Source organism: Synchiropus splendidus, chromosome 16 (genome assembly GCF_027744825.2).
Source record: "Synchiropus splendidus isolate RoL2022-P1 chromosome 16, RoL_Sspl_1.0, whole genome shotgun sequence".
Classification (NCBI taxonomy): Eukaryota; Metazoa; Chordata; class Actinopteri; order Syngnathiformes; family Callionymidae; genus Synchiropus; species Synchiropus splendidus.
Window position 1 is genome coordinate 17,966,288 of NC_071349.1, and position 280,906 is coordinate 18,247,193.

Genomic DNA, 280,906 nt, shown 5'->3' on the forward strand with positions numbered 1-280,906 from the left:
CTCTCTCTCCTCTGTACATGTCCAAACCATCTCCATCCAGCCTCTCTGACTTGGTCTCCTAAACACCTGAGCACATGTGCTGTCCCTCTGATCCTATCATCATCCTGCTCACTCCCAGAGAGAAGCTCAGCATCTTCATCTCTGCCACCTCCAGCTCTGCCTCCTGTCTTTTCCTCAGTGCCACTGTTTCCAAACCATACAACATTGCTGGCCTCACCACACTTTTTGACACTTTCCCTTTCATCCTTGCCGACACCCTTTTGTCACACATCACACCTTTCACACTTTTCTCCAATGATTCCATCCTGCCTGCACCCGCTTCTTCACCTTTTCGCAGATAGAAAGAACATTTAAAACGCTGAGAACCCGAGACCTAGTTACCACCAAGACCAGAGCATACCAAGATATGGACTGGACCAGGCCTGAGTCAAGACCAAGGTGGAAAAGCAAAGCTTAGTTTTAATCCTGCAGTACAGAACAAGTCAATTCCTAGGGTCCAACATGGCAGAAACAAGACCGAAAATAGATGCGGTTAATGCCAAGACGAGGCCAAATGACAATGTGGTGTTATATCTGAGACCAGTTGGGAGTACCGCACTATGCAAAACATGCATAAAGGTGTGGCAGGAGCCTTCATATGTGACAGTCTGAAGGTGTGAGAGGGAGTGCCGGCATGCATAGCTTCCACTGTTTAAAGAGCATGACGTACACTGGGAGTGGAAAACGGTGCTTTGCCCTCTTCGCTTCGGTGGAGGGTGTTTGCCTCAAGTGGAGGAGTTTAGGTATCTCGGGGTCTTGTCGCGGTGAGGAAGGAGCTGAGCTGAAAGGCTAAGCTCTCTATTTACCACTCAGTCTACCTTCCACCCTCATCTATAGTCGTCAACTGTTTGGTCATGACCGAAAAAAACCAAGGTCCCGGACACAAGCGGTGGAAATGAGAGCGGGTGAGGAGCTCAGTCATGTCTGAGGAGCTCGGAGCAGAGCAGGCTGAGGTGGCTCGGGCATGTGTTACATTAGGCAGAGGCCCCGGGGGGAGACCCAGGACACCTTGGAGGGACAAGGTCCTTCGGGTGGCTTGGGAACCCCTTAGGTCCCCCTAGATGAGGAGGAGCTGTGTGGGGTCAGGGGAGTCTGGGCAAAACAACTGGCCCCAGACTGCTGCCTCCACGACCCAGTCCCGGATCAAGTGATATCCTGGCACCTGGCATCCTTGAGGGCCCTTAAAAGGAGTGATTCCTAACTCCATCCAAAGGGGCCTCAATTCAGAGTGGCCTGTGCTCTTCATTGTTACAGGTCATATGTTTCTGTTGCTTATAAGGTCAGCAATCGGAGGCGAAAGCCAAACCTTGCTTATCAACCGCAAGTGAGGAGTCATTGAGTATGATCCTCTAAGCTGCTCAACACTGTCTGCGCTGGGCAATTACATCGAATCCTCACACGCTCCTTCCACTTAATCCGTCAGGTTTGGTGTAAAGTTCAACCAAGCGGGTCAGCACCTCTGACATCGGCAACCGAAGCCCAGGAGATTACATTAAATACATGTGCCCCGGTCGTGACCCGCCGTGGTGAAGAGAAGAGGGGGACCCTTGGGTCCCGTGTGATAAAGTGGCCCCTCTAATCTGCACCACTTAAGGGCCAATGGCTTCTTAAAGAGACATTATGCAGCAAGTGCAAATGGGTGTTTATCGCTTCGGGTTCAGCCACTTGTGTTGTTGACGTTCTGCTGATCTCAGGCTTAGGGAGGAGCTTAATCTGTTAGCTGTCAGATTTCGCCATTGTTGTCAGATTTGGCTCGAGACTGTTTTTTTTTTTTTTTAAGAAAACAAACTGGTCAGAAAGCGGTTTTACTCCTACTCTGTTACTATTTTTTGGACATTTAAATATGATCATAGCTGGGTCTGAAGTGTGGCCAACTCCAGAGCAACAGACAGGTTCTGTGACCTGGTAGAGCAGATTACGAAATTAAATGTATGTCATTTACATATCTCATGACTCGTCATGCAACGCGTCTCGTAGACATGCTGAGGCCAGACCGTGGGGGTATCCATGCAAAACATGTTTTCTGTAGTAGAAGTGAGTATAAACCTGGTCAGCAGCCACACGGTGGTAGACACAAAAACCTCAATGAAAATATATCGGCTGAATATATCGGCTCACAAACTGCCAGGTCATTGGGCCTATGCTTCCCTCTTCTCTGGTCACCAGAGAGGCGTAGTCTTTCCTGACTCGGGGGACGTCCCACCTGAGCCACCTCACTTGGGTCTTCCCGAGGCAGTGGTTCCACTCAGAACATGTTCCTCAAGACGTAGATTTTCACCTTGAGGAGAGAGTCCAGACGCCCTTGTAACCAGTTCTTTTGGCTCTGCTTTTTCTTCCCCACATCAGCCCCCCTGACTGAACATGATGCGCTACTGCAGCCCTGGCCAACCCGCGGCTCCTGAGCCTCATACGGCTCTTTCCTCAGGTTCATGCGGCTCTTCACCAAAGGAGCCGCTGAACTGGCTGCGGTTTTGGTCAAGTTGCTGTTGAGACGATGGTTTATACAGGGAATAAGACGAATAACTGAGAGCTATTCTGACGAAATGTCAAAATATTGTTCAAAGACTCGCGATCCTCAGACTTGGAGTGTCATCAGATCCACCATCAACACGACTGACATGACTCAGTTCCACGTTTGGCTTTGTCCTTCCCTAAACTGAAGGTGTGGCATGTGTTTCACCTATGATTCATTGTTGATGGTGGTGAAGTCCATTGAATTCAGTGGACCACACAGTTTGGTCTCTGACACATGACGTAAAGTGGCAGAAAATTATTGAAATTATTGAAGAAACTACTGCCCTGTGTTTGACTCCTACCTTGGTTTAAGGAAGGGGTGAGGCCCCGGAGCCACCCGGCAACATGACATGGTGGGACCAGATGTTGTCCCCTGCACCTTCCGGGGACTAAACTGGATCGCTCACACCACAGCTGGTGGAGGAGAAAGGGACCAAAGACGGAGGGAGGAACAACAGGATGCGGAAAGCCCAACACTCACGTCGCGTTTCCTGCAGTTGCAGATAGATAAGGAGCGAGACTTTTGTTCAGCAGAGTCTATTCTCGCGCCATGATTTCCAGCACTTCAGTCTTCAAGCTCTTTTTTTTTTTTTCACGGGAAGAAAATAAATGTGTTTCCAATTGTTGCTAAAAAGTCAGGCTGTTAAAGCTGTTATTGATGGAAGAACACAAAGGGCCTGAGGCGGAATCAGACACAGATGCAGGACGGGAGATGTTGCAGCAAGTCGTGTTTGACTCCAGTTGTTTTCTTTTCAGCTTCTCGGCCTGGCGTCCTGGTTTCGAACAAAGTTTACCTCTGCTGCTGGTCCAGCTGTCCCGCGAGCTCAGTGAGGACCTTTGAATGCCTCAGAATGGCCTCCAAGCATGCTGATCTGCAGAAAGTTTGGAGTCTTCATCTCATAATTTGATTATTTTTTCTTCCTTAGCTTGTGCAGTACTTTCTTATCCGGACAAGTTCGACACATTTCTACTGAATAATAAACAAGTTTTAGAGTCAAATGAAATAAAACAGGTAGAAGCCGTTCTGAAGTTGGAATTTCAGTCAACACTCCCCTCTAGTGGCCAGTAAAGGTTCTGCTCTTTTGACGGGAAAATCTCCTTGAATATGGCTTTACCTTTCTCAACATGTTTTAGCTAAAATACGTTTATTGAAATGACCCTAGCGATCACGGACAGTTAAACGCTGGGAGTGATCGCTGTGGGAGGAACGATTTCCACGTCCGGCACTGAAGTGGTCGGGAGACGATTGATCCGATTGGCAGTCATTGTTCCACTTTTCTGTTGACCTTCTCTGAGGAGGAGGAAGATCACTGTCGCACTTGTGGAGCTTCCTCACAGCTGAACGGAAACTGTAAAAGAAGAAAGGGTAACATGAGGTTGGACGGGAGGTCACCTTTAAAATTTTTAAATTCTATTTTCGTTGAAATTTGTTCGTCACAAAACAAAGGTCAATTTTGGATTTAAAAAAAATTTAAATTAAAATAAAATAAATATATGTTTGAAAGTAAAACTCTAAACTATATAAATAATTTGTCCGTCACAAAACAAAGATCAATTTTGGATTTAAAAAAAAGTAAATTAAAATAAAATAAATATATGTTTGAAAGTAAAACTATAAACTATATAAATAATTTGTCCGTCACAAAACAAAGATCAATTTTGGATTAAAAAAAAGTAAATTAAAATAAAATAAATATATGTTTGAAAGTAAAACTATAAACTATATAAATAATTTGTCCGTCACAAAACAAATATTTTATCCAAATTTTTTTGGATAAAAAAAAAAAAGGAAATTCAAATAAATATATGTTTGAAAATAAAACTGAAAACGGAAACTGTGAAAGAAGAAAGGAATACATGATATTGGACGGGAGGTCGCTACTACAGCTTTACAAAATTATTATTAATAATAGAATATTATATAGATATAGATTTTAAATTTATTTTAGTTGTAATTTGTCCGTCACAAAACAAAGGTCAATTTTGGATTTAAAAAAAAAAAAAGGAAAGTACATGAAAATAAAAGAAATATATGTTTGAAAATAAAACTTGAAACGGAAACTGTAATAGAAGAGACGGAGACATGAGCTTGGAGGGAAGGTCGCTACTACAGTTTGAAAATTTATCTTCGTTGTAATTCGTCCGTCACAAAACAAAGGTCAATTTTGGATTAAAAAAGTAAATTATAATTAAATAAATGGATTGAAAACAAAACTAAAAGAAATGCATGTTTGAAAAATAAAACTTTAAATCTGTTTTATTTCTTTTTTTTTTTTTTTTTAAGCGGGCGTGTAAGTCAGTATTCGGTGAAGTCGTATAAAAGTACTATTGAGTGATCGACTAACCTGCGTAACATATGCAACACTCCCCTCTATCGGCTAAGAGTAGTGTTGCACCAATTCAACCATCGTGGAATCGAATTGATAAATAATCCTGATGTGTTTCAGGAATAAACGCAAAAATGCCTTTAACACTTGCGACTGTCTCGGTCAGCATGTGACTGTAGGTCAGATCTGGAGGTCACGGATCTGACCCCACCGGTGGGAGTGGCCATGCAAATGCACATCACACATCCATGGACCAAAGTGTCGGGAGGTCATTGAGCTGATTGGCTGCCATTGTTCTTTCAAATTTCTGGCTCCTCTTCTGCATTGTCGCCCTCCCGTGAGTACAGTAGCCCTGCAACACGGCCAGGACTCTCGCGCTGCTGCTCCTGGAATGATGGGATATTGGTGATCGCCACTAAAATGGCTCAAGCGTGTCAGCGACTGGAGAAGGCCCACAGGTTGAAGGAAGAGCTGAGCTGCATGCTGGTGGGCGATGGAGCTGTGGGGAAGAGCAGCATGATCATCAGCTACATCTTCAACGGTTACAACAGCGACTACAGGCAGACGGCTTTTGACGTTTTCACCGGTAAGTTACTTGCAACTGTTTTTTTTTCCTGGAGCTACGAGTGACATGGTCTTTTCTCCAGGTTCGGTTCATGTCAATGGATTACAAACGCGCCTCAAGCTGATAGACACAGCAGGACAGGTCAGCATCACATGTTCCGAGTTGTGAGAGACCAAAGTTTGGTGTGTAATTCCGTGTAAACCCACAGGAGGAGTTTGGCCATCTTCGCTCCCTGTGCTATGCCCATGTGGACGTCTTCATGCTCTGCTTCAGCCTGGTCAACCCGGCCTCCTTCCACAACGTCACCTCCAAGTGGATCCCGCAGATCCGAGCGAGAAACCCGAGGTCTCCCATCATTCTGGTGGGAACCCAGTCGGACCTGCGGCAGAACGTCGAGGTGCTCATTCATCTGGACAGAGGGCGCAGCAGACCGGTGAGCTGTAAACAAGGCAGGAAGCTCGCTCGCAGGATCGGCGCTTGCGACTACGTGGAATGCTCCGCTCTCACCCAACACAACTTGAAGGATGTGTTTGACTGTGCAATATCTGCCGCCATCCGACTGAAGCGCTCTGGAGCTAAACAGCACAGGCTCGACCTCGTCAAGCGTTTCAAGACTTTTTGCGACGGCGGCTGGAGAAAACTGCTCAACATGCAATAACATCCACTCACATCATGTGTATATATTCCTCTGTCCTGCTCTTTCTGTGTGTCGTGAATTAAAGTATGAAGTATAGAGAAAACTGAGGTTTCTTTTTTGCTTTAATGGAACGCTGATCAGGAGGAAAAGAGGCTGTCAGTGTAAAAATGGAGGGAAACACCAAGTGGCTTTAAGAACAAATGGTCGCCTGCTGACACTTTGAAGTTGCTACTTTACAAGACAAAGGACATTGAAATCCTCGACTAAGAAGATGACACACAGCAAGTCGCGCTTAGGAATGAGTCTGTAGTCTGTACAATTAGTTTTATTTTACTGCCAGTTTATATAGTATATATATATATATATATTTAACAACTTATTTTGTGCTTTTTCTGAATCTTCCGTTATTGACAAAAATATGCAGCGAAATAAGAAGGTAAAATCACGATGAAATATCACGTTATTGTCGACTTGAAGCCCATTCAAAATGCAAAACAACTCTAGTTGCATTAAATTAACATCTTTAAACTTCAGTGTCTTGCTAATGTACTGAGTGAGTCTGTTTGTACTATGGAAGTAAGAGTTTGTTAATAAAAACATCCTTTTCAAATGCTGAAAGTAACAAATGGAAAACAGGAAAACAAACTACATGTCAAACTCAAGCCTCTATGGATTCAAACAGGGCTCCAAGCCATTTATCGATGCCATAGTTCAGACAAAAATGTGGGATTAATTCAGAAAGAATGCGCAATGTGGGAATAAATAATGAGCCACTGATTCACTTCAGTAGTTATGATGCTAATAAGCAAGTCATTATTTTATGGTCAGCATTATTTTTTATAAAGATTGTGTTTAATTCAAGGAATATATTGTTTTTAAACTGAGTTTTCTTGTGCAAAATGTCATATCTAGTTCCCAAAAAGGTGTGCAAAGTTATTCCAAATATGTCGCACGGTGTGTTTGCTGAATGTCACTCCAGGGCCTTTAAGGTCAGGGAAGTCAAAAAGGTTTGACCAACATTTAAGACACTTGAACCGGAAATTTAATACCTGCGCAGCTTGAGAAAAGACTTGATGTTTTTCTTTTTTTTCTGTTTGTGTTATTCTTGTGTCGCATTTATGTAACGGTAACACTAATTTATTCACCTTCACCTTCACCTTCTTCTGCTGCTTATCCGGGGTCGGGTCGCGGAGGCAGCATTCGGAGCAGGGAAGCCCAAACTTTCCGTTCCGCACAGACCTGTGGAGGAGCAGCGGCTCCACCCCGAGCTCCTCCCGGATGACCAAACTCCTCACCCTATCTCTAAGGGTGCGCCCAGCCACCCTGCGGAGGAAACTCATCTCAGCCGCTTGTATCCGCGATCTCATCCTTTGGGTCATGACCCAAAGCTCGTGACCATAGGTGAGGGTGGGAACGTAGATCGATCGGTAAATCTAGAGCTTCGTCTTGTGACTCCCTCTTCACCACGACGGTCCGCTACAGCGACCGCATCACTACTGCCGCTGCAGCAACCCGTCTATCAATCTCACGCTCCCCTCTTCCCTCACTCGAGAACAAGACCCCAAGATACTTAAACTCCACCACTTGGGGCAAGAACTCTCCACCGACCCGGAGAGAGCAAACCACCTTATTCCGGTCGAGAACCATGGCCTCAGACTCGAAGGTGCTGATCCTCATCCCGGCCGCTTTACACTCGGCTGCAAACCGCCCCAGTGCATAATTTACTTACTAATTCATTCATTTATGTGAATTATACTTTTTTAATATTCTTCTTTTTAAGAGTTGTAATTCTTAATTTCGCGATGTTTTTATGTTTTTCCATTTGTCAAAAGGTCTTTTATTATACGCTTCCTGGATTCGCGTGGGGACTACATTACCCATGATGCTCCAGCGAGCACCCTCCTCTGACCCTGTGACTGAAATAATCTGATCAGCTGATGTGACCTGGCAACAACACAGCGTAGCTACTAGTGGAGTCAGCCGCGGAACAAAAACAATGACACAGCTCGGGCGGCTTGGAAAACACCAACAAATGTAAAGACTTTCGAGGCGACTCCCGCAGCTTTTTCTGGCACATTTTCCAGCCGAACCTTTGGCGGATATTCGCGTGGTGGAAACCGACCGGGTATTGTTTTTTTTAGGACACTTGTCAGCCTGGAAGCTAGCTGCTGCCGTTTGGACGCCAATGAAAGGGCGCTGGTTCGCCAACTCCCCTGGCTTCTTCTTGACTGCTTTTCTTTGCTTCAGCCGCTCGGTGAGGTGCACAGAACATTTGTTTACGGATGAGCGATAACTCCTGGCGACGAAGCTAAAGCTAGCTGTCCTGTTGTTAGCACAACAATTGCACATTCATCATTTCAGGCTCATTGTCTCGCTCGGTGCTCGCTACGCTAAAAACACAGCGTTTTACATTGGAATGACTTTGTATTTCAACTGCTGCCGTCGGTGCAACGCGCGTAAACAAGCAGTGTCGATTATATAAGGCTGCCACTTCAGTCGACGTCATTTATGCTCAATTGCATCACGGATAGTGGCACTAGTTACGCGTCACGGCTCGTCCCGTTTGAAGCCTTTGAGGCTGTGAATGTGTTTCGACGTTATTTAAGAGCAGAGTGTTAGTTAAGCCGGCCACGATGCAGCGGCAGCAGCTGTGAGCTGGTTGTTTTCCGTCCCCTTGGTCGCACTTGATTGTTGTATGTGGTGCCGTCGCGTCCTCGCCATCGATCTGGAGTCGAAGTGATTCTCGAGAGCCCCCGGTTTACGTGGCAGGGAACGATGAGTGGCCATGGCTCGTCTTCTGAGAAAGGAGTCAACACGAGCCTGATCTGCCAGGAGAGTTACGCCTGCGGCGGCTCCGAGGAAGCAGCGTTCGAGTGCGACGAGTGCAGAAGCCTCCAGTGCGTCCGCTGCGACCTGGAGCTCCACAGCCAGGAGCGACTCCACCACCACGAGCGGGTCCAGATCAGCGCCGGCCATGTGCCCTACTGCGACCACTGCAAAGGAGCCAACGGTGACAAGCGTCATCGATCGGTGGTCCGCTGCCAGAACTGCAAACTGAACTTGTGCCAGGAGTGTCAGAAGCGCACCCACAGTGGGGGCAACAAGAAGAAACATCAGCTCACGTCATATCCTCCGTCCCCGAGAGCGTCCCAGGTCACAGCTGTCCAAACATCTATCCCCCCGCCTGCTGTTCAAGGGGAGGATGAGAGCAGATCGATTAGAGTCAAACTACTGGAGAACGTCTCCAGTTTCCTGCTGGTGGATGAGAACGAGGAGATGCAAGTGAGTCAGCCTGTTCCACACGGAACCAAATCCTCATACTGTACAACTGTCACTGTGAAATCAAACAAGTTTAAGACTCGACTTCAACCTCTCCCCAAACTGTTTCTGTCACTACTTCGACCTCTACAGCATCAACTGCTATGTACTGTGATTGCTAGTACTACTTCCTCTACATACCATTGTACTGATAGTGTCTCCGAAATAACTACTATTATTATTTCCTTATCATCTACTGTCCCTATTGCAAGAACTAGCAATACTACAGTCACTTTGTTTACTTTGATCACATCCACTAATACGGCTTCCTCCCAAATACTACGACTACTCCCACATTTGTGTAGCAAATTAGTACTATTGACACAATGTTAATACCTTTGCCATCCTCGGCATTATGCGAAGAATTATGTCACTATTACTATCACAATAAATACTAAACTAATGCTGTAACTAGCTAAATATGTGCTTTAAAATTTCAATCATTTTAAAACTCCGATCATTCACTCACCACCACTGATGTCTGCAAGTGAAAGCCAGGCTCAGTATTGTTCTTCACACAAGGACAATGGTAGTACTAGCACAACAGTTGGCTAGTAGTAGCCCAGCCATTGCACCTTTTATTATTATTATTATTAGTAGTAGTAGTACTGACACTTCCACAAGGACCTTAGAGATACATTTTAATTCTCATTGTTTACGATGAATACTACTTATATTTACTTCTATATACTTATATATTACATATACACTACTTATAATTATATAGTATTTATACACTATCAACATCACTACCACTACTACTACTGCTATTACTCCAGTAATATTGCTAGTATTGCCATTTGACAACGACTACTGTTAATACTACTACTTTGAAATGATAGTAAAAGTACTCTAGTACTGCTTCCAGGAGAACACTTCACAGATCAATTGTGTACATGAGCATGAAGGCTAATGGTGCTCTTGTTTCAGATTAAAGATGAGGCCACGTTCGTAAAGCGGCTGGGCTGCCCCTCTGACCAGCTGCTGAAGGTGGTCTCCATCTTTGGCAACACCGGCGAAGGCAAATCTCACACCCTCAACCACACGTTCTTCATGGGGCGAGAGGTCTTCAAGACCTCTCCAGCACAAGAGTCCTGCACGGTGGGCGTGTGGGCAGCGTTCGACCCCGTCCATAAAGTGGTGGTCATCGACACAGAGGGGCTGCTGGGGAACTGCGCCAATCAGGGCCAGAGGACCCGTCTCTTGCTTAAGGTGCTCGCCATCTCCGACCTCATCATTTACCGCACGCACGCGGACCGTCTCCACGATGACCTCTTCAAGTTCCTGGGCGACGCCTCGGAGGCCTACTTGAAGCATTTCACCAAGGAGCTGAAGGCCACGACTGCCAGATGTGGTCTGGATGTCCCGCTGTCCACCTTGGGCCCTGCTGTGGTCATCTTCCACGAAACGGTCCACACCAAGTTGCTGGGATCAGGTACATTCTACTGAACAATAACCAGCAAATCTGAGTGAGGAAGTCTCCTAAGAAAATTAAAACATCTACTGGCACAAAGTTACGTGGAGGTCTAAGCAGCAGCACGTCCACGAGTCAAGCACCAGTGTGTCAAATATTCGCCTCAAGAGTTTGCCGTTCAAGCTTGTAATTGACATTCCAGCTGTTTTTCACACCCCCCGCCCCATCCTGCTGTCACTCAGGGAATTATATACACTTACCCCACTCAGACCTGAACGACGAGCTCCTGGTCTACATTTCTCTGAAGCCTTCAGAGATCATAACATTAACATGTCTTTCTGCAGATAACTGCGTGTGTGTTGCTGCCTAATTTCATTCAAAGACCAATGTTTTGATCACACCTTACATTAGAGAACATAATACCATCAATACGCTACTTTTTAGGATGTGTAATAGCAGCTTATTAGCCTGTAATTATTCATTATAAAGTAGGGTAAACTAGGTGTTACCCAGGACTGGTCACCTACAGTTCTCTCTAAATAACATTATAATTACTCCTATTGATGTGTTACCAGGGTGTATATGTTTGCTCCTCCATTCAGTCTGTTGTGTTTTTGCCCTCAGGCAAGTCGTCGGAGGTGGTGGATCGCCACCTCCTGGAGCGCTTCAAGAAGCTTTCTCGTTACCCCGAAGCCTTCAGCTCGGTCCACTACTGGGGAACGCAGACTCTGACTCCGCCGACCGACTTCCGCGGCCTGCAGAACAAGCTGGAGCTGCTGTTGGACAACAACGCCACGCGGTCGCCTCGTAGCCCAGTGGTCATATTCAAAGCTCTGATGGTGAATATCAGCCCCCTATGAATCCAAGAAGATCTGAATCAGACGGTGTTGTTGCGCTTTGCCTCCTGCTGCAGGCCCTCAGTGAACGCTTCAACGGAGAGATTGGAGAAGAGCTGGTCTCTAACAACTCCTTCTTCCCTGACGAGTATTTCACCTGCTCTTGCTTGTGCCTCAGCTGCGGGTGAGTGTCTGTACTGATGGGCTTATGAGGCTTCATGAAACCGTGTCCCCATTTTCAGAGCCCACTCTATGCTCTAAAATCTTCGGACTCAATAAAACCTTGCATCATTTTAAAACCTGGAGCGTCTGCTCAGCTCTGAAAATGAGGACACTGTTTCATGAAGCCTCATTCGCCCATCACTGCCATGGACATTTGCCCAACGTTTGGCTCTTATACCATGATCATTTCCTCCCTCAGATCGGGCTGCAAAAACAGCATGAATCACCTGCTGGAAGGAGATTTCCATGAAGCAAAGCATCGCTGCCGCTACTCTGTACAGCATGATAATCGAGTTTTCACCTGTAAGGTAAGAAGGGGGCCCCACCCACTCATGCTTCATTCGCTCTAGCGTATAGTCACAAAGCTAAAATACTTGAGCACATTGCCATAGTAACCAAATATTTTCCTTTGCCTCAGGGCTGCTATGAAAAAGGTAAAGAAGTGATTGTTGTCCCGAAAACCTCCGCCTCTTCAGACTCCCCCTGGATGGGTCTTGCCAAATATGCCTGGTCTGGGTGAGTGTCGGCATGCAAGGTCAAGGGTCAGTGGGTTAACTGTCACGTGAGACCAGTCAGCCCAGTTCAACGTCTGCTTGTGTTTTACTGCCAGGTATGTCATTGAGTGTCCCCACTGCGGAGTGATCTACCGCAGCCGTCAGTACTGGTTCGGGAACCAGGATCCAGTGGACACAGTCGTTCGCACTGAGATCAAGCACGTGTGGCCCGGGGTGAGAGCACTGCCCTGTGAATGCGTCCGCCTTTGGCAAATATGCATCTCTAAATGATGATCTGGCTCGGTCAGGCGAGCGGCTTCCTGAAGGACAACAGCAATGCAGCGCAGCGGCTTCTGGACGGAGTCAACCTGGTGGCCCAGTCCGTGTCGGAGCTCAGCGTCAAGCCCACCAAGGCCGTCACCTCCTGGCTGACCGATCAGATCGCGCCGCCCTACTGGAAATCCAACTCCCTCATCTTGGTGAGCGACACGCGCTCCCCTCCCCCACCGTCAACACTTAAGTGTCCACAGGGATGTTTACGGCCTGCAGTCTTCAGGCCCTGTTACACACACACACAGCACACAGATCTAGCAAGTTACATCATCCAATATATGAAGTGTAACTCACTGCTCAAGGACAGTTACTGTGTCCACTTTCTTTGCTATGTTCTACATCACAACCAAGGCTCTTGACACACGTCTGCTAATCTGGATTCTAACGTGAGATATAAAGTACATTTTTAGGTTAAAGAGTCAAGTGAAAGGCTCACATGCGCCCACAGTCAAGATGGCAGCCTCTTGGTTGTTATTGTGTGGATGGATCAAGCTTATGTAGAAGAGTTTACTGCTTCCAGATATTAATATTGTTGTGGCTTTGACTGGGGACGTGGTCAACAGGGACACACCCTGGAATGGCACCTGTTTACAAACACCCATGCTCTTGTTCCCTCCCAGGTGTGCCATAAATGCAACTTAGTCTTCCAGGACAACGACACCAAGCATCACTGCCGTGCCTGCGGAGAAGGTTTCTGCGACGAATGCTCGTCCAAAGTGGCCCCGGTGCCTGAGCGAGGCTGGGGGCTGGGGCCTGTACGAGTGTGTGACGACTGCTATGAGCAGAGAGCTTCGTATGAAGGTAGGAGACGCCTGCTGGTTCGATTGTTCCGGGTCAGCATTAAAATCCGTGTGACATTTCAGAGAGCGTTGACCCTGAGATGGAGGAGGAGGAGGGCGGGACTCTTGCCAGGAAGGTTGGCGAGGCTGTGACCAATACGCTCGGCGTCGTGGTCACTGCGATTGACATCCCGCTTGGTGAGTGCTGCCTGGATAGTGATAGTAGGAGAGTTAGGCAACAGAAATAGCTTGCAATGTTGGGGGTCCACTGCCCTCTACTGGCAGAGGGTTTTCATCGCTCTTTTATTTTTATTTTTATTTTTATTTTTATTTTTATTTTTATTTTTATTTTTATTTTTATTTTTATTTTTATTTTTATTTTTATTTTGTATACAAAACACCCCTTTTAAGGTAAGGTGGATTTATTCATTTATTTATTTTCTAGGCCTGGTTAAAGACGCGGCCCGCCCTGCCTACTGGGTTCCCGACCAGGACATCCTCTCCTGCCACCACTGCCAGCGCGAGTTCACTGCCAAACTGTCCAAGCATCACTGCCGCGCCTGCGGTCAGGGAGTATGTGCCGACTGCTCCCCGGAGCGCCGGCCTGTTCCATCCAGGGGCTGGGACCACCCGGTGCGCGTGTGCACCGGCTGCAACCAGAAATCCGGAGATCTTTAACACCCGCAGCCGCTCACCGCTGCATCTCTCTAAAGGTTCTAGTCCAGTCACGTATATCCGGGCTGATTTTTTTTCTTTTTTTTTGTCGGGACGTTCCGTGTTCCAGTGGCCTTCATAGAACAGCCGGAGATATGTATGATACTTGACCCTGAGTGGGATGGAACTACATTTCCTCTCACTCAAAGAAACTATTTTAAAATCCATAAAAAGGTTGTTGTGCTATTTTTCTACTATCAGAAAATATTATAAAAAAAAAGTTGTATCATTTATTAAAGAGTTAGTCGCAAACCCCCGACGGGTTGTAGTTGATATTACCAAGCATTATTTCTGTGTCACGGCCAGGAGATATTGAACATGCGTGCTGGTTCGATTGCATGCTGCATTGCAACATTTTCAGGTTTTGCACTAAACCTTTTTCTTTCCAGCTGTTATAAGCTGTCGCTTACTATGGCCAAAATCCAGATATCCACCCGATCAAGCGGTCTGGATTTGGGATATCTGGGGTGCCAAAATCATTCAGGTCACTGTCTGTGTTTTTATTTGAACTTGTGGTTGTATGACGATGTAGCGCTAACTATAGAGGAGTGGATTTGTCGACTAAAGGTATTTATGTAGTGAAAGCAACACTATTAACACGTGAGCATGTGTGAGAGGTGAACGGTGGCCATTTTGACTCCCAGAACTTTCTTATTGTGTAGAGTTTCTTTATCTATAGCTGTTAAATATAGCTCCCCTTGTCACCTGCGACAAACAAGTCTTTATCCTGAATTCAAACTGGAAACTTTTAAATAAAGTTAAAAACAAAAAAGGTCTGGGTTTGGTGAGCAGTCACATGGTCTTTTGTTTGAAATCTAGGAGGTTCTCTCCGCTGTTTAAAGTGGCCAATGCCATGTTGGAGCTAAGCTACGAGACTAAAGAAAGCTGAGTGTGTGGAAGGGGCAATCACGTTTCAAACCAGTCAAAAATAGTATCGGTTGTGTCTCGAACACTGGAATAGAAGCACTCCGGATGTTCTGCTTGAGCTTTTATAACACCAATTGGCAACCAGCTGCAGGTTTTCGGTGCTGGAAACACTTGCAGGGTAGCATCATGTAACACTAGGATAGATTCACACCTATATATTCACCTTAAACCAGTGTGAGTCGACTATTTTGATCACTCCCTTTTCCGCTTTTTAAAATCAGTTTGGCATTATGTACTGTATTTATTTACTTTTGTTAGAACTGTATGTGTATCCATTAATGTTGTCAATCACTTCAAATCCAATACAGGACTGTATTAAAGCCAAGCACAAGGTCTGTGTTATATTTTTTAGAATGAGGGGTACATTTCCTTGTGACTTGTCTTTTTTTTTTTTTTTTGTTCTGATGTTTGGGATGTCCCGTCGAACAAACCATCCTCGGAGATCACAATATTTCATAGGCAGGAAGTATCATGGCGTCCGTTTCCTAGCAAGTGTGCGTGATCCGTCGTTCCTGCTCTGTTTTGCTGTTTGAGATGAAGACGTGGTGATGTCATAAACACTTCATGTGCAACACAAAAAAAAAGAAAAAAAAACCCACGCATGACTGAGACCTTTTAAACTTGAATCTCATGTGTGAGTACTTGTTGAAGTGGTGACGGATTTGCATACATTAAAGTTGTGTCAGCTCTTGTCACTCTAACACAGAACCTGAAATTGCCTCAGTATTTTTTGTGTGTGTATATCTTTCTGTGTGTGTGTTTCAATCTCCATGTCAAACCACGCACTGTGTGGGAGGAATAGATCATGTGCGTGCTTCAGTCGCTGAGCTGTTTCTCTCCAACGCTGCAGCTGCGCAGACAGGAAAGGAAACTTGCTGCTTATTGATGGTGATAATCCAGAATGTTATCCAAGGTTGAGTTGGAAACCTTTTGCAGCCCGAATGTTTTCCAGGTCTGAGCTACACTACACAGGCCTCTGATGCCTCAGATCTGCTGTGAGTCTCTCCCAGATGGCTGAGCTCCCCAAAGAGAGTCCAGACAAAAAAAAAAAAACCAAAATCACATTCACCAAATGATGTGACCACATGAAAGACTAGTTAAATAAGGTCTTTTTGCCTTTTGGTTCAGCTCTTTTCACACCAGCTCCTCATGACTGAAGACACTGCACCAATCCATCCTTCCCTTCTGAACATATGTAAGAATGTATGAACAACTCCTGCTCACGAGAATGATGATAAATGATTCATAACTATTTCAATAAATAATTAAACACATGCTTCTATGTCCTGGGCCTCTCGCGTGGTAACCCCCCGCTCTGCCACTTCACAATGTTCTTAACGCTCAGCAGGTCCGTGTGTCTTTAAGCGAAAGTTCCAGTCAAACAGCTGTAAATATGATAAATAGAAGGAAAACCCTTTAAGATTATTTTGACAGTTACCCCCCACAAGGCCACGCCTCGTCCTCGTATGCTCGCACCTGATTGGCCAGCGGGTCGAGCTGCTGCGCTGATTGGCTACCTCCCCTAGGTTTCCCTCAGAACTGCAAGACGCCGATATTGCGTTACATTCTACCAAAATGGCGGCTGTCATTCAGAATCCACTAAAAGCGTAAGTAATTCCAACCTTCTGGAAATTATCGCTGGTGAATTTGTCGTCGGTTGCCGTTACGAAACTGCCTGTGTGCGTGTGGGATTTCCGGCCGCGTGCACACGGCACACGAAGCTGTCTTGTGTTCATTCGGTTCCACTTCTTGCATGGCAAAGTAGCTCCGACTACTTGCTCCGGTATTCTAACACCTATCTCTGACATTTTTGGTGGCGGGCAAGCGGGCGGTGTAACACCTCCCCGGCACAACCGCCTCCCCCGAACGGTTTTGCATTCAACCCCACACACTGTCGTTTTTTCAGCTCTCGGTTTTACCTTTTTAAAACGGTCGTTGAGCGGCGTTTTCGCTAAACTGCGCCTAATCCCTACGCGGTTTGGCGCTGTGTGTCGGGTTAAGAGGGCGGCTGGAATCTTCGACATTCCCAAAGTGGTTTGTAGTTGTCGACATGTCAACTTTGGCTGCTGGAAGCGCAGACGTTGTCAGGACCCGGTGAAGCGAACGAGGGGGGCATTGTTGAGCCCCTCTGCCCTGACAGCCACTGAAAAGAAATGTTTGAAATATCCGGCGATAATAAATAAAATGGTTCATCCGGAGCGTGCACAAAATGCTCCACCTTTTTTTTGTATTCCCCCTTTGTTCTTTTGTGTTGTTTCCATTTCAACCCAAAGCCCCCTCCCCACCTTGTGTCACTCATGGCTGTAATTGCAACACCTTGATGGGTTGTTATTATGACCACCGATGCCATCCATGACTATGGAGGTGGATCCGCTGTGCCTTTAAGTGGAGGAGTGCTGGAGATTAGCCTGGTCCAGGATCCTGGGCCCATCTGTCAGAGAGAGATGCTCCAACTGAGAGGAAGTGTTGGGAGAACCATCTGCTCCTCCACAGAGGAGGAGAGGAGGAACCTTTGGACCTCCACGGAGCCTGGAACACGTCACCTTAAGTGATGACTAGTCATTTTAGAAGCAGGATTTTTACGTTTTCTACCTCTTCAATGGCCACAAAACACCCCTTTTAAATACCTATTTTCTATATCGTTCATGTTAAGTTATAATAGAAGAGCTTGTTGAGACAATTTATTAATTTGTTTTAACTTCACTGCACCCTAATCCCTCCTGTGTTCCTATGTATTTATTTGATTTTTTTAAAAATGTATTAGAAGCCTTAAAAAACCCTGCACTTCCTTCATAGTAAGCATCTGGTTCTTTTGGACACGACCCGTAGAAGGTCACGACAGTGCTTGAAACAAGTTCATTTTTAAGTGTACTTCATTTCTGTGTGGGACGTCATGATGCTTGCATTGTCAGTCATCATACAACAGCATCAAACATCACAGTGACTGTTTCCTCCACGTCCTTTCTCGTGCCCCCTATCCTCTTCATATGCTCCTTCATTCCACTTCTTCATCCAACATTGTCCCTGTCTCTCCTCTCCACATATCCAAACCACATGATTCCAGCTTCCCTAACTTTGACTCCATATTCTACATGAGCTGTCACTCTGTTATACTGTTTTTTAATCCTGTCCTTCCTAATCACTACCAATGACAACCTCAGTATCTGCGGCTCTGCCACTTCTGCTTCCTGTCTTACAGATAACCACATGATAAACAATGAAAACGCTGCAGTGTTGTTGTCTTGCAGCTTCGTGATTCATTGCTTGTGATTTAACTCAATTCAGCCCATATACTGGTTCCCACCATGATACATATGTAGGGACGTATTTTCACGTTGAAAATTTGAGGTCAAAGCTGAATAAAATTTTAAACCCTTGGGTGAATACCGAATAGCCAATTTTGACTTAAAAACAAAACAAAACATTGCATAAATAGCATATTTACATACGTGTTTGTCTATGAAAGTTTGTATTTAGGTTACTTTTCAAATACAAATTTAAAAAACACAATGTCACATTGTACAAGAGGCTGAGGCTGAGAAGGTTCTAGAAAGTTTGAATTCTATTCCCGCTCTTTCAACACTTTAGAAGAACTGAAAACTTCAACACTGTACACAGTGTTTGGATCATGTAGGAGAGTGGACTTATGTGTAACTTGATGTGATTCCATGAATAACTTACTTCTGAACCACTTGATTCACAGTTTGTCAGATATGTGTGAGTTTATGGTATAATCTTTGTCCTGTCCAGTTGGTTGTCCGAACCACCTCCTTTGGCAATATCTTACTCGGACCAGTCTACACAGTAGTAATACTCTACTCTATGGAGTTTGCTGTTTTCTTTACCCTGTAAATGTTGATTCCTAATCAGTGAATATGATACAGATTCGGTCCCACTTTTTAGTCACGTGACCTGGCGTGAAGGTGCTGCCATTGTAACTTTGCATTCACTATGGCTGTGGGGGTTATTGTGAAGGGCAGCAGGCTGTTATGGTGATGGCTGGCTGCGCCTCTCCGTTTTGGCCTTGGCCTCCCCCACAACTGCCCCTGGTAGAGGAAGTTGACCTTGGTAATTAAATACATTTTCAATTAAATCTGCGCTCAGGCTGAACACTGCTCCACCGAATGTGGAACACAGTGGGATGGTGAGTGATGGTTGGCCCTGTAGCATGGTGTTGTCTGCGATCATCCACCACGTGTAGTGTCCCCCTCGCTATAAAACGAATTAAGCGCTTCAATCTGCGAAAATAAGCCGCCGTCTGGAGTTTCTGCCTCCATTTCACACGTTGGTCCGATTATAATTAGTCACACTTGACATTAATTGGATGCTGCTCCCATGGACCACCTCGACCTTTTTTTGCCTTCCTATATTAGGGTGAGTCACTTGAGGGAAATGCAAGGCTGCTTTGACTTTGTGGCTGAGATCAAGTGTGTCCCCTGCCTCAGCACTGAGGAGGGCAAACACTTGCCCTGTCTGATTAAAATAGGGTCCAGATATTTAATTAATACCTCCATGAGCTCATTAAGGATTTCATTCCACCAGCTACAGCCGGGTTTTCAAAGCGGGTCACCAGGACTGTTGGGGTTCTTTGCATCAGTATAACAGTTTTACTGTTGAAGTATTGTCATGTGACCTTGGGTCCGTGTGTTGAAACCCAGATGCAGTGACAAACTAAACCTTCCAAAAAGGCTGAGTGTTGCTCAAATTCTCGGGTCACAAGGTCGTGAGAAGTCAGCTCTGCGGACTCACCCTACCGAGCTCACAAGAGTAGATGGAGCTCTTGGGGTTTTATTGGTGTCGTCCTGCCGAACTGCCCGCTACACTCGTGTTTGTGTGACTCCTGAGTGAGTCAGTGTGGGCTGGTTTCCATTTCGGCCCAACTGTATCATCTGATGGCTGTAATTAGAGGTTGTTGTCTGGAGCTCTGCAGACCCTCCTCCTCCTCCTCTTCTTCCTCCTCCTCGTCATCCTCCTCTGCGTGTGGGAGCTCTCTCAGAACATCACCTGCTTTTTCATCAAACCTATTTTACACCCATTTTATAACCCACTCTGTTCCGGCTCACGTAAAGCGAAACGTACAAAAGATAAGCGTTTGCACTCCTTACTGACAGTCATGTGACTGGGCCAACTATTGACAGGATCATGCTGATAGCAGAGGCCCTGCCGGACGCCGAGCTTTTCTCTTCCTCCCAAACTCAGAGCTCCGCCGCTGCTCAAAAACAAGGGATCGAGAAATGCTTTTGTTTCTTTTCAAGGTATTTTTGGAGCTTTGATGTGCGACGTCAAACATCGACTACAGAACAAGCCGCACTCCTATTTAATCATTGCTATTTAGTTTCGACATCAAAGCATTAACATGCTGGTGCAGTCTTCAACTTATCAGTATAATCATGTGGATCTTTAACAATGTTAACTGTCTGTTACATAAGAGCTCTGCTGTGTCAGCACTATTCCAGGCGATAAGCGTTAAAGCAAAATGTTAGTGCTCGACTGCTGATACTCTGTTTATTATGTTGCATTATTAGGTCACATCCACTGTATAGTCAGTAAACAAATCACTTCGTAATTCACCCGACGTCTACAGTGCTGAAATCATAGTTGCCCCAGTTCCGACACAGAGGCAGAGAATAAAACATGAAACAAGATCAGTGGGTCAAAGTTGACGCCGTATTCGATGTTTACGACTGTCATATGGTGTAAACATGCTGTTGCTCAGCTCAGCTGTAGCATGCAGCGCACATCTCATGAGATAGATGATGGTCATTGGACAAAGTGGGCCTGTCAAAAAGTGGACCTATGCGTGTGCCCCTGCTTTTTAGACTGGAAACGGAGGGTCTTGCTTCACCGGCTCCCCTCTCTCCCCGCACCTCAGACTGATTAGCATCCTCTTTTCAACTGGAGTAGTCTCAGGAGGGCTGGCTTTTTTGTGGTGGCACTCAAGGCGGGGACCACTTCAGGGGACCATTTTCAGCCGCTCGGCTTTTCGTAATCCGAGATGACGCGCCGCGTCCCGTGGTGGCTTCGAGGCATGACTGTGAAGACGAAAACGTGGCGCTTGTTGCTTATCAGTGAGGACCTGCAGCACGTTAATAGTTGTACACTTCATTTATTCATTTATTATATAGACACCTGGTCTGAATTGTAGAATGTTTCTGATGGTCACAAGTGACGGAGCGCTATACTGGCTTGAGTGCATAGACGACGTGGAACATTGTCATGAGTTTTTTTCTAGGATTATTTGTATTGTGTCATGTATCGTTTTGTGACCACTGTATCGTGATAGGTATCGTGAGGTTGTCGGAAATAATATATAAATGAGTAGTATAGTATGAATTTTGGCTCTGTGTAATTCAATATTATATTGTTAATGCTAGCTTTTGAATGACCATTACAATGGAATCGTAGTTTGCTATTCTTAATTATTCATTTGGAATTAGCTCGTGGGGGTTCCGTTGAAGTACTGAGTCACAAAATTTGCTTTGAAATACAAACATCAATAAATGATACTGATGACCCTTCAGGACACCACACGGGCACCTGAGGACGTGATGCTAAATAATGGCTGCCATGATTTGTGATTCAGAGTTTTAGCGATTGGAATTCCTCAGCCATACAATCTTGCCTACTCTTCACTTTCGACTGGCACCGTGTGGATGACTTGCCCAGTCCCTGAGGGGATTTGGACTGTCCCGTTGTCAAGTCTTCAAGTGGCGACTGCTCTTGCTGAGACATTTTTGCCCACGGTCTTTTAGGTCAGCATTATTGCGGACACCATGAGGGAGTCACGGAGGAACTCCCTAATTCTGTTTGAGTCGCGTGTGTTTGTCACTGGCCTGGGGGTTGCGTAACTTCTTTTCGCGGATGATGGCCTCCCGTTTACTTTATCGGCCCGCTACCTGCTGTGCTCACTGGATCACATCATATCAAATGTGAAGTGGCAGGGGTGAAACTCGGCTGCTGAGAGTCCGAGACCATTCTTCCCTGAAGGCAAATGAAGGAAATAGTTGGAGACAGGTCCCATACCTTGAGTGAATAGTTATGTATGATGGCCATCAAGGGAAAGGGGTAATAAAAAGAAAGATTGATTGGAGACTTGGAGCAGCAGGAGTAATAATGTGTTCTCTTTGCCTCACGCTCTAGAGAAATGGGACAAGTCAAGAAAGTACAGACTCATGATGCGGAGTTGGGCTGCAACTGAGTCATTTGATAGTCGACTTGTCACCGAGTATCTCAACGATTAGTCGACTAGTCGGTATGTGACAGGGTTGACAAACACCCAGCATGTCTGTCTACATGTCTGTACCTCAGTTACAACCAGGTTTCACCGATTGATGGCCAGCTGGGGAAGGCTGACTGACCGGTCGCGTCACTTGGCTGGACCATCTTTGCATAAATGGCTACCTGGAGCACACGCAAGTTAGCATGTTGATCGCAATTTGTTATTCATATTAACCCAAAATAGGTTCAAACCTTTGCCTCATTTGTCATTTAAGAATCCTCTTCATTGAGTTTGCCGCATTTTAAACTCGGCATCAAGTTAACGCTACTGCTAGCAGTGATCCGTAATGAGCTAGAAAATTGTTTACAGTCTTGATGCCTAGATCACGACTGGATATAGATAGTCATGGATGACACACCACGTGCGTTGAAGGTCGAGTTTGGAGAAACCAGTTCTAGTTTCTGATATGTTTAAAACTGAGGATTCTGTGGCATCTCTTTCTTGGTAACATCTCTGTGTTGCGGAAAGAAGAGTGGAATATGCGTAATCTAGAAGGCGTATTACGAATCAAAACAGAGGTAAAAATTAGATTATCAGACGTATTTAAATTCTAAAAGCTGCTTTAATACATGTTTAATATATACACGGTTAATAAATAGTTAAGGAAAAACAAGTCAAAGCAGCTATACAGTTTTGGGAAAAGGTACTCTATGTAGCATTTTCTTATCCATAATCCTGACTTCAAGATGGTGAACCAGCAGTGCAGAAGTGCTTAGACTGCATTGCCTTTAGGTTAGTTTTGTGCTACACGTCGTCCAGTAATCCTACTATTGTGAAAACACCCATAACATTGTGTGTTTTCGCAGAATGGTCTGATTAAAACAAGAATCTGATTCATCGCACTGTATGGTGCAGTTAGTAAAGTTTTGCTCATAGAAGCTGTTTGACTAGTTGGTCATTGGTTTTCTTGCGACGTCTTTTGTTGTCGCATTAACTTAAAGAATGGAAGGTTGAATGTCATAAGACAGGCATTTTAAGGTGCTGCCATCTGCCTGTTTGTGACTCCATGCATGTTGACTTGTTTTTTTTTTACTTGGTCTATTATTAAATATTCCATTTTTAATAAGTGACATTAATACTTCAACATAAATTTGGCTCATCCAGGCTAACTTTAAACACGCCTCTGACCGGAAAGAGATTCTCATTACAGAGAAATAGAAACGGTTCCCCTTTAGTTGTTTGCTGGAGACCTTTTTTGTGCTTCTACAAAATGAAGTTGTCAGAAGCTGTTTTCTTTCATGGTAGGAGTGTGACCTAGATGTTATAAAACTGAGACGTGTCTCACTTCTGATTTAACCAGTTTCAGTCATGTTGACCTTTGCTAACAGTTTCTAAACCTCTGATTGTTCCAAGTACAGCTTGAGGAACTTGACTCTTCTGTCAACAAAGCTACCTTCAATTTGGCCATAAAAATATTTGGTGGATTAAAAGCAAACACTTCTGTGGCGTAATAAGCGAGGCCTTTATATATCCGGCGGAAGGTAAAATCCGGCTCTCACTTCTGGCAGAAAAGTCTAAATCTTTGAACTTAGGGCTTCAGCCATGTGGCCAACCCGTTTTCAACTCTGTGTGATGCCTTACTCATAAAATGTGCTTCCTATAGACAGGGAACCACCAACACATGTGAGAGAACAGTCCTGCATACAGCTGAGAGCAACACGGCGGTCTCTATCTGTAGTGTCCCGTTCAGATGGTTGAATTTAGCCATCATGAAGGATCACGGAGCTGCTGTGGTTGTTTGGTTCGTTTGTTCCAGTTAATTCTACGTTTTATTTTACTCAATATTTACTCATGTGAGCAGCAGTACACTGCAACCTTCGTGGGAAGTGGGGCATAGAGATGGAGTCACAAAGAATCCAGTCCTGCATCCAGGCCTCACTAGAAGTGAATGAGTGAATGCAAGACATTACTCCATGAGTTCATCACCCAATGAGGTCAAACCATTTGGCCATGAAAGGACAGTCTTGTGTCTTAATGTCTCCAAACAGTACAGGTTTCTTAGTGTCATTTGGTGCAATGGAATATGTGTTGAATTAAGCTTCCAGCTCTTTATGCTGATGTTTATCTATGGAATCCGAACATAGAGTCCTGTATGCGCTTTACTTTTTGCTGAAGAAGATGTGAAGAAAGTGCCACAGTTGTCGTCCCTGTTTTGTACCCTTACTTTGTCTCGTTTACTCATCTCCATCACCCTGACATGCAGCTCCACACTCCCCCAGAAGCCTCAGACACTGTGGCTTTGTCCGAATCACAGAGCAGCGGGCTTTGTGCGCGGCGACATTCCTAACACGGCAAAGACGAGAGGGAGAAGGTTAGAGCAGGACAAGCTCAGCGCCCACCTCCCCAAGCTCTGCTTATGGATTCCAGGCTCAACTCACAGCCGCCGGCTCATTAGTTTCACTTTAAGATGGCCGTCCTGCTAATGCTCTAATTGGAAACACGTGGTGGGGGGCTCATTTGGGCGGATGTGGAGATGCCCAGTTTGAACCAGAAGAGCCCAAGTCAGCCCAGTGATCTAGCATGCGATCTGTTAAAAATCAGACGACGGCGCGTGCCTCCATCTTTCATCTTGTGGAATTAAACGCTGCCCTTGCGCTTGGCTCTCTGCTGAGATGAATTAAGTGGGCTAATTAACATACCGTCCGTGTGGCAGAGATTGAGGGGTCCCAATTCCATTCTGGATATTAACACTTGAACCCGGAGGGAATAGATGAGTCCCGGTGGTGCACAGGAAGCCAGTGTTCCAGTCGTAACGTCCTGGTCTGGAGAAGACGGAGACCATTGTGTGTGTTTGAAATAGCCGTCAGCGTACTGTTATACAACAATATTGTAGTATAAATAATCGATTTCCTGGTTAGGATGCAGTCACTGAGCCAGCTGGCAAATAAGATGCGTTTAGTAACTGTGCAGCCTTTGTGCAACAACAATTTTATTGTCCTGATTTTGGAGCTTGGTTTACAGGGAGCTGCAGGTGTGCTTGAAATATTGCACGAAAACGGACACAAAAAAAAGCAGCAAGGAGTCTTCAAGACTTTCATTCATGATCACAGCTTTCAAAGTGTTTTTAAAGTAGGAAATCCCAAATGTTATTAATAGCCAGTTACACTCTGAGTCACAGTTCGTTTTATTAGCTTGAGCAGTCTGAGAGCGGCTAGAAAAGTCATGTTGTTGTTGGTTCTTGAAACCAATCTAGCATGCTAGTATGCTAATATAAGCTTTGTTCCATGATAGAACTGTACGCAGCGTCATGTTGGTGCTGTTAAAAGTGACATGAAATCCTATGCCGGCTAATGTTACAGTCTTTCTAATCCCTCATGCGCCCCCTGCAGGTTGGGTGATCAGTTCTACAAGGATGCCATTGAGCAGTGCCGCAGCTATAATGCCCGCCTGTGTGCCGAGCGCAGCGTCCGCCTGCCGTTCCTGGACTCCCAAACCGGGGTGGCTCAAAACAACTGCTACATATGGATGGAGCGTCACCACCGCAATCCCGGTACGCACACACAGACACACTCACTCGCGGTGGGGGTACATGAGGCGCAGACCATCAGGTGATCACTCATCAGTTTAATTTTAATTAGCTGTGGAGTGTGTGATTCTGATTGACAGCCTCCGAAATAACTGTCACCATAGCAACCTCCGCAGACTTTGGTGTTGGGATTATTGTGGGGGATTTGTCTCACAAGTTTTTCATGTTCTGACTGAAAGGTAACTTCATTTCAGCCAAATAGGCTAGCTTTTACTTCAGATTATTCCAACGGTTTGTTCGACTGAACAGCACCCGCTCAACCAGCCGCTTTGATGTGGAGACTGTAAAATGAAGAGGCTTCTACCACTGTTTCTACCCATGATCCAGGGTGCGAACAGACACACATCATCTGCAAAACATTTGGTTGATTCCAAAATTGTGTTTGTGTCCAGGAATGACAGCGGGACAGATGTACACGTACCCCGCCCGCTGCTGGAGGAAGAAGAGGAGACTCCACACCTCCACAGACCCCCACTTGGGAATCTACGGTCTTCAACTAGGTGCGTTCCTGCACCCACCTCCCTCCGTCCCCGCTGCTGTGGCCATGTGATTTACTGCTGATGACCAGGAATCATCTGGCTAAAAGCGTGTCGCTGTGCTCAGAGTGCTGATCTGAACAAGCTGCCAGTCATTTTTGCCTCCCAGACGATGAAGTGTGGCGTTGTTCTCTCCGGCTGGTGCACTTGTTTTGCAAGATGTAGACGCCGTAATTGGATTTAGTGCTGCTGCAAGCGCCCAGTCAGTGTTTGGCTACGCCGACGGCATTTAATAACCGTGTTGAGGAGAGCAGTTTGGAGTTTCACAAGGTGTCTCAACACTTTCACACTTTTTCCTTGGTCACCTCATCCACAAATAACTTGTGGTGCATTTGCTCAAGATCATTGCTGCCTAAGACCCCGGGCTAATAAGTGTGGAACACGGCAAACCAGCCGCTTTCATGTAAAGACAGAACCTCACCTGCACAAGTTGGAACCCCCCTGTTGCCGCCTGGCAACAGATCAGCTCAAAGAAATGTTGCTGACTTCACGAACCTAAACTCAATCCAAAATATTAGAAACATATTCATTGTTCAGCCTCCAAGTTTTGGAGCGGTATCAAATGAACCAATCCTTTGTTTCCCCGACACTTCCCATTTTTCCCACTCTTCCCCGACAACAGCGGCGTGTGCATCGTGTCGTGGCAAACTGAGCCGAGCCGAAGCATGCCCTGATTTGACCCGGCCTCTCTTCGACGGGGCGTTATTCCACAGCTGGCCGGCGGCATGAAGCAGCAGGCAAAACTTCTGGATGTCTCGCAGACGCTGTGCTGGAGAGCGGGGCTGCATGCAGAGTGGGCTCCCTGCTGCAGGCTGCTGACGGCTCTATTTATAGCTCACCGGCTCCCAGGGGTGACGGGAGGAAGGGGAGGGGTTGAGGGGGTCTGTCTCGTCGCCGAGAGTTGAAAGTCAACGTGTGCAGACACAATGGTGAGGGGCTGCTGCTGCATGGTGATGATCTGCTCCGGAAAAAAAAAAAATCCCTAAAAAGACGGGAGAAGAAACAGTGTAAACAAGATGCGATCGACTGTCAGAGCTTCTGTTTGTTTTGCCGCGCCGGCTCAACCTGCTTGCCTCCTACACTGTTTGTTTAGAATCCAACTGTAGGAGGCGATATGTGTGCCACGTGGTCTGGTCCTCACCCAGAATGCACTTTTCTACATCAAATGTCCAGGTTCTTATTAAGATTATAACTGACTGGGAATTTCTCCTTATCCTTATAGCTCTTTCACAGCTCCACGCATACACACAATACACACACACACACGCGCACACACACACGCACACACACATTGTACTGTAATTCACTTCCACAATCTCCGGTGCTTGTCACTTCAAGATTTCCAGTTTTCGTCGTAGTTATTTATGTTTATTTCCGACGGCAGACAACGGGCTGATGTCCAGGGACGGGTTGCCCGCGCAGAGCACAACGCTGGAAGCTTTGCTCCGAGGAGAAGGTCTGGACAAGAGGAACAACTCCAAGAACGATGAGGACAGTCTCCTGGAGATCCAGGTGGGTCCCACCTCTCACATATATCACTGTCGACGGGCATCAATGACAAGTGTCATGTTTCAAACATAAAACCAGAAATCATTATCGTATCATTGTCTGGCGTTATGTCTCATGACGACACAAATACGTTTTCTTCCAGAGGGTCCTGGAGGCTGACGCAGCAGAAGATGCCTTTAACGACGACGACGACTTCGAAGTGGACACGCCCAGGAGGAGACATCGGGGCAAAGGAAGAGTAAGTTGGAATTGCTGTTGCCGTAGCAACCATTTGCAGCATCACAGACTCACACCGGTCCTGGTCTTCAGGGTCGAGGGTCCGGCCGCAGGAGGGCAGACCTGGACGACGACAAGCCGTACGTCTGTGACAGTAAGTGTGGTGGAGTTTCTATTGACAGGATGTCAAAATGTAAGACGCTTGAAGGTCACTTGGTCACACACATCACTAAGCCCAGCTAGGAACCAAGCCCGACAGTCTGTACGCCTGACCCCACCTCCAGACTAGAGCATCGAGGCGGTCCCTGACAGAGATAATGCAATGCCTCAAACTACCACAGTTCTAGTGTTATCATGCTGACGTCTCTGCTTCTCTGTTTTAGACAGATACAAACAGAAACACAACTCGAAAGCTTCACCATCAGGTACTGCCTCTCCTATTGAGATGGCTAAATATTTGCCTGGCTAATAATAAACTTGTGTGTGTGTGTGTGTGTGTGTCGCGCACAGTATACGCGAAACGCTACAGAAACCGTGCAGGTCTAAGTTACCACTACACAAATTCCCACATGGCAGAAGAGGAGCGAGCGGGGGAGAGAAGCACCGTCCCCCCGTCCAGATCTCCCTCCGTCCCACAGACTGACCGCCACAAACGTAAGTTCCGGAACTGTCTCTGGGATTCTAGATACAAACGTGTGTTCAATGATGTGTCTCTTCCAGGTCCAAAGGCTCTGGTTGGGACCAGCATTCCCAACAACTGCATCAAGAAATGCCAGTGTGTGAACAAGAAAGCTGTTAAACCAGGTTCCCCCTGCCCCACCTGCCAATGCACAAGTGAGTTTCTCCCTGTGTCCTTACCTGTGTCATTGGATCGATAGCAATTCAATGTTCTGTAATAGTTGTTCTTCATCAAGCTGCAAATGAAGTGATTGTCTTCTCGCTTGTGCTCTTCTCGGTCCTGCGGGTCAGCTGACCGCGGAGACGAGAAGGACGACGGGACGTTCACCGGAGCAGAGGAGCTTTTCGGAACCACCTCCGAGAGCGACACCTCCACCTTCCACGGCTTCGAGGACGACGACCTGGAGGAGCCTGCCACCAACGGCACCGCCTTCCCGGGCCGGCACAGATAGAGAGTCCGACCTGAGTCCCGGAGCTGATTTTCAGAACGAACCTACGCTGCTTCTTTCTGTTGCCGAAAGCACAACGTGATTTCAGGACCGAGTGAAGTTTTATCTACTGTTGAATAATTTATAAACTCTTTTTTTATATATATATATAAACATAAATATATATTAACTTTTAAGGACGCAAACTGACTTTTTAGATTTTGAAGTGTTTTTTTTTCTTTTCACTGGAGCAAAAGGAACTGAAATATTTTGAACAAAAACACTGGAGGAGTTGGAACATTTTTAAAGCGCGACTGATTTTTGTCTGGACGTTGATCGGATGTGAGAATCAAACTGCGACAGTGAGGCCTCTTCCTGTGTGAAGGTGGAGCCAAGAACAATATTTAATATTTTTATGAGATCTGAAGTGGAAAAATGATTGACAGGTAAGACGCCAAAGATTTTCTGTGTCCATGTGGACGACTGTATGGAATATCTGCTTTTCTTTTCTAAGGCTCTTTGTGTGAAATTCAGAGACACCTAGTGGTAAAGTTGATCGCAGTCAAATGAATTATGAGAGTTTTTTAAGCACCTACCTAAAACATGGGAATGTTAACTGGAACTTTCTGTTGCAGGAGCTAAAGCGGCAGATCAAACCGGGCAAATGAAGATACATTTCAACGGTCTCAACGAGCCACTGTTTTATATGCCTGTGTTATCAAGGCGATGGGAAGGATCTGCGGACCTGGAGCTGCTTTTATTTCCACCCTCTGGACCACAGGGAAGGCCGAGGACTCAACGGTCCCGTTCTTGTTTGGTGATCTGATGTGACAATTTAGACGTCATTACTCATCACTGTGCCAGCCTGCCGAGCTGACCCGGTTACCAGCTCTGATGACAGCCATAAACCCCGCCCCCCCTCATGAGGCCATGGAGACAGTCCCGGTCTCCCTCGCGACACACTGATCTCCTGGACCACTGGATTACTCTCCCACAGTGAGACTGTCTTTTCTCTCTTGTATAATATTATTTAATCATGGATCTTCAGAACCGACTGTACAGATACCTCGGGCCCGGTCGCCTCAGGCGGATTGTTCCAGACTCTGTGGCAGATCCATGCGATTGTAATCATCGAAGGACTCTAACGCTTGAATACACTTCGCAATAAGTGGCGGACTCTTCTGGAAACTTTGCTCCGATCCAAAACTTGGCAAAGACCTCGATCGCCTCATGACTAAATGAAGGTGCTCGAATCTACAAGCCACTGGTTGCGCTCACTGTCCTGAACGACCTGTTTGTTTTCCGATCCATTGATCCTGACCTTGAGCTTCTGTATCCCACCTCTCCTCCCTCAGGGACCCTCTGCACACCCCTCCGTGTCTCCCTACGGTATTACTCTTCCAAGTCTTTAATCACGAACCTGCTGTATCAGTAAGTCGGAAGTTACGGTTCTTTAACAAAGTCGCTTGATAGCCTGTTTTACCTCGACGACGGCTATGTCCAGATGACTACGTTTGGATATAGAGATGTCCATACTACCATTTGCTACTTTTACCATTTGCTTTCACCAGGCTTGTGGACCAACTAGACAAAGTTCCAGATTTAAAAAAAAAAACCTACCCGTGTGATAACCTTCTTGTTGGTGTTTTTCCGTCGGGCAAACAAGTGTGCATTTCTTCTCTAATGTGGTGTATCCGTTCTCTGCAAGTGAGCAACTGGTCTAGTTGCCCATGCAAATGTCAAACCCTGATTTACTAGTCATGTGGTAGTATGGACGGCTAGATTCTAAAATGAAGTGAAATTGTCTGTTCGAGAAATGTAGTTGTGTTGACATAGCCGACGACTCAGCAATAGGCCCTAATGCTCCCGGGCCAGCCCCGCTGGGGCAGCAGCGACGGGCCATCAGGGCAGGAATGGAGCCAAGAGGTGATGAAATGGAGAGCTTTTCACCCTCAACTGTACATACAAGTCCGAAATGGAGCAAATGAAGTCTTTTGTTTGTTAAACTATTTTTATTGTTCCAGGAAAAAAAATAAATGATTCATGGAAACCGCCCTGTCCTGACCCCTGGTGGTGGGGAGTGGCAGCCCATTTCAGGGGAAAAGATGGGCTGTGCTGAACTGCTGTTGCCTGTTTTGCGGATTCTCTTCTGCACTGTTGTCATTCATGCCTATGTTTGCTCTGTCTGCCTTGAAATTATACAGACATCTAGCAACAATTTACAGATGTGGTGTTAGGTAAGTATCTTTGGTGGTCTTCTAAGACACAGCTGAGATTGCCACCTGGTGGCGTGAAATTATTATTGCATGCATTCACAAGGTCAGGCTGTGGACCTCCTCAGGCTCTGGCTACCAATAAGATGTTTGGTAACTACATGACACTCAGCCACCTGTAGCTGTAATAGGATTGAACTCATAAGTTCAGATTCAGCGTGCACCCATTGGAATATACATGCCTTGCATCTGTTTTTGCTTGTCCTGAGAAAGAGTAAAATCAGCTATATATATATATATATATATATATATATATATATATATATATATAGCCTGGGTTGACATCACACCCAAGCGACCAGACCTGTTTTGCCTTACAGATCTCAATGCTTCCACAGGTTCCTCTGGTTGTGTGTCATGGCTGGGTCACCCAAGGCCGAACAGTCGAAATACGAAATAAGTCATAGCAGCCATCTCAGTAAAACTGCAACAATTTTAACTTTGGTAAGTCCACTCAAAAGTACTTACTTTGTAGGAGATTGAAGATGTTTTATTGCACTATGGAAACCATAGTCATGTTAATGCATCGGTGACAGTGTTTTCCTGGTACATTTGTTGAGGTGAAGATGGTGTTATGAAATGAGTCTCAAACACTGACTCAACATAGATTAATAAATTGTTTGACAACACGGTGCCACAGTTGGGAATATAGGTACAATGGTAACACCGTGTAACAATTTGTTGTCGGACTTGAGACCGGTCTCATATTCAAGACCATATAGTCAAGGTCTTGGTTTGGTCTCGGATTAACTCGATTTAGACTTGGTCGTGCTCAAATCTCAATTTTTTTGTCCTCGTGTTAAGTTGCAGACCAATGAAGTCTTTTGTTTATGAAAAACCCCGGGCTGAATGGCACCTTTGTGTCCATTAACAATCCTTGTTTATGTCACTGATGGGAGGGAATAAACAGCTCTGACTGTGAGTGTCAAGCTAGCGCATCAATAATTACTTCCACCAATCAATGTGCTTATGTTTTAGAGCTCTCCCTCTGGCCGTAAGTAAACAGAATACCACTGAAGCAGACCAGCATATTTCCAGGGTTTTCAGGGCAGGTGGGGAACTAGCCAACTTGGAAGAGCTTGGATGCTCTTCGGTGCTCTGTAGGTTCATGTGGTTTATGATGACTGATGGACTAATGTGTTATGTATTGGGTTCTGTCTCGCCACAAAAGTGACTCTCTCTCGGATTTGGTGGCTGATATTCAAGAACGTTCTAGACAAACAAACCAGAGAAACTTGACCCAAGAGAAGACGACACACACTGGTGCAGAGTTTTTTTTGTTTTGTTTTATTATTTGGTTCCCATGTTAATATAGCAGGTGCTGGAGTGTTGCTCTGTGCCAGTAGTCGCTGATCGAGAAACTAAAAGCTCAAAAAAATGCCCTGAACATGTTACATGCATAGTAATGTGCCGTTTCAGATTTGTGTGCTTTATTTTCATTATAACATTTCGCACTGTATCCGCCGAAACAGTAACATTTAGTCGTGTAACCCCAAGGTTGTCGAGACAATGTCTTATTGTCCGCTGAAACCTGGACTGTTGCAGAGCGACGGCTGGGAGATAGATGATCAGAGCTTTCAGTAGGCGTTGCAGTCGCTGGCCTCGCGGTGGAACTGTGTGGAGGAGAATCCTCCGAGGAGCACCAGTGTGTGCACCAACGTTTCAGTCCTGCCTCTTCACTGAGCCGGCCTCCATTCGTCTGCAGTCTTTGGGCGGAGGCTCCCGCACACATGCGCGCTGCTCTCCCTCGTGTGACTACAGACTAGTCCATGCACATAAACAATTACTAACCGTTTGGGCTGCAGGCAGGCAGCTCCTCAACAGGAGCAATGACATCATGATGTAGAAAACAAAAAGCACTCGACACAGTCTGGTTCTGGCCCTTGTGGTCCACCTGGTGGTGGCAACCGCAAAGGTGAGGACTTCTGTAGGGTTCTTGGTCACTGCACAGAGGTTAGAGGCCTGATTTGCTACCAAGTAGGTGGTGGCTTTTGAGGGGACATGAACTCGAGAGTCTCTACGGGATGGTGAGCCTCATCTCTAACAGCAGGCAGTTTTACCGCTCTCCAGGTTAGGTACCAAAATCTAATTCAACTAACAGGCGTTTCCTGTTAGACTTGTCCCAAAACCAACGGCAAGAAACGATAGAGTTTCGCCTTTGCCCTTCCGATCCTACGAACTGTCGCTAACACTGTTCATGCTAACCCTCATAGTGTGACCTTGGAGTGAAGCCTCCTCCGATAATGGCCTCCACAAAGTGCGAAATCTCCCATACTGACCTGGAAGTTAGCCAGAAGTTATTTCCCTTGTGGTAAATCAGGCCCTTTAGTGTAGAAACATGCAACACTCAAATGCTACATGAAGCCCTTATGCTAGAGTTTGGAATGTAATGAAGCATGAACAATTATTCCGCTAATCCTGTGTTGCATTCAAGAGAGAGAGAGTTTATTTTGGTGGACCAACCATCTGCCGGTGGCGGATGGCGAAGCTCAACTAACTTCTCTGTCACGAGAACGCAGCACTGGATGGGACTGGGACATTTTGGTTACCGTCAACACTAGCGTAGTTTCTGTTTCATGTGGTGCTGCTGCTGGATATAGATACAAACTCTCATGGCTATAAAAAAAGACTGAATATAGTTCCTGAAAAGCAATAAATGGTCTCGTGCTCTAGTTATTGCTGCTGCCACATAAATATCTTCTCTACATTGCTTATTAAACCATGTGCTTCTTCCAAAACAAACATGAAGGAAACAAAATCCCGTCAAAGAGCCAGAGTTTTGGATTTGGCAGCTCTGGAGTCGGTGCTTTCTTGCGTGAACTCCCGCAGCGGTATCAGACCGACCTGAATGGCGGCCATCCGACGTGTCCCATCTCGTGACGTCAGGACGACTGCATTAGTCCGGTCAGACGCTTTCCCGTCAACGACTTCCCCTGGAAGGTCAAAGAAATCCACATAACGTTCCCGCCGAGCCGCTTGCAGAAATGTGAGATTAATCGTGATCAAAAGACCGAATTAGAGTTCGACTACGGACAGTGAGGCAGCCAGTGTGGGTTTGAGCAGCCGCGGCTCCAGTGGACTTACCACGCTGCGGGTGAACTTCTCCAAAGATGTGCGGCGACCCTGCTCAGTGTCTGCTGGCTGCTGTTTGGGGAAGGGGGGGAAGCAGGGTTTGGGTCAGGTTCGGGTGTTGATGGGGTCGGGGGTGATGTCATTAGAGCGGGCCAAGCAGTGCAAAAACAAAAGGGGGGAGGGGGAGAAGAAAAGGAGGCCGGAGAGGAGGAATAAAGGAAGAATCCATTTTAGGGGAAGGTTGGGGTGACAGGCCAGCAGAGGGAGCAGTGGTGGAACCAGAGAGGGGGGAGGGGCTAGCATGAACAGAGGCAGCTGTCATTTGTTCAAAACTTGCACAAAAATGATAAAAAGAAAAGCTTCATGAGGACAGAGATCACATGACGTGTGATTTCAAGGCGCCGTGATAAAACACTCCTGAAGGGGCCGCGACTCTTGGCTGTGCTCAATACGGGATGGCAACTTTGCTATTGGGTGTCACTATAGGTTTCAGCTTGTTATGACAGGTCTTCCAGCCTCACCTCATGGGGTAGTCTTTAATCCCCACCGGCTAATTCGCAAGACTTTCCCATTTTGAATTGTTGTATTGAAGCTTGGAACACCTTACAAGTGTTATCGCTAAGTTACCGATAGCCCCAGACCTGGATCACAAACTCTTTGTGACGGTGGTCATAATAAATCCTGTTATCGTTATCGGCCTTAAAAACACCCGGCATCACGCGATCACACTGGTTAGAGAAATGGACAGCGAGAGAAATGAGCCGTCGGCAACGGGAGCCGAGCGCCGCCTCACCTTCTTCCGCGCCAGCAGCAAGTCCTGGTAGATGTTGGATCGCAGAAAGCGTGCATAGCTGTCGCTCTTCATCAGCTTGAAGATGTGCTCCTGCAACAGCCGCGTTGAGAGACTCAGCATTTCCTTAGCCCAACACGCCAGTTACCCTGGCTTGCTGCAACTTCTCTGCAACTCTGCAAGTGCCTCAGTGGCTTTGCCTCAGTGCCCCTTAATGTCATGACGCCATTCACCTGAGCGTCCTCAAAGCTGTAGCGCCCCGGGTCTTTGAGGTTCTGGCTGGTGCGCTCGTAGCTGTGAGAGTCCAGGTTAATGGAGCTCGGTGCTCCCTCCGCCAGGAACTCCTCCCAGATCTGCTCGGCCCGTGAGGAAACCTCCTGCAGCGGCCGTCGCTTCAGGTCCTGGACCGCTAACCAGAACCTTCGGAGGGGAAGACAAGGCGTTGGAAAAAGCAGTTGCTATCGACAAAAATATGTTTCAGTATCTCACCGGAGGTTTTCAGAGCTGAACTCTGATTCGAGGAACTTCAAGAACTGGTCTCGTCCCGCAGGGTCCTTCAGAGCCTCCTCCAGGCTGAAGCCCCACTTCTTGACGCGCTGTTGACTGGGGTCACGACTGTTCAGAGACAAGTATTTTTTTAACCACTCAACCACTTGTATGTTTCCTCTAGCCCTTCAAAGTTCAGGTGCTGTAGCGGTGGCGCTCCATGATGGTCCAGCTCACCTGGCCTCCACATCCCAAAATGAGGCGTCGTCGCTGACCCAAGGGTTGGAGGGTTCCGTCGGCGACACAAATGGGTCGTACTCCATGAATTGCTCAGTGTAGCCCATCAGACTGTCGGCCACTTTTGAGACCTTCATGCAGTGTCGGTCCAGCTGGATGTTCAGGAAGGTGATCTGTGGGGGGGAACTGCCTCAGCGTGCTGCCTCTGCGATTGATGACCCGCCGCCCTCACACCCGGCGACTCACCTCCTTCTGGACATCCTCTTTGGTGGGTTTCCTGCTCTGCTGAGAGCTGATGTGGACCGGACTGGGCTGACTCTGGCCGTCGTCTGGGACACCGTACACGGACTGCGGAGGAGAACAGACGAGCTGGACCATCAAGGTAAGACAGAACCGGGCCCCGCCGTTGCTGTATGATTAATGACACCGGTGCTGATGCCATCAATCTGTCTGGATGTCACTTTTCCATTAAAGTCTGAGTGGGTCTCATGAGGACGACGCTTCTCAAACATCCGTCCTTACCTTCTTCACTCTGTGTGGGTTCCTTTCTCGCCTGCACTTTCGGATGTCCATCTCTGTTGTATTGACGCAGCCGGGCTGCAGGGGGCGACAACGACATACAGACGTCAGGCTGAAATACGCTATGCTTCCTTGAAAAATGGAGTTTAGAAAACGATGCATGTAAAGCTGCAAAACAAAAATCTCATCTTGGAATACATGACACAATATAATGAAAAACGTATGTGTTTTATTTAGTATTTTCACATGATCTCAGTAATCGATTGGAATGGATTTAATCATTACTTTAACTTAAAATGTTTAAATGAATTTATACTCGGCAGAATTTGAAGCATGTGACGCACCACCGGTCGATGAACATCCCAGAACGCTCGCTCCTGGCTGTCCAAGATCTTCCTCTCTGCTTTGTCCTTCTTCCTGTCAATTCTGGGAATAAAACGGATATAAAACGCCAAAACAGACAGACAATTCCTTTGAGTGTCCAAAATCTGATAACAAATAGTTTGTTCCAAGTTCTAATGTTTAAAGTATATATGAGTGGGAATTGAGAAGTCACATCCAAACAATATTGAACTAAAAAGACACTGGGACAGTGCATACCTCCGTCAAGCCCCTTATTTCCTTCTCCACCATGATTTGTTTTACCCGATATTATTACCCTACACATGCATCCTATTTATTTAACTGGCGTTCAAAAATATTTAAAAAGCCAGCATCAGGATGAATGGCGAAACCTTGATTCTGTGATTCAGTCTTATGTTGTATTTACTGCTTTTTTGTTTTTTGTTGACAAACACATGACCTCTGTTCAGTAAAATATATATATATTTTTTAAAGATATGTGTTATGCTGAGTGACTATGTGTATTCACAACTTACGACCAATAGATGGAGCCATTACAGTAGAAGTAAAACTTGTAACCTGAGTGGTTCCTTGTCTTCCAGTCAAGACGTCACTTAAAAAAAGAGGAGCACCAGAGCGACCTAGTGAGAAAGGAGTCACCTGACTTGAGCTTCAGCCTGCATGAAGATGAACTCCCACTTCCGGGCGAAGGCACGCTGCAGCCGGGCGAGATTCTCCTGGAGGGACCGACCACAAGCATGGCAGGTCAGCTGATGATGTCATTGCCATGTTTCATATGGGTTAAAGTGCAAGTCAGCTGTAACATTCTGACCACCTGGTTACACCATGCATGTGTCGACCTGACAATTTTCCTTTGTAATAGTCAGTCTCCGCCCTAAAGACGTGCGCACACACAGAGGAAAAAAAACTCCCTTCAATTTCCCCTCAAATGCGCCAATTCATCCCCTTTGTCGTAGGCTCAGCTGCGCCGCACTTGACCAGGATCCGACCCCTGGACTGGGTCCACTCTGGGCGGCTGCATTGATTAAACTATTCACATGTTAATTCCTGACCTTTGCAGAAGCTGGTTTGAGGCTTGCTTCTTATCTTCACCACTCTCTAGCTCCTTCACTGCCTGTGTCAACTAAACAGGTATAAAATCTCCACGTGAGCCGAGACTCAGAAGAAACCATTGGGCTTTTGTACTCGGGAATTGATGAAGAAAAGCTGTAGGCCAGCGCCAACTTGATGCACAATCTATACACAATATTTGACTGGTGGTCATAATGTTACAGCTAACAAATGCACTCATGAGATAACAACAGGTAACAAGCATGTGGAAAATGTGTTGAACAAAAAGGCACTTCACTTAGCAAAGTACTCACAGCCTCATAGTCTGCCAGTTCCAGTCGCGCTTTATTCTGCATCGTCCTCTTGCACAAGTAGATGGCTGCAGGAGCAAGAAGAGAATTATCCATGAAGAAATATGGAGAAATGAAGCAAACGATTCTGTCGGTTCGATCATCTTATTTTTGAATCAGAATCGTGTAGTCAGGGACCAAAAAAACCACAACACAACTATACTTCCCTTTACGTTTGAAATGGAATCACATTTTCCTTCTATTTCACCATATTTCATTCAGAAATAACGTGACTTTACTTGGGGTGGTATCGCTCAGCTTACCTTTTTTTTTTTCCTAATGTCCAAAAATATAATATTAAAAATATATATATACATATATTGATATAAAATGAAAAATAATATGTAAAACTGTAGAAATATACACAGAATATGCGCTTGAAACACTCAACGACCATCACAAACTAAAGAGATTGTTGTTGTTGTTGTTTTCTTTTTTTTTTACTAGTTCTGCTAACGTCAGGCTTCAATGATAAAAACTCATTTGACTCACCATAATCGGTGTTCTCAGGCTCCCAACAGTTGGATGGCCAGAAATACGGAGACTGAAAAACCAGTAAGAAGTTACATAACAATATTCATTCTCATGAAACAAACCTTAAGAAACCTCTGCTCTGTTTTGGGCGGTGATGTCGCTGTGGCGTTCTCTCCATGAGGTGGTCGCTATCTTTGCCTCCATCCATATTTAATTGTCGTTGCAACTGATATTTCACATTCAAGAGTTTATTAATAATGGATCCCCGGCAACTACATGCTGCCTGAATAGCAGGGTGGAATAAGAACGTCCCTTGATCAATCCTTTAACTCAGTAATTGTAGGTAGCTTCAATAACTGCCTCTTCACTGGTGAGCAAATGTGGAGTGCACTGGGGGTGTATTTATAGAGCAGATTTTAGAGCTCTTTATTCCTTGCAACACAGCTATGGAGACTAGCCAGTGGATTGCAAATGCACCGTGGACTCTTTTTAGTGGTTTCCAATGACGTGGGGCCGTTGCATCACAGCAACATCAGAGGGAATATTTTTAGCCGCTGCTGAATGAGCATGTGTGACACATGCAGCCCCGGCGCATTAATGGCTTTTAATCTTGTGCAATACAATAAATGTATTGGAGCGGGGGGTTGGAAAGTGCCGAGGCAGCATGCCGGCAGCTTAGAACCAGACGTCTGTCTTTGGCCAAATGATGGGACGGTGGTGATCCGGAAAAGAGCCAAGCTCTTACGGACCTCGCTGTGAAAACCCAGTTCAAGCCCTCACCGAAGGTGTAACAACCCCCATTTCCCTTGCTGTGCCAGCCTGACTCTGAACCACTCATGGCCGTTGTTGTGCTGTACCTGGAAGCGATAAAGGGTTCCGTCATCTTTAAGCGTCAGGACGTGGTCCGAGATGGGAAAGATATAGCCGTGAGCAGCGATCAGGCTTCCAAGGTGGATGGCTTCAGCTGCAGGGAAAATGTTTTCTGAGTCCTCGGGAAGTCTTTGGACATGACATCATTCCCAGCCTGGGACATACCTACATCCTCAATAGAGAGGTTTTTCATCAGCCACTGGACGATGTCTGCGCCTGTGAAACAGAAAGACTTTTGAGTGCCATAACTTTTCAGGAATACAGGTAACATCCTACTGACATCCGGGATCATTCTGACCATTCGGTTATAAGTCGGACTGGATGTAAGTCGAATGCCATTCAAAATAGCCGACGCAAGGGTTATAGGTACAACTGTAGTGGTAGATGGCTGTGTGAGAGCCGTACGTGTTGCCGGGCTACTACGTGCTGCAGTGCCAGACATTGAATAAAAACAAAAAAAAAAGCATCTGCTGGGTGGACGTAAGTCGAGCGGGTCGCAAGTCGGATGTTACTTGTATTCAAGCTGCGGGTCAAGGCTGAGTAAGTGCCGGTATAAACTAAACTGGTGCAGCTTTGTAGCTTCCCTAATCTTGGACAGCGCATTATTTGGCCGTCGCTTGGGAGCTTGGCAGAGGCTGAAGAGAGAGAGAGAGATGTTGAGGCTGAGGGGCACCATGTGAAGGAGTGAGTCAGAGATGGCCGCTAGCAGAGCGGGAGCAACCCCAGTCAAACACCAATGAGTCATTCAAAATACATGCGCAGAGAAGGACGAAAGCGAGTGGCCTTTCCGCCGCGTGTCGGCGATCGCATGGCACTGCAGGCCATTTCCTTGGTGGCCAAGGTCTTATTGGGAAAGGCATCACTCGCCTTTAACTGTATCAGCAATTCAAATGAGCACTGAAAGGTCACATTATAGTTCTTGTTTGTCGTCGCCCAGTTGCCTCGCAGCAGTAAAGTGCGATCATAATATAATGCATAAGGCAAGTCCTGAGCTCACCTGAAACCACGCTGGGGATTTTGGAGAGGAAGCTTTTTACGGTCCGGATTGACACTCCACCAGCTTTCTCATCTTGTATCCGTGTGACAATGTCTTCGATCTGTGGAGAAGCAAAGAAGTCTTGGTGTTAATACATGGTTCTTTCTCACCAGAGCATTCAAGCTGCGGGCCATCTATCTACCTCTCTGTCATTGCTATTTTCTCAGAGTCGATCTGTCCGTTCAACACCCCCCTCTGGCCTTGAATACCAAAAACAGTCAGCTCATTCGCTGGTATTGTTGACTTTGTTTGTACGCCCGTAACCGCGTCAGAGTCGGGGAGAGAAGCTCGGCCACTAAAGAAACTCAAAGTCTAACAGCTGGTCCTCCATGATGAGAGAAGCCAGTCGAGGTGGCTGTTTGTCATGGTTCATCGCTATTAATTACCATCATTTCCAGACTATGAGCCGCTACTTTTTTTCTCGCGGTCTGAACCCTTACACGATAATGCGACTTACATATGGGTTTTTACAGGCTAAAGAGTGTCATGCTACCGATTAAATTAGACACATTTTATTGACCTTAAAGCTCCAAATATGCCGTTTTCGCTCCCGCGTGTCCACAGCTCCGCCCACAGAGCCGATCTCTTGAGCAGCAGCTGAGACCAGCTCTGGTGTCGGAACTTTGGACACACGGAAAAACAGCACATTTTGAGTGCTTTAATGTCAATAAGATGTGAGGAGTTGGCAACTGAGGTTCAGAACTTTGTCCAGTTTGTTTCATGAGTCAGTTTCCATGCTGCAGTCCGTTTTCCAAACCAGTTTAGAAGTGATCCTTGTGCATTTTTAAGCCTTTTTAAGGTGCAAACAGCACCACTGGCCCCGCAAACCTATAGATCGGGTTAGTTGGTGGTGCTCTATATTCCGGAATTTACGGTAATCGATTATCAAAGTGGCTGTTTGTGAGAGTCTTAAATTGATCTTTCCAATATCTGACGACTGACTTGGATGATCTACACCAAGGTCTGCCGTCAAAAAGGATTTATCTCATTGCAAAAATATTGTCACATCTCTTCCCACTGGCGCAGACCAACCTCACACCTCCGATGGATACGACACACATTACACATCCGACTCCTAAAATTAGGCTGCGCTCGACTCACATTCTGCAAACGCATGAAAACCCAGTCACTCAAGGACACTTCCGAGCCGGAATTGTTTTACAATAACTGTGTCAGGTCGGTGTTAACTGGAACTCGGGCTTGAATTGCCAAGAATCTCGTGACAGAGCCACAAATGAATCTCAATAACTGCCAGTGATTCCGCACATTCAGCTCTATTATCAACATCCTTCCTTTTAGAATACAGTCGCTGCTGAATTCTTCATGGCTCCCCAAGCATCCGTCTTGTAAGTAAGCACACTTGGGTGCCCCTCAACAGACACACACACACACACACTCGCACAGCTACAGTATGACAAAGCTGATTAGGTAAATTTCAAAGGGACGGCTTAAGGGCTCGTCATGCTCTGAATTTAAAGAACCCGTTTCCTTTTTCTCTCAGACTGTAGCATGTTCCCTTGTTACCCCGACCAAGTCACCATCACAGAGTTGCCACGTCACGCTGTGCTCCAGTTCCAGCGCACTTCTCTCTTTCTTTCCTTCCGCTGCTCATTCATCATTTAACGCAGCAGTTCTGTGAGCAACGCCAGCAGAGAGAGTCGGAAATACTGAATTAAGTTGCCAGCGAGCTCGCGAGATCATCCACTCGGGTTTACGGGTCATTACACTTGGTTGATGTTTGAATCCTCTTGCATATTGTATGTTCTGATGGAAACAACACGTTGTTGGAAGCTTCGTTATTGGAGACCTTTCCACGGGCAACAAAGTGTTCCACTCAACGGCAGCTCTCGGCAACAAATGACCGAACATAACAGTGGAAGACGGAAAGGCAAGAAAGAAAAACAGAAAGTCAAGGGAAGCGCCTAAAAGAAAGCCTGATGAAAAGACTTCAAGAGTAGAGAAAACTTGCGGAAGGTTGAGAGCACTTAACTGAAAAATCAGAGGAATCGTACGCCCTGTTTTTTCAGCAGGACGCGCTACATTTCTTATACTTTGTGCCTGAATAGTGCCCTAATCGTAGTGCCGTCATATTGGTTTACATAAAAAGGGTGTTCTGTCCTCGTAATGTCATTGAATTCAATTCGTAATTCTCATTTGTGGACACGTGACTTTGCCTTGAGGGGTGCCATATTTGTTTATAGGCAAAATCTCGTAGTTATCCACATTTCACGGTTGGCAACACTCGCATGTGATTGGTCGACGAGGGATTTGAGAGCGCTGTTATTGATAGACACTGGGGCACCCCGTCTCAGAACTCGGCTTAAGGCTAGCTGAAGCCCTAGCAACAGTAACCCTTAGAGCAACGAGTGATGGCGAGGACTGAGAGAAAACCGCCTGAGAGGTGAGGGACACCCTTAGAACGGTGACCTAAACCACTACCGTCCAAGAATGGAAAGCTTAATGATAACAACAGCAAGCACAACATGAAGTGGAATGTGACAAGTTAAGATCCGAAACGGGGAAACTTAAAAACTACGTTGATATTTGGAGGAAAAACTGGAAAATAATCTTGAACAACTTGAGCAAGGTATGATTGTATAGTGCAAAGTGTCCACTGGTTTCCTTGACGGTGACTAAGAAATAAAACTATCGACAAAGGAAGAAGCAGAACCTCTGTCAAGTCAGTGTGAGCCCTTTAGTTTGTGCCGAGCCCATCCCCTAACGCATCACGACAGAGATGTTGCTAGATGAGCAATACATGCGTGACGCCACACTCAGGAGTAGGTGGTAGGACAATTACCAGTCTCTGACAATAGGCGAGAGAGAATCTTGGAATGTATTATTGTGCCTCCACAGCCACGGCTCTGCCGGAAAGGATGCAGAGGACTTTGGAGGACGGAGCCAAACAATGAAACGTCTTTGATAGCGGTTAGATCGTCTGAAGGACGCCTCCACTCCCTTGAGTCACAACAACACACAAACAGATTAGGGCTTTTTTTGTTCTGCTACAACAATGGAGCCTGGACAGATCAGGGGAACTCATTATACCCATATAGGACGAGGAGCGTTTGGCCCGGCTTCAGAGGGGCCCCGCGTATCTCCTGCATGTATAAGCTAATGGTTCTGCGAGAGCTTTTTAAAGAAGGGAATATCTCTGCTGGCATGTGACGACGAGAGCACTTTGTCATCCAAATGATTACCAGGAGGGCGCTGGTGTGTCTGCCAACGTATGTTTGTATACGCAGCGTGTGTGTGTGCGTGTGCTTGTCACAGCTCAGTATGTGCTTGATGTGATCAGTTCATCTTATCTGCTTGAGCCTCCAGGAACAGCAGGCGTCCCCTATATGGGGCGTAGGATGGTGAAGGTTGAGAGAGAATGAGAGCGAGGATGGAGAGGATCACTTGTGGTAATATGTTGTCGTTGCACCATCGGATGCAAATGACTAGACACACAACGTATATCTGTCTATACAGCTCATCACATTACGACATGCTAAAGTAGAGCAGAGATGGTCTTGAGAATATTACTTTGCTTTCAAACATTTCTAACAGTTTCAGCTGGGGGGATTTACTTGGAAAGAGTCCAATTCTAATGAAAGTTAAAATTGTACTCTGTTGGCTGCGAGCGAATCCCCAAGAACAGAGAGTCAAACCTTTAGGGGGGCTTGCGAAAGCCCTACAGCACTGAGCGAACTCCCTAAAGCGGCAAGCCGAACTCCGAGAGCGGCAATTTAAACCCCTGACGGAGGCGAGCTAAACCACTCCAGTAACAAGCGAGCCCCCTAGAGGTACATTCACCCACAAAAAAAAAAAAAATGTATCCTTGAAGTCATGTAAAGAACTGGGTCACTCTGCTTGGGGTGGGTCTAAAGTTAGTGATCGGGAAGGCACAATTGATGCCCTTGATCTACGGAGGAAATAGTGTTGTCTCTGAGCCTGCAAGTCAGTGAATGCCATCCACTGTCAGGTTAGCTTCCATTTTGCTTCTTCTTGCTGAAATGTCAGCTTCTGGTAAATGTAAAAAAAAAAGAAAATTCACATTATTATCAGCTCTCAGGATGTCAGTGTTTCCTGTTTCAATCTGGCGTTAATACTCTGAAATGCAGCAGCGTTAATAAAATTGTCCCTATTTTTTACTAATCGAATCGCTGCGCTCATTTTTCCAAAAATGGCACAAAGCTATTTAAAACCGGCCCAATCTTCCTGGCTGCTGAAAGATGCATCAGGCAGTAATAGTGCCATCAATGATTCAGCTCACTTGTCAGCGGTATAACTCAGTCTGGAAGACGACGGCCGTCCAGATGACACAAATAAGATCAACGTCTGCAGATAATGATGCTGGCGAGAGAGACACCCGCGGAATTTAGTTTTGGACTCTGAGTCCACGGCAAATTTTCTGGTTTGCTGAGTCATATTAAAGGAACCAGACAAGATGGTCATGAATAGTCGACACTTCTGAATGAGACTCCTTTGTTGGATAGGACTGAAGACTTGAGTCAAACGTTTAAAACTATTAGAGACGGTCTGAAACGCAGAAGAAAAGAAATTGATCTGAGTAAAGTTACACCGAAAAGTCGCCAAAAAAGGGCAAAAATATCCATAGGTGTCCATCAGACCTGCTGGAAGAAACCATTGAGGATAACAAGGGCAAGTCGACGGAGACATGGAGATAGGGACGTTTAAGCCACACAATGGAGAGTTTGGAGAAACTGATTCTGTCAGAAATGAATGATGCAAAGGAAAAAGGGAAGATATGACAGATGAAAGAAAAGTGCTGCAATAAGGGAGGAAGTTCAAAGTCAACGAAAGGAAATGGCAAAATAAGAGTCAACAAAAAAATCTGTGTGGGGAGGAGGACAATGGATGACAACGTGACAGAGACGCTCTCATCACAGCTGATGGTGAAATTCCTGGTGGAGTCGATGATCTTCTAGGTTCTCATGGCGGCATGGCTGGCAAGGAACATCACTAGATGAGCAGACAAAGATCACTTTCAACAAGGATTGAAACTCTACAAAAGAGAGAAACAAGTGGCAGTGGGAAAGAAATTCCTGGGAAATGAAGGCAGACATGCATTTTCTTCCCAGTTTACCTCCAAGATGGTAAAGTGGAAACCAACCCATCCCCAGAAGAGGCACGCTATGCCCATTGGCAAGAGGATATGAACATGAATGAGGGCTAATGACCCAGCTGCCTGAGGCTCAAGTGTAAGAAAATGCTCCACATGGCTCAGAGAACAGTTTGGTGATTCTCCAACTCTGAGGGGAGCTGGTAGATTTTCCACTGTGTCCTGGGTTTGCCATGATCGTACACCCCGCAAAGGCCATGGCCAGGATGTAGCCAGACGGCTTTCAGTCCCAGTCAGTAAACGTATAGATCATCATTTATGAATTAGACATCTCTAAAGAAACACTGAGACAAGAACATGGCCACATAACAGGTAGTTCCCATAGTTGACCTCCAGTTTGCTCATCCAACCAAGAACGTGTTGCGGCCAACTGCTCCAACAGCCAAAGTAAAAGCTCACATTCCCCACCCTTGCATAACAAGACATAATCCTTGAAAGGAGTTTTGTCCAGGAACTGAAGGGTGCACCACCTGTCATGCCTTTTCGACATCCAGTTTGACCTCAGCGCCATACTGGTGCATAATTAAGTGAGTTCCATCTGGTGTGTGGCGCCCTGGGGCCTGAGGTGAGAAACAACCCTGCTGGAGAGAGAGAGAGAGAGAATCCCGCCTATCCTTCCGTCCCACCCCGCTCTCTTTGCATGCCAAGTCATGATGGCGAAGCTGTGTCGCTGCGCTGCCGGATCTGAAACCCCAGAAGAGAGACGCTGACAGGCTTGTGAGGAAACACGCAGCAGCAGCGTGGAAAAGCCCTGCCAAGCGAGCGTGATGGCTCTGGAAGTGTGAATGAATCGCATTAGCTCGATCGCATGCTGACACATGTGAGGCCTGAACGCTGAGGATGCTACCAAGCTCTCAGTGGCTCCCTCAATAAAATACCTGCCACGGATGCATCACCTCACAGCGCTGAAGGAAACACATTCACTGATGCGTCCACTCCAAGAAATTGCAATCTCCACAGGAGATACCTGGCAGGTTTTCCTGCTACAGACATCTGCCAGGACAGACTGCACCCCTTTCCCATCCCGCTGAAATCCGCTGCCAATACCTTTCTCGTGTAATCCCTCTGATCATTAGAGGCAATGGATTGCAAACGCACTAAAGTGAATTGTTTGATGGCGGAGAAAAGAAATCCCATTGAGTGAAAGCTGGTTGAATGACTGGGGGGAAAAAAGGTTGAACGTATACAAATGCATCTGACTGTTGTCGTCTTCTGTAGCGCCCTAATGTGGTTCAAGAATGCAGCGGCACAGGAGGAGGATTAGAAGCCAAGCTGCCGCTTCTCTCTCCGCTCCTGCGTGGTCATAAGAAACCGCTGGTTGGGTTACATAAACCGCATTCTTCTTCATGCTCCGTTGATGAATCTGTTTCATAAACCGGGGGAGTCCATCATTGCTCTGAAAAATAGTGAGGTTCTGTTTGCTTCATTGGTCTGAAACAGATCTTTGTGGTGTAGAGTGTGAGGCAGAGGAAGAGTAGAGGTGATGGAAACAGTATTTGGAGTCAATCCCTGACGGAGAGAGCTGAGGCAATGATGCGAGTGAAAATAAGCACCGGACATTTTCACGACACTGACAATGAGTGATGTAACACAACGCTTAATAGATGAAATGTAACGACCCATCAAGTGCACCCTGCGTACTGTTAAACGCCAGACGAGTCAGCAACATCCCTGGTGTGCAGCATATCCGCAAGTTAAAGAGTCGCTGCAACAATCGGCCTTTTGCAAACAACACAAACGGAGCGCTACAGGCGTTTGTGTTTGGATTCACTAGTGTGACGTCTTTCGGATTTTTGGGTGGGTGCTCCCCTTTCCACCTGCTTGTATGTTCTGACACCCAGTTGCACAAGATAGTTAGACACCAATAGTTACTCTGGTACTGCTAGTTCTGCATCTCCTGCCAACATGACATTGTTTTCATTGTGTGGATGCATGGCATCATGTCCTGGAGATTTATACAGGACAGTAGAGGTCACTGCCTTGATGTATGGTTTAGATGTGCTGAGTTAGAAGACTCAGAGATGAAGACTCTATGGTAGGTAGGACAAGACCAAAAGGAGGTTATGAGGTGGACAACTCATGTGGGGAAGTTTGGAGACAAAGTTTGGGAGGCTAGAGAGAAGATAGGATGTTGGAGATGGAAGAAGAGGAAGATGAGGATCATGGATCTGATGACAGGAAGTGGACAAAAGTGAGATTAAGGTGGAGGAGGCGAGAGGATGATGAAGAAGGTAGGAGACTAACCTCCTTCATTCTGAATCTGTGGTGATCCCCCCCTGGGTTACAGTGTCGCGCAAAACAAATGAACGACGGATATTTCAACTTTGGGACGGGTCGATACGTGTCTGTGTACGAGCTTCAGTCCTCCATCTCCCTGGTAACGCGGCGGCAGAAGGAGGAAAGTAATTAAAAGTTTCCCCAAGTTGTACTCCTGCTCCGGCAGCAGGCCACTATGAATAAATCACTATTGCAGATAAAACCTTGAGGGAGGAAAAAAAGGATGATCTTGTTGTCGAAGGAGAGATAGAGAGAGAGAAGAGGGGGGTAATGTAGCAGACTCTAAACACTTTTGCAGGCAGCCAGACGGACCACGCTGCAGATGATCCGGCTCATTGGTAGTCTGGGCACCATTTTGAGAGTCTTTCATTCATGAAGGACGCACCACCCCAGATACTACTTATTTCTGCAGGGGCGGGCTCACGCACAATAGGAAATCATTCGTCATCTGTGCCGGTACTGAGCACTCTGAATGTGAGGAGAGTGAAACCACCGAGCAGCGATCTTTTAAGTGTAAAGTAAACAGCTTTGTAGTTGCAGACGGCTTGTGGAACACAACTGTAGGCCAGGAGAAGTTTGTAGTCAAATCATGTCTTGTTCAAACCGTCCTCAGTCCCACGGCGTAATATACGGACGTTGGGATAGTGGACTTTTTCATCCTATACTGACGAAAAAGGCAAGGAGCAGCACACGCAGGGGTGCGAGAATGCGTGAGGGTGGGGTTCATGGGGAGACGTGCTGAAGCTTTCTTCACTCAACTGCGATGGATGTCATTTGCTGTTTATATAACCCCTTACGTGGCTCTCCTCCTTGGTGACGGAAGTGTAAGTCACCGTGTCTTAAACGCATGGCTGTTTGATGGGCATTAAATAGCAATTGGACACGGCTGCCTTTTCCGTCAGTATTGGACACAAAAGGCAACTTTCCAAAGGTCAATATATGACACCATTGGAGTGAGGATGTGTTGGGACTTCTGCGACCGAGTCGGCTGTTTGGTCATGGAGGAAAATGTGTGAAGGAAGTGTGAGGTTCTAAGGATGTGAAAAGGAGTAAAGCTTTGGTGATGCTTTTGAAATGATGGTTGTAAAGCTTGGCTATTGGAAAGAAAACATGCAGAGCTCCGACTGACCGAATACATGGAACTCAGTCTAGACACACCCGCACACACTCATGCACAGAGCGAGAGAGAGAGTGAGTCGCCAGGTCACCTTTCTGTTGATGAGTCTCAAGGAGGCCAAAAAAAGATCATCTGCCCTCTTGTAATGGTCTGTTGTTAGATACTCCACGGGTTGCCAAGCGCCGGAGAGTGGACCTGGAAACAGGGGTCCACTCCACTGGCTGAAGATTGTCCACTCAGTAACCAAAGTGCCCTGTGCCAGACACAGGAGCTACTTTTAACCGAGTCCCGCAGGAGCCACGTCGTGGTCTGTCTTTCTGTTTCAGACATTGGCTAACTGTCAGTTACACTGGTGCGGATGCAACTTAGGAAAGATCTTTGGGGATGAGTCATAGCATCGACTTGGCTGCACCAGACTAGACACTTGGCTCAGATTTACATTCTGGAAGGCTTCTACTAGCACAAACGCATCAGACACAGATTGGTTTTCAAGTATTCTGTAGAAGACTGATAAGTAAATTAAGTAAAGCTTCACATTTACAATTGAATAGTTACATTTACGGCTCTTAGTTCAGCAGTTTTGTAGCGTGTGCTCTCTTATGCAACAACCATGTAAGCAGGCGGAACACGAAGACGGCTCATCGACAGCTGTGTGACAGGAAGGCGGAGGATGCTCACTGTTACAGGCCTTCGCTCAGTCTGGGCGCAGGTTTCTTTGCTGCTGCCAGTTAGGGATCCGGCTGGATCATGTAAAGCTCCTGCTGCCACTCAGGACGTGGGAGGGCCCCTGCTGAAGTGATTGGATTATTAAGATGTGTTGTCGTTTCTCAGCGTCCTTGCAGAGAATTACCAACAATGACAGTCAATCTTCTCAGTAATAATGGAAAGACTATCAGGAGATCTGAAAGGAGTCTTATACCCCCAATACAGAGTTGCTGTTTTTGGCATGAGGAAAAAGTTGTGTCTATGATGGAGAGCTGAGGCTTCATGAAACAGTGCCTTCATTTTCAGAGCCCACTAGATGGCACCCTTTGCTATAAGAAAAAGTATTTGGTTTTGAACAAAGGTTCCAATGACACCACACATTTTTAAATGGAGAGCGCCACCTGCTGAGCTCTGAAAATAAGGCTACGGTTTCATGAAGCCTCATCAGCCCATCACTAGTTATTAATATCAGATCCAGGGTCAGATATTGGATTTTTTTTAATTCAAGTGCCTGTATGATCCGATCCACTATGTTTAATAACCTCAAATTCTCTCTGTCTTTTTGATTTTACTGTGGCGCGTCAAAGCTTGTTTGTTAGATTGTTTACATTTTTTCCCCTTCCACTTTTTTATGTCATGAAAAGCTTTAAGTTTTAAAAATGCTGAAGCAGTTGTGTGAAGCAGAGTGTTTAGGTGTCAGTATTTCACAGATTGACGTCTAGAAACATTGCTCTATTAACAATTTTCTGAGTGACAAGTAGAAGATGTCGGATCAGAATCGACCCTTCCGGAGGGATGTGGTATCAGATGTGGGGGGGGGGAGTGGTGTAGAGCCATCCCCAGTTTCAGGGGCCCTTTTTCTTCAGCAATCAAATCTGGCCTACTTATAGAGTAGCTCTGCATCAAAATCAAATGTTGCGTTTTCATATTTACCAAGTTGCCATCCCACTCCTGACAGAAGTGTCTGATCAGCAATAAAACTGGCATGAATTATTTAGATCTTTTGCTCAGGCAAGGAAGACGAGTTGTTGAGGGAACACTTTCTGAAGTGATGGGGAACATGTGAGGGACTCTACAGTCCACTCTGGTGCTTACTGATCTGTTCCATTAACACTGAAGTTGATTCCAACGGTGATGTGTGACCCCAGTTTCATTCCATGATTCCGCATTACTGCAGAAAGTCGACTTGTTAAAGCCATTAGATCAGTGAACAGCCTCTCCACGACTGGACCAGACTGAAAGTCAGACTGTCTGATTCCTCCACTCCTCCATTTGTCTTCATTTTTTTGGACCCAAATTTGCACCAACTGGCTGCTAATATCTTCCAGAGTCTGACTTTGCGGAAAAAAAAAAACAGCCTCAGACCCATCTGTCTCGCTTTGCTGTGAGCGGCGTCCCCCGACACGCCGCGGCTGCCCGTCCCGCTCCTGGAGGCCGGCTCGTAATTGGGTTAAAAGGGAGTGCAGATGAAGAATTGCCTAGTCTGCCTCTCTCATACAAGTCTGTTCATATCTGAGCTGCTGACTTGAATCATCCCCGGAGAGTAACAACCTCGGAGGAGAAGTTAAAAAGGAGATTTGAATGTCTTGTGGTTTTACTGGTGACAGTCGTCTATAGAATCGCTCCTATGATCGGTCACCATGTGGGGTGGAGTGGCGGGTGACGGCGGTCACAGATGCCTCATGTTCAGTGTGGCATTAAATGAGGCGTCACAACGTGACTGAACAATTTTTACCGTGCGGATTGCTTGGCCTGGGAAAGGAGCCCTTGACCTTTCAAGATGCATGGATTTCCTGTCAGCGTGACGTGTGTAAAGGGAGGATTTTTATAGCTCCGCTATTAGGCGGCACGCTCGCCCTCTTCGTTCTGTCAGCCCCACACACGGCACGGCACTGATGTCCTCATTACCTGTGCTGGTGAGAATGCTGGCAGGCTTTTATAACCACTGTGTCTTTCTGTGAAAAAGGAAGTGAAGTGAAAAGACCTGTTGAGCCAGAAATGTGGCACAGGAGGAAGAACGTCCCATGTGAAAGGCCACTGGGAAACATGACTGTACGCCATGTTTATTGACGTTAGCTATGAGACTGCCCTTATATTTTGACCTCAGCAACATGGTGTACCTTTTGTATTGCCGTGTATTAGAGATCTGCATGTCAAATGATCCAGTAGTGGCAACATTTAATGGTCAAACTGACCAGATCCAAGTCACGAGGACGTTCTTCTGACTTCAGCAGGGGCTTTGAGTCAAAACAACCTGCTCCAATGTCTGCAATAAAGCCTTGTTACTCTCAACACGCAGGTGCAGATAATGCGATTGCGGCGGATGGGTTGACGTGCGAGGAGCAAATCTCATCTCGCTGTGCCGCGGGGCAGCAGGCGGCGTCACGCCCCGGCGATGTGTTTAGATGCAGAGGTGTCGTTTACGATATTTGACCAGGGTGTTTGCGAAAACATCTTCCGGATGTATTATCAGAGTGTTGGCAGGTGCTCGTATTTCGTCAGGAAATCCAGTTTACTGCCGCTTCATGACTGACATCAATGGCAGCTGCCTTTGGAAAAATAGTTTATGATACAGCCAGACGGCGGAGTTCACTTGGTGGTATATGTTGAGGAAAAGATAGAAAAGATTTGTATGCAGATGTCATTGCAGATGAATGTCCATTGTCTTGGGTTGATCTTATACATACAGTACCTCATCAATATTACTCCAACATCTCACCCTGTCCTCTGCTTCCTCTTCTCTCAAACCTACAAACCTCATGTCCTCCTTCACCTCCTCCATCAATCTCCTCTTTGGCCTTCCTCTCCACCTTCTGCCTGGCAGTTCCAACATCTCAACATCTTCATCTACCAATGTACTGGCTCTCTCTCTCTCCTCTGTACATGTCCAAACCATCTCCATCCAGCCTCTCTGACTTGGTCTCCTACACCCTTTTGTCACACATCACACCTGACACTTTTCTCCAATGATTCCATCCTGCCTGCACCCGCTTCTTCACCTCTTCCTCACACTCTTTATGGCCCTGGACAGTTGAGCCTCAGTACTTCAAACCCTCCACCTTCTTTATCTCAGCAGCCTGACCCTCTCATTCACACACATGGATTCCGCTAATGGACTAAACAAACTTCAAATGAAGATGTTGAAATATCGAAATGCGAGCTAAGCTTTTCGTTTAACTGCGGCTCCGATGATGGACTGGCTGTCGCCGTAAAGAACCAGCGACAGTATTTCATTGACTCTTTACTTACTGCCGATCGATTATCGATGATGTCGACCGAACCACCTTCAAGTCGTTGCTAATGTGAGGTAGCGGCTGAATTCATCCATAAATCTTTCAGTGTCACCTCCCGGGAGAATCTGTCGTCTATTACGTGCTCGAAACCCGAATTTCTAACCATCATGTAAATTATTAATAAGACCCCTAAAAATGGACTGTCGCTGTCATTGAATATCCTCCTACTTCAAATCACGTACCCTTTTCTTTTATCCCTTCTGAAGGAACACTGAAGACTACAGATGTGTTTTGACATTTCCAGGCAGGATGGAGGATGGAGGAGGATCTTTCTGGAATATGCTTGACCAGCAGAAGATCTGAGGCAGGGAGGGGTGTGGAGGTCCGTGCTCGAGTCACCACATGTGGAGTCTGAGATCTGAGCAGCGGACAACGCTATGCAGCAGCGGTAAGTGGCAGAGCAGGAGGAGCTTCAACCTCCTCTTATCTTCACCCGACTCGATCCCTAGTGTTAGTGACCTATTTTCCCATTCTGTATAGTGCTCGCAATATTTTAAAAGTGCTTATGAGTCAAGTCGCACCCAAACAACCACCAGCTTTCTCTCCTCTTCACAAACATTTCCACTCTTCAATGTGAGCGTCAGCTGGACAAAGCCAAGTGAGAGGTTTATTCATGACCTGTGGCCCTGGCTGCCAGCTGTGCTCCCAGACTTGGGCATAACCATGTTAGCCACTTCTCCTGTTACAGTCCCCGCAGCTCGATTTGAACTGGGCTGAGATGAAAAGCTTCAGCAACCCTTTAGTCGCCTGTTATCGCTCAGAGAAAATATGCTGGTGTCAAGCTGTCACCTCACGTGAAGGAGGCCTGGGAAGTAGCGTATCTTCTGCGTCAGGTTGAGGTGGTCTTGAACTAACAGTAGGTCTGGGGTGAGGAAAGAAACGGCTGTTCTCAAGCCTTGGAAGAGAGTCAGGGTCTCGCATGGTTAGCTCTCGCCATCGCCCACTCCCGCTATTACAGCGGCCATAACGGCTTTGTTATGGATTCGGCCTCAGCCTGCCGAGTTATTGACGGAATCACTGAGGTGGAAACCAAAGTCAGCACTAAATGAGGACTTGGGGAAAGGTTTTAAGCTGAAGGGGGAGGAATGAAACCTGAAGGTCAATAATGGTCATCTGTGGGGAACCATGACCCTGAACCCCGGACCATGGGTTTGATCTGGATACTGCTGATGGTAATAATGTGAAAACCAGGCCTCCGTCTCATACAACATCTAATATTATTCATAAAGGCTGCTCTAACTTTTCCCACATCAGACACCATTTTTTATCTCAACAGAGAAGAGTAAGACGGTGTGAAAGAAAGCCAGTTGCCTAGTTCTGTAGATGATGTCACACTGGCTTTTGTCTGGTCTGGAACTGTGAACCAGTAGACCTGTGGAATGGACTCAGTTATATCGTTAGACATCTTTGACCGATGCCTCTGGGGTGTCAAGTCGTGGCTCGTCTCAGAGTGTCAAGTGGACTTCTGCGTCCAGCGTTGACTCGTAGTCATTCCAGTTATATCAGATGATTTTCCTCCCGTGGCAAAAAGAATAGTCGGAGAGAGGATGATTGACACGTGACCATGAGTTTGACTCACGGTGTTGGATAAGTTGGAAGCTTATGGCGTAATACACCATCTAAAGCAACAAACTGGGGCTTTATCCCGGGCACTTCTGCACTAGGACTCGACTGTTGAATGTCAGAAAATGAGTTGGAAAACGATTTGTAGTCAGAAGGCTAGTTTGGGAGAGTGGCTTCACATTGTTTCAGCGCCAGTCTCTCTTTGAACCATGGTCTTCCTACTGTCACTGATCATAGGAAGACCACCAGGCTGCTCAGTCCTACCCAGGTGAGCTAAAACACCTATTGGTTTTGATCAACTGGCAGAAAAACTGGGTGAAGTTTGTCACTTCATATATGTAGAATAGAACGTCCAAGGTTCTGAGGTATCCGCACAAGAGCGAACAAACTTTATGAAAGCTTTGCTGACAGCGATAACAACAGCGGAGTGGAGTTGGAACGAAGAGGCAAAGTCAGAGGAACTGTGAATTACACGTGAGTCACATTGTGTCCAAACTCACATTGACTACAGTATGAAAATGAGTATTTTTACAGTATTTATATCATAGTTATTTGTAAGGAGACGTTCGTATTGTTATTTGTTTTAGAGCTAGCAGAAGTCGCCCACAGAGACACCAGAGTGGTTGAATTGGGACGAACATATGGAAGGGTTCCAGCCTCAAAGTCAGTTTCATGTATCTGCATGAAGCTGCTGCTCCCATCTTCCTCTCCCCTGCAGCCACACGGCTTCTCCCCGACTGGGCTCTGGCCGTCAGGAACATGAATAAAACGTTGGTCAAATGAACCGGTCTCACCTGCTCCGTCACACCTTCAGGACCGATTTGACATTTGGGGCGCGGATGACTCATCTGTGACACTCCGGCAACCGTCATTGCCGAGTCTCCCATTTCTGAGTCCGAGATTCTATTTTCAGTGAAACTCATTTTTATCCATCAACCACGGTGACGGCTCTGTAAACAACAGGGATGAGAGACAGCTCAGCGACTCCACTACGTCAGAACCTTAGCTGGGACCCGATCTTCCTACTTCAACCAACTTCATATTGAAACCGAGGATGACAAACTACTGGTCTCTCCTTTGTTTGGTTTGACATCATAGATAATAACTAGAGGGCGCCGACCTCAGCTGTGCAAGGAGACAGCTGCTTTGTAGAGCATAAAAAAACCCCACACGAGTGCTCTCTCTAGTCACCTCGCAACGAGTCCTTCAATGGCGCCTGGATCCAGTACGCCACCAAAAGGAGGAGGTCATTCATGTGACAATGACACATGCTGACAGAGTACGTAGCTATCATGCTAGCTAGTTGCAACAGGCGTGAGACACCCCGAGTGGAGCTCAAGCGCCATGCAAGGGAAGTGCCCTTTTTCTGGAGCATTTTTTTCCTCCTTAAGTTCTTTCTTTCTCATCAGTTCCGCTCAAATACACTCCTGCCCCCCAAAATGCCTGTGCGCGTGGTTATATGAGTATTATTATCATCATGGATTTGTGCGAGTCAGTTTTACTACCAGTCCAGTATAGCAATATTTCTGCTGCTCTTATCAGCAATAACAACAATTATATTCATGTATCAGGAACTTCTGTCGCTCAAGCCACCTCAGTTGTTTTCTGCCAGTGAAACAGTGGTTCTACTCTGAGTCTCTCCTGGATGACTGACCTTTCATCGCCAAGCGAGAGTTCAGATTTCAAGGTTATTGTAGTTAACAGAAACGAAAGAAAAAAATTGGAATGCAAATAATTTTTGTTAACTGAAATAAAAATAAAAACTGAAGTTTTTCCCAAAATGTTATTTTTTTATTATTGTTGTTTATTTCGTAAAGACGCGTTTTGAGATAAAAATTAAAACAGAATTTTTTCCTAAAACGTTTACTAACTGAAACTGCATTGTCTATTTACAAAAATAATGAAATTGTCCTTTATTTTATTTATTTATTATTATTCATAAAGAAGCGTTTTGACATGATTTAAAAGCTATTGATTTTGGCTGGGCAGGTTTTACCTGAAGTCCGTGACGTCATTTTTAGTTGAGGTTTTTTTTTAATAATTTCAACCTTCAGTCTTGTTCCAACACCTCTTATTGAAGGAAAAAAAAATAACAAAGTGACAATGAAACTAAACATTTTTCAAAAATTTGCTTACCCACTTTGAATTAGGAAGTCAAAAATTCAAAGCTAAATAAAATTGAAAACTAATGTAAAATCCCAGACTAGTACAGTACATCCTTGCCAGAGTCCACTGGGCTCCTGTTCTTCCCAAACACCACAGGTCAGCACCCATCGGCCTGTCGAGCTTTGCCTTTCGGCTCAAGGCGGAGTCACCCGGGGGCCAGATATGCCAAGTCACAAGTCAAATCCCTCTGCATGTTGAGGCTCCTCATCGACTGGTCGGGATAAAAGCTGCAACCCAACATCAGCACTGACAAACTTTTCTTTGATTAGCACCAGTGAAAATGGGACGAGAGGAGCTTTTTCCATCCAGACAAGATCCCTGAAGGCTGCTGGAGCCTGAGTTGATGTGCGGAGAGGGAAGTTGTAAAAGAGGACGAGCATCAAACGGCAGATATATCGCTATTTTGGGCTGCGATTTGACATTAATCCGACAGCGCAGCATCTGCAGGCGAGGCAGATCGCTGATATTTCACTCTTTCAGTTTTGTAAAACAACAGCATTAAGGTCACAACCCGGCAGGAAGAGCTCAAGCTGCTTCTTTTGTTACATCAACGCTACCAGTTGTTGTTGAATGTATCCGCTTTGAAGCCAACACGCGCACCAAACTCTCATCGTCCGTTTGGATTCATTTCAGTGTCAAAGTAGACTCAAATGTTTATTCACAAAAATGGTTTTAGTTCTCCTACTTTTTTTTACAGTTAATCTTTTTATATTTATTCTTATTACAACATTATTACAATTAATTACAACAAATTATTTAATTTAATTGAACGGTTTGCTCTCCAGACAACAGGGAACCTTTGTCAGTGCAGGAGTTCCTGCTCCACTGATCCCACTGATGCACCAGACACGTGGCAGCAAGGATGAGAACAACAACAACAAACATGGAGGAATCCCTGAACAAAAGCAAACAAAAGCATCTGTTTGCTTTGGTTCAGGGAGGTTTTTCACTACACAATGGCCAGGGTTTCCACTGCTCTGAATGGACTTGGAATTCTTATACAAATATTTTCAAGACATTAAAAGAGCTTTAGTTCAAATAAGGTGATATAAAAACTGCCATTGTCAAACTGATGCAAAATAAAAAGTATTTTATTGTTTACATTTATGTATGGCTCCATCATTAGTTTCACTAATATACCAAATTCATTCCAATTCTTCTTCTTGGGGAAAATATTCTTATACGATTAAACTGTGATTAATTATTCACAAATTCTTGAATTAACTAGATTTTTTTTTCTTTATCGAATCCCACCATAATTTATTCATGTCACTATATTTAATGTCCAGTAATTTTGCAACAACTCGAGTTGTTTCCTTCTAAATTCCAACATTTCAAACTTCAGAGAGCAGTGCTGCTTTTTATTTTGGAAAAAAAAAACCGTGTTTCACTTTTCTCCTTTCATGGAATTAAACTGGGCAGATTTCAAACAAAAAGACCGTAATTGTTGAAGCGCTCTTCAATAATCTCTGCTTGGCAAACTTCTGCTTTCTCTCCCGGCGTCTTTTATCTTTAACTAATTCCAAGCAGCCGGTGGTAAGAAGAGGACTCCAGAGGGGTTTGGGTGGCATTTGGAAGTGGGACACATTGGAAGCAGATAACACCCCTCCCCCCCCGCTGAGCTCCCCGTGAACAACATCCCGTACATGCATATGGAGGCCCGCACTTCAGTCCCAATAAGAACAAACACTGGCTGCATTCTTAAATGCGCTTCCTTTAAGAGCAGCTCTCGGGGAACCCAGCGGAAGAGGCAGAGAAAGGGCTTCTGTAGAGGCCACTGTGCCTCTGTGGACAGGGTGAAAGGGCTGATCCTCTCCGCCGAGTGTGAATTATTATCCAATTATGAGTCGGACTTCCAGGACGTCGGTGTGTTGGTTACATAAGAGACAAAGCCTTGTTGTTTTTATCGTATTAGCCCGACGTGGCGAGCCGCCACAGCTGGTGCTTGCCACAGAAGATAGCTCGGTCCATTCCTCAGATAGAGGCTGGAGGAAATGGTGTGAAAACCCTCATGCGTGATGAAGTCCAGGGGGCTCACAGCTGCCGAGGTGGTATCTGTGCATGACCTGCACGTGAGGCTTCATGAAAGAGAGCCCGCTAGGTGGCGCTCTCTGCCATTAAATGAATGATGGTACCAATCTAGGAAAAGTTGGAGTGTTGTGGTTGCACAAGTATTTTTGGGTCTTGTTCACAAGTGAAGGAAGCATGGAGTGCTGTGCATAGTCTACATTCAGTATGGATCAGTCGGGGTGAAGACAGAGCTGAGCCAAAAGACACCATTGACTGGAGAAGAAAGTCAGGACCTCGTAACTTCAGCTGCTGCTCCCGTCCCACAACCTCAGATAAGTGAAGGAAAGTACATGGATGATGACCATAAATAATATTGCAGGCTCCTAGATTTTAGCAGGAAGAACAAGTGTAGCTACGTTTCTGAATTCTACAAAAGGAAATGTCCCTAACCATCCTTTTTTGATGATATTGTTTTCGAATGCCGCCGTCTTTGGTGGATGTAATCGACAGTAAATCTTCAGTTTGGATCTGTAGATGCTTTTGCCGAGTCATTTACGGACTGTAATCCAGTTCCACAGCAGTGTGTCGAAGCGCATTTTGTCCTTAAAATATCGTGTTTGCCGCCAAGGAAATGAAACCCGGTGATCAGCCTGAGCAACTCGCGTCGATTACGCTGACGAACTGCTGTCGTATTTGCATTAGCGCTACTTGCTAGCGCCAGCTGAAATAAAGACTCGCTACATTTCAATTTTCTGCTGCTCAGCGGATCATTATCACCCTGAACGCAGCTGCAGCAGTCGACCACATCTTCTAATTGGGATTTTTAAAAAAAACGGCAAAAGGCCACCGGCATCATGTGACGGCTTTGAACTTCCTGCCATGTTTGTGGCTGGTATTTACCCACTAATGGTTTATTGAAAAAGAAGCCCATCTGGATGAATGTGCGCCACACACTCTGCTTTCGAAGCTCCCAGCCTCCTGTGGCTACCGAGTCTTATCTCATCAGACCTTTTTATGACCTAAATAAAAAGACGGCATGTGGCACGAGTCTGTGTCTGTTTCACCAGCAATGAAGGGGAAACCGTCACGAGTCCCTCCAGTCAGGAGCAAACATGCGGGAGGAGTCTTATCTATTAATAGTTGTCAGTTTTACCGCCGTCAGGCCAGAGAGTGACCTCCTTCACTCCGTAATTGCGTTTCCCAGAAGTGACGTTTCGGTGGTTTGCTCACGAGTGCAGCAGGTAGAAGGCATTAAGATTGCATGAGGCCGACTTCCTGTACGATAAAAGCAACGTCTCGGGACGTGAGTTCTGCGGTGATTAAGTTGTTTCACTTCTTCCTGTTACTGTTACAGTCGAAGCACTTGTGCTTAAGATCCGTCGACAACCGTTTCAGTCTCACACGGGAAAGTGTGACTCTAATAGACGAGTTATGAAATTATTTATAAAAAAATGGCCAATCCTATTGAGGTTGCAAGAGACTATCTCATCAAAAGGCAAAGCTCCCTTTTTACCGATCAGTCTTCGTCCCGACTCTCACCTATGGTCATGACCAAAAGAACCAGATCTGAGATACAAGCGGCTGAGTTTTCTCCAGTGGGTGGTGAGCGCCACCAGGGAGAGACTCGGAGTAGAGCCGCTGCTTCTCCATGTTGAGAGGAGTCAGTTGAGGTGGCATCTCATGAGGACGCCCCCTGGACGCCTCCCTTTGGAGGTTTCAGGTCCAGCCAGCTGGGAGGAGACCAAGGGGTCGACCCAGGACCAGGTGTAGAGATGAGATCTCTTCACTGGCCTGGGAGCTGGTCGATGCTGCCTGGGAGAAGCGCTTGAAGCCGCTGAGCCGACCGATAACAGATGAGGATGGACGGACGCTTCATGAGGCCTCATCACTACCGTCCGTGCCTCTGATTCTGATTCCACCTGACAACAGGTATCGCCCAGCTAGATGCTCTTTACTCGGTGAGCGAGACGGCGTGCGTTCAGGACTCCTTGCGGAACAATCGCCTCCCGTAATAGTTGAAGAAGGGGCGCTTCATTTACGCCTTTGTAACGCACGGGACAACCAATACCCGCTGAGTTCGTCCTTCAACAACTTAGCTACTGACCAGTTATCTGACCAGTGGCCAAACAAAAAGCACTTGAGATCCAAGGAGCCACGCTCCCCTGGTTCTTGCAGCGCATGCAAATGATGCCTAGCTGAGTCTGACTCAGGCGTCGGAGCTCCCGCTGCCAGTGTATTCCCCGGCGCACCAGCATATTGTTGACCATCTGCCTCTCTGCAAACTGCCCTTCTCAGTGTGGCCCACCTACAGAGTCCGGAGGCCCTCAGCACTCACCAGCGTTTGGCCTCTCCTGACTCCTCCAGCCTCTGACTGGCACCGTGACTAATGTGGGAGTGCGGTACAGTGTGGGTCACACAACTGCGTGGCACTTTTAATAATCCAGCAGCAGCAGCGACAGAGGAAACGCTGCTGCTGTCAGAATCAGCTGTCTGTTGTCACCGCAGAGGCCTGGAACGCCGAGTGATGAATGCTCTCGCAGGCGGCGTCCTGACGCGCAGGAACGCGTCGCCTCCGGGCGCATGTGCCGTTACATAATGAAGCTTCGCCGTGTAATCCACAAAGATGTTGCGTGCAACTGCAGCATGTTCTGCTGCAGCTTCTTATAGACGGAGAACCAGCAGACTGAATCAGGAGCTCAGAGCTGGGGGTTGAAAAAGAGGATGTCGCTTTAGAACTTGTTCTCAGGTGGTTGTTGAAGACGTGATGCGCTGTTGGAGGGAGACAGCATTACCTCCATGTTAGCTGCCGTTAGCATGGTCGCTAAGCTAGTCTGGGCTCGCGTCACGTGATCAATAGCGCGACTCTGTTGTGTATCATTCTCGTGATGCGTGGACAACAATTTATTCAGAAACTTGTGAGTCTAATTCCTGTTGATTTAGTCTGGCTACTCTCAGCATGGAACCGTGAGTCAGTTGCACGACTTTCAGTTTAGGCTGGAGGAACCATTGCAAGCCACCGTGATGGTGTCATCATTCCTATATTTGAAATGCAAGTGTAACGGTCAACAAGTGTCCCATGCAGACAGCCTCAGCAACGCAGGGGACCAGTCCAAGCTTTAGCAAAACACAAAGGTGGCTCTTCCAACCCCATCAGTCTGGCCAGTCATTCGCCCTCTTCACTCTTACTGGGGCGACCGGGATCTTGTTAAAAGATCCGAACCTGACAGTCCAGCAGGGACCCGGAGAGCCAGAGCTAATCCTTGCTCTGAGCCGGTTGAAAGTGCAGCTTCCTGACAGGAGCTTGACAGTCAGACCAGTTTGAGGTAGATACACACTGATACGGCCCAGTGAGCTGTCAGCAGCCTGTCATCGGCTCATTGCCTCGCACCGGATGGTTCCCATCTCACACACACACACACACACACACACACACACAGAGTCAGCCTTGCCTTTCTGTAGACCATCATATTTGGGGAGTCCTCCTCTGGGTCGGCGACGCTCGCACCACCCTGGTCCTTGGCGCCTTCGGCCATCTTCACGTTCCCCTGCGTCGAGAACGAAACACACTAAAGTTAGAGCCAACTCTGGAAGGATCTGGTGTCGTGACCATGACATGACTCCATCCTCTATCGTCCCGGGTCGATACGTGTTGCTAACATTTAAAAGTCTTTGTTAGCGCCATGTTTGTTAGCATCGTCACCCCATTGACTCCAATCATTCGGAGCTTGCCTCCCCCCCACCCCTGACACACACAACTGCCCAGGTCCCCGTAAAGAGATTTATTTACAACCTCCATCACGTCCTACGGGCGTCTCTGTCCGGCTCAATTAATTCTGCTTAGCTCGGGATTTACACCGGGAGCGAGCGTCTCGCAGCCGTGATTGAATTAAGGTGGTGCTGGGGCTTTGGTGATGGGCTGCTGTCGACCGTTGTTCCGCTGAAGACTAGGATGGTGTGAAGGACAGATGAAGGTCATCGTTGTTGCTGATGGATTTGGAATGTTGCAGGACTGAAGTTGCCGTTTTAGCTCAACTACTGGGCTTACGTTACCTCCCGCGTGCAAGCGATGTCCTGAACAGATGCCCTCAACCTGCCTCTCTTTGAGGAGCGGAGGCTCTAGTCTGAGTCTCCACCAGATGACTGAGCGTTTGAGAGGTCTAATCCACTGTTAGACCCAGAGCTTTTTGTCTTTTGGCTCAGGTCTTCCTTCACTCCTAAAGTACTGTCATTTCCAGACTGTCTGAGCCGTAGAAAGGCTTAAAAATGCATGAGGATCACTTCTAAACTAGTTTTAAAAACAGGCTCCAGACTGGAGACTGACTCATGAAACAAACTGGGCAATGTTCTGAACTGGAATCACCAACCTCTCACATCTTTTATTGACATTAAAGTGCTCAAAATGCACTGTTTTCACCCAAGAATTTGAAGTTCCGACACCACAGCAGGTCTCAGCTGCTGCTTCTCGTCTCCGCTCCTCCATGAGATCTGCTCTGTGGGCGGAGCTTCAGACACAGAAGCAGTGCATTTTGAGCACTTGAAAGTCAATAAAACGCCTGTGATTTCAGCCTGTAAAAATCCATGTATTAGCCACGTGGTTGTATAAGCCGCAGGGTTCAGACCACGAGAAAAAAGTAGCTGTTTATAGTCTGGAAAATACGGTACCTATAAATACAAAGATATTAACTAGAAAGTAAACACACTTGTCGCCCAGCAAACCGCCTCTTAGTCTCCTCCTTTTTCTGTCGCCAACCAGGTGACTGTAGCCTTGGACCTTCCACTGGCTCAGAACTTCCCCTCAGCTCTGCCTGGAGTGTGAACTTCCACAGCCGCCTCACTCCCCGGGGCAGGAGAAGTCAGTCTCCAGGGGGCAGCACTTCTCCCTCACATCCAACTTTGACAACAAAAATCCCGAGTGGAGTTTGATCGTGAAGCTGCAGCAGCAACAGTTGCTCTCGCGCGCTCCTCACCTTCCGAACAAGACGCCTCCCCCTTAGCAACCAGCAGCAGGCAGGTTCATGGTGGCCGCGAGCACGAGGGGACGAAGCGCTGGCTCACTGCGGTCGAGTCCTCCGCTCCTCCGCCCCTGGTCCCGGCGGTTGGTCAGGTCCTCACACGTGTGCGCCACACTCATCCCTCCGCTCCCGCTCGTCTGCGTGCGCTCGCGTCCCACCGATGTGTGAGGGATGTGGAGGGAGGGAGGGGGGCGATGCAGAGAAGTGGGAGGGATGGAGGAATAGGAGACATGAAGAGAGGGAGAGAGACGTGGTGGGAAAAAGGAGGAGAGGGAGATGCTGCAGCGCCCTCTACAGTTCAGATGCAAGCAAGTCATGAGCTTCTACTCAAATTTGCTGTTTTTATTTCTTCATTCTTTATGTTAAGTTCCATTTTTTTTTTTTACATTAGGGATGAAAACACTTGGCGTCAAAAATGTGCTACTGTTTTAATGAAATATGTTTCCCTAATTCATTAAAAGAGAAATTAGAAATCTTCATTTACATTTCAAACATTTCACAGTGAAGTTGCAACTAACTTTATTGGTCAGTTCAACATCTTTTTGTTTTGTTATTTCAACTTCAGGATTATTATTTTTTTTTATTTTTTTATTTCATTTCTTTTATTGCTCTGTTTAATGCTGTGGTCATTTCTAGACTTTTTTTGTACTTTTACTTTCTAAGCTTGAGACCCTTTTTATTTGCCATTTTCTTTTCCTTTCTTTTTTTGAGGTGGTCTACTTTTCCCTTATCACTTTTATTCAATCCCTTCTTAATTTTTGGTGAATTGGTCCTTTTGTCCCTTTAAGATTGATCTTATCACAGTGGTCCCTCTTCAGTGTTTTAAGCCACAAACTATTATTTATTTATTTGTCGTGGATTTTTTTATTCATACTTTCCCACATTTATATACATTTTCTTTTTTCATTTTTAATACCATGATTTTTCTCTTCTTTCTAAACTTGAACTCATAATAGTGCTACATTTTTCCTCACAACTATTAATGCTTTTTTTTTATTATGTATTTTGTTTTTTTTTTACTGCTACCATACTATTTTCCATTTTTTTTATTTCTTTCAAGCTCTTTGTGGCTTATGATAATTGTATCATTTCTTTTTCTGATACGCTTCTCATCGTGTTCTCACTCCAGCAGGAAGAAGAGCGCGCCCCTTGCCTTTGCCTTGACACCTGAGAGCGCCGCCTTGTGGTCACCACATGAACTGCAGGTAACTCCAGACTCCATTACAGCCAGGTTGCTGACCTCTAACCTTTCATGTAAACCTCTGCGTGGCATCGCCCTCGATCTGTGTCAGAATAGGTCACATGACCTCCACAGCCGTCACTGTCAAGCCGACCGGGATCCGACATTTTAACTCCATAACGCTAAACTTGAAAATGTGGCTTTGCCAACGCTGTCACTAGCAGAAACTTCTTCGGGCTCCTCTGCGTCAGTTACAGAAGCTTCGTGACGCTACTGCCGCCTGGTGTCCAACAGAGCTACTGAACTCTGTTGGACCTGAACACGAATTCTTTCGTTAAAATTAGTTTCCAACAGTCCTGTAATGTTAGAACCAAATGTAGCGTGGGGGGTGGAATGTTTATGACAATATTAAAGGCAGTAATAGATCTACATTTATAATAAGAAAACAAGGTCGAGTGGCGACCACTAGAGGGAGACAGAACAAGATGAAGTAGAACAAGAGGCTAAACAGTTTCTTGTTGAGTTTGTGTGGCGTCAGTAAGTCGAGGAGCCGGTGTCGTACTCCAACAAAATATCTTTAATAGATATAAACTTTTTTGTACACGTCACAGCTGAATGGAAACAGAACCACACATCCAGTCTGACGGCGTCACGACCCCAAAAGCAGCCTGTTTCGCTCCGGTACAGCAGATTCACATCACAAAATGACGTTTAAAAAATAGGTATATACACAAGTGAAGGTGCAAAACAAAAGTCCCATGATGCACTGGCAGTACAAAAAGGAAAGGTGGGCGGCGGGTTCTTGCTCCGTGAAACTAGTACCGATTGGCTGATGGGGCGTTCGGGGGGTCATGCAGTGGAAGAGGGCGGGGTCAGTGGTACAGGATAGGTGGCGCTGTGACCTTCGACAGCAGCTCGTCCCAAATATATAGATATACATTTCTATATAGTATAAATTTGAATGTTGCTTTTCATATTCTTATCGACTCTGGTTCATAAATACACTTTAAATATGGAGGGCCAGGAAGTATATTTACACGCGAGTGTGTGTTTCTTTAGCGAGCCACTCAAACACACAACACACTCCTCTGTTCCAACTCCAGTTTGTAGCTGTGACATGCAGGATTACCCACAATCCCCCGGGAGAACGGAGCATGCTGATCAAAGTCGTAGCGGTGTCTAAGTCCACGTTGGTTTCGCAGCGGCAGCGTTGAAGGTCTGTGGTGATGCAGCACCGGTCTGTGGCCCCGAGCCTGGGCTCAGTTCATGTCGATGGTGTTGAAGACCCACTCGGTGAACTTCTTCAGCTTGGCCGAGGCGCTGTAGGACTCCTCCAGGAGGCGCTGGTTGTCCTCCCGCAGGCTCAGGACCTCAGCCTGCAGGGAGGCCTTGGCGTCCTTCTCCTGGAGGAGAGGAGCAGCAGAGGCTGAAGCAGGCGACTGGGGAGCTCCATGTTCATCAGGTGACGAACGCTCACCTTCTTGAGGTCTTCTTGCAGGGTCTTCACCATGGACTCCAGCTGACTCACCTTCCCCAGCAGATAGGCAGGCGTCTCTCTGGAGGCAGAACCAGGGTGAGAAACAAGTCACGGTCCATAACTAAAGCGACCTCCCGCGTCCTCACCCGGGGACCAGTGGTCTGAGGGGCGCGGCCTGGGGTTCGGCCTGCTGAGGACCGCTGCTGGACTGAGTCTCTGCCGGAGAGTTCTCCTCCTGCGCCGCCAGGAAAACCAGCCGCTGCTCTGAGGGGACGACACGCGCTGACGTTAGAGCCAAACAGCACCATCCAGTGGCGGTAAGGAGAACTGCAGCTGAATCATTTCATGCTTCTATGGAAACGGTGTTCTCTGACATGTATTTCTTCATTCGGCAACCATTTTTTACCCAATATTACAGCTCTATTCTTCCTACAGCTACTTTTATTCTGAAATATAGTATGTTGTAAAACTACTGAATTTGGGGAAAATACTGAAATGAGTCCTAACAGAACTAAATATTTTAATTGTTTTGATTTTTTAACATATATATAGATATATATATATAGATATATATATATATATATATAGATATATATAGATATATATATATAGATATATAGATATATAGATATATAGATATATATATCACAGAACCATGGACGACATGTCCAAGTTTCAAAAAAGTGCAAGAATATCATAAATTACTACTAAAGTTGTCGGTTCCATCTTGCAGAACTGGGTGGGAATGAAAACTAAATGCAAGTCAGAGCGTGGTCACAGAAGAACCTGAGCTTGTCCGTCTCCTCCCAGGGTCACGCGTGGCTCCCTGCCTGCCCAGATGACAGCTGGTATCTGGGGATCGAGCTCTTACCCTCGAAAGCCTTGGCAGCGTCCACCAGGTGAGCCCAGTCCAGCGGAGCGTCCACTCTGGAGTCAGGCAGCGGCATCAGAACCGGATCCTGCGGCTCCAGCGTAGACTCGGTGGCGGTCAGATCTCCTGGACAAAGGGACGAAAGGTTAACCTGAGTGTGGTGATCCAGGACCGCGGCGTCTTCGGAGAGTTACCGAGGGACTTGTGTGAGGTCCGTCTGCCGGCGGTCTGGCGTGCGGTGGGCGAGCGCGGCACGGTGGAGAAGCTGAAGAGGTCGGTGGGCGTGCTGCGCTGCTCGCCGCACGAAGGCTCCCGCTGACCGCTGTAGATGCTCTCGTCAGACAGCGTCCTCTGCAGGGAGCGCCGGGCAGGCGCGGCCCCCGGGAACAGAGGCTGGGGAGGAGCGTGCGGCGTCAGAGAAAACGCTCAGATCAGAACTCACCCTCACTGCCTCACCTTCTCCTCACTGCTGCTGGGTGGCGGGCTGTCCAGAGTGATGAGCTTCTTCAGGTCCTCCTCCAGACTGGACTTGGCCGTGTGGCGCTGAGGCGACTGGGAGCCCCGCAGGTGGGCGCGCAGCTGCGGCTGCCCACCCAGCAGCCCGTCGCTCTGGTGCCGCCTGCACACAAGCCGCGCCTCAGTCTGCTGCTGCGCCTCTCTCAGCTTAGTGAATTTTGTTTCACTGAATTTTTTTTTTTTTAAATGGAGGAAAATATGTACAGTATATTTTACAAAAAACTTTTTTTTTTGTCTAATACCTCAAACAACCATCGAGTCATTGTGTCCCCTGACGGTTGAGTCTTTTTTATGTTCTAAATGTGACTGACTAATACAATTGACCCCCTGAAAAATAAACATGACTTGAGAAAATACTGTAGCTTTCCCTCATGGAGCCTGTGGTGAGTCTGTAAACCTGCAGTTACTGAGCTCCACCATACGAGGTCACTGTTGCACTTACGGCTTCAGCCCTCGCAGTCACGACTTACTTGCGAGTGTTTCCGAAGTCCACTGGGTTGACGGTTCCTCCCGGCTTCCTCCAGCCGATCAGGAACTTGGACGTGGCGCCGTGTCGAGGGTAGAAGCTCTTTGCTCCCGGTGAGGTGGGCGAAGAGGGCGACTCCTCTTTAGGGGAGGAGGGGGCGCCTCCCGTCTGACTCTCAGCATGACTGGAAGTCAGCTCGCTGGATGAGAGGGGGGGGGGTCAAAGGTCAGACCCGCAGATGCTGATGTTTTCTCATGACTGTCAGTAACTCAAAAATAGTGCTATTTATCTGAGAGTGAAAACTTCAGCTGAGTTTGTAAACCACAACACAGTTTGCCTCCTGCAAAACTTGGGCTACACAAGCGGTCTATAAATAAGTCAACAGCATCCGCTTCAGAAGCACTTTGTGCTGCAGCGCTGCGTTAAGGTGCCAACACAAACTTGCAAACGCTTATTTTCACCGGTCGCCTGAATGGATTTCGAGGCGTCTGCTCAGCATCTCTTGATCTCAACTGTGAACACAACAGTTTGCCGTCTCACCTGCCGTCGCTTGTCTCAGCCGGCGAACTCTTCAGAGCGCCGTCTGCTCCCGCCGCAGCCTCGGCAGCGGGCGGCGACCTGCTGGCGGCCCTCGCGGCGCCCGGCGGCTCGTCCTGCCAGGGGATTTTGTCGGTGCCTCTGGAGGAGGCCGTGCTGCTCTGCGTGGCGGTGAAGGAGGCGGCGTCGATGCCGCTGTCGGTGGAGGCGGCCTGAAGGTAGCCGTTGAGCTCCAGGTCGCCCCCCCGCAGGCCCGAGCGAGAGCCCACCTCGTACCACTTCTCGTCGCTGTGGGCCGAGCTGGCGTTGCTGGACAGAGTGTTGCTGCTGGACTGGCTGGACGAGTACGGAGCTTCAGCCTGGAGGAGAAGACGGGGGCAGAGTTAGGATCAGTCTGAGGTGGAGTCGCCAGACGTCCTCACCTTGGTGCTCCGGTTGGGAGACACGCGAGTCGGCGCCTTTGACATCAGGGTTTCTGTCAGCAGAGGTCCAGAGTCAGTGTGACACAAACATACATGCCAGTTCCGATGGGTGAGGAACATCACGTCTCACCGGCACCACTCTTGTCCATCAGTCGGCTGGGCGTGTCGCTCTCACCCGTCCGGCACCAGACGGCACCAGAACTTGACACTTTGGGACCCGAGTCCGTCGGCTGTCGCATGGACGTGACGGGCGATTGACAGTTGTTGTTGTTGAACCTGTGGGAGAGAGTGGCTCCGTCAGAGGCACGTTCAGAGGTCAGAGGTCAGAGGCGCTGACCCATCCGGCATGGACTTCTGCCTCCAGTGGTTGGAGCCATGCGAGTCGGCGTAGGAGAAGCCGGGGTTGGCGCTGTGCAGCGTCCGGCCCATCATGATGGAGCAGGCCAGGGCGTAGTTCTCGTTTCCTGGGGAGTACCTGGAGGAAACACCACAGGTCACCAGTGCGCCCCCTACTGGCTGGGTTCCGGACTAGTGGGAACCTTTTGGGGTTGATGGGTCGACCGTCGCTGGACACGCTGCGTGGAAGGACGGCGGCGCTGCGCTCGGAAAAGTCTGGGGGCGGAGCCTTGATCAGAGTGCCACCGGACCCGCCCGCTCGAGTTTGAGGACTGGAGGACGTCCGCGGCCACTTGCTGTTGTTGTTGGCGCTGGCCGGCCGGAAGGGGAACTTGAGCTCGTACGGCGTGCCCTCCTTGTGGTTCTTGTAGTCCACCAGGGGCATGTGGTAGATTTCGGAGCAGCCTCTGTCACACGGCGGTGAGGCGTTCAGCGACACGGCAACATGAACATGGAGCGCTGACAGCTACCTGCGCGGCGTGGAGTCGTCGTGCGGCGGGATGATGACCACCTTGACCGTGACGGACGTCCGCAGCAGGTCGATCATCTGCTCGTGGGACAGAGACGCCACCGACACCTTGCAGATCTCCACCAGGCGGCTGCCCTGCCGCAGCCCGGCCTGCCAGGCGTAGCCGTAGGGCTCCACCTCGGCCACGATGCCCTCGAAGTTGACGTGGAAGCCCAGCTGGCCCAGAGAGTTGCGGCGCAGAGTCATCTCCGCCGTCTGGCTGCCCTTGGTCAGCAGCTGCGACACCAACCACACGTGCAGGTCTCTGAGCTGAGGCGGCGTGTTTGAAGTGACTCGCTGGTGCGCAACTCACCTCCAGTCTCTTGACCACCTCGCCGAAGTCCTCGGTGTTGTTGTTGATGGAGCGCAGCGACACGCTCTCCCCGCGCTCGTAGTAGAGCTTCATGGAGGCGGGGCTTCCTGTCGACCACCCGATCACGTCTCGCGTGGCGCAGTTGAACACCACGGCTTTGGCCTCCTGATCCAGCAGGATGATGAAGTCGTTGGAAATGGCCAGCAGACACTCGCGCTCGGCCCCTGCCACCTGGTCCTCGGCATGGACCTGCCAGGTCACGGCACCGAGACTGCGCAGCTCCGCCCCGCTGTACGGCCGCACTTTCTCTCGCCGCTTGGGCGCCAGAGAGATGAAGGGGAACTTGCCCACCGGCTCCACCGGGGTGTTGGTGACGTGGCGCTCCGCCAAGTCCCTCAGGTACTCCTGCCGCGTCCGTGTCGCCATGGCGCCGAACTTGTCCGACTTGTGAGCGGCGTTCTCGGCGTTGATGACTTTGGCCAAGAGGAAGTCCCTGAAGACCGTGGACTTGGGAAAGGTCACTCCTTTAGGGATCGGGGGCCCGAAAGATGGGACGTCCTGGGAACGGGTGACGGCGACGCTGAAAACAGAAGAAAAGAAACCAGTAAATTCAGGGAGAAAAAGACCCTCAGAGGCTGGACTTGGTGTGTGTGAAAACAGTGGCACAGAAACGGCCATGAAACTTGTCAATGAGTCAGAGATGTAGACGTCAGCCCTTCACCCTGCCGCGACAGTCAACTCCTCGCACAGTCGACTCCTAGCCAGAACCTGGGCTCTGAATCATCTGACGTGAGGGTTGTGACAAGTCCCTGTCCAGTCAACTGCACTGCTGACAAGAGCGTCGCATCCAACTCTGCCTGACTTCACACGATACATTAAAACTATACATTCGATGGAAGATGACTCGCCAACTCTCTTGAGCTGGCAGGCACGCGCAGCGCACGTCGCTGAAACAGCGTTACGTAACCCGCCGGTGCCGTGTGACTCGGAGGCAAGTGGACTCTCTCTGGTCACCATGGAGGTCACGTTTGGTGACCTGCTGAAGGTTGCTTGAAGGTTGGTGAAGGGTCAGTTTAAAGCCTGAGGAGTGAGAGCAGGTCCTTGCCTGCTCTCACTTGGTGGTGGTCTCAGTAGGGGAACCCCCTAATCTCGCAATCCATCAGAAGCACAGACTTGACTCCAAACAAGAACCACACACTTGGAGTAAAGTGGGAACAAACAGAGTGAGGATCTAAGAGGTGTATCACAAGAACACTGCCAAAATCAGTGTGATAAAAACAAGTTTTTTTAACCTAAAATGTCCTAAAGGAAGCAGGATAGTTCGCAGTTGTGCTACAAACTGATGGAGCATCCATGATTGTAAGCAGCTCCCCCTAAAGTTCAAGAGGTGCATTGCCACCTCCACGATAAGTCGAGACAAGCAGCCAAAACGTACCTTTCAGAGGGTCTTTCTGATGCTAGCTCCCCACCACAGACTCTTCAGCTGTCACACCACGAGCCAAGTGCTCCACAAAACAAGAGGAAGCGCGAGTGGTTCTGGGTGGAGAGTGTCCTCACAGATCCGGTGTCCTGCACGTCTCCATTTCACCCAGAACCAGGAGAACTAGATTTCTGCCCCCCCACCCACACACACACCTGTAGACGCCCCTCCTGAAGCGGGGTCACGATGGAGGTCCGCAGAAACTTTGCAGGAAAAGCAAAAAAAGAATCGAAGAAGCGCACGGCGATCCCGTCCGCTCGGCAGGACGACTGGCTGCGATGTGACGGACTCTGCTCCCCACCCACATGCATGTTGGTCTGAAGCAAGCACTTCATGTGCGCGCCGCTAACTGCTTCAGACCACTCGGGCTCATGATGCCCAAAGGCAAAGTGGCAGGCAGGGGGGGAGGAGAGGGACGCAGCGGAGAGGGGGTCATATTGTGTGAGTGTGTGAAGAGTGACTGAAATGGTGAGCGAGGGAAGTGAGCGCAAGAAAGAGGGGAAAGAAGGAGTAAAAGGTAGAAAGACTTGTGCGTGAGTGTGTGCCGGCCAGCGATGCGTGAACGCCAGTGCGACAGAGTTGCAGTCTGATCGTCATGAGACCCGAACTCAGTGGAGGAGAAGAGCAGCTTCAGATCGACCGCCGACCATAATCCAACAAATTCAACACTCTCATTCAACTGGCTGCACTGGAATTCAAAAGAGCCTGAGCAACATGATGTTGGCCAGAGAGCTAACAAAACACCATGGTGAATATTTCACAGGTCCAGCAGAGAAGACTCGCCAGGCGACGCACCTGTAGCAGGTGTTGTCGGAGCAGGGGTCGTGAACCCTGACGATGATGAAGACGTGCTGGAAATGCGAGCGGATGGTCTTGGGGGTGAAGGGGTGGGCGCCGGGCTCTTGGAACACGATGGTGACAATGTCGTTTCCGATGTGCCGCTTCCTCAGCAGCTGCTCGCAGGAAGAAGGGGCAGAGGTTTGACACGAGCCGCGACACGTGTTCACGCTTGATTCGTGACCTCTGGGTTGGCAGCGGCCGGGCTGTACCTGCTGCTTGTTGTTGGGCGTGTACGGCAGCAGCGTGGACACGTGGAACATCAGCTCGTAGTCCTTGTAGGTGGTGTACAGGGAGTGTGTGCCGGTGGAGTCGGCTGCAGGACGGAGAGACACTGTCACGCATTTGGACGTCGCCTCACAACAGTGTGTGTCAGGGAATAATGCGGAGGGAGGGGACACCACAGCAGCTTCAGAGAGGACGTTGGTTACAGGAGAAATATTTAAACAGTACATTTTTCAGATGGAGAAAGAAGAAATTAAAAAAGCATTTTTAACTCTAAAATCTATTTATATATATATATATATATATATATATATATAATTCAAGGATTTTTTGATCTGATACTTGAAGTACTGGTTCAGATATTTCACTTCAGCTATAAAAACATTCAACTCCATAGACATGGCAGCCATGGTCATGATCTGACGGAAGGCACCAGATTACAGGACACGATCACTGACCAATAAATATCTGGATTATGGGAGGAAAACAGAGTGGAGAAAAATAAGTCCAAGGTTGTGTCAGTTACTTTTGGTGTCCAGCTGGGCTCGGTACTTGGTGAAGCCCTTGAGTCGGACCTTCTCCCCCAGCAGCTGCAGGAACTCTTCCAGGGCCGGTCCAGCGTTCTCGTTGTTGTACATTTCCTCCTCGGTGCTCTGACCCGCGCGGCAGTACATCACCCCCACCTTCACCTGGAAGCTCAGCTGAGGAACATACAGACAATAGGTACGCAAACATAAAAAAGGTCTGATGACAGATGTTGTAGTCCAGCCAGAGTAGTTATGAGTCCCATTGAATCCAGTGATCTAGTCAGATATGAATTTGGTCCACAACTGGACGACGCCAAAGATCCTCTATCATCACAGAGGACTGAGGCTACGAGTGATTACCAGCTGTATACAAGCACCCTCAACGAACCCGGTGGACCGATGGCGATAGGGCTCTCATCTCCAAGAAGCCACCTATGTGTGGGCGATGCAACAGAACCACCAATCCAAAAGGCATAGACCAGTCAAACAGCCCACGTTTACCCCGGCCCTGACTTGATCTAGGGTCCACTTAGGTCCACCACAAACATCCATCTTATGAGTACACTCCCCGTGTAACTATGGACTTAACCCTGCCATGAATCCTTGGGTACTGACCCACACTCCACAGCCACATCGGACTAGGGCTCACATGGCATCGCTCAAATCCCATACTCCCCAAATTCTTACCCCTTGTTCGTCCAGCTTCATCAGCTGCTCCGTGACCTTGGGGGTGTTGAGGGCGAGTCTGAGACAGGACAGGTCCAGCTCGGGCAGGACGTACTCCAGCACCTCTTTGATAGGGAGCCCTCGGGATGTACCGTGCTTGGAGGTGGAAGGCACCGCGTCTTCCAGGATAGAACCTCGAAGTGTAATAAGCTGCAAAGATGAGGAGGAAGAGAAGATTAAGGGTGGGATTGTGGGAACAGTAGGAATGCTCCTCAGGAATCCTGGCGGAGGCTTTGAACTTTGGCTATGAGGTGGGATCGGCTTGGCATGCCGGCATAACTCCGGAATAAACAATCATACAAGAATGCAGTGATGACCTGATGTTGACCAAACAGAAAATGGGTTGTGGGAGTCAATAGCTCTCGATGAGCGGCCGGGTATCAGAGCAGCTGGACGGACTTTCTCTCCATGTTAACAATGCTCCAGTGTCTCGAACTGACGGGAGGGGGTGAAATCACATGCCCCTGTCCACATCCTATCCTCGGTGAACCTCCCCAGGCTTCACCCCTTCAGTCTGTCAGTTAGGAAAAAACCCACAATAGACAAAGAGAAAACATTGTATTGGATTCTAATATGTGTTTGACGATTGAATGAAACTTGAAAGTTTGAGTTTCTGAGACTGGAAGATGAGACGGCCTCCTGGTGTTACTGAGGTCGAGGGTGAGACAAGTGCTCGAAGGTGTTTACCGTCAGACAAAGATTTGTTTGACCTGAACATTGCTCTTGTTTGCGGCAGGAACAACAATAACACCACAAAACATCCTGGGGGTTTACAGAATTCTGTCAGTGCTAACTTGAAAACGATGGATTCTTGGCGTCCTTTTGATACGCCTGTGATCAAATCAACTTCACTGCGGTTAAGAATGCAGCCAGGGATGAGATTAAGCGACCTCTGACCTCGCTGGTTCGGAAGATAATGCGGTAGCTGTACTGCTGGCCGTGCTCTTTGTCCTCCTCCAGCTTCTCCCTGCGCAGGCTGACGGCGACTGGACCCAACACTTCGTCCATCCCAAAATAGTTCCAGTGTTCTGAGGAACCACAAAAGAAGTTAAAACACAACGACTTGCCAAGGTTCCATGAAGAAGAGTCGTACCTCTCAGATAGAAGAACTTCCTGTAATAGTAAGCGCCAAGGTCCACGTGTTCCACGATGTACTGCTTGCCTTTTTCGCTAAGCGGGTTTGGACCGTCTTTAGGTCCCTCTAGAACCGCCACTCCGGCATTGGTGCAGTGTGTGCTAACAGATGTGTCATAATAGTTTCCCTCGCTGTTCAGGTTCATGGAGCTTCCACTTCCACTCGGAACAAGAACATGACAGCTGACTCCGAGTCGACGTCTCCCGATGCCGTCAGCGCCGATCTCGTTACGAAAACACGGGCAGCTGAGAAGAATTTCGTTGCTTTGTTCGTCCCCGCCATCGGGGCCAGGGCTGTCCCTGGAATTGAGCTCCTCCTGGCTACCACTGGGGGAGCTGTAAGGCAGACTGTGTGTGGACGAGAGGGTTGAGGTAGCTGAGGCCACGGCGGCAGCGGACGCACCTGTGGTGGTGTTTTTCCTTTTCACCGCCGTCTGTCGCTGCTGAGTCACTTCGTTCAGGTCAAAGAGGATACTCTGGACATCATAGTGGGCGAAACCTTTCTGACAAACCCACGGTTTCACAACTGCCACCATGTCATCAGTCCGGGTATCCTCTACGTCGGATCCGGCTCTCGGGGAGTCGGACTCTCCCCGCACGTTCCGCAGTTTGCGAAAAATGGACTCGCCGCCAGTTTCCGATTTGGTGCGTCTCTTCGGGTGCTTGTCTTTGTCCTTGACCTTCGTCAGCAGACCGTCTGGGACATTACCTTGAAGATCAATGTTGTCTGGCTTCGTTCCGATGTTCAGCAAGTCCTCCAGTTTCTCTGGAGCAGGACTTCGCTGATCGACTTTATCGCCTTGGTAGCCTTTGAGCATTTCAAAGAAGCCCTCCCCCGGCGCTCCGTGCTGGTCAATCGAAGATGTGCTGCCATATTCCCGGTGTATTGGGGACCACTTGGGCCCGGCTGTAGGACCCCAGTCATCGTCGCTGTCTCCCGCCACCTCCATCTCACTGATGGCCATGTCACTGTTGCTACGCTGACGGATTCGTCTTTGTCTTGGGTTTCTGTAAGGCGGCCTGCTGTAGTCCCCGGGTGCGAGGTACCTGGTATCCGGGCTATAGTTGTTAGCTTGCACTTGAGTTCTACTCTTTAAAGTATTGTGAATGTTGCGCAACATCGACGAGTCCTGAGGGCTCATCATGGAGCCCAACTTGATGTGATTTTTTACAGCAGAGTTGTCGGGCTCGGGTGTCGGGTGCCACAGCGGCCCAGACGAATCTTTTCTCGGAGGCCAGTCTGCCACACGGGCCCGGACGCCCATTTTGGGAACTCCAGTGCTCACCGTTGCATGAATGTTGTCGGTACGTAACGGCAACGCACCGTTCGCCGCACGCACTCGGTGAGTGTAGAACTCGTCGGTGGCGGGAACAGAACCCCCCACTGTGCACTCCATGGGCGGGTGCTTCAGGCTGGTCATGACACAAGGGCCAAAGGCTGAAGGCACTCAGAGAATGAACATGGCAGTGTCGGCGACTCTTCCTCCTGACTTCATGAGCAGGTTGATTGTCAGCAAAAGGCAAATTCTGCCACCTCAGCGTTCAAGCGCGCATCGTCCTGCAGCCTCGGCTTGATCCTGCAGGGAGAGGAAACAATTAGCAAAGTGGGAAGCAGTGAGATTTTTTTTCATTCCAAAAAAGTAACCCAAGAAAATGTGTTGTTCATCCACCTCTTCATGTTCTAGTTCCCTAGACGTCACCTTCTTGTATGTTCCAGTTTAGGTTTAAAAGGATTACATTTTTGGAGAGATATTTTTTAGTGATTTTTTTTTTTATTTTGAAGTCAGTTTTTCTTATTTTCTGATCAACAACAGACAGGGGTCAAAGTTAAATTCTAATTTAAAGTAAAAAAAAAAAAGATTTTAGGCAATATTTACTAATAGCTGCTAGTAATTGTTTTGTGATGCCTCATGAGACAGTGCCTGAATTTTTGCAGGCCACTAGGTGGCACTCTCTCTTCTAAAGCCTTTGACTATTTCAATTAGCATTTTACGATAACGAAATGATTTATAAGAGCTGGTGCATATTTTGGAAGCTGCAATTGAACTGTGCAAGGTTTTCATCTGAACCACATCCATTGTTCAGAGCCAATATTTACTCCCATGTTGGGTCCCTCCCTGGAGCCTCCTTGCGAGCCCCCTCAGCAGCGCCAGCAGTGGAAAATTGTATTTGAAAATGCCTTTTCCTGCGAGACATACTCCGAGCTGCACATCAAACGGCAGAGGAAAGCCTTTGAAAGTCATATGGGATATGATACTGCCAAATTGCCAGTTAGACACAAGTGCAGATTAAAGTTCCACTCCCCGTAAGCCTCCGCCGACTGCGGCCCTGATCACATTAGCCACGACCACTCAGTGTTCTGTGACGGACGTCCAACGCGTCCACCTTCCCACCGCAGCCCGACGTCGGCGCTACAATCCCATCAAAGCACGACGTCTCAGTAGGAGAGCGGCGGCGAGTTCAAGTGAGGTGTGATGTTCATTACTTAACAAGATTAAATCCGCCAAGAAAGCTTTTGCTAACAACCAGGGCATCAACTTCATATTACTTTCCTTCATTCATTTTCTCTCGTGTCGGTGTGCGGAGCTTATCACTGCTACATGGGGGATGAGGCGAGGACAAAAGGCGTCCAATTCAGCACAGACAACCACTTGCACCAAAGCACAAATTAGAGTCTTCAATAAACCTTTGTTTGTTTTTGGAGTAAGGGGAAGAGGTCCATTTTGCGTCCTACATGGTCGGGGCAAATTTGCTATGTGATTTTTCATACCCTGTGACGTGGAGGGTAGGAGTGAATGAATGATACTGACTCGAGAATGAATCGTAGGGAGCTGCATCATTGTTATTTTCCGAGAGCAGTGGGAGTTTTCCAGCGTTTTTGTGGATATGTATGTAGTGAGACTCGCCAAGAAAGTGCTATAAGTCACTATCAGTGGTGGCTGTTAAGGACGTAGAGCCATTCAACTGAGAGAGACCTGCTACGCTGAGAAAAGAAAAAACCTTTGGGGAACCCAGCTCTCTGTGTCGACTTCAAAATAGAATGCTTTTAAAATAGTCTCTAAAAATGGTGTCCATGAATGACTGTCTTGTCGAGAAGGTTTCGATCGAAAACGACTTGTCACTGGTTTTCACGGTAACTGACTCATCCTCGCCCAGAAATAAGAATTCATCTGACGCCCGGAGGCTATCGCTCAGTCATCATGTCTTCCACACAGCTCCATGCGCCAGGTCCGGACAGCAGGAGCACAATGATTTACGAGGTTAGCATGTTGTAATTGGGGTTCAGCTCCCGGCTGATTCAGAGGGTTATTGAGGATGGAGCACAGTGGCAGAAGACAGGCCCGAGTCTAGACATCAGCGATTGTGTTTGTAACAGGTGACTCACCGCGGATCATTGCTCAGGAGCTGGTTAGCTCGATCAAGACGGGCGACAGACAGACAGCTGAATCACGGTAAGAATGTAGCGGCTGTCTGTCACAAAGGCCGGAGACATTCTCCAAAAACCAGAGCCGCCAGAGCGGGGAATCCCAGCTGCTGAGCTGGCGTTCCCCTGCCGGTATTCCACATGAAAGGACAGTGTGTTGGAATCGAGACTCTTTTGTCAACATGAAGTTTCTCAGTAGATTGAGCAAGTGTTTTCAAAGCCTTGACAAAAGATTGTCCAACAGGCTGGTAATTGCTGCCTGCTTGAAAAGAGTCGAGGGGTTACTCAGCTGACACCGGCGGCTTTCAACAAGCACCCTCCATTCAGCGCGCCGGTTCTCCCCGTCCCCTAATCCTCCCCTGCACTAAGAACTCGCCGGGATGTTGGGCATCACGCACAAAGGTCCTTCTGTCCGGGCTTCAGCAGGACTGGGGTCCATTCCAGCACACAGAAGTCTTTGAAAACGGCCTGGCACGGACCCTCGGTGCGGCCCGGGAGGAATTAAACACGAGCGGAGCAACAGATGAGGCTTAACCAAATATGACAAACACAAGAAGCTTGAAACTATGAGGCCATGTTAAATGTGGGATGTGAAAAGAGAAAAGCCCACACGCACCACTGAGGACACTCTTGGCCACAACCCCACATCGACGTCACGTCAAATTACAGTCAGAAATGTTGCACGAAACAATCTTGTCCAAGCTGGTTGATGATCACGGGCCAGAGAATATTTATGGCTCCGTCATGGCTTCCATGCAGGATGGGAGCGACCACTTGAGCATCTGAGTGTTTAGCACAGCTCCAACAATGATCTTCACAAACGCAACTGTCCTCCTCGATTGTTCCACAACATGCCAGTCCCACATTGTTCTGCTAAAATATGTATAGTCAAAGCTGGACTCTCCCATTCCTAATTCAAGAGCCAACGCAGTGAATGTGCATCCTTCTATTTTTAACAGCATCTCACTCCAAATGAGTTGCTGCTCAGGTTCTGCACAATGATTTGCACAGTGAATTTCACCTGCTCTTGTTTATCCTTCGGCAAACAGTGATCCACAGAGCATGTAGCATTACTTACAACTTACATCCGACTTATGACCGGTTGGTCGGAACCGATCCCGGTGTCCAATTTCAAGTGTTAAGTCCATTTATTTCACAAAAGTAATGAAATAAAAACGTATCAAGATGGTGACACACATCTGTGATGCAACATTACTGGGCCTCTTCCCCAGAAAGCATGGTAATACCATGTGTGCCACTAAAGATAAAGCCAGTTCCTCCAAGAAAACAGCTAGTTTTTTTTACCTTCCCATTTTTTCAGCAGATACTTCCACACAAGTATCTATGCTAGCTCATTCTGTAGTTCTTCCCAATACTTCAGAACCAGTGACTGATGTCATGGAGGTAGTATCATCACTGATGGAGTTAAACCTGGTCAACAGTCTGAGCGCATCCTCCACTGGAGGAGCTGCTCCATATTTGGTGGGTTGTTCAGTGACTTCCTGATTGACTTTTTCCCCCTCGAGAATCAACGACAAAATCTCTGCACCAGAGAGCCCCCTGGTGGCCAATGTAACCTCGTGTTGATACATTTTAGACAAGCGATGCGTGTATCTCTCACTATATATTTGAGGATGTCTGTAGTTTCGGGTGGTGGCTAGAAGAAAGGGTTCTGTTAGAACAGATTCCAAAACGGTGAGGCAACAAAAAGAATGTGGACTTCAGGGTGAGGGCAAAAAGAGGTCTCTACATATCTGTGGAAGTGCCGCCTGACCACAGGCACCCATGACCACAACAGACGCAGAGGAAGTCGCAGAGACCCTCCAACACCACTCCCTTCTGTCTGTTCCCCCCCACCTCCCTTTCTGAGCAAGCAATCTGGCAGACAACCAGGCTCAAACCTGCCCGGAGAACCTGACGCCCACAGAGAGACACCGACATCATCCCACCTTGCGAGGATCCTGGAATTCCACTAATTTGTGTGAGGAAGTGAAGAAGGGGGGGAGCGAGGCCGGGCATGTCGGGACAAATCCCTGAAGAGAAGAGGATCTGTTGTGGTGATGGTTTGTTTCCAAACTATGAGACACTGAATGATCATGGGTATAAAATGTCTGCTTTTATGGCGTCTCTTTAGTCTTTCAAAACGCAGAGCTACATCACACTTCTTCTGCTATTCAGTGAGAATTAACATGGCCGCCTCTCTCGCCTCTAACAACAGCTATCATGATGGATAGAGATGGACACTTAAGACTTTGATAACAAAGTCATCCAGTGGTTTAGTGGAAGGACCACTTCAAGAAAAGGTGGTGGATCATAACATGACACACATTCTAGATCACCAAGTAAATATGACTATGAAGCATATCATAATGGTGTTGAACTCATGCTTCGGCTAATAATTTTGGACATTCATACCACAGAAAACGATAAGGGATTGTTTTATTAAAGCCTTTTAAAATGAAAAAATACAATAAATTAAATGTAAATTATATTGAGAAACTGAAGTTGAAGTGAGCATAAAAATTATATAAATATTAACAAGATTCATCCCCCTATATCAGGGAAATGTTGAAAACATTCATTCTACAGAAAAACTGTTTAAAAACCCATAGATATGATGATGATGATGGCTCGGTGTCTTAAAATTTAAAAAACGTATACATTATGTATCTAATTTCACGACAGACGCTTGACACATTTCCATGGGGACAAGTTTGCGTTCAAGGCATTACATTTTCTGAAGCTGAAAAATTTGTGGTGGAGTCTGTTCTTCTCAATTTTTCATTAAACAGACTCTAAATAAATCGTGAGGATCTTCATAATTCACAGCCACTGCTTGGATTAACCCGAATACCTACGTGGACAAAATCCTCGAGTTGAAAAAGCGCTCGTCCGTCGCCTCTTCCCCTGCAGTGCAAACAGCACATGCGGTTGTGAGCGGCGACAGCGGACGGACATTCATCACCCGCATTGTTCCAGGACGCCGGGGCCTCTCGCTATCGCAGCAGCACACTTCAGTGAGCAAGCGTTAGAGCTAAACACGCTCCAATAGGATTTGGCTCACTGTCTTCCACGGCAGGACAGTTGAGGAGACGTGCCAGCGTGTATCACTGCAGGCAGGGCTGTCCTCCCCACTTCTTATCTTCTCATTCGTGTAGGCGAGACGGCAGATAAATAGACACTTGAAAGCTCTCCACATAGTTTCATCTTAAAACGTGGACCCCATCACTTTCAAACACCAATTAGTGGTCGGGCAGAGCAGGAGCTACAAAGAGCGTCTTTGTCCCGCAGGGTCATTTACCTCTGCCGGCAGCTTTGGTGGTCTGTCTGCCGCACTCCAAACTGGACAGTGTTAGCTTACGTGTGGAGGAATCACCGCGGCGTCGCAGTCAGAGCTGCACGCGCTCGGTTGCTTTCAAGCGCCCAGACTTTTCCGACGCAGGGTTGAGTTTATTGTTGGGATTGGAGCCCGTCAGCCTTGACATAGTTGGTTTGTGCGATGGGAGGAAGGAAAGTGCTGCCGCCTGAAGAAGTATGTGAAAAATTGTAATGAGGCGGTGGCAGAACCGGCAGCCGAGGTTTAAAAATGGAGGTCTGCTTTAGGCTGCACTTTCCCTCTTCCTGCACTCGCTGTTATAAATAAAGCGGAGACGCACATGAACAGGTATGCACAGACATAACACACACCACCAACCAACACAAGCGTATTCTATAGCTTTTGACGTCACTCGGATTAATAACGCTGAAGAATTATGCATCAAACATGAACAGCAGAGGTGTTGAGAAGAGCCATTTCTACAATGCAACCAGCTCAACCATAAGCTCAAGCACTGGTCACGCTTTGCCTATGGGTTTTTATCTTCGCTTACCCAACTTAAAGATCAGTGACAGTAAAAGTGGACGATTATAGGCTTAACATGGGAGCAGGTAGATGTCTTTTCCTCCATCCATAACACTAACCACAGCCCTAGATGTCATGATAAACATAACACTCATGGAGCACGGGAGGCTACTAGCTTTCAGCCATAGGGTCTAGATACATCAAGACCAACCCCAGCCGTCGCACTAGCACTGGTTCTCATGAGAGCAAAGGCAAAACCCAACCTCTCATCCAGACCTTAGTGCTCTTTAGGAAAAACCTCCTTTTCTTTATGACCAAATGAAGTTAAGCAGCATCACAACACACCTCCTTCACCCTAGAGCTGAGTGAGGACAAATGACAAAATGGCTACTCAACCTGTATGGTTGCCAACAGGGTTCTCCCAGGTGCAGGGGTGTCTGATCTTCAAATGGGCCGCAGTGGGTGCAGGTTTTTGTTCCAACCCAGCAAGTACATATAGTTTAACCAATCAGGATCCAGCTGACCGAGCAGCAGACCGACTATCAACTCAATACAGTGTAGGTTGTTTCACTTGCTTGGTGAAAAGGTGAAAACCAGCAGCCACTGCGGCTCTTTGAGGTCCGGTTTGACACCTGTATCCAAGGGCTTTAGCAGCATAGGGGCCCCCTACACTGGGATACTGACTCCCTACGCAGGTATTTTCCCAGCAGGGGTGAGATCCCAGCAGTTTCAACAGTTTTTTGTCAACACCAAGTCTGCGGGACTCTGCCTTTTGAAGTACACCATGAAGAAGGACCATGGACTCCAAGACCATCATCACTGCAGCCCCCCAACGCGGAGACACCCCTTTGCTGCGGAAAAATCCTGAGCTAAAGATGGAATTCACAATGATACGACAAAGAAAAGTGTTAAACTAAGCAGGAACAAATGAAGAATAGTACAGCACAGAACATGATAGTGATTCTAACCAAGATTTCAGAGGCTTATTCATCCATGATTACATCCATCATCGTGAGGCGGAGTGGATAACATGTTCCCAGAACCTGGTTTAGAGCAAATGTTTAGGGCTATGTATCTAAATAACTGTCAGAAAAGCTCATTATGGGATGATGATCCTAATCATCTGCACATGGACGTGGGCAGTTGCAGACTCTGCCTGCTGCTCTCACTGAGGTGAAAGCCGAAGCTTCCAATACGGTGAATTCCAAGCAGTACAAAAATTCTATAACATCAGAAAACAAACATACTGAACCTCAAAAAAAAGGACTGGCTCAGCGTGGGGCCGTCACGCCTCTGAGTGCACGGGTGTCTGCGGGGATGCACGTCGGCGCGATTAAAATAGACGGTAGTGGGAGCAGCAGCGATGAAATTAACGGGAGCCGCGGCGTGAATGGATCGCTGCTGCACGTGCCTCGAGACGGGGGAGGGGTCTCCGCCGCGAGGGAGGTGGTGGAGGAAGACGGCGTGGAGGGGTCTTCTAATACTTCAAAGGCGACTTCACGCCGCAGCCACCTCACAAGTGTAACAAACCCACACAATGACTCACTCAGGGATTCTGAATTACAGCCATCAATCCAGGTTATCAATGAACAGAGCAGAAGGAAGGTACAAAACGGCCAGTTTGTGTTGCGCAGCGACAGCTGAGGAGCCGCAGGCGGCGTGTGCACGTGACTGAGTTAGATCAGCGCTGGACCGGTCCGATACATCAAATGAGTCGTGAAGCCGAGGGAGTAAATCGAAAGAGGTCAGTATTAGGCCTGGCCATTGTCCTGCTGTCGAACCCCAGGCCCGCGCGTCACGTGTCCCGCCTGTTGGATTGAATGTTGCCATTGATTTTTGGTAAATGCCTGGGGGAGTTCATCATAATGGTTCATATGTTTCCATTAAGACAATTAGAAAACAAGCGCACAATATTGATGTCCCTCCTGGTTCTGAAATATAATGTGCCAGTCCATCATGTTCACTCAGCTCAGTTGCAGCACTGAATGATATTTTTAACCAAAATGGGCCGTAAAAATCAGCACATCATCCCTTTGTTTGTATCTTGTCTATTTTAAAACTTCATTTTAGTTCCTCTTTGTAAGTACCTGCAAGTAAACAGAATGTTACTCACTCCTGGCGTGGAGATCTCCTCTTCCGGGACTGTGTCCTCCGAGGTCCCACAAACAAACACCTGAAACAGAAGTATTAAGAATCAGATGGAACTCCAGATTACAATAAACAGTCTGGTTGGTGCAGTTACTTGTCTCTTTTCCAATGAGTTTTCATTTTGCATTTTCCGTTTTGGAACCCACATAAAGTAAGAACACAAGGAAGAGCAGCTTCTGCTTGGAGTAGTCGGTGCCAAATGAAATTCAAACTACAACATCCTATATTTTCTTGCCAAGACGGGGAAATGGATCCAAATGACAAAACGTCAATTTCATTGTGAGCACAACACAGCCAAAAATGTCTTTATTATTCACTTAAAAATATTGGGAAAGGATAGCAGCTGTTCTCAAAGTCAAAACCGTTGATGGACTAATACTTCATCTCGACTAAAGAAAAGAGCTATCGGATGACAAAAAGTAGCAAAGCTGAAACTGCCTCTTTTTTTCTTTGAAATAGAATCAAAACTGTGGCACATGAGGGTGTTTAAATTGAGAAACCAACTGTGCAAACTCCGAGTTTGGTCAGATGCCACGAGGCAAACTCAGCCCCACCACTGTGTTTGAGCAGTGAGGTCACCGACCACAGGTTCTCACAGTGGGGGTGTCGATGTGACGGAACACTGCGATGTTTGGTAGTCGTTCACTACCCTCCTGCGTCCACTACTTGCAAAAGAGTACAGGAAGGACTGGTGATGGGATCCTGCCTACTCCCGTGAAGCTCTCGACAAACTGAGAAGGAAGCTTGAGAGAGTGCGGGTGGGAGATGTCAGCTCCTCATCCCGATTCTTTAGAGAGTTCATGTTCACAACAAGATCTCTAGGTACTGCTAACACACAGCACTACGGAACTGGGAGATGGACTAAGACAAAGGCCGATTTCCTTATAGGCTGTAGTGTTGCTTAGCGCATGATAACCCAGCACTCAGTAAGCGCCACAATTTGCCAGTTATTTTTCATCCAAAGGTGTGTCAAAATACTTCATATTCCCTCCTGCAGCATTTCAAGACGCTGTAGGCAGCACTTCACCAGACTGTCCAACACGTTAAATAAAGAACGTTGGGGGTTATGGTCATCTGCAATTGAAAGCTTATTATTTTATGCAACATGGAAGAAGTCAAGGACGTCCACTTGACAACCGCCAATATACGAAGCCTTGTAGGAGTTAGAATGTGTTGACCAATTGCCTGGTGTATTGACCAAATCCTCTTTGGTCTGTTGTGTGCAGTGGAACACCTCAGTCGTCCTCAAAGTTTTGCTAACACAGCGTTCAGTTTTTTTCACAGCAACATGGGGATGGAAGCCAATCCAGGACTAACACTGGTCTGGAGCTTGGTGCCAGACAAGTTAGGGCTGGAAAGAGTTGGTTTGATTTGGATCTTGTGCGGGTGCTATTGCAGACTCTTGGTCAGGCAGCCAGTAAGCAATAGTGAATAAGTTTGGATTTATGCAAGGCCTGGCAATTGAATGGGGTTATAAGAGAGGCGTTGAAGGACTGGGTATCTCAACACAAATTGCAGTTCAGCTCACACAAGCTAAAACTCTTCCTCACGATCACAGAGGAATCGCTGTGAAACAACACAACCTGGAGTCTGTCTAGACAAGTTTGAGCCGACGTTATGAAACAACAAGAGAGGCAAAGGTGGTTTGATTGAGCCGTTGAAAAAGGGTCGGGACCCCACGGAGCAAATATGCGAAACATGAGCTTCACCGCTGCTGCAGTGTCTGGTCACGGTGTGTTTAGAAACCTCTGTGGAAAAGTCTATTCCAAGAGCTTGACGTGATCTATCCGTCATCAGTTGACCGGACGAGGAAAGTGTAGGAACACATCATCTAATCTGATCACACAGATGAATAGAGGAAGCCACAGTGGGTGTGCGACTGCACACGGATCCCCCACGGACTTATTAAAAGTGACAGAGCAGCGCTAGCCCCAGCGCTAGCAAACCAAATGATTCCTCGATGAGAGAGTGAAAAACAAAGCGATCCATCCGGGGAGGCCAGAGTCAAGGTGAAAGCCTGATTAATCTGCCGTCACCACGGTGAATTTGCTGCCCGCCTGCCACCAAACATTCACTGTGTGCACGCGGATCTGCTTTTTAGCTATTAAGTCTTTTCGGTTGGCTCAGATGAGGCGGATAATTAAGGGTATTGCTCGATAAGCATTTCAACCAGGTAACCGTGAGGGAGGACTGAAATGCTGCAGTGTGGTGACGCAGGGCAAGGACTTATTATTCCCACAGAAAGTCTCAAGAGGGATTCTCGGGAACAAAACCGGTCAGAGGTTTAAGCTGCATGACGTCAGAGAAAAAAAAGGAGGTAAAGGACAACAAGGGCTCATATATCACTAGCATTGTGTTAGCATCCTACAATCCATTTCTGAACAGGTTTGTCAAAGACGCGCGCTAGAAAGATAGCTAATAGTTACAGTCGTAGAGCTCTACCGTCGTTCCCACTGTTACTGGGGAAACATGGCACAGCTGTACGCAACTTTCGCGCATCATACATCCCTAACTCAAGAGCCCCAACTCAAAGTTCTATTCTGAATGTCTGACATAGTTGGATGGTTCTTCACTACAAAGAGAAGAGACGGGTAGCGCAGTGCTATTGCAAGGTTGCTTTGAGTTGGAGGTTTCTCTTGCAAGGAGACCAAAAGGTTGACCATCCCAAGTCCAAATTGACCCTAAAATTGCTCTAAAAAAGTCCTGGATAACTCAGGGTCCGTATGCACCCAAGTCTTCCACCCACAAAAAACAACAACTGTGGTTTGCACAGTATAAAGGGTGCAAGGTTTCACGTCGTCTTCTCCACTTCTCTCCCCAGCATGGATACGTTTTCATTTACTCCTTGTTTGAAAACAGCCTGGTAAAGGATTGGATAGGAAAAGATGTGTTTTCGTGAGGATAAGGCCTGAAATGTCACGGGGCTCCAATGGTTGTAAGCTGGTTATGTCGTACCAGTAATGACTTCGGTTGTGCCAGAGTGGGATCATGAGGTTACTGGAGCAAATCCCAGCTGACTCGATCACCAGACGGAGGGTTGGAATTGCAGCCAGTAACGGCAGAAGGAAATATGGCAAGAAGCTTTGTAATAAAGCCTTATGGCAGCAACATGGATAAATATCGTTTGATAAATGTAGCGACGCTACATTTTGGTATTTGAAGGAGAAAGTGTGGAGGACGGAGAAAGTTGAGCAGCTGAACCAGCATCATTTTCCAAAAGGCTAAATACGCCATTTATCCCAGCAAACTAATCTGGTTAAGCACCTTGCATACACAACACCACGACAAAATGATAGTCATCAACCAGTCGCAGCCATTGATTCTGGCAGGTGTTCAAGCGACCGGCCCGCCACACTTCCTGTCCAATTACAATCAGACCAGCCGCAGAGTTCATCAATTCATACAGTAGTTTGGATAAGTCGGGTGTTGCGTAGCAGCAGCAGGTCGGCTAGAGTTGAGGTACGTGCCAGAAGAAAACCCACAAAAGTGTCCCACTGCATGATTTACTGGCCGCTCCAGCTGGTTCTGTATGTGCTGTTTATCATGCCGCACACTCAGGCCCAGACAAGTCACATGACATTCGAGAGGCAGCGCTAGTCATCTCATGTTCCAAAACACCGTCAGCCCACTGACTTTTCACCAGAACTGTGCTATGAGTCTTTATACATGAAAGCCTCTCATCCAGTTTCTCTCTAGACACAAGAACGATACTGAGATGAACTTTGTTGGATATCACTGACGACAAGGTTTCTACTCAAGAACTTGTTTTCCAAGGATTTTCAAATACAGAAAACTGTGAAACGGAGGAAGGGCTACTGATGATGTCCAGCTCAGTCATCCAGAAGACACTCAGAGTAGAACCAAAGCCCCACCTTAAGAGGATGTCCCAGGTCAGGACACTCTGGAGGGATCATATCTCTGTTGACCTGCTACTACATCATATAACGCTACAAGGTTATAAAAAGTATGATCATAAGCACAACACATTCCACAATTCATTGTTATTACTATGTGTTTTTTTTGGATATTAAAGGGTATAAAACTAGCCTTTTCACAATTTAGTGATGGAACATTTGATGTCCATTCATCTTCCACACAGCAGCCCTCAACAGACCTCCACTTCTGATCACACACATCGTCGTTTCTATGTGGTGTTTTCGGATAAGCTCAGTTGAGGAACCAAATGTTCTTGAATTTCCACTTTGGGGACCCTGTGCACTTATTTAATCACAATGACTGACCTCATAAATAATCATTTTAGTGCCTCAACTCGCATTCCTACCGTGAGTTTTCGATGATTTGAGCTGCTCCACACACAGACTGTTAAGTCATGGCTCCCTCCCCACCCAACCCCACTATACGTGATCAATACATGACAGACTGGATAGTCAATTTTCCCACCGGTGTCGATATCCATTGCTACATCACGCCATGACAAAATCCAGGCAGCCACGCGGATAATCTCCCCTGCCAGGAGCAAACAAAACTAGGAGCTCATCAGCATTCAAGGCAGGAGAGATTTCCACCTCCACATGGCAACACCTCTGAAAAAGAGAGAGAAGTTCTGCAGAGATTTGCACAGGAAAGAGACCAAAGAAGAAGATACGGCAAATGTTTGACGGGACGACTCACTCGTTCACCTTCAGCAGCTGCCGCTTGAACGCACAGTCTACCTGCAGTTTCATTAAACCCGGCAGCCATTTATCCAGGAATACATCAATGAAAGACAGGAAGCGGACCGGAAGAGAGGAAAGGCTGGGAGAGCAGCCATGTTTGTTATTAACTGGCTCTATCTGCCCTTTGCACCTGCAATAACAGTTGAAAGCCAAATCCGCTGGCGTGTGATCTCACACACTGTTTCACTGCTCACGCTGGAGATTAAAAATTAATTCGGTATAGTGATAGGGAGCTGCTTCCTCCTCAAACTTTTGAAAGCGTCATCAGATTTGGGGTGAGGAAGCAGCACAGAGGTCTCATTCTTTCCTTGCTGTTTTTTTTTCCTTTCCAAGGAGTGGAGCATGAACTCGCAAGCTGGAAATTAATTCCCAAGTTCTGAAGGATGAGGAATCCAAAGCAAAAAACAGGGAGGGGTTTTTGAAGACTGAGATACTTTAAAGACCTGGATTGAATGAGAAAAACAGCTGCCGCCAGAATGGAGAAAAGATGACCAGGACAGTGACAGGGCAAAGCTCCTCGCAGGACAGGTACTTAAAAAGACCCCCCTCAATACTGACGTCATGCAGGTGCACCTGCTCCGGCACTTGAGCGATAACCATCAAATCGAATGAGACAAGAATGACGTCCAGATATGCCGCTCTGATAGCCAGTCACGACCTTGAATGTGATCCGTTTAACCCGTATAGCGACATTGTGTCTTTAGCAGTTTGCCATTGTTCCAGTTCCACCACCCGGGGCTTTCAGTGCAGAGAAAAAGTTGCTCCTGGAAGCAACAGAGCAGGAATGAGGACGAGCTGAACCAACCTGTCCCTGCATCGAGCTCGACCCAGACCAAGCCCTCGCGCATTCCTGACTCCGTCTCAGATTTCCCTGCGCAGCAGAAACAACAGCAATAAAGGGGCTTTTTCCGTTTCCTTTTTTTTTTCCACCCCGAGCCCGCGCAGCCCCGGTGTGCAGATCAGGCCTTTTTAAGGTTTTTGATCCCGCTCTGTTCTGTAACCTGCGAACGTGAGTGGAGCCAGGAGCGGAGGCAGGGACGGGCAGACAAGTCCAGACGAGGCAGGGAACATCATTGCTGCGGAAGGCCGGAGGCAGCCCCACGACTCAAGAATGCCTTAAGTTGTGTCGACGTCTTCACAGTTTCACGCCACTGAACTTTACTGTGTCACTTTTACCCTGCCCTAAACATTCCTGGCTCATCATTAGGTGTCGCAAAATACTTTTATGAATTTATTATTTATTATATTTAAATGGTGTGGAACTATTTTGACCAAAGTTTATACGGATATGTGGTGCGCCATCATTGTATGTACTGACCTGCTGTGCCACCACAACAGTCAAGTATTCAACTTCAGAAATGCTTTGAGGTGGTGAAGGCAGCAACTGAATTCCAAGTTGTTTTTAAATGCTTTCAACAACGTGAGATTTGTTTGGGGACAGAATTCCAGCTGCCTCCTATTCCATGATGACAGCAAAGACGGGGAATTTCTGCGGGTTTCTGGTTGAGAGAAATCAGTCGCCACCATGTTGCTTCGGCTCCTAGAAGCACCCAACCGTGAAGCGGAGACCCACCTGTCAATCAGACGCCGTGGAAACCGCAGCACCCGCCTCGCTCTTCAGCGAGCTCCTGCGCCAGTAGCGGTGGAGCGCATTTTTGTGAGGTCAAACTTCAGGAAAAAGTTTTGCAGGCAGGTGGGTGGGGTAGGGAGGGAGGGAGAGGGAGTTCTTTGTCTGAGCACATTTGCTCTTGACAGGGGATTACATCAGCGCTATTGTCGTGTCAGAGCCCTCTGCTTTCCTCTATAGACCCGCGTACAGTGGCCCGTCCATCCACACAAAGAGAAGAATTCCGGCGGTTTAGCAAGCAGGAAGTTCCGATCTGGTGTCTCACATCACTGCGGTCACTGAACATGACACACAGCTGATGATGCAAGGCCTTGACTAACCTTTACATCACCACATTTTAAAGAATACCTGAACATATATGGACATATCATTCACTTGATTCAAAACACACCCATATGGTGGGAACGAAAGATTATTTTCCAGATCCGATAGGTTCAGAAGACTTTTCACCTTGAAGGTTTCAATAACCGGGAAGCAGTGCCATGAAAGAGAGATGAGTCTATCCACACATTCCATTTGAGATTGCTTATCTGAGATTGAGTCGCAGGGGCAGCAGTTAATAATATACCCCCTCCCGCTACAAGCCTCCTCCATCTCTTCGAGGGAGAATACCAAACCCCAGGACGACTGTAAGAGGCAACCTCTCAGGCTTTTAGCTAGGGGGGCGTCTGGGCATCTGCAAAACATGAAAAAAACGGACGCCCGATTCTCGACCGTAGCTCTGCCGCCATATACTAGCGTAATCTGGCGGCCAAGCTAAAAGTCTGAAACCTCTTCAGCGTGTCGCGCATCTACCCCAGGGCCTCTCCCCGATTCCAACACATCACTAGGGAAGTGTCCAGGAGAGAATCTTATTCAAATGGCTCATCTCAATCTACAGCAGACTCTATTTTGAGTCTCTCCCAGATGATTGAGCTACTCATCCCCAGAACAAAACTAAAGTCGACGCCTTGCTTCACTACCAAAAGCTTGAGACCAACGTTGAGAGTAGGAGCGACCAGTTAACTGAGAGCCTCATCTCCTCAGGTCTTATTTACAGCATTACTGACACGTCGCATTTCAGGTAGTTTTTCCACATCTGGACTTTCCAGGTTATTGATGACCTGGTGAGCTCAGTTGCAAAGTCAAGGCTTAGCACGTTTTTACGATTCAACGGCTATATTCTACCAGCTGGCTTTCAATTTTCCAGTCGGCTAAAATTAGCCCGGCTTGTTTACATCCTGGGATTAGCAGTCATAAAAAAGAGGTGCACAGGCTGCAAGCAAATAGGCTTCTGTGGAGACAAAGGCCAAACATGGCAAACCAAAAATCGCTCAGTAGCACAAGTACTACGCACGCATCAATTGTTCAGAGGGGAAATAAGATCCGGAATTGGATGACTGTGAGAAGGAGAGGTTCCAGAGGTGGTGGTCAGTCACCGCTCGGGTGTTTGCCATCAACCAGTGCAGCCGGTAACTAGGTCATCCCACCATCCGAAGTCACCATGACTGACTCTGACTAACAGCTTCCTCATTCTGCAGCCAGAAGTGTTGCACTTCAGACTCTGACAAGAGGTCATGGTAGGAACGTCGTGACTCACCGCCGCACACGCCACCGTTGCTCGCCTCGCAGCCGACTGTGACCTCGCTGGTTACGACAGTTCATCCAAGGCCACGTCGGCCGCTCTGTCAGCTGCTCTCTCGACGCACGACCGGCTGCGTGACGCCATAGGAGCTGGTGGCCTTCGACACCCCTCACCGTGACGGGACACACCACTCCCAAATGTTAGGCGTGATACTATTGATACCAGGGATACGCATCACTTCAAGGTCATCTCCATAGGCACTGACCTGAAGAGCCAGGTTCCCATGTGAAGACTGATCAACTGAACTGCAGCAAGGCAATACTCAGGAGCACATGCGCATCCCTGACACTAATGCAGAGAACACGAAGCTTTGAACTCATGATAACTCCATCCTTCTTTACATATAATTTCAGCGTCTGTTGACGGCCAGTTAGCGTAATTGCAGCCCGCACATTCCACAGCGGCAAATTAGAATGCAGCACAAAGCCCCACTTGTTGTTGCTTTTTATCTTCTCCCCCCCGAGTGGAGGCTGCGCTGACAATAGAAACATAAGCCTAACTTAGCAACAGGAACCGTCCCCGCGTGAATGTGCAGCGAGCAACAACATCATGATTGTTGCTGATGCAAAGAGCCAGAATAGAAAACAAGGTCCTTCAGGAGAGAGGCTGAGCTCTCACGTGTGCAGACGGTGTCCATGCAGGAAGTTAGAAACCTGCAGGGGAGTCACGTCCTCCTCTGGCAAATAAACCAAAGACACTGAAGGGAGTTTACGCTGACTGGAGAACTTTGAAGACTCAGATTTACAGCCTTGCTCAAAGGCACTTGATCAAGGGAAGCATGCATATGTTAGTTTTACCTAAGATACATGCAAGTAAAATGTTCCCAAATCCATGAGACTATTTCACAAGAAAACCTGTCACACAACAAAAATACAAAGGAGAAGAGAATACAGTCAAATAATACAAGGATACATATTTTAGCAGTTGAAATATGTGTGAATATTTATCCTCCGACAAATTCTTTAAAATAAATCAATGTAATAAAACTGAGTTTTATGCCATCAATTCTGATTCATTTGATCTCTGTCATTATGTTTATTCATCTTTATATCAATTGGTATTAATAGGTCATTTTCACGTTTAGTCACATAATATGTTTTTTCCATAAAACATTTCGTGGCTGAGGGTGGAAGCGTGCTACAAAAATATTGTCATTATCGTACCATTAATATATTTTCTCAATAAACAATTGAACTAGAATGAATCCTGTTAAAAAGTATTTTAGACAATGTATTTTCTACGGTATAGTTTACTGTAGTCACTAAAAAGGTCAACTTATTTTCATATCATATTTCAGTGGTTTCAAAAGTAAAATACAGATGTTATTTGATTATTTAAATATATTTTGAAAACATTAACATGTTCAATGTTCTTTTTTTTTGAATATTATTTCTAATTCATACAAAAATATACCATCTTACTTGTTGTTCTGTAGTCAAACTTTACCCCCTGAATATGACGGATCACGAAAAAAAGATCAAAAAAGAAACTTTTTTTTGCCCTCAGTGTTGCTCCAAAACGGATCTACAGACACTAACAGCCCCTCTACCTTCGTACACGTGGAATTAAAATCATCAGGCTCCACTTTACTTGTTAATTCCAGGGTTCTGGGTCTTAAATCTCTTAGAGAAACCTGGAATTAAGGATAATCTCTGGGTTTACGACGTCCTGACTCCCACTCTCCCATTTAAACGCGCCACCTAACGCGCCCGCCCGTACATCATTGATGCTCCGAACCACGTCGGCCTCCTGTTGTCTGACTACATCTGTAAAAGCAGCGCTGCTTCTGCCGCGCGGGGTTCTTCACTCTGACGCTCTTGTGGGTTTGATGTGGCACCAAGCTGATATCTGCACGAGACAACTGGATTTCTCTCATGTGTTCGCTGTGGACTGAAAGTGCTGAATGACTGTTTTCCAAGAAACTACTTTTGGCTCTGCACAGACGTGGCAGGACAAGAACCGACACAAATGAAGCCGCTCAGGAGCCACTTAGCTCCTGCTCATTTACTCCGACACAGTGGAAGTGCCAGTGTGCCGCAGACCCAACCAATGGAGACACATAAAGGAGCCACGTACCTGAATACTCAACATAAACACCTGAAGGAGCACCATGCTGATAGTCTTTTAAAAGGTCATAAACAGTTGGTAGTACCTTCCCAAACAAAAAGGCATGATGATAAGCACTATAAATATACAGTATACACGCGTATAAAAACATGATGTCTTGTTTTCCCCTTTAGACCCAGTAATTTAGACAGCAACTTTGTGTTTTTCTCATCCAGACTCCAGAACTGCTGAAGAGAAACCTGGTGGTCCAAAGAGTCATCACCGCAGGAACCATATACAAGTGTCACGTTTGCTATCAACTTGCAGGTTGTCTGACTACTACTGGAAGGGAGTCCAGGATTTGGGATGAACCATCATCTTGTTTGTGATGACTAGCAACCTAAAACTGGACCTAAGTGATGGTAGTTGAAGCCCAAATCTACACATCCTCCGCACACCTCAACATGGATGACGTCATGTTTGGGATTTCAACTTGATATAGGCTGCGTTCCAGTTGTGCTCGGACCTGGGAAACTCCCAGTTGCGCACCCTGGTGATGTCACTCGTAAGTTTCCCCGGTCGGCGTTCACGTGTCAGTGTGGTGTGTCCCACTCCTCCTCACTGGCCGTTCACCTCTTGAAATGATCCCTTCAAACCCAGGGAGCTCCGGAGCTGACTTGAAACCAAGTGGGAATATGAAGTGTGGAGAGATGTCCAGGAGACCAAAGGACTTGATTTCACAACAATGTTGGACAGGACAACAGGGACATGTTAGTAGCCAGGACCACTCTTCCCTTTGTTGACTTTCTCTGGTGTCACACGTCAGCGAGCCAAATGCTCCACCGTGTCCCACAACATGAACAATACAACATGAATGTTCAACAGTAGGTTTGGATTTCTTCTGAACAAACAACAGTGGGCTAGCATCCAGGCTAACGTTAGCATCCTCATACCTCTAACACATCTATCACCGCAACATAGGCTCCGCCTTTCTTCTCCGTTGGTTCACCAAACCAAGTGAGATGATCAGCACCGATGCAAGAGGTTGCAGAAACGTTGGAGCTGGCATTTCCAAAACGTTGTCTTCAACACTGGATACGCAGGAAACAAACCACCGCACGGCAGCCAATGACACGCTGTCTTTACGCGTGATGTCATCAAGTGTCGTCCCAATTCTGAGGGACGGCGGTCACTTCACTTGGAGGTCGGAGGGAGCTTCACAGTGGAGGGCGCTCAGAACCAAGTGCTGGTGTTAATGCTGGTGTTAGGGGGAGTTAGGAGTGGGTCACAGCCTAACTTCCACTTCCATGGTAACTGGAACACAGCAGAGATCCTGGGAACCAGAGCTGCGTCTACTTCCACACACAACTTCTCTATTGTATGAAGCGTAATCTTCACTTCTGAGGAGGTGACACTTCTCTGTTTACTTCCATGGCGCAACAGAAGCAAACAGATGGTCTGATCTTAATCAAGATATCAGCCGCATAAGCCAGGCAGCTTAGTCCAACAATGACACATTCAAACTTCTCTCCTATAGTAAGATGAATAAGATGAGGCCCCAACATTGTTGACAGCGGCGTCATGCACAGAGTAGGAACATATAAACTGGAGTGATAGCAAAGCCATACACATAGAATAGACTAAAATATTCCAGAAACACATGAGTGAATTGGAAACACAAGTTTTGATGCGAAAGACTTGGCATATATGGAAAAATGTGATATTGAAGTGAAGTGACATGTACAGAGAAGAAATGCTTGTTGAGACATTGCTACAGTTATTGACCAACTAGCTACGAATTGGTTCGATGATCTTGCTCAAGGACCTTATTTCATAACACATCCTGTATTTGGGAGTCAAACCAAGCATATTACTCCACCAGCTGAGCTTGAAAAAAGAAGAAAATCCTCCACAACGACAGATCAGACGCGGCAGCAGCACAAGAAGCAGTGGAGGGCTGTGGGAAGTCATGCCGCCACAGGTCAGCTAAGCCCACAAAGAATCCCAAACATTCCTGCTCTGCAGCCAAAAAAATGAAACTTTGAAGCCCTTCTCGTTTCACCCGGTCAAGCGGTCGGCGCTCAGGAGTCACTGGTGAGCGCTGAGAGAGAGGAGCTAATAAGTAACTTCCAAGGTGAAATCGGCGTGTAACAGTGAACATTCTCGCTCATTACGCTGCATATTTAAAGAGCTTAGCAACAACAGGGGTACGGTTGCTAGCAAAACATCTGACATCTGGGTGCTGCAGTTCTGTACACAGCCTGGAGCCTCATCTCACCGGTCTCCACTCTGGTTTCCTCCCACACTCCAAAAACGCAAAGAGCTCAATGGATGGCTCTAAACTGTGTTTAGAGCTGGAGCCCAGTCCAGGGTGTCCGCTCTCACCCCAACTAGCTGGGACTGGCTCAACACTATCAACTTTGAAGAGACAGTTTGGCTCAACATGTGGACGAAACATTTCAGGGAAATTGCTAGATGATATTTCAACAGAAAACCGTCGAAAGGAGAAGTCGAATGTTGCCACAGGTGACTTGGCTGTTCCCGGCAACATTGCACCATAAAGTAAAACTGCACAGGCATGTTAGGACAAGTCGATCGGGTACTAAACCCATGAAGTCCTGCTGATGCCTAACAAGGTCATTCACGTCGTCCTGAACCCTGAACATCTGAGCGTCCATCCCGAGTTATTGCAGGCGAGGACAAATGATGTGTTGCAACGTGGAGATAAGTACTCTAAATTTAGCCTCCAATAATTAAAGGGGAGTCTAATATTGTGTTCTGTTTCATTTCCTGATAACGGAGCGGCGGTTCAAGACCGTGTCCAGCCTACAGCGTGGACTCCGCAGTTTAACCCCTTGTAGGACGGAGCTCCACACCCTGCTCTTATGTCAGAAGACCTGATTTGGACACCGAAATGATGAGGTTTTGAACCTCAAACCACTTGGTTTTAGACCCTAAATGGCTTAGTTTTAACCTGTCTGGCTGTTATACTGTTTATCTATTTCGTTTTTGTTCTTAGTTTAGTCCTCTTGGTTTGACCAAGTCCACAAAGCAATCTGCAATGTCTCCCTGGTGCCAAACTTTGAACCATAATTAAGTCCGGATTCCTAAAGTTTTGTTTTCCACCACCAAAACATCTAGTTTTGGGTCAAAATGTATTTGCCCTTTAATATTCCCTTCACGAGTTTTGGTTTGGACCCTTAAAAGTGTCACTTTAAACCCCAAAAATGCTTAGTTTTGAACGGTAAACGGTTTAGTTGTGATGCCCAAATGTCAAGGTTTGACATCTACCCCCACTTTTCCCCACGGGTCATGAGTTTCACGCATGAAAATTGATATTTTGATCACTAAGATCACATCTTTCAAGGCTTTGATCCCGAATGGTCTTCAATAGGACCTTCAAAAGTTCGGGTACAGCCAGCTTTAACTCTCGGTTTTGAGTCATAAAGTTAGCAGGGAACATGAAGTCAACCATGTTTTTGAACTCTGTCTTCGATTTTAGATCCTAAGTGTCTTCATTTTGACCATTAAAAAACAAAACTTTTGTTTGTTAACTCACAAACATCTTGACTTTTATCTGGGTGGTGAACTTTTGAAGTCCAGGTTTGACGCCCAGAAGTAATTTTCAGTCCTGGTTTGAACCCTAGAAGTCGAAATCATGCTGGCATTAAAAGTAGTCGAGGTCTTGGTTTTATTGAAGCAAGCAATCTCGTTTTTTAACCTGAAGTTTGGCATCAGCTTATGAAACGCTAAGCCTTTCTGGAAAAGTGGCTCTGTAAACAGCAGCGGCGAGACAGAATTCTTGCACTGACTCAGTCCACCGGCTGGAAGACGAACTGCTGGGTAAAACGCCATGTAACACGACCGCTGTACCAACAATGAAACACCAGGTTTCAAAAGAGTCACCACAGAAAGGGCCTGCGGATCAACTGGACTCCAACATCGACGACACAGGTGAGGGACTCGGATGGAAGCCAACACAGAGAAGCACACGTTTGCACCGCGTTAGTGAGCAGCGTGACGCGGGGACAACCTGTGTCACCCGCGAGTCCCGTCTCAGGGGAGAACGGAGCCGGTCACGAAGGCGACTCGCAGATGAACCGTAGCTAGAGACGTGGACCAGCACCAGCACTCACCTTCCCCCGGCTGCTGCCGCCGCCGCCGCCGCCGCCGGACCGCGCCGGAGCGGTTCCCTCCTTTTGTGCAAGCCGTCCACACGTCCGAGGCAAAAACCCTGCGAATATTCCGCGTCTTCCCACAGAGAGTGTGGGCTCCGGTGCGAGCGGAAGACGACCCGCGGCGTTCCGCCGGAGAGCGACTGGGAAGTTTGATAGAAAGTTCGGCGGTTCGGCTCGCTGCGCTATGCAGCTGCTGGAGGGATGAGCTCATCCAGGCCGCCGACTCTCGCGTGCGCTTCAGTCTCGCGAGAGCAGAGACGCAAACGTTCCCGTGGCAACAGCGCTCACCTGGACAGGCCGCGCCCCCCTCAGTTTCTAGTTCTTATTCATTCATACCAACAGAACTTATTTAGGTGCAGTTATTGTTTTGTATTACTTTGACTATCGTCAGCATTATTAAATACAAAAATCATGATAACTGTTTTAACAAATATTAATATTATATTAGTAACGTAACAACGTCTTTTCTTCTATGTATTTTTTTTAATTATTAATAAATGTGTCAGGCAACCAGGAGCTAGATTGTTTATTATTTTCATAGAAATGTATTGTGAAATATATACTTCTAAAATTTGTCGTATCATTTAAACTTCTGAAATCTATACCTGTCATAGCAGTATTTCTTATTGTTTTCATAATGAAATAAATATACATATGTAACTTTAATTTAAAAAAAAAAGGCGGAAGACATTAGTTGAGGCTGGTCATTATTTTGCGAACAAATACAAACAAAAATATGATTACTGTTTTAATTATATTAATCACTAAATATTTATATTCTATTAATAATGTATAACTGCATATTTAAATATACGCAATTTCAGAATTGAAAGACTTGTATCAATACATTTACAACGTCATTTATTTTATGTATTTTTTTCTTCAATTAATAAATGTGTCAGGCAACCAGGAAATCGATTGTTAGATTTAGGAGATGCATTTATTTTCAAAGAAATATATTGTGAAATATACATTTCTCAAATTATCCATGTAATTTAAACTTCTTAAATGTGTTCCTGATTTTTTTTTTCATCATGAAAAACATCTAGCTCTATATATGTATATAACTTCGATGAAAGACGACGGAAGACGTCGGTGGAAGCTGGTTTTAATTGTCCAGAAAAACAACATCGCCATCTGCTGGTAAAGTCACGGCACCGCACCCCAGTGACGTCGCGTGCTTCAGGGTCCACTTGCTCTAAGCGCTTACAGGAGCTCAGGTAACGTCCCTGCGGACTTTCAGAACATCACCGTCATTAACTAAGACTTAAAGGAAGCGGACGCGGCTCTCAGTTCTTGGTCAGCCGCAGCAGGCGCTGGATGTCCGGCTCGGTGTCGGCCGTGGCGAACTTCTTGCTGTAGCGCTTGAAGGGCTCCCCCTCTGGCCCGATGAGGAACTTCTCGAAGTTCCAGGAGACGTCGCTCCTGCTCACCGGGCTCCAGGTGAGGAACCTGGGGTCCTGCATGAGCGAGTGCGGGTCGTCATCGGGGTACGGGAGCTTGTCCTTCAGGTAGGCGAAGACCGGGTGCGTGTTGGCGCCGTTGACTTCGCACTTCTGGAAGAGCGTGAAGTTCGGCCGGAAGCCTTGGCCGGGACGAACATGTTGGAGGGAATTGAGGATCTCGCCGTTGGAACAGTTCTCCTGAAATACAAAGCGATCCCGTCATCTGGACCCTAAAAGAGAGCTGCCGAATCTCTCACGGATGATCAATAACTGCAGTAGGAGGATAGAGGTATGAGCCGAAACATTATGACCAGCGGCTGCACAGGGCTGCGCACATCATCTGCGTGCAAAGTGACCTTCTGACCTGGTATCCGAACTGGTTGCAGGGGAAGCCCAGGACCACCAGCCGGTGCGGGTACTTGCTCTGGAGCAGGTTGAGCTCGCTGAAGTCCCGGGTGGTGGTCCCTCACAGCGAGGCCACGTTCTCTATCAGGACCACCCGGCCTCGGAACACGTTGAAGTCCACCGAGTCCCCCTCCAGGGTGGTGGCCCTCAGGTCGTAGAAGGTCTTGGCGATGAAGGTCATCCTTGCGTCCTCTCCGCGGCGAGACAGGATCCGAGTGCGTGACAGCGCGTGTCACCTGACTCTTTTGAGAGCTGAGAGTCGGTGTCAGGTGGCCGGGCAGGAGGCTGGTCCATGACGGTCGCGCCGGACCACTTCCGGGATCGACAAAACCCCTCCAGTCTTTTGAGCTGCTTCTAAAACTGTTGGAGAAACTCCAGCTCTCCCTCAAAACATCAGTGTTTCCAGGATATACCACAGGTCAGGGATGATGCCTTCATGGTGCTGTGGTAAATTCCATTGTTGAACATGCCTTCAGCTCAACATGATGAATTAAAAGCAGCTAGAATCGGATTTGTTAGTCGCTGCAGTCGCACTGACTACAATTCCGACGGCACCTGAACGCATCATCCACGATGTGCCGTTGGTTACTGACCTTCTTGATCAAATTTAAACCGAATCTCTACACATGAGCTTGAGACCGTTGAGTCTAAACCCAGTGATGGTGAGGAAGAGGAAGCAGCGCGCGGTCACGCGCCGTGTCCGACAACTCATCCATGATTGAAGACGCGATCAGATTTCGTCCATTAAAAAAACATGAATGGCATTTTTCCCCAACTCATTCACTGACTCAGCATTTATTTAAATAGATTTTTTATTAATGTTTACAACGTAATAGCATCTTCAAATGTGTAAACCGTGGAAAACGTTTAGCAGTGAGTTTAGACTCGTGTTTATGAAAGTTACACCACAGGAAATACGGGGTTTATTTCACAACTTTTTGCAGGGGTTTTACATTATCATGAGACCTGAATATTTTAATGTATTTTTCCCAAAGTAGTTTGTGCAAATTCCTGCGTTATAGCGAGCACCAAATGAAGGGACGGCACTTCCTCCGAAGCTTTGGCTCCCTCTGCTGGCAACTAGTGGTGACTGCTTTACCATCCCTCAACACTTGACAGGACTCTGAAGAGGTGGAATTTCAAAAGAACTACCGGACTTTATTCCCTAACAGGCACAGGTCTTGAGCTTGTTTGCTGGGCTCTCCTCGTCGTCCAGGGCAGCGCTGTCCAGGTAGTCGTCCAGAGAGCCCAGCAGGCTGTCCACGTCCCTCCTGTGCGCCTGCAGGACCATTTCAGTCATCCGGGTGAAAGACTGCGCAGAGACGACAGAGAGCAGGAGGAACATTGAGGAACATGCGGTGCACTCCAGGGCTTCGCTGCTGGGCTACCTCGCTGATGTTGCTGCCGGTGGACGCGCTGGTCTCGAAGAACTCCATTCCGTATGTCTCCGCAAGCTTGTGTGAAGACACAAACCGAGGGTTAACAGGAAGCAGTCGACCTTCATTCGACCTTCCCAATGGCGCGTTATGTGACTCTGGAGCGTCTGTCTGGAGCTCACCTTGCTTCCGTCCTCGCTGCTGACCCGCCTGAACGACTCCTCGTCACATTTGTTCCCAACTAAGATCCGCTGCACTTTTTCGGGGGCGTACTGAAAAAATTCAACCCAGATGATGAATAAACAGGAGATAGAGGTGGAGGTGACCTGACGTGCGGGCGACTCACCTCGTCCACGTCGCTCGCCCACTTGACGATGTGCTGGAAGGACGGCTCGCTGGTGATGTCATACACCAGGACGATTCCCTGGGTCAGAAACAACACATGTCTGAGTGTCACACCTTTGAATTAATAAGATATATGGAATTAATATTTTCTCACCTTTAAGATACAACTATGAATTACAGTTTCATTATTTCCCCATGAAAAATACAGTGGTACCTCGGTTCTCGACCACAATTCGCTCCAGACGGCCGTTCGAGAAGCGATTTGTTTTAAATCTGAATCGATTTTTCCCATTACAATGAATGGAAAAAGAACTACTGCGTTCCAAGCCTTAAAATAGTCTTTTGTAGGAGTGAATGTAGAGTGTCTGCTGCAGGTGGCTGTTCCTCTATGTGTGTGGCCGCTGCATGTGGGAGGGGTTGCCGAGTGAGTGAGGTCTCTCCAGAAGTGAAGAGGTGCCCGGTGCGTGTCCAGCTCTGAATGTGCGCTTCTGTGCAGTTTGGCTGTGACAAAGTCATAAACCAAGTCACGCTCTGTCCCAGACTGGCCTCATCCCTGTCCCAGCTCCAGCCCACAACAGGACATCAAACCCTGGAGTGAGCGCTCCAGCACCTCCCCTGTGACACTCTACCACGGTCCAGTGTGGAGACAGGAAAGGTTTTACACCTCAATATGAAGAAAAAACAGTCAGTAAATGGAGCTAACGGGACACGTCTGCATACAGAGGCTGCGTTATACACTATAACAAAGCGCCTCGTGCGTCAGCTGATCGGTCCGTGCACGGTATGTTTTTTCTGGCTTTTCGGGGGCGTTCGAGTTCTGGATTTTCGTTCGAAATCTGAAACAAATCTCAAAATTTTTGTTCGAACTCCGAGACGTTCGAAAACCAAGATACCACTGTACTAACATTAACTTAACAACTAATCTAGAAGTAAAATAAAAAGTTTTCAGAGGTAATTCTTATAATCAATTTCTTTTATTTAATACATAAATAATGGAATAAAAAGACACCAATAACAATTAGCTGTATCACAGGTTTACACTCTCACCTGCGCACGCCTGTAGTACTGCTGTGTGATGGTCTGGTAGCGCTCCTGACCCGCCGTGTCCCTGAGCGGCACCACTTCATGAATATTTAGACTTAGACTTTCTTTATTGTCATTGCACAAAAACGAAATTTCGGTCTGAGGCCTCCAGTTTCCAAAAACAAAAACTATATGTCTATATATATAAATAAATAAATCAATTTGACGCAAACTACAAACATGGCCGCCACCTACCATATCTGCACTCGAACCCTGATGCCATCGATCTCCAGCGTTTTCATCTTAAAGTCCACCCCTGGAACAGATGGAGGAGAAGGAGACTTGACGTTTGGCGGAACGTGTCCGGAGGGACACGTTGTTGACGTCAGAAGGCGCGACGAACCTGACTCAACAACTCAATGGATCCGCTCAGTTCAAACGTTAATTCACTATCGCCGCTTCTACGTCACAATCGCCTCAAACTAAAGTCAATTTTTACGGTGAAGCAATCCAAACTAGACACCAAAAACAAAAGGTGGGACTCCATTTACAAATCGAAGGGCTTGATTCATAGTCACGTGACCCGGAGGAAAAAAAAAAACTTTATTTAATTCCAAAACAATTCACGATGACGTTGAAGTGACGCGTGACAAACTATCAAATAAGAGTCTCAGAACTCCATATTTACGGTCGTTTATGTTAAATTTCACAGCTTTAAACGTCCCAGAGAGAAACAAAGTGTTTATACTTGGCTAACTGACGTTATTTACGTATTCAAATGAGTCGACTTGTTCTTCAACTCCAACTGCTCCGCTTAGAACTCGACAGCTCCCACACAGAAAAAAGACGTTTCTTGGTGCCAAATATTCTGCAGCGAGTGAATTCCAGCCAGCTCCGGCGGAGGCGCGCGCGCCCACCGTGGCCTACCCGCACGCGCACCAGGGGGAACCCGCGGACGGAGCCTTACCGATGGTGGAAATGTGAGCCGGGTCGAACTCTCTGTCGGTGAACCTGCGGAGCATGCACGTCTTCCCGACCCCCGAGTCCCCGAGCATGAGCAGCCTGAAGAGAATGTCGTACTGTTTCGCCATCCCAGACCATTAAAACAACACGCAGGAGCATCGACTCCCTCATGTTTGCTCTGCGTGATGCCTTCACCAGTCCGCAGGCGCAGCGCCGCGTTCACTGCAGCTCGGAAACACCACCCTGCACTCAACACCCTCCCTTCTAAGAAAACTCACAGATGATTTGTTATACAAAAACAAAACAAGAAAAGCGCGTTTCAGTTAAAAACGATGCTAACACAAGCTAAGTGGATATATTTGTAAACGTAGTTTCTCGACTTTATTTACGGGCAGCGAAGTCTCGTCGCGACTGAAACGTCGCCCGAGGCGATAAACGGTTCATGAAGTAAGCGTTTAAAGGCGGGCTGTTTCACGCTAAGCCAGCGTTGTTGACATAAACAAACATAAACGGCATAATCGTTTACATATTTCAGCAAAGCAATAATTACAGTCACACAAGGACAAACGAAAAGTGTAGATGGAAACGGAAAGAAAATATCCAGACGTCCATATTTCAAAACATTAGCTGTAGACAAAGATCGTTAGCCACAAGGCTAATATTGAGCATAGGTGGAAAATGCTACTTATATTTGGACGTTTATTTCATGGTGTTCCTCAAAACGAGATTCACAGCTCTGCACATTTTCAGAAAATTAAAACCCAATTCCCCTGTTTGAGGGATACAGCACTAAACTTCATGTCTTGTTTTCAAGAAAAATACAGACTCAAAAATGTGATATGGTTCTTCTATAATCGACAAATCTTGGTATTGGATTGTTTGTACATCTAATAGCCATTTGAAATATTAAAAATTTCTTCAAATGAAGCGAGTTTGTTTGGTAAAAAACAAACCCCAAATCTTGACTGGTTAAACCAGCCAGGACAGACCCCAGTCTACAACAATCCAGTGAAATGTTAAAATAAAAGAAGAACCACGGTGCACTGGCGCAAAATACTGTAAAAAGTGATGGATCCAAAGCTAATATTTATCTTCACCAATAAAAAAAAAAAGAGCTGGAGTCACAAATGCATCCCAAAAAAATAAAATAGTTTTATTTAAAGTCTTGTAAAGGTTCGCCTCAACTCGCAAGACAGCTGTTGGCAGTATGTACAACATACCGGTAACATCCATGGAATGGAACATAAGGATTGACAAAATGAAAACGGTCTCACGTAAAAAGAAAAAAAAAAAAACAGTTTTCAGTACGGGCAGACATGATGTGGAGGCTTCTTCTTTACAAACCACTTAGGAGTATAGAGTTAGACACATGACACAGGCTCATTCACAACAGAAATCTGCTTTGAGTGACATTCACCAGGGAAAGGTTGGAGTCAAGTCTGTGTGTGCAGAGCTGCCTGGTTTGGGGAGTCGTGGAACACAGATCACACCTCTCACTCACAGTCTGGTCAGAGATGCTCAGGGCTGGTGGGTTTCTTTTTCTTTTTTTAGAGACTGTGGATTTCGCCCGACTCTAGCTGGGGTCCACGCGCGGCCTCTTCCGGTTGGGCGGCTCGTCCGGCTCCGACTCGGAGCTGGAATCCGAGCCGCCGTCGAATGCTGACACGGCGCTTCCTTTGCGGTTGGTGTACAGGCTGCTGTCGGAGGAGTAGTTGGTCTGGAGCTGCGTGTTCCCTTTGGCCTTCTCCAGCGCTCTGACTGCAAACACAGGAGGCGCATGTGACTCGGGTGCTCAAATAAAGGCGAATCAACAGGAGGCGTGCGGACGGACCCTGTTGCTCCAGCTGCGCGTTCTGCTTCTTCAGGTCGTCGATGTCCTGCTGGTGCGTGTGATTTTTCCTCCTCATGTACTGGATGTACTCTGTGGCTTTGTCCAGAATCTGTGCCCGGGACGCCTGTTTAACACACTTCTTTCAGCACAGAGCGACAGCGTCAACACATACACAGCAGCTGGAAGGTTACACAACAGCACCAAAGACTTCCGATACATGGGAAGAACCTACTGCTCCCACAATACAACCACCTAACAACACATTCAGCCCCAGGCACTCACAAGGACAAGGCAAGGCCCGACTCGGGCTTGGTCCTTGACATGATTCAACCTCCGTTTTAAGCAGTTTCAAGCTCTCAGGGGTCTTCAAGTTCCGAGGTCCAGGAGTGGTGCAAGAAAAAAAACGCACCACCCCAGGCCTTGGAGGATCAAATTGACGCCCCTATGGAAAACGCAGCTTCGGATATAGCAACAAACGCATCAATAAATAAATAACAAGAGCGACACAGGACATTAGGGACGTCAAAAATAATCCCGGGCTTTGCAACGCAGACATGAATGATTCTGCATTGATGCAATGATGCGACTTAACAGATGACTATTATCCAATAAACTGACATGGTTTATCTGTCTAGTTCGTCCATAGAATTGCAACAGCTTAGGGGCAGCCAGCAAATACTGAGGAGGCAAGGAAACTGCCATTGTGGCCATTTCATCACGAACAATGACTGTTTCGGTCGCGGAAAACCTCGAGTTTCCACGCCTGGCAAAGGCATTGGAGCTTCGGTTAACGCTACCATCTCGGAGCCACAGCAACGAAAACTAGCATAATAGAGTCAAAAAGGCAGGCTAGTCGAGTAGCTATAACTATATATAAAGATATATTGTTTTTTGTGAGGAAAGAGAGAACACTTAAAATAAAGAGAGTTGAAATGTATCTATTAGGGAATCGCCAATATCTGGGCTTTGGGTAAGGACCGATACAGATCCCTTACCAGTGTTGAAAGTGTCAGCCTTCCCTTCATGCTGTGGCATGGCACTGGCCATGCACTGAGTGAAAGGCAAAAATGATTTAAGGTTGAATTACAAACTTGGTATTTACTTAAACACAGTGTTTTGTTTTCATTCGACTACCAAATGTTGCAAGCACGTTTTGTGTAAGGAGAGTGACATACTTCCACAGAGCTGGGGTGAGTATCTGCAGCTGCCATGTTATCATTCCGGCCGGTGCCACATGTGATGTCAACGTGAGCTCGAAACCTAGAGTTTAAATGCCAAGATCTGCCCTTTTCACAATACCTGATCCCACTTCAAGAGGCTGGATCGGGTTGATACCCGATACCAGGGTGGTATCGTGTCTCCAAAAGCTGATTTTCTGTTACATAAGAATTCAGGACTGTGATGTATCGCAGCAGATTGAATCGTAGACGGACATTGGTCATCCATTCATGAGACCAGCGAAGATGCACAGGCCTCAGGCTCATGATGAACCCGTTGCCACAACATCCATGATGACTTGGAGACACGAAACCACAAACACTAATAGTTAAAATATTTGTTTAGAAACACGCAAGGAAACATGTCAGAGACATGCAGCCACAGACAGAAGAGGCAAATCTCTGGCAGGAGCCAGTCAAGGTGTGTTGGATAAACAGTCCCCGCTGATGTCAAACACGTCTCACAAAACGTTTCAGTACCTTTTCTCCCTGCAGTGCGGGAACAGAGTCTCGTAACCCGTGGAAACTGTCCTTAATGTGGTCCCTCCGCTTGCGCTCCAGCGCGTTGTGATGTGCTCGCTTGTCTGCCTGCAAACAGTTACAGCACCTAGTTGAGTCTTGAGCGACACAATACTGTTTTTAAGCATCTTCAAATGGCACATTCGCCTCGCTACACAGATGTCAAGCTTATGCCACAAATAACTCAACAGTAATCGCTGACATTTAATTGTGAAAAAGTTGGAGCCCCGTGGAGAGGAGAGACGGTGTTGGACGAAGAATTTTGGAGATGGAGAAACCAAGTAAGAAGAGGAGAGCAACCAGGCTGATCACACACAGAGGTGTGACTACCCTCCAGAAATATATTCCTAAGTAAATTGAGTATATTTCATGAGTAAAGATGAGTCACTTTATGACAAAATTTGGTTAACCAATTTTTTTTCAGTGTGGATCAAGATGGAAGGAGGAAGAAGCAGAAAACACAGAAAACTTTGCTATGAGGAGCTGCATTTTTGTAACATTCACAGTGACCTAAAAACACAAAGAGGAAGTTCAACCCCTAAATTTAGGGAGCGATCCTTCAACAAACTGCTATTGATTGAATCCACTGTGGCGTGGAGGAGCCATTGAATTTGTCCTCGTTTGGAGGTGAAAAGGGGGTTAATGAACCACTTGGGATTGGGGGGAACGGAGAGAGACAAATTAAAGACAATAGAATCGGTGCTTCGACGATTGAGTCTCGCACAGATCTGCCTGTCAGCGCTTCTGCAGGACTCTGTTTTTGTAAATACGTCTGGGTGACAATAAAGCAGTAAGTCATTTTTCTTACAGTTCTTGTCAACACAGAACTGTCAGCACAGTCGGATGGAAGTGAACGTTACTATCTTTAGTTGTTTTGCAATCCAAAAAACTAGGTTTCAGCTCCTGTTGCTCAAATACAAGCATCAACACTCGTATCCAATGTTTGTGGTGATGCAAAAAATATGCAACACGTCTCTTCATGCAGGAAATTATTTATGTTGAGGAGGTTCTGCTGCGCAGCTGCAAAGCAAGTCCACCTGTTTTGTTGCTTAGTAACAACGTGAGTAAGCACATCAAGGGACGCTGAAGGTGCTACGATCAAGCTAGCACCTCGCCCCTTAAGATACCGATTCATTCTGTACTTGACAATGTACATAAACTGAAGTGTTTTGGAACACAATTTGTAATCGCAATGAATCCTGAACATAACATGGTGCGGTGAGCGCTACATCTCTCTCAAGTCGAGCGAAATCCCGGGTAAAAGTAGGTCAACCCAGTAACGTCAAGTATTGTGACTGGGCTGTTCCTGTGTTTGCACCAGCATCAAACCGCTCTCAAACAGACTTGGGTGTTTCACGGCTTCAGCCTGTTTTCATCGACTGGTTTGTTTATTAAGCCATCGGATAATAATTTGCCAGGCATTTTTGTGGTCGCTGACGTTTACTCTGATGACGCCTGATAGAGAGGCGACAGTTTCACAAACATATTCACTATAAAAAAAAACTGTACATACATTTGTTTAATTTTCTTCAAACATTAAAGAGCATTCGTGAGGAATGATTAAAAAAATAGAAGGAGCTATATTGTTCTTCGAGGGAAAACTGGGCTCATCTAGAATTATTAATAAAAACAAATGTACATTTGGTCGATCAACATTTTCAGCTATAAGTGTGGCTGACAATTCACATTAGACGATTGAAATCCATGCAGAAGACACAAAGGATTTTCAGTACTTTGTTTTACACTCAATGCTGAATCCAAACACGCAGCATGATTTATCATACACAGCATCAGGTTGCACTACACAGCGAAGTGCACCCCGTACTATTGAATGTGTCCACATCAATGTGCTTCACTTGGTGAATATCAAAGGTCAGTGTCAGCAAGTATCCAGACCACAACATGAGGAAAACAGAAGCAACTTGTTGCAAAGTGACAGGGCAGGTCAGTTCCTGTCTCAACATAACGCCCAGACAGAAAAGACCTGGTTCACTAAAACTCAAAGTTTCAACCCTATCCTGTGACGTACTGGCTCGCTGTCCAGGGGGTCCCTCGCCTCCTGCTGGGATCAACTCCATTTCACGTATAAACCAAAGAACGTGAATGAATGGAATCTGGAACCTAACCACTTCAACTGAACACGGCAGCTTCGACAACGTAAACCAGAAGGGCGTGTCTTCCTGATCTCCACACGCTATTGAACAAGGAAGCGTAGTAAACACACGGTTTTTAACGCGGACATTTGCATGGACTCGACTGAGAGAATGACGCCCTGCTGCTGATCCTCAGTGACAGACATGCTAGTACAAGTTAGCACGCCTGGCCGTTCTGCTAAAACAAGACGGTTTAAATGTGTTCGTTTATAGAGCACAGCAGGGGGTTAAATGTCAAGCTGGCAGCCAGCGAAGCCCACACACAAACAAACAGAGAGAAAACAACCGGAGAGCGTCGCAATATTCGTCCGAGCGAAACTCTGGCGACAGGAAGCTAACATGCTAAACAGCTAACGATGAGTCGCGGAGGAAAACTGGGGCACGTACATCGCTGTCGACTTCGACGTCATCGTTTTCGCTCATTCTTCGGTGGATGTGAAAAGGAAAATATGCGGCTGTCACTACAGGAGCGGCGGAGCAGAGCAACGAGCCGAAATCATCTAGCACGGCACAGACATGACGACAGACGGACTCGTTCCACGTGATTTGCCTACACATGGACACAACAAAAACGGCGCATGCGCACACCACGGGGCATTCTGGGCAACGTAGTTTTTAGCTCGCGAAACCCTAAAACGAAACGAAAAACGAGGAGGCGAATTTATTCGCGTCTATTTGCCGCAATATTTATGTCGTCACGAATAATATCTTCACTCCTGTTTATGTACGACACTATTTAGCTTCATGGTTAGAATCAGAATAAAATAAAATGAAATAAAATGAAATAAAATAAAATAAAATAAAATAAAATAAAATAAAATCACAAAGGCTGTTCACGGATTTAACAGTATGATAGCTGAGGGGAAGAAGCTGTTCCTGTGACGGGAGGTTCTGGTCTGGCTGGATGGACCGTAGCCTCCTGCCAGAGGGAAGAGGAACAAACAGTCCATGACCAGAATGAGAAGGATCGGCTCTGATCCGACCTGCACGTCTCTGGGTCCTAGAGGCATACAGGTCCTGAAGATCACCTTCTCAGCAGAACGTACGATGCGCTGCAGTCTGCTCTGGTCTCTGGAGGTGGCGCTGTTGTGCCAGACGGTGATGGAAGAGGTGAGGATGGACTGGATGGTGGCCGTGTAGAACTCCACCAGCAACTTCGTCGGCAGTCGTAGTTTTCGTAGCTGCCTCAGGAAGAAGATTCTGTGCTGGACCTTCCTGATGAGGGACCTGATGGTTGGCTCCCATTTGAGGTCCTCAGTGATGGTGGTTCCCAGGAAGCACCAGGAGTCTACAATGGGAATAGGTGAACCAGCCAACATGAGAGGGGACATAGAAACTGTTACTCTCCTGAAGTCTATGACCATCTCCACTGTCTTCTGGGCGTTGAGCTCCAGGTTGTTGTGGCTGCACCAGGACACCAGCCGCTCCACCTCCATCTCAGATGAGCCCGATGATGGTGGTGTCATCCACAAACTTGATCAGCTTCACAGACTGGTGGCTGGAGGTGCAGCAGTTAGTGTACAGAGAGAGGAGCCATGGAGAGAGAACACAGCCCTGAGGAGACCCGATGTTGAGGGTTCGAGTGTCGGAGACGGTCGTCCACAGCCGCACACGCTGACTCCGGCTGGTCAGGAAGTCTGTCATCCGCCTGCAGAGGGAGTCAGGCACGTTTTTGTCTTCATGCAGAGCTGGGAGAACTGTGTTAAAATTGTGTTTATGTATGACACAATTTAGCTTCATGGTTATTTTTAAAATGCTACATTTGTCACAGTTTGAGTAACTTGTTTGATGGATAAAGGAAACTGATGCTTTCTCAGCAAAACTGTCCAGGATCTCATGCAATGTTGCTCCAGCTGAGGCCTGTTCAGAGAGTGGTCAACAGTCAGCAGGGAACTCTTCAACAACAACTCTGCCCTTGTGTCAGGGAACGAGGGCCGATGGTGGTCAGACTCCGACACTGGACCCCGACTCTGCACACTTGCTGCACAGAAAACGGTCCACTAAAATGAAGCCTTAATAGTGTACGAGGAAAAGATGGATGACTGAGAAGTGGCTCTTATTCTCAAGTGAGAGGAGCTCAGGAACGTGTTCCGGTGAGCTCTCAGTTTGAGAAGTTTCGGACGCCTGATTTCAGGTGCAGCGGAGCAGCAGGGATCACAAACAACAGGGGTTTGTTTTAGCGCTTGTTAAATAAGATGAACGCATGCCACTCAATATTACCACTGCGTTGTTCCCCCCGATCGAGCGGTGGAAAGAGTCACGTCTCCTGAACCAAAGTCAGGCCAGAGAAGCTGGAGTGACTGGGGCTTGTTTCTGAAAGATGACCTTGTTTCCTGGGGCAACGTCTTGTCAAAGGGTTTCCTGAAGATGGATTCTTCCGACTTTAATCAGTGAGGTCATGAACGCATGGTCACGAGTTTGGGAATATGCTGAGAGTTGAATGACACTTGAAACGGCTGGAAAAAGAAGAGAAGAAAAGACACGTTTTAGTCACAAAGTGCGACAGAGAAAAAACTACTTTCCACCAACTCTATGTACAGATCAGATAGAGGAATTGAAGAGAACAAAAATTCCAAAACGTTGTTTAGTTGCTGGGAAAAAAACTGTAAACTGTACAAAAACACAATCGATAGTCGACTCTGATGTAAGAGCACTCAGAGAGTGCAAACCTCTGCCAAGCAGCTTCACCCCACCACAATCTCTCAACATTAAAGAGTGCTGCAAAAAAATTCCCAGATCCGAACGGTGATCCAGTTCGCTCCCCAAACTGAATCCTTTTCCAGTGTCGTATATTTCCTGAAAATTTCATCTAAATCTGTGCATGGCTTTTGAGGTTATTCGAACACAAATGATCAGACAGACAGATAAAGCAAGGCCTTTAGAAACAAATCCTCCGGCAGAGGTCGTTCATCAGCCCGCAAGTGAAAATGAAACGAATTTAAAATGATCCAGTGTGACTGCCAAAACCCAGGATGGAACCTGGAACATAACCTCCATGGCAGCGGTAATAAAAACAGAAAAAATAAATAAATAAAAATTGCCACTCCAGACATATATTGTAAAAAAATATTTTGAAAAATAAAACATTAAACTGTTGTACCACAGACAAGTTTCAATAAAAACACTGGAAAAACAAACCTTCAGCGTAGTCCATATTTTGGGCGCTGGGAGAATTTTGTTTCTAAAAAAACATTTGAAATACAGTAAGCAAAACAAATATTTTTATGAGCCCGTTTTCACACGGGGCCAGTAATGCAAATACTTGGGCACATGGCGACAAGTAAGAATTTCTCTTGCGATGGACACCCTGGACAGGCCCCCAGTCCATCACAGGACACAGACAACACGCAGTCCTCTGTTGATGACTGTATGTGCTGGAAATGGAGCCAATGGGGGCATCAACACCACAATGAGGAAGTCCACCAGAATCTGTCCCAGAAGTGGGCTGACTTCCAAGTGGATTCCAGGAGTGGACACGTGAGCAGTGCTGTGGATTCATCTTGCCATAATCTCCTCTGTGCTGTGCAAGATTAGTGGCTACTGTGGGGCTCCTCACGTGAATCAAGCTGGACATTTTTGTGGGGCAGCGCCTCATTCTGGCAGCCAAAAGCAGCTCCATGAAAAGCTGTTTCCTCCTGAATGGACCTCCCTGCCACACGGACCGGCGGGTTGATGGGGAGCTTTCCCACGGTGGAGCGACGCCGGCATGTGTGCGGCGAGCGTTTCCCGGCAGAGAGAGTTTTAACGGGAGACAAGTTTGCCTTTGAGATGCGCTGGAAGGACTCGGCCTGATGTCACATGAGAGGGGGAGGAGGGGGAGGACGGAGAGGAGGGAGAGGGGGAGACTTTAGTTCCTCTACAGAGGAAATAGTTGGAGGCATGGAGGCAAGTGTGTGAGCAACTCGGAAGAATCCAGGTAGGAATTTAGCTTCAGTCTCTATTGACTCAGGAGACTCTGTTTACCTATGTTGGTCAATAATATTGTCAGCCACATAGAAGTTTGTAAGCTTCAACTTTGGTTGTATTTTGTTCGTAATTTTCTTTAAATTCAAAGTTTGAATGTGTTATTACCTTTCAACAACTTCCTGACGGTGGACTGTAGATTTCAGTGTTTGGTTTCTGTCTGTCGGAGCCAGAAGCTTTTGCCGTATGGGGCCAGAACAGGGACAGTTGACATTGGCATCGAACAAAAACATATGCTGGCTGAAAAAAAGAATATAGGATTGGAAAGCAGAATATTGGCTGAAACATTTTTGTATTGTGGTTGAAAACTAGAAGGGTTTTAAAATGAAAAATAAAATAATTTCTATGTTCATTTATTTTTAGCCAATATTGGGTTTTTTTTAGCTGTAGCTCACCAGGGAATGTGGCAGCGACTGTGGACCATGTATGAATGAACTCAAGTCCACGAAAGCGTTTGATAGAGAAAGTTAGAATTTTGGTGGCATTTAGTCAACTGTGATCAATAAAAGGCAGCAAATCATTTATAAATTAATACATTCTAAAATAATTGTAGTCCTTACAGCGGGTTATACACAGAGCAACCACATCTCAACGTTCCAGACGGCCGTTCGAGAATCTACTTTTCCCATTACAATGAATGGAAAAAGAAACAATGCGTTCCAAGCCTTAAAATAGTCTTTTGTAGGAGTGAATGTAGAGTGTGTGCTGCAGGTGGCTGTTCCTCTATGTGTGTGGCCGCTGCATGTGGGAGGGGTTGCCGAGTGAGTGACGTCTCTCCAGAAGTGAAGAGGTGCCCGGTGCGTGTCCAGCTCTGAATGTGCGCTTCTGTGCAGTTTGGCTGTGACAAAGTCATAAACCAAGTCACGCTCTGTCCCAGACTGGCCTCATCCCTGTCCCAGCTCCAGCCCACAACAGGACATCAAACCCTGGAGTGAGCGCTCCAGCACCTCCCCTGTGACACTCTACCACGGTCCAGTGTGGAGACAGGAAAGGTTTTACACCTCGATATGAAGAAAAAACAGTCAGTAAATGGAGCTAACGGGACACGTCTGCATACAGAGGCTGTGTTATACACAGTAACAAAGCACCTCGTGGGTCAGCTGATCGGTCCGCGCACGTTATGTTTTTTCCGTTTTTTTTCGGGGGCGTTGAGTTCTGGATTTTCGTTCGAAATCCAAAGAAAAAAAAACTCAAAATTTTTGTTCGAACTCTGATTTGTTCGAAGTCCGGGATGCTTGAAAACCAAGGCACCACTGTACTAACATTTGCCTGCGACGGGTACTAACAATGCGCGCGGTAGAGATTTTTATTTAACCAGACAATATTGAACATATTGAGCGTTGTTTAATCACTAACTTTGAACTACAGTTATATAATCATTCACCTAACATTTTTCTACACACGTATATCCAGTATATTGTCACAGCTCTACTACGTTACTCAGTCATCGACAATGAAATAAAGTGGGATCGCTTGCTAAACAAAAAAAGAAAACAGAAAGAAAAACACATTTGAAATATATTGTGAGAAATGGTGCAACGGTGGTTTTAATGGTTAGCAACCGTTTATGTCTGTGTAACAAGTGACTGTATTGAACTCAATCTATCCGACAGTGGTGTCGAGTGTCCCGGTTACTGGTGCATTCATTTTTAAAATGGCCGCTCTTCCTCATTAATAGTATATTCAGAACAATGACGCCTGAGAAAAAGCCGTTATTGGAGCAATGTACTGTGCGTCACTGACAGTGTACAGAACTAGTCAGCGTTTGTTGCCTGTCAACATCCACTTGTTGTTTTCAAGACCCGAAGCAACACAAACAGCGAAGTATTGGTTGTTTGACCACGGCTGCCCGCCTGCTTCTTATTTAAGCCGTCGATGTGATTTCCTTGTCAGTTGGAACACGTCCGCGGCCATGAACACCACCGACGTCCTGGATGGCGTCCACCACCAGCAGCAGGTGTTTGGGAATAGAAGCGCAGACTTCCTGTCCAGTGGCATGAGCGGCGTCATCAACATCTTCGCCGTGGTCATCCTCTTCATCATCATGATCTCGCTCGGATGTACCATGGAGGTTTCCAAAATCCGGGCTCACCTGCTGAAGCCCAAAGGAGTGGCCATCGCCATCGTGGCCCAGTTCGGCATCATGCCGCTCACCGCTTTCTGCCTGGCCAAAAGCTTGGACATGGAGCCCATCAAGGCGGTGACGGTGCTGATCTGCGGCTGCTGCCCCGGGGGGACTCTGTCCAACGCCTTCTCGCTGGCCATAAACGGAGACATGAACCTCAGGTAGGAGCCCATAAATCCTGAATGATTCCATCGCTCACAATGTAGACCACAGTGCTGTGCATGTAAGAGATTGAAGTTACTCATTTAAGACAGAATGGTGAGTTCTAAAGGGATTTAAGAAGAGGACGTCGAAGATGCCACAGAAAAAAGCCCATCCAACAAGCGATATTTAGGGGCCCAGGTGACTTTAACCATCCTGTGACCTCAGCAGGCACTTGACAGAGAGCAGTTAGCTCCATTCAACCCATCCTCACTCCCATAGTGACACATATTTTTTTCGTCCTACACCGACACCAAACAGCCTTCCGTGTGGCATGTTGACGCATTGGTGTGTCAATGGATGGAAAAAAAAAAAAAAGGCCTATGACACGTTGTATTTAGTATGAATGGAGCGCCATCCCATACGTTACTGAACCCTAACGCTGTCCACGGCGTCAGGATGCCACGGAAGGGGGAACATGTGCTTCAATTGAAAATGTGTCAATGACAAAGTCTTTCTCAAGGTCAATATATTACGCCATGAGAGTGAGGATGGGTTGCAACCAAACACTGCAGTGCCGATGTTTACATTAAGAGACACACAGAATGTTTCAATATGTAGATGTAGAACAAATCTTTCAATACCAGAAATAAACTGATGCACGACTCTTCCGATGCTCTATGTTCTGCGTTCACTTCCAGCATCGTGATGACCACCTGCTCAAGTGTTGCAGCCCTGGGTCTGATGCCCCTGATGCTCATGTTGTACTGCAGAGGATTTCCAGGTCTGCAGGAAGCTGTGCCGTACACCGGCATCATCATCGCGCTGGTCCTCACTCTGGTGCCGTGTGGCATCGGCATCGCCGTGAAGCATTACAAGCCGAAATATTGCGGCATAATTTTGAACGTAAGTAAAGCCTGCCTCTCGTAAAGGCGGGAAACCATGGTGCAGGTCTCTGCGTATCAGGGATACGGGGTGTTCCCTTGCTTTTCAAAGGTTTTCTCATGATTCGGAAGCGGCAGCGGTTTGAAGAATGTCCTCTCATAGAGATGATGTCATCTCCCTCCGGGATGTTTACTTTGAAGGCCATTATATAACCTTGAGTTTAACCTTAACCCTGACCCCGTTGGATTCCTCCGATCAAAATAGTGACAGGTCTTTCCTTCACCAACAGGGAGGCATTGTCATCATGATCATATCGGCCATTGTGGTCTTCACCCTCTCGGCGCTGTCTCTGGGAGAGACCATATGGTTGATCCTGATGCCGGACCTCATCGTCGCCGCGGCCCTGATGCCCCTGATCGGGTACATCCTGGGATACGTTCTGTCCCTCGTGTGCCGACTCAGTCATCAGTAAGTCACTCAAACCCAGAGCCACGTGTCCGGCAACAGTCAGTGAAGCCCTCCATGTTGCCGCACATTCTCACACCATCACTGACCGAGCGGGTTTTCAAGACAAGCAAACTGAAGACGTCGATTCTTCCCCTGCAGATGCAGCCGAACCGTCTCCATGGAGACCGGATGCCAAAACATCCAGCTGAGCACCACCATCTTAAAAGTGGCCTTCCCCTCGCAGGTCATCGGGCCCATGTTTCTCTTCCCGCTGCTGCTCTACATATCCCAGTGGGTGGAGGTCATTTTGCTCATCCTGTGCTACAGATGTTACCAAAAGCTCAAAGGACCGGCGGCAGCGGGTAATTGTCACAGCTGCTCGTCTTGTTTTCAGACTCCAGATGTCACTTTGACTGACTCGTGGCTCCTGCTGTTTGACAGAACCAGAGATATACAAGTGCGTGAACCAGGACGAGGTGAAGCGGCCGCAGGTGTGAACAGCTGGTCGGACCGTCAGGACGACACGCGCATCGTGTAGCCCAACGTATTCAGGCTCCCGCCAATGTGATTAGAAGAAGTAGGAAGAGGATCCACCATTTTTCAGAGCACAAGTCGCCGTCTGCTGTCACCCGGCCACATGAAAGCTGCGGGCACTTCCTGTATCTAGAGCAGGTGCTGTGGACTGACTCCCTCCGGCGGGATGATCGTCTGGAAACTAACCCAGGTTCAATAAGATCATTCCAATGACTTGTGGTTACATTTGGCTAGTGGAGTTCCACTCAACTCAACTCAACACGCCCGCGGAGTGAACAAAATGACTGACCTGCTTGCTGTTAGCTATGTGTTAATGTTTGTCACCACACCTTTAACCTCTAAGAAATGTATTTCTCAGTCAGTCTATTCTTGATGTATTTTAAAAATAACAACGGCGACAAATCAATGATCATGCAAGTGTTTTATCAGGAATGTTTTTATGACCAAAATGGACAATATTTCTAACACTGTAACAAAAAATGACTTTGTAAATATTACAGTTTCTACATTAGAGTCTTGTTTTAATAAAACAATTTGACTTGAGTAATTTCCAGATTATCGTTTTTGCTAATCCCGTTTCATGTTTGAGCTCTGAAAAAAAACAAAAAAAAAACTTGAGTTGATCACATGATGCATCCTTCTGATTCCAGCGTTCAAGTTTCAAAAATGACAATTCAGACACATCCTTTCTAGCGGATACAACGCCAGATCTTGCCTGCAGCTTCAAACAAACAAATCTCCGGAGTGAACGTGTCTAATTGTTGTCGAACGAAAATAGAGGACAGCAGGTCTGTCTTCGTGGGAAAGGCCCTCATTCCATCCCTTTTCTTGCCTGCAAAAATCTCCAGAATAAACTGCAGAGAAAAAGTAGGAGACGACAGTAGTAACTACTGCTATTGACCATCAACAGAGGGGTGTCACTTTATCTGGATCATCAAGGTGTCAAAGCCAAAATTTCGCTTTAAAAACCTCAATGTCAACAGGAAGTGCCTTTGTTCAGTCACGGCAAGAATCAACTACAAACCCATATCGATTCATTGGGCGTGCAAATAGTTGTGTTGTGAAGCAAATTTCACCTCGAAACATCGTATAATAAAATGATCAAGTCAAAGATTCCTCGTCCTCAAAAGGAGAATTTATGGAATCAACAGGTGTCACCGGGAAAGGCGGTAAGAGGCGGGTATTTCTTCAGTCTGACACAGAGGAAATGGCTGCACTTAACTTGAAAGTTTGACACTGAAGTGTCCCTTCATGCTGTTCAGAAGCTAGCTAGCTTAAATAAGCGGGTCACGAAAGATGTGTATCGATCGGACAGAATTGAGCTCAAAGATGGCGTCCAACCTGCTACGTTGAGAAAGCTAACCAACACTTTGGTGTAGGGGGGAGGAAATGTCAAGATGAAAGCCACACATTCTATGTTGAAGGATTCAGGAACGCACACGTCGGCGACCGACTCTGACCCGATGAGTAGCGACGTCGCGGACAACCAGGTAAAGGAGCGGTCCACAGATGTGGGACGTCGGATGTTGATGTGCGACTCCCAACAGCGATCCAGCAGCCCTGAAGGAGACCCCGACTCACCGGGACTCAACGACCTCGGTTTGTGACGCACTTCCTCTGAGGCTATCTCTGGTCTGACCCGGTGTCAAACACAGGTGAGTTTTCCGTGGCCGAGGACGAGGAAGCCAATCAACAAGAATTCCAGAAGGCCATCGAGGAAATGGCTCGGCTGGATTCTCTTCTGTTGTCGGCCGCCTGTAAAGAGAAAGTGGCCAAGCGCCACCTCAGAGAGTCAAAGTCCAAACTGTGGAGGGAACTGCAGGTAGGTACTCGGGAAGTGTAGCCCAGTCTTCAGTCCAGCACTGACGTACGGATCCAGTGGGAAGATATTCCAACTGTTGGGATGCATGAAGTCACTGACTGACCAGGGGCCTTTTTCACCTTAGGGTTGGTCATCCAACTAGTGTCCGACCACTTCCCTCCATAAAGGAAACACCCAAGGTCCTCTATTCTGGTCCAACTTCCGTCAGGTTCCTCCGAAATTGAGATCTTATCAATCTCATCTCCCTGGAAGAAAACTGTCGTCCGGGACAGACCCACCCTACAGTCAGACCTGAAGTCAATTTGAGGTCAGATCCTGGTGAAAACTGACCGTCAAATAATGACCAAAGAAAATCTTCTCGTGGCCCATATGTCCGCCCAAAACACCAAGCATGTGTTTTCCAAGTAAAGTCAATAGCCAGTGGGACAGTGAGCAATGCTTCTACGCTGAGTTGGCACCATTAGTTCTGTTTTCATTCTTTCATCATTTGTTCTCGTCAGCTGGGAGAAAAAACATTCTGTGTTTTATATATTTTCAATGCGAATGTAGAGTCAGCATAATTCAGAGTGTATAGTCAGCTGATTTTTCTTTTGAAGCACTTTTTTTCCCCACACATTTCAGGGTTGATTTCCCCCCAAAACAGAGCTGTTTACACAATTTACCTAAAGGGTTTTACGCCTCTTTTATACCTTACACGCCCACCACCTTGTTGAGGAGAATCTTCTATGTTTTGTATTGTCAATATTGATACCATTTGATCTCATGTTGTGTTTCCTGAGCAACACTTCACCATTGAATGATCCTGGTACAGCTGTTGCCTGTGTGTGAGGTGGTGGGTGACTCAGCGCAAAATGCTCAGGGTGCTGAGTAAGCAAGGAAAGAACTGTAAGAATAAGTGATTTACCGTTGACAGGAGAATATTCCGTACGGCCACGTTGCAAGTGCCAAGGAGGCAAGGAACACGGAGATGTTTCTGGCTCTGGATTCGTATTTTGGTAGGTCACATCGTAGGAAGCCGATTAACTGTCCTGGAACTGGATTGGTTCTGATCTCGCAGGGTTTGAAGGGAGAGAAGACAGTACAGCAGCAAGCCGAACACCTGATGACGAGGAGCCAAGTGAGTTCCTAGAAACCGTATCGGAACCATCTAGCTGCCCTTATATTTGAGGGGTGCCCAGTCTCCCATCCAAGAAATTCACCTGCCGGTACCTTCATGAGCTGCTACGATACTCTTTTTCCTTAACTCCTTGGGGACTGATCTGAGATATTTTCCGGAAAATGTTGAACCCAACAGTACCGGTTCTGTTTCTTGTCGGTATGCCTCAAGAGATACCACTGTTGAGGCATACCGACCGCAGTGTCAACGCCACTTGGGCTCCCACTCATAGCCTTAGCTCGGTAGTCGCGTTGTTGTGTCCTGTCAGTCGTCTGTCATCGATCAAATACTTTTGTTCCGTTTTGGTCCCACACCCAACATGCGAGCATCACCATTGAAAGAAGAGTCCAGTCAAGCGGAGTTCTCGAGGTGGTCGCCCAATTCATCCTCGGAGCAGACGAGAAAACTTCAAGAGGGTAAGAACGTCATAACATGGAAGGAGGGAATGGGTTCATGAATATAGGGCGACTGCACACAGTAGAGAACCCTGAATGGCCAGGATCCCGTCATAATCAGGATGTTTGACAGGTGAAATGGAGTTGGGCGAAACTGGCACTTCAAGTCGCAGGAAGACCGATCCAGGGCAGCAAGAAACAAGCCCTTTGGATGAGTTTTATGATGAGCAAAACCTGGACCAGAGAGACACAGAGGAGCAAGAGGTACATAAGAAACTAGAGCTGGAAATGTTCTGGTCTTTTAGCCGACGTTGCCTAAAATGTGGGGCCATAGTCTGCAAGTGTCCTTCACTGGTCACCTGAAGAAGATTGGGCCTTTGAGATATGGAGAAAGGGGTTGCATGCTTGATTCAAAACAACGGGCGGTGGAACTGTTCTGGGAGTTCTCGTACCAACATGTCCGCCATGTCAGGATCTTGTGAACTCCAGTAGTAATGATGGTGCATGACTGCAATTGGCAACTTTGCTGGGAAAGTGCTCCCTCTGCTTATTGAGCATCTGGGGCCAGACCAAGCTGTTGCCCGGGTCTCGGGTGCTTCAGAATGAAGTAAATACTCTGTCTCACCCTGCCATGTTTATTAAGGAGGAGGATGGTGACGTGGTGATGACGGAGGCAGAGAAGACCCGCCTGGCGGAGCTTCTCTGGGACATCAACGGAGGGACTATGGAGAGGGGTCAAGGGGACAGTGAGGTAGGCGCAAACATAGAAGTTGGTAAACCTCCAACAGCTCTTCCAAGAGGAGAGTCTGAAGGTCAGACTCCGTAGGTGAAACTGTTTTGACCCGTCTTCCAGAGGAACTTCTCTAACTGTTACGCCCCGGAAGCCTCGGAAATGGAGGCGCTCAGAGAAATCGATGCCAAACTTCGGAAACTCCTTTCCGACGAAGAGTTTCTCTCCGTGCAGAGCACCTTCATCACGTCCCTGGTAAACCATGAATTCCTGCACAGCGATTTGTCAGACATCTGAACTGTTTTCTGTCTTGCAGGACGAACCTTAAAGCCTGAGGAGGAGGTGCCAAGTTTGATGGATCCCACAAACATAAACCTTCACTGTCTTGTTCCTCTACTAAAGACAGACTTTCAAGTCACGAATGTGGCCACTATCTTGGGGACAAATCAGTTAAAGTTATGGAGCAAAAAATAAATAAATGAAAAAAAAGAGCTGTACTTTTGTTCCGCATTAAATACTTGATTCCAGTATTTGTGATTTATCGATTGCTGCTTTTGCACAATGCACTTGCAGTTAGGTGGTGTCTCATTTCAAAGGCACAAAATCTTCCTTCAACCATGGTTCTGAGGAATGAGGTGGAGGGATAAGCCATTAGAATTCAACCCCCAATGGGGAAAACAGAATGACTGAAATATTGAGAAGAAAATAAAGCGCAAAAAAAATTGCACTGGAAAAAAAAGGAATTGGAAATCAACACCAAGGAAGTGGAATGATCAGAAGTCGTAAATATTCTGTGGTAAAAGAAAAAAACGAAAAACCCAGAGAAGAATAAGAAATGTATACTAATAATATCAAAAATAAAACTCGTCTCAGTCATCGTTGAGCCTGGTGCTCACCGCTCATGCAGGCCCTGACCTGAGCCACCGTCCAACCAGCTGCTGCTGCTCTTCTGCTTCTCACTTCTGTCCCTCATCCTGGAAGCCGCCCTACACAGGAAGTGATAACAGAGGAAACGGTGTCTAACATCCGCAGCTTGGCTGAAACGAAACCAGAGAACCGCAGAGTAAATCAAATCAAATGGCATCTTTTTTATTAAGTTAGGAAACCAACACGTTTAAGAAATTGAATTATATACACCGGCTCTATTACATGGATTAAAAAAGGATAAAAACAAGCTTGACACACCAAGCTAACACTGGACAGACACACACACGCACACACACACACACACACCTATAAATAATAACCATCCTCACGTGGAGTCGGCTGCTTCACATCCAACGCTCACTGATTCGCTCTTAAATATCCAAAGGCTGCTCTAAAAAAATAAATCATATCTAGTGTGTCTCCCTGTGGAACAAAGAAAGGCCATGAATCGGGAAGTCATCTCATGAGACGTCGGCGAGTCTTAAATAAAGCGTTAAGGTGGGTGATGGCAGGTCAGGAGGCGGGGTCTGTCACCTTTCGTCCAAAATGAAAAAATCCCTACTTTGTTCAACATATACAGACGACGCTTCAGCTGGAGGTTCAGGCTAGGTTTGTACAGTAGTGGCTTCAGTGCTCCAGTGACTGGACAAGACTTCAGTGCTCCTCGCGGTCCCGCCCCTTCCTCTCCTTCTCGTCCTGCAGGGCGGCGCCCAGCTTCTTGATCAGCACCGACAGAACTTTGTCCAGTGGGTCCATCACGCCCCGCTGCAGCCATTTGGGGATGGTAGTCCTGGCGTGATGGAAGCCCAGCTTCTGCAGGATGTAGTCCACGCCCACCGGGTCGATCTTGCGTCCGGTCCAGGAGATGAGCCTGCACACACAGGTGAGCGGGTCAAAAGCAGCCCCGCGGAGAGGAGGGCAGCCGCTCACCTGAGGGTGGGCTCCAGGTGCCAGGTGTTGCACATGAACTCCCTCCAGTCCACCGTGGTGTAGTTGATGCTCTCCTCTTTGTCTTTGTCCGAGGAGCTGTTGTCGTGCAGGGCGGTGGGGCTCTTCTGACCCGGCCGGGCGGCAAACATCCGCGGGGCAAACAAGGCTGAGGAGGACAGGAGCTGTGAGTCGAGTGCATTGTACAGTCTGGGCGCTTCAGTCTTATTTTTGTCCATTTTATACTCAACAAAAGCTGCTTCCCCTTGGTAACGCAGTTCTATTCAATCCAGGCTGTACAGTACAAGTACCAACTAGTGTTGATGGATCAAGAAACTTTGAACTAGTAACCAGACTAAACATCTGTAACATAAAGGCACCTGGACAGAAACAGGGGAAATATTTTTGGCAAAATTAAATTGGGAATATGATCTGAAACACTGCAGTTTTCTGGAAGTACTGACCATAATTAGTCAGCAAAATATAAGAAAAACATTCTTTCAGATGCCTCACATTATTGACTCTTTGAAGAAAAAATAATATTTCTCAAGTATGTCAACAAAGATGTATTTCCAAAGAATTCTCTTGATTATTTGATGCATTTTCAGGATCATCAGAGCGTAAATCTTTGTTTGAAAAGATTGAATCGTTCAGCTTCGTGAACGTGGATGCATATTACTAAAATAAATATCGAGAAATAAATTAACGGACGGCACGGATTACACTTCAAGTCCAAACAGAAAGTGATCATGGCCTCAGCTTGTCTCCTGAGAGGGGACACGGTCCGAGGCAGGGCTGCTTTACTCCCTTGCTCGGAGTCAGACAAGTGAACTGGGTCTCAGAACTCAAGTCTCAGGTGCGACTTCTAAACAGTGGTGATCTGTAGCTAGTGCTGGCAGCACATGGCATCAGAAGCGACAGATGAAATTCACGTCTCCGTTTAGCATCTGGGAACAAGACAGACCTTTCTCCTTCTCCTTCAGGTAAGCTGACACCAGGTCATGGAGGAACATGATGAGCTCGGCGTCCATGGTGACGCAGATGTGGTCGGTGAACTCTGTCACCACGCTGCACTCCACCTTGGGCTTGCTGTCTGGGTCTGCAGCACAAACGTAACAGCAGTGAGAAGCTGCTCACGTCACCGACCACGATAATGTTCCACCTGAGAGCGAAGGCTCGCTGGGTTTCTGGACGTGGATGGACTTGAAGTCCAGCTGCATCCTGGGCAGTGCGAATATGGTCTCGGTCTCGTGGTTGTAGCTGGAGTTGCTGCGGAAGCTGCTCAGCAGACTCGAGCTCTTGGCGGCGGCGCCGGCCTCCTGGTTGTTGGCTTCCACATTCCTGAGCAGGTTCAACTCTGGACGGAAGAGAAGGCAGAGTCAGGGCCACATCTGAATCTCCAGAGACGGGGTGTGTGCTACCTTCGTTCCTCATGGCAGTGACGTAGTTGAACCACTCTTTGACGGTGGCTACGCCGTGCGGCGGGTTCTCGTGGCGGCGCCGGGTGATCTTGGTGATGGTGGCCATGGGGCTCTCCAGCGCGCCGCAGGGTTTGGTCACCATGGTGTTGTGGCCCAGATGGAAGTCCAGCGTCTGGACGATGTAGGTGGAGTTGTCTTTGGTGCCTGTAGGAACCAAGCAGCGCATATCAGACACCAAAAAAGAAGCTTAAATGGCGTCAATAAATTGAACTCAAGACAGAGTTTTGTGTTTTACTCTCTGTTGACGTCTTGTCACAGGGTTGAACCTAACCTGACCCTAGCTGTTTCTGTGGCCGACTTCTCAATATATGACCTTCCCATTACCTTTCCTGTAACACACTGAGTAATCTTGCGACGAACTGGGCTCTGACTGTTCCTTCCTGCAGCCTGCACCCAGATCCAAACAGTTAAGTCTTGCATCTGAAGTGAAAGAGGGAATAAAGATGGAGCCTTACCATCCTCCCAGATCTTCTGTGCCTCTGTCCAGAAGGCAATGTTGGGCTCCTCCAGGTGGAACAGAGCCCATGACTTGGAGCGGAAGTTGGGCCCGTGGAAGCAGGCCAGGGTCATGTGGTTGCCGTGGAGACTCATGGAGCCGCCCAGCTGAACGGCGTCCTCCGGCAGGGGCATCTGGAAGAGCGAGATGTGGCACCCGGCGATGACCTTCAGCACGCCGGGCCAGTGGCGGTGGTGAGCGGCGTCCATGTCTGAGGAACAGAGCACAGGGTTGAAAACACAGGCGTCTCTGCAACATATTCCACCAGGTGCTCACAAAGCTCCGTGGCTCCTTTCTCGGCGTTGATGACAGGGGTTTTGGGGGGCAGGTAGGGCCCGGGGCCCCAGGTGGACAGGGCTCGCTTGCTGGTGTCGAACTGCTGCGTGAAGAACTCCTGCAGCTTCATGCCAATCTTGATGAGGTCCGGAGTGGTGGAGCGCGAAATGATGACCTGGAAAATGTCCCACTGCAGATCCCCATGGACGAAGATCTCGCTGCATGGAGGAGAGGAGGAGGTGAGGAAACATGCACTGAAGTCATCGGTCAAAAACACTCCCACCTTTTCTCGGACATGCTGTTGTCCACCGTGCACAGGTTGACCTTCCACTCGTCCTGGAGCTGCAGGTCGGCATTACTGAACACTCCCATGAGGATGCTGGAGCCCATGTAGTCCACCCGGGCCTCCGTGGAGCCCATGGTGATCTGGATCTTATGGCTGGGCTGCTGGTTCGGATGCTCCGAGATGTGGGCTGCAAGGATCCCACGTTAAACGCGAATTTGACATCTGTGGTTGAGAGTTTCAAAGCGGAGGCTCGGCAGGAAGTGTCCCACTTACAGACCATCTCCAGCGTGTTCACGTCGATGTTCCCGCCCACCACTCCACCTTTGGAGTCCAGCTTGGATCGGCCCAGACCCACAGACATGCTGATCTCGCGGTCTCTGTTGCTGCCCACAGACAGGCGGCCCTGGCTCTTCAGCCCGCTGGTGGTCCAGCTGGAGAGCAACAGTCACGAGTCGTGAGGAAATGAGATCCGACTGACCCTCGGACAAAGTGGCCAAGCTCATAAAACTGCGTCTGATTCATGCTCTCAAGAGTGAGGTCTAGTCTGGAAAAACTTAAATTGAAATGGCAGTGAGGAGAATCATGAGCGAAGATGAGGCAGCAGCAGGAGATTAAATGTGCAGTCTGAAACCCCCTGCCCCCCGAGAACAAATGGTAAACCACCTCAATCCACAGAGGATGCATTGGGTTTCGTCGGAGTCCAGAGTGCACTTCCATTAACTTGATCAAATGAAAGCCAAGTTTGCTGTGAGCTTCTCTACCTGTCTCTCTGCCCATCCAACTGATATCTGCCTCCCTGTCTATTTGTCAACCAGTCTGTCTTTCTGCCAGTCAAAGCCTCAGAGTGCGCACGGCAGCTTGTCTGTCTCCCATCATTAAGGCCTCTTGTCTTCTTGGTCTGTCTCTCTTTCTCTCTACATGTCAGTGAGCCTCACTGTCTTACAACTTCTGAGTCTAACCGTCTCCTTTCCTGTCGACCAGAGCCAGTATTTATTCACCTAACAGTGTCTTCATTTTCAGAGATCAGTAGGTGGCACTCTTGGTTTAAAAACTAAGGCAGGTTTTGTGTTGTTGATCAAATCCAACGATGCTAGAGAGCACCATCTAGTGAGACACAGTTTCATGAAACTTCATACAAACAAGTTCCCACCCAGGAGAGGTTTAAAAGTTGCATCAAAAAAGATGTACTCAATAAAGGACAAGAGAAAGAAGCCTAGAGATTTCCAAACATCAATATCGTGACCATCTGAGTCTAAAATAAAACCCTGAGGTCAATAAAGGACACCTATTCCAGGTTTGGGGTGAAGACAGGGAATTTTGGGAATTTCTCTATCTATCTATCTATCTATCTAACAAAGACAAGGCTCACGTGTTGTTCCCCATCACGTTGCTCATGTTCATCTGGACGGTCAGCTGCTTCAGGTTGATAGCAAACACCACCAGCGTCTCCCACGGCGCCCCCTGCTGGCCTGACGCTTTACCGTTTTTACTGAAGGCGGGTGTCGACGTTTTGGACACAGAATCTGAAACAGAATGAACAATGAGTAAAGGAGTTCAAAAGACCCGAGGGGGCATATGGTTCTGTCGTGACCTCGTCTCGGAGCGGACGAGTCGGACACACTTCTGGTGCGACCTGGAGCCGGCGACTTGAGGTGACCCATGCCGCCGGGAGACATGTTGCTGGTGGCCGAGTGCTCGGAGAAGACATTGGGGGACTGAGGGATGTGAGTCCCTGTGCTGCCGTCCCACGTTCTCCAGTAGGCTTTTCTGCTGGACTCGGGCGACAGGTGTGACGTGACGTTTTCCGCTGAGTCAGGAGTGGCAGGTACAGATGCTGGACAGCAACACAAGTGCAGGGACATCAGTGTTGCTCGACTTTTCATCATCCCCATAGACGTTTAAACACAAGTTCTCTACCTGGCATGTTGATGGTCTGGTCTCCCAGGAAGAGTCGGCGTGCGATGCTCCGCCGGTACCAAGCTCTTGGGAAGGCCAGAATCTCACTCAGCCGTCTCATGTCGTACTTGAAGGAGGCGGAGCCGATGTCACAGACAGCTACACAAGCCGTTCATTTGAGTTACTTTGAGAGTCTTTGTCAGAGTAACATAACAACACTTGTTCTTCCTCACAAAATGGAAAACATTTCACAAAACCTACCCGAGATGTTGATGAGGGTGGTGTCCATTTTTCCACCCTTTCCAGGAACGAAGCTCTCGATGAAGGTGGGTCCTCCGGTGCGTCTCATCCGGGACAGGCTGACCTTTACAAACTCCAGGTTTATGCTCAGAGAGTCCTTTCTTCCTGTGACTGAAGACGGCTCCTCGTCGACCGACCCTTCATGAGAAGAACCGTCATAAGTAAGTCTCAGGAATCCGGGAACATGTTGCGTGGTTGCTCACCCAGTGGTCCGGGGCCAGGGGGCAGACCTGTAACGGCAGACTTCTGCTTTCCAGCGCCGTAGGGGTGAAAGACGTAGAGGGAGAAGTCGGACATGCAGGCAGTGAAGCTGAGGCCTGAGGAGTTACTGGAGGGGCCGGTGAGGTCCGACTGGCTGCTGCTGTGCCGGGTCCTGCCCAGAGGGCTGCCCAGTAACGGAGACGCTGGCGAGAAGAGAAAGATGATTCATTCCAGTCCAGTGGGAGCTCATGGTGGTTGAATCTTCTACCTTTGCTTGTCGGCAGTTTGGGGACGTGCTGTCCTGGCGGTGTGGAGGACGGTGGGTGAGGTCCGTCTGTCGGATGGGACCCTGTCGGGTTCTCCAACTCCCCCCGGTTCGAAGAGAAGACCAGATCTAAGGAGGGGAGTTTGAGCATACACTCCACCCGAGACATGGGCAGGCAGCTGAAGCGGATTTGTGAGGGCTGCAACACAAACACAAGCAGGTTGAGGGGTTTTACTGGGATTCACAGAGTGAACTTAACATACCTGGACTCTAACGTAGACCACCACGTCCACAGGGAAGGAGGAGTACGCTGATGTAGATGAGGAGACCAGGGAGGTAGTGGACTCCTCAAGAGGCTCGACAGCTTCAAACTGACCCATGTCCTCTTCCTGGGAGGCCACAACTGAAAGGAGAAGTGGAGGAAGCGCTGCATGAGTTGCATAAATAACATACATTTGAACAATAATGTCACTTCATTTTCTCTGACATGAGATGAGGATTGTACTCCGTCAATACTGGTGGTTGAGTCAGCCAACGAACCTGAATAGTTTCGGTCCACCGGCGTGATGGGGATGGTCTCCAGAGCTTTCTCCAGGAAGTCAAGCAGACAGGGGCTGATGACCATTTCCTCGGGCAGAGTCTGGAGAGCGACCCAGGCGTACAGCTTGGCCGTCTTCACTCCTCCGCTGCCTTTTCCTTTCGCTGCAGAGACAAAGCCACGACATAAGTCTCTCACAGTAATTGATATTCGAAGATCAGATGGAATCGGTGGCTTCTAATCACTCCATCAAAGTGACACATCGCGACTCTGAGGGAGGATTTTGCATGCAGCTGATTCGGTGGATGTAATCCTCTCGTGTTACTGGCCACATTTGCATGCCATTATTTAGAATTAAACAGTGATATAGTAGTGATTTATCACTGTTGTGGAGTCTTGACTGTTCACTGCAGTAAAGCCAAAGTAAGAACGCGACAGAAGGAATACGTATTTTTCTTTTTTTCTTCCTCTGAACTCCATCTTTAAGATTGAAATATGCCGAATTGTTAGTGATATTTTTTCCTGGTGAACATGTTTTGATTACGTTTGACTGTTAATAAAGAATGTTTTATGCATAGTTTTGTATATTTCTAGCATATTTCATAATCCATATCGATAATTCAAAAATAAGTGGATAATTGTGTGAAGTATTACAGTATAAATGTGAACCGCATTCACAACGAAAGTAACAGATTATCTGTGGGAAATGATGGACAGTTAAAGGAAAAAAAACACATCCATTCTAGTAATTATTAATTATTTCAGTTGATGTTTTTCTCCAATAATACACCCTGTCTTTTATTAAATGTACTGATATATTTTGGAAGATTTGTTAACCCACAAGTCATCAACTGAGTCCATACATTTCACTCCTTATATTTGGCAGCCAAAATATATTTAAGCCACAATAATCCTGATGAGTAACTGTATTTCAAGTCATCTCTACTTTGCGTGGAATGTTGTGCTTTAAAGAGCAAGTGTGAGTTTTTCTTCTTGTCCATTCTAATTCCCTCTGCCTGGTTTGAGCGTCGGTATCCATGTAAATGTAGCCAGTGACCAGAGATGGCATGAGGGCATGCGATTTAAGATGAGGAAACGCTCAGTACCTGATGGAATAGGTGGGGGCGGGGGAGGTAGGAGCGAGTTAGTCTTGCTTTGAACAGCATTTGGGAGAGTGGGGGGGCCGTTATCTTTCATACCAAACAACTTTGACTCCTTGGAGAGAGTGCGCGGGAGAGATGATCCCCGCGAGGCGTTGGGTGATTCTGTCTTCAGGGTCTTGGAGTTATAGTGCAACTGCGGGCATGAAAAAAATAATCGACATGAACAACAGGAGAATCGCTGGCAGTGGTGAAGGTGAGTGGGAGAGGGGCGCTGACCTTAACGTCTACTCCTGGAATGTAGAAGACTGTGGTCTCCATGTCGTTGGATTTGGTTTGCAGGGAGGTGGGACATTTCTTGCCAGCGAGGAGATGGGTGGTGGATGTGTACGCAGGCTGCAGCTTCTTCTTCTTGGGGGGCGACTCCTGGTCCAAGCTCCTGAGGCTGCGCTCGCAGCTTCTGCAAAACCAAGTTTAGTTGGAAGTTTCCTTTGAAGCACTCTCCCAACAGCTTCAACAAAACATGTGTATCTTTGGGTCGTGGCCATTATTGGCCACATTTATAAGAGCTCAAACAAACCTGCAATAAAGCTCTAACACCCCAAAGAATCATCCCTTTCCTGCTACTCTATAACTCCTCATAAATGATGTTTACCACCGGCGTATTGACCCAGAAAAAGGAAAAAAATCACCTAAACTTATTAGTTTGTCTGTGGAGTTACCTCCTAAAGGAGACGTCCTCGTGTTCGGCCTGTTGTGTGGTTGGATGAAGGACACACTTTCCGCTGTCAATTTCCACACGTACATCCAGCTCGAAGTCGATGTTCCGTTCGGTGGCGGGGCTGCCAAAACCCCGACTGGCTGGTGTGCTCGGCCAGCGCTCACTGAAGAGCTGGCTCACGGCGGAGAATCCTGAGGACTTCCGGTTAGAAGTTTGACTGTCGAGAGACAAGCATTTTTTTTTTATAAAGCATTACTATCTCACCTCACTGGTCCACTGTCACACAGACACAATATACTCACAAAGGTCTCCGATAGCTTAGCGGCCTCTCGCGTTCAAACTCATCCTCCTTCTCAGAGTCTTCAGAGGAGGACGAGGACAGGTCGTCTCGCCTCAAGTCGTCATGCTGGAAGGGAATGGCAGGTGAGAAGACAGCGGGTGTGCCGGGCGAACTGAACACTGAGTGCCGGTCCTCAAGGACAGACGGAGAATGAGGATGGAGATGAGGATGAGGATGGGAGGGCTCGTCGACGGTGACAGACAACAGGTCCCCGTCTGTCTCCTCGGGAAACTTCAGGGAAGCAGAGAGAGTCAAACTCAGGAGTGATTTGATGTCAAAGGGAAAATGGTGCTTCCTTTTCAGAAAGGCATCAGCACAGTGATCCAGAAGGTGTTGATGCCTTGAGGAGGAAATGAAACTCATAAAGAGGCTGTGATCTGTAGTTCTGACTGGGACATATCAATCATACGAGGTGCTGAGTCTTTGATGAGGCAACGTCGCATCACTTTCTATCCCAATTCGGACTCAGTCAGAAGACAGAAGACGACCGGAAATTGTGAGGTCATGCACTTACCGTAGGACACACGAATGAGGATGACATGACACCCCGCATGGAGACAAGATGAACCACTCCAAAGATATAAGACGCCCCAGCAAGAGGAGTTAAATTAGCAAAAGGAAGGACAGCCTGAACCCAAACGCAGCCGTGGAGAGCAATTCTCAGGAATGTGTCTTTTCTATTAACCGGAACAAGTCTCAGCACAGAAGTCTTATCATGCATCAGCAAGACGGAAACAGGATGATTCAGGGTTGAAAAAAAACCAGGACTAAACAAATCCCTTTCCGACTCTAATTTAAATTAGATCAACACTAGAATCACATGCGATCTGCTGGTGATACTGTTAATCTGCTACAAAGCAATTCCACGACACCTGAAAAAAAGGTGATCATCTATCTAATATTGGATTGGAAGTTGGAAGTTATCTTCTCTTTGAATCTTCCCCAAAAAGCACCGTAATGTTACCCACAGTTGCATCACAGGGGCAGCAGTAAAGCTAAACTTGAACTTGTTCCAATGACTCAGATTAAAAAGTTCTGCAATAGGGCCACCAGGTTCAGTAACTTAAGGTGTACGTTGTTAAATAAGTGGAATGCTTCGGAACAATTGGTACCTCAGAAGGACAGCATTTATAACCAGCAGTGTAGCACCCCTGTACGAGACTCGCCACAAGACTAATAGTATGCGCATTTAGATGATCTTAGGTGAAGTTCCAGGTCATTATCAGGCCAGAATTTTGAATAAAATGTCCTTGATATTAGTGATTTTCACCGAAACCTGAGGAGTATTTATGCAATTCCATTCCATTCTTTGTAGGGAATCCAGAAGTTATGAAAAACAAAAGATCTTTGTGATCTCCAGGTAGATCATTATATACTCCTGGACCTCTGATCTCAACGCAGCGCACAGCAAACATTATTTGAAGTGGGAAAACAATGCCGGATTTTCAGCCTTGTAGCCATAACAACAGAGTCCTCCCGAATAAAGTCCTTAATCATCATGTTAGAGTTTAGTACCACCAAAGTCCACCCTGCATTAGAGAAGTTAATTCAGAGGAGAAGAAGCAGCAGACGTATTTGCTGGTTGGATCACAGCATGATTTGGATTATTTTTCTGTATACCTTAAACACCTCTCCGGGACTAGCAGGTGCGAATGCAGACTCCAAAGCCTGATTATTCATCTTCAATTAAACACAAGAATTAAGACAAGGCCCATCAACAGTGGCAACTTTTTATGAGCTCTTGATGAACAGGAAGTGAGCAATGAAAATCTACTTTTTAAAGCACTTCACAACTATATTTGTCTTTTTAAGAGATTTGAATGTCGTGTCATTAATCCTGCGACGACACGATTGAATTTCAATTCATATAAACTCTTCAGCTTTCACACAGGTTATTAAATATTTACCGGATCCTGGATGTTGAAGGTGACTCGAGGTCCAGGAGAGGACGCATCCACCCGGATGTCTGGGAAGTCCTCGACATCTCCTAATCTAGAACTACAAGCAGGACATAAAAAAAAGACATGAATCGATCAGTAAAATAAAAAATATACGTTCTCAAGGGTGATTTAGCATCAGAGGTGCAGCAAGATGGCGCTGTTGGATGGATGAATGAATGAGGAGTGGCGTCCGGAATGTTTGCGGGTGGGAGTAAAGCAGCAGCAGATAGCAAAAGTAGTCAGTCTTTAAACATTAACTTAAATTTTGTTGTTTAGATATAACTGATCTTTATTGAATTTGATCTTGTAGCAAAGTCAATTTGGTTTCTAGTCCACAAATGAGAATGAGATATGAGAATGAACATTCCTATTTTAGATTAAAGAAATTGATTTAACTGCTTCACATTAAGACAAGATATTTTTATTCACCTCTGTCTGTCCATCCTCTTCAGCGGGGGTCGACCTGCTGCCGCTGAGATGCTTTTAGAGCGGTTGTAACTTGGTTTGTAGCCCAGACCCCACTTGTCCTTAAGTGAAGCCGCCTGGGAGATCAGAGAGAAAAGGGGCTGAGTTGGGATTTGGCACCGGAGAGGGAGATGACTGGGTGAGAGGTTACCCTCATGCTGGAGCGCCGCAGCTTCTTCCTGACGTCTCGCCTGATGTCGTTGACTGCGACAGACTCGAGCTGCTGGTAGCGCTGGATCTCCTGGTTGATGGTTCCTTCGCTGGCGCCCAGTTTCCTGAATTGAAAAAAGTAAACTTTATCTTGTTCATGCTTCAAAACTGATTCAAAAGTGCCAGAATCCTACTTGAGGTCATCGATGACCTTCGCCTGCTCGTTTAGCTCCCGGATGTCCACTACCCGCTTGGTGAACTTCCTCCCGCGAGCGTCCAGCACCTGGTTTCCCATCACCAGCTGCCTTCGAGGGTCAATTGTCTCCTGAAATGTAACAGGTGGGAAAATGTTAATGGTCTGAGATCTTTTCTAAATTTGATGAAAATGCGACAGAATTTGTTTGATTCAAAAGTGTGTTAATGAATTATTGTTGGCGTTGGGTTAATGGAGTTCACACAAGTGGAGACACCACCACCATCACCGGTGCACTTACAGAGCACAGTGCAATTCATTTCCACCGTAATCGAAGTGAACTGAGGTCAGTGAAAGCAAATGCAAAGCAAAACTACTCAAACGCCAGTGTTGCTCAGCATTTAAGAATCCACAACCGTCAACGGAAGGTCACTGAGAGCAACTGCAGACTTGATTCCGTCAGCCCCAAGAAGTTCACACTATGGCGTGCTACATACGCAGGCCCAGGAGACGGGTCTTTGGGCCCTGGCACTGCCCGCTCTGAGGCGAGGTGAGGAACAGTTTGAGTAGTCGGGCGAGACAGACACACTCTGAGGCCTGGGGCTGAGGCCCAGAATGTGGTTTACCAGACGCTTCCTCAAGGTCAGACGGGGGCTAAACTGGGTCTCTGGACTCTGCAAACAATGGAGGGCGGCTGACCTGCTGAGGTTCTGTTTAACATCCTACATTACAAGAAAACAAGCAGGACTTTGTGAGAGCGATACCATGTGGATGGTGGGCGACATGCTGTCCGGTTCGTCCTCGTCCGAGAGGTCAGCTATGGTGACTGAGTTCAGGTCGGCGATGTCGTCTATGTCTTCCTCGCCTGTCAGCGACGTCAGGGTGTTGCCAAGAGCATTGAGGCGCTTGCCGATGTTTGGATCCATGTGAACATCGATGCCGCACATCTTCCAGAGCACGTTGAGAGTCCAGGTGCCGGCGCTGCTGCTCTCAGCTAGCAACAAAGAAGCTCAAAAACTTGGCCTTTAATGAGACAAGGTGAAGAACTTACCAGCAGATGGCTGCCTTGTCGTCCTGGAGCAAACTTCATAAGTGCCGTCCGGAACGATACCTGCAGACAGAATGTGTGTTACTCACGCTCCAAAGCATCCTTTGGTAATTCACTTCAGCTTCAAATTTAGTTGGTAAATTCCCCTCACAGGCATTCATGACGAGGTCGCCCCTGATCTCCGGCTTCCAGTCGTCCCAGGACGTCTCGAACCCCTCGGCGAAGCGGATGCAGAAGTTCTTGAAGTGTCCTTTGCTCACCAGTGACTCAGAGGAGCAGGCAGTGATCAGTGTGCTCTCGATGGTCAGAACCAGGGCTGAGCCGGTGTCGAAATCGATGCTGTGGTTTGTCTGCCATCAAAGAAGGAGAATTGATGATGTGTTTTTAGTGGCGAGAATAAAAAAGAAAAAAAAAAGAAAAACCCGTGTTCAAAAACAAAGCATGATTATGAAGAAACACTTCACTCTGCAGAGTGTTTGGGTAAATAACAAGGGAATTTTGTGTCATCAGATCTGGACTGCAGAGTGGAATGTTGTCGGTCTCACTAGATTCAAGAACAGAAACAGATTTTCACTCAAACTTGTCTGATTGTCACCCCAAACACCGAGAACTAATCAGAGAGCAAAACCCAAACAAGATATTTTGGAGGTTATTTTGACAGCAACATGCAGTTTGATGACAGATTGCCCTCAGGATACAAACTGTTATGCGCTCTTGCGAGCATTCCAGAATCACACACCCACCAGAACCAGCTCGGTTAGTTTGAGCAGATTCACGGTGGCGTCATCGCTTCACACACAGCCCATCGATAGATAAGTCATGGTACCACAACAAACCATCACAAGAGGTGATTAAATGAATCTTTGGTTACTTTTCCTGCACTTTTTTGCTGGCCCACTGACGTGGCGGCCCCAGCCTCGGTTTTGGTGCCATCTGTAGGTGGACCTTGTCCTCTCTACGGAAATAAGTGTGAAATAACAGCCAGTGTTGTCTCCAGAGTAATTGTGAAAGCGTAGACAACAACAACACTCATGGCATTTTCACTGGCTTTTGCTTTTCTTCCCCCGAAGAGTGACTGGTCGGGGAAAGTACCTTCTGTGATATACAAGGCTAAGTAATGGCAGAAATTGGAATCAACGCTGAGTAAAGTGAAAGTGGTCTTCTACCTGGGAGGTGTTGGTAATGGGCAGGCAGATGCCCAGGTCGTTGACGGTCAGTTGGAGGAAGAGTGTGCTGAAAGCCTGGGCGGAGGTCTGTTGGATGCCTGGAAGCTTGTCCACCACCTCCTTGGTGGCCACGTGGATGTCCTTGTTAAGCGCCATTCGTTGCTCATTCCAGTTGTCGTACGCAGCCTTGTAGTTCAGCCAGAAGAGCACAGCTGCGTGGGGACACAGATGTTTACATGGTTAGCATATCTTTATTGGCTGCAAAAAGACAAAGGTGTGAAACCTCGGTCAAAGGCCACTGGCTGTGCGAAGACGATCGGTCTGTTGAGCGTGATGAGCACTGCCTCCTTGTCGGATGATCCACTGATCTCCTCCTGCAAAGCGTTCCTCAGACCAATCCGTGTCCTGAAGTATGCCACCTGGTGGAAGTCCGAGCCAGCCTCTTCATAAACCTACAAAAGGAACCGAGGTCAGACCTAAATGGGCACACGCTTTTATTTGGTTAGCCATACCTGGTGCTTGACGATTTGCCCCAGAGCTAGGTTGAGGTCCACTTGACACTTCCCGAACAGTTTGAGGTAACTGCTGCTCCCGCCGGGCTGAGCTTTGCACTGAATCCTATTGGACAGCTCCAGTTCAATCAAGCCGGTCTCAAAACGTACGGCCCGCATGGACGGAGTGGTTGCGGTCATTTGGATTCCCTGAGGAGAAAAAAAGACATAACCTCGAGATCTGATCTGGACGGAAGTGACAGTGACGCAGCACTCAGTACTTGGTACCTTGAACATGAGGCTCAGTGAATACAGCAGGATTTTGGGTTTGTCTGCATCTGTTGATGTGTCATGCTCGTTCCACAGCGGGATGGGCTGCTCACCACCTGCAGGGACAGGAAATTCTGACGTTAGGACTATCGCACACGCTAATAAACTACTATCATTAACTACTGATGGCAAAATCAACACATACACCTAAATATTGTGTGTAACATTTTTAGAGCTGTTGGAAAGAGCAAACTAAATCCCAAGCTACCTGAAACCTTCTGGATGACCTCATTGACTTCTTTCATGAAAACCTTTTGCAGGAATACAAGGTGGTTGAGAAGATCGGTGGTCAGGTTGTGCTCAAAAGACCCGATCTGACACAAGAGGGGAGAAGTTTTAGACCAACGAGTGAGTGTCTGAGCAGCAGAAGGAAAGGAGCAGTCTCACCTCAGCCACGCATCGTAGATAGTTTCCTTGGAGGTAGTTTCCCTGCTTGGCTGGGAAATCATCGGGAGCCCAGCCTTGGTCCGAGTGGCTCTCGTGGTCCTCCATGATGTACTCGCCTGACATGGTGACCGGGGGAAGGGTGAGACTAGCCGAGGGCGGCATGGTGGACATGTCCACGGGAGACACTTTGGACTGGAAGCAGAGCTTGTGGTTCGGCAGCTCGAAGGTGAAACTGGTTTGAGCACCTGAAAATTGACATCAAACATCTTTTATCTCAACAATACTTTAACAGTTGATTATTTTTATTTATTAAAATAAACATTTTGGGAAAAATGATTTATGTTAGTATTTGCTTTTTATCATAACTTCCACACAACACCGCCTCTTATGAGCCCACCTGTCATGCCGTGGCTCTTCATTCGCCCCATCTTGTACTCAGCTTTAAGTGAGGGCAGCAGGGCAGCCCCGATGGTGATGCCATCCATCATGGCACTGAACTTGAGGACGATGGGCTTCTTCTCCAGACCTTCGGGCAGCTGAGGGAACTCGTTGGCCTCCACCGGAGTCTGATTGATGCTGGGCGCTTTGTCTGAGGGCTGCGGGGTGGGCGTGTCTTCCCTGTTGGGTGGTTGACTGCAGGAGGAGACGATTACCTGTCACTTTCAAAATCACTCTCCACATTGAATTTGATGAACAACAGAGGGAGGATTTAGCATAGAAACCTAATAGGGCTGGAGCCAGCAGGTTAGTTTGTGGTATTACATGACCCAAAACTGAGTCATTTGTTAAGAAAATGGTCACTTAAAGCACTCTCTAAACATTACTAGCTACTCCTTAGTGTACATTTTAAAGTCCATATAAACAACATTCAGAACAAACGTACACATTGGAAGGCTGTCGAATGAGGTCTGAGATCTGTTTGGAGAGCTGGTGGGAGCTGCGGACCATCATGCTGTGCAGAGTGGCTGGGTGTTGGGGGATGTTGATCATGATGGCTCCCACTTTGAAGACGGCGGCGTTGTTGGTCTTCAGGCCACGCTGGGCACTGTACAGGGCCTGAGACTTGGCGATGTTGCATTTCACCACAGTTCTGCAACACAAGCAGAAGTAATCAAGGCTCTGGAAAGTTTTATTTGGCTTCAGGCGACGAGCACGTATGATGGAGTGGCAATGAAACATCCTGGATCATGGCTGAGGGACATGGGCGGAATGAACCGGCATGGAGCTGACAGGTGAAAAATGTTCACCACGAGTGAAGGAGGGGATGGATTTCACACCATAACAACCGAAATTCCACAATGAGTGAATTTTCCTCCAATGGGCTCCATTTGATACATGGAGTGTGTTTCATCTAGACTCTTGAGTAAAGAATCCTTGGTTTAAAATATCAGAAAGTACTTTTGATATTTTAAAGACACAACAGAAGAGATCACAGTTAATCTTTCAAAGAAATTACAGCTCATTGACAGAAGACAAATGGATAGATGAGTAGCTGTTGTGGTTCTGAAAGAATGAACAAAGTCTCTTATCACATACAGAAACTCTTGTTTAGCTGTGCTGGTGGGAGAAGTTGGGAAATCCTCCAGTCTATGCAAGATGTTAGAGAAAGACAAAGGAAGTAAAAGAGGAAGAAAAGCAGGAAAAAGAGTGTGAAACAGCAAGAAGTGAAAAAAAAAATCACTCAGACTTAGAAGTTAAATATAACAAAGACTGAGTGAGAACTATTTGACCAGTGAAATTGCTTCACTATATTAGTACAATATATTGCATGAGACGTGTGAAAGAAGCGTACTGGATATCAGGCGTTATTCCCTCCAGCAGAACAATGTTGACTCCTCCTATATGAGCTGAAGCGCAGGTTTCAGTCATTTTCTGGTGCAGGATATCTATGGAGAATATTGGAGACAAACAGCATTAAAGCATGGGGTTACACAACCAAGACTGATTCTTCGTCCACTTTATTTCAACAAAGTGCTGCCTTGGAGCCACATTTTCCACTTCTGGGATAGTAACTTCATATCCTCATTCATCATTAACCTGATTGGTTCTCTTCCTCTACACTGTCTCTCCTCTTCATAACCATCACTAAATTTGCCAGCAAACTTCTCCACGTGAGCCTGATACACTCCCTGAGTATCTTAATGGCTTCAATCTAGCTGCCACTCTGCTATCACAGATCGCCAGTGTTCCACTTCTGGCACAAGTAGTGTCTGTACCAATTAGACATTACGTTTAATGTGAGGCCCTACTTGAAAAACAGGAGCTCACAGGAAATCACCAAAGGGAGCAGGTAAAAGAATGCGTGTCTATAGGGCCTCTGATCATGTTGCAATCCCACCATACAAATCTCACCTTTCATCTTCTCCTTCAGAGTGAAACTTCCGTGGATCTTCTTCAGCTCGGCTTCCATGGTCAACCCACCAATGTCGGCTTCCAGGTGAGTGCGATTCACCATGCCAATGCCGAACACAATAAGGGTGACGTGGTGAGGCTCAGAGCTCACCAGGCTGCGACGCCGCCCGCCAGCACCGACCGGCTTGTTGGGCGTCGCTGGCTCCTGCTGCTCGTTCTCAAAGATCACTTTACATAGTGGCTCTGACTGTCGACGCACCGTTTCTACAGGAGACACGAATGAGACGTCATCATTTTTTAAACAATACTTGCAATTGTTTCTTTTTCTTTGGTCTCTATTTCATATTTTGACCTCCTACCTGGAAGGCAGTTCTCCGGGGAACTTTTCTCCAGGATGCCGGTGGGATCTGAGATGAGCGAGTAGAAGTTGAGAAGCTTGTACATGTTTTGCCAACATTCCGCTGACGGCTCGCTCTGCTCCGACACTGTGATGGAGTCCGAGTCGTCCATCTGGTTGGCCATGTGGTCGGCCACGTCACGGGAGCCTTTTCTCGACACCTGCGGGTTTAGTAAGAGAGTCTGTGTGATTACACACATATTAAATGCTGAGATGCAGATTGTCGGGTCAGCTGGGTCGATGAACAGCCGGGTGTTCTGGCCGCCTCAGCAACGGTGCTTCGTGATTACCAGTCAGATTAGCAATGACTCATTTCAACACACATTAATCTCAAAGATGCATTTGAGCTCGAAATTAATAAGTAATAACTGCAGTTCTGGTAGGAGTTTAACTAAATATAAAAATGACGCTGCCTTGAAATTCAGGATTGATGTTAGACCAAATACCTTAGATGTTCTTCTCTCTGAGCGTCCAAGTGAAGTGCGTCCTCTTGGCTCTCTTCTTCCCAATGTGTCCATGCCTGAAGGAGGTCCATTAGGTGGCAGCACACCAGACACCCCTCCACCTGATCCAGCTCCCATGCCTCTCTTGCTCTTCAGAGTTTGTGTCCCGCTGCGTGTTCCCCCATTGAGACTCCCCCGTGAGCTGCGACTGAAGTCAGATGACCTGAAATGGCGGTAAGGCCTGGCTTTGAAGGTGGGTGTCGGAGACGCGGAGCCCGCGGTGTAGCGGCTCAGCTTGATGTCGGTCTGAGTGGCCTTGATGTCGTCGATCATGGTGCTGAACTGGTGGATGAGACGGACCAGGGCCATGTCCACCCTCTGGCTAATGGACTGGCAGGCGGTGGTGAAGTCACAGTGGAAAGTGTTGTAGTGGCGGCGGTTGAGATCGTGGAAGGACAGTGGGGCGGCGGTGGGTCCCTGAGGCGCGCTGGTGGATTTCTCCATCACGACAGCATTCAGGCTGAAGGTCTCGATCAGCAGAGCAGGCTTGAACTCAAGAGGCGGGAGGTTCACCATGCCCTGCCTGCAGGTCCAGAGAGATTAGGGATTTAATTCGAGCGAACAACACAAACATTGAGGCAAAACACAACAACAACAGACACACACAAGCACAAACACCCAAACACCTCACACACAAAGACCATAATACAAAAAGTATAACCATAAAAGATAGCAATCAGACAAGACCCCTAAAGTTAGCACACAAATAAAATTCACCTTCTCGACCGTTTGTTCTTGCGCTCTTTTGTCGTGTCAGAGTCCACAATGTCGGCTCGTAGACACTCCAGGTTTCCAGAGAATGACAGGTGCTCTCCGAAATACATCTTGTAACTAAGCGGCGTGGTGTCCTGAGCCTGGATGCCGGTGTAGCTCAGCAACGGCTTGAAAACAACCTGAGAAAGAGAAAGATAGAAATTTAGGACTAAGAAGCCTTTTACTGAGAACACCAGGTGCTACTCGTCACACCTGAGCATCAGCCAGCTGAACCGCTGCAGGACACTGGTTCCCCTCTTCGATGTCGGCCAAGTCGTCCTGGCTGGTGCTGTGCTGGGAATGTTGAGACTGCGTCCCATCAAGAGTGTTCTGGTCGCTGGAGAGCACTGTGTTGAAGTCGGAGGCCGAGGGGATGGTGGGGAGGTTACATGTCCCACCTGAGGACACGCCACTTTTTATTTTACTTCACTACATTACTTCACATCACTACACTGACAGAGAATAAAAGGAAGCCGAGGGTAATGGTGAATCTACTCTGGGGTACATTCATGTTTTGAAAAATGAGGATTTAAACTGAACCTTACATGGCACAATACACCTTTCTTGAATTTCACTTTTAATGGCTTGCACTGTGACAAAACATAAACTACCAATGCTACCAATCATCTACCATGGGAAACCGAGAGCTAGGTCGCTAGCTAAAAAGGGGACCTAAACAGACCACTAAACTTTATCAGCAGCACAACACCGAAACATTCCCTGACCTCCATCTGGACTGTGAATGCTCGACAACGAATGGTAGCGATAATCGTTGCCTGGAGAATCCAGTGAGTCTTTAAGGGCAGCATTAGAAGTTTTTAAGGTCAAAAAGTGGAGGCCATAACAAAACATGATGATCAATCAGGACTGACCTGTCTGCAGGCTGTTATGCTGGGAGCGGTTCACGGGGGAATCCTGCACGGCAGTGCTGCCTCTGTTGCCCACGGCGTTGGACATCCAGTTGTAAAAGCTCACGGAGGACGGCTCAGACAGCAGTGGGTGCTCGGTCAGCATGTCTGTCCCTGAAAGAAAGATAATTATGAGCAAGCACAGCTTCATGCTTCTGAACACAAAATATACTGCTTAGTAGCTACGACCTTGAACGCATAAATAAAAAAAGACAAGAGACTTCATTAAAATAAAATGACCTGTGCGTGTGAGCGAGCTGCTTTTGGCGGCTGTGGCCCCAGACGGCTGGGTCCTCTGTGGCGTTCCTTCCAGCAGGTTGTGAAGACTGCGAAAGCTTCCGGTCAGGTTGCTAAGCAGACTCTCTTTCCTGGGACTGTCCTTCGCAGGGAGCCCGCCGCGACTCACATGTGCAGGCGAGTCGGCCGCTGTGTCGCCGCTGGTGTAGCTCAGAGACTGGTAGGGATGGGAGCCCTGAGGAGGACAGACAGACATTATAGCGTGTTCAGTGCCATAGAGCGGCAGCTTTCTTACCTTAATCCTCAGCGCGGACTCGTGCTGGGTGTGAGATTTGGAGAGTTTCCTCATGATCTCGACTCCGCTGACCGGGCCAGACGTAGCCTCTTTTGGTGGGGGGCGGCTGGATGCTCCCTCCAACAGCATGGTGTGTTCGCTCACTGTGGCTTCAAACAATGACATCAAATAAAACTCCAGGAAGATATGAGTCACGCCAACAAATCCACACCGCCTAATCAATAATGTTAACATATTAAACGAAAACTATCAGGCAGTTGTTGCTGGAGTCGACCAACAGCTCAATTTGTGGTGTCCAGCTAAAGAGCTAGTAAAAACTCTTTGAAAGGCAGGAGAAAAATGGAGGTCCGTCCTTCAGTGAGTTACTGCTTCAGTGTCATTATACATTGGGCTCGAGTTATTCTGACTTCTTGTCCCACCTGCGTCATATTCAAATTCCGCTCCGTCAGCACTGGTGTCGCTCTGCAATGCAGCACCGTTGTCCAGGCCCAGGATGGTCTCAGCCAAGTTCAGCGTGGGCTCTTTGGGTTTGGCGAGCTGATTCGGCCGCATCAGTCCGATGGCTTTGAAGCCCTGGGTGACGACGATGAATTTCATCCACTGTCTGGCGAGAGCCACCAGACCTTTTTTGAGAGTGACAAGGGCTGGGACACCGTCGTTCTGCCAAGAGAAGGGAGTGCTGACTGGGAAGCACTTTAAGTGATTGAGAGATGCTGGAGATACGAACCATGGTGGCCTCCTCGATGACAGAGTAGTCCGCCTGCTGCAGGTATCGGTGCAGGATGTTACAGAGCATACAGGACGGGTTCTCGTGGAGATATCGGGCTCGCTTGGTCACACGGTTGTACTTGCTCCGGATCGGTATATGGATGCTCTTTTTCTGTGAGAGAGGAGGAGTTAACACAAATTCAGGTTGAAATTCTCACATGTAGACTGCTGACCTCCAGGGCTTCCGTCATGATGCATCCCATGACCGCGCACACTCTCAGTGTGCCTTCCATGTCCAGTTTGCGAAGAGATGACTTGAGCTGGTCGATGGGAACTAGCCAGGCACCGATGGCTGGGGTGGCAGTGCTCAGGAGATTCAACTGCCTGTAAGTGCGACCCAAAAACAAAACACACTTCATAAATTTGTATTTTAGCAGCATCACTCAAGAAAACACAATAAAACATTTCCAAAAGGCAGATAAAAGGCAGCTAAATAATGAAGGACTATATTCCAAATGGATGGAAGTACAAGTGATGTGAATTCATGATGCCGTAATGAATAAAAATTGTCAGATAATTAATTGAACAAAAGCAAGAGCACGACTGCCAAGAAAGTAATATTATCACAAAAAGTCAGACTCTGAGCCAAAAAGCACTTAAGAGCAAGTAAAGAAAATGCTGAACCCTCAAATAAGTTCCACTTCAATTTGCTGCACTTCAAGTTAGAAGACATTCACGGTTTAAACAAGATCGATGACCACTTGGATCCTTTTTACCTGGAGATGGCCTGCGAAGGGGAGCGTACGTTGGTGGGTGCAGCAAAACTGAACCAGATCTCCCTGATGGTGAGCTTCATGCTGCTGGAGTCCGGTGGAGGTGGCATGAGAGGGAGGTCTTTCTTCAGGTCGTCCGATTCCACACCTTCATCCTGCAGAGCGGACACACAGGAATAATTCCATTTTCACAACAATCCTTGATGAAATGTTGACAACACATCCACATTGAACAATCATCACTTTGGCCTCTGGTTCTTACTTGATCGTCAGAGTCAGAATGTTCATTGGCATCATCGGAGGGGCTGGCATCATCGTGAGACAGGTTATCGTCTGAAACGTCTGTGCTGTAGCCACTGCCTGTTTTTGAGCTGGAGGACCCATTCGATTTGGATGTGCCGTTCTTCCCCCCGGCGTCAGAGCGGCCCATCACCCCAAAGGCATTGTAAAGCAAAGCTCCAGACTGTCGGCCACCTGGAATAGCATATATAAGAATTAGAGATATAAAAAAACTGTCACAGAGGGTTTGGGAAAACTTTACCTTTTACTGTGAGGTTCTCAATCCCACATTCAAACATAATCCAGCCCCATTTCTCCAGAAAGGAGCGTCCCAGATCGCCTGATGTTGCTGTGCTATCTGTCTCATCCACCATTGAAAACTCCTCCATTTCCTCCAGCCCAAACAGAACTTTGGACTTTTCGAAGGGGATGGCAGTGATGGCACACGTGCCGATGTCTGAAAAGGATGAAAAAAAAGGGAGACTTAATAATGTCGATCAACTTCTTAACAGTGCCAAAGGAAGAACTGACCAGTGGAGTCCAGGCCTCTCAGCTGACTGTGGATGCGGTGGATGTTCAATCTTGCGGCTATTTCTTTGCCTTTCTCAATGCCAGCGTTGGACCGCAGCGAGCCGGAAGACTGAGGCTGCATCTTGTTGGCGGAGGCGTCCATCACAGAAGGACGACCGTGTTCGGTGGTGTTTGGATTTTCCTCCACGATACCCCTGGAGAGAAAGTAGTAAACATACATTGAGTTCCAAGAATTGAATAATCATGTTTTATTATTCAAAACATTACCTGTTCATCCTGAACTGAGTGGCGATCCTGTCGAAGCACAGCGCAACCAGAGAAACATGCGTGACGGTTTTATTGGAACAGGATGGAGACCCCTCTTCTACAGAGGCCTGCAGGAGGCAAAGGTTCACCTGGGGGGGGGAATTGAGAAAATTAGCAGAGGAGAATGAGGGGGGTAAGAAGAAGGTCACTAGTCAGTGTTGGAAAATCAGAGGAAAAAAAACTCAAAAGAGGTAGAAAAAACATGAACCAAATTAAACGGCACTAAATATAATAGTCACAGTAAAGGTCAAAGTAAAAAATTTCAGATGACAATAACATTGATCGGTTAGTTGTTAGTGACTGCTAACTGATACATCCAGCTATCAGTTAGCAGTCAGCAGCAAGTAATTAGTTACATATTTTCAGGTTTGGCAATAACCACTTGCGTCACCAACTGCTTTATATTCAAGACAAACTCTGACTATGTTGTGTGCAACTTTTAATTGAAGCTCCGAATGTCCACACTTTAGCTCCTGAACCTCTTTTGGTAAGGGCAAACTGTCAGAAAGACTCATTATCCAGGGTCACGGGTCCCACCTTGGGGATGGACACGTTGGCTTGGAGGCCCTTGATTTTCACATTATCCGGTTTGACGGACAGGTCCGTTTGGCCATGGGAGATGTTGAGGGAGCCGGGGGTCGTGCCCTCAGTCTTGGAAAGCTTGTGCTCCTGCTTGCCAGCTTGACTCTGTGCGGTTTCAGGAATGAAAACAATTAACGCTGGCAGATGCTGCTGGAAAAAAAAGACAGAATATTGTGTTTGTTTTCACTTACAGACTCGGTGACAGTGGACTTGCTGATCTGGTATGCCTCATTAAGGACTTTGCCATGGAGGTCATCGAGAATCGCTGCAGGGTGACGGATGCTCACGAAATGAACCATTGACTCAATATACCTGAACATAAGAGACAGTGTTTTTCTTGTCTTGAAGCCAAAAAAGTAAACAGAAGAGTTGAGAACTGCTCTTTACCTGTCCAGAGACTCTGCCACGAGCGGGGTGAGCACCACATTGATCGCCCCCTTCACCTCCACGATGGCTGTGGTCCTGGTCTGAGCTAATGGCTGGTCCAGAGTCCAGTCGTCTGTCGTCGTATCTTCATCTGTGTTGTCCATCGCTCTCTTATCTAGCGGTGTGTACGGTGTACTGAGGGAGAAGTTAACATTATTTTATTACATTACTGCATCAAATAAATCTAATACTTGATACCTGTGGTGCTCTCCCATCAGCTGATCTCCTCTATCCAGGAGAGAGCTGGCAGAGAGTCCCTGCTTCACCACCTGAAAACATTGCAGTAAACTTCAGTGCTGGAGTGAGAGAGGAAAACATAATCGACGAAAACTCAACAAGACCTTGAAGCTTGGAACTGAGAGCTGGTCGAAGGAGGTGGAGCTCTCTTCACTCGTGGGCGTGTCCAAATCCAAGGGCCGATGAAGGGAAGACTTGGAGGTTCTCTTGTTGGTGGGCTGCTTCACAGACCAGTTGGAAACCTGGTCCGAATAAACCATCCAGTTTGGTAAACAGCAATATTTTTCTGAGGCTGCTGAGACTCTTAACATCAATCTGCGACAACGCTTACCTGATAGTGGGCCAGGTAGCTCTGGTAGCAGGCCATGACATGTGGTTGCCGGGTGACAGGTCCCGGCTCGGCAGTCTTCTCTGCCTCCACTGAGCTCTCCTCCTCCATGGCTAGAGCTGAGACGAAGGAGGCCTGAGAGATGTGGCTGGGCAGTGGCTGTGGGGGTAAAGGAGGCAGTGTGGGTGGCATGGGCAGGGGGCGTGGTTCTGTGATGAGCTCGCCGTTGAGAACGTAGGTGAGTGGTCCTTCAACGCTGTGGTAGATGGAGTTCCGACTGAAGAGAAATCAAAAGAAGGGTTTTATTTTTCACTGAAAGAGATTAGTTGATCATTGTGAAGAATGCTGTATTTAAACGACAACCAGGAGCGTGACACTGACCTGTAGTTCTCCATGTAGTATGGCGGCTGTTGTGGCTGCTGCATCTGCTGCCTCCTTTTCTTTTTGCGGCCTGGGTACGTCCCAGGACCCTCGTCAGCACTGCTGATGGGTTCAAAGTCCTCGGTGGCGGAGAAGTACGCTTCGCTGTCAGCCACCGACATGCTGGAGTCGGCGGAGCGGTACTGATGGAAGGTGTTCGAGTCCGCCGAGGGCGTGAAAGGGAAGGAGCCGTAGCTTCTTCGCTGACGGGGCGAATCTAAGACGTTCTCGTCACTGCGGGACACCTCGCTGAACTGAACCCCGCCAGAGAGCACTGGCGGTGGCTTGTCGGCAGTGAAGACGGCGGCCGACAGGCTCTTCGTGCTTCCCAGGCGTCCCGAGTGGACTGACGACTGGCGCTTGAGAGGGGAGCAGAGGGGGGAGCGAACTGAAGAGCGATCCTGGGAGCTGTTTGGAGAGACAGGCGAGATCTCTGGGACTTCACCAAGAGTGCTAGAACAAATGAGGGAGAGCAAATCATTAATAAATGCAAATCAGCCTCCAACTGATCTGAAAACGAAGATACTACTCACTCAGCAGGACTTTTGCCATTAATTGGGAACACCCTCTCCTCAGTGCTCGGTGAGGGACTGTCCCTCTCTCTAGCCAGCAGAGGTAGCGCAGCACTAGAAGTGCTGTTTTCCTCCGGGGAGGAAGCAGAGCTGTGGGAGCACTGAGGCACCTGCAGACTGAGGTGCTGCTGGCCACGTCTCTCAGGCACCTCCGGTGGAATGCACGGGGAGTGAGACTCTGTCTTCAGTCCGACAACCCTCCCTGAGAAAAACAGAATTTAGACATGTGTTTTCTTGAAACTAAGATGGTATAAAAGCTCATACCGTCCACTTTAGGTACTTCCTTGGTGATGATCCACTCGCCAGGGTGAAGCAGAGACTGACCGTAGCTCATGTCGGACTCAGAGGTTGTGGAACAGAAGGCAGACGAGGTGGAGGGTGTGAGTTCTTCCAGCTTGAAGAAGTCCAAGCCCATGTTGGTGCCTCCAAAGAACCTGCAGCCTCCGAGGCAGCCACAACGGTTCCTATTGCGCTTGTTACGACAGCCAGGTTCATCTGGCCACAGGAACCAGAGTCTGAATGCAAGATGAGGAAATGTCATTCAATTTAAGACTGTTGTCGTTCTTACTAAAATCACCATCTGATCAGTTTGTGTTCCCACCTTTTGGTTTGGGCATCATGTGTTTCCAAAAAGTGCCTCTGGACCTCACATTTGGCCGAGTGGTCAGCAGCCAGGGCAATGTCAGCGGTGATGAGGTTCAGGTTGACTGAACCAGCCTCCAGCCACACGGAGCGTCGCAGCAAAGGTGGCTGTCCGAGACCTGGGGGCTGACCTGACCCTTGACCTTGGCCAGCTGGCTGCATTCTGGTTGCCTCGCTATGCTGCTGCTGCTCAATATACTGCCGGATGTTTATGTCCTGCATCACAGCACTGATGCCCTCGCCCACTGCCTGGTTGTGCAAGTTGCAGTTGGCCACTCGAATTATACCAGTCTGCAAAGATAAAAGCAACAAAAACGTCATTGAGCAATTTTGAGGATTATTTATAAATGTTATGTTCAACAACAGCTGCTCATTGACTAGTTTCAGATTGGCTACCTTGATATTTGCAGCACAGCCGTGCTCCACCACAAACAGGTCCACTCCATCAACCGCCAGACGGGTCATGGTGTACTTGAGCTCCTCAGACGTGCGGCAGTGACTCGGCAAGCAGCTCAGCTGGGAAGAAAAATAAACCTTTTAGTGACAGAAAGTTTTAGCAGCTGTGGAAAAAACAAAGTTAGTTTTTTTTTTCACTGAACTTAGAGAGTCTCAGTCGCCTCAGTTCAACTAATGAGGGATTTAGGGACTTTGCTGACTTTCAAGATGCACCCGCTTTTTTTCATCTAGAGCCACTAAGTGTATGACATTTGCTTTTATTGGAATCTATTGTCTGGGTTTGTTCTTTTGGGCTCTGTGCATTGATCCATGGATTTATAGAAAAATCACTAACGCACCAATTTTGGGTGCTCAAGAGCCACCGCAAGGTATTAACTTGTTGATTTATCATATTATAGTCGAAATTGCTTTAGTCCCTTCCTAAGCCAAAACAGCTCGGGAGCCTTTCCCAAAGTCTCAAGCAAGACTGACACTGAACAAGTTGTGTTTCCACAAAAAGGCTCAACAGCGGTGAGTTAATAAAATACAGACAAAATATCTTGGATGTGAGCATTAGCTTGAGGACTAACCTTCGCGTCGCAGGTGCGCCGATCGACCCCATGCTGGCAGAGAACAACGGGTTTGGGTTGATCCAGCTGGAACTCACGAGACATCACTTGGAAAACAAAAGTCTCCCCCCACTCGATCATGCTGGCCACCTGACCAAACATATTGTGTATTCAGCGACACAGAATAGGAAAGAAAATGATGTAACAGGAGCAAATCAGATGAAGGGAACACTTGATTAAATTGTAAGACAGGAGTGGGTCTGAGTGACAGCAACGCTGACTCCCAAACAATAGAGGGACTCTCATACGACTGGAAGCAAGTATGACTTAAGGAAAAATCAACTATTGCCCTATGAAAGAGCAAATAATCCAATGGACTCCTCACTCGAGTCACTCTGACTGTTTCCTGGGTTTAACCCATTTAAATCCAGCACCGGTATTTTAAAGATCATTGAACAGGACCATACAATAACACACCCTTCAACAATAATTTAAGTTGGTATTGTGATCATTGTTACATTGTTGTTCTGGCCTAGATTCAGTTCCACGCACCTGTGGAACAGTGACCCTGCCAGTGAGGCCTCCAGCTTGCATGTCGATGAGCCAGGCGTACTCCAGTGTGTCACTGCCCAGTGGGAGACCTTGGGCCGAGAACATGGCGTGAGCCCTCATCTGCAGCCCAGATAAACTCAGATGACCGTCTCTCAAAACCGCATCTGCTGTTGGACGCTGAGGGCATACACATAGAGGAGAACAAAGTATTATTTTAAATCAAATGGTGTTCCTAGCCAGCTAGCTTATTTACATGTTATTTTCTGAGACCTTTATTCATGTGGTGGATTGGAAGTAGGTTAAGTTTGTTCTCATGTGAGCTCAGGAACTGAAGCAGAGAAATAACAGGCTGATTGTTTAGTACTCAAGTGCTCTTTATCAAAACTAAAGCGAGGAACGAATGGAGATCAGAGTTCAAGAATGATCAAAAAGTGTGAGATTGTAAAAGCAACATTTGCGTATTCATAAAGCTATTTAGAAAAATGGAGAATCTAACTCATTTCTGTTTGACATTTCATAGAGCACCACTGTAGAATACAGACCAGAGGTGTGGTGACAGGAAAAATAAGATGTCAGACGGAGAGTGATGAAGATGTCAGGAAAAAGGAGAAGAGGCAGAGTGAGGGTCATGGATGTGGTGGATGAAGACATGAAGAGGATCTGTGTGACTTGGGAGGATAAGATGGAGGATGTGCTGTGGAAATCCCTGATGAAGGTGACCAAAAATAGACTATTATATTCAAGCGCTGAGATTACTTTTGCTTGAATATTATATATAATAGTTTTTTTCCAACTTGATTTTTTTTTCTGATTACAGTTATTTTCACTTTTTTTATTTGATTCATCTAATCTAATATATTTAAACGTTTCATAATTTAATTTAATCTAATTGAAATGGAATAAGAGTAGCAAAACATGTTATAAAACATTAAGAATATAGTGTATAATTTTGTTCTTTAATAGGGTCAACTAATATCTGCATAAACATCTTAATTTTAGACATAAATTGACGGGTTACAGCTCTTTAATTCAATGAATGAAAATGACAGTCACATGGCTGCACTCTCAGCAGTATTGCTGAGGAAGTAAAAGAAGTGACAACGCTAGATTTAAGCAACACCGTTATTTAGCCTTAGCTAAACCCCACAGCTGCTTGCGAGTTTCCAACTCATTTTGCCTTGCACCACCTCAGGCGGTGAAAAAGAGTCGAGCAAATCAAACCAAAGCAGAAGTGCAAAAGTGCATGAGATGAGAGACACTTGACATTATCATTAGTTTTCCATATAAAAGGTATTTGACAGTATTTTACCTGCTGCACTTTACTGTTGCGAGGAACAGCAGAAGTGTAAGAACAGTACCTGATAGTTGTCGCTGACAAAGATGTGAATGGGCGAGAGGAGCAGCTGAAGCATCGTCTCCTTGTAGCCCTTTTTCATCTCAAAACACAGTCTCTCCAAGAAGCCAGAAGGACCTTCGGGACCCTCGCTGCTGCAGTGCTGCAAAGAGAGAAGGCAGAATAACGTATACAGTGAAGAACAAAGACAGCTGCAGTTTTACACAAACAAAACGACAAAGAGGGATTTCAGTGGTAAACAATCTCAATTAGACATGTCCTCTGTAGTATTGTCTCCAGTCCTTACACTGACTCACACACAGAGAATGTGGCAGTTCCATTATCACTGATCATGTTCCCAGAGTCATTTTAAAACAGCTGTGGAGACACAAGGCATCCATCTTACCATTGGAAGCCGGCCATGCACTTTGTAGAGGTTGATGAAAACGGTGATGTCCCAAGGACGTAGGTCAAGAGGATGTATGTTGGAGATGTCCTTCCGCTGGCCATCCTCCATGCCCAGCAGGGACCAGCCGAGGCCTGACGAGGTGGATGTGGACAGAACGGGGCTGGTGACCGCCTCCTCAAAGTCTGTGTACATGTCGTCTTCACCGAAATAGTTCTCCTGAGCACGACAAGCAGAGGGAGATTTGTTTATTTAATGGGATTTTAAGTGAACAGATAAGTACTAACACGCAGTCCTACCTTGATGGAGATCAGTGCTCGCAGTAAAGGCCCATAAAGGATGATTTGAGAATCTGGAGACATTTCCATCTCCACATGAAGTCTGTCTGGGGGCAGCTCAGACGGGTCAGTGTATACCCTGCCGTGGGCAGCTGAGGTAGAGGCAGAGGCGTAGCGCGGTGGGACATTATGGGGAACTGAAGTGTGCTCAGGCGGCCGCAGAGATGACAGCATGGACTCCTCAATTTCTGACACTGAGTTAGAAAGAGGTCCAGAATTGAGTTGAAATCTCTAAACCTATAAGGAGTGAGGGTTTACGTAGCTCGGCTTACATGACTGTTTGAGCTGCTCGTCAGCTTTCTGAGGATAAATTGGGTGCCAGGTGTAGTCGATGATGAGCAAGAAGTTCGGCACACTCCAGCAATCCACCCAGCCAGCTCTGGAGGGAAGAGAGCAATACATGCACAGTCACCACTCAGGTCCATCGTTGACTTCATCATCATTCTAAGTGGATTTTCTAGTCCATCGTGTGCTCCATGAATCGTGCAACTCAAGGTTACTGCTCACAGCAAATGGGTTGTGCCTGCATTCTATGCAGCAGGGAGTGCAACAGGCCCGAGACAATTCGATCGCCACCTCTCTCTGGGGATGCGTGAAGCTACAGTTCCATTTGAGTCGCAGCTATATATTATTAATGATCCTAGTGTAAAGATATCATGTATACATAACACCACGCTCGTCTCGCCCACGGAGAGATGTTTCTTTCGATCCTCTGCCAACCTGTGTGAAGCTTAAAATATTGACAAGGGCACTAGTGTTCTATTTGTAGAGCGGCATATTACAACTCCAGTGGAACAGCAAATTGACGTGCAGCATGTTATGTATCTGCAGATGGATTACTGATTTTAAACACAGCTACAAGCTGAGACCAGCTTCAGGGCTTCAGTGAGGAATCCTGACGAGTGGGCAGAAAACAACATCCCCTTGTGTTTAATTTCTTTACCCCAGCTTGGATACATCTAGCCAAAAAGTTAAATGAGCAAGTGTTGAAGCATCTATTTGGCTGCAGATTGTTTCTTTAGTGCTTAATAAAACTGAAAGTCTACAATTATTTTCACTTATAAAAGTGCAGAGGCCAATAACAAATAAAGTTCTACCACAAGTGTATTTTTGCATCTCGTGATTTCAATCTGGAGTGTGTGCCACATAAAGACACCCTTCCTTCTTCTTCTAACATAGCTTTCTCTCCACCTGTTCCGATACTGTGTGGTACGATGATCACCATGACCACGGTTTTCCACATCACCATTCTAGCACACAGAAGCCAAACAAATTGACAAGGAAGAAGCCGGTTTTCTACTTTGTTCTGTGAATAAGATGATGCTTGCAGATCATTCACTTTACATTAATTCCACAACCTTCAAAACTTTAGCCTCATCCGATGCATCAATGTGACTCAGCATCAGGATGGCAACATTCCCTGCTACTAACAAGCTCACCCATTTGACCACGAGTTGAAAGGTTTGATTCTCTTCACTTACTCTGCGTGGGTGATGTTTCTCCACCGGGACTTGCTGGGCTTGGGAGGGGGAGGACCTTGATTCTCCGCTGACATAAACATGTCTGGGGGCAGCTTGACATTCTGGTAGTCTTTGGCAAGGGTGAGCAGGGGGTAGCGGCTGGGGTGGCACTCTGGCAGGGACAATCGCATGTCTGTGTCCTCCGCCTGACAAGATCAAAACGCCGAAGTTGAATACGCCCACATGAACATCGTTAGTGTTGGAGAACAAGCAGAGAAAGAGAAGAAAGTGTGCAATGATATGAATAATACAAAAGATCCAGAGTCAACAGGGCTGATATCAAGTAAAAGACAAACAGAATATTATATATTTAGGTAACAAACACACAAATCCGACTGATTCAAATCTCAACAATAATAACAACAATAATTTTGATTAGTGGGTGCTCAATATTACTGTGTCAGTTATGCAATGCTGTAGTGGTGTGCAGATACAGTAGGAATTTTACATAAGTAAATATGTCTGGTCCACCGCATGCTTGTTGACCATGTCAGTTCTACTGTGAGTGTGTTCCTGACAGAACCTCTTCTCTACTCATCTGCCTGTTTCTATACTTCATTAAGGTGCCTTTGTACTGTGAGAGATGGTACCATATGCTACAAAAAATCTCACTGCAAACGCAAACACACATTCAATGCATTTGTGTTCCGATGCAGGAGTTGCGTCTGCATGCATGCTTGAACCGTGTGGTCCACAGCGAACACATTCGATGAAAATGTGATCATGCCGCACCCACACACATGCATTCTGGTAGCACAACTCCTTTTGATCCCATTTCATCAGCAAATGAAAAATCTATAGTGGAACATATTCTGCTGACTAAAAAGCTCGACTTACCTTCAAGCTGAATCGCGTATGGCAGGTGGTAGGAACAAATTCATTGAATGGCAAAGTGAAGTCGATATTGAGCGTCTCGCCACAAGCTGCCAGGTACACTGAGGATAAGATCAATAACAGCACTGATCAGTCTCTCAGTGCAGGGATTAGGCAGAGTACATACAGTCTATCAATGCAATCAAGTCAAAGCACCGTGTAGGGCGAGTTCATGGTACATAAGCAAATTACTGTAGGTTTGTGTATCAGTAGAAGAGGTGGGTCAGAATGAAAAACGTTTGAGCACAGCGCTGACCATTCTCCTGCTGTTTCGTGGAACAGTCGATCCAGTTGTGCTGGTTTGCTGCCCATATCATCTCAAACTGGTGGAAGAGGATCTTGAAGTTCCAGGCGTAGGGGACAAATGAGTAAATGTCTGGGGCGCTGTCACTTGCCCAATCCTGGATTAAATCTGTAAAAATTACAGAGGTATAATAGGTAAAAATACTGAAAGGTGGTTTTGATAATTGATTCAATTGTGAGACTACAGACCAGTAAAGAAGTTCTTCTGGGCGTAGATAAAGTGGTAAGTGGCTTTGTACACCTCAATCTCACACTGCCAGGACTGAGGCATGTTCCAGACTCGGGGATAGCTGGCGATCACGTGGAACTGGATTTAAAGGTAGGTTGGGTTCAGAAAACCGCATTTTGAAGTTACTTGGTAAAGTTTTAGACACTCACAGCTAACATTTCGGCCTCCAGCAGAGTCCGATACTGCATGCTGCTGGTGGTGTCGACGTGAAGCAGCTGACCTTTGATGGTAGGGGAGTAACCTGAAGAATGCAGGATGAAAAAGCAGGTTGCAAAAGTAAGCACGGCAAGATCAAATCATTTTTAAACAGCATTTAGAAAAAAACATGTGATCATGGATTCTCATATTTGCTCACAGCCAATAGATATAGTTTTACTGGTCACATTTATCAAACATTAAATATGATTGTAATGGCAAATACTAACCATTAAAGAAAGTTAATAAATATTTCCTTCTAAACAGCTGAGCCTCGATGTTGAATTGACGACATCCTCAATAGGTTCCTAATGTGTCTAACCTCTGAGTGCGTATTCGAGGTAGACTTTAAGTAGCAAGTGTGTAAAAGTCCTAAGTCCTAAACACTCATTTGTGTACAATGAGTGGTGTGTGTGCAGGCCACGGAAATGTGCTTAGAGTGCATGTTCATGCCCTGTGGGATCCAGAATGAGCGTTTTAATGCAACACAGGCTTAATATTTGTGTTTTTCAGCTTGGCAAGACACTTAGAGGACTTATAGAAGCCTTCTGTTTAAGGAGCAGCTGATACCTCCAAAGGAAGTTAACATTATGAGATGAAAAGAATCTTCTTTACGTTGATCCAGTTAAAGCTGATAAGTATCTTGGATTAAATTAGAGAACTATTAAAATAATTCAGAGGGAAGACTGCAAAGACTGAAGAGATTATAATTAGAATTCCTGACAGAAGTTGCCTCTTCACGCTCAATATTAATCCTACCCCATTTTATCTTATAAACGAGGAGTGAAAACATTTGTATATACATATATCAGTGGAACATATTATCAAACAAGTGATGATCAGATACCGTTGTCTCCTACAGTCATGGGGATGTTGACCTCCAGGTAAGAACCAGCACCTACATTCACATGGATCGCATTGGTTTCCTACAACAGAAATGACATAAAGAGACGCCCGTCAGGATGGGAAAATGGAACAGTCATCCTTTTAAATGTTCAAACACTGTGGAAAGCATCACATGTACAGCTAAAGGTTCCTGCAGCGGCAACATGCTAAAGTGCACAAACCATTAGCTAAGAGAAAGAAACAAGTAAGCAAGGGCAAGTAGAAAAAGAGCAAGGGAAATAAGACAAGCAGATAGAAAACAGTAAGGCAGCAAAAAGCAAACTGAAGAAAAAAAAAATCAAGATGAAAATGTTTCGAATAGGATGGGAAGAGAAAGCGAGCAAAATAAAGTAACAATGCAAAAAGAAGGAAAACAAGGAAGGAAGAAAGCAAAGAGCCAAAAAGAAATAACGAAAGAAAGAAAGATGATGATAAATGGCAGTAAACAAGAAAATGAAAAGGAATAACAAAAAAGCTAGGAAGAAGGACAATAGGGTAAGAAGGGATAGAGAGGAGAAAAAGAGGACAGGTGAAAGAAGAGAGAGCACAGTAGCCAATACAACACAAAGGAAATATAAATACAGCCAGAATGACTGATGCTAAGACAATAACAGAGTAAAAGAGAACTGATAATGAAAGTCAGGCACAAAGCGGACAGAAAAAAGAGAACAAGAAAGTGAGAATAAAAGGAAAGGGAAAAAGCAGTAAAAAGCTAGTAGAAGGTAGAAAATGAAGCGAAAAGAAGAAGCAGGGAGGAAAAAAAGTATGGTAAAAGGAAAGGAGGATTAGCCTGAAAACCAATGACAGAAATGAAGAACAAAATGCAGAAAGAAAGAGAAAAGAAAGTCAAAAAGAGAAAACGGAAGACAGCAAAAAAGACTCACCCTGTTTTTGGTAAAAAGCAAATCAATGGTTGCGTCGGCGATGATGTTCATTCGCAGCTCGAAGGCTTGGATCTGTCGGGGGTTTCCGGGCCGTGCCGCCTCCGTCACCTTCATGTCCTGGTAGTCCGCCGGCAGGAAGAACTTCCACAGACATTCCCTGTGGGAGAGTGTCACAGTGTCACCCACGCTATCATCTTGTCTTTTAATAAATCAGTCGGTGGTGCAGGAGACAACTGAGGCTCAGAATGATATTGCACAGCACAGTGAAGCCTAGGAGACAGCGTCACTCTTGATTGACGTTTTAATATTATAAAGAAACATCTCATCTCACCTCTGTCGATCTGCCCAGGGTCCGTAGTTGAAGTCTGTTCCTTTCCCGCAGACGATGTCCAGACCCCAACATGGAGGCAGGTCTTGAAGTTTATCGTTCTCACTGGAAGTTTCTGCCTCCTCCACACCCTCATGATCCACCGGTACCAGACCTTCAGCGACATACTCGCATAAGCTCCAGCCGTTGTATTTACTTACCGTGTGTGTCTGTGTGTTTACCAGGCTCGTCTTGGTAATAATAGATGTCTACGTCATTGGACTGCATGACCACAAAGCCTTCACCCATCAGTCTGGGAGGTCTGGAGAAGAGAACAACAGGACGCTTCTTGGTTATGACAGGTCGAGTGGAAGTTGCACAACAAAGTTGTTCGCAAAAGTGCTGCACTTGGAACACAGTTACTGTCACAGGAGCAAAAATGGCTTTCTTGGTCCAGCCTCACCATCCTGCTTTTAATCTTCAGCAGACTTCAAGGACAGTGGGACATAATCCAGGCACTCCTCATTTACAGCTGCTATAATTAACACCTCACTTTTCAGAAGAGGATTTATTCGTCAAATGGGTTTGCTGCTTCGTTGGAGAGAGATCTGAGAAGTCACACTTACTCGTCGTTTTGTAAGCCCAGGTAGCGTGGACTTGGTACCAGCATGACTCGCACGTTCTCCAGCGAGCCTCTCACGATGTGCATGTACTGATCCAGGTGGCTGGATGGAGGCTTAGTGGCATATGTGAGGAGGGCATCTTCGAAGTTCACACACAGAGTTTGAGGGAGGTGGTGGTTCCCAAACGCAAGACGACCCTGCGAGACATCCATCGAATGCCAGTCAGAATAACCGTGCACACTTCGGTGTAAAAGGAGAGTGCAGACTTGCAGAGTCAAACGTGCTAAAGGTAGATGGGCAATGAAGTTTCAACATGAAGTACATGAAGGTGCTGGAACTCACTGTGCTGATGTTCACTTTGATGACGGGAATGAGCGAGCGCCATGATGAAGCGGGGTCGGGACTTTCTGCCTTGATGTTCACACTGCAACAACCAAAAACACCTCAGTATCTGTGCCAGCACCTGAAAATAAACGCTGCACCACTAAACTTCTCTTCCATCAATCAGTTTTACGAGACAACGGTTCAAATTTAAGCCATTTAAATCAATATTGGATTGAAGTGCGATTTAAACATTTGCGATCCACAATCCCTGAGGCGCAATCATCACAATCAGGTAACAATCAAGTCATTAACATCTTTCTTAATGACGGCATTAGCAGATTGTCACGCTGCTTCATTTCAACTTTCCTTCATTTATTCATGGAAACTGGCATAGAAAAGATTAAAACAAATCACTAAAAGGCTAGAAAGAAAAAGGAAAACATGAAAAATCTTGATGGATCACCTGAAGACTTAGTAGTAACAAATCATAGGCCTAGTAGTAACAAATCATAGGCCATTCACTTCCTTCTATACATTCACTTTTATTTCATCATTTTCATTTTGACCACTCGAATCCACTCATTGTTATTTGTAATCAGGGCTATATTTCACAGGTAATTTATCTCAATAGTCAATCTTTACTCCTTTAATAAATGAATGTTAGATTTACTTCCCTAACCGAGTGCATGTATTTAATCTTTGGGTCTTTGAGAATATATAAGTGATATATTGAAATTCAATGTTGTGGCAAAAGTGAAGCTTAAATGACAGTAGCGGTGGTTCAGAGACTTAGGAAGCAAAGTTGCAGAGATGAGAAATGACCCAAGTAAAATTTTGATTCTATTAATCAGGCAATACTAAAAGAGAGAACGATAAAGTGAGGAGATTGAAGAAGGCTGGGTTGTGGGAGCAAAGCCATCTCATAATTCCCCAGTTGTTTAACCTGGCTGACTGAAACATAAAGGCCAGCGCATTCCATGATTTGCTGTTACCTAACATGCTAAAATTGATATCTGGACATGACATGACATGACATTATTCCTTTAAATCATAGTAATTTTCAAGAGTACAATTCCAGGAAGCAAGAGATTCCAACATCCCTGGAATTATTAATACAATGCACAGAAATGACGCCAACTGAAATCATTTTCGGGGTACTAATAGATACTGTAAGGACGGTGTAACATCTTGTACATATGAACCCATATCGAGCCATCCACGAGCGCAATTCACCACTGGGAAAATAAATACTTTGTCAACATACAATAGCAGGGAAACTTCAAGAGCAAAAAACGGTCATGATTTGTGGTGCTGCTGCTCTCACCTCTCCAGGGTCTTGTTCTGCTCCCGAGTCCGGTCATCATCTTTCTTGGGTGTGATCAATGTGGGCTCCAGGCCAAACGTCTCCTGCAGCCGCGCATAGAGGTCGGTCCGGTTGTAGACATGAAACTCAAACCCGTTCACCGTCACGTAAAGCCTCGTCTCTGCCTTGGGGTCTGATGAAAAGCGATGACGACCTTTAATGTGTGTTTGAACATGACGATGAGGCAGCGCAGCATGCTAAACTCACCGTGTTGTTTTTGCTTTGGGTTATACATTTTCCACCATCGGAATATGAGGAAGCCATCTTGAATCCTGGGCAGGAATCATAGGCGCAGATTTAGAACGGTGACGTTAATAATGCAGGAGGTGTTGGATTACCTGATCGACATGTCTCGGTTGATGTAGTAGACGTCTCGAAACATGACTTTTCCAGATAGGACGGAGAATGAGAACGAACCTGTGGAGAGAGTGAAGGAGAGGCGGTGACATTAAACATGAAAATCCTTTTGATCCACATCTGTTTACGCTCGGATCCTCGACTAAAACTATAGATCGGTTTCTTCCTTTCTAAACACAACACAAATCTAACTTTTCGGATTCTTAATTGCCCTAAAATGTTTTTTGAATGATCAAAAACAAGCTTTCGCTCCTTTTTTCACAACTTCTTTAAGTCTACAAAAGTTGGTGTTATGATACTTAACAGATGTGACAGGCTCTTTTGGGAGGATTATGACAAATTTCTGTAAAAGTCTTGAACAGTTGAGGGGAAAATAACAGCTGCTCCACTTGTGAGAGGGTCTCCAGGCGTTTATAAATCACCTTGCGTGCCATATATAGAGAAGAAATTCAATCTGGTGTTTGGCTGCTCAGACTTGGTGGAGATAATCACAGAGAGCACCGGGCTCATCATGAAATATTCACAACACTGGAGTTAAGACCATGAATTGAAAGTTGCAGCTGGGTGGTGGCGAGGACCCCCCCGCCTGCCGCGGTTATCATGCGTACCGATGTGGATGTAGCCATCTTTGTAGAGTCTGTTGATGATGAGGGTGAGGATGAGGCCGATGTTGCGTGAGTTGTAATAAGTTAAATAGATGATCCATCCACAGGACAGAATGGTGGCTGAAAAAGAGCAAACATCACAATCACACTTAAATTATTTACAGCTAAAACTCATTTCTAAAATAAACACAGTATAACATAATTTGGAATTACTGTTCAGAACACAATTACGGCATTATTATGCAAATGTTGCTTCTTAATTTTTAATGACTTGCTAGTTGGCAAAGTGGGTGGTTCAGAGTCTCATTGAAGTGTATGGGCAGGAGTTGTCTGGCTGGGGCACAATAAGGGTGCTATTAGGGGTGACCCACATATTTGGCATCTCGGCACCTGACAGGGGGGTGGCCCTAATCTCCCAGGGGGCGTGTGCCCTAGTACTGTCTTTTATGCCTCAGAGCAATTTCAAAAGATACCACCTGCCTCCAAACCATCCTCAAATAAGCTGATACAGACCTCATATGGAAATATGAGGTCTGTATAATACTGAAACCAAATGAAACATGGTGTCACCCAACTTGCAAGGTTGTGCCGCATGTTTCAATCCACAGCCTGGTGCAACACCAAGGGCCCGGTGAGATCTGTCAACGTGTGACTAGAAACACCACACCGAGATGAAGTACAATAAGAAAACGCATGGAAAGACCTCGGGCCAAGATTTAATGGTACAACACACTGTGCAAGTTGTCATACAATGCATTATAAAACACAATGATAAGTATTACCAAAAGACATCATGTGTAAAAACAAACAGCCTAATGTTTCTTCATTAAAAGCAGAGGCGAAGCAACTTAAGGAACTGGTCTCGATTCTTGCAGTAAACAGAAACAGACACATTGCATAGTTGCAAAAAGGATATGCCCCAACTCACAGCTGTGAACAACACACACACACAAAGTCACATGTTTTTATGTTTTGTGGGGACCACTCATTGACATGATGCTTTCCCCAGCCTCTCACCCTAAACTTATACATCCAAAACAAATGGCTAACCTTAACCAGGACTTAAACCAAATTCAATTATAATGAACCAGTCATTTGGAAGTTTTAACCCTCAAATTAAGGCTTAACCTCATGCGGAGTGGACCAGCAAAAGGTCTCCATAAAGAGGTGTGTTTCCAAGAACACACACACACACACTAGTGGATAAAAACCACTTCTGACTCTGGAATAAAAATGTACATCTTTTGCTTTTACATACCCACAAGCAACCAGATGAAGTTTGAGTTGTGCTTGTTGAGAAAGTCATCCAGGTCCCCCAAAGAAGGGAAGGTGCTTTCATTGTTTTTGGAGCCAAGCACGTCCATGGCTACTGACTCTCAGTTCGAAGCCTGAAACAAAGAGAAACAATTCAAATGATTGTCCAAGTTCAAGCATGCATCAACAAGACACACAATGCCAGAGGGTGATGCCTGAATTCCACTTGAAGTTTCGATTGGACCAAACAGAAAATAACCTCGTTGAACAGGTTTCAGTGGTAAACACTATTTGGTAGAACAAACAGCAGCAATGGATTTGGGTGTTGCTGTCTAACGTATAGCAGCGTAATCAAATCTGTAAAAAGTCCAACAAAACACATGCTGAGAATTTCATGTGTCAGGCGGCACACGACTTAACAGCCACCACAGGATTATGACCCTGCAGGAATAGAAAATGCACTCATTGAACAGAGATTTTCTTGTGCTGTGAGACACTTGAGAACCTGGTGAAAATGAAAACAGGAAGTTAAAAGCACAGAAAGGAGTACAACAGGAATCTACTTGTTGCAGAGGAATGCTAAAGGAAGCAAATGATTAATCATGTCAAATTCTGGGCGGCAAACAAGTGAAAGAGGATCCCCACTCTCCTGACATATAACAATATAGGCTACACCTACATGAAGCCACTCACTCATACAGGACCTGCTATGACTGACAAGGATTTTAGTGGGAGGATTTTAGTAAGAACCACACAAGGATATAATGTATGCAGTAAAACACCAAGGAGCAATGAGAATGTTGTCATTGATAATGGCAACACCTTGAAACCACGGACCTAATATCCATTCAGCATCAACTACCTGGCTTCCAGGGGTGAGATGGTGCTGTAACCAGCTTTCAGTTCGCCACCGCTTTGACACAAACAGTCTTGAGATGATGAAGATGTGTACCTGCCTTCAATAACTTTTTGAAGTCAGTGGCCATACAAGCAGAGCAAGTTCATAGAGGAGAGAGAGTGTTGGACGTAGAATGTTGAATGAGGACATGAGGGAGTATGGTCAAGACAGGTTAAGGTGAGGAGTCTGACAAGTTGATGTTTTAGCTATATCCAAATGTAGAACTTCTATCCCCTTTAAACTGTGTCCAATATACAAACTTTATTCCACAACATTTGACATACATAGTTGTCATCTGGATATTGCCTCTCTAGCTAGTACTTAAAAGAGACAGAAATATTTGAAATATGTCACATGAGTGTGCAGAAGGAGACAGAGAACAGATGCTAGATGCATATTTATTTAAATCTTTTTCCCACTAAAGGTAAAGGAGAGTTTGAAGTACTGATGCAGTGTAGAGGTTTGTAATGACTGTGTAAGCCAAAAAGTCGCTAAGCTAAATCCCTGTCATATCCTCAGCTTTCTTAACATTCCCAGGAATTATGACGTCCATTATTTAATATCTCAGCCAGCTCTTGTAAATCCCATCTGGCCTACTGCAGCTAGTTTCTCTCCGGAGATCTGATATCAAGTTATTAAGCTCAACGGTGTCGTTAGCATTAAATGTAGCTTCGAGGCTAATGACAGCGGGCCGCACCCTGCAAGTTCCTCCTTTATAACTCGCACAAAACAGTCCCACAGAAACAGCGCTGTACCTTAACGCCAGGGTGGAATCATGTGGTTTCATCTTTGCTGCTGTGGTTCGAGAGTTGTCGTCCTCTAGTCGTGTCGGACATGGAGAGAGCTAGCATCCTCTGTTGAATATTTACCTGGCACCGAGCCAGCGCAAGTCTCTTCCGGGTGTGATGTCACCAGCTCAGGGAATCAGCCTATAGCAAAAATGACAGCTCGCCCTCTCGACCAATCAGAGGGCCGCGCTAACAACGTTGCTGGCATCGCTGACAGGCAGTTTAACGAACCAATCAACTGCAATGTTTTTATCGCGCGAGACGAGTGCCTCTGTTTTCTGGTGCGCTGATGTGAGGTGCGCGTGGAGTCAGTGGAGTTGGAAGGTGGATTTTCCTGACAGGAATACGGCGTTACCTGCAACGCCGTTCATCGTTACACGGCGCGTGTCATTCACCACAGTCACGCTCTAATGCTGTCGTCATCTGCAATGGGGAACATGAGTTCCGTCCTCTTTGAACGTTCCATATGAAGCACGTGTGTCAGACAAATACTCATCCACTTTGTGGTTGTTAGATCAAAGCCAAACTGAGATCTTTGTTGTTGCAAACTTATGTCTCAATCAGAGGGAAGGTTCACTCCTCATGTGACGTGTTGTGTAGTTTTAGAGAAAAATATCTTTTTTGGAAATAGTACTTGCCTCCAAGCTCTTCCGGTTTAATCACAGGTTTTTGTTTTTAGAAAAAAACAATATGTATTTGATGATCAAAACATTGTCCATTGTGAGCTTTTATTCTGCGATTTTTATAACAATATAAAATTGAATCCATTTGTTCAATATTTAACAATTAATGGGATTTAAACATTGCTGGATCGGACCGCCGTGGTGAAGAGGGAGTCGATCTACGTTCCCACCCTCACCTATGGTCATGAGCTTTGGGTCATGACCCAAAGGATGAAATCGCGGATACAAGCGGCTGAGATGAGTTTCCTCCGCAGGGTGGCTGGGCGCACCCTGAGATAGGGTGAGGAGTTGGGTCATCCGGGAGCTCAGGGTGGAGCCGCTGCTCCTCCACATCCAGAGGAACCAGCTGAGGTGGCTCGGGCATCTGATCCGGATGCCCCCTGGACGCCTCCCTGGGGAGGTGTTCCGGGCATGTCCTACCAGGAGGAGACCCCAGGGAAGGCCCAGGACTCGCTGGAGAGATGATGTCTCCGGTCTGGCCTGGGAACGCCTCGGGATCCCCCGGGAAGAGCTGGAGGAGGTTTGTGCGGACCGGGAAGTTTGGGCTTCCTTGCTCTGAATGCTGCCTCCGCGACCCGACCCCGGATAAGCAGCAGAAGAAGGTGAAGGCAGTATTTAACAATTAACAGGATTTAAATGATTTAAACAACAAAGAAGAAGATACTAATCTTACAATAGCAAAGTCCAACAAAAACAGTGGAGAAAGTGCTGAACAATACATCCAAATGGAGGTAGTGCATCTTAGGGGATGTGAAAATATAAATTGTTCTAATGATAATTCATGTTGTCATGTTACTCTCGAAGTCAATTGGACAAGATGTAAAATCTTAAAGGGTCATCTGTAGCTTGCTTGCTTGCACTCCCCACAGCATCCTGGTCGTCACCCCTTCTACGAACCTCCCCAGTTAATATTCTCTCCCTCACTTCAAACTCCAGTGCTTCTGTTTAAGTTCCCTCCATCTTTCAATGTGCAGCAGTTTTCAGATCTCCAGAGAAAACCGTTTTATAAGCTTCAGGCGACTACAAACTCTTAAATAAATTTGCAAACTGTTGTGTTCTGATCTCGTCTGGAGGTTCTTCTCTGCAGCCTTCTGGCACTTTCCTCTCACGTAAACACACTGCTGGTGTTTTCCTCAGCTTAATAGCCAACTAATGAATCTACACAGAGAAGATAAGTAACCTTTGTTTCAGGCCGACCTCAACCGATTAGTCCAACCTGACTCCGGCTGCTCCAAGAAAAAAATTAATTGGATCACAGACAACCCATCGTAATGCCACGCTTTAAGTAGCTCGCATGTACTCGCGGCACGACTTTCTGTCCGTTGCTTCAATTTCATTCCGCGACCAATCGCTGGCTAAATTGCTCCAGGTGAATTCCATGTCATGCTTTTCATCTCCCTTCCTCCTCAAATTTATTGTAGTGTAGTGAGTAAAATAATAAAATGCTGCTTGTTGTTATTCAGTCCAGATGGAGCTCCCAGTTGCCCCAGGCTCATGAATGTCTACAGAGGCTGGGTAGTCAGGGCTTTATGCACCGGAGGGTCACGTCAGGGAAGGAGCTGGGGCCCCTTCATATGCCTCTATTATTATGATCAAAAGATGAACATTTATTTATGTTGAAGAATGCTATCGATGACGTTTTTCAATGAGAAGATTTCTTTTTAAAGCTCACCAAACTTAAGGACTGAATAAAAAACACAGCCAATGAAAGGGGAAAAAACAGGGTTATTATTGAACAGATACACTTTTTTACTGGTAATAATCGGTAATTATGGAGTTCTTTAGAGAGACCTTTGATGACCAGTAGAAGTTAAAATATAGTCTGACTTAACACGATCCTCATCAGCTCTTTAAAATTACAAATAGCTGGATAGTACTCTTCTAATACACACATGAACAAGACGTTATTTTATGGTAATATTTGTGACTACTATGAGGCTTCATGAAGCACTGTCCTCATTTTCAGTGCTCAGAAGGTGAAGCGCTCGGTTTAAAAATGATGTGAGGTTTCATTGAAATGGCTGTTTAAATCCAAAGATGTTGGAGTAGACAGCGACACTGTTTCATGAAGCATCATGACTCCATCAATAGGTGCAACTGAACAGTCATTGTGAGGTTTCTAGATGGCGGGTTTCTATAGCTACTTAACATTTAGTGCGTTGTGGCTTTTGAAATAGTTACAAAAGTTTTGCGTTATACCTGAAGTGAGCCATATTAATTTAGTAGCGGGGCCAAATTTGTCCCTGCAACTTGAGTTTGAATCAAGTTTTATTAGTACAGTTTTTCTGAAGCCCTGACAAACACAGCAGGACTGTCGTATGGAGGCAGCATCTGTTCTTTGAATGGAGAAGTTTTGGGTTAGTGTTGCGGGGGGAAAAAAAGCAGAAACAATGGATAATAAATGAAATGAAATGAATGATAATAAATACAATTTAATTATGCAAACTGGGCTCAAAACTCGATGCGTGAATGAGAATAAAAGTCAACAATTTATTCTGACTAGCACATAATCTTAGGTAAAACTGCAGAATCACTTAACCTGAGTACAAAATCTGCAGTTGAGGATGGCGAACAAAACCTAATTTGTCATCCCCGAAACTCATATTCACATGTAAATATTGAGACTCGTGGGAGGACACACGGCCACAGACGGCACTTACCACAATGTCAAAAGCAATTAGCATATTCAGAAGCACACAAACTAAATTGTTTGACTTTAATATCACATTGTGTTTACAAGCAGGCGGATCATCCAAACAGTAAATAAGAAGTTGTAATTGAGGAGAATAATCAGTGCACATCAATTCACAGCACAGCTGAGCAAACACTTCGGGAGAAGCAGGTACAACAATTTGGTTTTTCACTCCTTGCTTGTGATAAAAAAATAAAACATTTCAGAACAAAAAGATGGCTACAACAGTAAACCAGTGAGATGTCAGGGGGGTTTCTTCTGGGTGGCAACATTTGATAGAAGCTGCTCTGGTTGGAGTTGCCGGTCTATTCAGAAAGCTTATTTTCAAGTGTTACAGTGAGATCCCATCAGAGGGCGCTGCATGAGATAACGCTGACGTTGGCACATCGAGTAATAGTGGCATCTCATTTTCAAGCAAAGGCATTTTACGGCATGAAAACAGACACCATTCCGATACATGCAAAGCAGTGACCATTGCTAACGTCATTGCACCATGCAAGGAGTTGTGCAAGGACGACTAGAAATGACTCGTGGTAAAACTTCTGAACCCATGTAACATGAGGACCTGTCACTATCAGCCGTACCGCTGCTTTGACAAGGCTTACAAGCGACCGCGGTGTCATGTGACCTCTCCTGTCCTCACGTTAAAGCCTCAGGCAACAATGTCATGCCAGTAAAGCCCCTTGATGTGATTCATGTTTTGGCTCCGAACAAAATCGGAGGATGAGTCGACAAAGCCCTGCTCATGATGTTTTTAGGCCATGACGTCATGGTTCCACACTGGTCTACATGTGGACAACCGATGACCGGCAGGTGTTTTTATCCAGGAGCAAAATAGCACTTTCAACAGCATTTATAGACTTCACATAAACAATACTTAACATTGCAATCCAAGATAATTTAAACATAAATCTTTAATACATTTCTAAAACAATATATTATTAAGCATGTAAAAACAACAAGTCTCTGGAGTCAATGTATCAAGGCATCACATTTGAGACTCAGTTAAGGCAAGCAATAAACACCATCACAGATTTAAACGTCCAAAAAGACCAAACGATTAAAAGCAAAATATTAAACTTCACTGCGTTTAACTCTCTTCATCACAGCTGGTTGCAAATATTTAAACAGTGAAACACCACACCGTCCTTTGAAAATGACATTCACGACCAGCAGAGACATTCATTAATGGAGTTTTCGAAAAAGGGCAACCCAACAGATCAAACTAGATCGCAGGCTTTTCTACAACAATGGCACTGAGTGAAGTAATAACTCGTCTTTTAATAAAATGATATTTAAATTTAATTTGGGGAAAAGTCCTGGTGGGCTCTCCTGCCAATTTGAGCACCATGAATTAATACAGAGCCACAGTGAAGGGATGGCAGAGACGGGATGAATTATGCATGCGGCTCAGAATAATTTAGGACTTCTAAAAGCTTTAAACTACTATATTATGATAAAAGTTGATAGGACCACTAAGAGCGCATGTCAGCAGCATATCAACAGCAGTTAGAGCTCACCATCGTCATTAAAACCAGGCAGAAATGTGAAGGGAGTAGGCACACAACTTGCAATGATGACATAGGGTTTTGAGTCATTCCCCTCCACGGAAGCACAACAAAAACATGCACAGAGCGTTGTGCAGTGTGTTACGGTCAACAGACCACAGGTGTCGTAACGACCGGCAAAATCTTCTCCAGCCTGCTGCGTGTTACGTCATAATGCAACAAGATTCTCCAGCCGCCTTCAATGGCGCCCAATGTGGGCCAAGATGAAGGACAAAGCTTAGGCCGCTGGCCAATTTTGCAGTGCCACGTTGGTTTGGCAGAGCTATTCATCTACGGCACATGGAGAAGGAACCTTGGCAAGGCAGCTATAGGAAGTGCCACAAATTGGTGACTTGCAATGATGAATCGGACAGTGTGAGTAGCAAGGGCGTGGCATAGAGATCGGTATCCAGCATGAGGCATGAATGAGGACAGACAAATGAAACCTCCTTGCTCTGACTTTCCTCACGTATTCTCTGTGCCTTCTCTTATCCTGGACCATCACACAGAATCTCTAAGTTTGCTATGTTCCTCGAGGCCAGGTCAAAAGCTCATGAGGACGTCTCGCTCTTGCATGCTAGTATAGAATGGCTTCCCAAACACGAAGGAGTGCAGTCCCGCCTTCAACTTCTCTGCAAAGGCCATGATGATACTCAGGTCACCTTCCACTGTAAGATCCAGGTCCGTCTTTAAGCTGCGCAGCGACCGAAATGGCTTCTTCCCCTTTTGCCTGTGAAGATAAAAGAGGTCACATTTTAGCGCGGCTGTGAACAACTCGCCAAAGTTTCAGCGAAGGATTTGCATCTCGTTGGGGTGCAGCTGTGCGCCGGAACGCCACGCCACAATGAATTATGTATGCTGCTGCTTGTGGATGTCAAGCGAGCATAAAGAACGTCGTCAGGGCACCTGTAAAATAGTTTGCCCTTCGACTGCGGGCTGTTAGTGACACAATAAACACGAGCATGTTAATGCCCCGACATGCCTTTGTAGATGCCGTTATCGCTAAAGCGTTTGTGATCCGACATGGCTATGAAATGGAACTGATTAAATATTTACAAGAATGTTCCGGCTGAGAAGTGGGATTCAGACCATTAGACGATTCATTACGGTTCATAACTGTGAGGGAGAATGAGAGCCGCCTGGCTAAGAATCATAGAGCCAGAGCTGGCAAAGGCATCTCTATTAAGCAAAGCTCGTTCCCCTTCGGTTTATTGCTTGTTCTGATCTTTGTTTTCATCCTATTGTGAGGACACCAGAGGACCTGAATTGCCATGGCTTTCACTCCTGACTTTATTGTCAATATATACCTCGCACATGAATCCATTCAGATAAGGTTCAACCCCCCATGATTTCTTTAAACAAGCCACTTATATATGTTAATGTAACAGGTCAGCGTTAAGATTCACACGGGTGCTCTCAATTCAAGGCAAAGCCTGATCCGACTCTCAGGGATAATCCAGTCACAAGAGGTTCACTAAGGTTCACCGGACCTTGCACTTTCACCGGGGCGGGGTGGTGCCACTTTTCGTGTCCCCAGAGTATTTACAAACCCTTGTTTGTCCGCCCCACACATCTGTGGCTGTTAAACAATTACAGACTCAACAGGGATCAGAATCTCACACAGTCCGCTGCTTCCGTCAGGAACTAGCCCCTCCCAAAATTAGTCATGGCTCCCATTGAGCCATTGGAGATGAAAAGAATGTTAGATGAGTAACAAATGAAATCTAAAGACAATACATGAGTGCTGCAAGATGAGAGTTGCTGTGAGCAATAATGAAATGGACAACAAAAATGTCAACACTGAGTCTGTGGTACTGGCATGTGTAAAATGGTAGTTTGAAATCCTATCAATGGAATCAGTTAGAAAAAATGCCAGTCACAGTTGGAGATGAGATCCAACCCCAGTTGGGGTGGTCCAACCCCTTATGGGTTTATGAGAGAATCAAGGGTGGAGAGTGAGAAAGACTGACAGATCAGTGAGCATGAGGATCAGAGCGTAGGGACAAAGTCGAATGTCAGAGCTCTCCACTCATGTGAAGACTCCGCTGGAGATTGCGAGAGAAAATAGAATGTGGTGCTGACGATACGCCGCTGGATCCTGTTAGATCAACATTGGTTTCCTTCGTTGTGTTTGTTTTCTTTGGGGGCGCCACCTTAACGATAAATTGCTCTGGTAAGTTTCCCTGAAACAGCAAAAACAGCTGACATAAAAAGAAATTGCTAAACGAAAAATGAAAGTGTTTTGCGCAGCTACTCCCCAAGTTTGTCACATTCGGTTACAGAAGGGGAAAACAAATCACAATAGAGGGAGAGAGGGCCTGCTGTCTAAACAGCAGCCTGAAGGTGGGCCTGCTCAGAAGTGGATGAGTCAGGAGCAGGTGGAGAGCAGGTCTCCTCGTGGGGGGACTTATGAGAGCAGGAGAGGAGTTTTAAAGTGAATACATTTCATCACTATTAGAGCTTTAACAAGCGGAGTCCCGCGAGAGGAGGCCCTTAAAATGGCCCATATTAGTCATTTCCTACATGAGCGGCAATTAGCCTTTTAATTGAATATTACAATATTAAGCAGGCACTTCTTGGCTTCACTGCTGCAGCCTGATCACTCTGTATTACTTCCACTATAATGTCTTCGGTAGGTGCTTTTACCTTCAGACTGATTAAGCATGGTCACTCTGCTGGTCAGTTGCAAGGTGTAGTCGGTCTGGTTTCCATTGAGCACAGACTCAAATTCAAGACAATGATTTGTGGGAGCCCAAGGAGCTGCTGAGGACCTCCATGACTTAAGGGGCAGTTAGCAAACCAGGTCAGGATTGGCCTAGGGACACTGTAAAGGTCACATTCGCGAAGATCTGGGCGGACAGCTATCTGTCAACAGAATCCCATGGTGTGTACCTTTCTAAAATGAGAAATGGTCCTGGAAGAATAAGCCACAGCGGTGCTTGCACTCTGCAGTTAACTTTCTTTTTGGATTGCCTGCAGAAGAAAGAGGCAGCAGAAACCATCCAGACGGACAATGCACCAAAGAAGACCATACCATGTGCAGAAACATATCGATTCACCCGGTTATATTCACGCAGCGTTTATTCTACAGCTGCGGTATAAATGAACCCGATGAGCTCATTATTGCGAAGCCCATTTATTTCATGTTTGCGACGCCTTTGATTACAGGCATAAAAAGCGGTGTATAAAAAAGTGCTAATCAAAATTCCGACACTCCTCTAGTGTGAGAAGACAAGATCACATTTTTCACAGCTCAACAAAACATTCCCTCCACCCCCTCCCAAGGTAAGCAGTGTTCTCAATGTTCTCTCCACTACACATTTGTGTTTCCTCCAGCACAGCTCTGATTTAAAGCTTTTCCTTTACACCTCCAGTCAACCGAGTCTTCAAAAACAGAAGCGCTTGCCATTATTCCGGCGGATTTCCATCCACAGCTCCGACCACACAGGTACGAGCGAGGCTGCGCTCTGCATGCATAACGCTTGCTTTTGTTTGAGATTCTCACGGCGTGCGGCTTCCCTGCTGTCAATCCTGCGAGTGGCATTTCAGATGTGATTCAGTTTTCTCTTCAGAGAGTGGTGACTGATGTTTTCCAACTGGAAATGATGTCGTGTTGTTCTGCACCACTGTGTACGATCCTTAAAACACCCCCCCGGGATGGTGGCTCCTCAAACACAGGTGACTCTTCGCTCATTAGTGAGGGTGTCACTAGTGACTGTATTCTCAAACAACGTGAAAGGAAACACCAATATTTGCTGAGCTAAACAAGCCTCAACAGTTTTACAGCTGTGATGCATGGTGTGTGAATTTTCTAGATGCTGTGCTACAAACATTTTGTTAGAGACTGTATGGAGTTAGTTTTATTCAGTTCTATATTTTTTTCAGTATTTTTGGGGGTGTTATAGTTCCTGTTTCAATCAAAGACTATAAAGTACCGGATTACTAGAATTTAGAAATAATAAAATCATTACAAAATTGTTTTTACATTTGTTTTCAAAAAATATATAAAATTTAAATACAAAAATCAGGAAAATATAAAAAAAAAAATAAAAAATATGAATACAATTCTTTTACAAAAAAACAAAACAAAACTATTACTCAAATTGGAGTGTGATGAAACAAATATTTGTGATTTAAAGAGAAAAAAAAAGAAGAAAATGCGATCAGGCGATGGGAAAAGTATTAAAGAAAAACTTTTTTTGAATTAAATAAGAAACAGTAATAATAAAAGAAAAACAAGAGCCCTTAAACATGTGTTCATGAGATTGTGGATTCATTTGTAATATTATTTATTATGTGGTTGGAAACAAGCTCGCAGCTGGCGCATGACAATCCAACATAACATTGCTCATAAGTTACAGCTCAGATGAAGCAAAAATGTTACTCATCGATAACTTGCATGTAATGTTATGTTCATAAGTCTGTGAACATAACATTACATGCATATAATGTTAAAGTGAGTAAACTTTGAACATTTCTTACGTCTCATCCTCGATGTACTTGAGCAGCGTGAGCGCCTTCCTGTGGAGCAGCAGCAGGAACTGGGCCAGATAGGTGCTCCGCAGGGACAAGCCGGGTTTCAGCATGAACACCTGGGCGCAACACAGAATGTCAATTAGTAGTCCAGACCGGAGCACTGCTGGAATAACACACACAACCTGCTCTCCATTGTGACAACCTTGACTAGGAAGCATATCACGGTTGCCAGGAGAAAAACCTGCCACTGCAACTCTGGGAGTCATGTCAAGGTATAAAAAGAAAAAAAAAAAGTGTCACCCGAGGGAACCAACGCTACATTTCTACTCTCTTGTCTCTGGAGACCAGAGCGGTGAGATGAAGCCACGTCTAGTGTTTGCTCTGATACGGATGCTGAGGTTTAATACAAGTGTAATCTGGGCGAACAAAAATAATACATCTGTCAGAAGAGAGTTTGCACTTTTCAACATGGACAACTCCATTTATTACTAATATAATGAGAAGCATATCTCTTATTTAATTTAATAAAAGAAAAAGCGCTTTTATTCAGCTTTATTCATTTATTTGGTTTTTTAAAAATCAAGACATTAAAATCCAAATATTAAAGCAGACAAGTGTTGGGAAAAAGGTTCATTAAAGTGGCCCTGGGGAGCAGCCATGACTGACAGATAGAGCTTGTGATGCCTTGTTAGTGTCAAGGAACTAATGAGCCTTCATTACAGTGTAATTAAAACTCCGCAGTTTAACTTGAATAGTTGGTGAAAGTAGCGTGAGCCCACCTCATCTATAAAGGACTTCACCAGCGTGTCTTTGTGCAGAACGTCTTGGAAAATATTCCTACCAGCAAAAGAAAGTGGATTATTAACCAGCGCACAGCAGAGATATGATTCGGTGCAAATATGTGAAATGGGCTCACAGGTCGGGGGTGAAGGTCTCATCGGTGTGGATCACTGTGTCCGGAGGGATTTCGTCCTCGCTGTCTGTTTTCCACAGAGCGCTCAGTTCTGAGCGCATGTAACGCCGCTGGTTGTACGTGTGCTCGTGACACGGCGGCATCTGCTTGACCGTGTTGATGTCCACGTCTATGTGTGTGGTGGGGTAAGGGGAGTAGAGGACCTGACGGAAGGGGAGTACGAAGCTGCCTGTCGAGTCCTGGGAGAGAGTGGAAAAGGAAGTGAAAAGAAAAATCTTGTAAACTGATGATATCAAGTGTCATAAACATTCAACGTTATTAAACAATAGTTTGTCGAAATTGAATTGAATCAAAATAACTTGCAATATATGGACTAGAATATTATCAACATAATTCATATATAATGGCTAGAAAAGCACCTAAATAAATAAAAACAACATTAAGCAATACAATTCATTCATTCCTGGTGTTATAATAGGACAGTTACAAACACTCCCTAATCTCAATTTGAGAGTGTCACACTCTACTCTTACATCTGTTTACCCAACACATTTGAAGGAGTGTCCTCGGGTGTCTATGGTTAATCATTCAGTTGTTTCTCTTGAGCCTCCAGACACTTTTCTTCCTCCTACTTTCTTCAGCTCTTGGAAGTCTATTGGACTTGGGCATGTTAATAGGTTCCTTTTCAAATTACATTTTATAAAAATAAATTATAAAATAAAATAATAATACCAAATAAAACAAAGAAAAAGTAATCATATTTTACAAACAAAAATAATAGCTAAATATGACATGCTTTGAAAGAAAATACTTTTGTGATTTTTAAACAGTGAACATAATAATAACAAAAATACATAAAATGAAAAATAAAAAAGTAACAGGTGAGATATTTTAACATAGGTAAAAAAAATAGCCATCACAAAAATGAAATTATAAAATTAAAATTTCATAGCTCTCTGAAAAAGGGCCAAGCCACCTTCCGCCCAGCAGTAAAAAAAACATCAAGCTGTGTGATATTAAAGAAGCAAGGACGTGGAAAGAAAAAAGTCATATTAGATAAACACAGACAGACTGTAGACAACAACAGTCTGAGCAAACAAGTCTGCAATTTGGCCTGCGCTGCAACTTTAAACGGCTGCGCGTGACAGCAGGGAGGCGGCGCTTTACCTTGAGCAGACCCTGCACAAACAAGCCGGTGTCGTACTTGAAGGAAGCGTCGGCCTTGCAGAGGCGGGAGCACTTCCTCTCCACCGGCGTCAGGAAGAGACACAGCGTCCGCACAATCTGAGCAATAAATAATGATCTTTGTAAGGAGCGATTTTAATTCATCAACCACGCCAGACACGTCCGTCCTCCAGTCGCCCCGAGGCCTCTTATGAAACACAATTAAAGCTGTGATTCAATTATAGATCGATTTAATGTTCCGGCTAATAAAACTTCACATAACGACGTGTTCAATAAGAACTCAATTGAAGGTTTGTAGCAGCTTTCAACAAGACATCGCGAAAACACTCAATCCATTTTTATGGCCGCCTCAGGTTTGGACATCTTCAAATGAGTTTTGCCGTCACCATTAAAACATCAGCACCGACAAGTCAGAGAGAATCAGATGGAGGACAAGAGAAGTGTGGTGGGCAGTACATTTACCTTGTTCACTTTATCTGGGTTGCTTCCAACCACTATTGAGCAGCCGCAGGTCTGGAGATGAGAGCTAATGGCCCTGCATAACACAAGACAGGGAGCGTAAATAAGACCCTTGGCTTCGCTAACAAGAGCGAGTATAAGTGACTATCAAGGCAACACAGGACTTGTGAGGCGATACATGTGGCAGGCTGACAGTCTAGATCAGTCTAGAGTAGCTCTTGGTATTCAAAGTGAAACCCATCCATCACACGTAGCTCATGAGTTAAGGCCTATTTCTCCCGGAAAACAAAAGTCCGGCGATGATGAAGCTGTCAGATCAAACAGCCCTTTACCTTCAACGTCCCCTCCAGGGCGAAAACGGCGGTAAAGTGGGGAGCAATTACTTATGAGCAGAAGGTTGATGGCTGTTAAACGCCACTGTTCGTCATTTGGACCACTTACTTGTGCAGGAAGTCTTCGTGGCAGCTGTCCCCGATGTCATCATCATTTAGCACCGTGTCCTTTATCTACACGGCGGGAGAGAAACAGACGGAGAAATCAACAGAAGAGTGACGATCAATGCCAGATTCCTCGAGGACTTTGATCCATTCATTTACATGGCATCTCCACATTAAAGAGAAATAAACGTGTTGGATCGCAGCAGGGGGGAAACCATGGGGGGAGAAATGGCTGAAACAGATGTAACTGCAGTATGAGTCTGCTCTATTATGACCAATGACAGAAGTGAAAGTGCGTGTTATAATAAGCTTTAGAACTGGACCATACTTTACACACAGCGTCACTGAGGATCCAAACATGACCACAATATTACACCCAGCAAAGGTGTTAACATAATAAACAAAGCAGATGAACTGCTCAACACTCCCAACAAGAAGTGGAATTTGTCTTTATCGGCACTTCTCCACTCCAGTGGGACCCAGATTTCAACACCTAATCTTCAGCAGTACTTTCTCGCAGCGCTGCTAATAAGAAGCACCAACAACCTGATTACAGCACCTCAGCCTCCTGCTGGTGTTAAATCACTGCAGCAGCTTGTTAAAATAAACCTTGCAGACTCGGAGCATAATCACATAATCTTCCGTGTGATATTCCTCACCTTTAAGCCCTGTTTTTCCAGTTATTCCAATTCCAAACGGAGGAAATCAATATGGTCTCATGAGTGATTGATAATTAGAGAAAAGTTTTGGAAACTAAAATGCATCTGTCGGAAAGTGAGTCGAAAACTTATATTGAATTGGTGGTGTTTATGATAAGAACAGGAAAGTGTCTCACGTCGATATCCTCTGAAACGCTGTGTGTCTTCATGGAAGCCAGCAGCTCCATGATGGGAATGATCTCCAGACTCAGCACAGAGATGATGTTGTAACCCTGAAATCGAACAAGAAACTAGTCAGTCTCAATGGATATGCTCAAGTTGCAGGCGTAAGTTGCCCAAATTCCTTGTTTCTTCTTCCTTACTCCCCGTCTCACTCCTTCTCCTCTGCTTCAGTAGAAACTCACCACCTAAGGCTGACGATTCCTATCTTGCGGCCAACTCTCAGACGGACTATGCACTCACACACTGTAGGTATAAATAAAGTCTAAAAGAAGCAGAAGGGAAAAGTACCTTTTGCATCCAAATGCGTCCCCTGCGAATGACGTGCTTGAGCCGCTCCACACAGATGGTGTGTAGAGGCAGATAGAAGGCCAGCTCACTCTGAGGCAGAATAATAGACAGAGCACACGTGTTCTTGTCCCCCTTCAGCTCCCCGTCAAAGATCAGTGACACAATAATGACCCCTTTCTCCGCCAGGACAAAGAACTTGACATCCACAGCTCCGCACTCGGCGCTGCGGAGGATCTCCCCGTTGAGTGTGTGGTTTGCCAGGAAGGTCACCTCGGCGTCACTGAGGATCATAGCCTGATCGCCTTTCGGCGTCCAGATGTGGCGCACGCGTGGCCCCAGGATGTTGTCCCAGTAGGCAAACGTGGCCGCCAGGAGAGGACACTCTCCCTCCACGGCGACCTCAGACTTCGCCACTGCAGGTGACTGAGGAGCCCCGCCTGAAGACATTGCAGTGGTTGCGAAATCTCAATTTGTGACGGCCACAGGATCTTCAGTCTGTAACCATAGCAAAGGACAAATTATTTTTTTTTACATAATAAAAACGTGCCATTTTGTTGAAATCAGTTTGAACTATGACCATTTTAAAGTGAAAATGACTCACTTTAACCTACATAGATTATCATAAAAAAAGTTTACGTTTTGAGTCACAAGCACATTTTTTGTTTTTTTAATTTATTTGAGCACAAATAAATAAAACAGACCATGTTAACCCCTTTAAAGACACTGTATGTAAAATCACTCATAAAGAATGAATGCATGTGATCATCCACGGAAAGGAGAAGCTAATAAAATTGACAGTTATTGAGGCTCTCATGACATCCATGGGAAGTACTTGAGATTCTGCCGTGTCATTCAAATCAATGTGAATAAAATCTGTACTCTCAGGTTTCCCGTTTGTCAGAACATCAATACATTGAAATGATTGTCACTCACAGAGGATAGATAGACAGACAGACAGACAGACAGACAGACAGACAGATGGATAGATAGATGAATGATACAGATAGATAGATATATAGATGAATGACAGACAGACAGATAGATAGATAGATCGATAGATGAATGATAGACAGATAGATGATAGATAGATGGATAGACAGGTGAATGATAGACAGATAGATGATAGATAGATAGATAGAAAGATAGATGAATGATAGACAGATAGATAGATAGATAGTAGGTGAGAAGTGGGAAGAGCGCGATTTAGACGCCATAAAAAACGAAATTTCTCGAGGTGTCATAAACAGGTTGATTTAACATCATATGACTTTCAAGTTAGGATGTGAAACTGATATAGCACACGTGACAATGTTCCTTTTTAAGTACAAAAAAGAAACCTAAACCGCCAAACTATAGATGTTCAATGCACTAAGACACACCGACCGTGATACATTTTTATTTATTGATACTGAATATAAAACTGGTAAACAAATGCCTTAACATGAAACAGAGCAGTAAGCACAGTACCTTAAAGACGCTGCCTCAAAAAAGAGGCATGCAGACGTTATTTAATGTAATGCAATAACGTCTGATATTTTACATTCATACCACATACCGAATTTTAATCAAAATGCTAACTCAAAGGCTAACATTAGCTATAATATCGCAGAAACACACTCGTACTCACTTGTATCTGATTTCGGAGGACTTCCCCGCCGGGTGTTGCCTACAGTTTCAGCTTTAAAATCACAGAATAAATCTCCATCGTGTCAGATTTTGTCAACACGAACGACCATCGTTTACAAAGCAGGCTACTGCAGTTGTCTTCCGGCTACGTCACGCTTACGTCATCGCTGTATTGGAACACAGCAGCGCCCTCTGACGAATGAGGAGGAAACTGAAGAAATGTCATAAAGTACTAACAGCGGCAGCATTTAAATTACATTACATTAGTTTACGCTGCATACAATCTTAATGAATAGATTTAAAGAAGCATATTTATACAATGCAAACGAAAATCATAGGTTTAAAACTATATTTACAGGTGTTTTGTAAATCATTGATTTACCAAAGACTTTTTCCATTATTGTCAGATGCCACTTTATGCATGCAGTATAAGCAAGACGTTTGGCCTGAAGATGAGTAAAAATGATTTTTCAATTGTTACAATCAGGCAAATATATCAAGAACAACAAGATGACTTCCCTGAGGTGTTGCTGCAGTAATGGGATTTATTTACTATATTGAAAACTCAAGGTCCAAAATACAAAAAAATACTTATTTACATGTAACACAGCTAGCGACGTCTAATATTACAGTGTGTTATTAATATTTATAAGTGCAGTAAGTCTATCTAAATTGTGAAATGTGTTATGCAGCTAAAATCGATTATTTTACTCATACATAATATTTAACTTAGCATTAGATAAATCAAGATGCAGATTCTAATGTGAAGTGTAGCTCAGTGTTTTCCGTGTGGAAGCACTGTCCTGCTTCTTCAAACAACCAGGGAAGCAGAGGAGGTGGCTGCGTGGGCGTCGAGCAGAGAAACGCCGGGCACCTTCCTGACACCGACACAATACCGCTGGTGTTTCTCAGCTCCGATTATTAATTGGGACACAGTCCTCGCACCCCAGCGTCCTCCCAATTCACAATATTATTCCTGCCGGTCTCAGCGAGGCACTAATGGGATGACTCCAAATGTCTCATCAGCGATTCAGAGTCTCCTGCAGACGGTCTGTGCTTATTACTCAGCCTGGCTGACGTCTCGCTGGCTATTAGCTGCTGTCAACTGTTGGTTGTGGTGACTCCGTGCTCATGGTGCTGCTTGACTGCATCAATATAGAATCACATAGATGCTCTTTAAAGTCTCAAAGTGCAATAAACCTTTATTATTATATGACTTTGTTTAAATCTTCACTTGAAAGTGAGCCAGACTCGAACCTTCATGCAGTGATGCTGCTGCTGTTGCTGCTTAAGAGGTTAAGAAACCACTGAATATGAATGAACTCTCAAGTCCGACACAGCTGAAGCACCTTCAATGTCGTCTGCTTGTTGAGCCGCCAGCCTCTGAGAACGAGCAACAAAAGTTTCGGCGGGCTTTTATTCTCAAAGGCCGCTTTACAGACACCTTCACTTGAAAGCACTGCCTAATGAGGAGCTGACTCTGTTCAGGAGGAGGTTGCTGAGGGATTATACATCAGCACATGGCGCATGAAAGGAAGACACATTCCGCAGACGCTCCCATCATCACGTGAAATGATCCAGGTAATATTCCAGCCCCTCTGATGTGATATTAAACCTGGGCAGAGAGGATGCGACGAGAGCGCCCCCTCTCATCAAACACAGCCAGGAGGATGGCGAAAACCAGTCCGGTGTTTAACAATGGATGTGCTGGTGAATGAATGGGACGTGAATGAACAGCTGTTGCATCTTCTTCAGTCCTTCCCCATCAGGTGTCCTCCATCATCCTCATTCATCCCTGCTCCTCACCACTATCTCTCCGCTCCACATCTGCCCTCCCTAACTTTGTCTCCAAACTTCTCCACATCTCCCTCTGATATTCTCATTTCTGATCTTGTCCTTAGTTGTCACTCCAAATGACAACCTCAGTATCTCTGCTCACGTTCAACCGCTGCTACTGAAATCTCTCGCTTAAAGAGTAAATATTGCAGATGTCACCGATGTCGTAAATATAGCTTCTTGTCGCAGGCGTTTAGACGAAGTGCAGACTGATCCGTCCTGGGGCGACAGTGTTGTGCTGACATCACTCATGGCTGTGACTCGCCGTGAAAGTTTCCCCCGACTGTCGGCGGAGGAACTGAAACATATCATGAATACAGAACCGAGCACCTCCTCCTCGTCTCCATCAAGAGAGGAATCTATTGATTGTTATCCGCTGCAGCGGTGGGCCTGGAGAGTGTGAAAAGTCCAGTTTGTTTGTATCGACCCTGCCTGACATTTTAGGATTTTGCTTGTCTAATAAGTTGAAGCAGGTTAATTAATGTTCTGACATAGGCGAGAATCAATCTCTTCAGTGGGAACATGTAGATAAGCCTCACAACTCCCCAAACCATTTGACTGTTTTTCAACTGCTGCTTCTCAGCATTCATTTATAGACACAGTTTAGACTGTGGGGCACAGCAAGGTTCTAGTTTAGGTCCCATTTTATTGTCGACCAACACACTTCCTCAAAGTCAGCAGTTGCATTTAGGAACCCTAGAACGCCAAGAACAATGTGCCAGGAGGCTTCCTACAGACCTACATGAGCCACCTGGCGTTCCTCAATATGGAGGAACAACAATTCTACTTTGAATCTGTCCTCACCCTATCTCTACACGAGCATCCAGCTAATTTGCAGAGGAAACCCATTTCTGCCACATAGCCTGTTCCTTCAGCCACTAACCGATATATTCCTACAGTGGTACAAATAAAAATCTACAGTTTCACTTTGTATTCATCTACAGATACAGCATCCTCTAAGAGCAGGGGTCCTTAACCTTTTTGATCTCGGGGCCCAACTTTTCCATAATAACTGGGACCTGGGGCCCATTCAAGGAATAGAACTGATTCAGCACAGCTCGCCCTCACTTGTGAACAAGACCCCAAGACTCTCCAACATTCCACTCTTTTCTGAATGAGGACCATGGTCTTAGATTTAGAGGATCCAACTTTGATCTCAGATGCTTCTGAATCATTAGTTTTGAATGACTTTATGATGCTTATGAAATGATCAACTGTTATTGACTTTATGATTATGATTTATGATTTATGATTTATGATATATTTATGATTTATGATTTGAAATATGATTCCACCATGTCAAGTGTGTGAGTTACCTATTATACTTGTGTGTTACACGTGTTCAGCTGTGTTTTCCTGCCTTTGTTTCTGATCGAGTGATTGTGTTATTACCAAAAATGGCTGATTGTTTTGTCATGTCATGTGTGTTGTAGTTTCAGCGGCTACCACTAACTAAAGACTCAAACCGGACCGAACCAAATTCCTGTTGTGTCCGTCCTCCGTTTATAAACCTCCATCCCTTTGATACCGAGGTTTAAGAGTTTAGGTAGCACATTATCTGCAAAAAGCTTGGCTGCGTTTTTGAGGCCAAACAAACCAGAGACCCTCTTCACTCATGATGAAGTGGACTCACATAAACACGGTGCTCTTTTAATTGCAGTGGACCTGGGTGATACGGAGACATAGGCAGAGGTTAGGGACGTCTGAAGTTGATGTGGAGGAGTTTAAATTGAATGCACTGTTGGATCAGAGCCGTGGTGATGTGGCCATGTAAGTGAGTGTGGGTGGGAAGACAGGGATCTGAATATATTGTACTTAACACTCTGCAGCCTCCTGCTGTGGCACATCATGAAATACCAAAGGGAGAAAATATTGAACAGTGAGCGGAGGTTTCTTAAGGTCAAACTCTACCAGTTCTGCTCCATTTACTCAGAGCTCCGGCGTAATTGCTTTCCACCTACCTCCCAAACTTAATGTCTGCCTTGGAACAGGCTCCTAACCTTAAGAAATATCAAGACAAAAGCTGCTACAGCTGCTCTCTTGTGTCAAAGACCAATCTAAACTCCAGTGTAATTACAGTATGCTAATGGGGGTCATCCACCAGCATTCACACCTCAGTCCTAACAAAAGTTTGGGAAGACCCCGTTAAAAAAAAGAAAAATAAAAAGAATGAATTGCAGCAGAGATCAGGCTGATTGCATCTGAATGCATCATCCCCTGGAGATCTCCATCACACCACTTGCCAATGAGCCTTGTGGGCAAGACACACCTACAGAGCCAGAGCTCGAAAATAGGAAGAGAATCTTTTGGAGTTGAAAGGGGTTCAAGTGGGGTCATGCTTTGTGATTTCCAAATGTAAAAAGGGGACATAAAAGAGAACTAAACAGCAACTCGGAACAACAGAATTTGATGTGGACTCTGTGGGGTCACCGTAATTCACTTATTTTTTGAGGAAACGTCAAGTTTCCATTCCTTAAAGTCAGTTCAAACGTTGCTATTGAGTCCACAACCCTGGATTCATATTCTGTTACTCTTAACTAAGCACACTAAAGCCAGTTAAATCACTGTTTTTCATGGAGAATTTCACAGTGAAAGGTCAAAAATGTCTCTGCCCACATGAGGGCACTTTTTTTCTTAATTTCTCTAGGGTGATTACCAGATATACTAGGCATGAAATAACATTCAGACGCTGAAGACATTGTTCTTCCATACAGTTCCACCACTTATTAGAGGTCAGGTTGGGGGGCAGACTTCCTTCTTGACAGGACCAGATCTTCTTTGGGAATTCCAAGGGCCTCCAGCCGGACAAACCGCTGTTTTGTCAACCGTCTTCCTATGGAGTGTCAAGCGTCTTATCCTATCTTCCTAACTTGGCGACACTCATTGCGCTACTCCCATCTGTTGACTTGGGCAACTTTTCCCACTTTACCAGTCACGCTTGGTCAGTCTGCTATGGACGGGTCTAAAGTTATTAGAGAGCCAACATGGCAACTCGGGCAGGCATAATTTCAGCCTTTTATCTAGTGTGAATTCATATTAAAAGCAAAACAAAACTTCCGTTTCTGGGTCCATCAAATCTTAAGAGGCACCAGCAGCTCGGTGAGTCGTGATTTTACCATCTGTTTGCGATGAATTTTCTCTCTTTGCACACGTTAATGTAAACTCTGGGCTGTCATTGGTTAATACGGCACAACACCCCAAATGTGGTCACAAATGTGCCACTTGATATGCGCTAAAGCTGCTACCCTGTGCCAAAATGTGTCACATCTGTATTTCAACAGTTTTACACACGTAAACTGACAAGTAAATCATTCGCATCCAGACACATTTCAGCTGCTCTTTCAGCTGCTATAAGGCATATAGCCTTGTATAAACGGGTCACCATGACTGAAGAACCTGATGTTGCAGCTGTCCATCCTTCACTGTTGATAATGAATGTGTATTGGTTACAAATAATGTTTATTCACTTATTTATTTTTATCGATGTATTACACTTTTTCATGAAATCTAAAGTGCCATATCATCTGCACTACCATTATTCTACTTCATGCCATTCCATGTTTGAAAGAATCAAAGGTTTCCATTTATCTGTAGATCCCGAAGCATTTCCTCATTATGACGAGGGGTTAGCTGGCAGCCGCGCCGCTAGAGAAAATGAGCTCCTTTGATGTTGCGTGGTCTGAATGGTGACGCAGATTGTTCTGGCTTCTTTTTAACCCGCGTAGAATCAAAGACATCAGCCCCTCAGGCCGAACCAATGTCATCTGATAAAAGAGAGGGTTGGTGGAATTGACAGAATCATTTCAGGTAGAGGTGGAACACACGTGTTTATATTTGGGATTTTTCTCTTTTCGTTGTTACATGGAGCCCTGGTCAAAGCTAGTCTCTTTAAAGTCCATCGAAACTTTCACCCAGAATTTCATTACAATTTTAATTGCTCAAAATGTGCTGTGAAAGGCATGTGTCCCTTGTGAAATGGCTCCATACCCCTGACATTTTGGGTCATAATGGATCCATAACCTCCGCCATTTCTCCTCTTATTGTGGAGTGTCCAGGACTGGTCGACTCATGGACCTGTTGGCGACCAATTTTATAGTCGATTACAGTCAACTAAATTGACTAGTAGTAGCCCTGATCCCAGCTACCTAAGGCGAGAGATGGGGGACAACCACTCTGACCAATTGGGACTTCCATGGAGTGCATCATCACAAATTCCACCATGAATACAATCGAGATACTTTGTCCTGACGGTTACTCCATGAAGACAGATACAGACGTGTATCAAGACGTTTACTTTGAGTTCAAGATTCTGTGCCACGTTCTAAGGTGCATCAAGTTCGCAAGTGCAAACTCTGCCGCAACATCAAACGCAGGTACTATGGGGAAGAGTTCCATGCCAAGTTCTGCGATGAGACACGATAGTAATGGCAACGGTGTAGGCTTCTTATTATGAACGTTACTTCTAATGAACATCTTCATTAGCTCACCTTCTGCTCACACTTTCTCTTTATCCGTGGTTTCCCTTGAACGTATGGACTATATTAAAAGTCTGCACACAAGCGTGATGTTTTCAGCAAAGTCTTATGAAGATCTAAAAGGGCTTCCAATAGCAGAGGAAGCATGGCAGAATGAGGAAGACAAGGATTCATGGGAGACCCTGGAGGCTGCTCCGAGGGAACTTGTGCCCCATTTCTTGCAGCCATCTAGGCTGGAGAAGAGAAAAAGACTGATGTTCCCGCGATCCTAATGGATTTTGGCGGTGTGCAACAGGCAGCCAGCCTGTTTGACGGCGGCGGCGGCGGAGGCCCATCTGTCTGCGTGTTGTCAAATGAAAACAGATGTGGACGTGTCACTCGTCTCAATCACTTCTCTCCCTGAGCAGAGCTGAAGTGAATTACAGATCTGGAGGCGTCGACGCCGACTGTGCAACCGCAGTGCTTTTAGATCAGCGCTCACTCATCCGATGGAGCTGTTTGTTCCTAAAAGCCACCTGCTAATTGCATTAGCATTTGCAAAACACATTACAGGCTCACTGCGGAGCTATTAAGTGTCACGAACGCCTTAAGGCAGAGTTGACAATAATGAGAGGTAAATTATCTGAATCCACAAGGATGGACACTTGGGTTCATTCGTGGTGAACTTAAAAAAAAAGAGATTTGGTTACACTCCAGACAGCCAGTCACGTTGTGTGTGGTGGGACCTAAGTGAGTAAACACTTGGTGCTCAGGCGAAGTGAGGGTTGGTGGTGAAGGAGTTTTGGAGGTGGAGGGGAAGATGCAATGTTTATGAGTCAAATCAGTCAAATCTGAACCTTCCAGGTCGCCGTTCCTTTTAACACAATGCTCTGCGTAATGAGGAAGATGTTTGCTTTGCTCAGACTGATAAACCTATCATCCCTTTGGATCAGTGAATTGCCCAGCTTGACCTAGGAAACTTGACCTGGCACCCAACCTCACCCCAGGGATACCCTATGTCAGACCTGAGCAAGGTGCGGCTGGGGGGCCAAATGTGGCCCTCTGACTGTATCTATGTGGCCCTCCTGAAGTCAGAGTAAAACTATAAAACTGACATTCTTGTTTCATTATGGTGTAAGTGAAACATAACTTTCTCATGTGATTATTTTTCTGAATTGTTCATCTTTATTTCAGTATTTCTTGGCCCTTAAAATACATCAGAACTGAAAGTAGATTTTGAACTGTACGAGACACATCGATAAAGCACAACAAACCAACATTTTCTGTGGATTTTAAAGGGTAATTTCATAATCTGAGATTTTAATCTGGGCTACACACCTCCATATTTATTTAAGTCATGCCTCGTGATGTCATCACTTGGTTTTTATTTTCAATGTTCTCTTCCCCTCCTTTGTTTGGGTTTGATTCCCCCTCTCAACGGTCATATCACCTGGCCCCTTAGGAGACTGAATTGCCCACCTACGTCCTTCATGTTGTTTAGGTGGCTGATTCTTAAAATAGTGGAATCTCACCATGGTTTAACCCTGAACCCGCTCATCATCTGTTTTAATACACGCTGGAAAAGTGATGGACTGACTATGGTGTTAGAAAATTCTGTGGGAGGGGAAACATGCCTCCTGATAGACTGATTTACAGTCCGCATGAGAAAGAAGTGGCTCCTGTCTCAATCGACATCGACGAGTTGGTGACCACTTGTTCAAGAGCAACGTTTGTGAGAGCTAAATATGCCCTGCTGCAAGGGCGTGGGATCCATTTTTCCTTGCGACGTTCGCTCAATCCGTTGTGAATGCACGAAGTTCCGATTTTTCAACTGGAAATGTCAGTAACAGGATGCAGCTGCACCAAACATAGCACATCCTGCCATCTCTCCTATACTGACGTGCACAGGTTTTATCATTACCATTTACCTTTTAAACCACCTGCTTTTGATGCATCACGTTCACACAGAGCTGATTTCTTCCCTGTAATGGTCTAATATTCACCTCCTGTTTTTTCCCAGAAAAGGGGACGGTGTCCCAGAACTGTCAGATTTGGCTGACTGAGTATCGGCAAAACCAAAGACAGTGACAGAAATGTGGGTATCCATCGTGTTGTCATGTCGACAAAAGTACTTAAAAAATCCTTAATAGTTCTTAGTGAGATGGTGTGAGAAGGGTCTAGCTTTGGCCCACCTGGGGGTTCCCGTAGCGCTTACCTGACCAATCATGTATAACTTTGCAAATGGGTACAGAGTCATTTCCAGTTCCTGTGTGTCTACTGGGGAAAACAAAGTGAGAGTTCACACTAGTTAATAGGCAAAATGTAACCCGGACCTAAACCTGGATGTTGAAACCAGGATTGGGGGTTTCTGGGGCAAAAACAGGTACCGTCATTTGGGGTGGTACTCGGTTGATAATGGATAGTTTGGAGAGGAGAGGCCAAGACTGTTGGAGATACCAGGGACAAGAAGAAGAGGAAGGAGGTGTCACGGCTCTGTCTAGGGACAAGAGCAGACGCCATCCAAGAGAGACTTGTAGTAGTCGACTCGGGTGCGGTGACTCCGGCACGATGCCTCTTTAACGCCTCACTCCTGAGTTGTTCCGGGGTGTAGCAGACCCATTTGATACTCTAATTACTGATGCTAAAAAGACTTCAGTTTGTCGTGGTGTTTACCGTAATAAGTTCAGAACAGATTCCGGATGGGCTCATTTTGACAGCATTTCAAAGTAGGTTTCAGCCATCAGATGGTCTTCCTTACTGTCAGAACCTCCACTTCCTTTAGAGTATGAAGATTAATGCCAACAAATATCCCACATATGCACTCGGCCATATAGGTCAGACCTGTTTGGCAGTGAGTCAAGTGAGAGTCTGGAAGGTGCGATGAGAAAAAAAAGTGAATAGATCAACAAACACTAATTCCGTACACGCTGTTGAAATATCGTAATGAGGTCTGGAGAGCTGGTTGTGAAGGCGATGAAACGGCTGCTGAGGACAACAGTCTGTTTCATGTGGAGCTGCGTGGTGTCAGGAGAATTTTTACGTTTAAAGGAAAAGCCTGTCAAAGGAATAAGAGTCTCCGTTGCCAAAAACTGTTTAAAAAATATCAAAGAAGCTGAATAGCAAAGTGGTGTTATGCAATGCTTAAGCTGTGTGCACACGGGCTGAGAGGGAGAATCCAGCCTTCCAAATCTATATCAAAAGAAGTGGGGTTTTTTTAAGTGCAGTGAGTGGAACAGGTAGAAAAGAGGAATAAAATCAATAATTTAAAACCCTGTTCTGAATTCTTAGAGATATAGTACAGCCCTGCTGGAAATTGCACCGTCGACAGACTGGTTATTTAATCTGCTGCTTTAGAGACAAGAGTGACGAGAATGGAAAGTTTGATTCGCTGTTTGTGTGGATTCTCTCTTAGAGGCAGAAGCTCAGGCATCCATGAGAGGCTCAACGTAGAACCGCCGCTACTGGACATGGGAAGAGGCCACGGGTTCTGCTGTTCTTGTTGGAATGAAACCTGGATGTTCAGCTTGGAGGCGGCCACAATGAAGGGTGAGATGGTGTCACCTGGGATGTTTCAGAAGAGCAGTGCACCTTTTGTTTTGTAGTACTACCGCACACTCAACCAAACAGCTCCATTCTACTTATTTAATTTACATTTCAATGTGTTTTTTGTTTCTTTATTGACAATATTTAAATATGAATATATTCATTTGAGGACAAGCAATTCAGTTGAATACTCGAAGTGGTTTAATTCAGTGGAAGCACAGTTTTTACTGATGTATTACTATTCAAGATATTTTTATTTAACATTGCTTAAATATGAACATAAAATAAGAAAATTCATGGAATATTTCTTGTTATACTGATAATTATTACATTAATTCTAGCTACATTTGAGGAAAAACGGAGGATTTGTTGGCGAGGAAAACCATTTTGTCTGAATCGTGAAGCCGGAGCAGAACATTTTAAGGTCACTGACCGTCAACAGCAACTTCAAAATACAAATCGCTTTGATTTGTATTAGAAAATGGATGTTTTGCAGCGCCCCCTGGGAGCCGTCTCACGACTCCAGCCAAACTCCAGTTAGACTTACTTTTTCAGTAGTAATCATAGATAACTACATGTGAACCAATTACAAAAATCTGTGAAAATGCTGTCAATATTCCCATGTCATATTTACGGTCATAATATTTCAGTTCAAATACAAGTCAACACATTAGATATACGCTGCAAAGCAATGCATTTCACATTGTTACACGTTCACTGTCCCATTTAGATGTGGATATTTATGCAAGGTTTTCCATCCATCTCCCTTTGTTCTCCAGGGTTTGCTCCCAGTGTCAGCACAAACTAGGCTGGCGTAAGAGTTCACTTTGGTTTGGCAGAGGATTGCACCTTGTTTCTTTAAATTTAGTACACAATAATATGGGAAGGCAGTGGGTAGTTTGCCTGCCAAAACGGGAAACTTGGCACCATGTGTTTAACTTTCTTCTAAATGAATTGCACAGGACCCTCTGGGCGTTTACTGTATTTCGCCATTTAAGCGCAATGATAATGACTCACCACCTGCACTTTCATTTGATCAAAAACACTGTTTGCTTAACAGAACAAAACTATGTTTGAGCTATGTATAAACATGGAAACATACCTTCATTTAGAGGTGACCTTGGAGTCACTTGAAGGATTGAACCTAATGCTCAAATTAAAAATGTCTGGGGACAAAAACAAACACATTTAATGGCTTTTTCTCGGTGGTTTGACTTGAGCTCTGCCTCAACAGCTGGACCTTCTTTATGACTTATGTCTAATTGAAGCAGAGAATCCTGCCGCTGGTTTCTTAAATCCCAGCAAATTGGTTTCCTGCAGCGTGGGCTCCATCTTAAGGTCCGTCTTAAGCTGGTGGTGCTGCCACTTGCTGCAGGAGAACGTCACGTGAGCAAAGAACCTGGACTTGAAATGACACTTCTTTTATTGTCGTATGTTTTTCTAAATGTAATTCCATGTCACCCGGCCGCCGCAGAGGAGGAACTGACGGTGACAATGAAAGAGGAAAAAACATTCATAATGAATGTAATAAGCTCATGTTCTCAAGCTCACAGCCCATTGAATTAAATATAAGACGCTTTCCGTTTCATGGAAAGTGAATGTGGCTCTTTTAATCTGGCATCATTATGGTTAAAAAATGCACTTTCAACCCCACAGGGGCCCACGAGGCGTTAATAAGGCCCGGTAATGATTGCGGCGGCATGTGTCATGTGCATTAATGCACAGATCTTTTCCTTTTTTTCCCCTGGTTCCCGGTGAGGCTGGTGTTTTTGCTGCAGTGTCCGTGTCGGCGGGGAGCAATCTCAGCGGCACGGTGGCCAGGAGCTACACAATTTAAAGTTGCTGTTGACGGTCAGTGACCTTAAAAAGTTCTGCTCCGGCTTCACGATTCAGACAAAATGGTTTTCCTCGCCAACAAATCCTCCGTTTCAGGAAGACGTAGCAGACGATCAGACGGTCGGTTGGAAGTGTGGACGACTCGAGAGTCAGAGGAGCTGAGGCTTAAATAACAGAAAATGAATGTGTAGACATACTGATCAAATACGGGACTTAAACATACTTAGTTTCACTATGTAAAAAGGTTTTTTTTGTTTTGCTTTTTTGTTTACTAATGCTTATTACCATGTAACGCATCAATATCAATGTTCATTCCTCAAAGTATTAGTCTTTCATTCATGTAGCATGAGCTATCATGAGTCACACAGCACTACATTTCAAAAGAAGGAACAAATGGACTGATATTATCTATATTTTCTATATTATCTAGATTTATTTTTACATATTATATATATATATATATATATATATATATATATATATATATATATATATATATATATATATTATTATTATTATTATTACATTGTCTCATATGTGAAGAATTAAGTAGAGAATGTCATGGTTCAAAAATATGGTCAAAATATATTTTACTACTATAACTTTTTAAGAAACAAATAATTTAATAATTCAACGGTGAATATCAGTGTTGAATGCTGTGGGGAATATCAAACCCAAAATAATGATATAAAGTCCTAAATCAAAGATGTTTTGGTCTGAGATTTTAATAAATAATAGCAGGAATAAATCAGTTGATCACGAACGAAGTTTTCTTTCACTTGTGACCGGCTGTGTACATATTCAACTTTCAAGTTTGATCATTCTCGATCAGATATTAAAACGCAATAGATTATGAGTAATTATAAATAAAATCTCTAAATAGTTAGATTCATATTAGTCCATTGAGTCCCAGCTATAAATGAAAATATATTCATGCCAAGCCTGCAGTTCTAGCCCTGAAAAAAACGGAACACACAGTTGTTTGTCTTCATGCACTTCAATAAAGCAGGAGGTGATTTCAATAGTTGGTTTTGTGTTGTGTTTTGCGTCTGCAGCAGAAATGATGGATAATTGATGGAAGGCATGTTTGCTCCGACACCTCCAGGTGCTAATGTCGGGAAACAGAGAGCGTAAACACCACAGGTCCGACCTCCATAATGACACACTTGGCTCCAGCGTGGAGCCGACCCTCACCCTGGGTAGCTTGGCTTCCTTCACACTGAGAGAGACCGCTGCCCCATAATTACGACGCAGGAGCGGATCCTTCTAGAGGCGCTTTGAAAGCATCTGGCCTGATAGGAAATAGAGGTTTAATCAGTTTTGAACGGCCATGATGGAGGCGCCGCCTCGCTCGACTCCTTCGGTCTGGACTCTTGAGCCGCCGCCACCGTCGCCCCTGCATTGGCCCTGTTAGGTTTCCTCGGGTCAGGACCAAAAGCTGGCCGGATTCTTTGAACTTGACTTGCACTCCCTGGTGTGGAACTGCCGGAGGCGTCTGTGAAACACAGAAGTACTCACCACGCTGTCAAATCTCACTCCTGTCCGAAAAAAACAACAGCTGTTTTGTGAAGAAATAGCAGGCTGACACTGCTGGTGCAGACATCCTCCGCCTCTAACATGTAGAAGCAGGTTCCTCTCGATGTTGTGTCACTTTATTTGAGCGAGTTTTACAATATGTTCCATTTTGTTGTTGTTTTTCTTTTCAAAATAAGTCAATAAAAATGATTCCCACATCACTTTATTTCTACTTTATTACCTCCAAATGTGTTTTGGGATTTTTTTTTTCTTGAGCTGTATGTTAATACTATATCAGTACTAGTAAAATAATCTTAATTTTAGTAGAATTATATTACTATATTATTATTTATAAATATCTTTTATACTATACAAATTATATATATTATACACTATATATAATTTGCAGTTATTTCTTATTAATATAATTATTACGTAACATCAAGTTCTCCCCTTATTTTGATACTTAAACTGCATTATTTTTCCTCTTAAATGTTGATACAATTTAAAAATAAATGTGCCTTTTTAATATTCATTGTTTTTCTGATTTAGATTATTATTTTTTTCTTGATAAGTCTTGTTCTTATTCAGATTTTGCAGCGAGATACTGTCCTCTTCTAAGATCCCTATATGAACCTCTTTGTTGTATGATCCCACATGTCCATGTGTGTTCTTGCTGATCTGGCGGATCATTACAAGACCCCCCCCACTGTTCTGACGTCGGTCTGAGTCCCGTCTCTCTGCAGACTCGCGCAGCTCCGACATGAAGCGACTCCCAGTGGGCTCCATCTGTGACGGCCTGTGAGAAGAGGCGCTGAGGGGGGCCTCCGCGTGTCTTTAGTCAGCATCAAATGCAGATGAAGAAGAGGAAGAGCACAGAAGAAGTTGGGATGGAGAAGAGGGTGATGGATGGTCCCACCCAGTGACAGTCGGCCACTTGCTTTAACTTGAGCTAACAGTCAGCACGCTCCACCTCCCACACTTCAGAGCTCAGGAACTTCACCTGCCTGCCGTCTCAGGGGTTTATCCTCCTCACTGATGCCTTTCATTCTCCTCGTAATTGCCTGGGCCCCGCAGGAGCCCGTCATTCATTCTGTCTAATTAGCCCCCCCGACCCCCCCGAGCACAGCTCTGACCCCTTCGTCTGGTTAAGTCTCAACACTGACTGCGGAAGAAAAGAATCCTTCCTTCAACCCAACGTGGCGTTAAAGCAGAACTTTCTGAGGGAGTTATAATTACAGCAAATGAAGGCCCTCAAATTAATTGTACAAGAACGTCTGCAGTGATGAAGTTCAGCTGCACCAGACTCAGTTTTATCTCGGAGGCTGTTGCCAATTCATTTAGTCAGCGCCTTTGTTTCCCTCTTCACCAGAGAATAGAACCTGTGGGCTGCATTAAAGGCCCATTTATGCTCTTTATTTATGCTTTTTTATTGACTTCTGCATGTTTCCCCAAAGCTTATGGATACACGGTGCAGTACCAGTGCAAACCACGGGGGGAATATTACTGTTACTACCTGATACGTAGCTCCAATGAGACACGAAGAAGACATAACAATGGTGGCGATATATTATCGACCTCACTGACCAGCGCCTCCTGCAACGCTGCCTCTGTTTCCTCTGTTTTCCTCTTTTTTGCAAGAGCTACATGACCAATGCTTCTTCCGTAGTCGTCATGTTGAGTTTGTTGTTGGCATCAACGTTTGACTCTGCACTGCGCCTCCTAGTGGATATCTTGGTGAACAGCAATAACGTAAAGAACTCATAATGGACGCGTACAATTTGGTACGAAAAGGGACCATACTTGGGCCTTTAAAAGACAATGGTTGGTGGGTAGGTACGTTGGGTTCAGGTAACTCCATTCCGACTGACCACCTGTGCCAGAAGTGTACCCAACGTGCTACGGATATTGAGGTATCAACTGTCTTTGGTCTCTGGTCTCTGGTTTCTGTTATGATTCAAGACATGTGCCACAAAACAGGAAGGAAGGAGGGAGACACAAAACCGGAATCAAGGTACAAAATAAAAGCCCCCCCCCTTTAAGGAACACCTCCACGTGTCTTAGCCGGTCTAGTGGGATTCTGACGTTGGAAGTCACTGGGGAGCTTCTGGTCCAAGAGGGAGCAGGAGGGAGACACAAAACCGGAATCAAGGGACAAAATAAAAGCCCCCCCCCTTAAGGAACACCTCCACGTGTCTTACCCGGTCTAGTGCGATTCTGACGTTGGAAGTCACTGAGGAGCTTCTGGTCCAAGACGGAGCAGGAGGGAGACACAAATCAAGGGACAAAATAAAAGCGGATCATGACAGTTTCTCGTGAACAACAATGGTTGGAGGCCAGATATTTAGGCTTCCTACAAGGATTCTGCTGATGCCAATAGTCCCACAACCGGATTTGTGTCAACTCATCGATCCAAAAGAATCTAGAAGGAGATGAACGCCAGCCATCGTGAGACACCTCTGTAAACTTGGGTGGGCGGGCTCAACAGTGTAAAACACAGGCAACAATGGCTGGCCTTCCAAAGTTCAGCAAAACATTTTGGTCCCAATGACCCCAGTACTGGGCTCAACAACGGTCAAACTCAACGGCAACTAAGAGGCCTTTTACCAGGAAGTTTTTCTTTGCTACCTCTGTGAATGATCAGCCGGAGGAAGCAACGCTGGGAGCCCTGAGTCAGATATTAATCATTAATGATGAATCACAGTGTTCGGGCTAATTTCAAACAAAAAAAATGCTGTATAATATTCTCTGATATGGAAATGATGCTTTCCTTCATCTGTCAAATTGAGGTTATCGCTTGAGGTTCATTTTAAGAGCGGTGACGTCGGGTTTGAGCCGGTGTGGACCAAAGCCCAGAAGACCCGACTGTAAATCTCCATGGCCTCGGCACAAATCACTCGCCCGCGGGACCGTCCCAGGCTTTTTCCAGCGCGTGCACAAAGAGGAGCAGACTGCTAATCTGGCCCTCCTGAGAAAATGACGTCGCACTGAACCTTATCTAACCCCAAAGGTTTGCCAGGCAATTGGATTCCTCCTCCTGTGGTCCGCGACTGATGCAATGTGGTGCGTTTCCTTTCGGTTATTGCGCTCATCTTTCATACTGGCCAACCTGCTGACACTTGCCACTGGTCGCATTTTAATGGGGCAGGTCCTCTGAGGTGGGACGAGCCGCGCGGCGGGTTGAATGGCAAGATCGCGCCAAAGCTGACTAGTCGTGATAAAATGCAAGACTCGGCAGAACGAGGCCTCATTAGAGAAAGCGTCAGTAAAAGCCTGTGGCAAATTTCACGTTCACAAAGTAGGTTGAGTTTTTAATGGACACATTATGACAACTGTCGTGTTAAGCAGCTGTCCCTCTGAGCAAGCTTGTTTCAAATCATTTTAGAGCATTTACACAACATGCATGCCGTGATTGTGGACAGAAACGGCTACTTGTCGCCCCCGAGTGTGTTTCTTTCTTTCTTTTGCTGCATTGTTTTCTTTTGTTAAGCTAAGAATTGTGATGTTATAGATTGTTTTCTTGTGTTTTGAAGCAAGGGTCACATTAGGTAATGATAAGTTTTGTTATGCTACATTTTCTTCTATGTTGTATAATGCTATGCTATGCTATGCTACAGTATGTTACATTACAATGTCATATGTTGAGTTGCCATAGGTTACATGATTTTACCTTACTTGGTCGGACGTCACATTGTCTTGTGTTACATTATCTTGAGGGACGTAGTTTTGTTCCGTTGTCTAGCGCTGTATTGCCTTATCTTACATTATCTTATTTTGTCTCATGTTTGGTTGTTTTACATTTTGCTGTTTCACATTTTGTTGTTCTGTTTTAATGTTCTAATGTCGTATGTTGGAGTTCAGTTATATATATTGCTGTATTGTTGTGTGCTTATTTTTAAGTTACTTCATCTATTGTTATGTTGTCTTATGTTACATTGTATTGCTTGATGCATTTTGCGTTACTTTGTCTGACTTTACTTTGTCTGACGTTACTTTGTCTAATGTTACTTGGTCTAATGTTACTTGGTCTAATGTTACTTGGTCTAATGCTTCTTTGTCAAGTTAATTTGTTTATGTTACGTTGTCTTGCGCTACGTTGCCTTGCGCTACGTTGTCTTGCGCTACGTTGCCTTGTGCTATGTTGTCTTGCGCTATGTTGTCTTGTGCTATAGTGTCTTGCGCTATGTTGTCTTGCGCTATGTTGTCTTGTGCTATAGTGTCTTGCGCTATGTTGTCTTGTGCTATGTTGTCTTGTGCTATAGTGTCTTGCGCTACGTTGTCTTGCGCTACGTTGTCTTGCGCTACGTTGTCTTGCGCTACGTTGTCTTGCGCTACGTTGCCTTGTGCTACGTTGCCTTGTGCTATGTTGTCTTGCGCTATGTTGTCTTGCGCTACGTTGTCTTGCGCTACGTTGTCTTGCGCTACGTTGTCTTGCGCTACGTTGCCTTGTGCTATGTTGTCTTGCGCTATGTTGTCTTGTGCTATAGTGTCTTGCGCTACGTTGTCTTGCGCTACGTTGTCTTGCGCTACGTTGCCTTGTGCTATGTTGTCTTGCGCTATGTTGTCTTGCGCTACGTTGTCTTGCGCTACGTTGTCTTGCGCTACGTTGTCTTGCGCTACGTTGCCTTGTGCTATGTTGTCTTGCGCTATGTTGTCTTGTGCTATAGTGTCTTGCGCTATGTTGTCTTGTGCTGTAATGTCTTGCGCTATGTTGTCTTGCGCTATGTTGTCTTGTGCTATGTTGTCTTGCGCTATGTTGTCTTGCGCTACATTGCCTTGCGCTACGTTGTTTAGTGCTACGTTGTCTTGTGCTACGTTGCCTTATATTTTGTTGCCTTATGTTACATCGTCTTACTTTGTGTCATGTTGCTTTGTCTTACTTTTCTTATGTCTTTATGCTTCATTGTTTTAAGTTGCTTCTTACATGTTTTTACGTTGCGATGTCTTGTGTTTGGTTGTCCTTAGTTGTTTTGACTTCCTATGTTTGACCTGACATAGACACCTTACATACAGATGAAGCATACATGAAGCCAGACAGGAGTTGCTGGCTGTGATCTGAAGTGTTGGGCCAGATAACTATGCAAAAATAAAAAATAAATTACTCTTAGACGAGGGATCTTTTGAGGCTGGACCATCTTTGGTGGAACAAACATGTAGGTTGAACTGCAGCGATTGAAAAAGGCACCAGGCGTTTGGAGGCCCCAGGATGCAGAGCTCAAACCCCCTCCAGCCTCCTCTTGGGTCCTCTCACCGGCCGTCTCGGTCGAGGAGCTCAATAACAGCATGACCTTTCATTACCGCCGGTACCTCAGCAGCGAGCCCCAGGGCAGTGGGAATAGTCCCTGCCCCAAACTCCAATATCTTCCATCGATCCTTGTTACCATGAGCCACTGGTCAGGAAGCAGACAGTGAAATGTTGCAGAGATAACCATCGGCAGCACCGGCACTTGGGGAAGGGGGATTTGGTCCTCACAATGGTTTGACACATCTGACATGTGACATGAGGGGGCTGCTCTTTAACCCCCTGAAGAGATCGAAAATGACTTCTACTATTAGATCATGGCGTTGCTAGTTCACTAGAGATTCTCAACCATAGGGTCGAGGACCATGGTTGGGCCGTGAGCGCCCCCCTAGAGGGCCGCGAAAAGTTTTTTTGCTTTACACCTCTGGTCCGTGAGACGCTCAGCTTTAATGCATTAGCCACATATGGTGGCAGTAGTGAGTCACTGAATTGACTTGACAGCTGCACATTTGTGATAGTTACCAACTATGGAGAAGTTCTTGAAAAGAAAAAAATGATAAAGAAAGTGATGTTGCCCCCCCAACATTGTTAATGAAAGCACCTGTTGAAGCAGTTCTTAAAATTACTTTGAAAAGTTTAGGTCGATACTTTCATTAACGTCTTATAACGTCTTTCGAGTTTATTTTGAAAATAAAAAATATATTTTTTTTTAATCTATACACTCATACATACTTTCATTATTATTATTATTTGATTTCATTTATTATATTATATATACATTTTCTTCTGAATTTTGTTTATGATGTACAGTATTTTCCATTTTTCTCAACAGTTTGTATCAGGTGTATTTTTTTCCTTATTTTTGTTTTTTTTTTTTAAAAATTGATAAATATGACTTGCACCTGGTTCTGCTGCTGGTCGGACTTTTCGATGACAAGTGTCTTTGCACTCGCATCACAATCACAAGGTTTTGCAAGGTCTTTTTGCAAGGTTTTGGTTCGTATACGTATCAGTAGATTAAATATGGTGATTGAAGTGTCATGAATCAGTTCTGTTATTTGAATTACTGTGTTGCACAGTAACCACAAGAGATGACTGACTTGTAAACCTGGTCGAAGAGATGGGACTGTTCCGTGCAGGACCAGCTCACACTCTCCTTCACATCGGTTCAATACGGTCAAACGTTTCCTACGTACAAAGCAGAGCCGGTTGAATTCCCTCAACCCTCTGAAGATGCCTCGTACTGACCCCCGGGTGAGACTTTGGACCACCTAACTGCTCCTGGTGGCACTTTTGATTAAACGGCAGCACAAGAGGATTCATAAATGGTCAACTTCCTCCTCGGCTGACTGGCTTTCATAATCCCCGTAAATTCGATTTGAGACCCGCGCACTCCAAAAGTGTCCCTCTAAAGTCCGGCGGGCTCAAAACACAGCAGGGACTCCCTGAAACCTCTTCACAGGTTGAAAAGCTTGTTTATCAAAATGGCCTCACGTTCTGTCAAAATCCTGTGCTTCATTTGTTCACAAGGGATTGTAGCCACTAACTCCCAAAACAGCTCTGCTACATTAGCGCTAACGCTAGCATAAAAAAATATTGACATTCATATTGTTATATTTATTCAGGGGAAATTGCTTTTCTTTACAAAAACTCCTACAGAGTGAAAATATAAACACAATATGTTACTGAAAAAAGCATACAAATAAAAATCATAAAAAGTAAAAACATGCTAATATACACTAAGCTCTAAGATCACTATAGAATAGAATAGAATACAATAGAAGAACCATAGTGGCTCTCATGTCATAACTGCATTAGCTTATGAGGTGTATCATCCCTTGCTTTTCCTCTATAGCATTGTTCTCAGCAGTTTAGCTGTCGATAGCACCTCGCGTATACTAGCATGCAAGCTACATCCCCGCCTCAGAGACAAATGGCCGCTCCACTCTTCAAATATTAAAAGATTTTTTAATGTTTCTCTGCAACTTTCGTGTAAAGTCTATAACTTCTGTTCCCATTCTTTCTCTTGCACGAGGTCACCTACCATACATGGTCATAATCCTTTTGTTTTATGTGTCTTTGGCCTCAGCATCTGCCTGCTGAATTTAAAGATCCGTCTGCTGTGTATTTATGCACAGCCTACTTGTAATTCCGGCGTCCCTGACAGAGCCTGAAGGCATCGGCTCATTTATCTTTAATGCACGCTGCGTCGCTACGTTTCCAGAAATACGGGGATCACATGAATAACAACTCCACAACAAGATGGAGACGATAAAGTCGAGATGACGCGATGAGCTGATGCAACAAAGCAGCGCTCCCCCGTCACAGGAGAGGTCGACGCTCTCTCGGGTGAGGCGTGCAGGGGCTTTCATGAGCTGTGAAATTATTCATGTGGAAGTGGCTCTAATTCACGCGTTTGGACTTGGGAGGAGTTGATGACCATGACATGGAGAACTTCATTACTATCTCCACCTCACTCTTCAGTCGGGTATTAAGCATGTACAAGTAGACGGGAGGAAAATAATCATGTCGAATAATTCTTCATTTTTTTTCCCCAAGTTTCATCAATGAGCTTTATTTTTTTATATATTAAGAAAAAAAATGTTTAAAAATACATGAATAGAAAACAACAAATACAAAAAAAGAGAAAAACAAGCAAAAATAAATTGACAAAAACAAAAAGCAAAAAACAAAACATGAAAAGTTAAATTTTAATGATAGACAAAAGACTGTCAACATTTAGATAGACATTGATAAACAAAAGAATTCTGGGAAAAACAAACGAAAACTTCAACATAAAAAAATGACGCCAACTCCGTCTTCAGTCAGGAAATAAATGTATCCATGTTTTTGGTTCATGAAAACGTGCCAATAGGAAGAAATACATTTGGTTAAAACAATGGGGCCTATTTGAACCCCTCACTCCGCATCCAGGAGCGCAGTCCACCTCAGCTGAGCAGCGGTTCTTCTCCTCCTCACCTGCATGTCATGTCTTTTTAGCTGAACGAATGTTCCAGTCGAGGTGTGAACGCCACCTTTTTAAAGCCGCACGTGTCGCTCACAACATGAAGCACCATGATACCAGTGTCGGGGTATGATTCATATTTATTCCATTTGAAAATATACCCATAAATTTGTCATATGAAAACAATTAAACAACCTTTTAAATATTGTATCACAACAGGTCACACAAAAATCAACAGCCACGGTTCCCTGCATTACAAAGATTGCCCTTTTTTTAAATTTTTTCCAACATTTAAAACTTGTCACCTGCAGTAACTCAACGGTACAATGGTACGACTTCTCCAACAGCCACCTACGAAACACCCCACAGAACCCTTAGATGCCCCGCCCCCAACACGCCGGGAAAGTTAAGAAAATGACAAAGCAGGGAAAATCTGGAGATAAATCTGAGGGGCTCAACTTCTCCCAGCAGGAGAACTGGCCAGCAAATCTCCGCCGTCCAATTCTTTTTTATCATATCGAGGGATTTGTGTGGCGGAAAATCTGCCAGTGATTTATGATGCCATAAACAGGTTTAACATTTCTGCCGCTGGAAGCTTTTTGGGGTGATAACATCACTGAGGCTGCAGCGGGAAAGAAAGGAAAGCTGGGACACGGCAGATGGTTTGTGATCCCGCGAGTTTAGACGTCGCTCAAGGAGGGAACCAGCTTCAACAAGTTCTCCAGAAGTTAAGATTTTCCTACAAACAGATCAACTTTTAAGATCAACTGTTACTCAAGTGTCACAGCACCACCACAGTGTCTTCCATTCACCCGAGTAAATAAATCTAAAATCAGATTTTCCATCAATAAACTGTTAAATTTAGTTCACAGAAATGGACATTTTTAATGTTGTCTGGCTGAATGAAGCATTTTTATGAGTTTATTTTTTAAGGAAATTAGACAAGTTCTCTGAAGGTCTGCTGAAATGTGATGGATTAAATTTGGAAAGATTTTCTTTTTGTCTTATAATAATAAACAAATGTCGTCTCTTCAATGGACAATTTAATCAAATTTAATCTTCCTCTGTCTAAATATGATGTGGATGCTTCATCCTTAATTAATGTTGAAAACAAGGCTGGGTGGATAAAACATTTGATGCTTCTAACAAAAATACTGTTCTTTTTTTAACAGTTTATTCTGTTTTACAATTCTTTTTTTGCCACCCCAAAAACTACTACGAATAATTTTAATAAATGTAATTTAAATAAAAAAATGTGTACTAAAACGTTTTTCTTAATAATAAAACAAAGCATATTAAAATATATATATATATATTCATATTTTTTTTTTTTAGCTCTAAATGAACATAACATTTATTCTTAAATATTCATGAAAACATATCCTGACCAATATTAGCTAGGTTTACAGCAGCAGTTGGAAAACCTTTATACACATTATGAAAAAAACAGTGATGGGCTGATGAAGCTTCATGAAACAGTGTCCTCATTTTCAGTGCCCGCTAGGTGGCGCTATCTTCTCCAAGATATGTGGTTCTGAACAACCATCTTTTTCAAACGTAGGGTGCCCCCTGCTGAGCTCTGAGAATTGGGACAGTGTTTCATGAAGCCTCATCAGACCACTAAAAAAAAGGAACTTTCTGTGCGAATCACAATTTGTATTGGTGTTCTCAGCAGTTGTTCCATCTGAAAAACAGATTTATTTCCTCGGGTGAACGTGAAGCACTTTGAAACATCTGGTACCTTCCGTTCCTTTTTTTTTTTTTTTTAACTATTTTCATCCACTAAAAAAGGCAAATGCGTGCACATGCACAAAGAAACACAAATGCAACATGCGCACACAGATTCTCACGCTCCTTTCATACTGCAGCAAGGATGGGTGTTCGGTGTTGACGTAGCGCAGCGCCGATTTGTCATCACGTTTCCACCGATGAACAAGTGCAGCACGACATCGCTCCCGTTTGATATGTCGGTTATAGGGTTATACTGAACGTACTGTCAAAGAACATGATGTCATATAAACACATCCACGGGTTCATATATCACTTGTATTGTCACAGGTCCACTTCACCACGAAATCACCTTCAGACTGACACCCACTATAGGAGAACATTATTTGTCACGAATCCACTGCGTCTTAAAAATTTCACTTGATATGTGTGTCTTCTGTGTGGTGGTTCAGATCATCTTCATGTTGACCCTGCGGGGACCACTGCTTTCTGCCACTTCGGTCGCAGCCCCGTTGGATTTCCGTGGGACGTACTCGATATCAAAGTTGTTCTTGTGACGTCCCTTCCCCCGGCTCCAGGCGAAAAGAAGCAGAAAGCAAAAGACGACTACGCCTAAGAAGGACAGGCAGCCCATTGCTGTGGATATGATTATGGTCTTTAGGTCAATAGGGACTGTCATGTTGTACAAAACTGTCCCGTTCCCCCAGCTGCTGTTAGAGTCTGTCAAATAGTTTGAGCTGCGGTTGCTATAGTGAAACCTGTCCCCGGTTCCCTGGCCCTTCACCGCCAAAGAGGCCGACAGACTGGCGTTACCAGCAGGGTTGCTGGCAATGCACAGGTACACGCCGCTGTCGTGCAGCTCCGCCGCTTTGATCTCCAGGGTGCCATCCGGTTGGACTTCCACCCTGCCGCTGCTCTTGGTCGTGACGTACCGTCTGTGCGGCGTAATCCAGACCACGGTCGGCCGCGGCGCTCCCTCGGCCATGCAGCTCAAACGCGCCGGCTGTCCCTCGTCGGCCATCAGAAGCTGAGTGGTATTGGGTCCGATCCTTGGCTTGGTGCAGGTCATGTACCTTGAGACCAGAGGCTCCCGCAGTTCCCGCAGGGTTTTTCCCTGGAGGTGCTCGGGAGCGCGGCACTCGGGCTGTATATCCAAGATCTGCAGCGATGAAGGCTTGTGGCTGTTCAGCAACCAAACCAACCTGCAATCGCACACTAGCGGATTTCCGCCCAGGCACAGCCTCTGGAGACTTTCTGGAGAACCAAAAACTCCTCGCTCCAGAGAGTCCAGCTGGTTCTGTGACACATCCAGCAGTTGCAAAGACTTGAGGCCGGCGAAGGCGAAGGGCTCTATAGACGCCAGCTGAGCCCCTTGGAGATGCAGCTCTATGAGATGCGGGAGCTGGCCTAGCTCACCGTGATGGATGTGCTGGATGCGGCAGTAAGACAAATTGAGATGGGTGAGGTAGGGAAGGTTGCGTAACGCTGCTCCAGGGAAGGCAGACAGGTTTGTGTTGGTTATGTACAAGGTTGTGAGGTTGAGGCCGTGTAGCGCCAGCGGAGGGATTCTGTCCAACCAGGGCCAGAAATCAATCTCCAGTTTTCTCAGACAAGAAAGCCTTTTGAAAGAAAAGGGTTTAAGAAAACTGATGCTCAAGTGGCGCATCCGAAGTTCCACCAAACTGTGCAGGTGAGCCAGAGCATCTGTTGGAACCACGGTCAGATTGGACCGTTCCAAGGTCAAGCTCTGCAGGCCCAGTAATCCGGTGAAGGCCCGCTGGGAAACAAACACCAGCTCATTGTCGCCTACTTCTAATGAAGTCAGCCGGCGTAGGTCCTGGAAGGCGTGATCCAGAAGCACCACGAGGCGGTTGTGACCCAGGTCAAGTCGGGTCAGGTTTCCCAGGCCGGTAAGGACGCCTGCGGGGACCAACTGCAGCAGGTTGCTGCGGAAGTTTAAGGAGCGGAGGGCGAGCTGCGAGCGGAAGGAGCCCGGCTCCACCACACTGATGAGGTTGTCGCTCAGATCCAGGTCTTCCAGCTGCTGGAACGAAGAGAAGTTGTCGGGCGTGACCACGCGCAGCTTGTTCTTGCTTAAATCCAGCACCCGGGTCTCGATGGGGATGCCTTCGGGGATAGTGCCCAGGCGCTTCCGGTGGCAACTCACGGACTTGCTCTGGGGGGAGCACTCACACCTGGCGGGGCAACTCAGCGCCGTGTTGATGGTAAAGAGCAGCAGAGCCCCAGCCAGGAGCAGGTGGTGCTGACGTCCAGCTGGTTGCCGCATGGCTCTTCTACCCATGTTGCCCTCCGTCGTGGCACAACTTCTTATCCGCGCCGAGCACCATCACGATCCCACCCTGGGAAGACAGGAGAAGAACAGCCCTCTTTAGCACCGTTCGTGACCTATAACACCCGGCTTCTCTTTAAAACACTGCGCTGCTTCTTCACTAATGAACTGTCGCCTTTCTTGGCAAGGTGGATATTAAACCTTCAGCACTGCCAGAACCCCGCGAGAGGACTATCAGCAGCGGAGAAATATGAAGCACTGCGTTAGCTCAAAGGTTGCAGGCTAACTGGCGCTGCTTTATGAGGACTCATTACTGAGTGTTCAGTGAGTGTGTGTGTCTCTCTCATCACCACAGTGTCGTGCCAGCGGAGGGAGCGTGTGGAGCCAATCCTAACAAGAAGACACCGATTTCTACGGCTCATATTTGTCTTCCGACGTGACGACAATCTTTCCTAATTAAAGACGCGGAATATATGAAGCACGTCCTCTAATTGATAGTTAATTTACACTCCTCTCTTCCATCTTGTTTTCGATGTGCTCGCCAAAACCAAGGGCAATAACTCTGCGAGAAATACAGGGGAACTTCAATGATGCAAACTGTCAAACGTGGACTATGTGTTATATGAATGGATGATCTACTGAAGGCGATGATTATGTCAAATTACTCACTAAATAATGAAGTCGCTTATGAATCCCGAATGACTGAAGTACAGTGCACAAGTTCATGACAACCAATAGATGGCTGTAATTCATGTGGGATTCTCTTTTGAGGATATTGAAACGTTCCCACTGTGACTGAGTCCAATGTTGACCACCACCATGCTTTCACCCAGTTGAATCAGTCGCCCGGTAAAACAGTTTATAATAGTGTATGAGTGGCACCAGTCAAAATATAAAGCATCATAAAGAAGAAAAATAAAACATATATAAGTCGCATTTTCTGGGAAAATTTATTTCACAAAGAAAATCTGTTGGATGAAGCGGCATGAAGCTCCTCCCACAATTCCTATTCTTCGTCCCCCACCTGAGAAACAACAGGGCGAAGGGTGCGGATGTTGATGACAGTAAAATACTGGCTTTTAACCATGACTTTTGTCCGTCCCTTGAGGCGTCACGCGCTAACTTTATTGGCTCCGTAAGCAGCGGTAGTGTTCCTGTCCTTTTGTTATTGTGATGTTTCTCTGAGTATTTTTCCCATTTAAAAATGCTAAAAACCACCATCGTCATGTCCAGTTCCATGGTATTTGAATACATAGAAATCGCACCTGAGTTTAAGCAAAAAAAAGGCGGGAATTATAATCTGGAAAATACGGTACCATGTGCTACATGCAAAGGCACCAGTGTGATTTGCATTACAAGGATTGCGCCTCAAAAAACAAAACGAAAATATGTCACACCTTTAAATTATGACATTATTCATTGTCATTTCTCCACCATGGGACCGTATGTCAATGTCATATATAGTCATATAATGACTTGAATCTCCACCAAAGGTTGTCTCTGACCAACACTGGCGTCACGTTCTAAGAAAATTACTGCGATTTTTGAGCGAATGAACTTGTCATTGACTCACGAAAACTGCTTCTTTCGTAGCCGCTCTACTCTGAATCTCATGACGCCAGACCTGCACAACAGCACCTGCAGAGAAATGGCTGCGGCTTGTTCCAAAATTTAGGGAAAGTTGGGGCTTTTTATCTCAAACGTAACGTTTTTCTCCCCGAGAAGTCGGAGGCCATGCCGGGAAAACACCTTCCCGCGGCCACAGGTTGGTGAATTGGCAGATGGCTTTGTGGACAGAGACTGTAATTGCCTTGTTACTTGTAGTAGCCGCATCCTGCTCGCCATGGTCTTCGCCAGTTAGCAGTCGGAGACACACTCGTGGCGGCCGGAGAGTGAATGCACCCGTAAAGAAAAAGGGCTAGAAAGATGAAAGGCGTCTTTAAAAGGCTTCTGCTGGCGCTCTTGTCGGTGGCAGCGCGGCAGCGTCACCAAACTTTGACAGTCAAGTGAGTGACGTCCAGAGAAGAGCTGAGCTCACACGGCGCACTCACCACTCCAGCGTCTCCCCCTCTCTTCACGCAATCACGCTTTCATCTCGCACTCGCCCAGTTCACACGTCTCCTACCTGACTCCTTTTCTCTCCTCGGTCCATTTCGACCTGGCAAAAAGCCCCGCTTCCTTCATCAGTCCCTGCAGGCGAGGTTTCTATCGATCGCCACGCAGACACATCAGATGCCAGGAATGTAGCCTTTAACAAAGAGCGGGCCGTTGCCACAGCAACTACAAGCCCTGGCTCTCATCCGCTCTGTGTAGTCTGCCAATCAAATTCAAGAAAAAAGGGAAGTCACGGAGCAAAAGGGACGGCATTTTCCCCTTGAGATGTTTAGTCCGAGCAACACTAACAATTAAATACGGCCATGAAAATCCAGCGTTCACCGCGTGAGTTCAAGGTGTCTTCTGGCTGTCATTCCTCCCGCCTTGCTATTTGTCCAGCTGTCTTGTTGCCCATCCATCTGAGGCCGTGGTAACTATCTCTGTCTGTCCACCTTATTATCCATCCACACCACGGCTTCTGCCCATTTATAAAGCCGCTTCTCCTCCTTGGATCTCCATTCAATAATGACAGTCCAGTCCACAAGAGTTGTGCGTCAGCCACCTCGGACTTGTAGGTTATTTATGCCTGTGGGGAAAACAACACGCACACATGATAAAATAATGATGCTCCTGTGATTCCCTGACATGGACAAGTGCTGGAAATAAGATCACTTTTGGACTGGTGGGAGATATTTACTGCAAATATCATCACTCTGCAGCAGCTGTTCGCTGAGCAAACACAGCATGATCCAAAAGCTACTGCTTGTGATCCAAAAAATACGAGTGAAAATAGAGTTACCGCAGTGTAAAAAGTAGTGATGGGCTGATGAGGCTTCGTGAAACAGTGTCCTGATTCTCAGAGCTCAGTAGGGGGTGCTTCAAAGATGTTTCATTGAAATGGTTCTTCAGAAACACGTCTTGGAGAACAGAGTGAAAACTACTGGAAATGAGGACACTGTTTCATGAAGCCTCATCAATAGCCAAAACTGCCCTTTAGTGATGGGCTGATGAGGCTTCGTGAAACAGTGTCCTGATTCTCAGAGCTCAGTAGGGGGCGCTTCAAAGATGTTTCATTGAAATGGCTCTTCAGAAATACGTCTTCGAGAACAGAGTGAAAACTACTGGATCTATCTTCTCTATGACATGTTCTGAATGTTCTGAACAACCATTTCAGTGAAACCTCATATCATTTTTGACCCACCAGTGCCACCTACTGGGCTCTGAAAATCACGGCAATGTTTCATGAAGCCTCATCAGTGTGTTTCTACTGCCCTCTCTGGGTGAGCAGATTGCAGCGGCTAAATTTGACGTGTCACGCAGTAATCTCTTGCCAATGTGTGATTCTTTTCACACAAGTATATGTGAAATTCTGTCAGATATATTTTCTTCAGTAGTACCATGAATGAGGCCCCTGTCCTGCCTAGCTTTCAGCATCATGCCTTGTTTTTTCCTCAACATTTTATGTTCACATTCCTGCTTATCAGGTTCTACAGTTCTACAGACAAATTCTCACCGTGAAGGCGACACATATCCACTTTAGTTAGGTGGACTTTTGCGTCCAGTGTTGACGCCAAAGTCAGCCTTCCGTGTCGCATGTCGACGCACAGGGGTTTCAACTTTTATCTGCAATTTACGTTGCATTTTTAACGTAATTTACGTTACGTTACGTACAAGTGTTAGTCCCAGCCCTATTAATGCGAATAAATGTGCATCAAAAATCTGACATCACACAAGTGTTACAAAAGCCGAACAGCTAGATCAGGGGCCTCAAACTGATCCACAAAGGGGCCCCTGAGGTTAACCCATCAGGGGTCAGCTGAAGCAACTGCTTGGTCTGACACTCCTCTACTAAACTCCTCCATTGGTCAGCCTAAGAGTTGCAGCACTGACTCACAACACTGAGAGATTTAAATCTCCAAAGCCAGACTTCAGGGAGGGAATTGTGTTTCCGTGTAAAATGCCGGTTACACACATAACTCATGTGGATTTAAACCCTCATTATACATTGGTCAAATTAATTACAGCTGCAGCACTTAGAGCAGAAGCGTCGCTGGAGGGGCTGGTGTTCCGAAATTTACTGAGCCACTCTCCCAATCCGGCCGTTTATTGCCGCTGGTTCCAGCTCCTCATCTTCCGCCTCTTGATTCTAAAGAATGGGTGGAAGAGGAAGCGACAGTCTGAGGCACAGATGGACATGTGACCAGAGAAACCCATTCACGCCGTTGGCGGCGAGGAGCAGGAGCAGAGGGCTCACAAGCTCTTTCACAGTTCGAGGCAGGAGAATTAAACAGGCGTCTGCTCCCATTTCAAATGACTGCAACAACCACGGCCGCGTATTAACATTCAGTGGCGTTTAGAGCCTTTCGAAACGCCGTCTTGACGTCCAGCCCTGAGTTGTTTGGGTTCACTGCCGACTCTCATCAAGGCTGTTTGATGGCGTTTTTTTGTCTGATGCTTTGCAGTGGATCACCAGCAGTATTCCCACAGGAGTTCCCCAAGATCACATTTGTCGGGGAGGGACGTAATCCCTGTTGCTGTATGAATAATTGAACGAGCGCTTGGCATGTTCCGCCGATATGAGTCCGAGATTGTGTTGTTCGGGCTGCCGGCGAGGTCGGCAAACTTTGACTTGATCACGTGACTGAGCTTCTGACAGCAACACGGTTCTGGTCCAGAAAGATGAAGGAGGAATTCAATTGTTTTTAGGGGCATATTCACCTGCTTTCTTGAGCATTTCCCGCTGCTAGCCTGAGATCAGGTCGCAGGGGCAGCGGCCAAAGCAAAGAGGCCCAGATTTTCCTCACGGGGCTGAACAACCAGTCCGAGCTTGAGAGTCCCATTGTTTTACTGTGCTGCTGAACAGAGCCACATGCTGCAAACATGTCAGGCTGTGAGGCTCCACCTGAGCAGCTGGTCATCTGACTCAGTATAGTGGTTAAAACTCATCCCTGTGTGTCACCAGGCTGCTGGTTCACGTCCGGCGTACGTCTCTTGTGCATGCATTTTTCAAATCCCTCCATTTGACCCTGATCCTCCTGTAAATATCAAGCGGCGTAGATAGAAATGTGGTCGCCATTGACTTGACTCCTCTATGTTTGGACGTGTCTCATGCCACCAATAACGTGGCCCCAGTCTGTGAGCCACACTGCAGACTGGAGCGTCTCATCTTCACAGACTTCACCACCATCAACAGTGAATCACAGGTGAAACACATGCCACACCTTTAGTTTAGGGAAGGACAAAGTCAAACGTGGAACTGAGTCATGTCAGTCCTGTTGATGGTGGATCTGATGACGCTCCAAGTCTGAGGACCGACACTCACATCGACATTGAACGTGCTCCAAGCCCCGCCCCCCGGCTTGGAGCACGTGCGGCGAGGTTTATTGCTTATGTTTCAAAGTTAGACGCAAGTCAAAAATACTTTGACTGAGGAAAGAGCCGCGTGAGGCTCACTTCAAGTCAATCCCAAGAGAGAGATCCTGGATTCATTCTGCCACTCGCCAAAGCTTGTGACGTATGAGTTTTGAGAATAAAACTTCACTCTATTTGTCCTAAAGTTTTGTATCTACCTTTGCTAACGCAGGTTCCATTAATTCCAACCCCACGACCCCCTGCACAAACCCGCTGGAAAAAGAGTGGGTGGAATTCAGACACAGCAAAGCCAGTAAACCTTTATCGGAATGTTTTCAGCCTCAAATCTAAAGATTTTTTTATGCGTGTTCTTGTTAGGATGCTGCTATTTTTCCGATGATCCAACAGCCCATGGGATTCCTTCCCTCCATGTCCCTGATAGCTTTCAGCGAGTGCGTAAACAGCCCGGACTCTAATAGACTGACCTCGATGACCCAGCCCGCTGAACATGTATGTTTCTTTAATGGCCGTCTATATTTTCAGAGCGAAAAAAAGCCTCCCATCAGATCCCATATCATTCCGGGTAAACGCTATCGGGTCATTGCGAAGGGCGCCCCACTGGGTTTTGGGATTTGCTTCTGAATTGGATTAGAGTCACAGTGAGAGCGTAGAATATCTGACAGTCACAGTCCGGGTGAGTCACCGTGAGAGGCCTGTGGAGGAGGCGGGGTCAGAAAAACAGGGCTCGCACCACCTGACTCAGATCCCTCACGCACTTTTAAGACAGTATGAGCAGGGGAAACTGACTGGAACGCTTCCAGGAGCTCCTCAGCAGAAGTGTTGGTTTTAATCTACGGTTCAATCTGTCAAGATGAGCGCCATCAGATCCCTGTTCATTCTCCCGCCACTCCCCAAATATGTGGCCTTTGACAGCCATGCCGAACCGAATAGGAGGCGCTCATGAATTCTTTAAACATCACAATATTGATCCCTGGAGATTATTTCTAACAGCAGCTTGTTGTTTGCTGTGACTCTGTGCATGATCACACTATAGTCAGTGTAATAGTGAGTGTGGTTCGCCGGGGAATCGTGATGAGGCTTCATGAAACACTGTCGTTATCTTCAGAGCCCACTTGGTGGCGCCCTCTGCTTTAAAATCATTGGATTGGAACAACCTTTTCAATGGAGCCGCCATCACTTTTAAAGTGATAGCGCCACCTGCTGAGCTCTGAAATGAGGGCACTGTTTCATGAAGCCTCACCAGTGCAGCACTGATTCAGATGTGGATAAAAAATATCCATGTCCTGCACAGGTGCACTAAATCCCTGGTGAGACTGCTGCGCACCTTTTATGTCTTCGGTATATGGCCCCTTTTTTTTTTTTTTTTTTTTTTTTTTTTTTTTTAATGATTCATTTCTGATATTTCCTACTGATTCATTTTGGTCTTTAAACTGGGCACACATTTTCTCATCTTAAAAATGCATAGCCATGTAAATAAAAATGATATCAGATTAGATTTTTATGCTGTAATATATTGCAGATTCTTTTGGCTTGAAATTGTAGGTAAATTTCATCACACTGAGAAAAGTATATATATTTGGGAGTCTTCAAATTAACATTTTACTATGCACATGATAATCCAGCGATCATTGTAAATTCCAAAATGTAGTTGTACTATCTACATTTATTTTTATTTTTATTTAATAAATCATTTAATAACTCATTTAATTTAAATTTTAAGTAAAAGCTCTTTCATCAGTCAAATTCATGGTGTCCGTTTTTGGTGTGTTTTTTTTTTCATGTTTTGTTTTGTTTTTAATGGTTAATTTCTAATTTTTTCCTGGAATATTTGTGATTGTGGAGCTTTGTTTTTTTTTTTTATAAACCATTTCCCCCTTACATTGGGATTTTACTGCATCCATTACTACTTTTTCAGTTTTATTTTCCTTTTTTCCACTTTCGAAACTTGCTTTTCATTTGTAGCTTAGTTTTTTTTTTAATATATAAAAAAATCTATATTGCAGTTCTGAATGAGAGAGTGTATTAATGATAGGAATTTTATTTTCTATGACCAATGATTTCCCTTGAGCCAACTTTATTTCCTCCACAATACTGTCTCTCTAGCTTGCTGTTATTTTATTTCATCTATTTTAGAGCAAAGTTCTTTCATGCAACGTGATGCTTGTGTGGCATTTCAGTCCATGAAGCCGGTAGAATAAAAGAATATTGACCTCTCATAATAAAGCGTGAGGTAATTTGACATCGTAAGTCAGATCACTTCAGCAGATTTAAGCACCAGCTTGTGCTTCGCTCCTCTGTTCGCTGGTGTTTCATCTTTTTAATGACTCTAAATGACATGAATTTATCTTTTGTTTGTGTCTGTAACGCCTTGTTTGCATCTGTTGTGATTTGCAGTCAGCAAACTTCACACTTGTTTTGTGGCTGTGCGCAGAGTTGGAGGTTTGCAGCATTAAAAGCGCCTCTCCTTTTGTGGTTACCAGAATAACAATTTGGCCTATAAATCCCCTCTCGTCTTCCCCACGGCTCTGAATTCATTTACATGCCTGCAATTATTTCTCACCCCAGCTCCTTGGGAAGAAGCCATTATTATCTTACTCAACATAAATCTCATTCGACTCGCTCCCATCATAACAAAGAGCCGGGAAGTTTAAAGCGCATTTCCTGGTTGTTTGCGGGTATTAAAAAATACAACGGCGTGCGTTTTCCTGGACGCTTTCATTTGTCACTTTGGATGAGCAGAGCTATAAAAAAATCTTCCTTTGTTTTCCCTTCAAGTGGGAAAGCAAGCCGACTGTTTTCTCCTGCTCGATCTGGGATTTAATAGCGGCATGAATAATAGAATTATTTCACATGAGAGAGTTCACATGGAGCCGATTATTGCTGCAGTGTTTCCCCACGTCCGCTGCATGATAATGGACCTGAGAGGACGTGTCATTAAAGCCACCGTCTTTCCAGTGTCTGGGAAAGTCTCGTACGAGAGCAGGCCGGGTTTGTGCCGCTGATTTGCTTGCTGGCTGACGCCGGCTCAAACATCAGGCTTTGATTCCGCAGATTAATAAAACAATAGATGCAAGTCGTTGCTTGCAAAGTGCCTGTTGACGGCGAGCGGAATGTGATGGATCACTGCTAACGCTGCTAACAAGGTTCTGTACCATCACACAGGACTGCAAAGCGTAGAGTTTCACGCAACATGAAAACACATCCGTAACGTTCTGCGAAACGGTGCTCAGTCCACACTGACTTGTTCAGGAAAGCCTGTGTTGCAAAGACAAATAGAGATGACGCGCCACATTAAAGTACCGCCACAGAATAGCTACACAAACGTGACATCGGAGATGTCGTGTCTGCTGACGAAATGAAGCTGTTCCCGTGTAAGGTCGCACACATATAAGCCGTTGTCCAGTGGAACTTTGTGTCAAATGTGGAGGCAGAAGTCAGCCTTCTGCCTCAAGCACCATTTATGCTCAACGTTCCGTATCCGGACCCGGATCCTTCTGTCCGTGCTCTGCCTTCATTTTGTCCGTATTTCTGCATGTTTCCACAACAGATACAGACTAAATGGAGCAGTACCACTGTAAACCATGGGGGGCAGTGTTGCTGTTACTTCCCCAATGGCGGAAACTCTCCGATATATTTAACGTCCTCAACAACCACCGCCTCCGACAATGCTGCCTCCGTTTCCTCTTTTGTGCGAGAGGTACATCATTAATGCTTTTTCCATAGCTGCCATATTTGTTTTGGACTTGGCTGTTGTCATAAACTTTTGACTCTGAGCTGCTCCCCCTGGTGGATATATTAGTGAACAGCAACACCAACGTAAAGAACGCATGGAAGCGCGTGAACAGTGAAGTTTCGTATCACTACTGTACTACGTACTATGTATTGCAGGATAGTAAAGTTTTTATACGTCGTAGTACAGATAGAGTTTTAAGCATGGTTGTGGCCGAGTCCCAGCTTGTTGTGGGTCGGTATGAGACTGTGTTGCATTGTGTTGCCACTGCTGTAGTACAGTTAGATGAATAACACGTCCAGCAAAGCAACACATGGAAACAGCAAAACAGGGATTTGTGCGGCGCCAGCTTGAGGTTTCACTGGGATAAGAGTGAAGACAATTAGGCTTTGTATACGTCCACAAAGACAAAGTCATTACCATTCAGAGGTTTAATGTTAATGCAGAGTCTATTCACCCCCAACACTAATAAGCCAAGAGCGCCTCTATTTTGGGATTAGTGACAGTCCACGTAACCACTGACCACCCAGTGCAAAATGTCAGCCCGGTTTTCATGATCCTGTCGGACTCTGGAAGCAGCGCCGGCGCCGAGTTCATTAGCGCGGCCGGAAATCAGCCAATTAAACAGCGCCTTTCTGCTCCGGTGGCCACGTTTCCTCCGAGGCGGCGCTTTGTTGAGCTATCACCGCGGTGTCCTGACGTCTCCCGCTTCAGAGTGGCGCCGGAGATGCCGCCTCCCGTCCTCCGAGTTTTGCAGAAATGCAGACGCCTGGGAGCGGAGTGTGTTGTGTCCACGCTGCAGACGCCGCGGCGGAATCGCGGATAACAAATGTTGATGTATTCAGGCTCGCCGCCGCCATGCCGCGGACGTGAATAATGTGAATACCTGCTCTACATATTCACCTGTGAATATGTAAAACTGTGTCACAGTGTTGTCCATGTTGAGGTTTTAGTCTGTCGAGGCCAAGCAACTCTTTCCTCCATCTTTTATAAATCCAGTGACCGGAAGATTTCTTCCCCCAAAAATATGAATCTTAAGAACATCAAAGGCTGTAGCGCCGTGTTAGCTCGGCATCAGTATTGTGCCGAGGTATTGCTAATTGTACGACTAACTATTCGGAGAGCGCCGACGTTTAGCATGTTACAACGGGGCGAGGGGTGCAAGACATGCTCAGGAACACCACTGATGCCGGGGAAAAGACTTCAGGGTGGCATGGCTCTGTGTGGACCACGGCACGTGGCACAACCTGGGTCGGGCTTGAAGCACTAAACCAATCGAAAAAGAAATTTAAATTTAATTCTCTATTCACTCCTTTGGAGAGTAAAGCGCCACTCACGGGTCAGACAGTGAACTACATCAAAAACACCCCTTCATCCGAACCTTTTCGGAATAAAGTCACGGCACGTTATTAGCCACAGCTGCCACTTCCTGTTTGAACATTCACTCCTCCTGATGTGAAATTTGGGTCAGTGGTTTTTAACCGTCAGAAAACTTTTAAACAGGACCCGCGGCGGCGAACACAACTCCCAGGGACGTGAAGACGGGTTTGCCAATAAATCATTTACAGCAATATCAGAACTGCAAAGTAAATTATTGATAGGTTGGTAAGTGTTGGATAAAAAAATAAGTTCATCAGCATTCCACGATGTCACGCGCGATGAAGTGCTGTTCTTTTCGGAGACTTGATATCTCACGAGTGCCTATTTATGAAGACGACTGTGTTTTACAGCTTTTTAAAAGTTGATTTTAAAAACATTTTTTCTTACACTTCTTGATATACAATGTGTTAATATCCTATATTTACGAGGTCAACTCTTCACTGTTTGCAACAGCAGATTGTATAACAATACAATGTTGTGTAATATTTGTCTTTATTTTTATCCTGCAACGTGGAAGCAACTACTGAAAGATGTTCGGATTCATGACATCCATTAGTATCTCATTTCAGAGGCAGAAGCTGGATGTGCATCACAACAGTCGGTGAAACGGCGCCTCGGGCTGATTATTCTATTATATAAGACGAGGTGTATGACATAACCCATGGTTAAAAAACAAATACAAAAAAGTGTGAACCACACAACTCCGCACCATCTGTGCCTTTTAAATACAAGAGACAACAGAAACATGGCACGATTTATCCTGAGAAAATGACGAGTCAAATTAGAAACAAATTTATGGGGAGATCAACCTTTTCAAGAGATTTGTAACTCTTTTTTGTTATTGTGCTGAAATGAGGATGGGTGACTCATTTTTTATAAGACATTACTGTCAGGCAGCGGTTTTTATGAAAAAAAAAGAAGAAGGAAAATAGATCTTGTTTATCCATGAGCTGCGGGTGCAGTGGTGCTGTGTGAGCCGTAGAAAGGCTTAAAGATGTATGAGGATCACTTCGAAACTAGTTTGGAAAACGGGCTCCAGCGTGGAGACTGACTCATGAAACAAACTGGGCAATGTTCTGAACTGGAATCATCAACTCCTCACATCTTTTACTGACATTAAAGTGCTCAAAATTTGCTGTTTTCACCGAATTTCTGACGCCACAGCCGGCCACAGCTGCTTCTCCGGTCCTCCAGGAGATCGGCTCTGTGGGCGGTGCTGCGGACACGCGGGCGAAAACAGCACATTTTGAGAGCTTTAAGGTTAATAAAACGCTTGTCATTTCATCACTTTTATGTGATGAGGCTCAATATTTTGGCAGCATGAGGCACTTTGGCCTGTAAAAATCCATATATTAGCTGTATAACCTGCAGGGTCCAGACGATAAAACAAGCGGAAATTACGGTATTTATTTCCAAAAACAGAACCGAGAAAAACCCAAACAAGTTGCATTTTTCCTAAAATAAACTCAAATAAAAGTAATGAATAAATAAATTAAAACCATACTCACAGTATGCCGACTATAAGCTGATACTTTTTCTCCCGGTCTGGGACGTAATGATTTTTACTTTAAAACAAGCATCTTGCTGCCAAAATACTTGTTTTTGCCCACTGGCCGCAGATCCTTGGCGGAACTTCGGACACCTCTTTGTGATCTGTGATCTGTGCAATCAGCAACATTTCTAAAACCAGCATTTACAGGGTTAAAAGGCCTGAGTTCTGGAACAGGTCGCTGGTTGTTAGACAAATATAAAAACATAGACAAAAGTTTGTATGGCATTTTAAGTGGACTTTTAATGACTCGAGAGGGTGATAATAACTCGACGTGCTTCCACTCAACCAAACAAAGTGCAGCTGCAGGGTCATAATGTTTCAATAATGCTATATTACTAAACATTCTGGCGCTCCAGCGGAGACAGAAAAGGCGTCTGCAAAGATTGCCAGCACCTCCTCCTCCTCCTGCTGCTGCTGCTTAGCTTCTCCGCGAACAGGAATAATCAGATTCTCCACAGTGCCGACTGCCATTATGTTTTCCTCCTGATCAGAGCGAGCTCTGGCCACAATCGCGGCTCCTCGTCGCTCATAAATCGTGCGGTACTTGAAGGACGCGCACCATATTAGGTGATTTTATTCTCGAGAGGTAGCGCTCATCCATTTTTCATGCTACATGTGCTGCAACAGGACTGATCCACGCGCCACACAGGCAGATTACACATGCTGGCCTTCTAATAACGCTATCTCCGTCACACTCACGCCCTCCGCATTGGTTCCGAATCAGCCTGCTCGTGCAGTTCCTCCGAACTTTGACCAGTTTTCAGAGAGCCGTCGGAAGTAGCCGACTTGTGTGTGGAGGAAATAATCCGAGAATTCTTCCCAACGAAATGGGATATTCAGACACGCAGACAGGCTGAGGGGCAGTGAGTCACGCAGACAGACTTTAGATGAGTTGGAACTAAACTAGTGACTAACAAGCCGGGCCTCTTCAAGGCAACCCTTTGCGGCATTATGGCGACTATTTGGGTCAGCTGAGTTTCAAGGAAACGGCTGGTCGAGATTCGATCTTTTGAGTTGAGTATGCCAATTCAAGTTTCATAATTTTGCAGGGAACTTCAGGAAACTAGCACCAAACAATGAGCTGCGTAGCATCATCAAGCTAATGGCTACATTCAAAAAATATATTGGAGTTCAACAGCCCAGAATCTCAACTCTGCCATCAGACGTCCAATGTTGACACATCCATCAACTGAAGTTGATGTATCAATGGAGTCAAGGTTTCTTCTCTCAAAAGGCATTTAAAAGCCACCTAGCACCTATTGTGGCTATGTGCTAACCTGGCTCGGTGAGTCAGACATGATGGTCTGTGGTGTTATAAATACCCAGGGGGAAAGGAGTAACATGGGTAAACCTTCTGTATTTTGCGTCAGGAAATGTCGCAGAAACAAGCTTCAACTGAACGGTCAGTCTCAGGTTCAGGAGGGATGAAGGATCGAAATCATACCCCCTTTTAAAAGTGCCTCTCGCCCTTTCCATCCCTCCCTGTATACAGTTAAATGTTGGAAGTATGAGGTGGCAATCTTTCACCTAAAAAATGAGTCAACCACATGTGTTGCTCCTTAACTTAATTTGTCACTAATATTTAGCTTAAACCCTCAGAACAGTTATTGACATCAGTCGACTCAACACAGGAGGCTGCAGACACCTTGTTTAAAACATACCTCACCACTGTTTTACACAGAAGACTAGTAACATCTGAGAGCTCAGTCAACATGTTCCCTCCCACTGACGTTTTGCTGGGCTGTTGCTTAAACTAGGAGAAAGAGCACACATTGCAAAATATATATATATTTTTTGTTGTTGACATCACAAAACTTCACAGAGCAAAATATTCTTTCCATGAGCAAATTTTTGAGCTCATCGGCGTGCGACTTGTCAGTGGCCTGGTGATTAGCACACACCTCCTTGAAGCCAAACAATTCTAAATTTAGCGCAGGAACAGATGAGAGAGTAAGTCAGGTTCAAGAAGTAGCACTCTTCTCATGAAGGGAAAAAGGGCTGGTCCTCCAGCACCACTCGGGGTGTCTCTCTAAAATGTCCCATTGTGTCAGGAACCATGGCTCCGCCCTTTTTTTTAAAGGGACACATGTGCCAAACCATGTCAACTCGACTCCGTGGACACAGACTCCGTGGACACGCTGCTATTCGCTGCTCGTAAGTGGTTCGCAACTGAGTGTAAACAGCGGAGAAGGTGATCCATTACAACGTATGCGTGTTTCCACTGATCCGCCTCAACCTGTGGCAAAGCCTCGCAGAGGACACGCTCCTCACAAATGATTCAGCTCAGTGCCGCCTCAGCTGGGAGGACGTCGAGCGCAGTGCGGAACACTGTCTGAATAAATCCAACAAATGATTGTGTCTCACTGAAATCCCCGGAAAGAAACAGATCCTTGAACTTCAATTCCTTGCTTTGATGGACAGTGGGAACGCCGGGAATAAGATCAGGAGGAGGGTCTTGCTCGAGAGTAGTGGGAAGGGCAGTGTCTTTTGCTTCAATGGAAGAGCTGAGTCAATAGACAGAAGCCTCTATTGACGCACGCTGAGCACCAGATACGGAGCTTCAGGCGACGCAAAATACAATTTCCATGACACTCAGTGATGAATGAGAATTTGAGCATCCACTTGCATGAAGAAACATCGGCGCCCCTGCGCTCACATGTGGTCACGGGCACGGAATGATGACTGAAATATCACAGATGACAGAAGCTGAAGGCCCATTTGTTTCAGGCATTGAAACTCCAGTTTCGATATGAACAGATTGTCTCCCCAAACAACTCCACTTCCATGGTTCCACATGAAGATTCTTGATTCAGCAGGTCTCGCCCTGCTAGAGAACCAACTTCTCTCCCCTTTAAAACACCTTCAGACGACCAAAATAACAGCCCCTTTTCATTGCTTTCCTCTGGGTTTCACAAGGCCGGTTTCATGTAGACCGTAGAGGAACAGACTCCGATCTTGAACTCTACAACAATCCTCTGGGCCCCAGCTGGTGACTTCTTTGGACTGTAACTCTCCTACAGCCGCTGATACAAAGGTGCGCGGCCTCGTGGTCGCAGACCCTTTGAAATGTCAGCCGAGCTACCCGACGTTTAACCTTCAAATTACAAGCCGGTTACTGGATCGCCTGCTCTGAACACAATGCTATTCTCCGCCGCTGGAAACTTTGCGTCTGTTTCAATCTGAGACGGCAGTGTTTCCTCTCTATTTACCAAAGGTCAAGTGTAAACTTACGTCTGCCGTGATTCTCTAAAAATACGAGAGAGAAAACGGAGCCGGCGAGTCAGGAGTCTCAACGTTCCCACAGAACTCTGGGGGGACATTTGTTCCGTCCTGGAGAGCAGCCTGTTGCAATTATGCGATGTCCATATTGATCCGCGCCATCGATTCAAGTCCCTTCTTCATTTGGAGATGCAACAGATGCTGCGTGGCTGATCAGAGGCAGGAGAACAACTGAAGGACTTGACCAAAAAGAAACGGCCTTCACAAACAGTGACGACAGATGGGAGTGGAGGGGCCCGGAGAAGGTGTGGAAAGAGGATCCGACTGGCAGAAATAAGATTATTATTCGTGTAAAATCATTGTTTAACATGCACACCGCACTTGAATGAACAATGAATGGTCTCAGCATTGGAAGTGTTTGATGATAGGAAGAAATATTCATGTGCAAATGAGTTACAGCGAACAGCACAAGAAATAAATGTGAATATAAATAATATAAATATAATGTAATATAATGTAAAAAAATATGATAAAATAAACAATTTTTGAACGCTATACTACTTGTATTATAGATGCTATAAATTAAAAAAAATGAGTGGAAAAATATACTGTACTGAGAAGTCATTTATATATTACAAAAATAACTATAAAATGAAAAGTAATAAGATGAAACCATCCAAAAATATGATCAGAGAGCCACATAACAGCAGTGCTGAGTTTTCCTATTAACAAAGACTGATACCTGAAAATGAAATAGCGTTATTTTGACGAAAACTATCAAGTTATCAGCCTTGCTATTACATCCATCCACAGAGTGGCTTCTCTTGGAGGCAGGAGGGCAGTTCTGCTCCTGGTCCCTCACAGATGACTGAGCTCCTTATCTCTACAGAAGAATCCAGAAAATGTGGCAGCTTGGATCTGTTTTTGGTCAGGACCCAACAGAGGTCCGTGGCCACAGATGAGAGTAGAAACGGCAAGGAAAAGTCATCCATCTTTCCCTCACTTATGAACAAGACCCCAAGATAATCCTCCACCATTAGAACAGTTTCATCAGGAACCAGCTGCTCTCACTCACCTGCAAATCTTCCCAGTGAGAACCAAAGTTCAGAGTTCGTATGGCAACAGCTATTCCTTTTTTCTTCCTTTGCTTAGGCTTCAACCCAAATGAAACATTTTTCATATGTTTGGAGGAGATCAAGCGATTGCATCCACTTGCCCCGTCTCCTCCACGTCTGACTGCTTTGCCTGTAATCTCCATAAGTGAGCTGTATTTTTAGACGTTTCATGCTCACTCACTCGCTCACTCCAGCCAGCTGAAGAGGATGATTCATCCACTCCAATTCCAGCCATGCAACGGTGAAAATGGGACTCCAAACTATTGTTTTCTCTTCATGATGACGTGCTTGTGACCATTGTTTCAACTGTCTCTTTACCCAGAGATGTGTGTGTGTGTTGGTCACTTGTGAGGACTCTGATGTGTGAATTTTCTCTCCCATTATGTTTCTAGTTAACGTCATCTCTTCTGTACATCAGACCCTCAGCAGGGGATTAGCCGCCAGTTCTCGCCACTGAATAACACAGCGGGGATTAGCACTTTGGTCCGTCACCAAATCATTCTGACGGATTAGCAATTTTCACTGTCACTCCAGAGAATACTCCCAGCAAAATTCGGCCCAAGGTGACTTTGCACCGACCTGGTCTGTGCGGAGCGGAGGCCGTGCGCTGGGATACAAAGGTCACTGTAAAAGTTGATCCGTGGTGTGTTTGAAAACACTTTCACTTTAACTACCCTTTGACTTCCTGAGGTTGTTTAAGGTTCGTGTCAACTGATGCAGATGGACAACCCATCCTGGAACTGTCCTCCCTGATCCGATCTCAGGGGCTCAACCGTGTCCGTGCTGGTTAGTACTCGGATGCGAACCGTCAGGAAATGTCAGGAGACGTAAGCACATGCTTCGAACCCTGGAAGCTCGGAGATGCTAGCTATTTTCAGCTAGAAGTCACCTGAAAAAAACACACCCTGCTATTAGCCATCCTGTGTCTCATTTGTGGATTTACCCGAGACTGAGTGACAACTCTCTAATGCTGAGTGACAGGCGAGGTTCTTCCAGATGAGCTCCGCTATTCACGCTCACATTCACACCTGTCACCTCAGCGTCAACATCCCAATTGACCCCGCATGTATATTTAAGGTGCGTGGAAGGAAAGCAAGGACGTGTGAGAGCGGAGAGAGACGCCTGTAGTCTCCGGTCCAGAGACGGCGTATTTGCATGGTGTGGCATGTGGCGGTGAAAGAGTCACATGTGTCATGTGTGGAAGGCTTCCGCTGCAGCTTGAGGAGAGATTGTCTCAAGCTATTGTGAGGCAACGGTTTCTTTTTCCAAATTGATACGAACACCTCCTGACATTTTCAGACGCCGAGGAAGAGATTACGCTGGTTCTCCAGATCCCTCCGTGGCTTCCATGGAGACCAGAGAAGATCCAGGTTATTCATGTATTAAGGTGGAATGCGTATGATGGTCTGGACTGAGCCGCAGGGGTTGTTTTAGTTGGTATCGCTGCCAAACCATTTGGTTCCAATGTTTTGGTTTTGGCTCATTATTCTGGCACAGAGTTGAGCTGTGACAAGAAATGACCTGAGTCTCAGGTCACCACAGGCAATGCTGTATTTCTATTTTGCTACATCAAGTCCTCCACCCTCATGGCCCCATCTCCACCATTCTTGGTCCAGTGCTGTTTCTACTCTCCACGAGTCCAAGCCCAAACTTCTCCAACGTCCCTCAGATCTACTCAGTTCTGATCTGGCCTTTTTTTGAAACGCCTTCAACATGGTGAACACACACTTTGTTTAGCCTGAACCCGTTTATGACCATGGGCTTGACCTCCTTATTTCACTGTCAACACTACGAGTCATGGTCACCTGAGATATGACCTGATGACGGAGCTCCGCCACCACAGCTGTAACAGAAAGTGGCGTTTCCCAGCCAAAAGAAACTATGAAAGCGCGTTGTCATGTTGATTCTCCAAGAAAATAGCAGAAACAAGCTGCGTTGTGATTTATTCTCGCTGCTCTCACAACATGTTAAACAGAGAGAGAGATATTGCTGACAATCGAGAAGATTTTTATCAGTGAAGTTCAGATCCAGAAGTCAGAAATGATCAGTGAATAGTCTGGAATCTTAGTGGAAGCAAAACTCCCGTTCTTGACAGTCAATGCGACACCTCAGAGGTGAGAATGTGTTGCCGATAGCTGTCAAGAAGGGGCCCTGAAGCTTGGAAAAATCTGTGCTGAAGATTGAGCAAGGATTAATAACAAGGACAAAAAAATAGACTCATATATGAAAGCAGAAAGGTGGAGAAAGGCCAAGGTCGAAGAGTAGCCTTGCAAAGACTAGCTTCTACTGTCAAACCTTGATGCTTGGAGTTCAGTACGAGCACTTTACATTCAAAGGAGCAGGTAAATATCTGGAGGCCAAGGTCTGGAACTTGTGCCATTTCTCACCCTAACACTGGTTTTTGACCCTAACATTGGGTTGTGTGCGTCACGTGTCAGTGTAGTGTGTCCCAATACTCCTACTCCACTTGAAATGATCCCTTCAAACCCAGGGAGCTCCGCAGCTGACTTGAAACCAAGTGGGAATATGAAGTGTGGAGAGATGTCCAGGAGACCAAAGTACAGTGGTACCTCGGTTTTCTAACGTCCCGGAATTCGAAGAAATCGGAGTACTAACAAAAATTTAGAGATTTTTTTGCTTCGGATTTCGAATGAAAATCCAGAACTCAAACGCCCCCGAAAAAAGCCGTAAAAAAACATAACGTGCGCGGACCGATCAGCTGACCCACGAGGCGCTTTGTTATAGTGTATAACGCAGCTTCTGTATGCAGACGTGTCCCGTTAGCTACATTTACTGACTGTTTTTTCTTCATATTGAGGTGTAAAACCTTTCCTGTCTCCGCACTGGACCGTGGTAGAGTGTCACAGGGGAGGTGCTGGAGCGCTCACTCCAGGGTTTGATGTCCTGTTGTGGGCTGGAGCTGGGACAGGGATGAGGCGAGTCTGGGACAGAGCGTGACTTGGTTTATGACTTTGTCACAGCCAAACTGCACAGAAGCGCACATTCAGAGCTGGACACGCACCGGGCACCTCTTCACTTCTGGAGAGACCTCACTCACTCTGCGCTCAGAACCAGGTGCCAGTGTTAGGTGCGAGTGTTAGGCGGAGACATGAGACACAGCCTAAAACTCCACACAAAAAACAAACAGACGCCTTACAAACAACAGGCTGGTTCTGGCTGAAGAGTGGACCACGTGTTGACGAAACTCACAGGGAATGTAAAGCAGTTTTTGTCCAATTACACAAAGGTTAGCGATAACAAAGCAGCGGTGAAAGGGCAGGGGCTTGAAAGAGGACACAAACTCCAACATGCTAATTTGCTGGAAACAATCAAGCAAGCAGCCGTTCTCCTTTGTGTCGGCGAGAAGAACAACATCATTTGCATTCTCTCTTGATGAATTATTCCGATGAATATTAAGTCACGCACAGCCAACTTTAGCATCCAGAATTCTCAGGAGATGATTCCCGCTCTTGAAACTGCAGTTTGTTCTGGTCACTTGCGGAGATCATTCGTCACTTAACGTCGTGTCTCCCGACGATAAAAGCTCCGACTGCAGTTCTCAGTCAGCGAGCGGCGACAGACGCGGCGAGACACAAGCTCCTGACTTGTGATTTGTTTGTGCCGCTATGTGAATGTAAATGCCAGCGAGTGCGTGTGGCAGCGCTCGCCTGACGTCTACACCTGCCGCCTGAGTGGCTCTCTCAATACGTGGCGTGGCAAATGTGAACTCTGTCGGCGCGTGGAGGCAGCTAAATGCTCTCTAAAAGCCTGGGAATCCCTGACTAGCTTAACATCGCATGCCTGCATAAGTATTAAAAAAACATTACGCACAGCCTGATATCCACTCAGAAGCCTGTCGCTGAAGTGAAACGGAAAATTCCTCCTGCTGCACCAATTGCGGATGTCAAAGCACGGTGCTGCACGTTGTTGAACGCCGACTCTGTTCGAGGGGAAACATTCTGTTTGCAGGAGAGTCGACTACACACAAGGCGGTTTAGAGTTTGGCCACATTTGTGGAATTGCTACTACGTGAGATCATTATGAACCTTTTTGATCTCGGGGCCAAATGGGTCTGGGGCCCATTCAAGGAATAGAACTGATTCATCACTGTGATTTCAGAATTACTCATTTAGTTGGTGTTCAATAAACATACATGGAAACAAACCAAAACCTTGTGAAATGACATGAAAGCGTGGTGTCAGCGCAAAGATATTTGCCATTGAAAAGTCCAACCAGCAGAAGAAGCAGGTCCAAGTCAAATTTACTAAAGACAAAAGGGAGAAAAAAAATACCCTTGATGCAAACTGTTGAGAAAAATGGAAAAACTGTACGTCATGAATACAATTCTGAAAAAAATAAATATAATAAAACAATGTTTAAATATCGTAAAATATTTTCTTTTTCATAAATAAACTCTAAAGAAGATTAGTAAAGTGTAAATGAAAGTATTGCCATAAAATGTTCTTATTCATTTTAAAAACTGCTCCAACAAGTGAACAGTTTTTACTGTTGGGGTCGCCATTCCTTGCGCCGTTTTTTGTTGTCAATAACTTCTCCATAGTTGGTAACTATCACAGATTAGCAGCTGTCAAGTCAATGCAGTGACTCACTACTGCCACCACATGTGGCTAATGGATTAAATTGAGCGTCTCACGGCCCAGAGGTGTAAAACAAAAAGTTACAATGAACAATCGACAAGTCAAGACCTAACCAACCGAGACCAAGACATTATCGAGACTGGAGAGTATCGAGTGTACGCATTTCTGTGGATCAGTTTAAGACCCTGATGAATATCAAAGAAGACGCCCAACGAAACTAAACAAAAGCCAGAATCCTTCCTGCCAGGTCCGAGACCGAGACAAGACATAGTGAAGATGCATTTGAGACTGGGAAGAATCAGAGGCCATAAAAAAAGTCGTGAGAAAAAGACCAGTCTGGAGTACCACAACATAATCTGCAGTCGCCCTACGTCCTATTTTTGAGGATAACGTTTCCAAACTCGATATGTAACATAAGACAGTGTTGCTGCAGAGCTGGGTGGAGATCAAGTACTGAGCCAAGATGCATTTGACAAGTCGGAAAGGCTTTTTTGGGGCTAAGTTCAATTCCCTTTTTTCATTTCTGGGAGTCTTACCCAGCTACTTGGGGCAAGAAGCGAGGGGCACCCTGGACAAGTCTGAATAAGTCGATTACCCAGTGTATGTTTCCTCGCAGGGTGGCGTCAAACCTGGGAGGCGATGACCTTAAAAGCCCATAACGCCAGTAGCAAAACCACAGGAACTTTGAAAATCGCACCAAGAAGAAAAGTCAATTAACTAAAGAAATGCATTCGCCAGAGATCAAAGGATTAAGGAAATTGGATTGGCCCGGCCCGATTTGCATACGCGGACAGAAGTGACCAGCCTCCTCGAGCAGCTGATGTAGCTGAAAACTAAGGATCCAGAATAGTGCGGGATTTTGTGGAGCATTCGAGTCATGCAGTTGGATGGACCACAGGACGGATGGCGTCGCTTCAATCCTTCCTCAGGAGGAGGAGCGGAAAAGCGGGGCACCATCTTCAGCATGAGGTCTGCTGCGGTGAAGAAAGAGCTGAGCCACAAGACAAAGCTCTGTTGGGCTTCTGCTCTCGGTGTGTAGCAGCTGAAAGAACAAGTTTGTGTCTTGGTCCCCAGTACTGCTCAGCTGTAGAGGTGGCTCGGACATCTTGTCAGGATGTCTCCAGGACGCCTCCCGAGCAATTTTCTGACAGCAGGGACCGATAATGTGCCTCAAGTGGCACACAGTCACAGGGAATAAGACGAAAAAGTAAGAGCTACTACGGCGAATATTGTTCAAATACTTTGACATGCGTTGAACTATGAAACATAAACAATAAATAAAATGTATGAATTTTGAAAATACATGCACAAGAGACATACGCCGGACACAAACCAGCAACCTGGTGACACTATACACCGCTATACTGCCGCTGAGTCACGTGACCAGCTGCTCAGGTGAAGCTTCACAGCCTGTCACGGTTGTAGCATGTGGCTCTTTCCAGCAACACAGTAAAACAATGTGGCTCTCAGACTGGTTGTTCAGCCCTGGTGTAGAGCATTGTTTGGAGGCTTCTGCTCTCCTCCAATCGCAGTTAACCACCAAGCAAAAGGCCAGACCAATTACCCTTTCGCTCCTGGCCTGGTTTCCTCAGACAGCTTCACCTTCCTGCCAACCTGTGCCGCGCTACTTCCCGGCACTTTTGGCAGCATGACAAACACTGCATTTTCCAGTGTTTACTAAACCTTGTGATCCCAGCACAATCTTGCGCGCAGCTGCTTCCAGGAGGATTTGACAGCCAAGTAAACCCCGGCATCTCTATTCCTCGACACACGCTCCGTCTGCGGCGGCTAATCTGTCCCGACTCTTCAGAGTCAGATTCAGGAAGCCGAGCGCCGGCCAGGAAATCAATAGAGAGAAGCCGATGACAAAGGCGGCGCTGTCGCGGAGCCGCTGTCTGACAGAGGATGGAGAACTATCAGTGAGCCCCGTCCATTAGCAGCTCATCTACTTTCTATCACTGGATGGGATTGGCAGAGTCAATAGTAGCAGCTGAGCGCTAACACTGAAGCGTCGGAGGCAGCTTTCAGCCATCGGTCATTGTTGGAGATTAGTTTATGACCAGCAGATAAAATAACGTTCAGTTTCATGTCTAACGTTTGGTGGCGCTTGAGGTGCAGTTTGGAGCTTCGAATCAAAAACTTACCCAGCTCAAAACGTTTTTGCATGTTCCCTTCCTCTATGGGTTTCAGACTCTGGTTTCTTCCCACAGTGGCAGAATTCTATCTATCCATCCATCCATCCATCTATCTCTCTGTCTATCATCCATCTCTCTCTCTATCTATCATCCATCTATCCATCTGTCTATCATCCATCTCTCTCTCTCTCTATCAATCTATCTCTCTGTCTGTCTATCTCTATCTATCATGCATCTCCATCTATCTATCTATCTATCTATCTATCTATCTGTCTATATATAATCCACCTCTCTCTATCTATCATCCATCTCTCTCTCTCCATCTATCAATCTATCATCCATCTATCTATCTCTCTCTCTGTCTGTCTCTATCTCTATCTATCTATCATCCATCTCTCTCTCTCTATCTACCTATCTATCTATCATGCATCTCTATCTATCTATATCTATCATCATCTCTCTCTCTCTCTCTCTATCATCCATCTCTCTCTCTCTATCTATCTATCTATAATCCATCTCTCTATCTATCATCCATCTCTCTCTCTATCTACCTATCTATCTATCATGCATCTCTATCTATCTATATCTATCATCATCTCTCTCTCTCTCTCTCTCTATCATCCATCTCTCTCTCTATCTATCTATCTATAATCCATCTCTCTATCATCCATCTCTCTCTCTATCTATCTATCTATCTATCTATAATCCATCTCTCTATCTATCATCCATCTCTCTATCTATCTATCTATAATCCATCTCTCTCTATCTATCATCCATCTCTCTCCATCTATCTATCATCCATCTCTATCTATCCATCATCCATTTCTCTCTCTCTCTCCATTCATTCATCTCTCTCTCTATCTATCCATTCATCATCTCTCCATCCATCCATCCAGCTTTCTTTCTATCTATCTATTTATCGATCTATCCATCTGCTCATCGGCATCATGGTATTAAATCGACGGCCATATTTAATGACACTGAGGGCCCCATTTGGCCCCGAGGCTGTGAGTTTCATGCAGTGGAGATATTGATATGAGATATGACACATTCAGGTGAAAACATTCACGTGAATTGACAAATTCATGTGAAAGAAATTGTTTCCTGTAATAAATGAATCAAAATTGGATTTAAAAAAAATATATTTTCCTTTATTTATTTACTTCTATCTATTATTGTCTAGTTTACTGCCAGTGGAAAGACCGACAGGACGGTGGTGATCTGGAGAGAATTCTGGAATCATCCTGTTTGACCTCTGACCTCCCCAACATGGCCCAGCACGTGTGCACGAGTGAGTGCACTTAGCAGTTCCCTTCCTCCCGCGATCCATTACCGCGGATACATGGCAGGAAACATTAGCACCACTTGTGGTCGCTTCTTGTAATTGTGGACTCAAGTTTCAGAGGGCAACAAATGAGCAAATTAATTCGTCTAGCTGCTGCAACTCACCCGTTCCACTCGGACGCCAGACATTTTGCTGGAGATGCTTCAGAGATGAGGAAAGAGAAGCAGATTGAGCGTGTTTGGTAATCAGCGTTAATCCCGCTCGCGACACATGTTGCCTGCGGCACCTTCATTTGTTTGGCTCTCAGGTGGCCGCAACACCTGCACGCAATTATTGAAATGGAAGCAGAGGGGCAGATCACCTGCTCACGAGTCTCAGGGGTTCAAAAATAGACCCGAGCTTCCGTGACTGTCGGAGATGGGATTGTGTCAACAGGGGTCAAGTGGAAAGTGCTGGTCAGGTGGGGACGTGGTTCACTCCCGAGGGAGAATGAGAGAGTAAACATGAATTACTGTTGAAAATAATAAAGTCAGAAAAATTAGAAAGTATTAAAGGCTCAAAACATTTCCACCCAGTATGTGATTCACAGCCAGATATGAGAGAACAGGGACAACTAACATTGGCATTAAAAAAAATAGTGGCTGAAAAAGGAAATATAGAAATATATTCTTACTTTTAATTTTAACACCATTCTACTTTTCTATCTCAACACAAACATGTTGCAGCCAATATTCTGTGTTTATTTTTAGCCCCATATTAGCTGCATTCAAAGGGCATCGGAACAAGTGACTTCCCACGTTGGCAAAGCCAAAGTTTTTAGTCTTTAGCAGCTCTAAAAACAATGAATGAACAACAGCACATTTTGGTGCCGCAGCCACATGAAGTTTGTTTTATTTATCTGATCATGTGATCTGTTTCTTTGCAATGGGTCCTGGACGCAGCGTGGGAGAAGCCAAACAAGTCAATGACAAATCCTCAGAAAGATAAAATGAGGGACAGAAAAAATAAAAAAATAAAATAATAATAATAATAATAATAATGTTTTGGCTCAAAATAAAGAAATATCAAATGAATAAATATAACTGCAAAGAAGAAACTTCTTTTGGATTCATATCTTTTTTGTGGTTTGAGACTTGTTTCCTGCTTCAAGTCGGCTTTGATCTCAGGGAGATTTGAATTGAAGATAAAATAATAAAATAAATGAATGAATAATAATCTCTGGCAAATTTTAAATGCTTTTTTTGCTTGTGTTTTAGTGAATCCCATCTGGTGAGCAGGAAGGCAACACCAAACGTTCCATGTGAAACGTCCCATCCTAAAGCTCTCAGTTAAAACGCATCAGCTTGTGTGAGAACAGCAGCCAGACTTGTGAGTTAAATCCTAAAATGCAGCTTTGTTTCATCTCTGCTGCCTTGGAAAGTGACTGTCTGTGACTCACTGAAGTGCTGGAAGGAAGGGATGCACTGCAGCAGATCCATTTCCAAAAAACGCTGCTGTACTAATGAATCGCCGAAGCAGCTGACGGACACAGTTTGGCGTAATCCTCGCACATTTTACAAGATAGACACAGTCGACATGTTCCCTCGTCTAATTGTCCCGGCGCCGTTCACACACGTCCACTTCCAAATGTGACAATTCTCCTCCGCAAAACTTTGTGTCACTTCAACTCTCGCTCGCCGCCTGGGTCACAGTGAAAACCGCTGCCATGGCAACAAACTACAAAGCCACTGAGGGAGGGCTCACAGCTTCTGACCTGATGTGTGAATACTTGCTTCTCCAGCCAAATTATTTACTATTATCAATGTAGCATTCCAGTACGTGACCTAGGCAAGGTGCGGCCTGGGGGCCAAACACGGCCCTTTGACTGGAGTCAGAGTAAAACTATAAAACTGACATTGTTGTTGTCTCTGACATTCTTGTCTTGTGCATTGTTTTTTGGTTCATTATGATGCAAAATAATTTTTCTTTATTCTTCGTCTTTTCCGTTGACTATTTTAGTCGTATTTATTGTCCCTTAAAATACATCAGAATTGAAAGTAGATATATATATATATATATATATGTATCTCATTATAAATAAAACACAGCAAAGAAACGTTTTCTGTGCATTTTTAAAGTGTCATTTCATAATCACACATGATGTCATCACTTTCCAATTTTCTCTTGCCCTCCTTTCTTTGGTTTTGACGGCTCCTCTCAACAGTTCGGCACAACAGTCTCTATTCTAAGGTGCTTCACAGCAGTCGCCCATTGGCATTCATGCTACATACGTCCTTTGGTTTACTGCACAAGGGAAAGAAACGCCACATGACTCACTTGTTGTGACGCGGGAGTCGCCAAGTCTGAGGAACAAGATGGATGACGTTGAAGATGATTTCCTACAGACACACTCCAAGCTACCCAGGGAATCACGAGAGTCTTTGAGCTACTCTGTTTGTCATCATTTTGGGGTTTGTCTGAATGTTTTGATTTGATGTTTTGATTTATATATACATGTGGGATCAGGTTGAGGTGTGGACTTGGGTTTGGCGCCCCCTGTCGATTCATTTGAAGTCGCTGAGGGGAGAAAAAACTGACGTATGTGTTACTTGCTTCAGTCACTTTGGAAACGGAAAAGAAAGGGCTTTTGGTTTTGGTTTTTAATGTGTGATTTGATGTGTGGTTTTGCTTATGTCCTGTTGCAGTTTTCCCCAAAAATCTGTGTCCACGTCTGGTTGGCATAAGAAACAAAGACATCTGCTTAAAACTGGTCGACACCTCGAGTCAATCTGAACAAAACTTTGGGAGCAGTTAAAGCTACTGTCCTTTTTCTTAACACACAAAGAGATAACTGAGGTTCAGCAATTCTCAGGACATCTGGCTCCAAGTTCGAGAACCAGGTGGCAAGATTACATCACGGCTCTGGCTTTTCTTTTGTGGACGAGTGAGGCGGCTTCCCCCGAGGCGCCGGTCACACGGATAGAGAGCGAATATAGACTTTATATGTTCCTCCTTTTCTCATGTCGGGGACCCGGAGGCGTCTCCTGTTGTGGGTGCAAAGTAAACAAGATGGCAGCCACATTCTGAAGAGCCACTGAAGCGGCATTTTCCACCCTCAATTAGCCGGTCCGCCCCTCGGCTAGGAGTGTGCTCCGACAGGAGGCGGATCAGTGAGAGCGCTGGCGTCCACACAGCTGGACGGCCGACAGGCTCCACCGCTGGCCACTGCACTGCTGATCTAATGACCTCTGTGTTCTTTCAAGTTTCCCGTAACCATGACTGATGACGGGCCACTGCATTAGGCTGCAGCTCGATGGGCCGCCGCTATCGACGCACGCTACAGTACATCAGGTGTTTGGAACTGACTCCTGGGGTGTCGGCTTTCTCGCAAGATTATTGAGGACGGTGAAGAGTCAATCTGCCTTGTAGGAGGAGGAGGAGGAGGGTGGGGAGCAGGAGATTACTGTTGTTCTCTGCATGAAGCCTTTGTGCCGGTGAGCGGAGAAGATACAGGAGAATATGGACGCTCTCATTAAACAGTATCCACAGCGGTATCAAGCGGAGAATCATACAGTAATTCCTCCCTGGCTTGGAATCACTTGGTGCACTGGTTACTGTTTTATGTCCCCATCAGCGGAGGCCTCCTGAAGAGTGGCTCGGGTTCCATCCTCACACTTGCACAGATGTACATCCAAGTGCTTCTTCATAAGAACATGCTGAGGAGGCCTTGTGGAATCATTGGCCGATCAGTGAGTCAGGAAGTGGGTGAGACTCATTGGCCCCAGTCTGAATAAAACTAAGAAGAAAGAGAGTTTGGAAAGATTAGCAGGAAATGACGCCGGCTAGCGGCATCCTGCCGCGGTTGCAGGAAACAAATAAAGAAAAAACATGCTGGGCTGATCATGGTGCCTGTATTACTCTGGGACTAAGAACTACTTTGTGTGGTGAGTGAGACAGATCCCAAAATAGTGTTGATGCCGTCCAGCCTGACGTTACACCAGAAGCTTTTCCAAACACTGGAGTCTATCTAGATGCGGATCAAACAACTGTCGGACAAATACTAGCCTCTGAATAAAAAAGTCACACGAAGTGTGTTGTCACCTTCCCAACACATTAGTCCAGCCACGGGTTGGAGCCCCTACAGGGTCCTCTCTTGGAGGTTCTTGTCACTTGGTGTATTTAGTACCTCAAGTTATCCATGAATTCCTTGTGGAATCCTTGGTAGTATCTGTGGTATCAGAGCGGGACAAAACCTGAGATTCTTGGAAACATGAACGGCTCAGTGCATTTCCAGTGTGAAAGGGCCCCCAAAGGGCCACCTCCAATAAGCTCACCTGATCTTTCTTTCAAGGAATAACTCAGCTCCTTCCAGATCGAGGAGGTTTTTTTTTTCTTGGTCCAACATCATATTAAATGCCACCGACTTAGGTGGAGAATTATGGTGAATCGACCTTTTTTTCTTTCGAGCTTCACCTCAGGATTCAGAGCTGAAGAGCTCACATTCCTCTCCATTTTCATGTAGCATGAATTAAGATTCCAGGCGGCAGAAGTCTAACGCGAGCTGACATTTGGCTCATCAGTCTTCAGAGAACGCCTCCACTCACCTGCCTCCGCTCTCATTTTCATTTTGTCAATCGGGTTTGCTCTATTCGACGCCGTGCAATTGGTGCACTTTCACTGACATTGCAAAATGCCTCCCTGTTGAGTCTTGGCATCGTCCGCACAGTTACCTCATTCAGCCAAGACTTTATAACCTTTCCTGTCCCATTCCGATCTTCTTCCAGGTTTATAGAAGCCTGGAGCCTGTCATTTGTCTGCAGAGCGGAGAATCTGTAATCTGTTTAACGCTGCCGTGCTTCTATTTTCTGCCTGTATATGTGACTTAAGTCAATTTGGCGAGGCAGCGATGGCAGCGGGGGGAGAGGTCGACAGACTAATGATAGAACACGGGGCAGATGCGGGCGGAGCTCCTGGAGACGAGGGCACGAGGGCCGGCAGCTACTCTGACACTCTGGCATCACATCAGCTTCATATGTCACATTAAATTCCACCGCTGTCACGTCACCGACGCTCCTTCCCTGGGAAAACACCATCCTCGTCTAAGCTGCGACATACACTTAATCTCATTATATACGTTCATGCACAGTTTCACCGTGGCGCGGATCACATTAGGGCATGGAACGTCACATCTAGTAGACGGTTGAACCTACTGTAAAGCCGTCCCAGACCCCAGTATCCGACCACAGGAGGACCTGTCTCCCTGTATCTCCCCACCATCTCCTGAGAACCCAACAGCTCTCTCGCTGCGTGCGGATGAGTGATGTCATCTAAGCGCTTCTCTCAGCCACTTGTGAGGTGTAACGACTGCTAATGCCAGCAGTCCTCCAGAGACACCATCGTATCCTCAGCTGGAAAACCGGCGCATGAACCTGACAGCATCGTTTTGCTGAGAGCCTTCGTCTCTCGTACAGGACGGCGCCTCCGGAGAGCCGCCTGTTGCTTTGTTCTCACGATCCTCAGATGTGTGCCATCATGTGAGCCGGAGGACAGCGTTTATAGACCCTTTTAAAAACATGTCCAAAACAGGTCGTGGGAGGTGCGATCTGACTTTCAATGATTATTTATGAAAGTAATAGTTGGAAAAAAGTGTCAGGTGTGATGTGTGACAAAAGGGTGTCGGCGAGGATGAAAGGGAAAGTGTCCAAAAGGGTGGTGAGGCCAGCAGTGTTGTATGGTTTGGAAACAGTGGCACTGAGGAGAAGACAGGAGGCAGAGCTGGAGGTAGCAGAGATGAAGATGCTGAGCTTCTCTCTGGGAGTGAGCAGGATGATGATAGGATCAGAGGGACAGCACATGTGCTCAGGTGTTTAGGAGACCAAGTCAGAGAGGCTGGATGGAGATGGTTTGGACATGTACAGAGGAGAGAGAGAGAGCCAGGACATTGGTAGATGAAGATGTTGAGGTTGGAACTGCCAGGCAGAAGGTGGAGAGGAAGGCCACAGAGGAGATTGATGGAGGTGGTGAAGGAGGACATGAGGTTTGTAGGTTTGAGAGGAGAGGAAGCAGAGGACAGGGGGAGATGGAGGAAGGTGATCCACTGTGGTGAAGGGAGAAGCCCAAAGAGACAGAAGTAGAATTATTAATTATTAAAGGGGTGGGAGGTGGTGAGTCAGCGGCATCGACCAGTTTGGGCGGTTACAAGTTTGCCAGGTTTGTTTCATCATATTTATGGGCCTGCCACATTCAACAGGCTGTTATCAGATCCATACATTTTTAAAATCTTGTTTGTTCTACTTGCATTGTCTGAGCCGCTGTCCGCACAATGATTCCCAGAGACATTTTAGGACACGTCGATCAGGAGCAGAGGGGTAGATGACGTTTTGGTGAATGATTATTTTCAAGTGGAATTCTGTGTCCATTCTTCATGCAGAGGTGCGTCTTTGCAGTCAAAAGTCTCTTCTCTAGTTTGACGTTCCAAAAGGAGCAGTTAAAGGCCCATTTAACGCTCCGAACGCAGATTTCTGTGTTTGTTTCGTATTTCTGCACATTTCCACAAAGCTCACGAATACGTTCTAAATGGAGCAGTACCACTGGAAACCATGGGGGCAGTGTTGCTGCTACTACCCTCTAATGAAACATGAAGAAGACACAACAATGGCGGATAGTGGCGATATATTTAGGGGGCGTCACCGACCACTGCCTCCTACAACGCTGCCTCCGTTTCGTCTCTCTTGCCAGAGCTACTTCTTCCACAGTCGGCATGTTTGTTTTGGAGTATACTGTCATCATAACCTTTTCCGTACGTAAAGGGAGCCTGAAGACATTTGACATGACGCGCTGCCGCGGTGTCAGGAAATGGCACCATGCAACGTGGAAGCCTGACTTCTGTGTCCCTCTGGGACGCAAGTATCCACTAGAAAGTAGTTTGACACATCGGGAGTGGTGATACGTTAGTAGCGTTTGCTCATCCACTAAGTTCCAGAACACTACTGCCACCTGCAGTCCCATTGAACTCCCTGGACTGCTGATGCGATCAATGCTATTTCAAATGCTAAAAGCATCTAACTATAGAGATAACATAAAGGACAGTATGGCAGGGTGAAGAAGTATGAGGGTAGATGTTGTTATTTGTTCAAAGTCACCCAAACAGGACAGAGCCACCAGAACAAAAATGAAGTGAAAGTAGTAACACTCAAATGCTTCACTGAGTGCTAGTAACTAGGTAAAGTCAGGGTTGAAAAACGGCGAAGAATGAAGGAATGGGAACAGAGCCAACAAAAGAGTGACTATCGACAAAAGGAGAAAGTTCCCCTGCTCTTCGAGCCCTGTGATGGAGGCACACTGTTTTCCTAATAGTGTAAAGGTGTGTGTGAGACACAACAATACTCTCACATTGATTCCCTTATACATGAGGATGATACTGCTGACATTGGTATGACACCGATCAATAGCTCACTTTCAGTCAGAGACGATCAATAAAGTCAAGTTTTGTTAAAGAATTTCTCAATGGTATGAAGCAAGCACTCAATAACAAGAGTGCACGCGGCACGTAAAGTACGCAATCTATTTAAGACTCTCTGTGTTTGTCAAGAGTCTCTGTTCGCTGGTCTTCACAGTTCTAGTCCTTGGCTGAGGAGGAGGTATTTGCCGGGTGAGTGGAGGGAAGGTGCGTCGCCACAAGGCCCTGGTGGGTCGGGAGGAGGACCTTGTGTTTGAGTGAGGAGGAGTCAGTGCCCGACTACGTTCTTGCTGTCAGTCTCTCACAGGACGGCAGCCCTGTTCTGGAAGGACTTTCTCTGTACGCAGTTTGGAGATGCCTCCTTCAAAGGAGGTCTTCGCTAAGGCGTTTGGATGTGAGTCAGGGATCTAAGTGGGACATCAATGAGGAGTTTGGAAGATGAAGTGGCAGATGAGGGGCGGAGTCAGGGGCGGTTATGCAGAACCCTACATACTAAATACCTGTACATCAGACCTGGGCAAAGTATTGTGTATAGTGTATTTTCGTGGCCCGTTTGACGTCAGACTAAAACTATAACTTACATGTCCTATTTTTTCTGCCTTTTTTTGTCTTTCTCTTTTAGTCACCACCAGCAGTAAATACAGCACGCTCTCAAAAATCTGCCATATTTTTGTTTTTCTTGATCCTCAAAATACATTGAAAGAATACTGAAAATATATTTTGAAACAAATTGCCTTTTTTTTCATCTTGAACCACTGGTCCATAGCTGATTTATATACAAATGAAGTGCATATAAAATGAAATATTTCAATAGGTTTCACGGCATATCGGTATTTATTCATATAATTGATATTTTTTCATGTCATTTTTGTTGTCATCGCTGCCTTGTTTCGGCATGAAGGCCCCTCACAACTGTGTCAGATTCTAATGTGGCCCTTTAGCAAACTGCCCACCTCTGCTGTAACATCTTCTTTCACAGAGTTTACTTGTAAAGTGGGTCATAAATATGCAAATAAATAAAGTGTTAGTGAGGTACTTTTAGTGAAAAGTAGGACACAGTTTAAACAATGTTTTGGAGTCAATCAGGACCTAAAATATCTTTCAAAAAAGAGAATTTGGTTGTTAAGAGCAGGAAGTGGGCGAGCGATCGGCCTGTATCGATTCCCTGAATGAGCCCAATATGGTTTTGCACGCTCCTTAAACAACAGCTACTTCACTGTCAGTCATGGATATGGCGCCGATTGATTGATCGCCCATCATGAAATAGATCGATAGCGACCTTTTGTGGGCGGATCAGAGGCAGGGTCGATGCGTGAGAAGCGCCGTCCCGGCCGTGTCAGCGCCTTTTATCACCGTGGTGTTTATGAGCATCATTATGCTTCGCCGCGACTCGTGGGAATCGTTTCCCGGCAAAACCACACTTCTATTCTCCATCCAAAAGATCTGCTGAAAATAACCGTGGCCCGGAGCAGGTTTTAAAATTCAGCTCAGAGGACCCCCCCCCCCTCCCCGCCATGCGAGGGACGGGAGGAGGAGGGGCGGCGCACCTGAGCAGAGCGGGTTTGGAGTAGCGGCGCATAATTCCGCTCTGGTGAGTTTCCCACGCACCACGGTTACATTTTAACCACGCACCCGAGACGGAGGAACCTTGAGTTTGTCGAAAGTGACGCCTACAGAAAGACGCATCTGCAATGCTAATCACGCTCCAGCAAAAGACTCAAATTTCCCCTGCTGGAGCCTCAGGTTTGGGCCGGATGGGGATCAGGTCTGGGTTGTAAAAGGACAGTCGCCTTTCTTCCTTTGGACTGTTGATGTTTCAGGTGTGTGCAGGGTTTCCGCTCCATCGATCCCTCCAGCGTGTGTCGCTGCCGTTCATAAAAACAGCGTTGTAATGTTTTATCCTCAATGGGAGAATGGTTTTATCCTCCACAGAGCGGTGCCTCCTTCAGTGCTTCACTCATCAATGCCAGCCATCCAAAAAGAAGGCAGTGAAAATGCCGAGTTGGACTCATCCATCAGTTGCTACAGCGCTCAAGCAGCCTCCTCATGGCTTTGATCAGCAGCTCCGCCTCAGCATTCGATTTTGCCACAGAACCTGATCGTGCTTCTGCCAGGAACGGCCCTTGAGCCAGCCACCGAACCTTCACTCTCAGAGCCAGAGGCTGCTTGTTTGCTGCCAAAGCTTTACTCACCACAGTCTGTCTATATGGCAGGAGACTCTTGATATTCTCACCACCAGTCCCATCATTTCAGCCAAACTTGGGGCTTAGCCACTTCAATTTGAACTTTTCTTGCTGTCAGAATGAGATACTTAGCAAACAAAATCAAATCTCCCACCAGAATCTGCAAGGTTGTCCTCTGAACATGCAGCTTTGCTGCCTCTGGACCTCAGAACTGACTCTTGTCATCACAATCCAAACTCCTGTCAGTGGAAACCACACAGTTTTCCACTTAGTTCCACCAGAATTGGAGGTTTTTCTGACACACTTTAACCACCTGATCTTTTACTTGTACCTTCAGTCAACCATTTCAGGCTAGAATCCAGCTGACTTATTTTACTTTATTTTTGTTTCTTTTTTGTTTCTTTTCTTTTTTGTTTTGTTTTGTTTTGTTTTGTTTTGTTTTGTTTTGTTTTGTTCCGTAGCACTTCCCTAGTTGCTGGGATCCCCACTGACCATGGCAATAAATGTGATTCTGATTCTCACTTGGAATCATAGCCCACTAGAATTGACACCTTTACAACCAGAAAGCCTTCCTGCGAATCACTGCCCACCTCAAGGTGCTCACTGCACATCTTCAGCAGCCTGGTAAACTCCCTGACCTCATGGGTGATCATCAACAACTCGCCAGCTTCTCTGCTAGCGCTGCTGTCAGGTAAGAAAGGGTCACTATTTAGCAAATAAAGCGGTGGATACCGATCACTCAGGTCCTTGAATGAACAGTGGGAGGCAGCTGCTCTTTTGTCATCACCCCAATTGTTCCGACATGGAGACACAAAGAAGCGCTAGAGGAGGATGCAGTGCAGTGACGCATGCTAGCGGCCGTGGACTCTGGCTCAATTCTGAGCTTCTGTTCAACCCTGGGAAGGACGACGGCTATTCACCGGATAAATGTTGCCCATATCTAAAATAACAGGAGCAGCGACGGCGCCAGTGAGTCATGGGCCCAGAATAACAAAGTGCTGATTGGATAAAGCCGATCAGCGAAAGGAAACGCAGCATCATCTGGATTGTGGACTCATTATTTTTCAATTTGTCATGTCTGGTCGGACTTGATGAAGGCCAGTCCCAGCAGAGGAGCCAGCTCATCCCAGCCTCCGACCCGGAACGTCCGGTCACTGAACACGCAGGACCAGAGAGACAGAGACATAAACAAGGAAATATTGTGTTAAAACCAGAGCCAGACTTTTCCACTTCACCTCCAGAAACTACATTTCACGATGTGAGTCTTCAGTTCTGAGTCCATCAGATGAACTTCTGGAACGAAATTCTGACACCAGATCATTTGTTTTAGCCAACAGATCCTCAAGTTTTAAAGCCTGATTCATCACTTTTCCCATCAGAAGACAAAACATATTTTGTCATCAGTGGAGACATTTTAGCTTGGAGAATCAGGACTTACAACACCAGAATTAGAACTGTTTTGCTAAGTAGTGTTCCCTAGATCATCATTTAACTTATTTACATCTATCTACAACAGATTTGATTCCAGATTATTCACAAACCATCCAATTTTCTTCCATCACAGGAGACATTTTACTGCCAAAGTCAACGTATTGTTTTAAACTGACTCAATTTAAATGACATAAGTCTCTTTTTTCCAGCAGGATCATGAACGTGGTCCTTTTAAGGGAGTTTTTTTACTCGCAGTAGTTTCACTGAAACTATCTTGTAATTGCTTATCCACCTTTGATAAGCTATTGTGGGTCCATTCGTTGTTGCGTTACAACCTTTTTGAACGGTCGAGCATCAAGGCTGGCTGTCAGAAACGACGCCTCATTCTTCAGGTATTGACGCCGGACTCGAGGGACTGACTACCACCGACCTTCTGCTAATCATTTTCCCAAGCTATTGATTGATGCCTCACAAACCAAGCTGGACTTATTGCTCAGCCCTCAGTGGAACAGCATGGTAGCTGCACCTTTGTGCCATGGTTTTGGATGAATTCAAGCCTAAGGCTGTGTCCCACTCCTCCCCCTAACACTAGCACTTGGTTGTGAGCGCCCTCCACTATGAAGCTCCCTCCACTATGAAGCTCCACTGTGAAGCTCCCTCCTCTATGAAGCTCCCTCCACTGTGAAGCTCCCTCCACTGTGAAGCTCCCTCCACTATGAAGCTCCCTCCACTATGAAGCTCCACTGTGAAGCTCCCTCCTCTATGAAGCTCCCTCCACTGTGAAGCTCCCTCCACTGTGAAGCTCCCTCCTCTATGAAGCTCCCTCCACTGTGAAGCTCCCTCCACTGTGAAGCTCCCTCCACTATGAAGCTCCACTGTGAAGCTCCCTCCTCTATGAAGCTCCCTCCACTACGAAGCTCCCTCCACTATGAAGCTCCACTATGAAGCTCCCACCACTATGAAGCTCCCACCACTATGAAGCTCCCTCCACTATGAAGCTCCCTCCACTATGAAGCTCCCTCCACTGTGAAGCTCCCTCCACTATGAAGCTCCCTCCACTGTGAAGCTCCCTCCACTATGAAGCTCCCTCCACTGTGAAGCTCCCTCCACCATGAAGCTCCATCCGACCACCAAGTGTAGTGACCGACGTCCCTCAGAATTGGGACGACTCTTCATGGCATCACGCGTAAAGACGGCGTGTCATTGGCTGCCGTGCTGTGTTTTGTTTCCTGCATATCCGGTGTTGGAGACAACATTTTTGCAACCTCTTGCATCGGTGCTGATCATCTCACTTGGTTTGGTGAACCAACAGAGAAGAAATGGGCGGAACCTACATTGCAGCGATAGGTGTGTTAGAGGTATGAGGATGCTAACAAAGGGAAGAGTGGTCCTGGCTACTAACATGTCCCTGTTGTCCTGTCCAACATGGTTTTGAAATCAAGTCCTTTGGTCTCCTGGACATCTCTCCACACTTCATAGTCCCACTAACCAGTGTTGAGCAATGGGACACAACCTAAACCTGCCAGATCAGAAGTCTCGATGTAAAAAGTCAGGGAAGGACCCTGCTGGAACTAGCCTCCACCGCTGTCTTCTCTGCGTCAGTAGCCAAGGGTTAAACCAGCTGCCTCGTCTTCTAACAAACATCTGGGAAACAAGTGAACCGAATGTCATCGTGCTCATGGTCAGTCACCAAACTTGACAATTATGATGCCGCGAGGGCTGAAAATCTTTGTTCCAGTTCAAGCATCGTTTCTCCTCCTCTGTCACTGATCCTCCCCCCTCGTGCCTTCCCTGCCACCGTCCTGCCCTTGTGTGGTTCACCTGTGTCTAATTACCTCCCCGCAGCTCGCGTCTCACCCAGACCCTCACCCTCCTTCTGCAGTCAGAGCTGCCGGCGCTCTGTTTCTCCACAAGTTCTCTCAGCAGCTATGAGGACCTGGGCTCTCTCTCTCTTTTACCTTCAGCTTTTTAAACTGCATATTTGATCAATAAAACATTGCGACAGGCTTTGAAATGAGGAGTTTCTCTGTCTTGATGGCTCGTCACGTTCCGATGAGTTTCTGCTGCTGCCAGAATCTAAGGTTCGTAAAAGTTTAAAGACCTTTGTAAGATATTTAATGTAAATGGTTTTTCCAGTTGGGTGACAGGTTCTTCACCCACTGCATGACATGAGACTTAAGCCTCTTGAAACCAGTGGCATGTTTCCAAGGAAAGTGCCTCCGATTTAGTAACTTACAAAAAATAAATGCCCAAAACAGCCTAGCTACACTCCTTCCGTGTAAAATGACACAATTTAACCAACCTGGGGATTTGAGCTTTTAGCCAGTGATTGTCCTATTGACAAAACGTAATGCGTTTTTCAGGTCGGATTCCTGGTGTCACTTCCGTCAAGTGTTGCCTTATGAGGTCTGATGACACCATGAGGGAGAAGCTCTCATTTTGACCGGCAAAATGAAACGGACAGGGTCGTGGCCCCTGACCTGGTTTGACTAAAGGATGTCAGAAATGCCAGCACAATATATGGCTCTGTGTCGTGAATATAATGTGGGAACATTGTTTGGTGCGAGGATGGTTTACAGAACCAGGACGCAGTGCTTGAAGAGTCATGAGGAGAAGATCAGAGAGCTCTGCAGGCAGGATGGTTTGGACCGGTGCGGAGAAAAGAGTGTTGGGAGAGGAAGACAACTGCCGGCGAGTACGACTGGAGGATGGAGCACCTGAATGAAGTGAAGCTCTGACACAAATGTTTTCAGCGCTTTCATGTTTGTCATGCCAAAAAAAAGCCCTAAAAATACCAGCTTCGATGCTGGACTCAGCCTTGGAAGCCGGTCCATCAGATGGAACCATGGAAGGGGGGGGTGTTCATAATGGAGGTCAGGATGATGGGACGTGCTCTAAGAGCCAATCACAGATCAGCGGTGACACATACAGGTGAAGTGAAAACTCCAGTGCCACATGTCTGATCAGGTCACCGAGTCAGTAGCTCCGGCTCCGTGACGGCAGGAGAGGCGTCTGCCGGAGGAAGGAAAGGTGCCAGGAGGACTGATCTGCGTTTACACTTGAACTCATTAGTCTGCTCTCGGCGAGGAGAGCGGCCATGACGGCGCGGAGCCACAAGTGTGAAACAGATGACGTAAGACAGAAAAAAAAACGCCGATCAAAGTCGACGACGCGAGCCGAACAAGTTCAAACGCACTTTGATATCCAGCATCAGAACCCTCCCGCTTGACTTGAGCATCGACATACAAGTGACTCCCAAATGAAGCGCGGAGGCAAACAAATAAAAGGGGGGGGAGGGAAGCGGATGCACCTTCCCTCCATCTTCCCTCCATTATCTCCTGCCCCATCCCCCGCTCCACCTTAACGAGGAATAGTTTCCTCCTCTCTTCTCATCTCTGTTTCTCACTTGTCTCCCGGGACCAAACACACCCCTGTCAGGTTGCCATGGAAACGCCTCACACACGCTCGCTCGCTGGCTGGCTGTATCCTGCGACGGTAACGCCTGCATCTCTCTTGCCGGAGAAGTATGGTGCGGAGAGGCTGAAACAGTCGTCGTCTACGACGGTGACCGCAAAGACGATTCTTCATTATTCCAGAGCTGCGTGTGGGAGCCTGGCTGCGCAGGCCGCGTTTTTCATGTTTATATAACAGGTGTCCTAAAAAGTACCAAAAAAAAAAAACCAACAGCCTGAATGGGTCTAGCGAGTTCAAAAAGATGAATGCTGCGAGAAAGAAAACAAAAAAGGCAAAAAAAATGTGTTCTTACATAAATATGGCTAATGCATTTGCAATGCATTTATTTTCTCCCCCAAACAACCTGGCTTTACTCATCCTACCTTATAAATTATAATTTTTTTCAAAATCGGTTCCATGAGAAGCTGGAACTCACCATAAATCTTTGTTATTTAAATGTGAAACAAACCAATGTTTTGTTATATTTCAAAACATGACAGTGAAGGTTTAAAACTCCCTGAGGTTCCATTCCATCCTCAACAAATTTCGTCTGAAGTCAGATAATAGCAGTCACTAATGCCGTAATAAATTTGGACATAAAAGAGATTTATATGCCGTGGATGGCAACAATCTCGACCATTAAAAAGAGCGACATTAGTGGTGGATAATTATGAAAAACTGTGCTGGACTGAATAAAACTGCGGCGTCTCCCTTGGATAAGGACCTCACGGCTGACACATTCAGGTAGTGCACGAGAATTCCGCCTCGTAACGTCACGTGTCAGATACGTACCAAACTGCACTTTCACTTTCAGTTTTTTCAATTTTCAGTTCAGCGATTGACATTTTCCAAAGTGTCTCTCTTTTTCTTTTTTTTTATTTGTATATGTAAATTAGCTTTCAAGGCTATTTTTCAAGATCGCCCCCTAGTGGTCAACTGTTCCTCTTAGGATATATGAGTGTATTTTTTCACAAGTCCATGAAAAGGTTGATGGAAACTTTGGAACCCAATGTGTCTAAAAGACTGTTCCACTGCTCTATTGACTGAACAGCACAATTTGAAGGAAAACTTGGGAGAATGATGATCACCATGTTCTTCACAGGAGACTGGTGGTACAGTGGATTAAGAGGGTGAAGTACATATATAAAAACTGGAGTGGAACATCCCTCAGTGGTGTGTTGTCTGGTTTTAAATCAGTTCTAAAGTCTTGTCTTGAGTGAACAGTCGACTGTGTGACACGCAGAGATGAAGAGGCTCTGGAGTGAGAGGCTGAGAATCGGGCAGATGTGTCGTCTCAGCCGAGTCGTGTGCAGGCAAACGTGGGCGCGCTCAGGTCTCTGTGGCTGCACCCACCAGCACTAAAGGCAAAGTGAATCACTGTCAGTGTGTCATCCAGATGTGCGTCAAGCCTCCCTGGGGACTCGCATTCATCCGCTCACCTGTACCACCGCACACAGTGAATCCAGGGTGGCGTCATGCCTCTCAGGCATCGCCGTGGGGACCAAGTCAAGTTTCCATTCATCCCCAAAATCTAACCCCCCCTGCCTGACGGGGACTACGCCTATTAGTGAGGCAAGTCTAAGTCAAGCTGTGAGTCATCCAGGAGAAGAATTCCAGCCCCAACTTCAAGAGACAACGGATCCAACAGTCTTACCTTTCTTTACCTTCTCCACATGCCAGAATCCAGCGGCAGGTCTCACATCTCTGAGTCCCAGTCACTCTGGCACACTTGTAAACGCTGGGATCTTTGGGACTTGTGTTCCACGCCAAGTCTGCCCTCATAGGACTAGTGTCCCTCCGTCTTCAGTGTTGGGCTGTTCTCCGGCAGCTCATCCTTCCCGGCGACAGCGTCCAGGTTTAACGAGACATTGCAGCGTGCAGGATGACAAGAGAGAGGAGAGAGAGAGAGAGAGAGAGGAGCAGGAGGAGGAGGAGGAGGAGAGAGAGGCTCGCATCAAGCCAGCGGCAGAAGCAGCGCAAGGATGGAGCTCCTTCACAATAAAAGCTTTGTGATATGATATATGTTATATGATATGATATGAGAGGGGAGGAGAGAAGGAGGAATGAGGAGAGGAGAGAGGAGGAGAGCGGAGGAGAGGGTTGGAGAGGAGAGGAGAGGAGAGGAGAGGAGGAGATGAGGGGAGAGGAGAGGAGAAGGGAGGTGAGGAGGAGAGGAGAGGAGGAGAGGAGAGGAGAGGAGGAGAGAGGAGAGAAGAGGAGAGGAGAGGAGAGAGGAGAGAGGAGAGGAGGAGAGAGGAGAGGAGAGGAGAGGAGAGAGGAGAGGAGAGGAGAGAGGAGAGAGGAGAGAGGAGGAGAGGAGAGGAGAGGAGGGGAGAGGAGAGAGGAGAGAGGAGAGAGGAGAGGAGGAGAGAGGAGAGGAGAGGAGAGGAGAGAGGAGAGGAGAGGAGAGAGGAGAGAGGAGAGAGGAGGAGAGGAGAGGAGAGGAGGGGAGAGGAGAGGAGAGGAGAGAGGAGAGAGGAGGAGAGGAGAGGAGAGGAGAGGAGGGGAGAGGAGAGGAGAGGAGAGGAGGAGGAGAGGAGGAGAGGAGAGGAGAAGAGAGGAGAGAGGAGAGGAGAGGAGAGAGGAGGAGAGGAGAGAGGGGGAGAGGAGGAGAGGAGAGGAAAGAGGAGAGGAGAGGAGAGAGGAGAGAGGAGGAGAGGAGAGGAGGAGAGGAGGTGAGGAGGAGAGGAGAGGAGAGGAGAGAGGAGAGGAGAGGAGAGGAGAGGAGAGAGGAGAGAGGAGGAGAGGTAGGGAGAGGAAGAGAGGAGAGGAGAAGAGAGGAGAGGAGAGGAGAGGAGAGGAGAGGAGAGGAGAGGAGGAGAGGAGAGGAGAGGAGAGGAGGAGAGGAGAGAGGTGGAGAGAAGAGGAGGAGAGGAGAGGAGAAGAGAGGAGAGAGGAGAGGAGAGGAGGAGAGGAGAGGGGGTGAGGAGGAGAGGTGAGGAGGAGAGGAGAGGAGAGGAGAGGAGAGGAGAGGAGAGGAGAGGAGGGGAGAGGAGAAGAGAGGAGAGAGGAGAGGAGAGAGGAGAGAGGAGAGAGGAGAGAGGAGAGGAGAGGAGGAGAGGAGAGGAGAGGAGAAGAGAGGAGAGGAGAGGAGAGAAGAGGAGGAGAGGAGAGAGGAGAGGAGAGGAGAGGAGAGGAGAAGAGAGGAGAGGAGAGGAGAGGAGAGGAGAGCAAACCGACCTCCCACACCTTCTCAGCCTGTGGCGCACACTCCAGGGACGTAGGTGTCTTTGATGAATGGTCGAAGGACTCGACAAACACATCTGACAATGTGTGAAATGGGAGATGAAGTACGGTGCTACGGTTAAGAAACCACTAGGAAAGTCGAGTCCTACAAACGCAGGCACCAGGAGAAAAGAGGACGGGGGAAAGTGACCCTCATCATCATCCCATGTCTGCTCCATGTTTGCCTGACTCAAAATGGTTTGACTCCAAAAGCCACGGCTCACTATGCGACACTCATCTGAAGTTTCCCAATGTCAGGACTCCTGCCAATGCGAGTGCGCAGCACCTTAAACCATCTTGGCTCCAAAGGTGCAGCACAGCTAGTGATGACCTCTTTTTCAAGTATAGAAGCATCAATGGCAGCTCAGATCAGGTATCGCAGCCTCCTATAGGACCCCCAGCGCTGATCAATGCTCCAGTCAATCCCGACAGCAAGGATTTAATCGTTACATCAGAGGTGGAGATTCCCAGATTAGCTTATCCAGGCCTTGACGGAATGTCAATATCGGGATCAGGTAACCAGGCAGACGGTTGGCGGTTTTACTTTGGAGGACGGAACAGGAAGGGAGCTGTGCTGCGTTTCAGGGAGCTTTGTCTCCAGGTTGCCAGTTCATCACCTTGCTAATGTGAGTGAGCCGCCACCAGGGTCTCCTGGTGTTATGCTTTATTTAGTGACACCGATTTCCTCCCTTTGCTTTCCTTTCTCGCTCATTCTGCCGACTTTGAATGCGCTTTCATCCGGCTTTCTATCCTCAAACAAACCGGTCTCCCACTCATCCGCTGGAAGTCACCGGGGACCCCCCCCCACCCCCGAGTCACATAACCAAGATGTGCAATATGTGTGTATACGCCGGTTCTCCCATATCTGTGAGGACCAGCTGTCCTCAACTCGGGAGCTGTAGAGTGTGAGAAACGAGGGTTTGATTTATTCCCAGGATGGTTTGGGATTTAGATTAAATTCAAGACCAAACATGAGCTAATAGTGAAGCAGTATAGTCAGAAAAGCATTCAAGGGCGGCCATAATGGACTTTTTAAAATAATCCCAAATTGTTTGAGGTTTGGAATTATGGAGTCTAAACTCACGTCCCATTGGACTTTTGAGGTGCAGTATTTGAGAGGTGCACTGACAAAGGAAATTGGTGTTGGTCGAGACCCTTGGTGTGGTGGAACAGTGGCTGCCTCTCAGCAAGACAGTTCAGGGTTCAAATCCAGTGCCTGTGTGGGTTCACTCCGGTTTCCTCCCAACGACATGCTCACTAGGTTAACGGGACACTCTACTATTGACCCGAGAAGTGTGTTTTATTGGGGCCACAGGTGAGTGTAGAGACAGACTGGTCATGATTCAAGTTAAAGGAGAGTTTAAGGTTATTGTGAGGTTGAGAGTTTAACTCTCCATTTAATCTAATTACAGCTACTTTATCACGTGTTCAGTGTGAGTGATGTGTACGTGACCTAATGAGGACCGAACAGGCCAAAAGGGCAGCACTGAGGGTTCAAGGTGAAACCAGGGAAGGGATAATATTCCTGGAGTTCCATCTCTTAAACGGTTGTCTACAGTCATGATGGCTGAGTGTGTGTGTGTGTGTGTGTGTGTCGCAGTGGGAGAGATGGCAGGAATATTGATTCCGCCGTCTTCATTAGCATGTTCCTGCGGGGCTAACGTCTCCGCGGGGTTCTGGCTAGACACGCTGGAACTCGGCTTCCCTTCCCGCGGTGAAAGACGGGTTCACCACTCCCCTCCTGTGCCACCTGACACTTTGGACTGAGCGCGGGACCAAAATAGAAGCAGTAAAGACAGAAGCAAAGAGAGGAAGCGAGGCCGTTCTGGCAACTATGGCAACCCGACAGAGCCGGAGAAGAATCGCCACCTGAAGCGTTTGTAGTGTTTCCGTCAAAACACAATCCACGCTGTCGTGCTGCCACCAAACACTTCGCAGGGAAGTTTAGCTGAATCCTCTTGTCTGTCGTTTGAAATGTTGTGAAACCAGAGTCATGCAGTTTCACTTTTCAGGATGTGGAAGCATGAATTCCAGAAAAACCAATAAATCAACGGAAATAATGAGAAAATCCTACTTTTCAATTGAGTCTTATCTTTATGTATTATATATCATATCCAAAGTCTGGCCTCGGGGGCCATTTGTGGCTCACGACCAGAGTTTAAATGGCCGACAGCTACGTTTGTTACTTTACACAATAGTTAAAAAGCTGAATCACGTCTGAGGCATCGACTTTACACTTATTCACACCACTTGTCAGCGGCATGAGGGTTACGAGTGGTTACGTCCGATCTGCCGGACGGACATTATGTGGAATGGAGAAACAGTAACTTGACTCAGATGGAAGTCTGGTGGCCTAACGTTTTTTGGAGTCAAAAATAAATAAAAAAATCAGTTGCTGCCTTGATCATCAAGTGAGTAACAAGCCACACCCCCCACCTGGGGTAAAAATCTGTGATCCAAAATGAAGTTTATGAAATCAAAGCATGGCGATCTATTTCGGTACAGTGCAAAAAAATTGGACTCATTCCAAGCACTTACCTAACTGTCACAGTGACTGACTCTTCTTCAGGTGCTGACATGAGAAAATCTTCCTCAGTCCTTCTACTGTGTTTTACTAGGATTAAAAAAATGGATGTTGACGTTACGTTACACGTTATGACGCTTTATAAATGAATGACATTTGTGTCCACTTGAGGGCGTCAGAGATGCCTTTTATAGAAGGGCAACATTTAGGTGATGGTGACTGCTATTCTACTTGTTCAAAGCAACCACTCACAGCTCAGTTATTCCTGGGACCACATGATGGAGGTGAAGCCCCGGGGTGTCCAGCAGCTGGACCCACTCACGAAGGAACTTGAAGCAGAAAAGACAGAAGGTCCAACATGTGGTCGTCTTGTAAACTGTCATGCGATGATAATTATGACTTGGAGTTAATCCTTCCTGGTTAGTGGAGTGTGTACGTTCCTTCACCTGCCTGCATGGCACTCTGAATTCCTCCCGCAAACCAAAAGTTTACCGATGTTAAGTGATGACGACAGACTATGGTCCACCTGGGTGTCTCCTCCACCGCCAGCGAACACATGGAAGGAACCGCGTGAATGAGTTTCCCGGTTCTGAGGGCAGAATCCACCGCCAAGTGTCGACCCGCGGAACTGTGCCGCAAGTTTTCAGATGATGCGCCAGAGCGTGAGAAGTGCCTTTTATATTCTTTGTTTACCAGTGATGATGCGTACACAGAGCCGACCTAACCACCCGCCCGTACGGCACAAAACTAGTTTAGATGACATGAAGTGATATCCTGCAGAGCTGTGCTCTGAATGTTGCGCGCGGCAGTTAAATCCACCGCCGCGCCTCAGAGGAGCAATTACACACAAAAACAAACGTGTTGTCGACATTATGCTCACGCAGATCCTACACACTGGCGCGCCCGCGTGTTGGGAATTACTGGCAGATAACAAGTGGCAGTGGCCTGTCAGGTGGGCCTTGAAAAGAGCAGCCTTGCACGACGGTAGTTAACCAAACAGAATGATTGGAGGTGTAAGGTAAGCGTTTTCATGTGGGATGATATAAACAAGGTGGATTAAAAAGCATAAAGACGGTGGGGATTACACCGTGGGCACCGTGTTGAGGATCGGCTCCTTTAAATCCCACACCGTGGTTCTCATTTAGAGTAGGGTGAAAGGACCGGTCCAGGATAGAGGTCCTTCCTAGAGTAGATTAGATTTAGTCCCACATGACAAGAAAGACGCCGACACATGCCAAAGACATTAAAGATACACAACAATCATCAAAGACATTCACAAAAAAAGTGAAAAACGACACAAGACAAATAAATAAAACCCATAATATGTAAACAAATATCATGACAAAATAATAAATATGAGGCCTTATTCTACCTTTCCTCAGTGAGAGAGGGATGGAGATGGAGGGGCAGAAAGAGCTGAGTCAAAAGACAAAGTCTTCCGTCAAGGCGTCCAATGTTGACTGCAAAGTCAGAGGTGACGCTTCACAGGGAGGAACTTGGTTAGGACTTGTGCTCCTCACCAAGTGACATGGACAATTCTGAGTGAAATGAGCGCCACCCAATGGCTAACCCTAACCTGGAGTCAGGATATACCACAGAAGGCAGAACATGTGCCTCAATTGAAAGTCTTCCACATGAAGGCAGAAGACTGAAAAAGTGCACTTGCAAATGGTCGCCGTGGGAGTGAGAATGTGTTGCCCTAGGTGGAGTTCTCCCGGTGATGTGTCTGGACGCTCTCTTAGACATAAAAGCTCAGTCAACCAGGAGAGATTCAGGGTAGAAGCAGTTCCACTCCAAGAGACGCCAACTGACTAGGGCGCCTTGTCTGGATGTCCCTCCCCCAGAAAGGTGTCCAGGACTCAGACCCAATAGAAATTTGTCTCAGATGATCTTGAAAGTCTTGCTGCCCCCTCGACCTAACCCACCTGCTTCTATTATCTGGCACAAGCGCAGTGGGCACTTCTCATTCTGAGGTGCTCAGTGAGTCACACTCCTAAATTCTGCAAACAGAAGAACTTATATCTCCCTGTATATTTTATCACACCGCGCAGCTGTTTATAATGTAATGCACCTTATTGTGACATAATCCGGGCCTTGGTTGTAACCTCAGTGTCAGTGGGGAATATCAAACCAGCCTGTAATCCCGTTTATTGCCTATATTCATGTGGGAGACTTCAGTGTGGCCCACTTGAATTTCTTTCCAAAGAGCAGCTAAAACCCTCGGCTTCATCGGCAGAGTGAGAGCGAACGTATAGAATAGCGATGAGCGTCGTCTTAAAGGACAGCGGTGACGCCAGGTGAATGGGATTAGCTGCAATTAGCCACCCAGCGAGATAAATAAAGAGCAGCAGCAGCAGCAGCAGCGACGGAGAGTCGCAGTTTAGCGAAACTAATGAGCGTGTCAATTAACACCGGCACACAAAATATCAATTTGGTAATTAGCGAAAGAGGAGACGAAGCGTTTGTAGTGAATAAATGTGGGGTCACAAAGTCAAGAGGGAACGCTAAACGCTTCCGTCTTCCTCGGGATTTAAAACAGCGTTTTCATTTACTTGTAAATTAGCTTTCACTTCTCTTAAAACAGAGGAGAAATTCAACACAACTCACCTCCTCTCCTGCTCCTCCTGACCCACATCCTTTGAGAATCAATGTCTGACTTCAGCGTGATAGTTCTGCTGGCTTTTGGAGCCTGTTATTTTAGTGCGGCTATTTATTTAAGGTACTAAAATGGCACCTAGCGAGAGAGAATATCTACGACGCCCTGACCCAGAAGTGGGCAACTAAATCTTCTATAGGGCCGCAGCATAAACTGTGACTGTTGTGAGGGCCCATCATGTCAGAAGAAAGATGGCGATAACTTATTTCACTGTAAATCATAATAGGACTATGCACCAAAGGTCTAAGAAAGATTAAAAAAGGCAGTTTGTTTTGATAATATATTCTCAATTTTCTTTCAATGTATTTTTTAAGGAACGAAAAATACTCAAGAAAAAAAATGAGAATTTTCATCTTATATTCACAGTTGAAATAGTAAATATAAACAGGACAAAGAAACTATGAGCAAAATCTGTTTTTAATCTGACCTCATGAGGGCCACAAAAATACCGGCCACATATGGCCCTCGGGCCGCACTTTGCCCCAGTCTACACCGACCAATCGATGAGTCTAATTTTACAGTCTGGTCCTGATCTAACTGCTCCTGACAAACATGGCTCAGGCCCGGTCTCTATTAAATGTGGACTCCTGGGACTGGGAGCCCTCGCGGTCTCTCTCCAGCATCTGAGAGAGAAGATGAATAGCTCGCGCTTGTCGGACGAGGAGGAGACACTGTTGAAATCAATGTTACACTGCAGCTCACACTGGGGCAACTGGCTGCTTCTCCAGACTCGGCTGTCAAGCGCCGGCTTCATATACAGCACCGGCTCTGACAGGTGCACAGGGAGCCGGGATCAATACTGAACCCTCCGCCATGTTCACACCACACCACTGTGATCTTTCTTCATGTGCGCTGAGGCGTTCACGGACGGACGTCAGCCGCATGTGCTTCGGCATTCATTCGACCCTCCATCAACTGTCGGCTAACAACCGCACTGATTACCACCTTTATTCGCTTAATCTGCGCTAACAAATCCCGCCATTGATTCTCGGTCTCCAGGGGCGTGAGTGTGCCTTGGTAAGGGCCTTGGGGAAATTGATCAGCCAATGAAAGCGGATACAGAATCAAGCGCTGCACATGTGTTGCATCCCTGTAAACAAGCGACACAAAGCCCCGACACTGTTTGTTAGCAAACACCACCAACGTCAAAGCTCATGAATTGCAGCCTTTGCCAGGCACATTGTGATTCTCAAATCTCATATAGTCTAGACACACGGCGGCGCAGTGGCCTCTCAGCAAGAAGCTTCAGGGTGTGTTCCTGCCCGTGCCATTGATCGAGCTACAAAAATGTCTTTCTAAAACAAGCAGGAATTCGACTACATTGACTGAGGGAAGGGGAGGAGCGTTGCTGAAGAGCCACAGCAATCGCGATTTAAAGAAAAGCCGCTGGTAGAGGACAATGTCGGACTATAACACCACAACATGGAGTGGGGGGCGAGACACGTTTTGGGCCACAGGGTCGTGGCATCAACGTATTTAAAGTGATACATTTAAGGCAACATCAAATGCTGTTTAAAAACCTCAACACAGGCAGCAAGTCGCGGAGCGTGAACCAATCAGAGCTCAGATTTGGGGAATATGGAATGGCCTCTCTGATCCACCATGATATTCTACTGTCTTTAGACCTGACCACCAGCAGACGTACTGTTTTATCGTGACTTCAGAGGCGGGGGGCGGGTTGCTTTGGCGACGGCTCAGGTGCATCACCAAGTCGTGCTGAGCGTCAAGACATCCCCCCGGAAACCAGGTCGAAGGCACAGACAAAGGGGCAGTGAGGGACAGGTAAAACTCGAAAGTCTCACGCAAAATGGACTCAGTGGCAGAGAGTCACATCCGATGAGGTTGGTTGCCAGGGATCAGACCTGCAATGGACCAGAAGGCAGATGCAGTGAATTCAATGTGGGCGTGAGGCAGGCAGGCGGGCAGGCAACAAGGGGTCGGTGTTCTGTCTAAGAATGCAGTAGTTGAAGTCCGGCAGACTGCGTGAGTGGGCAGGAACAAACGGTCCTAAGAGTGAGGCTCTGATAAGGACCTGGATCTAGAGTTCTGGGCCAGCCAGCAGGGACATATGTTCTATAGTAGAATGCAGCGTATGATAGTCACTTGAAAAAACAATATGTTTCAAGACAAAACTTGTGTCACACTGAAGTATGAAAAGCCCAACATGACTGCTTGACGAACATCCAAACAGCGCCACCGTAATGAGCGCGAAGAGTGAGCGCTTTAATCAGCCGCCAGGTTTGTCCCCGCAGCGTCCAATTTTTTCAGACCCTCTCCACCAAAACCCGGAGTTATTTTTCTGAGGGAAATTGAAAGGGAAAGAAACTATTAGGCCAGCACAAATTAAACTCTGCGGTCATTACGTAACCTTCCTGGAGTCAGTGTAACCCCGTCTGAGTGATGTGGGAGCCGGTTATTGCTTTCTGGCCGAACATGTGTTTCCTGAATGCTGCATTTAGTCGTTTCAATGAAGAAAGATTTATCTGGTGGAGGCTTTATTGGAGCCGGCAGGTCCGATATCCAACACAACTTGAGGCGCAACTTTAGATTAGGATTCCGAAAGGTGGTATGGATTTCAGACTGGCTGTTGGCGAAACACAGAGAAGATTCTTCACGTGAGAGAGTCTCGCTAGATTAACAAGGCAGCACTAGCGGAGGCGATGAGAAAAAGAAGACAAGACAAAAGGAATATAACAAAGAGTGGAAGGCAGTGATGGGCTTATGAAGCTTCATGAAACAGTGTCCTCATTTTCAGAGCCCACTAGATGGCACTCTACGCTCTGTAATCTTTGGATTTGAACACCACTTTCATTCATCCATTCAAACCTCACAGCGTTTTTTAGGTCAAAACTACTGAGCTCTGAAAATGAGGGCGCTGTTTCATGAAGAGGAAAGTGACATTGAACAGCCATTTTTCTTGCTGGTGTGTGACCCCTTGAGGCAACGTCAAGAGCTCCCTTCACTACAGGTTTTTTTCCCCACGTTGCCGTTTTTATTTCAGAGCGTGAATGTTTGCTAACCACATAGTGATGGGCTAATGAGGCTTCATGAAACAGAGCCCTCATTCACAGTAGAGGGCGCTCTCAGTTTAAACAAAACAGATGTGTTGCTTCATTAAAGTGGTTGTTCAAATCCAATATTCTTGGCCAGAGTGTGCCATCTAGTGGGCGTTGAAAATGAGAATACTGTTTCATGAAACCTCATAGGCCCATGGCCAAACTTTTCACTGTGGTTTTTGTCTTGTCTCTCAATGTGACAAAAAAAACAAACCCCAAAAAACCCTCGATTGTTGCACAAACACTGACCTTACAAAACTAAGAAAAAAGGCACAGAAAAAAAGAAGCCTGGTTATTAAAAACGTGTAGAAAAACAATTAAAAAAACTGGAAAACAGCTGTGAAAGTGACTGTTGAACACAAACCACACAGAAAATCTATACGATCACAAAGAGGTTGGAAAGTGAATAATGGAATGCGTCACGTAGTTGCATAGAAGTCAATAAATAGCTGAATCAGACTGTATTGAACAGAAAACCACCGTATAAAAAAAGAGATGCTGAGAAGAGAAGAGTGTGATGTCTCCCAGGTGAAATTCAAGTCCACATGCTACAGTACACCACGGTGTCCAAGTGGAGAAACACTTGTCAACAGCGCTCCCCTCAGGCTCAGCTTCAATCTGCCTTAACTTGAAGCGGTAAAGAAACGAATCGCAGTCCTGAAGCGCTCGCTGTCTCCAAACAACTTCAAAATTCACAAATGTTGAATTTCCCCCCTTTTTTCGCTCCATTTATCATCTCACCGGCAGATTCGTCCCGTCATCAGTATTTGCTTAAAATGAATCGCACGTTAAAGAAATCGTCCGACCTTTAAAGGTTGCCACCACAACTCCAGCGAGCCGCGAAGAAACACGCGCTGCAGTCAGTGAACGCTTCATCAGGCTTTGAAAAAAAAGAAAAAAAGAAAAGACCTACTTAGAGATAATTTGCCCGTCGGCTAAGAGAGAGACTCCGTGATGGCATTTGTCATGGTCCTGTGACATTTTTAAAGCCGTCCTTGCAGATATGAACTTAAACGGACCCCAGCGTCGCCTTCTCTTTCCAAAATACGCTTCATTCTGACATTTGAGCGAATGGCGGAGCGGAGGTGGAGAGCGCCGCTCTCCTGCGACGAGCTGCTGAAGTGACTCCAGAGGAGAACCCTCCTCAGGTTTTATGTTGGAGGAGGGCTCAGGACCAACCATCTCTGCGACAGAAAACCAATGTCACGCGGCTTAATTGCAAAACCAAAGTTTAATTAAACAACACTCAAATGTAAATCAGCAAAGAAACATTTTAAAAGGATACAAGTGCAACAGTTTAAAAGAGCAAACTCCTATGTCTCCGATCATATGCATAATAAATTAAAAGGGTTAAATGCAAAAAAACAACAACAACAACAGAAAACCACTGATGCCACTGGAAAAATAGAGAAAGAAATATTAAGTATTTCCTGTGATTCAAAGTAGCGCGATATCATTCCAACTGTCATCATGATAATACTGCTTTCCTGTAGTGCTGGAGGGTTATTGAAGCTGGTGAAATCTTGACGGGTCGAGGATGCATGCTGCTCAAACAACGTATCTGTTCTTGGTGGTGGATCCGCATTTGGTAGCCGTGTCGACGTGTGACTGGTAGCCGATGGTCAGCTTGATGGGCAGCCCCAGGCGCTCCTTGTAAACTCTCCTGGGGAGGGAGATGAGAAGAGTTGAGTTTGAACTTTTCGACTGCTGTGTTTGCAGTAGTCGTCATGGTGGTGAGGTCAGGACTGTAGACTCAGGAAATGCATCACCCAAAACGCTCTTCGAATGTGTGTGTGGGTGTGTGTGAATGTGGCTGCGTTCCATATTTCACATTTCCTAAACATTTGAAGGGCCCCACAACACAGCAACTGAATAGAGAAGTGCTATCCGGGTTCAAATAAAACAATTTAACTGAGTTAAACAATATGCTGTATATAGATAAGTTAGTCATTTGGAGAACAACTCATGAAAACATACTGGAAATAACAAGAAATTCCTTATTGCAGTGATAAAAAAAAAAAAAAAACTTGCTTAGAAATGTAGTTAAAGATCAGATATGTTTTATGTACTGCTATTAATTGCAGACACAAAATAATACATAATAAACAGACACAATGAACAGAAAAATTGGCATGAGATTAACATGGATATTTTTATAGATTTTAACTTTAACTTCATAACAGATGTTATTTAGGATTGAAAAATATATACAAAAATAGAGTATTATCTGTGAATATTACATTTAAAAAACGAATTACAATGTTCATGAAAAAAAAATATATATATTATTAATGTTTATTATTTCTCCATCAGCTTTGTAAAAACAGGATCCGTTCTAATGCTGCTTGTTGTTCATGTACCGCACTTTTACGACGCTGGGACTCGCTCCAGTGTTTGGTGTAGTAACAGTAAGTGGCCACACGGGGCAGTGTTCACAGACAGGATAAAAGCTCTGCCTCACCCGATATGGGTCACTGCCTCCCGGTTCTCGTAGTCTGCAGTCCAGACGGCGATCTTGTCTCCTTTGGTGCGGACGTTGACCACGGCGCCGCAGACGTCGTCGCTGTAGTCGTCGAAGGCTTCGCCGATGAGACACAGAAGCTGAGCAACATAAACACGCCGCCATCATTCACCTGGAGCCTGACTCACCTGACTCAGAGCCAGAGTGGTGGGGACGGCTCTCTCTGTTTACATGTTGTGAGGCGGAATTGTGGACTGACTCACAGGTATGTGACTCACACGTGTGTGACTCACAGTGCCATTTCCACTGTGTGCCAGGGGTTCCAGCGCACAGTCATCAGACAGTTGTGTTGTTTAAAGTCAAACAATAGCTGGAAGGCCACGGTGAGGAACTGTACAGATTTATTTATCTTCAACATAGTTTATTAAAACAGAAAGGATCATGTTTTTTCATAAAATGCTTATAGTTATATACAAATATTTATTTAAAATACATGAATTTATTTCAGTATTTTTCTTTTTTAGTAAACGATTACATTTTTTTTCAGTGCTACATATACTTTTTGTATTTCTGATATTTTTGTCTCCATTGTATTTATATATTTTTGTTAATGTTATTTCAAATGAATTTTAAACATTATTTTGTGTCTGTTGGCATGTTTTTAATTCGACTTCTTTAAAATAATTTATTTACATCATGAGAGTCAGAGTGTTTTTATTTTTCCCAATATTTTTATGCATTTCTCTGCTATGCTGACTTTCTTCTTACTCCAGCTTTGTAATTTGAAATTGGTTATTTAATGACTATTAATCTTATTTGTTGTTGCCAAGACAGCAGCGGTGGAGTCAGGGTTGTAGACCCACAGACAGATAATATATATTTCTAAATGTTTTAAGCAATATATTTTTTTAATCATCTGTGACATCGACCCCACCACGTTGTTTCCATTTCCTTTGGCGAGTCAGTTAGCACAAACAAGTCTTTCATGAAAGTGGCACCAGCGACGACCCCACTCGACCCCCTGGCGAGGCGGCTGGCTGCACTATTGACTCTCCAGCTCTGTTTGCTAACCCACACGTCACATCTTTTGATGAGCGAGGTGTGTATCACTGTCAGTGACCTTTAGAGCAGCGGGGGAGAACACGGCACCGCTGCAGGAGCTCCAGGCTTCCAAAGGAACCAGCCCGTGCTTTCGTCCCCTCAAAGAGCTGTGAGCCACTTTCCTCCCGATGTGAAGAGAGTCGGAGGAGACGACTGGCAGGAGCCGTCAGCTCTTGTTACGCAGCTCGACAAATGTATCGGCAGCTGCTGGGAGAGATATAAACGTCGGCTTCACAACTTACCGTCTCCAGCCAGAAGCGGTCCAGGTCTAATCTCCTCTGCTGCTTGGTGAGTGTGACCAGCCAGCGCCCCCCACGCTTGTTCCTCTCATCCTCCCACATGGGTTCAATCCCGTCCTACAGGAATCAGTCAATAACGACAATGTGCTGAAGCATCAAACAAAGAGGAGCAACTCACAGCAAACAGACCAACGGCTTCATTTCCATCTGTTTCATCTCACCTTCTACCATCATGGTCGCACGTGACTTTTCTGTCGTGTTTGCGTACTTGGTGCCATTATTTTTTACCTGAATTCAATAGTTATTTATACTAAAAATGAAAGTCATTTATTCACTCATTTTAGTCACATGGATTTTATTCATGTTAACATGAGTAATTGACGCCTCAAAGATAAGTTTTAAGGGGAACATCTAGATCCACAGACTGTGGAGAGAATCCCACCAGGAAAAGATGTCTGAGCAAACAGCAGCACCATAGTTAGTGTATCATTCTCACGCTGCTGGACTGAGCCGAATGGCTTGATACCAGGAGTAGAACAGTGGTGGCGAGTTATCCTGTCAATGCATAGCGTCTCTGCAGGATTTGATGGACCCACAGACAGAGGTGGACAAATCTTTTTCGCGTTTTACTCTGCTGCCACAGTAGAAAAAAAAAACGCAGCTCCGATGAGCTATGTCAATCATCACCAGGGGGAGCAGCCCAGACTCAAAGGTTTATTATTACAACAAACTCCAAGACCAACATGGCGACTGTGGAGGAAGTAGCGTTGTAGGAGGCGGTGGTCGGTGAGGCCGATAATATATCACCACTGGAGCACTGTTACGTCTTCTTCGTGTTTCATTAGAGCTACATATTGGGTAGTAACAATGGTTTCCAGAGATACTGCTCTGTTTGGTCCGTGTCCAAAAGGTTTGTGGAAATATAGAGGAAATGAAGGCAGAGCATGGACTGATCTGTCCGTACCCAGATCTGTAAATAACGTTGTGCATTAATCGGCCTATAATATTCACATATTATAAGTAAAAATGTTACACATGACAATATCTTCCTGATTTATTTCCAATACATGGATTTTCTTCTTATTTACAGAGCTACAATCCGATGTGCCGTCAGTTCGGCAACTAAACGCGCCACATGTTAAATAGTCAACTTATTGTTAAGATAGTCAGAGAGTAGTGGACTGTCAACATGGTGGTTAGCTGCTCATTGGGATCACAGGTGTTCTATTCATGAACGTGTGCTGCTTGAGCTAATTTGGCCAGTGCACACCACGCCGATGGATTTGATGCGACAAAATCAATTCAGTATCCTGGGGCGGATGAGCGTAGTGAAATAGCATCAACGAGCCAACTACCTCAGCATCATGCCTCCGGTTCAGATCCACGTGTGGCGCTGCACAGAGGTTTGCTCTGCTGCGTTGTGTTTGTATGTGTGTAAAAGTGATTCAGTTTCCAGCCCAGCGGAGACAGCTAAACGTTCCCTTCACCCTGTCACTGAAGTAAACAACCTACACACACGATCTCAGCTTGGAGTATATGTTCCCTGAGCTAAACGCTGGAAAACAATATTTTAAATATTTAAAAAAGTAATATATAAGTCCCACTCATAAATCAAGCCAAGGTACCTTGAAGACAGAGTAATCGCAGCCAGAGCAGAGATTGCTGGACAAGTGGATGTGGTTGTAGAGCCTGAGGACCATCAGAACACATGTGACATCATCCTCCGCACTTGTGCACATCACAGCACCACATTCAGGGAATCTTACGCCCAGAAATCCTCCACCGTGTCAAAGTTGGAGATGAACCGCAGGTTGGTCTGCCAGGTCTTCGTCTTGTCGTTCTTGAAGAACCACAGCGCCCATCTGCGGAGGTCGCAACAGCTCATTTGCATAATTGGAGGGAGCGGCAGATTAAAGTAAACAGAGGTCTCGGGAAGTGTCGGGAGCAGGCGTCTGGATGCAGCGACACCAACTAGTCAGGTGGATCTCACCCACCAGCCAATTAATGATGACGGCGCGTCACATGCGTTTGACACCAGATGCTGTAATTGGCTTCAGATCTTTAAGTGACAAAGAGCCGTTAGATGTTCTTCTCCAGGAATTATAAGGTGCGAGGAGGCGCTCCTCCTTCAGTTCACTGGTGTTCCGTCAAACAGCGTCAGCTTGGTTATTACACACAGTTAAGGCCTACTTTTCACTCATCGCCGTATGTTACACAATCTACTACATTCTCTGCTTATATCAAACATCTTCTGTCATCAGAGCGTGTTTGATTTTCCCTCCGTCTTACGTTCCACCACCTCCTCCTGTCTCTCTTCTCTTGACTCCGCGGAGCTGCTAATTCCTCTGGAGTTTTGAGGTGAACGTCACCTGATATAAGCCGCAGTTATTGGCTTTCTAAAACACTGGCCTTCAGATGCAACACGTTTGTAAGTAGAGACACAAAATCAATACAGCTGGATTTGAAGGAAGAAGATAGTTTCTTTTTTTTTTGACTGGCATTCTTGTGGGTTTTGTTTTTCTGGCAAGACAAGGTGGCGCAAAAAGACACAAAGAAACAGAATGAGATTCCAATAATTAAGAAGATGGATCAGGAAATCCAAATTACATCCACCAATGACAAGAAATCTCAGCCAACAAGGGGCCAAAACGTATACTACAAAATTAATATAGACATTAAATTTAAGTCTGAGAGAAGGAGGAGTTAAATGTTTCAGTACTATGAGATTAAAAAAATAATAATATTTAAAAAAATAAATAAACAAAAAAAAAGTTTTTTTTTACTTAAGTGAAAACAATTGACAATTCCATGGTATTATAATAGGCCTTAAAGAAACATTATAATATTGCAAAACTGCAGTATATATATGTAAGGATATATAAATATGACAAATTTAAATACACAATGTTATGAAGCACATTAAATAACATTCATGAAGGTTGATGGATTGGGCCAAGGATTCAATTTAATCATAATAATAATAATGTCCAAAAAGTGTTTAACAAATAAAAAATGTAACAAAAATTACAACTTAAGTAAGATGACTGAACTAATAAACTAATGACTATAAATAAATACATAAATAAAGTACTTGAAAACCAATATTTTCCTTTTTGTTCCCAGACAAAACAGCGCTGCAAAAAACACTGTGACAGATTTGACTCAGAGACCTTAGGTTTGACACCTTGACCAAGTTTTCCAGAAGGGATTTTTCAATACTTCTTCCGCTCTGGTCAAGTGCCATGCAGTTTGCTTAACAGTCGTCAGCTGAGTGGAACAAACCTGTTCTGCAGTGGATGTTTGATGTAAGACTCTGGGCTCACGATCTCCTGTCCACTCTCCTCAGCCCCGTCAGCTTCAGGCCGAGATGAGTTCGCCTTTATTTCCTACAGAACAGACAGCGGGGCAAGTGAGCACGTCACTGAAGCCACTATGGACTGTACATGTGTATGGCAGCAAATAAAAACAGGCGCTATACATGTCTTGTCTGTCTGAAAATAAAAACTGCTGTTCAGTGTCAACAAAGTCAGACGATTGAAAATTGTATTTTGTATTTGTTTAGTTAATTTCAAATATCCAAAAAGTGGAAAATCAACACATCGGACTGAAAAATGTTTCTAATCTTATTGTTGAGCAGGTCACCTGTCAGACAAATCTAATTTCTGTTGACAGTTATATATATATATATATATATATATATATATATATATATATATATATATATATATATATATAGGTTGATAAAAAGGTTGATAAAAAAGTGACAAAAATTATGAATAGTTATAGGAGTGTTGTGTAAAAATAACAATCATAATTTTGGCAGTATAAGTCAAAATAGGTAATTAACAACGCAATAAAACTTAGTCCCACCTAGTCTAAAATAAGACAACACTCATGTATTTTACTACAGGACATAGAATTTTCATGTTTTGCATCAGTGTAGTCCTGTATTTCTGCTTTATATCGATAAATTCATCAGTATCGGCAACAGTAAATATCACGTCGTTTGAACATTAAACACAACATGTCATTTATTAATTCTACATAACATAGGTTAATATTAATCTTATCCGACGAACACGTCAGTTTGACTTGATATTTGAACGACAGATCGCAAACTTATTTGAGCAGGGAGCTTCCTCGGGTGGACGTCATCCTAAAAGTTGGGAGTTCACGCTCACATTCCTCTTTTACTCTGGCAAAAGAAAGTTATCAAACTGCTTTGTCAAGGCGTGAAACTCCGTCAACTGTCAATAAATGTTAGATAAAGAACAAACAGAGATGAAGACACCTTCCTTTTTGTCGATTTATTGAGATATTTTTTTAAAAATCAAAGGTATTTTCAAGAGAAACGACTCACCGGTTCGGCTGTCGCCATCTTACAAAGCTGTGTTTGGAAACTTTCATCGGATTGGACGGCGGTGGCGTGACGTCGCGCTCACGCTCCGCACTTGCGCAGTGCGCGCCGCTGCTCCGCTCCGCCCCTTCCACAGACGAAGGCATGGCGAGCACCGAGACGAGGAGGGAGTGCGAGACGGACGGCTGTAGTAAGGACGCCAAACTACAGTGTCCCACTTGCATTAAGCTCGGCATCCAAGGCTCGTACTTCTGCTCTCAGGTGCGGACATTTTTACCCGTGTGGGAAAGAGCTGTAGTCCGCTGCAGACGCCAACCGAGGCCCGGCTGTGTGTCATCACGAGGCTGCTAACTGTTATGCTAACTGGCTGAAACACCGGCAAAAACCGTTCACTGCACAGTTAGGTGCCTTTTTCTGGCTTAGAGTATCGAATTGGTTTCCACGTCACCAGTTATTTGCTCTGTTCGTCTGCAGTGCCATTCACAAAAGTCAGTCGTTCATTAACTTGCGCGCAATGTGTTCATTCATTATGTCATTCGTTTGTGAAGTTGTGCACATCACGTCAACATGTGTCGTAAAACGCCACCTCAGGCTGTTCGAGGTGTCGGGAAGCTGAAATCATATTGAGAGTTTATCTGTATAGATCAGGGGAACCGGTGTCCTGCTAAAAAGGTGAAGGACGCTCATTTTGCTGCAGTAAAGTTTCACAAACGCTTTTCTCTGTTTTATGGAAATGCAAATGACTCCTTTACACGTCCTCATGCACATGATCGGTTTCCGTTGATACTAAAATGATGCCAGATATTGTCTCTCATCTATTTGCTTGCTATATTATGTAAATATCATTAAAGTTTGTTATCTACAGGTCATTACAATAAGTGTATTATTTGGTTCACAGGAGTGCTTCAAGGGGAGCTGGACCTCTCACAAGCAGCTGCACAAAAAAGCCAGTAGGTATCATTGCTTAAGATCAAGTTCTGAAGCGGTGCCTGTTTCCTCTTAAATCAAAGCTTGAGTTACACCGCTTTTTTTCGTAATGCTTGGGTGTGAGATGACCTTGCGTTGCCAGCTGCGTTAGAAACCACCTGTTGTGTTTTACTAGAGGAGGACAAGAACCTAAGTGAGCCCAAGAACTGTTTGCAGAAGGACGTAGACACTGACCCATGGCCTGGCTACCGGTACAGCGGGAAACTCCGTCCTCATTACCCTTTGGTAAGTTGTTTATGGTGCACTGTGACAAGCGTAGTGGGAAAGAGCTTGGCAGTTAGCAGTGCAAGCAAAGACCCACATCTTTCTATTATCAAGTGAAAAAGTGGTCCTGAAGTTTTAATGAAGAAAAACGTAATGCCTTAATCTTTCAAGATGCCACCAGATATGAGTAGACTGTGCTTGATTTTAAGGCAGTGTCTGTCTCTACACAGGAAATACTTAATATTGTACTCAATGAGCTGCAGAAAGTAAAAGCCTTGATGAGTAAGAGTGTGATTAAATGGCTGTCAGATTTGAAGGAGGTCACAAGAACCATAGAAATACACTCTGAAATGGAATAAATTCTTCTCAGTAATGACTGTTTTTGGCTGAGACAGTGTGTGCCGCAGTTTGCTTAAGAATCCCGAAGAGCTCTTCTGAGAAACGTCGGAAGAAAAACACTTGTGATGTGTTGAAGAATGCACAATAACATTTTGCTGTAAATAAACTTTGGCCAAGTTACCACGACCAGTCGCAGATCAGAAAGTTGGCTGACTTTTCAACTTTTGCTAATGCGGTCATAATTCAGAGTACAGCGCATGTACATGTGTCACATGAATATACAGCTAGAATTAAGAAGACTTGTTTGTACGCTTGAGGGCATTTCCAGGATACTATTGTGAAATCAAACATCAGCTCTATTCCTCTGCAGAGGTTATGAATTGGTTTGTATATGTGATGAAAACATGAATTGGAACGGTTATTCTTTAGACCTAACAGGACGAGCATTTCAAAGTTGAGTGTTGGGTATATTATCAGTGAAGACCTACTGTATTTGGCGATTGATCTGCAAATTAATAATTTCTTCTGCCCAAGAAAAGCGTCCCTTGTTGTGAAAAATCTAATTGCAGTTTTTTTTTCCTGCATTTAACACATGTGAATTAAAACTTCATGAGTGCATCTGTGATGCAAACCACTTGTGACACTAAAAAAAAAAAAACGATCATCTTTTTGTTTTTATTGCACACTAATATTTTTTGGGCTATTTGAAGTTACTTATTTTTGACTATACAGGTCAACTTGTCAACTACTAATATGTATACGTTTTCAGCTTACTTGGTGGGTCTCAGCGCTCAACTCTATTAATAGCTGTGATCACATGGCCAAAAAGTGGATTCTATTTATGATGCCATCTAGCTGTCGTTTTCACTCCAAAGCGTCTGCAGACTTAGAGGAGGCAGAGTTTCACTTAAGGTGTCTTTTTAACATCAGTTTCTGCTGAATTCTCAGTTTAAGTAGAAACACATGTATGTGACCTGAAGTTCACCCAGTGATTGGAAGTCATTTGTAGTTGATCAAGCCTCAGAAAAGTGGTTCTGAATTCAGAGATGATTCGATTGTTTTCTTTTTCTTTCCCCACAATCTTTACCCCTCTTCCTTTCACTGTCATGATCAACCTTTTCTCATTGGCTTTAGACTCCCTTGAGGACGGTGCCCAAAGACATCCAAAGGCCGGACTACGCCGATCACCCTTTAGGTATGATAAAGTTTTTAATCTCGCACACATGTGCACTTGATCGCTTCTTTCCGAGCGTCCATCGTGTTACCTGCCTCGACAAGCTAGATGTCCATCCGGTCGGCCTGTTTTTATTAGCTTGTCCAGAGAACTCTTTTTATATTGTGTCCACATACTGAACGCTCCGAATGAATCTTCCAAACGCCGGTGGGAGCCAGAGAAAATAAGCAACTTTCAGCCCCATGTTTGTTTGTCACTGAGAACTTGAGAGCGAGAAGGAGGGATTCTGACTCCCTCCAAAAGATTCACAAGGTTGAAAATTCATCTCTGCTGGTAAATTACTTTTTGATGCAGGTCTGGACTTGGGATTCTAGTCCAGTAGCAGAGCGGAACGGAAAGTTGGGAAGCATTTTCATATTCAATATTGTCGAAAAATGCAAAACAGGGATGCTGAGATACTGGTGTGTTTCTACGCTCTGATAATTTCCCAGAAGACTGAATCAAAACTGAAGAAACAGATAACCTTTCTGAGCACCTGTCTGCTAGATATTAAGATGCCATCGTTCTATTCAGAACCTATGGCTTGGAAGGTTTGTTGACCTAGTTCTCTGGAGTTATCTACACCAGTTGAAACCTGTCTGTGTAACTACATGTGCAGAAGTTTAGTGGCTTGAACACGTTGTTGGACCAGGAAACTATATAAAGGAGTATAAAACAATAAGACAGTTGAGGTTCATGGACGTGGTTAATGAGGGCAGGGGAGGTGTAACAAGGAAGGCTAGGCTAAGATGGAGGACTTGCTCTGGAGACAAAACTGTCCTATGAAAGAAGCTCTGCCCTCATACGTGGAGCACATGAAGCATGATGATCTACAGGTGAGGTTAAGGGACAGACACATGAGAGAGGACTCGCAACAAGGTTGTGCTGCCATTGTGAATCATACAAAACTGCAGGTAGCGCCCCCTACACTTGGAGAAGCTTGGCATGGGGGTTCTACAACACAAATTCTAGTTTAGCTACAAAACCGACACTCATTTATCTCATTTTTGTGCTTGGAAAACTACATACACTCTTACTGTTGGTGCCTATTCAATAGACATGAGCATTTGTTAATCTGCGTCCTAGAGGCGGTTAGTCCAGTGAAGTAGCTTTGATTTTCACCACAGGGCAAAAGATGATTAAAGTGCTCTATAAATAAACATGACCTGGATTGTGTTGCTCTGTTTTCTGCAAAATTGGTTGTGCATCGACTGCTGAGGACATTGACCATTCGAGGTCTACGAGCCGTAACGTTGTGGCCATTGATTGATGGGAAAGTAAGAATATTTCAACCAGGTCTTTTAATCCCTGCCTGAGCTGTCATCCTGCCACTACTTTGGGCAAGGGGTCAGTGAAAGGTCACCAGTCCGTCACCGTGCACATATAAATCATACACACGCTATGTTTTGGTCTGTGGGAGGAAACTTATGTTTGCGTGTAGCAGGGACTCGCTCCAAAACTTCCTCAAGTCAGATCCTTGAGACCCAATATGCTGCCTAAATTATCCACCACAAGTATTTTACTTTAACTGTTCATCTAATCCAACATCTTAGCCATGAGATAAAACATCCTGCGAATGCATCTTCTGTCATAATCCTGGAGGAATACTCTCAGCTCATTAAGCATGTCGGTTACGTCGTCCAAACCACCTTTGCTTCCATGTGTAAATACAAATGAAAAAGACAGATTTATCAAGTAGCACCAGCTGACGCCGCCTCTTCCTTCATCTGCGTGCCGTTGTTTCCAGTTAATTGAAGTTGTGAGTCTTGTCTTTAATTGTGTAGTGGGAGTGGGAGGCGCAGCTGTTTTGACACCGCGGTGACATTTCCGCAAAAGATGATGTGCATTTTAATTAAGCTCCAGCTGTTTCAAGGTTTCTCACCGTCAACTTCGATCTTCTCCCTCCATTTTCATTTTCACCAATTATACTGTCCCCATGGCGTAGAGGTTTCAAAACTCCATCCCGACCCGCTCATTTGTGTACATCTCCAAACTGCCATCAAACGGTAATTGCGCGTTGTTTAATCTGCATCTCCCTGGTTAAGCCACCCGTTCTGCAACCATGGCAACCTCCTCCACCCCATCATCTCCACTGCACAGATCCGTGCTCAGGTAGTAGTCATGGTTACTGTGTCCTGTCATTCTCATGTGTTCGAGCTCCGATCCAGCCTCTTCTTTCACTGATGTGAGCGTCACGTTCGGAACAGTCTTTTCATTCACTGCGTCCCTGTGTTGGCGAGCCACCCAGCCAAAGTGAGTTTGATTGATCAACAGGCTCACGGTGCTGACTGAGATCTTGAGGACGGTCTTATTTGACATGTCTGAGCTTTGTTGCCAGGCAACAGTTCATGCTCATCCAGCAATCATCTTCTTGAGTTGATAAATAATAGATCAGTGAATTGTTGATGACTCGGGTGCTTTGACCAACACACATTTTAATGGTGCCCTGATCATAGTCTCAGCGCCCACTGTTGAATTTCAAGTTGACTTAAAGAAGTCGATGCTGGCACGAGCAGCTGTCCTCCTCGATGACAACGTCACCGCCTTCCTCTTCTCGCCTGGTCCGGGGTCACCAGTGTGAACAGCTTCTGGCTTAGTCTAGTGGAGAAGTAGAACGCTGCTGCATGCTTGGTATGGATGTAGGCGATGTAGTGACAGCAAGGGTCCTCTATGTAAAGAAGTGAAATGTCATGGGAACCACATGAATTAAACATGAGTTTGGATCATAACACTGACCACCGTCATATATGACGCCCCAGAAAACTGAGTTATTGCTGTAGTGTGGAGAAGATTGGACTGTAGGAGAGAAATTTTATTTTCTCTGAGACTACGCCGCCTTTAATCCTTACCTCAGTTCAGCCTGCATTGTGACTGCTAGCTCAGTTAAGCCTGGTGCTATGTATGGTGATAGTGGGTGTGTTATGGTGGAATCCAAACATCTTGGACAAATCCTTCATGCACACACTTCATAAACGACTTTTAAAGCAATCCCTAGCTTCCACCGGCTTACCTGAAATCCCTACATAGGGTTTGAAGTAGCGCTACCTTGTTGTTAGTCAAAGGCTATGTCCCATTGCTCATCCTAACACACGTTTTTGTTCCTAATACTCGGTTTTGCACGTTTGCGTGTCAGTGTAGTGTGTCCCAATACTCCTCAGACCCAGGGCACTGGCTGTTCACCACTTGAAATGATCTCTTCAAACCCAGGGAGCTCCGGAGCTGACTTGAAACCAAGTGGGAAGATGAAGCGTGGAGAGATTTCCAGGAGACCAAAGGACTTTATTATCAATTCTGCTCTTGTTTTAGGAATGTCAGAGTCCGAGCAGTTCCTCAAAGGGACCTCACAGATCAAGATCCTCTGCCCAGAGGACATCGAGGGTATGAGGGTCGTGTCCAAGGTAAGTCTTTTCAGTGCTCAATGTCGTTTTTCATGCTTGGCCCTCAGGTGTTTGGTGAAAATGAGCTGTCTGTCTGCAGCTGGCACGAGAGGTCCTTGACATCGCAGCGGCAATGGTCAAACCCGGAGTCACGACAGAAGAGATTGACCACACCGTGCATCTGGTAAGTTCCAACCATCCAGATAGCTCCGCTTCTAGCATGTTGATTTTCCCCTGATCCTGCAGTGAGCCCCGTCGTCCTTAAACAACCTCCTCACAGCTCCCGGCACCATTGTGGCACATTTGAATAGAATTTTCCCATTAGGGGGATTAAGCCTGTTTCCCCTTTTTAATGTCGTCTCCGTGATTCACTCCGAGTCCTTTGAGAATCCCTGTTCTCCATTAAGACACAACGGCTTATGCAATAACAACACGCCACCCGTAATCAAAGGACCCCCTGCTGCGGAACATTAGCTCCATTTCTATTAAGTTCCTCTCATGACATGACGGCGGACACGCTGTCATGTTTAATTGTTTCCAACACGTAGGCGCTGTCACATGCTTTTGGAGACGACCTGCATGTTAAATCGCTTCATTCCCCAGTCTCATCGACTTGTCGTCCCCTGCTGTCTGACCCGCTTTTCTCCCTTCAGGCCTGTTTAGCGAGGAACTGCTACCCCTCTCCGCTCAACTATTACAACTTCCCCAAATCCTGCTGCACCTCTGTCAATGAAGTCATCTGCCATGGAATCCCCGATAGAAGACCTCTGCAGGACGGAGATATCCTCAACGGTAAGCTTGCACTTATATTTGGGATGGGACCCACCCGGTATTGTGCTCCGATACCAGTGTTTTTCACAAGCAGAGTCTGAGCTTCATGTTTTCAGCTGAAATCTCTTCACGGTCAGCTGCTCTGCAAGTTCACTGCAAACTGGGGAATGGATTTCCTGAACCTTGGTGAACGGCACAAGCCTCAGGAAGTCCATTCCACAGTTTGTAGTGAGCTCGCAGAGCTGCGGTCTGAGACTTCAGCTGAAAACATGTAGCCATTTAGCATGCGAGCGTGTTGCAGAATGCACGCGAAGCAAACACTCCCTGACTTCAGTCCTGGGATGTGTGGGATTTATGAGCCGTCTGGATCCAAAGTAGACGTCAACAAAGTGGAGCGCTGGTGTTTACGGTTAAGCAAAGCGCCGCAGCATGTGAATGAACAGCGTTTGTGAATCATGCATTGGATGATTCACAAACGCTGTGTGTCCTTAAATGAGTCAAATATCTCGGATGTTGGACGTCAGACGTCTGTCCTACGTCACTTGTCAGTCTGAAAATGGGTTTATTTATGCTCCAGAAGCGAGTGTGTGACGTTTTGCTGATCAAATGAATTCGCTGCTTGTCTCCATTCACTTCTGTCTTGGCTTTAATAAATGGCAAATGCCAAAGTGAAACCTTCAGAGCTGCACATTTGTTTTCAGGATAATCTTTTTTTCTGTTTCATGTTTTCCTGACTTCCTTCTGTGGTCTGACCTCCAGTTGCCTTCTCTAATTAATGCACAATCAACAATAATCGTGAAAAACAAAAACAAAACTGAGCTCTGGTATCGAATCCGAGGAACATTAGTATCGGCAAATTCGGGTATCTGGATCGATGAGTCCAAATCGGTGCATCCTGAAGTTATGTCTGTAGTGGAGCTCAGGTGATGAGTACCTTGAGCCTCATTGAAGAATGAGGGAAGAATGAATGCCTCTGTCGCCCGGGAGAGACTCAAAGTAGACACCATGTTGAACACTTAAAAAAATCCTGGCTTTTGGGACTCGACATGACTTCTGTCTGATAAGCAGCAGAAGATGGATGAAGGGTAAAACAAAAAAAAAAGGCTGATGCGTAACTTGTCACCCTGTAACTTTAAATGAAGTTATTTATTGGTTCGGATGGTCGGAGCGCTGCATTTCTGTGCCATAAATCTGTTCACATCAGGAGGAGTCGGCATCATAGCGACGGTGGAGCGATAGATGATGGCAGAATAGACCATTTCCGTCTTGCAGGTGTTTCTTGTTTGACAGAATTTGCCCGCCTGCTTGAAAAATCGTGATGCGGCGTCGGCAGGAGTCGTGCCACTTTTGGTATCTTTATGAATATTTCTGTTGAGACCAAGTCTTCAATCCCAAACTCCCCTCAGAGCAGCTGATGAAGTGCTTGCCACCTACTCCTCTCACGCTGTGTGTACTGGCAAGATGAATCGTTTCATTAAAACCCACCAGTGGGGCACCGCCACTCACCACTTCCACATTCTATTTTTGCGTGCATCTTTTTTTTTTTTTTGAGTGCCTCATCTTGTGTCTCTCTTGTCAGTGGACATCACCGTCTACCACAACGGCTTTCATGGTGACCTTAATGAAACCTTCTACGTCGGCGAGGTGGACGAAGGAGCCAAGAAGCTGGTCACCACCACTTACGAATGCCTTATGCAAGCTATCGACTCTGGTGAGGCCTTTTTTCTCCGACTTTGGCATGTCAGCTTTCACTTCCCAGTCAGCCTGAAGAGTCTCATCATGCTCAGCATCTGTGTCTTGTGCCACAGTGAAGCCCGGCATCCGCTACAGAGAGCTGGGCAACATCATCCAGAAACACGCGCAGGCCAATGGCTTCTCCGTGGTGCGCAGCTACTGCGGCCACGGCATCCACAGACTTTTCCACACAGCACCCAATGTCCCACATTATGCCAGTGAGTCGCCCCCTGCCTGTCGCGAGAGACACAACAGCCAATGTACGCTCTTTTCTGGAATTCTTCTTCTTCCTGTGTGTTTGCAGAAAACAAAGCAGTCGGAGTGATGAAGCCTGGTCATGTGTTCACCATTGAGCCGATGATCTGTGAAGGTGAGTCTGATCTGAGTTTGGGGAGTTGTAGATTCACTTGCCCTGTTGACCTCAAGTGATGGGCAGCGCCGTGGCCTCCTTTACAGAGCCCACTAGATGGCACTCTCTGCTCTAAAATCTGCCTGTTTGAGCCAACCCTTGAACAGATTGAAGATCATCCCTACCTTTCCAACTGGACTCATAATGCAAGACTATATAAAATTCCTTTTTTCCCAATGAAATTCTTTTTTAAAAGATCAATGCAGCATCATTATGTCCCAAAATATTTTGGGGTGATCACATTCCAGCCAGAAAAAAAGGATCCAACAGACTGGATTTCCCCTTGTGTTTCTCTCAGTTCCTTCAGAGTGTGGAGAGTCATTTGCTGATTCATGAAAATAGAAAGTGGCAGGTCTGTGTAGATGTAATGTCGGGTCGTCCCTCTAGTGGACAGTGTTATCTACTGTGTTGACCAGTTTGATCTGTCCAAGCGGAATAAATATTTGATGTTAAATTGAAGTTAATGATTGAGTCAGCCCGAATCGTGACAAAGGTCGCCTCTTTCAGGTGGCTGGCAGGACGAGACGTGGCCCGACGGCTGGACAGCGGTCACCAGGGACGGGAAGCGCTCCGCCCAGTTCGAACACACGCTGCTGGTCACTGAGATCGGCTGTGAAATCATGACCCGTCGTCTGGAGGACAACGGTCGGGCTCACTTCCTGAGCCAAGTGTAACCCGGACTGGAGTGAATCTCTCTCTCACGGTCGCATTGGAAGAGATGGAGAGCTAAGTGTCGCTCTTTAAAATAAGTATGGGTTCCTCAAGTCAAGCAGAATTACTTGAACGTGTCTTTATCGTACAGTGGACGGGTTTGTTAGCGAGAACTGAGAAGTATTTATGGTCAGACGGCGTCTGGTGCCACGTCACGTCGCAGCGTCATGACGCACAAGAGTTAACAAAAAAAAAAGTTTAGACAAATGTGACGTTTGTAACACAGTTGTTTTTACACCACGTAGTTCGGTCCGGGCGTCAATCAACATAGAAACACCGATTTAAAGTTATACAAGAAATTAACTACTTTTTAGAATGTTTTCTAATATGTAGCTTAACAATTGAGGACCAAACTGAAATAGAGTGGAACGATAAAGTTGTCCATCTTCATTTACCGACAACTTTCTGCAGTCACTGGCGACTGGTTTTTGGAACTGGATGCATCATTCATCACTCTAACGTGAGTTGCCTTACTCGGGATTTAAGCTCAGACAAGTGTCAGTTCTTGATGTGATCTGATTTATGGGAAAGAATGTATTAATCTCTGCCATTTTTGAGTGATAAATGCTGCATTCAAGGTCACAAAAAGAGGAATCGCTTTGCTCTTTCCCACTCACTGGTGAAACGGTGCGTTCACTGACCTTGCAATCCAGCAACTCCAAACATGTAGTGAAACCTTTAAAACAAAATCGATTCGAAAATCGGTCCTTGAACGCCTCACGGGGTGCTATTTTATTTGGGTTTGGTCTTTAATATGACTTTTAAGCCGGAAAACTTGACAAACATCACAAATCGCCAATAAATGAATTTGGGAAAAAAAGCGTACATGAACGACCCACGGACCAAGGAAACTTGTTTCTTCAAGGTTTTCATTTCTTCAAGTGTCAGAGCCTCGGCCGGGGTGTTTCACTCTGGATGTTTATCGTTCAACATCCATCTCATTTCGTGCTTAGCTTCGGCACACAAGCGAGATTAGACACCAGATCGATCTTCAAGGGAGGCGACGGTGAAGGAGCCTTAAGTTTGTGAAGCTCTCGCCCTCATCTGAGGAGTTTCCCTTCATCCACGCAGCTTCGTCTCTTCATTTCCTCCGTGCGCAGCGATGTATGCCTGTTTCTTCTCCCGGAGTAAATAAACACCTCTTGTGTACCTTTGTGTGGGCGACTTGCTTCTTACTTTTACTTTCTAACTCCGGTTGGCGGAATCACGTCACGTCCAATTTCCAGAATGGTTTTGTGCTGCTGAAATACCAGTAGCTTGGAAGTGCTTTGCGTCCGCCCTGACCTTGTTATCGTATGGTGCTCTGGGCTTGTGTTACCAACATGCCAAGTACACAAGTGGCTAAGCTTCCTGTCTTAATTGTGGCAACATCCAGCCGAGCATGTTTTTCGCTCCACTCGTTGGACTGGTTTGCGGTACATTAAAGCATCATTTACAGGAAGTGCATTACGGACAACTCTCTCTACTGTACATCTTATGTAGCTGTCGTGGACAGACGTCCATGATGCTGCTGTTGGCGAAGTACTAGACTGTTTATTCAATCCCAGGTTTAGGAAACTGCCCTCAGTTTGCATTCCCCGTGCTTGTGTGGACTTCCTCTGGGTACTCTGGTTTCCTCCCACAAGCCAAAACTCTACCAAACTAACTTGACTTTATCCTTAGTTGCTGGGTTGGACTCCTGGCTTCTGCGACACGTGCTGCTTTTGTCATGTCATTATCATATCAAACGTCGACAGAGTCTACTATAAGGACCAATTGAACTGCTAGAATTGTCTTTTTCTTCTATTTGAAGTGCTGCCCTGCATTGCTGCGACCGACAAAAGATCTATAGAAAATGAGGAAGGCTAAGATCAATTATTAATTACACCCCCCCCCCCCCCCCCGAGTCCTCTCAACTGCCCGCTCTAATATTGTGTCCTCCAGTGCCAGGGTCCTTCATCTGCCTCTCCCCCAGACGCCCGGCTGCTTGGCATCCACCCAAAAACCAAGACGTAAGATAAGTTATGAATGAGAGAGTTCTTGGAAGACTCTTCTCTTTTCCCCGACGGTTCTAATGCCATTGTTTGTTTGTGGTTCTTATTATTCAGTCGGACCGGATCAAAGGAGGTTTCTGAATTAAGTTTTTTTTCCCTCCTCAGATGCGTACGTGCGTGCGCTGCTTCTCGGGTGGAAGTGGTGATCAAAGGCCCCTCTGACTCGACATTGTCGTGATAAAAACCAACTTGTGCCGCCGAGTCAAAGTCCTTTATTAAACTTTGAGTAAACATGAAGAGGAATCTTCTAGAACTGGAGGACGACGCGAATGCTGGAAGACAAGAACAGAGGAGTTTTCACTGGAATATAATCTTTGTGAAAATTTAGAAACATAGACAACAGCTGCTTCACTTGGACGGGAGACAAATGACTGAATCCAATAGCCACTGAACACTTCAGGATCATCTCTCGAGTCTGTCAGGCTATAGCCCCCTCTCCTGGCTTCTCTGTTCGGACCACTTCAAGCCGTGTAGACAACACCTCACTGCCCAATCCATCTTCTTCCCTCAGCTCAAAAGCAGCAGTGAATTGATGTCAAAAAAATTGGTGCGAGTTTTTGTCCTGAGATGAACTAGCGCCCCCTGCCATTCCCCACTAGAACAGACTCTAGCACTCCCTCTTTTGGCCTCAAAACGATGGCTTCAAGGAATAGTTCCCCACATACCAAGATGTCTGTCCTTCACACGATTCAAAGCCTTAGCGGAAGGCTGCAGTTTGATGCAGCACTGCTCACCATTTCCCTGCGTGCATGAGGCCAAAACCCTCTGTGATCTTGTGGAAAGGCAGCGTGTGAGTCACAAACTCATCCACCATCAGCTTCTTCTTGAGGTAATCGTCCACCAACCTGGGGACACTCTCGACACTCTTGTAGCCTGTTGGAAGTGAAGTGAATAATTCAGCCCTGGAAACAACATTATACTCTCAATATACCTTTATCACCCTTTGAGAAACAGCGCTGTCCTCACCTGGACGAAAGCAGTGTGTGAAAGCTTCAGCCAAAACTCACCTCCAAAAGCAGTGCCCTTCCAGGTTCGTCCTGTGACCAGCTGAAATGGACGTGTAGATATCTCTTGTCCAGCTGCTGCCACACCGATGATGACGCTTGTGCCCCATCCTTTATGACAGGCCTCCAACGCTGCCCTCTATTGCCAAAGACAAGAATAGAGTTGCCTTTCACATGTAGGGCAAAGCAGAGTTTTTAGGACTCAGTGGGAGGTGCTTTTATGGGATGTGAAGATTCATTGAAATGCTTCATTTTAGAGCGGAGATTGCCATCTAGTGACTATGAGGACAGTGTTTCATGAAGCCTCATAATCCCATCACTACTTGGAACACTTGATCCATACATCTTGAGAAACACAGAGCATTCTCCTTTATCCATGGGGATAAAGGATCCTGGAGTCGAGGTCTACAGGTCACCTGAGTGGAGTTCCGAGAAATGGCAGTATGGATCATGTGTGGAAAAATCGGTAGCTATCACTCAGAAGATTGGAGGTGTCTTGGGCAAGAGGTCTACTGAAGTCCCAGTTCAAGGGACTGCTATTGTCGCTTTGAGGCGAAATACCAAAATAGTTTTGGTGAATATTGTCTGCGTCATCATAAACTCACCATGATACCAACGTTCCCAACGCATTCGAAAGAATAGTCAACGCCCCCATCTGTCATCTCAACCAGAACCTCTTGGATCGGCTTGGTGTAGTCATTTGGGTTCAAAAGATCGGTGGCACCGAAGCGGCGAGCTGTTTCAAACTTCTCTGGGTTGATGTCAATGCCAATGATCTTCCCAGCGCCGGCAGCTTGACAGCCCATGATGGCGGCGAGGCCCAGTGCCCCTAAGCCAAAGACGGCACAGGTGGAAGAGTCCTCCACCTGGAACAGGGTTCCATTTTTTTGGATTAAATATCGTTGACAAAATCAGAGGCAACAACTGGAGAACAAAAATCATCAGGGAGCTGGGAGACTCACTTTGGCCGTGTTCAGTGCAGCGCCGTAGCCGGTGGTGATCCCACAGCCCAGCAGGCACACTTTGTCCAAAGGTGCCTGGTGGTTTACTTTGGCCAAGGAAATATCTGCGACAACTGTGTACTCTGAGAAGGTGCTGCATCCCATGAAGTGGAACAGGGTCTTGCCCTTGCAAGTGAAGCGGGAAGTACCATCGGGCATCAGGCCTTTTCCTTGAGTCAACCTGGACATACCCAGCGGTGATAGACTGCCCCCTCACATCTGCAGGAGCAGTGCTTACCTTATCTTCTGACAGAGATTGGTTTTTGGGTTCCGACAGAACTTGCACTCGCCGCACTGCGGTACATACAAGGGGATGACCGTGTCCCCTACAAATGCGAGAACAAGAATTGACCTTGGCAGCCAACGAAGATACTGCTATAACAAATGAAAGGGAATAGAACCTGGCTGGAACTTGGTGACTCCTTCTCCAACACTTTCCACGACGCCAGCCCCCTCGTGGCCCAGAATTACAGGGAACACCCCCTCTGGGTCAGAGCCACTCAGGGTGTAGGAGTCAGTGTGACAGATTCCTGTGGCGGCAATCTAGACAAGCACATGAAGAAAGATGGCGCCATGATGCCCCCTGACTGTTTGTTCTGAAGCTCCTGGTGAGCTGTAAACGAGCATTCATTTACGTTTGAGTCGCTGCCTGCAAAGCTTAGATAGACGCACTCTTAGGTAGACCCCCTTCCTCAGGGACAATCTCAGGGCAATCCTCTATCAAATCCCCTGGAACTGTTTTGCCCCTTATACCTTTTTACTGAGCAACCCAGGTATGAGTTCAGCACCTTACTCTGTTAAGCCTTGCATTTCTACCTGCTAGATCCGGTCTCGACATGGACCTGCTCTCAAAGGCCACCCTCCTTCTGTCCCTAATGCTTTACACATGATCATTGCCGAGCCATTTAGGGCCCCTCGGGGCAGAAACATTGAGTCAGACTAGAGGTAGAGACTCCTGTAGAGACTGAATGTTGACCAAGCCAACCTTCTCCTACTAGATCGAACTATTTAATAATGTTATGTCTCTTACCTTCACACGGACCTCCCCAGCTTTGGGAGGCGCCACCTCCACCTCCTCCAAGGTGAGGGGCTTCCCGGCCTCCCATGCTACCGCGGCTCGGCACCGGATCACCTTCAACATACATCAAAAGGACATGCAAGTTCTTTATCAGCTCTTTATCTCTTGCTAGAACTGACTTTGACCTTTTACAGAGCAATTGTTGCCGGTGAAAGCTAAGCTCATTAATATGCAATTGATAAAATGCAGTTTATGAGGATGATGTTGTAAATCAAAAGAAAGCATTTATTCACTCATGACACTTAAAGATCTAAATCAGAGAAGAATCTTGACTGGAAATATACCAACAAGTTTTCAGTAATTTGTAAATTCCTCAATTTAAACAACAGTTCATGAAGAACGAATAAATTTACAGCCAGGACTGAGCTGACTTTTAGCTTCGGGCTAGCTGCAAATATCCTTCAGTTTAGCATAACTGAAATACACACAATGTCCAGTAGCATTCCTGCAGGACAGTAAAGTAGTCGATGAGTCACATAAACATATCGAAGTGTAAAATGTGATACAGTAGCTAGCTTCAGAAGAAAGAGCAGAACATTAGCTTGACAATTATGAAGTAGCTGACTGTAAGAAATTCCAGGTAAAAAAACAAATGCATGAAATGAAAACCTTTGTTCTTGGAACCACTTTCCATCAGTGTTTCGGTTAAATGCTTTTTGTCTGTCTGTGGCAAAGCCCAGAATGAATGAACTTCAACGCCAACTGTTTACACAGTTCAGAGTTTACAAATCAAGAGAAGCCTGTGTTCTTACCTTCCCTGTAGTCGCCATTCCGCTTCACCTCCAAGGTCCTGGTCTTGCACAAGAGTTGCTCTTATCATTTCCTGTGTGCGTGTGTGTGTGTGTGTGTGCGTGCGTGCGTGCGTGCGTGCGTGCGTGTGTGTGTGCGTTCATTCATCACAGTCCTCCCACTCATGTGTTTGCATTCTAGCCCTTTTTTTTTTCCTTCTTCAGCAGTCAACCTAGCAACGCTTGTATGACGGGAAATTGTTGACAAATGATCTGATCCAGAGGGACACTCAGTCTACAGTTGAAGCCCTCTGTCACTCTTTCACACATCTACACAACGCTGTAAAAACTTAAAAGGTGAAGTGGGAAAGTGTTCAATCCATTCTTTATTGAAGTGATGAACAACATCTTGGCTTGTATTGCTCATGAGCACTGACGAAGGGAGTAGAACTGGTCGATGTCCTTCGCCCCTCAGTCCCATGCGATTCTCACTTGGGTTCATTGAAAATTCAGCACTGCCCGGATGCTGTCAGAAAAAAAAAAGTTCCATTGTAGATATTGAATATTGGGTGTAATGTAGGATTAAAAAATGACCAACCATCTTCCGCTCCTCATCATTTCAATGGCCTCATTAATTTGTCCCAGAGGCAAGGTATGAGTGATGAACTCATCCAGTTTTATCTTCTTGTCAAGGTATGCATTCACCATCCCAATCACACCGTCGATACCCTTCCAGCCTGCAATACAGTTGGCGTAACGTCACGACAGGCGCACCTAGATACCCTCCAGACCACAGTAGCACCTGCCCATATCCTGTGTAAACAGTGTCTTCTATTTACAGCGACGGGAATTGAGGAAACTCAATTGAATTGTGTCCGTTCTAAAATGGCATTGATGAAACACGGTTGTCTTTGGTGGGACTGGACCCCTGGGAGCCTTGAAGTGGGTCACAGTTTTGCCAATCCTTTGGAAATAAAATTGCTAATTGCCAAACAGTCGCTGGAAGTGCCTTAATGATGTCACTGACTCATTTGCTCTGCACGTTAGATTACATTAGACGGCCCGCGCTGGGACACTTCAATGAGACTTACCACCTGTGAGTGCAGTGTGAGGGGCGGGGCTTAAGGTGTTATCTACTGTTTGCTGAAAACGGAAACAGTATGTTCT

The 280,906-nt window shown here is 46.0% G+C and overlaps 17 protein-coding genes and 2 long non-coding RNA genes across 32 annotated transcripts in view; 8 read left to right on the top strand and 11 right to left on the bottom strand.

Moving 5' to 3' along the window:
• Positions 1 to 5,300: 5,300 nt before the first annotated feature.
• Positions 5,301 to 6,103, top strand: LOC128747088 (rho-related GTP-binding protein RhoV-like). The gene is made up of 3 exons (XM_053844636.1): positions 5,301 to 5,466; positions 5,528 to 5,586; positions 5,654 to 6,103. Exons 1-3 carry the CDS (start codon positions 5,301 to 5,303, stop codon positions 6,101 to 6,103), a joined length of 675 nt encoding a protein of 224 aa, XP_053700611.1.
• A 1,919-nt stretch (positions 6,104 to 8,022) lies between these two features.
• On the top strand, positions 8,023 to 16,368 carry LOC128747709 (zinc finger FYVE domain-containing protein 1-like). Its single transcript, XM_053845788.1, has 11 exons — positions 8,023 to 9,364; positions 10,331 to 10,835; positions 11,439 to 11,653; positions 11,728 to 11,834; positions 12,072 to 12,180; positions 12,291 to 12,388; positions 12,483 to 12,600; positions 12,675 to 12,845; positions 13,320 to 13,500; positions 13,563 to 13,676; positions 13,924 to 16,368. Exons 1-11 carry the CDS (start codon positions 8,858 to 8,860, stop codon positions 14,154 to 14,156), a joined length of 2,358 nt encoding a protein of 785 aa, XP_053701763.1. The 5' UTR covers positions 8,023 to 8,857; the 3' UTR covers positions 14,157 to 16,368.
• Positions 16,369 to 16,657: 289 nt separating this feature from the next.
• Positions 16,658 to 68,480, top strand: LOC128747768 (zinc finger protein DPF3-like). 3 transcript variants are annotated; one of them, XM_053845910.1, is made up of 17 exons: positions 16,658 to 16,726; positions 25,728 to 25,888; positions 26,317 to 26,424; positions 27,845 to 27,972; positions 28,112 to 28,207; positions 28,279 to 28,339; positions 28,569 to 28,610; positions 28,696 to 28,839; positions 28,906 to 29,019; positions 29,155 to 29,737; positions 29,927 to 32,008; positions 36,097 to 36,531; positions 37,613 to 37,775; positions 53,576 to 53,719; positions 65,212 to 65,287; positions 66,761 to 67,056; positions 67,550 to 68,480. In XM_053845910.1, exons 1-10 carry the CDS (start codon positions 16,695 to 16,697, stop codon positions 29,313 to 29,315), a joined length of 1,047 nt encoding a protein of 348 aa, XP_053701885.1. In that variant the 5' UTR covers positions 16,658 to 16,694; the 3' UTR covers positions 29,316 to 29,737; positions 29,927 to 32,008; positions 36,097 to 36,531; positions 37,613 to 37,775; positions 53,576 to 53,719; positions 65,212 to 65,287; positions 66,761 to 67,056; positions 67,550 to 68,480. The 3 variants fall into 3 exon arrangements, with proteins under 3 accessions (XP_053701885.1, XP_053701886.1, XP_053701884.1); XM_053845911.1 differs by lacking the exons at positions 37,613 to 37,775; positions 53,576 to 53,719; positions 65,212 to 65,287; positions 66,761 to 67,056; positions 67,550 to 68,480 and having other exon boundaries at positions 29,927 to 30,535; positions 30,647 to 32,616; positions 36,097 to 36,121; XM_053845909.1 differs by lacking the exons at positions 37,613 to 37,775; positions 53,576 to 53,719; positions 65,212 to 65,287; positions 66,761 to 67,056; positions 67,550 to 68,480 and having other exon boundaries at positions 29,927 to 32,616; positions 36,097 to 36,121.
• LOC128747767 (regulator of G-protein signaling 6-like) lies at positions 32,403 to 65,495 on the bottom strand. 4 transcript variants are annotated; one of them, XM_053845906.1, is made up of 17 exons: positions 64,038 to 65,495; positions 62,520 to 62,615; positions 40,773 to 40,872; positions 39,941 to 39,991; positions 39,763 to 39,869; positions 38,924 to 38,975; positions 38,396 to 38,460; positions 37,671 to 37,747; positions 37,013 to 37,094; positions 36,672 to 36,746; positions 36,396 to 36,497; positions 36,150 to 36,322; positions 35,916 to 36,041; positions 35,660 to 35,846; positions 35,430 to 35,519; positions 34,649 to 34,708; positions 32,742 to 34,497 (listed from the first exon to the last, which is right to left on the bottom strand). In XM_053845906.1, exons 2-17 carry the CDS (start codon positions 62,601 to 62,603, stop codon positions 34,447 to 34,449), a joined length of 1,482 nt encoding a protein of 493 aa, XP_053701881.1. In that variant the 5' UTR covers positions 62,604 to 62,615; positions 64,038 to 65,495; the 3' UTR covers positions 32,742 to 34,446. The 4 variants fall into 4 exon arrangements, with proteins under 4 accessions (XP_053701880.1, XP_053701879.1, XP_053701881.1 ...); XM_053845905.1 differs by lacking the exon at positions 64,038 to 65,495 and adding an exon at positions 63,771 to 63,968 and having other exon boundaries at positions 32,403 to 34,708; XM_053845904.1 differs by having other exon boundaries at positions 32,404 to 34,708.
• LOC128747766 (signal-induced proliferation-associated 1-like protein 1) lies at positions 65,703 to 99,471 on the bottom strand. 2 transcript variants are annotated; one of them, XM_053845902.1, is made up of 22 exons: positions 99,220 to 99,471; positions 85,076 to 85,135; positions 75,657 to 77,274; positions 75,461 to 75,591; positions 74,525 to 74,713; positions 73,837 to 74,011; positions 73,298 to 73,401; positions 73,044 to 73,201; positions 70,769 to 71,348; positions 70,418 to 70,692; positions 70,091 to 70,354; positions 69,889 to 70,026; positions 69,682 to 69,827; positions 69,552 to 69,604; positions 69,133 to 69,488; positions 68,597 to 68,791; positions 68,067 to 68,229; positions 67,805 to 68,003; positions 67,611 to 67,736; positions 66,886 to 67,003; positions 66,740 to 66,818; positions 65,703 to 66,665 (listed from the first exon to the last, which is right to left on the bottom strand). In XM_053845902.1, the coding sequence occupies exons 3-22, from the start codon at positions 77,116 to 77,118 to the stop codon at positions 66,522 to 66,524; spliced, it is 5,055 nt and encodes a 1,684-aa protein (XP_053701877.1). In that variant the 5' UTR covers positions 77,119 to 77,274; positions 85,076 to 85,135; positions 99,220 to 99,471; the 3' UTR covers positions 65,703 to 66,521. The 2 variants fall into 2 exon arrangements, with proteins under 2 accessions (XP_053701877.1, XP_053701878.1); XM_053845903.1 differs by having other exon boundaries at positions 85,050 to 85,135.
• Positions 99,472 to 100,381: 910 nt separating this feature from the next.
• Positions 100,382 to 101,410, bottom strand: gpx2 (glutathione peroxidase 2). The gene is made up of 2 exons (XM_053845113.1): positions 101,071 to 101,410; positions 100,382 to 100,904 (listed from the first exon to the last, which is right to left on the bottom strand). Exons 1-2 carry the CDS (start codon positions 101,290 to 101,292, stop codon positions 100,551 to 100,553), a joined length of 576 nt encoding a protein of 191 aa, XP_053701088.1. The 5' UTR covers positions 101,293 to 101,410; the 3' UTR covers positions 100,382 to 100,550.
• Positions 101,411 to 101,942: 532 nt separating this feature from the next.
• On the bottom strand, positions 101,943 to 105,813 carry LOC128747670 (ras-related protein Rab-15-like). Its single transcript, XM_053845719.1, has 7 exons — positions 104,823 to 105,813; positions 104,111 to 104,171; positions 103,880 to 103,940; positions 102,834 to 102,911; positions 102,670 to 102,759; positions 102,500 to 102,565; positions 101,943 to 102,423 (listed from the first exon to the last, which is right to left on the bottom strand). Exons 1-7 carry the CDS (start codon positions 104,944 to 104,946, stop codon positions 102,277 to 102,279), a joined length of 627 nt encoding a protein of 208 aa, XP_053701694.1. The 5' UTR covers positions 104,947 to 105,813; the 3' UTR covers positions 101,943 to 102,276.
• Positions 105,814 to 105,957: 144 nt separating this feature from the next.
• On the bottom strand, positions 105,958 to 111,092 carry LOC128747671 (protein max-like). Of its 2 annotated transcripts, none has more exons than XM_053845721.1 (4): positions 110,926 to 111,092; positions 108,347 to 108,454; positions 106,650 to 106,773; positions 105,958 to 106,576 (listed from the first exon to the last, which is right to left on the bottom strand). In XM_053845721.1, exons 1-4 carry the CDS (start codon positions 110,959 to 110,961, stop codon positions 106,392 to 106,394), a joined length of 453 nt encoding a protein of 150 aa, XP_053701696.1. In that variant the 5' UTR covers positions 110,962 to 111,092; the 3' UTR covers positions 105,958 to 106,391. The 2 variants fall into 2 exon arrangements, with proteins under 2 accessions (XP_053701696.1, XP_053701695.1); XM_053845720.1 differs by having other exon boundaries at positions 106,650 to 106,788.
• Positions 111,093 to 114,400: 3,308 nt separating this feature from the next.
• LOC128747600 (hepatic sodium/bile acid cotransporter-like) lies at positions 114,401 to 119,122 on the top strand. Its single transcript, XM_053845584.1, has 6 exons — positions 114,401 to 114,454; positions 116,395 to 116,787; positions 117,469 to 117,673; positions 117,942 to 118,120; positions 118,259 to 118,461; positions 118,541 to 119,122. The coding sequence occupies exons 2-6, from the start codon at positions 116,414 to 116,416 to the stop codon at positions 118,594 to 118,596; spliced, it is 1,017 nt and encodes a 338-aa protein (XP_053701559.1). The 5' UTR covers positions 114,401 to 114,454; positions 116,395 to 116,413; the 3' UTR covers positions 118,597 to 119,122.
• A 482-nt stretch (positions 119,123 to 119,604) lies between these two features.
• On the top strand, positions 119,605 to 123,242 carry LOC128747113 (fibrous sheath-interacting protein 1-like). 2 transcript variants are annotated; one of them, XM_053844706.1, is made up of 11 exons: positions 119,605 to 119,802; positions 120,058 to 120,123; positions 120,181 to 120,232; positions 120,289 to 120,455; positions 121,369 to 121,450; positions 121,513 to 121,572; positions 121,917 to 122,027; positions 122,140 to 122,270; positions 122,650 to 122,757; positions 122,860 to 122,991; positions 123,053 to 123,242. In XM_053844706.1, exons 1-11 carry the CDS (start codon positions 119,731 to 119,733, stop codon positions 123,062 to 123,064), a joined length of 993 nt encoding a protein of 330 aa, XP_053700681.1. In that variant the 5' UTR covers positions 119,605 to 119,730; the 3' UTR covers positions 123,065 to 123,242. The 2 variants fall into 2 exon arrangements, with proteins under 2 accessions (XP_053700681.1, XP_053700680.1); XM_053844705.1 differs by having other exon boundaries at positions 119,606 to 119,802; positions 120,013 to 120,123; positions 123,053 to 123,240.
• A 414-nt stretch (positions 123,243 to 123,656) lies between these two features.
• Positions 123,657 to 165,063, bottom strand: kiaa1109 (KIAA1109 ortholog). Of its 6 annotated transcripts, none has more exons than XM_053844698.1 (91): positions 164,918 to 165,063; positions 163,269 to 163,398; positions 162,014 to 162,130; positions 161,387 to 161,465; positions 161,256 to 161,320; positions 161,010 to 161,181; positions 159,704 to 159,785; positions 159,365 to 159,558; positions 158,981 to 159,060; positions 158,763 to 158,913; positions 158,432 to 158,588; positions 157,510 to 157,588; positions 156,617 to 156,708; positions 156,428 to 156,545; positions 156,192 to 156,347; positions 155,900 to 155,997; positions 155,024 to 155,208; positions 153,815 to 153,921; positions 153,504 to 153,736; positions 153,205 to 153,423; positions 152,824 to 152,961; positions 151,466 to 151,642; positions 150,935 to 151,063; positions 150,306 to 150,425; positions 149,869 to 150,200; positions 149,532 to 149,782; positions 149,229 to 149,469; positions 148,657 to 149,148; positions 148,279 to 148,552; positions 148,052 to 148,189; positions 147,909 to 147,979; positions 147,672 to 147,845; positions 147,476 to 147,596; positions 147,240 to 147,389; positions 146,664 to 146,791; positions 146,397 to 146,590; positions 146,128 to 146,322; positions 145,849 to 146,060; positions 145,590 to 145,741; positions 145,047 to 145,197; positions 144,833 to 144,985; positions 144,525 to 144,765; positions 144,106 to 144,254; positions 143,814 to 144,045; positions 143,538 to 143,687; positions 142,879 to 143,063; positions 142,630 to 142,805; positions 141,856 to 142,435; positions 141,372 to 141,570; positions 141,013 to 141,276; positions 140,453 to 140,546; positions 139,544 to 139,750; positions 139,058 to 139,293; positions 138,661 to 138,905; positions 138,482 to 138,587; positions 138,232 to 138,329; positions 137,965 to 138,153; positions 137,736 to 137,904; positions 137,453 to 137,664; positions 137,158 to 137,241; positions 136,438 to 136,636; positions 136,290 to 136,349; positions 136,003 to 136,232; positions 135,736 to 135,912; positions 135,240 to 135,370; positions 135,047 to 135,170; positions 134,860 to 134,972; positions 134,398 to 134,488; positions 134,111 to 134,170; positions 132,453 to 132,721; positions 132,152 to 132,367; positions 131,709 to 131,889; positions 131,436 to 131,625; positions 130,332 to 130,493; positions 130,055 to 130,194; positions 129,795 to 129,990; positions 129,529 to 129,729; positions 129,287 to 129,463; positions 129,047 to 129,184; positions 128,721 to 128,963; positions 128,499 to 128,652; positions 127,403 to 127,560; positions 127,127 to 127,316; positions 126,844 to 127,061; positions 126,527 to 126,778; positions 126,396 to 126,458; positions 126,012 to 126,215; positions 125,753 to 125,947; positions 125,555 to 125,689; positions 124,594 to 124,759; positions 123,657 to 124,534 (listed from the first exon to the last, which is right to left on the bottom strand). In XM_053844698.1, the coding sequence occupies exons 2-91, from the start codon at positions 163,372 to 163,374 to the stop codon at positions 124,318 to 124,320; spliced, it is 15,549 nt and encodes a 5,182-aa protein (XP_053700673.1). In that variant the 5' UTR covers positions 163,375 to 163,398; positions 164,918 to 165,063; the 3' UTR covers positions 123,657 to 124,317. The 6 variants fall into 6 exon arrangements, with proteins under 6 accessions (XP_053700673.1, XP_053700675.1, XP_053700674.1 ...); XM_053844700.1 differs by lacking the exon at positions 135,736 to 135,912 and adding an exon at positions 140,197 to 140,247; XM_053844699.1 differs by lacking the exon at positions 126,396 to 126,458 and adding an exon at positions 140,197 to 140,247.
• Positions 165,064 to 168,088: 3,025 nt separating this feature from the next.
• Positions 168,089 to 180,291, bottom strand: c9orf72 (C9orf72-SMCR8 complex subunit). The gene is made up of 10 exons (XM_053845783.1): positions 180,139 to 180,291; positions 178,512 to 179,006; positions 178,178 to 178,273; positions 177,347 to 177,411; positions 176,909 to 176,981; positions 176,429 to 176,545; positions 175,265 to 175,500; positions 175,128 to 175,185; positions 174,355 to 174,464; positions 168,089 to 170,602 (listed from the first exon to the last, which is right to left on the bottom strand). Exons 2-10 carry the CDS (start codon positions 178,956 to 178,958, stop codon positions 170,416 to 170,418), a joined length of 1,389 nt encoding a protein of 462 aa, XP_053701758.1. The 5' UTR covers positions 178,959 to 179,006; positions 180,139 to 180,291; the 3' UTR covers positions 168,089 to 170,415.
• LOC128747704 (uncharacterized) lies at positions 171,862 to 173,306 on the top strand. Its single transcript, XR_008412693.1, has 3 exons — positions 171,862 to 172,045; positions 172,852 to 173,157; positions 173,247 to 173,306. It is a non-coding gene; the product is annotated as an uncharacterized LOC128747704 (long non-coding RNA).
• Positions 180,292 to 181,393: 1,102 nt separating the features above from the next.
• LOC128747588 (uncharacterized) lies at positions 181,394 to 192,171 on the top strand. Its single transcript, XR_008412690.1, has 3 exons — positions 181,394 to 181,718; positions 189,840 to 191,821; positions 191,903 to 192,171. It is a non-coding gene; the product is annotated as an uncharacterized LOC128747588 (long non-coding RNA).
• Positions 192,172 to 201,339: 9,168 nt separating this feature from the next.
• On the bottom strand, positions 201,340 to 246,530 carry lingo2b (leucine rich repeat and Ig domain containing 2b). The gene is made up of 2 exons (XM_053844866.1): positions 246,186 to 246,530; positions 201,340 to 205,616 (listed from the first exon to the last, which is right to left on the bottom strand). Exon 2 carries the CDS (start codon positions 205,556 to 205,558, stop codon positions 203,705 to 203,707), a length of 1,854 nt encoding a protein of 617 aa, XP_053700841.1. The 5' UTR covers positions 205,559 to 205,616; positions 246,186 to 246,530; the 3' UTR covers positions 201,340 to 203,704.
• Positions 246,531 to 257,018: 10,488 nt separating this feature from the next.
• Positions 257,019 to 264,210, bottom strand: eif4eb (eukaryotic translation initiation factor 4eb). Its single transcript, XM_053845467.1, has 7 exons — positions 264,154 to 264,210; positions 263,076 to 263,179; positions 261,560 to 261,655; positions 261,419 to 261,482; positions 259,797 to 259,910; positions 258,454 to 258,593; positions 257,019 to 257,655 (listed from the first exon to the last, which is right to left on the bottom strand). The coding sequence occupies exons 1-7, from the start codon at positions 264,169 to 264,171 to the stop codon at positions 257,541 to 257,543; spliced, it is 651 nt and encodes a 216-aa protein (XP_053701442.1). The 5' UTR covers positions 264,172 to 264,210; the 3' UTR covers positions 257,019 to 257,540.
• Positions 264,211 to 264,255: 45 nt separating this feature from the next.
• Positions 264,256 to 275,036, top strand: metap1 (methionyl aminopeptidase 1). The gene is made up of 11 exons (XM_053845466.1): positions 264,256 to 264,411; positions 265,049 to 265,100; positions 265,253 to 265,362; positions 266,815 to 266,875; positions 270,200 to 270,291; positions 270,371 to 270,454; positions 270,924 to 271,062; positions 272,621 to 272,752; positions 272,850 to 272,993; positions 273,080 to 273,145; positions 273,692 to 275,036. The coding sequence occupies exons 1-11, from the start codon at positions 264,295 to 264,297 to the stop codon at positions 273,856 to 273,858; spliced, it is 1,164 nt and encodes a 387-aa protein (XP_053701441.1). The 5' UTR covers positions 264,256 to 264,294; the 3' UTR covers positions 273,859 to 275,036.
• A 1,069-nt stretch (positions 275,037 to 276,105) lies between these two features.
• On the bottom strand, positions 276,106 to 279,826 carry LOC128747299 (alcohol dehydrogenase class-3 chain L). Its single transcript, XM_053845105.1, has 9 exons — positions 279,764 to 279,826; positions 278,964 to 279,065; positions 278,335 to 278,476; positions 278,172 to 278,259; positions 277,895 to 278,114; positions 277,538 to 277,798; positions 276,936 to 277,071; positions 276,663 to 276,801; positions 276,106 to 276,200 (listed from the first exon to the last, which is right to left on the bottom strand). Exons 1-9 carry the CDS (start codon positions 279,779 to 279,781, stop codon positions 276,176 to 276,178), a joined length of 1,131 nt encoding a protein of 376 aa, XP_053701080.1. The 5' UTR covers positions 279,782 to 279,826; the 3' UTR covers positions 276,106 to 276,175.
• A 280-nt stretch (positions 279,827 to 280,106) lies between these two features.
• LOC128747560 (alcohol dehydrogenase 1-like) overlaps positions 280,107 to 280,906 on the bottom strand; it is a 4,020-nt gene continuing 3,220 nt past the window's right edge. Inside the window, exons 8-9 of the mRNA XM_053845519.1 lie at positions 280,338 to 280,476; positions 280,107 to 280,265 (exon numbers count right to left, since the gene is read on the bottom strand). Of these exons, the coding sequence (XP_053701494.1) occupies positions 280,238 to 280,265; positions 280,338 to 280,476 (167 nt within the window). The 3' untranslated portion in view covers positions 280,107 to 280,237. The remainder of the gene's footprint in view (positions 280,266 to 280,337; positions 280,477 to 280,906) is intronic.

Bases quoted from the DNA above. Each gene is read 5' to 3' on its own strand.
- LOC128747088 (XM_053844636.1), top strand. From the start codon at position 5,301: ATGGCTCAAGCGTGTCAGCGACTGGAGAAGGCCCACAGGTTGAAGGAA. The intron at 5,467-5,527 runs GTAAGTTACTTG...TCTTTTCTCCAG, and splicing joins GGCTTTTGACGTTTTCACCG to GTTCGGTTCATGTCAATGGA. The intron at 5,587-5,653 runs GTCAGCATCACA...GTAAACCCACAG, and splicing joins TGATAGACACAGCAGGACAG to GAGGAGTTTGGCCATCTTCG.
- LOC128747709 (XM_053845788.1), top strand. From the start codon at position 8,858: ATGAGTGGCCATGGCTCGTCTTCTGAGAAAGGAGTCAACACGAGCCTG. The intron at 10,836-11,438 runs GTACATTCTACT...TTTTGCCCTCAG, and splicing joins CACCAAGTTGCTGGGATCAG to GCAAGTCGTCGGAGGTGGTG. The intron at 12,181-12,290 runs GTAAGAAGGGGG...CCTTTGCCTCAG, and splicing joins ATCGAGTTTTCACCTGTAAG to GGCTGCTATGAAAAAGGTAA.
- LOC128747768 (XM_053845910.1), top strand. From the start codon at position 16,695: ATGGCGGCTGTCATTCAGAATCCACTAAAAGC. The intron at 28,208-28,278 runs GTAAGTTGGAAT...CCTGGTCTTCAG, and splicing joins GACATCGGGGCAAAGGAAGA to GGTCGAGGGTCCGGCCGCAG. The intron at 28,340-28,568 runs GTAAGTGTGGTG...TCTCTGTTTTAG, and splicing joins CAAGCCGTACGTCTGTGACA to ACAGATACAAACAGAAACAC.
- LOC128747767 (XM_053845905.1), bottom strand. From the start codon at position 62,603: ATGGCCGAAGGCGCCAAGGACCAGGGTGGTGCGAGCGTCGCCGACCCA. The intron at 37,748-38,395 runs GTGAGTACTTTG...CGGTCCCTCCAG, and splicing joins AACTGGCAGACTATGAGGCT to GAGAATCTCGCCCGGCTGCA. The intron at 36,042-36,149 runs GTGAGCTGGACC...GTCTCTGAACAG, and splicing joins TTTTGGGATGTGGAGGCCAG to TCGTGACCCCAGTCAACAGC.
- LOC128747766 (XM_053845902.1), bottom strand. From the start codon at position 77,118: ATGACCAGCCTGAAGCACCCGCCCATGGAGTGCACAGTGGGGGGTTCT. The intron at 75,592-75,656 runs GTACGACTCTTC...GTGGTTCCTCAG, and splicing joins GAAGTTCTTCTATCTGAGAG to AACACTGGAACTATTTTGGG. The intron at 74,012-74,524 runs GTAAGAATTTGG...TATGTTCCTCAG, and splicing joins TGAAGCTGGACGAACAAGGG to CTGAGCTTCCAGGTGAAGGT.
- LOC128747670 (XM_053845719.1), bottom strand. From the start codon at position 104,946: ATGGCGAAACAGTACGACATTCTCTTCAGGCTGCTCATGCTCGGGGAC. The intron at 103,941-104,110 runs GTAGGTGGCGGC...GGTGCCGCTCAG, and splicing joins AGGGTTCGAGTGCAGATATG to GGACACGGCGGGTCAGGAGC. The intron at 102,566-102,669 runs GTGAGCTCCAGA...TCTTCACACAAG, and splicing joins GCAGCGAGGACGGAAGCAAG to CTTGCGGAGACATACGGAAT.
- LOC128747671 (XM_053845720.1), bottom strand. From the start codon at position 110,961: ATGAGCGAAAACGATGACGTCGAAGTCGACAGCGAT. The intron at 106,789-108,346 runs GTACTGAAACGT...CTGTGCTGAAAG, and splicing joins CCGCACTGCAGGGAGAAAAG to AAGTGTGTTAAACAGGCGTC. The intron at 106,577-106,649 runs GTCCGTCCGCAC...CTGTGTTTGCAG, and splicing joins CGCGCAGCTGGAGCAACAGG to TCAGAGCGCTGGAGAAGGCC.
- LOC128747600 (XM_053845584.1), top strand. From the start codon at position 116,414: ATGAACACCACCGACGTCCTGGATGGCGTCCACCACCAGCAGCAGGTG. The intron at 117,674-117,941 runs GTAAGTAAAGCC...CTTCACCAACAG, and splicing joins ATTGCGGCATAATTTTGAAC to GGAGGCATTGTCATCATGAT. The intron at 118,462-118,540 runs GTAATTGTCACA...GCTGTTTGACAG, and splicing joins CAAAGGACCGGCGGCAGCGG to AACCAGAGATATACAAGTGC.
- LOC128747113 (XM_053844705.1), top strand. From the start codon at position 119,731: ATGATCAAGTCAAAGATTCCTCGTCCTCAAAAGGAGAATTTATGGAAT. The intron at 122,028-122,139 runs GTAAGAACGTCA...GATGTTTGACAG, and splicing joins GACGAGAAAACTTCAAGAGG to GTGAAATGGAGTTGGGCGAA. The intron at 122,758-122,859 runs GTAGGCGCAAAC...CCCGTCTTCCAG, and splicing joins GGGGTCAAGGGGACAGTGAG to AGGAACTTCTCTAACTGTTA.
- kiaa1109 (XM_053844698.1), bottom strand. From the start codon at position 163,374: ATGGACGTGCTTGGCTCCAAAAACAATGAAAGCACCTTCCCTTCTTTG. The intron at 162,131-163,268 runs GTATGTAAAAGC...GCTCTTTTTCAG, and splicing joins CTTCATCTGGTTGCTTGTGG to CCACCATTCTGTCCTGTGGA. The intron at 149,149-149,228 runs GTGAGTAGTATC...CATTTGTTCTAG, and splicing joins AATGGCAAAAGTCCTGCTGA to CACTCTTGGTGAAGTCCCAG.
- c9orf72 (XM_053845783.1), bottom strand. From the start codon at position 178,958: ATGTCTTCAGGCGGGGCTCCTCAGTCACCTGCAGTGGCGAAGTCTGAG. The intron at 177,412-178,177 runs GTGAGACACTTT...CCCGCCGTGTAG, and splicing joins GCGTTTCAGAGGATATCGAC to ATAAAGGACACGGTGCTAAA. The intron at 175,186-175,264 runs GTGAGCCCATTT...TTTTGCTGGTAG, and splicing joins GAGACCTTCACCCCCGACCT to GAATATTTTCCAAGACGTTC.
- lingo2b (XM_053844866.1), bottom strand. From the start codon at position 205,558: ATGGGTAGAAGAGCCATGCGGCAACCAGCTGGACGTCAGCACCACCTG.
- eif4eb (XM_053845467.1), bottom strand. The intron at 261,483-261,559 runs GTAAGATTCCCT...GATGGTCCTCAG, and splicing joins ACGGTGGAGGATTTCTGGGC to GCTCTACAACCACATCCACT. The intron at 257,656-258,453 runs GTGAGGCAGAGC...CTCCCTCCCCAG, and splicing joins GAGGCAGTGACCCATATCGG to GAGAGTTTACAAGGAGCGCC.
- metap1 (XM_053845466.1), top strand. From the start codon at position 264,295: ATGGCGAGCACCGAGACGAGGAGGGAGTGCGAGACGGACGGCTGTAGT. The intron at 264,412-265,048 runs GTGCGGACATTT...TTTGGTTCACAG, and splicing joins GCTCGTACTTCTGCTCTCAG to GAGTGCTTCAAGGGGAGCTG. The intron at 271,063-272,620 runs GTAAGCTTGCAC...CTCTCTTGTCAG, and splicing joins GGACGGAGATATCCTCAACG to TGGACATCACCGTCTACCAC.
- LOC128747299 (XM_053845105.1), bottom strand. The intron at 278,477-278,963 runs GTAAGAGACATA...GTGCTTGTCTAG, and splicing joins CTGGGGAGGTCCGTGTGAAG to ATTGCCGCCACAGGAATCTG. The intron at 278,115-278,171 runs GTAAGCACTGCT...GGGTATGTCCAG, and splicing joins AATCTCTGTCAGAAGATAAG to GTTGACTCAAGGAAAAGGCC.